The sequence below is a fragment of the Neoarius graeffei genome, chromosome 18, assembly GCF_027579695.1.
Source record: "Neoarius graeffei isolate fNeoGra1 chromosome 18, fNeoGra1.pri, whole genome shotgun sequence".
Classification (NCBI taxonomy): Eukaryota; Metazoa; Chordata; class Actinopteri; order Siluriformes; family Ariidae; genus Neoarius; species Neoarius graeffei.
In genome coordinates this window covers 19,138,354-19,426,711 of record NC_083586.1, presented here as the reverse complement: position 1 = coordinate 19,426,711, position 288,358 = coordinate 19,138,354, and the positions used below count along the sequence as shown (strand labels likewise).

The 288,358-nt window shown below is 41.2% G+C and overlaps 2 protein-coding genes across 3 annotated transcripts; both read right to left on the bottom strand.

Moving 5' to 3' along the window:
- Positions 1–71,383: 71,383 nt before the first annotated feature.
- On the bottom strand, positions 71,384–77,254 carry en1b (engrailed homeobox 1b). The gene is made up of 2 exons (XM_060899417.1): positions 76,638–77,254; positions 71,384–72,092 (listed from the first exon to the last, which is right to left on the bottom strand). Exons 1-2 carry the CDS (start codon positions 77,170–77,172, stop codon positions 71,773–71,775), a joined length of 855 nt encoding a protein of 284 aa, XP_060755400.1. The 5' UTR covers positions 77,173–77,254; the 3' UTR covers positions 71,384–71,772.
- A 43,792-nt stretch (positions 77,255–121,046) lies between these two features.
- Positions 121,047–243,928, bottom strand: nrp2a (neuropilin 2a). 2 transcript variants are annotated; one of them, XM_060898497.1, is made up of 17 exons: positions 243,360–243,928; positions 230,017–230,194; positions 209,900–210,081; positions 192,846–193,076; positions 188,913–189,068; positions 188,347–188,516; positions 187,666–187,821; positions 176,482–176,626; positions 172,286–172,635; positions 171,568–171,712; positions 163,582–163,665; positions 158,696–158,860; positions 155,056–155,315; positions 154,806–154,902; positions 139,262–139,294; positions 125,891–125,950; positions 121,047–122,852 (listed from the first exon to the last, which is right to left on the bottom strand). In XM_060898497.1, the coding sequence occupies exons 1-17, from the start codon at positions 243,451–243,453 to the stop codon at positions 122,548–122,550; spliced, it is 2,811 nt and encodes a 936-aa protein (XP_060754480.1). In that variant the 5' UTR covers positions 243,454–243,928; the 3' UTR covers positions 121,047–122,547. The 2 variants fall into 2 exon arrangements, with proteins under 2 accessions (XP_060754480.1, XP_060754481.1); XM_060898498.1 differs by lacking the exon at positions 139,262–139,294.
- Positions 243,929–288,358: the final 44,430 nt, after the last annotated feature.

Genomic DNA, 288,358 nt, shown 5'->3' with positions numbered 1-288,358 from the left:
GTCGTCCTGGCCCAGATGCAGCAAAACAGGCCCAAACCATGATACTATCACCACCATGTTTCACAGATGGGATGAGGTTCTTGTGCTGGAATGCAGTGTTTTCCTTTCTCCAAAAATAGTGCTTCTCATTTAAACCAAAAAGTTCTATTTTGGTCTCATCCATTCACAAAACATTCTTCCAATAGTCTTCTGGCTTGTTCACATGATCTTTAGCAAACTGCAGACAAGCAGCAATGTCTTTTTTGGAAAGCAGTGGCTTTCTCCTTGCAACCCTGCCATGCACACCATTGTTGTTCAGTGTTCTCCTGATGGTGGACTCATGAACATTAACATTAGCCAATGTGAGAGAGGCCTTCAGTTGCTTAGAAGTTACCCTGGGTTCCTTTGTGACCTCGCTGACTATTACACGCTTTGCTCTTGGAGTGATCTTTGTTGGTTGACCACTCCTGGGGAGGGGAACAATGGTCTTGAATTTCCTCCATTTGTACACAATCTGTCTGACTGTGGATTGGTGGAGTCCAAACTCTTTAGAGATGGTTTTGGAACCTTTTCCAGCCTGATGAGCATCAACAACACTTTTTCTGAGGTCCTCAGAAATCTCCTTTGTTCATGCCATGATAAACTTCCACAAACTTTCAGACTTTGATAGATCCCTGTTCTTTAAATAAAACAGGGTGCCCACTCACACCTGATTGTCATCCCATTGATTGAAAACACCTGACTCTAATTTCACCTTCAAATTAACTGCTAATCCTAGAGGTTCACATACTTTTGCCACTCACAGATATGTACTATTGGATAATTTTCCTCAATAAATAAATGACCCAGTATAATATTTTTGTCTCATTTAATTAACTGGGTTCTCATTATCTACTTTTAAAACTTGTGTGAAAATCTGATGATGTTTTAGGTCATATTTATGCAGAAATATAGAAAATTCTAAAGGGTTCACAAACTTTCAAGCACCACTGTAAAGCATACACCTTTAATTAAAAAAAACACTAGAATTTGGTGCACAAGTTTTAAATTTCTTTGGGCTTTCTGAAATCAACACAGGGTCAAAATTATACATACATCACTCCTAATATTTGGGTAAAATGTCTCTTCGCAAGATTCACCTTGACCAAACATTTTTGTTTACCATGAACAAGCTTCTGGCAAAAGTCTACTTGGATATTTCATGACTCTTCATGCTAGAATTGGTAGAGTTTAATTAATTTTTTTTCTTGGAATGGACTCAACTTACCGTATAAGCACGGTCCATATATTTTCAATAGGGTTGAACTCAGGACTTGTTTTAAGCTTAATGTTAGCCTCATTTATCCTCCACAACCAGCTCTGATGCGTGTTTGGGTTCATTGTCCTGTTGTAACTTCCAAGTCCCAAGTCATGTTCAAGTTTCTGATGGTTTATGCTGAAGAATTCTGAGGTAGTCCTTCTTCTTCATTATTCCATCCACTTTGTGCAATGAACCAGTTCCACTTGCAGCAAAACAGCTCCAGAGCATGATGATCCTACCAACACCACCAGCTGGTACAGTGTCCCTCTGTACATGGTGGTCACTGTGGCCAAACAAGTCAATCTTTACCTCATCTGACCATACAGCTGTCCTCCAGAAGGCTTTTTTTCTTTGTCTGTGTGGTCAGCTTCAAACTTTAGTTAAGCCTGAAGGTGTCAATTTTGGAGCAAGGGGTTATTTCTTGGATAGAAGGCTCTTAGTCCATAGTGATGTAACTGAATTGTAGACAGTGATCCATCAGCTTCCAGTTCATGGCAGGGCTGTGCCATGGTGGTTCCAAGGTTGTTCCTGACCGTCCAAACCAGATTTCTTTCAGCTGAGGGTGACAGTTTTGGTTTTCTTGAAGCAAAGTGGCTTGGCAAAGTGACTACACCTCACAATAACTTGCATATAATTGTTTGAACTTATCTTGGAATTTGCACTTGTTGAGAAATGGCTCCAAGAGACATTCCGGAGTTGTGTATATCTGCAATCCTCTTTCTCAGATTTGCACTGAGCTCCTTGGACTTTCCCATTTTACTGTGTGTTGGTCAATACAATGAGTGCTGAAAACAAACCCTTTTTATGAAGGCACAGAGAAGCTACCAGCTATAATCAATCATGATCACTAACAGGAAGTTAAGAGACCTCAGTCTTGGCAAGATAAGAGACATTTTGGAAGTTTCAGCACCTCTCAATGAATAATCTAAGTGAGTGTATGTAAGTTTTTGACCCTGTATTTATAATTTTGACCCTGTGTTGATTTCAGAAAACCCAAAGAAAATTAAAACTTGTGCACCAAATTCTAGTGTGGTTTTTTTTTTTTTTTCAAATTAAAGCTGTATGCTGTACAATCATTCTGCCACAGAAAAAGAACAGTTCAAAGAAATTACTGAAAGCCCAAATATTGCCATGACATTCATATGGTATCCAAGATGACATTCATGTCACTGTATGTAAACTTCTGACCACAACTGTACTTACTTATTTATTTACTGTAATCCGACAACAGTCAGTGACAATATGAAATCCTTTTGCCAATGACTTTGATTCTTCATAGCCACCAACAGCTACTCACGATCAAGGCCAGAATCATTTTTAATGGCATCTTTCATGACCAATCCTTCGTTTCTCCTCAGGTTCCCAGAAGAGAAAAAGAAGTTGCAGGTTCCACATGTCACATCACATCTCCTGTGAGGGCAAGGCGACGACGCCTGATTATAGTGGTTAATCTTGGTAAGTTCCCATAGAGTTGGCTGTTGGTCAGATGGTCACACCAGGACACATTCTTTACCACCCTGAGCATTCTTGTGTAAGTACCGTCAAGAGATTTCTCAAGTAACTTTGTGAGAGTCCATGATTCAGCACTGTAGAGGAGGATGGTTTCACCTGTCTGTTTGAAGATGTGAACCTTGGTCTCAGTACGGATTGGGGATGCCCACACTTTTGAGAGTGCATTTTGAGTACCCCAAGCTTGTGCTTTCCTCCCTTCAATATCGTGTGCTGTATCTGTCCATACTTGACAGGCAGAGAACACACCAGGGTTTTATTCGAATGCACAACAACATGAAAACGTTTTTGGACATTCTCATCTCAAATCTCTTTCTTCGCCAGAAACCAAGATTTATTGGAACAGATCCAAATGCTCGAAAAGATCCGGAGCTTTCTGCTAATCTGTCAGCAGGGTCAAAATCAAACAGACGTGCTGGTGTTATGATAGACGTCATGACCTGTCACGAGCCCTGTTTATGGCCCTTGTTTCCATGACAATCATCAAGACAGCGTTACAGCGAAAAGGCTGAAGTAAAGTGTGACCACGACCGATTTGCGTAATTCGTTTAAGCAGAAATGTTTCTTCACCTCAAATTAAATTTCAACACTGATTCTTTCAGCATACACTGTCCACACGGGAAATTGAAAATCAGAAATGCTGGTTGTCATTAACCGTGTACGCCTCGGTGTGCGTAATGGACCGGACAGTGGAACTGGCAGATCGTGTTATATAACGTCATAGCGTATTAAACTGCACACACTCGGTCGTTCTTTAATATTTCGTATCATCCACTTCAGAAACGTGTCACTGAACATTAGGACATCAAAGTGATACAGCTGTGCAGCATCACTTATATACATGAAAAAAAACAGTAAAATAATCAACTACAGGGGGACATCATGCAGCAGAGTCACTGAGACCAGTCTGAAGTTGATTATTTTCCAATAACAACATATCTTGAAGCTGTTATTCATCTTACACCACAGCCAACATGAGCAAGGTTTTATTTATTAAGAAAACACACCATAGGTTTTATTTGCCGAAGGTTAACGATCCTGTTATCACTTCCAGTATGTTTTGTTAACAACTATTTTTAACAGCAAGTGTAAAAAGCGTAAATTTGTCCGTCTTGAAGACATTCGCATTTCAGCTTTACCTCTGACTCTTATTCCGAATGTTAAATAACAATAACAAATTGACAAAAGTTATGTTTTATTACTTAATCATTAATGATTCGTAATGTTTCACAGCTTTAAATAAAACAGTTTGAAGTTGTTACGTTGTCATGATTTGTTTTGTAGTCATGCAAATATTTTGAAATTGAACCAGAAAATAAAATTATTTTTTGTTTTGGTCCCAAAAAAAAAACAGACTCATGACTAAAAAACAATCAATTCTTGATCAAAACTCTTTCCTTTCTCGATTAGCTGCCTTTAGCTAAATAATTTACATAAATACATTTGATTGGATGAGCCTGCTACAGAAGTCTATTTTTCATCGCACTCATCAGCCACGTTTATTAGTCTCTGCTTGGGGATATTTTTCAAGCGCTAGGTTCGATCTCTTGAAACAGTTTGATAATTTTTTTTGATAATTTGTTCACCATTTACTCAAAAATTTTTTCTTACATTAATAAAAGAAACAAACGGGGAGAAAAACCCTGTAGCTTGTCATGTTAATAACCAATAAAGGTCAAAACATAAACTGTCCTGAAAACTTTAAAGCACCGACACTGGAGACTCATTCCTTAAATGCTAATAAATCTATCATATCAACTAGTTCCAGTCTGCATATTTGGAGCACTCACTGTTGCTATAGAAACGATGATGTTAACGATTAACTTCTGTCTGACTTTGACTAATCAGAATGGAGAATTTGCTGTTATTTTTGATGCAGTTTTGAGGTTCTTCTCAGAATAACAGACCTTGGGATAGGAACAGCGATGACAGCCTGACCTTATAGCGCTAAGCAGATGAGCTCGGTCAGTCCAACCTCAGCGCTTATTAAGGAATGACAGCTACGAACGCCGGAGATGTAGAGACTCGTCATTAGTGAAGCATCAGAGAAGATGTTCCTCTGATCTGACATGACAAGTGCTGGAATATCTGTCTCTCTCACCCTGCTCTCTCTCTCTCTCTCTCTCTCTCTCTCTCTCTCTCTCTCTCACACACACACATGCACACTAAAGAGAGCTAATCATGCTGTGAGGCGAAGATAAATAACCATTAGATATAAGGGACTTAAAAACATGCAAGACCATCTACTTTACATTGGCAGTAAAAAAGAAACAAAGCCTTGTCTGTGTGCGTGTGTGTGTGTGTGTGTGTGTGTGTTTGGCATCGGAAAGAGGAACTCTGCCACTGGCGAGCAGGTGAAAGAGAAGATATCTGGTATCGCCGGCGTCTTTCAGAGCGGCTGCATTATGATTATTACCAGCTGCGGTGCACTAAGAGCTGTGATTAATGACTCTTGAAGTGATGCGAACCCCCACGTCCTGCTTTAATGAATATCTCTGCGAGCAGGTAAGGCTAAAGCTCTGACTAGCTTGGCACAGTGAAGATCCTCTGCTTCCAGCTTCGACATTATGTCCCTCAGAGAGTACTCAACTAAAAAAGAGAAAGAAAGAAAGAAAGAAAGAAAGAAAGAAAGAAAGAAAGAAAGAAAGAAAGAAAGAATAAATACAGTTTGTCACAAAAGCACAAAGCGCAACAGGAAGAAATTGTTTCTAGCCAGAACATTATTATCGTACGAATACTTTCATATATTTTTAGTTCTATTATGCCGCTTTTCCACTACAAACGCGGCTGAGCCGTGCCGTGCTGAGTCGGGCTGAGTCGAGCTGAGTGGGGCTGTTGGAGTTGCATTTCGACTACAACCGCGCTGAACCGTGCTGGCTGGAAGTGGGTGGACACATTGGGTGGAGTTAGCGAAAGTGGGTGGACGTCACGTAATGTCGTTAAGCAGTGCAAACAGTGACATCAGTGAGCTTTTAAGCGGTAGTCTCACAACCCGGATAGTAAACAATAAACATGGAGGACATGGAGTCGTTAGTTTTGCTGGTCTTGGTGCTGTGGCTTGTTGTCACCGACAACACCAACAGATACTGGCAAGAGCGTATAGATGAGGCGAGGCGCATAAGGTTTCAGAAATTCTCGTAATTCGTAATTATTCTTCTTCCAGGTTTGCGGTGTTTACAGATCCCAGCGTGCTCGCGGGGTGTGTGTGGGCGTGTGAGGACACTCCTCCTCCCCAATCAGTGCACAGGGGAGTGTCTGCTCACGCCCCCAGCCTCACTCGGCTCGGTTTGGCTCGCTTCAGCCCCACTCCAAAACGGTGCGAGTTTTAGGGGCTAAGCAGGGCTGAAGCGAGCTGAGTCGTGCTGTTTTTTGGTAGTCAAAACGCGAGCCGTGTCGGGCTGAAGTGAGCCGAAGCGAGCTGAAGTGAGCTGAAAAAGGGTAGTGGAAAAGGGCCATTACAGAATGAAAATGTGATTCCCACGCGCACAGTCCAACACTAAAATACTGCACACACTTGATAATCATATATGTTATTTACCAGCTGAGAGGTCCGTATCGTGAAATACCGTGACCGAGGTCTTGAAAGTACTGAGCGAGGCCCTCTGGGCCGAGGTCAGTATTCAAGGCCGAGGTCACGGTATTTCACCATACGGACCAACCTTAAGCTGGTAAATAATATATTTATTTTTTTCTTTACCAAATTCTAACAGAAAACGAGAGCGCCCGAAAGGGAAAACCAAGCCGAGGTGAGCCACCATTTTGAATCCATGCTGTTCACGGCTGTAATGCAAATGGATTCCTCCTCGGTATACAAGTGCACTTCCATGGCAGGAAAAAAGAAACTACATTTTGCTGCCTATGTCGTCCCCTATTTAAACAAAATTGAGTCATTCAGGATTCAGCCATGTTTTTGCTTGGTGTTAGCAAGTTCGAGGGTTTTAGCTTTCTCCTGAAATGTTTTTATTTCTTCTTCCTCAGGGTAGTAAAACTCGCTTTCGCTGTGAACACTGTTGTTATCACTATCCATGCTGTAAAATTAATGCTATTTTGAATCCTCATTCACAGTTGTAATGCAAATTGCCTCCTCCTCAGTATACAAGTGCACTTCCATGTCAGGAAAAAAAAACTACATTTTGCCGCCTATGTAGTCCCCTATTTATACAAATAGGAGTCATTCAGGATTCAGCCATGTTTTTGCTCAGTGTTAGGAAGTTAGAGGTTTTTAGCTTTCTCCTGAAATGTTTTCTTTTATTTCTTCTTCCTCAGGGGAGTAAAACTCGCTTTCGCTGTGAACACTGTCGTTATCGCTATCCATGCTGTAAAATTAATGCTATTCTCCTGAGAAATGCTGGCAAAGATTTCTAAGACTTTTGATAATCTTATAAATAAATCTTTTTTAAAAAAAGATAAATGTTGACAAAAATGCTACTATGTTTGTTGTTGTTGTGAATGAGCAAGTCGCCAGAGGTCCGTAACTGGGGTCTGTATCGTAGGATACGGACTGCAAAAAAATAATATCATTTATTCAGACTCTTTTGAGCCCTGTCTAGCTAGCATTAACTTGAGGATGAGCACCACTAGCTACTAGCCACTAGCCCTAGCTTAGTAAAATGTTTCATTAAGAAAAGTCTTAAATAAAATCCTTTGGTTCTCTAGAAGCTGTGAAGTTCAAACAATCTGAAAAAAATGAGGAAACTTTCACAAAATGTTGTCATTAGCTATATTTAACCAAGTTAGCCTGTTTTGTTTGCTAATGTCAGGACAGACTAGCATGAATTCTGGTAGCTAATAAACATTGTGAGGCAGCAAGTCAAACATTCAGAGCTATTCATTATTGATAGGAGATTGATTCGTTAGCAAATGATGTAGTGCTTGTCACGCGTATGAACAGCAATCTTATCAAGACTGAATACTGTTTTCAGGTTTAACAAAAAAGGAATTGTTGCTTTTTTAACAAAAAAAATCTGAGCAATCAGAACAAAATTGATCAAATTGATTGGGTTTGGGTTGTTTTCTATGAATTTTTAGCCTTGTAAGAATCAGTTTACTTTTGAAGCAACAACAACAACTGAATATTGTTTTTTGTTGTTGATTTTTGTTTGTTTGGATTTTTTTTTTGGTCATAGCAGAAGTAATGTTACTCCGCGAAAACCGAAACACAAAAACCAGCATGTGTTAAAAGAACATTGTAAAAACATTGAATACCTGAAAATATACAGTAGTTGTAAAACTATCTGATGAATCTTTCAGAAATAGACAAACATTAAACAAACTTTGTAGAAATGGCTAAGGGCCCGTTTACATGAGGACGCTGTTGGGTAAAAACGACTAAATATTTTATCGGAAGTGCCTTTCGTCTACACGGAGACGGTGCTTCCGAGGCTGAAAAACGGAAAAAATTGAAAACGCCTTCCAGAGTGGATAAGTTAAAAACAGCCCCCGTTGCATATCCGTCTAAACTACCCAATACGCGAAACTCTGCTCGGATCTGCTCACGTCGGGTACGCGTTTACGTCATACATATGTCATATACTGTACATGCCAGCCCGGGAAGTAAGAAAGTAAGTAAAAAAGTAAAAGCATGTCTGATTACATCGATCCAACGGACCTTCAAGCTGCTCTGGCAGCTTTAATAAACCTCCAGGAGTCCTTCGAACATCTATACCGAATCTGCACATATACCGTTAATGAACAGAGGCGGGTATAGTATGCTCTTACTTTTTTACTTACTTTCTTACTTACCATAGCCAGAGTAGTCAAAGTTTTCGCGGTGCAGATGTGCAGATCAGACAAGACGGAAGACGTTGCGCATGCGTGCAGACATAGCGGAGGTCTTTCACAGCACCACCTAGCCGCCTGGCATGCACATCCAATTGAATTCCACACATTTATGCGTCACCGTATAGACGCAGATTTCCTCCTTGAAAACGGTCGTGTAGATGTGGAAAAAAGTGAGAACGAAAACGGACTTTTGCATTTTTGTTTCAGACCGTCCCCGTGTAAAGTGGGCCTAAGATTCCCGCACAGACAACATGGCGATTGTGTAAAATAAACTGCTCAGATAATTATATAAACGCATTTCAAACTGTATTACTTGTGTGTTTATTTTCTCCTTTAAGTTATCCAAATCTTTTACATTAGCAGCTTAGCAGCTCACATCTAAAACACACATACACACACACACACACACACACACACTCAGAGCATGTTTGATTCACTTCCTGCAGGTGAGTTGATTCAGAGCTGAATTACTTGGATGCAACCTTCTCTGAGAGAGATGTTTCACATTTCTTCCCCTTTCATTTCCCAGGGCCAAAGATGGTCACATATTGTACGCAGGCCACCATTGTACCCTTAAACAGCTGTCCAACAAATTCACGCTTTCAGTCCTACGCCAGATTCGGCCTGACCCGAAGCTGACTCTTAAACTCAATAAACATGGATGACACACTGATCAAGAGAATGTTTAATTGTTGCTTTTGGCTCCGTGGTGCAGCTTTTGATCCATTTTTCTGAAGGTCCTCGGGTGCTAGACTAAACATATACATTTTCTCATCATTTTAGTTCTCTCTTCAATCCTCGAATGAATGAAAATCCAGCGGCAGGGTGATTGATGGCCCTCGCAGCCAATTGGAACCCCGCTAGCCACAAAATTGATTTCACTTAAACCAACAGTGGTGGCAAAGTTCTTCATTACACCAAATAATTCTTTCCATCTTCTGTTCCATCCAGCGAAATATGCTCTGTCCATCGAGAAAGGGATGAAGGGTTCCAAACCAGATGTTGCCCCAAAAAGTTTCATTTTTCATCATGAAATGAATCCCAGGCAAATTAAAAAAGATGCGCACATTGGCAAAAATGATTTCTCGGAGAAAGCTCCTCAGGAAGCTTGAGCAAGTTATGGTGTTATCATTCCATACTGACAGTACGTTATTATTTGGAGGATAGTCGGCTCGTGGATTGTGTTTCACTCCATGTTCCAAAGCCCCAGACCTGCTGTGCCCACTCATAACCAAGTGACTTTTAGGACTTCATAAGTTTTTCCCAGGAAAAGCCACAAGGTTTAAGCTGTAATATTAGACAATGTCTTTATAGAAGCCAGATCTCTTCCATGTCTTGAGGTATGACTCAGAAAATTGGAAGAGTATCCTTCTTTCTGGGTGCACTTTTAGGTTAAGGACAAAAAAAAAATCACAATTCTGGATTGTGACTGGTGTTGATAATCATTTCTACATGAACAACTAATCTACAGGAAGTTGTACGGAAGACTCTGACTCTAAATGTCCTTGCATAACTTTTGAACTTAAATTGCCAGTGCTGTCCAATGAATAAAGACTTTTTGAATTTGCATCATTATTAAGAAATAAAACTTAATATACAATGTTTTCATTTTTTGTTTTCAGACTCAGGCTTGATGTTACATGTTAAAAGTGTGGTTAACCTCACGAGGCACGTTGGTAAACAATCACATATTTCTCTTAAGTCTGGAAAGCAAGGAATTACGAAAGAGTCGCTAGCCACACACAGCCACTTGGATAAAGCAAATCAATCGTCTCCTGATGGTAATTTGTCATTTGTGTTTATTTAATCCTGATGTTGATGAGGATAATTGCTCTGTTTATAAAATGGAAATTTACTAAGCAATTAATACAAAACAATATGGAAAATAGGAAACAGGATTTGGCAGAACATCATCATAACTGACATAACTGACAAGTATAAATCTGGATGTTCGGAAAAAAGATACTGTGAATAGAGAGAATTCCAGGATAGGAATTTGATTGAATTTGACTTTGTGTTAACCCCAATGGCCCCATGAATGCACTGCGCTACTTGCCCTAGGACAAACTGACAAGCTTTCTATAAAAACCAGCTCCACTCTGGAATTTCGCCTGCACTTTGAACAAACTGGCTGGAAAAAAGAAAACATTGGGAGTGTACAGATGTCAGTGAACAGTATGTGAAGGTATTACCATGGTCTATTTGATCTGACATTAAACGTAGCAGGTCTACCTCTTCACCGCACAAAATGGAGAACCTGATCTCCCCATTCACCGACCTCAACAAATATTAAAGCCGTTCTCATCATCCTTTCGCAATAACAGTATCAATATGGACGCTGATATGTTGTTTTTATTGATGTGTTTGATTGAAGAAAATTGAAAGCATGTTCCAAGGATTGAGTAACTGCGATTCCAGGCGGGGAATTCTCATTACTGTGGCTTTAGTCCATCATCCCATCATCTACTCGCTCACTTTTACCCATTTTGATTTCCCCATACACACACATTATATATATATATATATATATATATATATATATATATATATATATATATATATATATATACACACACACAGTTATGGTCAGATGTTTACATACAGTGACGTGACATGAATGTCATCTTGGATATGAATGTCATGGCAATATTTGGGCTTTCAATAATTTCTTTGAACTGTTCTTTTTCTGTGGCAGAAAGATTGTACAGCATACAGCTTTAATTAAAAAAAAGCACTAGAATTTGGTGCACAAGTTTTCATTTTCTTTGGGTTTTCTGAAATCAACACAGGGTCAAAATTATACATACAGGGTCAAAAACTTACATACACTCACTTAGATTATTCATTCAGAGGTACTGAAACTTCCAAAATGTCTCTTATCTTGCCAAGGCCGAGGTCTCTTAACTTCCTGATAGTGATCATGATTGACTACAGCTCGTAGCTTCTCTGTGCCTTCATAAAAAGGGTTTGTTTACAGCACTCATCGGATTGATCAACACACAATACAATGGGAAAGTTCAAGGAGCTCAGTGCAGATCTGAAAAAGAGGATTGCAGATATACACAACTCCGGAATGTCTCCTGGAGCCATTTCTAAACAAGTGCAAATTCCAAGATCAGTTCAAACAACTGTATGCAAGTTATTGTGAGGTGTAGTCACTTTGCCAAGCCACTTTGCTTCAAGAAAACCAAAACTGTCACCCTCAGCTGAAAGGAAATTGGTTTGATGATCAGGAACAACCTGGGAACCACCATGGCACAGCCCTGCCATGAACTGGAAGCTGATGGATCACTGCCTACAGTTCAGTTACATCACCATGGACTAAGAGGCTTCTATCCAAGAAATAACCCCCTGCTCCAAAATTGACACCTTCAGGCTTAACTAAAGTTTGAAGCTGACCACACGGACAAAGAAAAAAGCCTTCTGGAGGAAAGCTGTATGGTCAGATGAGACAAAGATTGAGTTATTTGGCCACAGTGACCACCATGTACAGAGGGACACTGTACCAGCTGGCGGTGGTGGTAGGATCATCATGCTCTGGAGCTGTTTTACAGCAAGTAGAACTGGTTCATTGCACAAAGTGGACAGAATAATGAAGAAGGAGAACTACCTCGGAATTCTTCAGCATAAACCATCAGAAACTTGAACATGACTTGGAAGTTACAACAGGCAGTGAACCCAAACACACATCAGAGCTGGTTGTGGAGGATAAAGCAGGCTAACATTAAGCTTAAAACAAGTCCTGAGTTCAACCCTATTGAAAATATATGGACCGTGCTTTAAGTCGAGTCCATGCCAAGAAAAAACAAACAAATTTAATTGAACTCTACCAATTCTACCATGAAGAGTCGTGAAATAACCAAGCAGAATTCTGCCAGAAGCTTGTTCATGGTAAACAAAAATGTTTGGTCAAGGTGAATCTTGCAAAGAGACATTTTACCCAATATTAGGTGTGCTGTATGTATATTTTTGACCATGTATGTATAATTTTGACCCTGTGTTGATTTCAGAAAACCCAAAGAAAATTAAAACTTGTGCACCAAATTCTAGTGTTTATTATTATTATTATTATTATTATTAAAGCTGTATGCTGTACAATCATTCTGCCACAGAAAAAGAACAGTTCAAAGAAATTACTGAAAGCCCAAATATTGCCATGGCATTCATATCCAAGATGGCATTCATATCCAAGATGACATGTCAATGTATGTAAACTTCTGACCACAACTGTATATATAGGGTGGCACAGTGGTGTAGTGGTTAGCACTGTCGCCTCACAGCAAGAAAGTCCTGGGTTCAAGCCCAGTGACCGACAAGGGCCCTTCTGTGTGGAGTTTGCATGTTCTCCCCGTGGGTGTGCTCTGGTTTCCCCCACAGTCCAAAGACATGCAGGTTAGGTTAATTGGTGGCTCTAAATTGACTGTAGGTGTGAATGTGAGTGTGAATGGTTGTTTGTCTCGATGTGTCAGCCCTGTGATAACCTGGCGACTTGTCCAGGGTGTACCCCGCCTCTTGCCAATAGTCAGCTGGGACAGGCTACAGGTTGCTTGCAACCCTGTACAGGATAAGCGGCTACAGATAATGTGTATATATATATATATATATATATATATATATTATATATATATATATGTGTGTGTGTAAAGATATTTACATTTTTAAACACAGGTTGAGTCCTTCACAACAATCTATGTGCATCTTTCAGATAAATAACATTAATAAAACTGACAGCCAGCATTTTTACCACCTCTAACTACTTTTACCTTAAAATACTGTATACAAATTAAAATATGACATACATTATTATTATTATTATTATTATTATTATTTGTGCATTAATTAAACGTCTCATACTCAAAACTTCCTTTTCCGCAAGTTTTCCGCAAGGTATAAAAATGTACGGAATGAAAGGTTATGAACTTGTTCACCCCAGTTTGAAATATTCCGCAAGTGTGTTATATATTCATGAGAAGAAGAAAAGTAAGTTCTCTCTTTCTTTGCCTTCTTTGTTTGTCAAACGTTATTATGAATCTAACCGATAAGGTCATATTGAATGCACTACCCAAGTTACTAGTTTTTTTCCTGTAATGTCCTTAGTGTTTTCATGCCATTAGCATGGATGCTAGTCAACCACATTTTGTGTATTTGCTAATTGTAGGCTAAAACGAACTCAACCTTGTTACTTTTAACCCATTTAAGAGCAAAATGTCTGCACAGAAACTGTAAAGAAATGAGATATTGTTGCCTGAGATGAAGCACGCCATCGCATTTTAATAGTTAAATGCCTGTTTTCTTCGACTCGATGCCGAAAAAAAATTGTTTTATCATTTTGACGGCACCTTGATCAGGAATTCACCCTGAAACATTCACTTTTACCTCAGATTTTTCAGTAGATACACTATACAGTTTGAATTGTTTAAACAAGCAAGTTTAGCTTGCTAACATACAATGATTCCTGGAAACAATGAACAAACAGGTGAGTAAACACTGATCAAAAGTTGTTGTTTTTTTTGTTAATGTTAAACAATTGATCATTTTGAGGTTTTTAAAACATACTTCATATGATGTTTGTGATGACTTTTTATAGCTCGCTAAATGACAAATAAATGTTGCTTAGCTGTGTGTCTTTTACGTCCAACAGGGACCTTTTCAGACCATACGGAGGTAGTGGGAACAATTATCATTTTGTATGGATACAGATGAGTATTTAGCCACACCCTCAATTGCCACCCCAATAAAATGATCCCATTGTAAAAGGTCTAGCCACACCCCTTGCCATTTGGCTAAGAAGCACATTACACAGTATTATGGATATGATCTCCAAAACCATTTCACTCCCATTTTCATGTCATCGCTTGACATGACAAGCAGGTATTAAAAATATATCTTATAATATACAAAGTATGAAATTCTTCCCTGAATAACCAAAGAATGACATCACGGAGCCAAGTAAAATCATGTTATTAATGGTTCCTTCACTGTATCTGTAGGCAGAGGTTCCTGTTAGGTAACCAAACTTCTCCAAGCATCCTTCAAGATTAGATTAATACCAGAATGTGACTGTTTGACAGACTCCTTCTTCCAGTTATGGATGAGGTTATTTACATGGTGCATGATGAAATCCTGGAGATGAATGTCCTACTACACATTTGGCTGATGTTGTAAAAGAAATCATTGGCTCATTGACTAATCGAATGTGCAAGGAGGCATCGTTTTGCCCCTTCACAGAAAGAAAAGAAGAGGGAAAGTGAAAGCTGTTTGGTGGTTGCAGACATCTGAACTTTGGCTGAACCCCTTTTAGGATGCTGCACGGGTAATGCATTCGGGTTCAAATCTGAGCGGCTGACATCAGGCCGATGGAAAGACATGATATCTTATTTTCCTGAGCAGGGCTGACAAAAAATTCCACCCCATTATTATTCTCTCATGGCTGCAAAAAAGGAGTTGTGCTGTGGAATGGAGGCACTCCATAAGCAGATGTGGGCAAGGATGGTTTTGCTTTTCATTTGGATAATTTGTTTATCCTTTTGGGGTGAACGAAGATGTTCTGGGAAAGAGAGAATGCAGGGAAAACTGACACTCCAGAGTCATCAAATTAAGTAAAGAGAATGTCAACTCGTAAGCATGTGCATGCAATTGAATCTGTCAATCTGAAAGCATGAAGGTTTATCATAAACATGTAAGTTGATTTAATATAGAGTCCCTCAAGTTATACACAACATTCACAATAACAACAATACTAGAGTATAGCTGATACTACTGTAATTCATTTCCAGTAACCACTTTATCCTAGTCAAGGTTGTGGTGGATCCGGAGCCTATCCCTGGATGGGACATTAGTCCATCAGTCACTAATTTATCCTGGTCAGAGTCATGGCGAATCTGGAGCCAAGCCCAGGAACACTAGGCACAAGGTGGATATCACAGGGCACCATGCACATACATTCACATCTAGGATCCATTTAGAGTCATCAGTCAACCTGCCTGCATGTGTCTGGGAGAAAACCTGAGAACCATTAGGAAAATCACAGGGAGAACACATAATCCTCTTGACAGACCTTTCACTTTAACCTCAGTTCCGGGTTGAACCAGGAACCATGGAGCTGTTGTGGCCATGCTACCCCCAACAGTGCCTCCAAATGTGAACCAAAGATCGTTTTGTGAAGCTTGGGATGAGATTTTGAAGGCCTGTACTGGACTGATTGAAAATGTGCCAGTAACAAGTTTCATAACATACTGTGTGCTCATGCTAGTACCAATAGGTTAGAGTCTAAATTACTATCAAGGGAAAATCCTGTTTGAGAGCAGTTGGTTATGAGAATGTTGCTGAGTAGAGCAACAAAAATGGTCAGTCTTTGTGACTCATGAGACAGAAGAAGAAGTTCATTCCCCATTCCTCCTTCATTAGCAGTCTTGATGCATGTCTTCCTTGTATCTTTGCTGACAGTGAGGCGAATTGAGATATGCTAGAGGCTCAACACTACCCTCATGGTTCAGGGTGGGGTTTGATTAGTACTTTCAGGTAGACTGAAAAAAGGGGTCCACTTTTGGCTTTGTATGTAAGCATCAGTATTTTAAATGTGATCCAGAAAGCCAATGGAGGGAGCACAGCAATGGAGTGGAGCTTGAGAACTTGGGAAGTTGTCCAGTCAATGTGCAGGGGAAGACCTGCCAGGGGTTGGGTGCAGAACTCCAATCTTGAGATGGCAAGCAAATGAAGAAGTACCTGAGTAGCCAAGTCTGGTTAACAATACAAGAGTCAGACAGTTGGTTGTCCAGAACTATCCCAAGGTTATGTGTGTTGTCAAAAAATAAGAAAACAGTTGCATCACTTCAAAGATTAGGATAGTCAAATGGTCTGCTGAAACTGATTAGTGAGGACCTTTCAGGCTACGCTGACTCCATAACCAGAATTAAATATGATTCCACTTAGTCCCCAAACATCTCTAGGAAGGACAACAAGGCAAGTGAGGTTTTGCAAATTGCTGAAAATTAGCATAACTGCCATGTTCCATTAATCAGAGGAGGACTTTAATGATTTCTGCTCACCCCCTTTCTCCTAGCTTGGCTGTGTTCGAGAGCCAGCGGTGAACCCCATGCAGGTCGAGGCAGCTTGTTCGGATTGATATTGCTCACAGTGTAATGCAGAGCAGATTTGCAGAAGAGAGCTCATCGCAATTTCCTTTCATGCTCATCATCCTCTTCTGAAGGCTCTCGAAAAACATGCATAAGGAGACCAGATGCAAACAAATCCCATGGTTACATATGTGTACACATCCTGTGGCTGCAGTCAACAGTTAATCTCACACTTGGCCAAATGGATCTTGACGAGCTAGCTCTGGCGAATGCCGGGTATCTCTTCAGCACCTTGTTCGGGTATGTTTGGATGGTGGAATGTTTGGTCTAGTAAGCTATAAAACTAGGAACAGCCATCCCCCAGAATGGGGGGGGGGAAGCAGAATGTGCTTGAAGGCAGTTTAAGAGACAAGACTCAAGAGTAAAAATTGGCAGTGATGTACAAAATCCCAGTGACTACCACAATAGATAATATTGTGCAAACTTTTGCAAGGCAAAAGTCCATTGTTAGGGTATACCATGTCTTTAAGATAATTTCATATGCTGGTGGTGTAGTGGAACAGGCAATCTGGTGAAGAGATCAGGAAACACCATGACATTCCAGGCTTTCATAGGCTGGATTCAGTGCAGTGGTCAAATCGGCTCCAGCGCACGCTTGTATGCCAGAAGGCATCTGTTACTGATCTGTGTGGTTGGTAAGCGATTCCTCATAAACATCCCTCACCAGTTCATTAGCAGGGTGTGGGTATGTGTGTGTATGTGTGTGTGTGTAGTCTTGATAATCTGCCCTGATGAATGCTGTGTGGTAGTACCCTGCACAGTTCCTCTGTCTCTGAGACATTCTGCCTGGGAATTACACTACAGGCAATAAATATTTCAGAAGACAGTGAACAATACGGCACTCTCTGCAGTCCGGGTCTGAAATACCAACCAGTAATTCCAACAAATAACAGCTCAGAAAGCCAGGACAATATAAACATTGTTTATTTTTAAAATACTTTTAAAAACCCATACTATTCTTCTAGATCATTACTGCAAGTGTGTGTGTGTGTGTGTGTGTGTGTGTGTGTGTGTGTGTGTGTGTGTGTGTGTGTGTGTGAAAAAATTGACATCTGTGTTCTCAGTCACGATATCGTCAGGGTCTTTTCCGTACAGTCCTATAAAATGGTTTTGTCTGTTCTGCTATGTTAAGCAATTTGGGACAGATTGGTTAACAAGCCAAAAAAAATTCCATCGGCCTGATTTTGAATTTGGCGGGAGATCCGTACAGACGATGAGAGTTTCAGGCATGTCTGTGAGCAGATATTGTGCTGTCACGAAAAATATATATATCATGTTGCGTACAACATTTCAAGGGATTATCACCTTGGATGATTATTTATTTATGTAGATCTATTTTCCAACAGGAATATCTTTTTCCGACAAAGTGTTAGCAGATGACTGGATTTGATATAAAATGCAATGTTTTGAGATTAAACATAAACATTACATAAATAATTGCTAGTACACTTTGGTGCATAGAAGATGAACGGAGTTTAGAATGGAGTTGTACTAAAACACACACACACACAGTCAGAAATACAACCTGGGACTAAAACTTCAAATGCTAACATACGCTAATATTTCGGATGGTCAAGAAGTGCTCGCTTGCTAAAAATGGCATTTTTCTTCTATCAGGCTACATCAGAATTCCCAAAAGCTAATCCTCTGGATTTATAGCCCTACAAAGTGTTGAACGGAGTTGCATAGCCTACTGGATTAATACATCACTGCATCATTGTTGTATGGATGTCGACTAGTTGGGGTGGTGGAAAAAAACAGCAAAGTAAAGACATGTAGCTAAATGTACTTTATTATCAGCATGGAAGAGTTGTAAGGAGACAGACATGAGCTTCCATGCTGCACGCTCTCACCTTCAGAATCAGCAATTTCATCAATCAGCAAGTGCATTTTATGAACTGGTACGTCCTAAAATAGTATATGTTAGACAGATTTATTATCTCATCTCTCATCTCATTATCTGTAGCTGCTTTATCCTGTTCTACAGGGTCGCAGGCGAGCTGGAGCCTATCCCAGCTGACTACGGGCGAAAGGCGGGGTACACCCTGGACAAGTCGCCAGGTCATCACAGGGCTGACACATAGGCCAAGTTTACATTAGACCGTATCTGTCTCGTTTTCTTCGCGGATACACTGTCCGTTTACATTAAACCGCCTGGAAACGCCGGGAAACGGGAATCCGCCAGGGTCCACGTATTCAATCTAGATCGTGTCTGGTCCGGTGCTGTGTAAACATTGAGATACGCGGATACGCTGTGCTGAGCTCTAGCTGGCGTCGTCATTGGACAACGTCACTGTGACATCCACCTTCCTGATTCGCTGGCGTTGGTCATGTGACGCGACTGCTGAAAAACGGCGCGGACTTCCGCCTTGTATCACCTTTCATTAAAGAGTATAAAAGTATGAAAATACTGCAAATACTGATGCAAATACTGCCCATTGTGTAGTTATGATTGTCTTTAGGCTTGCCATCCTTCCACTTGCAAGTGGTAAGTGATATGCGCTGGGATCACACACACAGCGGCTCAGTCCCGAATCGTGGCTCGTGCACTTCACTCGCGCGCTCTGTGAGCTGCGCAGGGCCAGAGTGCGCACCCTCCAGAGGGCACTCGCTGTTCAGGGCGGAGTGATTTGGAGCGCAGGATGCCTGCGGAGCCGAGCGTATCCGTGTATTGGTGTTGCTGTGTGCACGCGAATCGTGTATTGGTGTTGCTGTGTGCACACTAATCGTTTTAAAAACGTTAATCTGATGATCCGCTGATACGGTCTAATGTAAACTTGGCCATAGACACAGACAACCATTCACACTCACATTCACACCTACGGTCAATTTAGAGTCACCAGTTAACCTAACCTGCATGTCTTTGGACTGTGGGGGAAACCAGAGCACCCGGAGGAAACCCACACGGACACGGGGAGAACATGCAAACTCCGCACAGAAAGGCCCTCGCCGGCCACGGGGCTCGAACCCGGACCTTCTTGCTGTGAGGCGATAGCGCTAACCACTACACCACCATGCCGCCCCCAGATTTATTATATTTGTGGCAATTCATTTCTTTTTGTTGTTAATGGTGTAGCCTTAACCTGGAAATTATTTGCTGTGGTTGATCAGCGTTTAACTGCAGTAATAAATAAAAAAGTCTAAATATAGCAATGTCCTGAAACAGTTCTTGACTTAACTATGGAAAAGACCATTAGTCAACAAATTAAAAGTACTCAAGGACTACTATCAGACAATTTGGATCAAAACACAAAGACTGAAATGAAGCCAGGCCAAGAATCCTACATTGCTTATTATTGCAAAAAGGACAAGCAACTGGTGTGAAAAATAGTTCCATCTATCCATAACCGCTTATCCTGTGCAGGGTCGCAGGCAAGCTGGAACCTATCCCAGCTGACTACAGGTGAAAGGCGGGGTACACCCTGGACAAGTCGCCAGGTCATCACAGGGCTGACACATCGAGACAAACAACCATTCACACTCACATTCACGGTCAATTTAGAGTCACCAATTAGCCTAACCTGCATGTCTTTGGACTGTGGGGGAAACCAGAGCACCTGGAGGAAACCCACGCAGAGAACATGCAAACTCCACACAGAAAGGCCCCTGTCGGCCACTGGGCTTGAACCCAGAACCTTCTTGCTGTGAGGCAACAGTGCTAACCATTACACCACCATGCCACCCTGAAAGATAGTGCATAGTTTTAAACTGATAACCTGTGAGAACAAGCTAGCAGGGTAATTTCTCATCTCATCTCATCTCATTATCTCTAGCCGCTTTATCCTTCTACAGGGTCGCAGGCAAGCTGGAGCCTATCCCAGCTGACTACGGGCGAAAGGCGGGGTACACCCTGGACAAGTCGCCAGGTCATCACAGGGCTGACACATAGACACAGACAACCATTCACACTCACATTCACACCTACGGTCAATTTAGAGTCACCAGTTAACCTAACCTGCATGTCTTTGGACTGTGGGGGAAACCGGAGCACCCGGAGGAAACCCACGCGGACACGGGGAGAACATGCAAACTCCACACAGAAAGGCCCTCGCCGGCCCCAGGGCTCGAACCCAGGACCTTCTTGCTGTGAGGCGACAGTGCTAACCACTACACCACCGTGCCGCCCGCAGGGTAATTTACTTCAGAAATTCTTGAAGAATAATTGTCGATGTCAGAGTGATTTGCAAATTAGACATTAGACCTATCACAGCTTCTGATCAAAGTTGGTCAGCTGCCAGCGGGATGGGCTCTGCACTCGGCACTCGACTTTTACAGACTTTCCCCTGAAGATGGCGTCTGGAGAAGAACAACTTCAGGTAAGGTACTGGCTTTGTATTTACTCTTCTACACACTCTGTCCGTGCACTTGCAGAGCTAGGGACACTTCGTTTTGTTTAGGAACCCTCTACTCACTTCCACAGAACTGTCATGTTGTTTTGAGCTTGGCAATGGTTTTAAAACTAGCGTTTTGTATCGGCAAAAAGACATGCCCCTCGCACTGCCGTGTTAGCGCTTTCCGGTTGAAATCGCAAAAAACGATCTGTCTCAAAACACATCCGATTGACGTGATTGTGGCAGCAACTCAACATATGCACTCCCAATAATGCGAAAATAGACCTAGAAAGCATATAACTCCGGATTATTCCTTTAAGAATCGCACTCATATAGTATTGTAGTAAATTTGATGGTATCATCAAATATCGAATCGTTACCTTATTGATCAAAATCATATCGTCGTAAATTCAGTGGTATTATTAAATATCAGTTCGTTGCTTAATAATTGAAATCGTACAGTATGATAGCAGATTTGGTTGTATCATCAGATATCGAATTGTCTTATGAATTGAAGTTGTTTTATGTTTCATATCCAAGCAGGAATCCAGTCGATGAACAGACACACTGGAGTTAATCCTATAGCAGAGCGTCTATTTAAATGTTTTTGAGTAAGTTAAGACTAGCATTCTCTCTCTCTCTCTCTCGTTGTAAGAAAGTCATGACTCCTACATGATGAGGCAAAGAAATTGTTGATCTTTCAGGGGTTTTATATATATACTGTATATTCCCCAAGACACACACACACATACACACACACACACACATATATATATATATATATGTGTGTGTGTGTGTGTGTGTGTCTTGGGGAATCCTGATAATGGATGTGTTGCTCGACGCAGTGAGCACGGCTCGATGTACGGGCTCGCTATTAAAAACTGAAAGGCTCATATTTTCACTATCAATGAGGCTGAACGTCATCTTGTGTCTGGTAAGCAGAATGTGGATTCCAAATGAAAATCATAAATTTCTACAACTTAGCATTTTACAGCCACGTCTGTTTCTGACGTAAACACTTTCTTGGTGACATTGCACATCATTTATTGCTCATCGGTATTATGGCTCTAAAAGAAAAAAAATGATTTACAACCGTGTAACTAGTAATGTAATTATAAGCCCTTTTAGAGACAAAATATACGGTTATATAACTCGCCACAACTTTCCATATGTTACTCTATAGGACAGAGTGTGTCCTTACTCCCTGCTAGTTATCAGCTTTTTACATATGGTTCAACTTTGCACCCTCTCTTCTGTGGGGCCCGAATGCTAACACACACACACACACACACACACAAATATATACACACACATACACTCACACAAATGCCTGGGTTTCATTACTACACTAAGCCATCCATCGCAGTAGTGTAAGATATGGCTATCTCAATCAGCTGAAACACTGGTAGCCGGAGAGTAAACACACAAGGCTCCGTTGGAAAGAGAGAATTCCAACTGTGTACCGCAAAAACCAGACGAGAGCAGCAGCTTCGTGTTGAGCACTAACACTGCAGCAGAGCTTAGCTGAGGATTTAAAGCTTTAGCCTGATGTTTTCATGCCCATTGTGGTATTACGCCATGCAAATATATAACTATGTAAATACGACAGTTTGTTTAAAGAGACATTTCACCGCAAACAGCAGTATGTCTAGACAGTTTTTATTATTGCTCAAAACGGCATATGTCAGCTACTTTACAAGTTAAATAATGTTTTATTTTACACTTAAAAGTTAAATCGATGGTACAATTTGTAGTCAAATACACATGAAAATATTTATAATCATCATCATTTAATATTTACATTTACAAGTAACAGCATAAAACACCATAGTAACACCATAAAAATGGAAGGAGTCTCCAGTGTTAGCAAGGTAAAGCTCTAACTTTAAAGTTTTTCACCATGTCCTTAATAGTCTTTAGGATGAAGAAAAGTTTGCTTGTTCTTATTATCTTTGAGACAGTGATAGAACGACTGTTTATACCTGCTGGAAAGTAAGGACTTTAAATATAACTATAAACGGATAAAAATCCTGACATAAAATTGTGATTGTTGGCAAAATAGTATAAGAAGAATAAAAACATTTCAGGGCATGCTGTTGTAGGAAAATAATCAACGGTAATTCTGCACCATCACGCCACAATGTTATTGGTTATTTTCCTCTAACAGCATGACCCCAAGTGGTTTATCCTTTACATGAGGAATTAATGATCTATTAATCATAATTATTGTCACACATTTTGTGTCAATGTATCAATATTTGATGATAAAGTTAAGTATTTCAACGTATAATATTAAAAATGGTACAGTACATTAATTCATATTCAAGAATAAAATTTTGAAAAATAAATAAGGGAAAACCTGAATCATTGCAAGGCAGATGGTTTATATACTGTATAAAATAGCAATTAATATTATAGCATTTTTAAAACATATTGTTATGTCGTTTTTCCGGGGTGTTTTTTTTTTTTTTTTACATTGTTATGTATTACTTGATAATAAAAAAAATCATTCCTAAACTTTAATTATTTTTATTTTTCAAATGAAATTTGTATCACTTTAATTTATTATAAATATCAATTTTTAATTCTTTTTCTGTCATTTATTTAATTCCTATGCAATGTAACAGTTGAAAGGGTGAAATTTTTAGTCTGGACCCATCAGCAGGATAAAAATATTATTTATAAAATCTATCATATATAATCATATTCACTTTATATAAAATTTAACTTCAACTAGTGCTCTTGAAGCTTTTGAGAAGTAGTTAGTTGCTGATCATGTCATCAGATCATACCATGTGTGCCAAATTAAAACCATCCCGACCATACCAAAACACTTTCAGAGGGTTCCGTGGCATTGAACCAAACCCTCAGCTGTTTTTTGTGACCCCTCCCCCTTTCCCCAGTTGTGTCAATCACAGCAGGACCTTCATCATTTGTAGTGCTGCTTCATGCTTCATCCCCACTTGACCCTAATGACCCCTGAGAGGTCCCACAAGGCCGTGCTCTGGGTCCTAGGTAAATTTTCCTCATGCTCTGAGAGAGGGGTCAGGCAGAGGATCAGGGAATTTCAGTCCCGGTCTGAGGTGAGTGTTACGGCTTAGTGTGGGATTAAGTTCTTTTGAGTAATTGACAGTATTGGGAAGGTGAAATTGGCTTTGGGTTACCGATTGGTCCATGTAATCTGAACTTTTGGGACAACGGAAGAAAAGGTTCAATTCTAAGTTCACTGATGTAGTAAAAGACGTAGAGTGGACAAGTTGTGAGAGTTGTATTTGGAAAAACTGTATGTCCAATATAGTTATCCTGTCAGGCAATCATGTGGCAGGAACATGATGAATAAAATCATGAGCTTCACTTAACCTTCATCAAACATCAGAATGAGGAAAAGCTTCTCAGTGACGTTTTCAGAAACTGCTCATCTCCTAGAATGTTCATGCACAACATTCTCACACAGGATGGTAGAAAAAAAAACAAAAAACATCCAGTTCTGCATGTCGAAATGCCTTGTCGATGGGAGCGAGGTTGAGGAGAATGGCCAGAAAGGAAAGACTAACCTACAGTAAGTCAAATAACCACTCTTTACCACTGTTCTGGTGAGCAGAAAAGCATCTTAATACATCAAACCTAAAGGTGGATGAGCTACAAGAGGTGAAGCCAACATCAGGTTCCACTCCTGTCAGTCTGATGCTAATCTACATGATGCTAATCTATTAAGTGTAACACCTTTTCTACTATGCTAACACTAACACTTATGGTTGATTGTCCCACCAACCGGCTGCCATGTTTAAAATGAGTAAAGTTTATTTCATGAATTATGACTTTATTCTGTTATCTGCACCTGCCTCTCATTACTTCTCTGGTGGTTGGTGTTATTACATGACCAGGTACGAGGATCATTCCATATATGGAAAAGGAGAAAATGTGGAAACGCTGTGTCCAAGAATGGAAAAATTTCACACTTCCCACAATCCAGATGATTTGTGCCGAGCCACGAATGGAAGCAAGGCTACTGGCTGAGAAATCCTGCATATAGGTTAAACTGATGCAGATGTATCTTCATCTCACACACACACACACACACACACACACACACACACACACACACACACACAGAGTGTTCTTTACACACCTTTTACACCCTCTGCACAGATTTTGGTCATTCAAAACTCTATTTTTTGCAAACACACAGACTTAAAAGGACAAAGTTGAGTTTTGCAAAAAGTCTGTTGTATCAGTAGAACTGTAGAATGAGGGATATAAACACTCCATGTCATGCTGTTATAGGAAAATAGTCAATGATCAGGTGATATGATGAAGCAGAGTTACTGTTCCCACCCCTCAGTTGAATATATTTCAATAATGGAACATTCCAAAAAAATGTATCCCTCTTATTTACAAACAGGTCTTTTTTATGTTGTACAGTAATTACGTGCAGTGATGTGTGGTGATGTTGTGTGGTGATGATGTATGGTGATGATGTGTGGTGATGTATGGTGATGATGTGTGGTGATGTTGTGTGGTAATGTATGGTGATGTGTGGTGATGTTGTGTGGTGATGATGTGTAGTGATGTTGTGTAGTGATGATGTGTGGTGATGTATGGTGATGATGTGTGGTGATGTTGTGTGGTGATGATGTATGGTGATGTGTGGTGATGTTGTGTGGTGATGATGTGTGGTGATGTGTGGTGATGATGTGTAGTGATGTTGTGTAGTGATGTGTGGTGATGATGTGTGGGGATGATGTGTGGGGATGCTGTGCAGTGATGTTATCAGGTGATGTGTGGTGATCATGTGTGGTGATGTGTGGTGATGTTGTGTGGTGATGATGTATGGTGATGTTGTGTGGTGATGATGTGCAGTGATGTTGTGTGGTGATGATGTGTGGTGATGTTGTGTGGTGATGATGTACGGGGATGCTGTGCAGTGATGTTATCAGGTGATGTGTGGTGATGATGTGTGGTGATGTTGTGTGGTGATGTTGTGTGGTGATGATGTGTGGTGATGTGTGGTGTTGTGTGGTGATGATGTGCGGGGATGCTGTGCAGTGATGTTATCAGGTGATGTGTGGTGATCATGTGTGGTGATGTGTGGTGATGTTGTGTGGTGATGTGTGGTGATGTATGGTGATGTTGTGTGGTGATGTGTGGTGATGTTGTGTGGTGATGATGTATGGTGATGATGTGTGGGGATGATGTGTGGGGATGCTGTGCAGTGATGTTATCAGGTGATGTGTGGTGATCATGTGTGGTGATGTGTGGTGATGATGTATGGTGATGTTGTGTGGTGATGATGTGCGGTGATGTTGTGTGGTGATGATGTGTGGTGATGTTGTGTGGTGATGATGTGCGGGGATGCTGTGCAGTGATGTTATCAGGTGATGTGTGGTGATGATGTGTGGTGATGTTGTGTGGTGATGATGTGTGGTGATGTTGTGTGGTGATGATGTGCAGTGATGTTGTGTGGTGATGATGTGTGGTGATGTGTGGTGTTGTGTGGTGATGATGTGCGGGGATGCTGTGCAGTGATGTTATCAGGTGATGTGTGGTGATCATGTGTGGTGATGTGTGGTGATGTTGTGTGGTGATGTGTGGTGATGTATGGTGATGTTGTGTGGTGATGTGTGGTGATGTTGTGTGGTGATGTGTGGTGATGTATGGTGATGTTGTGTGGTGATGATGTGTAGTGATGTGTGATAATGATGTGTGGTGATGTGTGGTGATCATGTGTGGTGATGTGTGGTGATGTTGTGTGGTGATGTGTGGTGATGTATGGTGGTGTTGTGTGGTGATGATGTGTAGTGATGTGTGATAATGATGTGTGGTGATGTGTGGTGATGTGTGGTGATGATGTGCGGGGATGCTGTGCAGTGATGTTATCAGGTGATGTGTGGTGATCATGTGTGATGATGTGTAGTGAGGTTGTGTGGTAATGTTGTGTGGTGATGTGCGGTGATGATGTTCAGTGATGTGTGGTGATGTGCAGTGATGATGTTTGGTGATGTGTAGTGATGTGAAGTGATGTGCAGTGATGTTATGCAGTGATGTTGTGTGGTGATGTGGTGCAGTAATGTTGTGAGGGGATGCGGTCCAGCTATGTTGTGCGGTGATGATGTGTGGTGATGTTCTGCGGTGATGTGTGGTGATGTTGTGCAGTGATGTTGTGTGGTGATGATGTGTGGTAAGGTGCAGTGATGATGTCCGGTGATGTGCACTGATGATGTGTGGTGATGATGTGCAGTGATGTCCACTGATGTTGTGTGGTGGTGTTGTGCAGTGATGTGCAGTGATGTGTGGTGATGTTATGCGATGTCGTGCAGTTATGTCCAGCGATGTTGTGCAGTGATGTTGTGCGGTGATGTTGTGTGGTGATGTTGTGTGGTGATTATGTGTGGTGGTTATGTGCGGTGGTGTTGTGTGGGGATGTTGTCCCGTGATGTTGTGTGGTGACGTTGTGTGGCGAAGTTGTATTGTGATGCGTGGTGATGGTGTGTGGTGATGATGTGTGGTGATTATGTGCAGTGATGTTGTGTGGTGTTGATGTGTAGTGATTATGTGCAGTGATGTTGTGTGGTCTTGATGTGTAGTGATGTTGTGTGATGGTATGTGATGATGTTGTCTGGTGATTATATCCGGTGATGATGTGTGGTAATGTTGTGTGGTGATGATGTGTGGTAATGTGCTTTAATATTGTGCAGTGATGCTGTGCAGTGATCCTATGCAGTGATTTGTGGTGATGTTGTGTGGTGGTGTGCAGTGATGTTGTCTGGTGATGTTATGTGGTGATGTTGTGTGGTGGTGTGCAGTGATGTCTGGTGATGTGTGGTGATGTTGTGTAGTGATATGATGTGATGTATAGTGATGTGAAGTGATATTGTGTAGTATGTGCGGTGATGTGTAATGATATGAGATGATGTTGTTTGGTGATGTGTGGTGATGTTTTGTAATGATGTGAGGCGATGTTGTGTAGTGATGTATAGTTATGCACAGTGATGTGATGTGTGGTGATGTGTGGTGATGTTGTGCGGTGATGTTTTATGGAGATTATGTGCGGTGATTGTGGTGATGTTGTCCAGTGATGTTGTGCAGTGATGTGCAGTGATATTGCGTAATGTTGTGCAACGATGTGTGTAGTGATGTTGTACAGTGATTATGTGCGATGATGTTGTGTAGTGATGTTGTATGGTGATGTTGTGTGGTGATGTTGTCCAGTGATATTGTGTAGTGATGTTGTGTGTTGTTGTGCAGTGATATTGTGTAATGTTGTGTGGTGATGTGCAGTGATGTGTAGTAATTTTGTGCAGTGATGTGCTGCGGTGATGTTTTGCTATGATGTGTAGTGATGTGCAGTGATGTGTAGTCATGTTGTGTGATGATGTTGTGTAGTGATGTTGTGCAATGATGTGTGGTAATGTGTGGTGATGTTGTGCTTTGATGTGTGGTGATGTGCAGTGAAGTTGTGTACTGATGTTGTTTGGGGATGTGCAGTGATATTGTGTAATGTTGTGCGGTGATTATGTGTGATGTTGTGTAGTGATGTGCAGTGATGTTGTGTTGTGATATTGTGAGGTGATGTGCAGTGATATGCTGAGGTGATGTTGTGCTCTGATGTGCAGTGATGTTGTGCAGTGATGTTGTGCAGTCATGTTGTGTAGTGGTGCTCTGTGATGCTGTGTGGTGATGTTGTGCTGTGATGTGTGGTGATGTGCAGTGATGTTGTGTAGTAATGTTGTGCTGTGATGTGTGGTGATGTGCAGTGATGTTGTGTAGTAATGTTGTGCTGTGATGTGTGGTGATGCGAAGTGATGTTGTGTAGTGATGTTGTGCGGTAATGTGCAGTGTTGTTTTGTGGTGATGCTGTGCGGTGGTGTGTATGATGTGTAATCTTGTGTGGTGATGAGTGTAGTGATGTTATGCAGTGATCATGTGCAGTGATGTTGTGTGGTGATGTGTGTTGATGTTATGCGGTGATGTGCGGTGATTGTGTGGTGATGTACAGTGATATTCTGTAGTGGTGTGCGGTGATGTGCAGTGATATCGTGTAATGTTGTGCAGTCATGTGTGTACTGATGTTATGCGGTGATGTGCGATGATTTTGTGCAATGTTGTGCGGTGATGTGTCTAGTGATGTTGTGTGGTGATTATGTGCAATGATGTTGTGTAGTGATGTTGTCCGGTGATGTGTAGTGATGTTGTGTGGTGATGTGCAGTAATGTGCAGTGATATTGTGTAATGTTGTGCAGTCATGCGTGTAGTGATGTGGTGATTGTGCAATGATTTTGTGTAGTGATGTTGTAGGGTGATGTTGTGTGGTGATGTGTGGTGATGTTGTGTAGTGATGTTGTGTGGTGATTATGTGCAATGATGTTGTGTAGTGATGTTGTGCAGTGATCCTATGCAGTGATTTGTGGTGATGTTGTGTGGTGGTGTGCAGTGATGTTGTCTGGTGATGTTATGTGGTGATGTTGTGTGGTGGTGTGCAGTGATGTCTGGTGATGTGTGGTGATGTTGTGTAGTGATATGATGTGATGTATAGTGATGTGAAGTGATATTGTGTAGTATATGCGGTGATGTGTAATGATATGAGATGATGTTGTTTGGTGATGTGTGGTGATGTTTTCTAATGATGTGAGGTGATGTTGTGTAGTGATGTATAGTTATGCACAGTGATGTGATGTGCGGTGATGTGCAGTGATGTTGTGCGGTGATGTTTTATGGAGATTATGTGCGGTGATTGAGGTGATGTTGTCCAGTGATGTGTAGTGATGTTGTGCAGTGATGTGCAGTGATATTGCGTAATGTTGTGCAACGATGTGTGTAGTGATGTTGTACAGTGATTATGTGCGATGATGTTGTGTAGTGATGTTGTACGGTGATGTTGTGTGGTGATGTTGTCCAGTGATGTTGTTTAGTGATGTTGTGTGTTGTTGTGCAGTGATATTGTGTAATGTTGTGTGGTGATATGCGCTGACGTTGTGTAGTGATGTTGTGCAGTGATGTTGTACCACCATACAACATCACCGCACAACATCACTACACAACGTTGTGTGGTGATGTGCGCTGATGTTGTGTAGTGATGTTGTACGGTGATGTGTGGTGATGTGCGCTGATGTTGTGTAGTGATGTTGTACGGTGATGTGTGGTGATGTGTGCTGATGTTGTGTAGTGATGTTGTGCGGTGATGTTGTACGGTGATGTGTGGTGATGTGCGCTGATGTTGTGTAGTGATGTTGTGCGGTGATATGTGCTGACGTTGTGTAGTGATGTTGTGCAGTGATGTTGTACCACCATACAACATCACCGCACAACATCACTACACAACGTTGTGTGGTGATGTGCGCTGATGTTGTGTAGTGATGTTGTATGGTGATGTGTTGTGATGTGCGCTGATGTTGTGTAGTGATGTTGTACGGTGATGTGTGGTGATGTGCACTGATGTTGTGTAGTGATGTTGTGCGGTGATGTTGTACGGTGATGTGTGGTGATGTGCGCTGATGTTGTGTAGTGATGTTGTGCGGTGATGTGTGCTGATGTGTGCTGATGTTGTGTAGTGATGTTGTGTAGTGATGTTGTACGGTGATGTGTGGTGATGTGCGCTGATGTTGTGTAGTGATGTTGTGCAGTGATGTTGTACGGTGATGTGTAGTGATGTTGTGTAGTGATGTGCAGTAATGTGCAGTGATATTGTGTAATGTTGTGCAGTCATGCGTGTAGTGATGTGGTGATTGTGCAATGATTTTGTGTAGTGATGTTGTAGGGTGATGTTGTGTGGTGATGTGTGGTGATGTTGTGTAGTGATGTTGTGTGGTGATTATGTGCAATGATGTTGTGTAGTGATGTTGTGCAGTGATCCTATGCAGTGATTTGTGATGATGTTGTGTGGTGGTGTGCAGTGATGTTGTCTGGTGATGTTATGTGGTGATGTTGTGTGGTGGTGTGCAGTGATGTTGTCTGGTGATGTTATGTGGTGATGTTGTGTGGTGGTGTGCAGTGATGTCTGGTGATGTGTGGTGATGTTGTGTAGTGATATGATGTGATGTATAGTGATGTGAAGTGATATTGTGTAGTATATGCGGTGATGTGTAATGATATGAGATGATGTTGTTTGGTGATGTGTGGTGATGTTTTCTAATGATGTGAGGTGATGTTGTGTAGTGATGTATAGTTATGCACAGTGATGTGATGTGCGGTGATGTGCAGTGATGTTGTGCGGTGATGTTTTATGGAGATTATGTGCGGTGATTGAGGTGATGTTGTCCAGTGAGGTGTAGTGATGTTGTGCAGTGATGTGCAGTGATATTGCATAATGTTGTGCAACGATGTGTGTAGTGATGTTGTACAGTGATTATGTGCGATGATGTTGTGTAGTGATGTTGTACGGTGATGTTGTGTGGTGATGTTGTCCAGTGATGTTGTTTTGTGATGTTGTGTGTTGTTGTGCAGTGATATTGTGTAATGTTGTGTGGTGATATGTGCTGACGTTGTGTAGTGATGTTGTGCAGTGATGTTGTACCACCATACAACATCACCGCACAACATCACTACACAACGTTGTGTGGTGATGTGCGCTGATGTTGTGTAGTGATGTTGTACGGTGATGTGTTGTGATGTGCGCTGATGTTGTGTAGTGATGTTGTACGGTGATGTGTGGTGATGTGCACTGATGTTGTGTAGTGATGTTGTGCGGTGATGTTGTACGGTGATGTGTGGTGATGTGCGCTGATGTTGTGTAGTGATGTTGTGCGGTGATGTGTGCTGATGTGTGCTGATGTTGTGTAGTGATGTTGTGTAGTGATGTTGTACGGTGATGTGTGGTGATGTGCGCTGATGTTGTGTAGTGATGTTGTGCAGTGATGTTGTACGGTGATGTGTGGTGATGTGCACTGATGTTGTGCAGTGATGTTGTACGGTGATGTGTGGTGATGTCCGCTGATGTTGTGCAGTGATGTTGTATGGTGATGTGTGGTGATGTGCGCTGATGTTGTGCAGTGATGTTGTATGGTGATGTGTGGTGATGTGCGCTGATGTAGTGCAGTGATGTTGTATGGTGATGTGTGGTGATGTGCGCTGATGTTGTGCGGTGATGTTGTACGGTGATGTGTGGTGATGTGCGCTGATGTTGTGTAGTGATGTTGTGTGGTGATGTTGTACAGTGATGTGTGGTGATGTGCGCTGATGTTGTGTAGTGATGTTGTGCGGTGATGTTGTACGGTGATGTGTGGTGATGTGCGCTGATGTTGTGTAGTGATGTTGTGCGGTGATGTTGTACGGTGATGTGTGGTGATGTGCGCTGATGTTGTGTAGTGATGTTGTGCGGTGATGTTGTACGGTGATGTGTGGTGATGTACGCTGATGTTGTGTAGTGATGTTGTGCGGTGATGTTGTACGGTGATGTGTGGTGATGTGCGCTGATGTTGTGTAGTGATGTTGTGCGGTGATGTGTGCTGATGTGTGCTGATGTTGTTTAGTGATGTTGTACGGTGATGTGTGGTGATGTGCGCTGATGTTGTGTAGTGATGTTGTGCAGTGATGTTGTACGGTGATGTGTGGTGATGTGCACTGATGTTGTGCAGTGATGTTGTACGGTGATGTGTGGTGATGTCCGCTGATGTTGTGCAGTGCTGTTGTATGGTGATGTGTGGTGATGTGCGCTGATGTTGTGCAGTGATGTTGTATGGTGATGTGTGGTGATGTGCGCTGATGTAGTGCAGTGATGTTGTATGGTGATGTGTGGTGATGTGCGCTGATGTTGTGTAGTGATGTTGTATGGTGATGTGTGGTGATGTGCGCTGATGTTGTGTAGTGATGTTGTGCGGTGATGTTGTACGGTGATGTGTGGTGATGTGCGCTGATGTTGTGTAGTGATGTTGTGCGGTGATGTTGTACGGTGATGTGTGGTGATGTGCGCTGATGTTGTGTAGTGATGTTGTGCGGTGATGTTGTATGGTGATGTGTGGTGATGTGCGCTGATGTTGTGTAGTGATGTTGTGCGGTGATGTTGTACGGTGATGTGTGGTGATGTGCGCTGATGTTGTGCAGTGATGTTGTGCGGTGATGTTGTACGGTGATGTGTGGTGATGTGCGCTGATGTTGTGTAGTGATGTTGTGCGGTGATGTTGTACGGTGATGTGTGGTGATGTGCGCTGATGTTGTGTAGTGATGTTGTGTAGTGATGTTGTACAGTTATGTGTGTTGATGTGCGCTGATGTTGTGTAGTGATGTTGTGTAGTGATGTTGTACGGTGATGTGTGGTGATGTGCGCTGATGTTGTGTAGTGATGTTGTGCGGTGATGTTGTACGGTGATGTGTGGTGATGTGCGCTGATGTTGTGTAGTGATGTTGTGCGGTGATGTTGTACGGTGATGTGTGGTGATGTGCGCTGATGTTGTGTAGTGATGTTGTGCGGTGATCTTGTACGGTGATGTGTGGTGATGTGCGCTGATGTTGTGTAGTGATGTTGTGTAGTGATGTTGTACGGTGATGTGTGGTGATATGCGCTGATGTTGTGTAGTGATGTTGTGTAGTGATGTTGTACGGTGATGTGTGGTGATGTGCGCTGATGTTGTGTAGTGATGTTGTGTAGTGATGTTGTGTAGTGATGTTGTACGGTGATGTGTGGTGATGTGCGCTGATGTTGTGTAGTGATGTTGTGTAGTGATGTTGTGTAGTGATGTTGTACGGTGATGTGTGGTGATGTGCGCTGATGTTGTGTAGTGATGTTGTGTAGTGATGTTGTACGGTGATGTGTGGTGATGTGCGCTGATGTTGTGTAGTGATGTTGTGTAGTGATGTTGTACGGTGATGTGTGGTGATGTGCGCTGATGTTGTGTAGTGATGTTGTGCGGTGATGTTGTACGGTGATGTGTGGTGATGTGCGCTGATGTTGTGTAGTGATGTTGTGCGGTGATGTTGTACGGTGATGTGTGGTGATGTGCGCTGATGTTGTGTAGTGATGTTGTGCGGTGATGTTGTACGGTGATGTGTGGTGATGTGCGCTGATGTTGTGTAGTGATGTTGTGCGGTGATGTTGTACGGTGATGTGTGGTGATGTGCGCTGATGTTGTGTAGTGATGTTGTGCGGTGATGTTGTACGGTGATGTTCATTTGGGAGAAATAGCAACAAAAGTAACTTTTTTTCTGTCTCAAACTCGTGACAGCACAACACACTTCTTTACTGGATGCTTCCTGTGTAGCACCACTGCAGGCATTCAGAGCGAATACACACTCTTTAGTTCATCATGACTGGGTAAAGTTGTTTTTTGTGAAATGATGCGAGCTGCGTTCACATCTGGCGGGGAGTTTAGGAACGCCTCCGAGCCTCAGCCAGTGTCTCTGAACAGCTGTGTTTCCAGACCCCACATTGTTTTGTTGCTTTGCATTGATTTTTTCTTTTTTTTCTCCCCCCCATTTCCCACGTCTGCACTTTGATCCCTGTGGGATTATCTGTAGCGCGATTCTCAGGGAAGTGTGCACACCTCCTAATCAACTCTCAGGACGCTGCAGTGACACTTTTTAATCTTCTTATTAAACAGACGCACAGATTCACACTGAGCTTCGTGCGCACTTATTAATAACGTTAACGTTTCAGAATCCGGGAGAATCCAGGACTGCGTCTGTCTCCACACATGCTGAGGAAAAATACAGCTTAAAACACACACACACACACACACACACACACTAATTGATTGATTGATTGATTGATTGATTGATTGATTGATTGATTGATTAAAAATCACATTCAAAAATTATATTAATTCAATTTTGAAAAAGAAACAAAAACAAAAAGTGAGTGAGAAACAAACAAGCAATAAAGATGAGCAAGAAAGAAAAACAAGCAAGCACACAAGCAAAGATAAAAAGTGAGAAACAAGCAATCATAGAAACAAATAGAGATAAATGAGTTTGAAAGAAACAAACAGAGGTGAGCGAGAAAGAAAGAAAGAAAGAAAGAAAGAAAGAAAGAAAGAAAGAAAGAAAGAAAACAGTGAAGAGATGAGTGAATGAGAAACAAGCAAACAAAAACAAGCAAAGAGATAAATAAGTGAGAAATGAACAATCACAAACAAAGATAAGTGAATAAGAAAGAAAGAAAGAAAGAAAGAAAGAAAGAAAGAAAGAAAGAAGTGAGAAGCAATCAAACAAACAAACAATTTGAGATAAGTAACTGTGAAAGAAAAACAAAAATAGATAAGTGAGTGGGAAAGAAAGAAAGAAAGAAAGAAAGAAAGAAAGAAAGAAAGAAAGAAAGAAAGAAAGAAAAAGAAAGAAGTGAGAAGCAATCAAACAAACAATTTGAGATAAGTAACTGTGAAAGAAAAACAAACAAATAGATAAGTGAGTGGGAAAGAAAGAAAGAAAAAAAGAAAGAAAGAAAGAAAGAAAGAAAGAAAGAAAGAAAGAAAGAAAGAAAGAAAGAAGTGAGAAGCAATCAAACAAACAATTTGAGATAAGTAACTGTGAAAGAAAAACAAACAAATAGATAAGTGAGTGGGAAAGAAAGAAAGAAAGAAAGAAAGAAAGAAAGAAAGAAAGAAAGAAAGAAAGAAAGAAAGAAAGAAAGAAATGAGTGAATGAGAAACAAACAAAACAAAGAGATAAATGAGTGAGAAATGAACAAACACAATCGATCAAACAAACAAAGATAAGTGAGTGAGAAAGAAAGAAAGAAAGAAAGAAAGAAAGAAAGAAAGAAAGAAAGAAAGAAAGAAAGAAAGAAAGAGTGAAAAAACAAACAAATAAACAGAGATGAGTGAATGAGAAACAAAAAAACAGATAAATGAGTGAGAAATGAACAAACAAAGATTGAGAAAAAACAGAAAGAGAGCAATAAGTGAGAAACTACTGTATACGTGTGTGTGTGTGTGTGTGTGTGTGTGTGTGTGTATACGTCATTAAACAAACAAACAAACAAATAAATAAATAAATGAGCAGAATCAGCCGGTTGAGCTGCACCTTTGAGTGTGTTACTCTGCAGAGATCTCAGATGCTTTAGTTCTCAAACCTCACAATAAAAAGTCGCCTTTTTTTACAGATTGATCCTCAGCAGTTCGTCTCAAACAGATTAAGACTTTAATAGCGAGTGATCAGAAGCCAGGAGTCAGTGTTCAGCAGATTATCGAGACCTCTCTCTCTCTCTCTCTCTCTCTCTCGGCGTTAATGACTTGGAGGCGGCGGTTAATGAGTGGACGATCGACCTGTTGCCTAATGTGTACGCTAATGGAAAAACAGCGCATTAGAGCGTGTGGAGCTCATAAATAAACCCACCGCTATATGATCAGCTCATTACTGAAGGAATGCAGTGTGTGCTTCATTAATCGATCCGTATAGATCTGGGCGAGTTTGGGAAAAGAAAACACAAGGGAGGAACATCGGGAAAAGAGGGAGGCTGTGGGCACTAATCTTGAGCTTGCATGACTATAGCAGTGTAGCACAGAGTTTATTCATCATTCAAATGTGTAGAAGATCACATACACACTGTAATATCATGTGGACCTGTGTTTGTTTAGTGTTTCTCTCACTGGGCCACATGGTGCATGTTGTTCTAGGAAAATAATCAACCACAGACCATTCATACGACATACTTTTTATCCATTTATAGTTTCAAAGTCTACAAAACAACTTGCTTACATTATAGAACCTCACAAGCCTCTCTCTCTCTCTCTCTCTCTCTCTCTCTCTTTTTCTGTCTCTCTCTTTATTTCTCATGAAATTAAAGTTTTAGTTTCTGTTTGAGGTCACTAGTTCCTGTCCAGTCAAGGGTTTGTTATCTTCATTCATTTGTTTGTGTATATCTTGCTGTTTCTTTATTTTTCTTCAGGAAGTCTTATGAATCTTTTGTAAATCCAAGCCTTCTGTTTCACGTCCATCATCTATTTCTCTTCTTTAATAATCGTATATTGTTTCAGACTCTGATTTTTGGATTTGATCCAAAAAAGGCTCCTTACACTGGAGACTTCTTCCAATGATGATAAATATATGCTTTTTTACAGGAATCTGTACCATCGCAAATATTGTAGGGTTTCTTTATTAAATACATTTGTTTATTTTTGGATTTATCGCACCAACCTCGGCATTTGAACATCGATGCACAGTGCTACTCAAGAATACACCTTTTCCTTGTTAAAAAATGCCATATGAGCCAACTGATATCGGGATTTCGAATGATTGATAGTTGCATAGGTGTTTTGAACTCACTGAAGCTAAATCTCACGTTATTAATCTCGTTTCATTCTGAAAGATGCATCGTTGGTTTCCGTGCTAATTTTGAGTGTATTGAGTTCATCAACGTGAAATAAAATGCATCAGTGTGTGCTTGACTTAGCTAACAATAGTCACGTATATAGCTAAATAAGCTAGCTAGATAGGTATACAGTGGATATAAAAAGTGTACACACCCTGTTAAAATGATCATTTTTTCTGATGTAAAACAATGAGACCACGGTAAATAATTTCAAAACTTTTCCCACCTTTATGTGACCTATAACCTGTACAATTAAACAAACAAATCTGTTAGGGGGAAAAACATTTTTAAAAAAACATACAATAAGCTGGTTGCATAAGTGTGCACACCCTTAAACTAATACTTTGCTGAAGCACCTTTTGATTTAATTACAGCATTCAGTCTTTTTGGGTTCACACCTGCCATCAGTTAAAATGACTCTGATTAACCCCAAATAAAGTTCAGACATTTACTCAGTTGCCTCCTCCAGCAAAAGCCAGCGTTCACAGAGAGCTTACAAAGCGTCAAAGGGATCTCATTTTTGAAAGGTATCAGTCAGGAGAAGGGTACAAAAAGATTTCCACAGCATTAGATATACCATGGAGCACAGTGAAGCCCGTCATCAAGAAGTGGAGAAAATATGGGACAACAGTGACATTACCGAGAACTGGATGTCCCTCCAAAATTGATGAAAAGACAAGACGAAAACTGGTCAGGGAGGCTGCCGAGAGGCCTACAGCAACACTGAAGGAGCTGCAGGAACTTCTGGGAAGTACTGGTTGTGTACTACATGTGACAACAATCTCCCGTATTCTCCATATGTCTGGACTATGAGGGAGGGTCAAAGAAAAACATCCAGGCCCGGCTAAATTTTGCAGAAAAAAAATATATCAACTCTTCCAAAAGCATGTGGGAAAATGTGTTCTGGTCTGATGAAACCAAGGTTGAACTTTTTGGCCACAATTCCAAAAGGTATGTTTGGCACAAAAACAACACTGCACATCACCAAAAGAACACCATACCCACGGTGAAGCATGGTGGTGGCAGCATCATGTTTTGGGGTTGTTTTTCTTCAGCTGGAACAGGGGCTTTAGTCAAGGTGGAGGGAATTATGAACAGTTCTAAACACCAGTCAATTTTGGACCAAAACCTTCAGGTGTCTGCTAGAAAGCTGAAGATGAAGAGGAATTTCATCTTTCAGCATGACCGTGACCCCAAAAAAGTTTTGGAATGGCCCAGCCAGACCCCAGACCTAAATCCAATTGAAAATCTGTGGGGTGACCTGAAGAGGGCTGTGCACAAGAGACGCCCTCGCAATCTGACAGATTCGGAGCGCTTTTGCAAGGAAGAGTGGGCAAATATTGCCAAGTCTAGATGTGGCAGGCTGATCAACTCCGACCCAAAAAGACTGAATGCTGTAATTAAATCAAAAGGTGCTTCAACAAAGTATTAGTTTAAGGGTGTGCACACTTATGCAACCAGCTTATTGTCCTTTTTTTATTTTTATGTTTTTCCCCCGAACAGGTTTGCTTGTTTTTCAGTTGAATTGTACAGGTTATAGGTCACATTAAAGGTGGGAAAAGTTTTGAAATTATTTATCATGGTCTCATTTTTTTACATCAGAAAAATCTATCATTTTAACGGGGTGTGTACACTTTTTACTGTATATGTGTATTAGGGATGCCAGTGGAAAAAAAAGTTGGCAAAAATCAGCCAAAAGCAGCACTTTTATGGTAGAAAAGTTCACGTGCAAGCTTGTCTAAGGTCTACATCTTCACTAAAACAGACAAGTGACAGCTTTTCGCTCCTGGAACATGGTGGTTACTGTAAATCGCGCTGTATTGTATACACATTCTCCAGTTTCTACCTAAACTCATTTGTACAACAAGGACATTGAAACTTTTTCCTACTTTCCCCAGGCCAGTATTCCGGCACTTCTGTTGGACATCAAATCCTTGGACGCACCACCGGCTAGCACTATCAAGGAATCTCTTGGATCCAGATCGGAGAAAGAATCAGCTCAGCTCAAATATTGAGCTCGCTGACAGGGCTGTGGTCCAGAGAATATATTAAATTCAGCTGAAGATGTTTTGTTTTCATCACATTAAATATATCGCCCATATTTTTCCTGACTTTTGTCTTTCCAGTATCCAACAGTGTTCCTAGTATTTCAAGGGATTTTTTCAAATGGGATCTTCCTCAATGTTATGAAATTTTAATGAACCAAAGTTTTTCCTTTTTCTTTCGTTTAATAATCGGCCACTTCTTTCAGGACTCTGGCTTTATTTAGCAACATAGAACAATTTTTAAAGGTATTTGTAAATGTTTGATTATAAACTTTTTTTTTAATGAACAGTGCTGCGTAATATAACATACTGCAATTAAACCTGACAGTAGGCATCAGGTCACATCCATCTGATAAAACTGTTCATGAATGAAGAAAATTGGGTTACGCACCATTCAGGTTATTCAAATTGCCAGCATGGAATTAGCACTTATGAGGTTGCTGAATGTTCTTTGAGTAGAAGCGAATGAGACCGTGTTTTCAGTACAGCCAAATGTTTTGCTGTCAAATGTAATATGATGTGAGATAAAAGTGAAAGACCATTTACTAATAAAATGACTAACACAACAATATATGAATGAGAAGATGGCGAGCACTGAAATAAGTCTAATAGGACTTGAATGTTTTGTCAGTATATAACTCGTCCTAGCTGTACTCTTCACATTAATCACAGGTTTAACTGAATAAAATGGCTTCCACACTCAGTGCACAGAATAGCACTTGATCCAGCACATCCTATTATTTTTAATTTTATTTATCTCTCTCTCTCTCTCTCTCTCTCTCCGTAATGTGTGTGAGGCATGTAGGAGATTTTATCACGCATTTAATTGTTTACCATCAGTGATTGTAATTATTTACTCTCCTGTAACCACAGTGTTTGAAGGATAAACTGACCCAGTGCTCATTTGCTACATTTACAGCTCAGCATCAGTTTATTTTATAACTTTATCCAAAAAACATTTTTTCAGTGTGATGAGCAGCGTCTGTGACGAAGATGCTGTTCTTGCAATATCACCAGAAACGAGACAAAAAAGGAACAAAGAGAAGTGGCAAAGAAAGAAAGAAAGAAAGAAAGAAAGAAAGAAAGAAAGAACAAGCAAACCAAAAGGAACAAAGAAATAAGTGACAGAGTAAGAAACAAACAAACACAGAGATAAGCGAGAGAGAAAGACACAAACAAACAGAAAAGGAAACAGACAAATAAGCAAAGAAAGATATGAGAAAAAGAAAAACAAACAAAAACAAAGACAAGCATGAGTCAGAAAGAAAAAAGGAAACAAACAAACAAAAAGGAACAAAGATAAGTGACAGAGTATGAAACAAACAAACAGAGATAAGTGACAGAAAGAAAGAAAGAAAGAAAGAAAGAAAGAAAGAAAGAAAGAAAGAAAGAAAAGTGAGATTCAAAAAATAAACAAATTGAAATAGAAACATACAAAGTAGATAAGAAAAAAGAAAGAAACAAACAAAACCAAAGACAAGTGAGTCAAAACAAACAAACAAACAAACAAACAAACAAAAAACATGCAAAAAAGTAACAGAGATAAGTGAGAGTAAAAACAAACAAACTAACACAGAGAAGTGACAGAGAAAGAAAGAAAAAACATCAAAGGAAAGAAACAAACAAACAAAAATCAACACAAACAGACAAAAGTGACAAAGAAAGAAAGAAGTGAAGGCAAGTGAGTCAAAAAATAAACAAACAAATTGAAAAAGAAACATACAAAGATGTACATAAGAAAAAAGAAACAAACAAAACCAAAGACAAGTGAGTCAAAACAAACAAACAAAAAACATGCAAAAAAGTAACAGATAAGTGAGAGTAAAAACAAACAAACAAGCACAGAGATAAGTGACAGAGAAAGAGAGAAAGAAACAAACAGAAAAACAAACATCAAAGGAAAGAAAGAAACAAAAGAAACAAACAAAAATCAAACACAGACATAAGTGAAAGAAAGAAAGAAAGAAAGAAAGAAAGAAAGAAAGAAAGTGAAGACAAGTGAGTCAAAAAAAACAAAATGAAAAAAAGAAACATACAAAGAAGTACATAAGAAAAAAGAAAGAAACCGACAAAACCAAAGACAAGTGAGTCAAAACAAAGAAAAAACGTTAAAAAGTAACAGTAAAAGTGAGAGTAAAAACAAACAAACTAACACAGAGATAAGTGACTGAGAAAGAGAGAAAGACAGAAACAAACAGAAAAACAAACAAACATCAAAGGAAAGAAACCAAAGAAACAAACAAACAAAAATCAAACACAGAGTGTAGTGACAAAGAAAGAAAGAAAGAAAGAAAGAAAGAAAGAAAGAAAGAAAGAAAGAAAGAAAGAAAGAAAGAGAAACATTCCTTCATGGCCTTTAAAGGGACAGTAAAATGAATGAATAGTGCCATGTTTGTGTTTAATGAGTTTATTTCCAACTAAAGCCTGGATTTGATGGTGATTATATTTTTGTGGTGAAATCACAGTGAGACAGCGGAGCTGCACATCGCAGAGCTCCTCACTGCAGCCGAGATCAGGTAGAAAAACGCAGCTCTCTCTGAACACCACTCCGTCCCCGGTGTTTGCTGCTGTCGGCTGATCACTCGCTCACATGCTCTCCTCCAGTTTGTTCCTTTCATTTTATTTTGTTTTTGTGCAGAAAATCTTCTTGACGCCCAAGCTACTGTCTTTCATGTTCGGCACCTAGTTTGCATGTTGTTTGTGTATGTGTGTGTGTCTGTGTGTGTGAAACTGACACAGCTCCATCAGCTGCACATAATCACTGACATATGAAGGCCAGCTATGTCACGTTCAACAGAGCAAACGCCAAAACTTCTTCTTCTGCTTCCAGATTTGTGGCGAATCATCAAAGGAGGAACATTTTAAAATCTCAGTGACCAACAGCATGGGGAAAAAAAATCCACATTCCTACTGGTGTATGATATAGTGGTGTGCGGTTATGGGAAAATAATCAACAACGGCGTTCCTGTTACTGCACCCAAATGATTATTTTACAATAACAGTACATAATAAAGTGTTTTATTCCACTTACACCACAACAAGTTAGCCATTTATAGTTCCATTTAATCTTGCAGAACATCTGAAAAAGATCATATTTACGTTAACATTCATTTCCATCACCAGCCTGTTTTTTCTCTCCTCTTTTGAACTTAATAAGACCAAATCCTCCATCATGATGATATCAGAAAACTTCAAGTTTAACATTTACGGTTATGAAGCACTGACACTGGAGACTCCTTCCATAACCCCCCCCCCCCCCACATCTTTACAGAAAATGTCACCAAATCAAGTTTTCTTGTTTGTTTCTGTACGAGTCCCTGTGTATGTTGTTGCTATAGAAGCGATATGTGATTAGTGTGATTATACAGTTGAATATCCAGACCAACAGCATGGGCATGGAGCACATTCATAACATTTCATAACTTTTCCTTTTTTACATAAACATGCCCTCATTATTTCCTCCTGAACACAGCATTTACATTTATAAACTATTAGAAAGAAAGAAAGAAAGAAAGAAAGAAAGAAAGAAAGAAAGAAAGAAAGAAAGAAAGACTGAACATAAAAAAAGAGATTGGAGACAGAGTAAGAAAGAAACAAGCAAACGAACAAATATCAAAGGAAATAAACAAACAAAAGTGACAGAGTTTAAAAGAAAGATAGAAAGATAGAAAGAAAGGACCAATGAGGTAAATGTGATAAGAAAGAAAGAAAGAAAGATTAAGGGAAATAAACAAAAAAGTGACAGAGTATGAAAGAAAGATATAAAGACAGAAAGAAAGGAACAATGAAGTAAATGAGATAGAAAGAAACTAACTAACTAACTAACTAACTAACTAACTAACTAACTAACTAACTAACTAACAGATTAATGAGAAAGAAAGAAAGAAAGAAAGAAAGAAAGAACATAACACAAATAAACAAATAAAAAGAGATTGGAGACAGAGTAAGAAAGAACCAAGCAAACAAACAAACAAATACCAAAGGAAATAAACAAACAAAAGTGACAGTTTAAAAGAAAGATAGAAAGATAGAAAAAAGGAACAATGAGGTAAATGTGATAAGAAAGAAAGAAAGAAAGAAAGAAAGAAAGAAAGAAAGAAAGAAAGAAAGATTAAGGGAAATAAACAAAAAAGTGACGGAGTATTAAAGAAAGATTGAAAGAAAGGAACAATGAAGTAAATGAGTTAAGAAAGAAAGAAAGAAAGAAAGAAAGAAAGAAAGAAAGAAAGAAAGAAAGAAACTAACTAACTAATTAACCAATTAACCAATTAATGGTAAAGAAAGAAAGAAAGAAAGAAAGAAAGAAAGAAAGAAAGAAAGAAAGAAAGATTAAGGGAAATAAACAAAAAAGTGACAGTTTAAAAGAAAGATAGAAAGATAGAAAAAAGGAACAATGAGGTAAATGTGATAAGAAAGAAAGAAAGAAAGAAAGAAAGAAAGAAAGAAAGAAAGATTAAGGGAAATAAACAAAAAAGTGACGGAGTATTAAAGAAAGATTGAAAGAAAGGAACAATGAAGTAAATGAGTTAAGAAAGAAAGAAAGAAAGAAAGAAAGAAAGAAAGAAAGAAAGAAAGAAAGAAAGAAACTAACTAACTAATTAACCAATTAACCAATTAATGGTAAAGAAAGAAAGAAAGAAAGAAAGAAAGAAAGAAAGAAAGAAAGAAAGAAAGATTAAGGGAAATAAACAAAAAAGTGACAGAGTATTAAAGAAAGATAGAAAGATAGAAAGAAAGGAACAATGAAGTAAATGAGATAGAACGAAACTAAGTAACTAACTAACTAACTAACTAACTAACTAACTAACTAACTAACTAACTAACAGATTAATGAGAAAGAAAGAAAGAAAGAAAGAAAGAAAGAAAGAAAGAAAGAAAGAAAGAAAGAACATAACACAAATAAACAAATAAAAAGAGATTGGAGACAGAGTAAGAAAGAACCAAGCAAACAAACAAACAAATATCAAAGGAAATAAACAAACAAAAGTGACAGTTTAAAAGAAAGATAGAAAGATAGAAAAAAGGAACAATGAGGTAAATGTGATAAGAAAGAAAGAAAGAAAGAAAGAAAGAAAGAAAGAAAGAAAGAAAGAAAGAAAGAAAGATTAAGGGAAATAAACAAAAAAGTGACGGAGTATTAAAGAAAGATTGAAAGAAAGGAACAATGAAGTAAATGAGTTAAGAAAGAAACAAAGAAAGAAAGAAAGAAAGAAAGAAAGAAAGAAAGAAAGAAAGAAACTAATTAACCAATTAACCAATTAATGGTAAAGAAAGAAAGAAAGAAAGAAAGAAAGAAAGAAAGAAAGAAAGAAAGAAAGAAAGAAAGATTAAGGGAAATAAACAAAAAAGTGACAGAGTATTAAAGAAAGATAGAAAGAAAGGAACAATGAAGTAAATGAGTTAAGAAAGAAAGAAAGAAAGAAAGAAAGAAAGAAAGAAAGAAAGAAAGAAACTAACTAACTAACTAACTAACTAACTAACTAACTAACCAATTAATGATAAAGAAAGAAAGAAAGAAAAAGAAAGAAAGAAAGAAAGAAAGAAAGAAAGAAAGAAAGATTAAGGGAAATAAACAAAAAAGTGACAAAGTATTAAAGAAAGATAGAAAGAAAGGAACAATGAAGTAAATGAGTTAAGAAAGAAAGAAAGAAAGAAAGAAAGAAAGAAAGAAAGAAAGAACATAACACAAACGAACAAATAAAAAGAGATTGGAGACAGTAAGAAAGAAACAAGCAAACAAACAAACAAATATCAAAGGAAATAAACAAAAGTGACAGAGTTTAAAAGAAAGAAAGAGAAAGAAAGGAACAATGAGGTAAATGTGATAAGAAAGAAAGAAAGAAAGAAAGAAAGAAAGAAAGAAAGAAAGAAAGAGGGAGAGAGAGAGAGAGAGAGAGAGAGAGAGAACCCTGCTATTCCATGTGTATTAATTATTTGCTCCTAACCCTTGTGTTTTTGTCTCATGTTTAAGGGCTGAACTTCACCTGTGTTGCAGGATTAACTGCAGAGCCGATATATTACAGTAAACCCACTCCATTTAAATCCAGTGTGGATCTGAGCAGCTGACTCCGGCTGAATGAACTCACAATCGGGAAACATGTTGATTACACATTAATCACCAACAACCTCAAACAAAATGGCGTCGAGCTGCTCGCCCTGTAACCGTACGCCACTCAGAGCGCGGTTTACACGGAGCATCATCCAACCGTGTTCTGTACAGCAGGTGAGTTTCCCAAAGTGCTGATACCATCATCATCGTCACCATCATCATCAGGGTTGCCAGGTTTCACAAACTCCATCCTCACGCTATCTCGAACAGCACACAAAAAGCGAGACATGTTTTTCTTCAGGTCACCGTGGTGCGCACGCATTTCTACTGTACGCATGTTACCCGCCCTTTCCCACTGCCACCGTTTGTAGTTTTATCATGGAGTCAAAAAGGAAAAAACGCAACCCTGTTACTAACTGTCCTGGTCTCTGGTCCTCCCCGGAGCAGCATGATTCCTGCCTCACTGGGCCTCAATTAGCGTTTGTTGCAGTTCCTATTTCTGACCACTAGGTGCAATAAGAATTCTATGTAGCTAATAAATAGGGCAGAGAGTACGCTCCACCATGAGGGCTCAATGTCAAAAGGGTGAACAAATCAATGGAATAACTGTAAAATATCAAAATTTGGTGCTGAAATAAAGAAGATTTGTTGAGCAGGTGATGAAAACGCTTACTCGAGAGTAAATCCACAAGTAAAATTCAACTAACACTGCTAGATTTCTACTCTAAGGAGTTTGTGTATTACGACTACAGGCGTATTTTCTCCTCGCACCTGTTCCACTAAGACATTCCTGTGCATTTGACTCCATACACACACACACACACACACACACACACACACACACACACACACACGTGTGCACTTTACCCAGCTCTCTGATTCCAACACAAATTTCTTGCACATCCATGAAATGATTTACTCTCCAGCAGCAGTTGTTGCTTCGTGCGTGTCTGTTTTCTCAGCCTGTCGTGTCATGAACACGCACACACACACACACAGACACACATACATACACACATACACACACAGCAGGAGAAGCTTAACACAGCATTCCTGAGACCACACATCTTGCAGCCTGTGTGAAATGGCTTCTTGATGCTCCTCCTTCACGTTTCTCCGACGTTCCATGACCTTCACACAGTCCGGAGCGCTTTATTGGTCACATTGTTTGTGGATGAGTTTGTAATGAAATCAGTGTCACATTCAGTGGCCCCACTCCTATATTATGTGGTGCTTTGAGTTTAATCTGACTTAATATTTGATGTTATTAATACAGACGTCACATCTGTAATATTAGAGCAATTAATCAACTTTGTGTTTATAAAATCAGTGACTGAACAAACAGGAAGAGGATTAAGATTTCTTTCATTCATTAGCTGTCGAAGACAGCAGAGCGTGTACATTAGCTGTAGAAGACAGCAGCATGTGGGTATGTACGCTGTAGAAAACAGCAGCACGTGTGTATGTTAGCTGTAGAAAACGGCAGTACGTGTGTATGTTAGCTGTAAAAGAAAACAGCATGTGTGTATGTTAGCTGTCAAAGACAGAAGAGCGTATACATTAGATGTAGAAGACGGCAGAGCATGTACATTAGCTGTAGAAGATGGCAGGATGCATGTATGTTAGCTGTAGAAAACGGAAGTACATGTATATGTTCGCTGTAGAAGATGGCATCACGTATGTATGCTAGCTGTAGAAAATGGCAGCACGAGTGTATGTTGGCTGGAGAAGACGGCAGCATGGATGTATGTTAGCTGTAGAAAATGGCAGCAGGAGTGTATGTTAGCTGTAGAAAATGACAGCACATGTGGATGTTAGCTGTAGAAAAGGCAGCACGTGTGTATGTTAGCTGTAGAAAATGGCAGCACGTGTGTATGTTAACTATAGAAAATGACAGCAGGAGTACCTGTTACATACATGTCAACTAGTGGTCAATCAAACCTGTATAGCCAACCTCCAAAATCCGTATTTCCCTTATAAAATCCATATAAGATGCAAATTAAAATAATTTACCTAAAATTTGAATGATAATTAGCAATATATATCCCAGTTACTTTTTATTCAATATTAATAACAATAAACCTTCAGAATGAATACAAAGTATTTTTCCAGTCTCACCTGTGAAAGGTAATCCCATGTGATCTCGTTTAGACGGTAAACCTGTTGGTACAGTTAAACGCACCACATGAATGAGGCATCTTTATTCTCGGCTACTGTATACCAGAGACGGCTGAAGAATCTCCACTTTGCCCCATCCAATATGGCGGCGAGGATGACGTATGATTCTACGCAGAAGCCGGCGTCTATGTTTATATGTCTATGACTTCCCGGTTGGCGGGATTCTCGCAATGCGGTGTGCGCATGATCAAAAGTGGAACGAAGTCTCGCTACCACAAGATAACGCGCGATTTCATAAGACTCTTTACTGGCTATCTGTGGTGTACAGTACGTTTATCATCGTGGGAATTGATTATAGCTCTAAATAAATATTGAAGGTTTTTTTTAAAGAATCCGTATAACTTTATTTATACGCCCATATACTACGTTTATTGAATTAAATCCATATAAAATACGGACATTCCATATAGGTTGACATGTATGCTGTTAGCTGTAGAAGATGGCAGCATGTGTGTACGTTAGCTGTAGAAAATGGCAGCACGTGTGTACGTTAGCTGTAGAAAATGGCAGCACGTGTGTATGTTAGCTGTAGAAAATGGCAGCACATGTGTATGTTAGCTGTGGAAAATGGCAGCACGTGTATATTACCTGTAGAAAATGGCAGCACGTGTGTATATTACATGTAGAAGATGGCAAGACGCGTGTATGTTAGCTGTAGAAAATGGCAGCACGTGTGTATGTTAGCTGTAGATGATGGCAGCACATGTGTATGTTAGCTGTAGAAAATGGCAGCACATGTGTACGTTAGCTATAGAAAATGGCAGCATGAGTGTATGTTAGCTGTAGAAGATGGCAGCATGTGTTCATGTTACCTGTAGAAAATGGCAGCATGTGTGTATGTTAGCTGTAGAAAATGGCAACAAGTGTGTATGTTAGCTGTACAAGACGGCAGCACGTGTGTATGTTAGCTGTAGAAGATGGCAGCAAGTGTGTATGTTAGCTGTAGAAAATGGCAGCATGTGCGTATGTTAACTGTATAAAATGGCAGCATACGTGTACGTTAACTGTAGAAAATGGCAGTATGTGTGTACGTTAGCTGTAGAAAACGGCAGCATGTGTGTATGTTAGCTGTAGAAGATGGCAGCACGTGTGTATGTTAGCTGTAGAAAATGGCAGCACATGTGTATGTTAGCTGTAGAAAATGGCAGCACATGTATATATTACCTGTAGAAAATGGCAGCATGTGTGTATATTACCTGTAGAAAATGGCAGCACGTGTGTATATTACCTGTAGAAGACGGCAAGACGCATGTATATTAGCTGTAGAAAATGGCAGCACGTGTGTATGTTAGCTGTAGAAGATGGCAGCACGTGTATACTACCGGTAGAAAATGGCAGCACGTGTGTATATTACCTGTAGAAGATGGCAGGACGCGTGCATGTTAGCTGTAGAAAACGGCAGCACATGTCTATGGTAGCTGTAGAAGATGGCAGCAAATGTGTATGTTAGCTGTAGAAAACAGCAGCACATGTGTATGGTAGCTGTAGAAGATGGCAGCAAATGTGTATGTTAGCTGTAGAAAACAGCAGCACATGTGTATGGTAGCTGTAGAAGATGGCAGCAAATGTGTATGTTAGCTGTAGAAAATGGCAGCACGAGTGTATGTTGGCTGTAGAAGATGGCAGGACGCGTGTATGTTAGCTGTCAAAAATGGCAGCACGAGTGTATGTTAGCTGTAGAAAATGGCAGCAGGAGTGTATGTTAGCTGTAGAAAATGACAGCACATGTGGACGTTAGCTGTAGAAAAGGCAGCACATGTGTATGTTAGCTGTAGAAAATGGCAGCACGTGTGTATGTTAGCTATAGAAAATGACAGCAGGAGTACCTGTTACATACATGTCAACCTTTGGTCAATCAAACCTGTATAACCAACCTCCAAAATCCGTATTTCCCTTATAAAATCCGTATAAGATGCAAATTAAAATAATTTACCTAAAATTTGAATGATAATTAGCAATATATATCCCAGTTACTTTTTATTCAATATTAATAACAATAAACCTTCAGAATGAATACAAAGTATTTTTCCAGTCTCACCTGTGAAAGGTAATCCCATGTGATCTCGTTTAGACGGTAAACCTGTTGGTACAGTTAAACGCACCACATGAATGAGGCATCTTTATTCTCGGCTACTGTATACCAGAGACGGCTGAAGAATCTCCACTTTGCCCCATCCAATATGGCGGCGAGGATGACGTATGATTCTACGCAGAAGCCGGCGTCTATGTTTATATGTCTATGACTTCCCGGTTGGCGGGATTCTCGCAATGCGGTGTGCGCATGATCAAAAGTGGAACGAAGTCTCGCTACCACAAGATAACGCGCGATTTCATAAGACTCTTTACTGGCTATCTGTGGTGTACAGTACGTTTATCATCGTGGGAATTGATTATAGCTCTAAATAAATATTGAAGGTTTTTTTTAAAGAATCCGTATAACTTTATTTATACGCCCATATACTACGTTTATTGAATTAAATCCATATAAAATACGGACATTCCATATAGGTTGACATGTATGCTGTTAGCTGTAGAAGATGGCAGCATGTGTGTACGTTAGCTGTAGAAAATGGCAGCACGTGTGTACGTTAGCTGTAGAAAATGGCAGCACGTGTGTATGTTAGCTGTAGAAAATGGCAGCACATGTGTATGTTAGCTGTGGAAAATGGCAGCACGTGTATATTACCTGTAGAAAATGGCAGCACGTGTGTATATTACATGTAGAAGATGGCAAGACGCGTGTATGTTAGCTGTAGAAAATGGCAGCACGTGTGTATGTTAGCTGTAGATGATGGCAGCACATGTGTATGTTAGCTGTAGAAAATGGCAGCACATGTGTACGTTAGCTATAGAAAATGGCAGCATGAGTGTATGTTAGCTGTAGAAGATGGCAGCATGTGTTCATGTTACCTGTAGAAAATGGCAGCATGTGTGTATGTTAGCTGTAGAAAATGGCAACAAGTGTGTATGTTAGCTGTACAAGACGGCAGCACGTGTGTATGTTAGCTGTAGAAGATGGCAGCAAGTGTGTATGTTAGCTGTAGAAAATGGCAGCATGTGCGTATGTTAACTGTATAAAATGGCAGCATACGTGTACGTTAACTGTAGAAAATGGCAGTATGTGTGTACGTTAGCTGTAGAAAACGGCAGCATGTGTGTATGTTAGCTGTAGAAGATGGCAGCACGTGTGTATGTTAGCTGTAGAAAATGGCAGCACATGTGTATGTTAGCTGTAGAAAATGGCAGCACATGTATATATTACCTGTAGAAAATGGCAGCATGTGTGTATATTACCTGTAGAAAATGGCAGCACGTGTGTATATTACCTGTAGAAGACGGCAAGACGCATGTATATTAGCTGTAGAAAATGGCAGCACGTGTGTATGTTAGCTGTAGAAGATGGCAGCACGTGTATACTACCGGTAGAAAATGGCAGCACGTGTGTATATTACCTGTAGAAGATGGCAGGACGCGTGCATGTTAGCTGTAGAAAACGGCAGCACATGTCTATGGTAGCTGTAGAAGATGGCAGCAAATGTGTATGTTAGCTGTAGAAAACAGCAGCACATGTGTATGGTAGCTGTAGAAGATGGCAGCAAATGTGTATGTTAGCTGTAGAAAACAGCAGCACATGTGTATGGTAGCTGTAGAAGATGGCAGCAAATGTGTATGTTAGCTGTAGAAAATGGCAGCACGAGTGTATGTTGGCTGTAGAAGATGGCAGGACGCGTGTATGTTAGCTGTCAAAAATGGCAGCACGAGTGTATGTTAGCTGTAGAAAATGGCAGCAGGAGTGTATGTTAGCTGTAGAAAATGACAGCACATGTGGACGTTAGCTGTAGAAAAGGCAGCACATGTGTATGTTAGCTGTAGAAAATGGCAGCACGTGTGTATGTTAGCTATAGAAAATGACAGCAGGAGTACCTGTTACATACATGTCAACCTTTGGTCAATCAAACCTGTATAACCAACCTCCAAAATCCGTATTTCCCTTATAAAATCCGTATAAGATGCAAATTAAAATAATTTACCTAAAATTTGAATGATAATTAGCAATATATATCCCAGTTACTTTTTATTCAATATTAATAACAATAAACCTTCAGAATGAATACAAAGTATTTTTCCAGTCTCACCTGTGAAAGGTAATCCCATGTGATCTCGTTTAGACGGTAAACCTGTTGGTACAGTTAAACGCACCACATGAATGAGGCATCTTTATTCTCGGCTACTGTATACCAGAGACGGCTGAAGAATCTCCACTTTGCCCCATCCAATATGGCGGCGAGGATGACGTATGATTCTACGCAGAAGCCGGCGTCTATGTTTATATGTCTATGACTTCCCGGTTGGCGGGATTCTCGCAATGCGGTGTGCGCATGATCAAAAGTGGAACGAAGTCTCGCTACCACAAGATAACGCGCGATTTCATAAGACTCTTTACTGGCTATCTGTGGTGTACAGTACGTTTATCATCGTGGGAATTGATTATAGCTCTAAATAAATATTGAAGGTTTTTTTTAAAGAATCCGTATAACTTTATTTATACGCCCATATACTACGTTTATTGAATTAAATCCATATAAAATACGGACATTCCATATAGGTTGACATGTATGCTGTTAGCTGTAGAAGATGGCAGCATGTGTGTACGTTAGCTGTAGAAAATGGCAGCACGTGTGTACGTTAGCTGTAGAAAATGGCAGCACGTGTGTATGTTAGCTGTAGAAAATGGCAGCACATGTGTATGTTAGCTGTGGAAAATGGCAGCACGTGTATATTACCTGTAGAAAATGGCAGCACGTGTGTATATTACATGTAGAAGATGGCAAGACGCGTGTATGTTAGCTGTAGAAAATGGCAGCACGTGTGTATGTTAGCTGTAGATGATGGCAGCACATGTGTATGTTAGCTGTAGAAAATGGCAGCACATGTGTACGTTAGCTATAGAAAATGGCAGCATGAGTGTATGTTAGCTGTAGAAGATGGCAGCATGTGTTCATGTTACCTGTAGAAAATGGCAGCATGTGTGTATGTTAGCTGTAGAAAATGGCAACAAGTGTGTATGTTAGCTGTACAAGACGGCAGCACGTGTGTATGTTAGCTGTAGAAGATGGCAGCAAGTGTGTATGTTAGCTGTAGAAAATGGCAGCATGTGCGTATGTTAACTGTATAAAATGGCAGCATACGTGTACGTTAACTGTAGAAAATGGCAGTATGTGTGTACGTTAGCTGTAGAAAACGGCAGCATGTGTGTATGTTAGCTGTAGAAGATGGCAGCACGTGTGTATGTTAGCTGTAGAAAATGGCAGCACATGTGTATGTTAGCTGTAGAAAATGGCAGCACATGTATATATTACCTGTAGAAAATGGCAGCATGTGTGTATATTACCTGTAGAAAATGGCAGCACGTGTGTATATTACCTGTAGAAGACGGCAAGACGCATGTATATTAGCTGTAGAAAATGGCAGCACGTGTGTATGTTAGCTGTAGAAGATGGCAGCACGTGTATACTACCGGTAGAAAATGGCAGCACGTGTGTATATTACCTGTAGAAGATGGCAGGACGCGTGCATGTTAGCTGTAGAAAACGGCAGCACATGTCTATGGTAGCTGTAGAAGATGGCAGCAAATGTGTATGTTAGCTGTAGAAAACAGCAGCACATGTGTATGGTAGCTGTAGAAGATGGCAGCAAATGTGTATGTTAGCTGTAGAAAACAGCAGCACATGTGTATGGTAGCTGTAGAAGATGGCAGCAAATGTGTATGTTAGCTGTAGAAAATGGCAGCACGAGTGTATGTTGGCTGTAGAAGATGGCAGGACGCGTGTATGTTAGCTGTCAAAAATGGCAGCACGAGTGTATGTTAGCTGTAGAAAATGGCAGCAGGAGTGTATGTTAGCTGTAGAAAATGACAGCACATGTGGACGTTAGCTGTAGAAAAGGCAGCACATGTGTATGTTAGCTGTAGAAAATGGCAGCACGTGTGTATGTTAGCTATAGAAAATGACAGCAGGAGTACCTGTTACATACATGTCAACCTTTGGTCAATCAAACCTGTATAACCAACCTCCAAAATCCGTATTTCCCTTATAAAATCCGTATAAGATGCAAATTAAAATAATTTACCTAAAATTTGAATGATAATTAGCAATATATATCCCAGTTACTTTTTATTCAATATTAATAACAATAAACCTTCAGAATGAATACGAAGTATTTTTCCAGTCTCACCTGTGAAAGGTAATCCCATGTGATCTCGTTTGGACGGTAAACCTGTTGGTACAGTTAAACGCAGCACATGAATGAGGCATCTTTATTCTCGGCTACTGTATACCAGAGACGGCTGAAGAATCTCCACTTTGCCCCATCCAATATGGCGGCGAGGATGACGTATGATTCTACGCAGAAGCCGGCGTCTATGTTTATATGTCTATGACTTCATAGTTGGCGGGATTCTCGCAATGCGGTGTGCGCATGATCAAAAGTGGAACGAAGTCTCGCTACCACAAGATAACGCGCGATTTCATAAGATTCTTTACTGGCTATCTGTGGTGTACAGTACGTTTATCATCGTGGGAATTGATTATAGCTCTAAATAAATATTGAAGGTTTTTTTTAAAGAATCCGTATAACTTTATTTATACGCCCATATACTACGTTTATTGAATTAAATCCAATTGAATAAATAGGTTGACATGTATGCTGTTAGCTGTAGAAGATGGCAGCATGTGTGTACGTTAGCTGTAGAAAATGGCAGCACGTGTGTACGTTAGCTGTAGAAAATGGCAGCACGTGTGTATGTTAGCTGTAGAAAATGGCAGCACATGTGTATGTTAGCTGTGGAAAATGGCAGCACATGTGTATATTACCTGTAGAAAATGGCAGCACGTGTGTATATTACCTGTAGAAAATGGCAGCACGTGTGTACATTACCTGTAGAAGACAGCAAGACGCGTGTATATTAGCTGTAGAAAACGGCAGCACATGTGTATGTTAGCTGTAGATGATGGCAGCACATGTGTATGTTAGCTGTAGAAAATGGCAGCACATGTGTACGTTAGCTATAGAAAATGGCAGCATGAGTGTATGTTAGCTGTAGAAGATGGCAGCACATGTGTATATTACCTGTAGAAAATGGCAGCATGTGTGTACGTTACCTGTAGAAAATGGCAGCATGTGTGTACGTTAGCTGTAGAAGATGGCAGCACATGTGTATATTACCTGTAGAAAATGGCAGCACATGTGTATATTACCTGTAGAAGACGGCAGGATGCGTGTATGTTAGCTGTAGAAAACAGCAGCACATGTATATGTTAGCTGTAGAAAATGGCAGCACATGTGGATATTACCTGTAGAAAATGGCAGCACATTCATATATTACCTGTAGAAAATGGCAGCATGTGTGTATATTACCTGTAGAAGACGGCAAGACGCGTGTATGTTAGCTGTAGAAAACAGCAGCACATGTGTATGTTAGCTGTAGATGATGGCAGCACATGTGTATGTTAGCTGTAGAAAATGGCAGCACATGTGTACGTTAGCTATAGAAAATGGCAGCATGAGTGTATGTTAGCTGTAGAAGATGGCAGCATGTGTTCATGTTACCTGTAGAAAATGGCAGCATGTGTGTATGTTAGCTGTAGAAAATGGCAACAAGTGTGTATGTTAGCTATACAAGATGGCAGCACGTGTGTATGTTAGCTGTAGAAGATGGCAGCATGTGCGTATGTTAACTGTATAAAATGGCAGCATACGTGTACGTTAACTGTAGAAAATGGCAGTATGTGTGTACGTTAGCTGTAGAAAATGGCAGTATGTGTGTATGTTAGCTGTAGAAGATGGCAGCATGTGTGTATGTTTGCTGTAGAAAACGGTAGCACGTGTGTATGTTAGCTGTAGAAAATGGCCGCACATGTGTATGTTAGCTGTAGAAAATGGCAGCACATGTATATATTACCTGTAGAAAATGGCAGCATGTGTGTATATTACCTGTAGAAAATGGCAGCACGTGTGTATATTACCTGTAGAAGACGGCAAGACGCATGTATATTAGCTGTAGAAAACGGCAGCACGTGTGTATGTTAGCTGTAGAAGATGGCAGCATGTGTATACTACCGGTAGAAAATGGCAGCACGTGTGTATATTACCTGTAGAAGATGGCAGGACGCGTGCATGTTAGCTGTAGAAAACGGCAGCACATGTGTATGGTAGCTGTAGAAGATGGCAGCAAATGTGTATGTTAGCTGTAGAAAATGGCAGCACGAGTGTATGTTGGCTGTAGAAGATGGCAGGACACGTGTATGTTAGCTGTCAAAAATGGCAGCACGAGCGTATGTTAGCTGTAGAAAATGGCAGCATGTGTTTCTGTTAGCTGTAGAAAATGGCAGCACATGTGTATATTACTGTAGAAAATGGCAGAACATGTGTATATTACCTGTAGAAAATGGCAGCACGTGTGTATGTTAGCTGTAGGATATGGCAGCACGTCTATGTTAGCTGTAGAAGATGGCAGCATATGTGTATGTGTATGTTAGCTGAAGAAGATGGCAGCATATGTGTATGTGGTAGGATGAAGCGCAATGGAGGTGAGAACGGGGGTGTGGCATTAATTTAGCCATCAGTGCATTTGGCCTTTTTAAGGCACTGGTGTCGTGATTGCAGCTCACGTTTGTGTGGAGACGGGTAGGCTGGCTGTGTTTGTCTGGGTATGTTGGATGTTCGTCAAGGGCTCCTAGCCTCAAACTCGAAAATATTAACCCCAAATCTCAAGGTCCACTTTCAAGCGTAGGAGCCCTTGATGAACATCCAGCATACCCGGACAAACACAGCCAGCCTACCTGTCTCCACACAAACGTGAGCTGCAATCACGACACCTGTGCCTTAAAAAGGCCAACTGCACTGATGGCTAAATTAATGCCACGCCCCCATTCTCACCTCCATTGTGCTTCATCCTACCACATGTATGTTAGCTGTAGAAGATGGCAACACACGTGTATGTTAGCTGTAGAAAATGGCAGCACGTGTGTATGTTAGCTGTAGAAAATGGCAGCACGTGTGTATGTTAGCTGTAGAAAATGGCAGCACATGTGTATGTTACCAGTAGAAAATGGCAGCACGTGTGTATGTTAGCTGTAGAAGATGGCAGCACGTGTGTATGTTAGCTGTAGAAAATGGCAGCACGTGTGTATGTTAGCTGTAGAAGATGGCAGCACGTGTGAATGTTAGCTGTAGAAGATGGCAGCACGTGTGTATGTTAGCTGTAGAAGATGGCAGCACGTGTGTATGTTAGCTGTAGAAAATGGCAGCACGTGTGTATGTTAGCTGTAGAAGATGGCAGCACGTGTGTATGTTAGCTGTAGAAAATAGCAGCACGTGTATGTTAGCTGTAGAAGATGGCAGCACATGTGTATGTTAGCTGTAGAAGATGGCAGCACGTGTGTATGTTAGCTGTAGAAAATGGCAGCACGTGTGTATGTTAGCTGTAGAAAATGGCAGCACGTGTGTATGTTAGCTGTAGAAAATGGCAGCACGTGTGTATGTTAGCTGTAGAAGATGGCAGCACGTGTGAATGTTAGCTGTAGAAGATGGCAGCACGTGTGTATGTTAGCTGTAGAAAATGGCAGCACGTGTATGTTAGCTGTAGAAGATGGCAGCACGTGTGAATGTTAGCTGTAGAAAATGGCAGCACGTGTATGTTAGCTGTAGAAGATGGCAGCACGTGTGAATGTTAGCTGTAGAAGATGGCAGCACGTGTGTATGTTAGCTGTAGAAGATGGCAGCACGTGTGAATGTTAGCTGTAGAAGATGGCAGCACGTGTGTATGTTAGCTGTAGAAGATGGCAGCACGTGTGTATGTTAGCTGTAGAAAATGGCAGCACGTGTGTATGTTAGCTGTAGAAGATGGCAGCACGTGTGTATGTTAGCTGTAGAAAATGGCAGCACGTGTATGTTAGCTGTAGAAGATGGCAGCACATGTGTATGTTAGCTGTAGAAGATGGCAGCACGTGTGTATGTTAGCTGTAGAAAATGGCAGCACGTGTGTATGTTAGCTGTAGAAAATGGCAGCACGTGTGTATGTTAGCTGTAGAAAATGGCAGCACGTGTGTATGTTAGCTGTAGAAGATGGCAGCACGTGTGAATGTTAGCTGTAGAAGATGGCAGCACGTGTGTATGTTAGCTGTAGAAAATGGCAGCACGTGTATGTTAGCTGTAGAAGATGGCAGCACGTGTGAATGTTAGCTGTAGAAGATGGCAGCACGTGTGTATGTTAGCTGTAGAAAATGGCAGCACGTGTGTATGTTAGCTGTAGAAAATGGCAGCACGTGTGTATGTTAGCTGTAGAAAATGGCAGCACGTGTGTATGTTAGCTGTAGAAGATGGCAGCACGTGTGAATGTTAGCTGTAGAAGATGGCAGGACGTGTGCATGTTAGCTGTAGAAGATGGCAGCACGTGTGTATGTTAGCTGTAGAAAATGGCAGCACGTGTGTATGTTAGCTGTCTGTCGCAAGTATCACTGCAAAGGAAGTACCACAAACAACAGCTTAACACTTTTCACTTCACAACTTCACAAAAGAAAAGAAGCAAACAAACAAACAAGCAAACAAACAAAGCGATTAGTGACATGGAAACAAACAAAAAATAACCAGAGATTCATGACAAAGAAAGAAAATAAGAAACAACCAACCAAACAAACAAATATACAACCAAACAAAGATTAGTTACAGAGAAAGAAAGACAGAAAGAAAGAAAGAAAGAAAGAAAGAAAGAAAGAAAGAAAGAAAGAAAGAAAGAAAGAAAGAAACAAACAAACAAACAAACAAACAAACAAACAAAGATTTGTGACAAAGAAACAAACAAACTAAAATTTGTGGCAGAGAAAGAAAAAAGAAAGAAACAAACAAACAAGCAAAAAGTTTAGTAACAAACAAGCAAACAAAAAATAACCAAAGAGATTCGTGACAGAGAAAGAAATTTTTCTTTCTTTCTCTGTCACGAATCTCTTTGGTTATTTTTTGTTTGCTTGTTTGTTACTAAACAAACGCTACGTTCACACTGCAAGGCTTAATGCTCAATTCCGATTTTTTGTGAAATCCGATTTTTTTGTGAGGTCGTTCACATTAACAAATATATGCGACTTGTATGTGATCCTCAGTATGAACGAAAAGCGACCTAAAAGTGTTCCGCATGCGCACTGCAGGATACGACGACGTCACACGCAGTGAGCATGGCCAGTGTTTACGGAAGTAAAACTGCCCGGTTGCGGTATGACTCATCCAATCTAGCTTGAATAGCTGCATCCCCCCAAATGGAAATCAGCTCCCTAACCTCTGCGTCCTTCCATTGAGAAGATTCAGAACCTTCACAGCCCGAAGTGTCCCTCGCATTGATGTCATGCGCAGGGGCGCAGATACGTTTTTTGAACTGGGGGGGGGACAAAAAACTGGGGGGGGGACAAAGCTGCCAGCAAACCAACCCCAACATGCCTGTCAAACTTGTTGTTAGTAACCATAGCAACCAAGCTCAAGCTCGCAACCTGTGCAGTCTGCGCAGCTCAACCAACCGAATATCAGTCTTTGTTTTGTTTTATGTGAGTTGTTGCAACTATGTATACACTGCTGTGCACCTCAATAAACCGAATGGTAATTAGTCTTTTGATTTTTCCGTGAGGTTTGCCTTATGCAAAGAAAGACAGCATAGACGGTTTTTCCTCCCTATAAGTAGGGGGGACCGAACGAGGTGAATTTAAATATGACTCGTCCCACCCTCTATCTGCGCCCGTGATTATGCGCCATGTTGTTGTAACTTTTTTGAGAGACCCGCCGCCTACTTCAGCGCAGAATAGTGACGTTTGTGGCTTGTTGATGACGTGTAAGTCGGATGAACGCGACCTGGCGGTTCAGACTGAAGTCGCATATGAAAAGAGCGGATAGGAATCGGAATTAGCACCACATATCCAAACAGCCTGGGTCGGATTTGAAAAAATCGGATCTGTGTCGTTCATATTGTCAATAAAAGATCGGATACAGGTCACATATGGGCGAAAAGATCGGATTTGAGTCACTTCAGCCTGCAGTGTGAACGTAGCCAAAGAGATTCATGACAGAGAAACAAAGAAAGATTAGTGACAAAGAAAGAAAGAAAGAAACAAACAAACAAATACACAAACAAATAAAGATTAGTGACAGAGAAAGCAAAAAGAAACAAACAAATAAACAAAGCAATTAGTGACAGAGAAACAAACAAAAAATAACCAGAGATTCATGATAGAGGAAGAAAGAAAAAACAACAAATAAACAAAGAGATTCATGACAGAGAAACAAACAAATACACAAAGATTAGTGAAAAAGAAAGAAACTAATTGACTGACTGGGCGGCACGGTGGTGTAGTGGTTAGCGCTGTCGCCTCACAGCAAGAAGGTCCGGCTTCGAGCCCCGTGGCCGGCGAGGGCCTTTCTGTGCGGAGTTTGCATGTTCTCCCCGTGTCCGCGTGGGTTTCCTCCGGGTGCTCCGGTTTCCCCCACAGTCCAAAGACATGCAGGTTAGGTTAACTGGTGACTCTAAATTGACCGTAGGTGTGAATGTGAGTGTGAATGGTTGTCTGTGTCTATGTGTCAGCCCTGTGATGACCTGGCGACTTGTCCAGGGTGTACCCCGCCTTTCGCCCGTAGTCAGCTGGGATAGGCTCCAGCTTGCCTGCGACCCTGTAGAAGGATAAAGCGGCTAGAGATAATGAGATGAGATGAGACTGACTGACTAACAAACAAACAAATACACAAACAAAGAAAGATTAGTGAGAGAAAGAAAAAGAAACAAACAAATAAATAACGAAGCAAACAAAGAGATTAGTGTCAGAGAAAGAACGAATTTGTAACAAAGTGTTTTATTGCTCGTACACCCCAGCAATTTGCAACGTTAACAAGGTGAGCGAGGGAGCGACTGTTTCTCTCTGCTGTAACGTGGACTCGATGTGATTTCACCAACATTCAGTGTAACTATAGACGGACAAAAAGAAATTTCAAATGGTTTCAGATTTGACAGTCCTGTCATCCCAGATGTTTTGTAGCCCCAGTCCAGGGTGTAACAGAAATCCGCAGTTAGCGTGGACTCTATATTCAGTACAATCCTTTGGCAAGAGAACCGTCTGTGTAAGAGCTTCCTGTCTGCCAGGAGATGATGTCACGGTTCGGTGACAGCCGTGTGCTAATTGAATATGACGAAGCGTTCCCTGCTCTCACCTCTCGTCACCTCGGGGCTTGACCATCCAGCGATGAGACAGCGGAGTGGGAGGGGGTGGTGGTTCTGAGATTCATCTGTTTGAAGCGGTAAAGCGATACCACGTGTGAGAGGCGCGAGGGGAAAAAACAGAACCACCTCGACCACCCGTTGCTTTAATGATGATAGCATATGATGATGACAATACTGTCCATTGTGCGTGTATTTATAACACAGCGCTGAGAGAATAAAATAGGGCCTGGTGATGGAACGAGTGCTTATAGCTGCAAAAGCACTGATAAGAGATCGCTGAAAAAACACTTCCCGGCATGCTGAGACTGGAAAACTATCAACTTTAGAACAGTAGCCATAATCACACCACCTGATTGTTGATTATTTGCACATTCTGTTGTGTTTTATTCCGTGAGAGATGCATGATTAAGCCCGTATTACTGGAAGAGTCTGGAAAAACAATCAGAGCAGATGTCCATGAGATCAGACTGAACATCCCGCTGCTCTCCCGTGATAACGGCCCTCTTCTGGTTATAATCATAATTCTTAACAACTCCCTCTTTCTTCTGTAGAAATATCACTTTTATGTGGTTAAAAAAAAAATCTTGTTGCGCTTGGTTCAGAATATTCACTTTACACCAATAGCCAAGTTTGGATCAAGACAATATTAAAAAAAAAAAAGCTAATAGAAGAAGTGTAATATAAGAGCATGAGCTAATCGAAGTATACATATGATATAAGAATATAATGTGAGACGTGAGCTGCGAGGAAGGATCGAGGAACTGATGTAATCACTCTTTACAGCTGTGGTGAGCAGAAAAGCATCTCAGCATGCACAAAACATCAAGCCATGAGGTGGATGAGCTCCAGCAGAAGAAGACCACATCAGGTTCCTCTTGAGTCTGAGGCTATCATGAGCACGGAGTCACCTGAGTAAAGATTTGTATTTGTGTACGCTGTTACTGTCGTACGTATATAACGGAGCTGCTGTGAGAGAAACCGAATCAACGTCTTGTGACAACTTAGCATGGAGAACTGGGATTGAGTGATTGTTGTAGAAAGTGTAACTCTGGCTTTCCAGTCCAAGTTCACAGACAGCCAAAGCAGCTGCTGTAGCTTTCCCCGTCTGTTTTCCTTCCAACAAGGCCCTCGTCGCTGCACCAGTGTGTGTGTATGTGTGTGTGTGTGTGTGTGTTTCTGGCTCTGCACAGCTGGTTGACGGAAGAAGGGAAGGGTTTCTGTCACAAAGCTGAGAGGCTGCATCTACCGTGTAGTATTTGTTCATCAGCTTCTGGCATTTGGAGCTGCTTAGCTAAACCCCGTATCCCCCCTCCCCCTCCCTGGTCCTCCGCCCTAGTGGGGGTTCTCACGTAGTGGGGGTTCTTGCATAGTGGGGGGTTCTCACTCAGTGCCACCCTTTGTTGCTTCAACTGCCAGACAGATAGAGTGGTGAGACTGACAGGCCATAAAAATGACTCGAACAAGGTCTGAGTTGCTTTTTCGAAATGCTTCTGCCAACGCGTTCTTGTCCAGCTCGACTCAAAAAGGAAATCCCGACAGTTCGGAAGGAGCAACACACACACCAAGTTCAACAACAATAAAAAAAAAAATTCTTCAAGGTTTCTGAGGACGCTATCTTCTCCAGCAGTGATAACGCCAATAACATTCCTGCTCATCTCATCTCATCTCATTATCTCTAGCCGCTTTATCCTTCTACAGGGTCGCAGGCAAGCTGGAGCCTATCCCAGTTGACTACGGGCGAAAGGCGGGGTACACCCTGGACAAGTCGCCAGGTCATCACAGGGCTGACACATAGACACAGACAACCATTCACACTCACACCTACGGTCAATTTAGAGTCACCAGTTAACCTAACCTGCATGTCTTTGGACTGTGGGGGAAACCGGAGCACCCGGAGGAAACCCACACGGACACGGGGAGAACATGCAAACTCCACACAGAAAGGCCCTCGCCGGCCCCGGGGCTCGAACCCAGGACCTTCTTGCTGTGAGGCGACAGCGCTAACCACTACACCACCGTGCCGCCACATTCCTGCTTTGTTAAGTAATTATCAATTAGCTATGTAGGGGAGGAAAAAACACCCAGCGGCGTGCTGTTAGAGGAAAATAATCAACGACACATCGTCATCGAATGTTCACGAAAACAGGATCCTCTGATCGCTGACATTATAGGAGTAGAATGATGAACAGTCAAACTCTTCTATCCTGAAGGAGGAGTGCATGCCATAATTATTGGCACCCTTTGTAAATATTAGTAAAAAGGATTTGGGAAAAAAAATTCACCTTTTGGTGAAGTCGCGTCATCTCCTGCTGAAAAAATGAGAAAAGTCTGATAGACTTGTTCAGAGGAAAACAAATCTCTCATCAAGAATTTTTTTTTTTAACAAAAAGGACATGTGCCATAATCTTTACAAGGTGCAGAGGTGGACAGTAACGAAGTACATTTCCTTGAGTACTGTACTTAAAGCATATACGCAGAACCATGGCCTCACTTTTTGTTTATAAACGCCTTGAGACCTCAAGAAGGACACAGGAATAGTTTTAAGCGTTGACAATAAATCTAATATAGTAATTTTTATGATTAAACTGATTTATATAGGTAGCGATCTGAGTGAATGACCTTGACGTCCGTGACGTCACAGCAGGAAGGCTATCGGTCTCATCGCCATTTCCGCTAGACTATAACACAGAGCTGGCTGCAACACCGATCCTCCATTCTGAGCTAATTTATCACCGTGCCACGTAGATGTGTTGCTGGCGGGTGCAGCAGCATGACAGAAGGTGGATTTATGTTGCATTCATGGCCCAAGAATGTTCAAACTGCAACGATTTGGACATGTTTTGCAAGAAGTTCACGGGCACATTGGGCGCCTACGAAGTGGTCTCTCCTCTGCTCTGCACATTTTACTGAAGACTTGTATGAGATCTCTGATCTGTTGAGGAGCGTTGGCTATAAGCCCGTATTGAAAGAGGGTGCAGTACCAACAATTAAAGGAAAATAAAACTATAAGAAAAGGAAAGTACATTCAGTTGCACCAGTTCTCCCCAAGTGTGAGCCAAGGGTTGTTACTAAAACCCGGGACGGAACGAGACATATTATTGCTCAGGCAGTGACCTTCCCGCGGTTGTTGCTAAAACCAGTGATGTCCCGTCCCAGGTTTTAGTAATTGCCTGAGCAGAGCAGTAATGGAGGAGTACTCAGTATGGAGAAAATGGAGAATGAGTGGAGCAGCTGTCTGATTTCTCCGCTGGATGTACTTGCCTTAGCAGCAATATCTTGCCCTTATGTGGAAGAAGTGAGTGAACGGAGAACTGTACAAACAACCGAAAGTCAGATTGTTTCAAAACAATCGGCCACAAGCTCGGCCTTCAAGAAGCGAGAACACAGATGGGTAAGATGTGACTCTCATTTGGATACAAAACTACAAAAACAACAACACTCGTTGTTTACCTGCATTTAGATTAATACATGTAACTTGTATTGTGTGTTTAAGTTAGTGGTATAAGATTATTTAATTTGCTTCAGAGTGTAATTGTCTCAGTTCATCTGATTATTTAATCAGCCTTTTACATTTTATCAGTGAAAATACATGCATGTACATGTATGTTGCATAAGTTATAACACCTATCCTGTTTTAATGAGAGTCAACCCACAATCAATGAAGTCGGTGACGGTATTTCTTACTTTCACCATAAATTTTTATTTATATGACTTTGGTCTATAGCTGTCAAAGGCCACGGCCTTAAAACCGGTTACCGCTGTGACGTCACGCACTCAGGGCTGGCTGGCTCAGCGGGGCAGCTCGAACGCCAACTTTGCGGTCGATTTTAACTCTCAAAAATATATTTTTTTATTCCTATTTATGCAGTGTACAAGAGTCAAGGATGGAGATACTATCCACTCAGAAATTTATTTAAAAATAAAGGTTCTGCGTATCTCCTTTAAATACACTTTTTGAGTATCAGTGCTTTACTTGAGTATTTTTTTTTAAACTTGTGACTTTAACTTCACTACATTTGAAAGACAAATATCGTACTTCTTACTCCACTACATTTCTATCCAGGTCCTCGTTACTCATTACTATGAAGCAGCTTTGAAAGTGGATGTTTTTTTTTCTTTTCTTTTCTAAAACATGATTGGTTTTTTCGCAGGTGACACTGAGACAGTCTATCAGTAATCACTAGGGTCACGTCACGTCCATAGACTGTATAAAATCAAGTTCAATGATTTCTCAGCAGCGTTATTTGAACACAATCTGTTGATGGCAGAATGGAAGGAGGCGGTTCTTCTGGGGAATGCACACACCCATGGCTATAACTAGAACCCATGTTTCAGTTTTCTCAAAGGAATAAAGATATGTTTCGTTTTAAATGTTTGCTTTGTTTGCCAAAAACAAACCACATCACGGCCAACAAAAACTCGCCATCCAACCTGCAGAAGCAGGTATATAAACATTTTGTTCCAAGAGAAAGCTTGCAATGAAGTTGTCTGTGCTTTTAGAGCTAGTGATAAGATTACAAACGTAGCTATGCAGTCTGATTAGTCAAATGACTTTCTGTGGATTTTCCAGCCTAGTTGCCATAGCCTTGTCCACAGCTAGTGTTAACATATATCTAGTTCACTTGGACATTGTTAGTTAGCATTTAAAAACAGAGTTACACTAACATGAATAACGTTAACTTATCTGAAGTCCTTTCAGAAATATGTTTTAGCATAATCTTGCCAAATAAACAGAATGTAGAAATCTTTCTTTTCTAGTAACGTTAGCTACCCAATATGATTTTGAGTTTGAGGAGTTTGCTAGCGTCAGGTGGAGTTTCACTGACTAGCTAGCTTAACGTTAAACCACCATGATGGCACAGCATGCGTTCATTTTGTGAATTCACATTTCTGTCTTTGGTAACGGCATTAGGTTTTGTAAGCATTGTGGCAATAATACAATGATGTGTTAACAGAAAATGTACTTTTAATACTTAAGTATTTTTAAAAGCAAGTACTTCAGTATTTTAACTTAAGTAAAAATTTCACTGTCCAACTTTCACTTGTATCTGAGTAACGTTTGACTAGTGGGATCTGTACTTTGACTTAAGTAATGAAGTTGGGTACTTTGTCCACCTCTGACAAGGGGTGCCAATAATTATGGAGGTTATACAGATTCATATGACACTGGAGACTCCTTTGTTAAATCCTTACAGGATATAAACCTGTAATGGAAGTGCAACGTCCCTGACACTGGAGACTCCTTCCATAAGCATCAGATAAACACCTTATTTTTACGGAGATGTCCTTATGATCGAAGTCTGTCTGTAGACGTGATTCGTTATCATTATAGGAAATGAATCACGGCCGTCTGACCAATCAGAAATGGGAATTTAAGAGCACTGTGGAGGAAAGCATGAAAAATGTATTTCTTTGAGCGCTAAACTCTTTTCCCAAAGGCTGCTTCTGCTGGGAAGGGAAAAAAAAACACCAGGGAAGAAGCAGCGACGAGACGGAGCACATGTGTGGTAAAGTTGAGAAGAACATGCAGAGAACCTGACCTCATCTTCTCATGTGGGGGAAATGACACCGGTGATAGATCGTCAGATAATGATGGATTTAGGATCAGATTGTGGGATCTTCTCAAAGTCTTGGCGCTCTTCCTAACTCTCCAAACTGTGGAGGGGTTTTTTTGTTGTTTTTTTTTTTAGCATGTGTTAAGAAAAAGGGGGGGAAACAAATACCCTGCTGGCTCTTTCATTTCCAGCCCAGAAAACATTCACTTTGACTAATTTCCTATATCAGAACATCCTGAAGTGCTTGATTCTTTTACACCACAGCCATGACTTTTTTTTTTTACCTTCATTAAAGAACGTCACATCATGAGCATTATCATTTTTATCCATGTATAGTTGCATTAGTTATTTGCATAGAAATCATGTGCTTTGTTGTTGATTGTTTTCCTATAACGGAAGTTCCTGAAGTGTTGTATTCCTTTTATACCACAGCAATGTTTAATTTTGTTTTGTTTTGTTTTATTTCATTAAAGAATGCCATATCATCATTTTTGTCCATTAATAGTTACATTTATCTATTAACCTTTAACCCTAACCTCTCTCTCTCTCTCTCTCTCTCTCTCTCTCTTTTCTTTTACTAAAACTGGAGACTCCTTCCACAGTAGTGTAATTTTTATTCATTAAGGAACATCAAGTCGTACTTTTTATCCATTTCTACTTACATTTCAGGTCTGGAAAACAGGTTATTTGCTTGTAAATGAGTCTTGCTATGTATGTTGTTGATTATTTTTCCTATAACAACACACTCTGAAGTGTTTTATTCCTCTTACACAACAGCAATTTACCAACAATTTTTAATTCATTACAGAAGGTCAATTTGTACCTTTCATCCATTGATAGTTACAACCCTTTGCTTTGTTGTCAGGCCGAAGAGCTGGTCCCTCACCTCTCTGTTTGTGAGGCGAAGCTGAAATCCAAAGGAATGGAAATTTGTTGTTGTAAACTTTCAACCCTCCCAGAGAGAAGTGCATTAAACAGCAAAGCCATGAGGGGAGTTCCAGGAGAGAGATCTAAAGAATGTGTGTGTGTGTGTGTGTGTGTGTGTGTGTTGTCTGATACTAGCTATATTTGCATCCAACCCACCCACCACACACACACACACACATTCAGGCTCACTGATCTCTTCCGTTAGCTCCCTTTTAGTTTTGATCGCCGAGCCATGATCACTTTGGCTCACACACATGGAGGAGGTCAAAAGCACAAAGCTGTGAAATTTTGTCCTGGATCAGGAGGAGCTTCTTGCTGTCTGAGACTCCTGGTGTGCCTTCTCAAGTGCACCACATGGGAAATGAAAACAGAGCTCCAGCCTCAAAACACACACACATACACATACACTTCTCCATCGCTTTCTCCTTGTGTTTACCTGTGTCCGAAACCTTCAGTGCAGAATGATCATGGATCAAAGACACACATTTCCGTCTCATCTCCTGAGATCCTTTTATTGTTGTTATTATTTGCATTTGCATATATATTAAAGAAACACTGTCTTGTAGCTTTAGGGCAGAATGCACAAAGCAAGCTCTAATATTTATTTATTTATTTATTTATTTATTGAAAAAAATTCAAAGGGGAAAATGGGCACATTTAAATTAATTACTATTAATACTTTTATTGTTGTTGGTTATTTTTATTTTTAGCAATAATGGTTAAGGAATCAAAAAAGAAAGAAAATCAAGGATAAATACATGAGAGAAACAGGACATAGAAGCTTTAGAGCTGATACAGACTAGTTAGTTAGTTAGTTAGTTAGTTAGTTAGTTAGTTAGTTAGTTAGTTAGTTAGTTAGTTAGTTAGTTAGTTAGTTAGTTTTGTCGTTTTTTTCTAATGTGGTCAAATACTTTCTTTCCCTACAAATTTGATGACAAAAGGATACAGATGATTATAGATCTCATTTCTGTCTTAATATGAAATAATAAAGAGCAGAAAGTCCGATCAATAATATTTTTTTCAAAGATGCTGTATTGTAAACCAACCAACAAACTAAATAAATAAATAAGAAAGAAACTAATAGTTGATCTAGATGACTATAATGTGTGATATATTACTGATTTTTCATCTTGATATTTTGAATAATGTAATTAATTATTGAATTATTTGAATGTTATATATATATATATATATATATATATATATATATATATATATATATATATATATATATATATATATATATTCCCTTTTCTGGTGCATCCGTTTATTACAGACAGACAGACAGACAGACAGACAGACAGACAGATAGATAGATAGATAGATAGATAGATAGATAGATAGATAGATAGATAGATAGATAGATAGATAGATAACATAGTTTTTTATTATAATATTTAATTTTTATTTAATTTATTTATTTATTTATGTGTAGCCGGGTTTAAAACACCAGGAAATAAATATTCTGTAATAAATGCCGCATGTACAAGCAAGTGGCTTCATTCTTTAATATCAAGAATAAAATAGAAATAAGGTGTAATTGTGTAAAAAACGCGCGCGTACACACACACACACACACACACACACACACACACACAAGCGAATCGAATTTGCGGCTTTTCTGGTTATAAAATAAATAAATTAATCAAAATTTTAAGAAAAAAAAGGAAAATAAAAGGAGGAATTTCAGCGGGGGGGGGGGGGGGGGGGGGGATTAATCCTTTCACCAATAAGAAATGCACTCAAATGCACCTGAAGGTCTTTATAGAATAACTGAGGAGTTCATGGGTTTTTGAACAGTGTCAGTAGAAGCGGTTGGTCCTCACTCTGTGTGTGTGTGTGTGTGTGTGTGTGTGTGTGCATTGATCCCATTCCGTGCTGACGTCATCGCCCTCCTCACTGACTAGATTAATGTCGATTCGAGTTAATTATAATGGATTAAAGCTTATTAGAAAATCTATGAAAGACCAAATAGCTTTCATAGACCAGAATCCACTCCTGATGCTGAGCTTGTGCTTTCCCCTCCTTCAACATTTTTTAAAATGACTGAGGTGTGGAAATTATTCTTCTGACTTCTGACGATCCACATCATCCAGTTCCTTTAAGATGGAAGGCTTCAGGGATCAGAGTGTTGAGCAGCGTGATGAGCATCAGATCAGGACTTATACAGGAAATGGGATTTCAGTCAATTAGCAATAAGGAGATATATATATATATATATATATATATATATATATATATATATATATATATATATATATATATATATATATAGTAATAACCACAGTTTATTAATGGCTGGTTTCGTCACACGGTTTGTTATGTAGGATGGAGAAATCATCAAACTCTGCCAGTGTGGTCAAAGAGCATGAGGAAATGATCTATGGAGTATTAAAGGCTTAAATAACTAAACCGCGCTGCGATCCTGCCCGATTTTATTTTATTTTATTTATTTATTTATTTATTTATTTGAATCTAGATTCTGCATTAAGACACATAAACCGAATTAAACGCACCGAATGTTAGGAGGCGTTGTGAGGTCAGGCCACATTCGGATTTTTCCTCCAAATAAAACTTCAGCGGAAATAAAACAACAAACAAACAAATCCTCATTAAGGTGTGAAAACTTAATCTAAAAAGCAAAGTGAATGCGTGAAAATAATTGATGTAAAATCTGTCCCGACATTTCTTTTTCCAGAGCGAGAGAGTGTGTGTGTGTGTGTGTGTGTGTGTGTGTGTGTAACCAGTCAATACTATTAGCCCAACACTGTATTTAAATGGAACTCAAACCCAGATCATTCTTGCTTCTTAATTGCGCATTTAATTATTTATAGCTTCTTTACGTTCCCCTTTTTTATTATAAAAGTTAATTAACCGATACTGGTCATGTTCCAAAGTGTAATAACTGTAGAGTATCAATATCAATCACATCTACACTTTTTTCCCCTCGTGGTTTTAGAAGAAGCTGATTCGGATCAATCACCTCGTGTGTTTGAAAGATCTTTGATTTTCAGCACATTTTCTCTGCAGTCCCTCGAGGGTGTGATGAGGATATTTTTATTAATATACTTATTTATTTTTAGAAACTGAAGGCCCAAGGGAGTCTGTTTTGACGGCACACTTTGAACTTTGACCTTTAGGGTTTCCTATTCTGTGTCTCGCTGTGACTGCGCGCGACTTCACCTGTGAGTGATTTATTATTAATATTCTTTCTTTCTTTCTTTTTAGAAAGGAAACATATGACCAAATGTATAGGTTTTATGGATTGTCAGAAAAACAAAGGAGGGGAAAAAAGATGATAAGTGAAAGGGAAATCATTTTAGAATGAATTAATTGGAATGGATTTATCAATTGTCCGGAGTCACTCGGACACAGGATTTTTTTTTTTTTTTTTTGGGGGGGAGCAATAAATCTCTGATACATGAAATGACACCAATGATTGCTGAGTGTCAGTGCTGTTATCGCCGTATGATTGGTCGATAGATACTGTACAGTGATGTGAGGGTGAAAGATCAGGCGGGCTGTGTTTTAGAAATTCAGCAATTTTTTTCAATTAGATAGACAGATGGATATTGATTTGAAATCTTTTTTTTTTTTTTACAATTCATATTAATGTTAAATTTAAGTGATGACCTTGACCACAGTGCAGAAAGAAAAAAAATGTAACGTAGTTTGATTTAAAAAAAAAAAAAAAGTTCCTATAAGACTTGGGTCTAATTTCATTTTATCTTTAAAAAAAAAGAAATGAAAACTCTTTCATGAAATAAAGCACGCGTTTGTTCACCAAATTTGATCACACTTTGATTCTAAATTTCTTTCTTTCTTATTTTTTTATTATTTCAGACAACATAATGCCTAAACAGGTGAAAATCTTTGGTTTGAAGCATCGGTTCAGTTTTACGTCGTTGTGTAGAATTTGTGCGAGGTTTCCTTTAAAAAAAAAAAAAGATGTAGAACAGTGCAATCACAAAAAGGATCTAAAAAGTATGACACAGGAAGGGAAAGATTTTTAAAAAAAAATGCCAGCAAGTAAGGAAAAACACACGTCTCAACCTTACCTGAATTTTAAATATATACATCTTACAATTTTGGCTGTTATATATATTTATATTTATATTTATATTTATAGAAATCTTCATAGAGTCCATATATTTGTACAGAATTAAATAAGGAATTATTGTCCTTTTCTTCATGTCAAAAGGTCGCCGTCCTGAGTCAGCGTCCATTAAAAAGAAAAAACAGCGTCCTATCATTGAGGAGGAGGAGATCAGTGATGATGATTTTCTTCTCATAATAATAATAATAATAATAATAATAATAATAATAAGCTTTCCAGCATGTGTGGTGCTTGGATCCCTAATGATTGCGCCAATTCGATATTTTAAATTAAATTCACGAAGAAAATTGTGAATGAGTTTATTGTTGTTGATGATGATGATGATGATGTTGATGTTGAAACACGACTAATCCCCACCCTCGGCTGGCTCGGGCGCGCTGCTACTCGCTGTCCTCCTTGTCCTCCTGGATGGTGGTAGTGGAGTGGTTGTAGAGTCCCTGCGCCATGAGCTGCAGCGCCAGTCCGTTCTTGTAGCCGCTCGCCTTCTTGATCTTGGCTCTCTTGTTCTGGAACCAGATTTTGATCTGCGACTCGTTGAGGTTGAGCTCCTGCGCGAGAGACTGCCGCCGCTGCTCCGTGATGTAGCGACTCGCCTGGAACTCCGCCTTGAGCCGCTGCAGCTGCTCGGCTGTGAAGGCGGTGCGCGGCCGCTTGTCCTCCTTGTCGCTCTTCTTCTTCTTCAGCTTCCGGGTCCTCGGTCCTGGTCCAAGAACAACGGTGGCAAAGAAAAGCAAAGTCGGCACGTAAATATCCTCAACAATATAACAGTCCTCATATCATCATCATCATCATCATCATCATGCATAACAATCCGATTATTTATTTATTTATTTATTTATTTATTTATTGTTTTATTTCCTGCAGCAGCATCGTCAGTGATTTTATGAAATACATCCAACATCGCAAACATTTTGCATGCACTCACTCCCTATACTCTATCTATCTATCTATCTATCTATCTATCTATCTATCTATCTATCTATCTATCTATCTATCTATTGTTTTATTTCCTGCAGCAGCATCGTCAGTGATTTTATGATATACATCCAACATCCCAAACATCTTGCATGCACTCACTCCCTATCTATCTATCTATCTATCTATCTATCTATCTATCTATCTATCTATCTATCTATCTATCTATCTATCTATCTATCTATCTATCTATCTATTTTTGTTTTATTTCCTGCAGCAACAGCGTCAGTGATTTTATGAAACACATCCAACATCCCAAACATTTTGCATGCACTCACTCCCTATACCCTATACTATCTATCTATCTATCTATCTATCTATCTATCTATCTATCTATCTATCTATCTATCTATCTATCTATCTATCTATCCTGTTTTGGCACGTGCTGTACCCAGAATGCTGCAGTCTGCCATGCAAATGATCTCGTGCTCCTTCAGTTCTTTCTATGTACAATAAAGATCCTTTTCTATCTCAGAGCATGAGCAACGCACTGATCGTGCTTTATTTATGCAACGCTGTTCTTGTTTTTAATCTATCTATCTATCTATCTATCTATCTATCTATCTATCTATCTATCTATCTATCTATCTATCTATCTATCTATCTATTTGCACTGTTTATTTTACTGCTTTGGGCACGTGCAATACTCAAGCTTTACACACTGCCATCCGTGCCCATTTTTTTAAAAACATGGAACAGACACACTACAGCTACATGCCGCTCCAGTGACAAGCAAAAGTACCCATAGTACCCTTAGAGTGCGTTAGCAATAGGTGATGGAATCGTGCACTGTGCACCAAATGCACCGATCTATTCATATTTCCTACTTTAAGCACCAAGGGGGACTTCATTATTATTATTATTATTATTATTATTATTATTATTATTATTATTATTATTATTTATAAAATGAAATGAACCCTCATGCTGTTAGCTTGAAAGTTACATCAGCGCTCCTTCAGTTATTTTTAAAGTTCAAATGCACAAAGTAAAGGTTCATACTAAGGCTACAACCACAGTGACAAGTGAAAGAGTACATTTAGTACCTTTCTTTCTCAGAGTGTGATCAGTGGACTGTAATGTGCATTGTGCACCAATTCCCTGCTTTAAGCGTTAAGGGTGATTTTTATTAAACACACACACACACACACACACACACACACACACACACACACACACACACACACACACACAGAGAGAGAGAGAGAGAGAGAGATATTTTGCATGCACAGCACAATTTCTCTTAATTATATTTTTATTTTATTTTATTTTATTTCACTTTATTTTATTTTATTTTATTTGGCGCGTGCGATACTTGGAATGCTGCAAATGAAATAAACCCTGGAGCTTTTAGCTTTATGTGCTCCTGAGGTGCTTCACATTATTATTTTTTTTTCAAAGGTAATCTAAATAATAAAAGATGCCCATTAGTGCTCCTGTTGTATTTTCACAATTTGTCAGTTTTAAAATTATATATATATTTTTTTCTTTCTCTCTCTTTTCCATGTCGCATCAAGCGCGTGCGCTGTAAATAAATTAAACACTAGTAAAATAAATCTTCCGCATTCAGTTCAGATCAAATGCACATCTTCAGTCCCTACAGCTTTCAGACTGAGAAATAAGGCTTTAAAAACACATCAGTGTTCCGTAAATTGTTTTAAAGGTAAAATCTCCACACTATAGAGTACAGAAGGTGATAATACCACTCCAGCGGTGAGGAAAAGTACCCTTCGGTACCTGTATATGTGTGTGTGTGTGTGTGTGTGTGTGTGTGTGTGTGTGTGTGTGTAAAATCACGCTTTTACTGCACACCGGGAGCCGAAACAGCCAAAATATACAATAATTCTGATTTTATGAAGGCATCGTGTTATTCTTTCTTTCTTTCTTTCTTTCTTTCTTTCTTTCTTTCTTTCTTTGCAGAAAAAAAATACCTTTAGTACTCTGACAAATCAAGGTACCAAACTGGGAGATCTTTTATATTGAAATATAATTGAAGGCACATTATAGAACCTCAGCTAACTGAAGGCACCAGGTGAAACATACTTAGTGCCTTTAATTCTCAAAGTGTGAGTGTTATGCAATCGATCTTATTTGAGTCCCTGTTGTTAGTATCACCGTGTTGTTATTTTTTTTCTCTTTCATCCCGGAAGTAATTTAGGCCGATATTAAATGCGGAGTAATTTTTTTTGCACGTGCTAAAAACTAAGACTTTAATCCAGACACAGTTGTGTCTCGTGTGTGTGTGTGTGTGTGTGTGTGTGTGTGTGTGTGTGTGTGTGTGTTGAGCATTTTAGATTACATAAAACAGCAAATACAGGCCTACATGAACATCATCATAGTAATACATCCACAAATATACTGCATACTGGCTACCCACGTGTGTGTGTGTGTGTGTGTGTGTGTGTGTGTGTGTGTGTGTGTGTGTGTGTGTGTTGAGCTATTATTATTATTATTATTATTATTATTGCTAACTGAAATGATTCACTATTTAACAGTAAACTGAGACAGGAATCAAAAGCCAGAGCAGAAACAATACACGAGTTCACTATTACCGAGATATGAGTCTATATTAGCTAATGCTAGTAGGCTACTGATAGACAACACTGCTGTACAACATGCAAATGGGAATCGTTCAATATTAGTCTCCAGGTGAGAGGGTTTGGAAATCACGTTCAACGAAAATACATTTCAACAGCATTGTTTTTGTTTAAAAAAAAAAAAGTGAGGTTGGATTTTAATCCTCAAATCAAAGAGTTCACTTTACAGAAGCCCACAGTGCAGTACAGTGGTGCTGGGTGAACATTTCCATAATAATAATAATAATAATAATAATAATAATAATAATAATAATGCACTTAAGAGCAATCAATAATCGATTACTATTTCTGTTTCATATGATAGAACTCATGCTAGATGTTAGGCCTCAGGCATCAGCTCTCGGGCTAGCGCGCAGGCGCGCGCACACACACACACACACACACACACACACACACACACACACACACACACACACACACACACGAGCATAGAAGAAGAAAAAAAAAAGAGTCATTTCCTAATTTTTCCCCCCTAAAAAAAATAACTTCCTGTCCTGACCGAATCATAGCTAGATTATTCAGAAATGTGGTTATTATTAGTAATATTACTACTACTACTATTAATATTATTATTATTATTATTATTATTGTTGTTGTTGTTGTTGTTAGCAGCTCAAGACTACAAGCGGTCCCTTGTTCTTTGTGTTATAACGGTGTTATTGTGTTCACTTTCACACTCACACACTCTTCGCACTTGAACTGTTTAATCCCGACAGCACTCCTGTGCGCATGTGCATTAATTATAACGCCTTTATGTTTCATTATTAAACTTAAGGTTCGGTCACAGCCCGCTATAGTTTCCTCTCGGAGGCCTTGTGGGATGTGGGATGTGGGATGTGTGCACGTGACTGTCTGGCTGATGTGAAAGTTAAAGTTTCTGACGGTTTGTCATTTGACGTCCACGATTCGGAAATAAATCCAGACTCACGCGCTTTCCGTATAATCAACCGTTCGTGTGCGCGCGCGCTTTGCTGCTGCTTGCACCGTTCGCATCTTGCGTCACGCAAATAAACTGTCATGCAAGAGCTGCATTTGTGCACGAGACCCTAATGAGACGATCAGTGACTTAATTAGTGAACACTCAACACATTGCAGCTAAGCTGCACTTCTACCCAATATAACTTCCTATTAATATATATATATATATATATATATATATATATATATATATATATATATATATATATAAAATTTACATACAACTTCTGGGTTTAGATGATGTTTAGTATAACATAATAACTGGACTGACCCTCTTCTTATTCTTATTCTTCTTTTAAACCGTATTAACATCAATGCACGTTTTTTTTTTACTCTGTCTACAGATAAATATACAGCTTATTTATCTACATTAGAATTTAATTGAGGAATATATGCTTTAATATTAAAGACGCTTATGAGGGTGAGGGTGCGTAAATTTAATGCACAACCATTACCTGACAAACATTAAAAAACAAAAAAACTCACTTAAAAATAGAAATAATTTTTCATATGTGATATTAATAGACTTATCATGGCAAAGCTATTATTATTATTATTATTATTATTATTATTATTATTATTATTATTACTGAAATAATCCAAACAGACCCTGTACGGATTTCTTTCCCCCCTGACACGCGCGCGCTCCCAAACCGTTAAGCTCAGTGTGCAGCAGTAGGATGAAGAAGCCTCACCGGATGAGGGTCTGTCCGAGTAGCGCGTGCAGTAAACCCACGCGGGCCACAGCAGAGGTTGCGAGGCGTCTTTGGCCGCCGCCACAGCGGTTGTGCTTGTTGTTGTTGTTGTTGTTGTTGTTGCTGCTGCTGCTGCTCCTGCTGCGCCTCCGTTTCCGTTTCCGCCGCCGCTCGCGCCGTTCACCGCGCTGAGATTCAAGCCGTCTCCGCACTTCGTGTTTCCCTCGAGCAGCACCTTGGACGACGACGACGACGACGACGAGGAACAAGAGGAAGACGACGGAGACGAAGATGATGAAGAAGATGAAGAAGAAGTGCGGTGGTCGGCGGTGGAGTCCGCGCGCGACGGCGGCCTCGCGACCAGCGGGCTGACGTTTTCCCTGCTCGAGAGGAGCTCGCGCTTGCAGCCGAAGTCGGGCCGCAGGATGTTGTCGATGAAGAAGTTCGTGGTGCGGTGGACCTGCGGCGCCGCCTCGCGCGCTAGAACCGGAGGGGACGCGCTCTCGCGCTCGGACGGATCCTTCCGCTCCTCCATTTATTTATTTTTGTTTCAACAACAACAACAATGACAAAATCCCACTTGTTGCCACCAAAATATTTATCCTGGAGTAAAAAAAAAAAAAAAACCTCTTCAATCTCTAGATACACCTTGAAGACGCCGCACCGTCGGAATGCCTCGTGCACCTTTTCACTGATTTATTCATTTATTTAGCTCTGTGTTTCTTCTCAACGCATCTCGAGGATCAAAACACACTCACACACACATGGCGCTCGGTGATGCTCCGCGGCCCGTGCCTCGCGCCCCCACGTATGACAGCTCGCGCTTCCTAAACTCTTTCTAAAAATCTTCTTCTTTTTTTTTAACCCCCCCTTCCTCTCATCCCCTCTTCTTTTTTTTTTTTTTGTTTTTTTTTTCTCCTCAACCGGAAGCACGTGAGCGAATCACACGTGCGATGGGCCAATGGGATGAAAGCGTCCTTGATGTCACAGGAAAGAGCGTCCAATCGACTTTTACGACGTTTTTAAACAACAAAAGAGTGGAGGCGTCTTTAATGTCAGGTACAACCGGCGTGCGCGCGAACAATTCAGCACGCGCTCCCGGTGCCACGGTGTGTGTGTGAGAGAGAGAGAGAGAGAGAGAGAGAGAGAGGATTATTTAATAACGCGCAGAACGAATTATTATTATTATTATTATTATTATTATTATTATTATTATTATTGAGTAGTAATAAATAAATAAATATTAAGATGTACATCTTACAATACTGTTAAACACAAAAGCGATAATAATAATAATAATAATAATAATAATAATAATAATAATAATAATGACAGACTTTTTATTGCACTTTAACAAAAATAACTAGAAATAGTAGTAGTTATAATTATTTATAAACATTTATTGGATATTCTATTATTTATCATTATTGTATTAGTATTTATTGATTTATTTCATTATTTTTAATCATGTCATTTATTACTGTTTTTGTTTGTTTGCTTGTTTGTTATTCTTGTTACTTTGCCATTGAGCACTGTTGTTTTGATCACAAATGCGCATTTCTAGGCTACTAAAAAAAAAAAAACCAACAACAACAACACCTCACTCTCATTTCAGTGCGTGTACATCATCAGTCCAAAACAAACAACATGAATTTATTTTAAATGTCTTTTGGTCGCAGATTTCACGAACTCTTATTAAAATATTGTAACGTTAAAATATGATCAGCCCACCAGGCCGCGTGAAGGAACGTAATTAGGGCCTCATTGTAGAGAAATAAGGCGAGCGCGCGTTTATTCTGCTCTAAACACCGGCGGGTGAAATCTTTATTGTGGAGAAGCTCCATCACTTCATTCTTTCCTCATTAGTACTCCATCACACACGCGCGCGCGCGCACGCGGCGGGGCTAAATTAGTGCACAGGGGCTGCGGACTTATCTCGCGCACACGCGACATCTTTGAGAGGCGGAGGCCGCGCGCGCACACGCGCACACACACACACACACGCACACGCGCGCGCAAGATAATTTATAGGTTTTAATTAGCGCCCATTCGGCCCGATCAGCTCGGCGGTGTGCGCGTGGAAAAAAGAAGAAGAAGAAGTGAATATAACGGCGGTGGCAGGTCGCTTTATCACGGGCCGCGAGCTCAAGAAAAAGCTCGTGAAGACACCGGAGACGCGGTTTACTCCAACACACACACACACACACACACACACACACACACACACACACACACACACACAAAGGAGAAAAAATGGCTTTATTGACGACTCCTGGTTAATCCCCCCCCCCCCCCCACATGATCATAGAAATAGGGATGATGATAAATGAAGGTCATCCTCATCCTCATCACCATTATCATGTGCACGTGCTATTATTCAATGTGCGTCTAAATACCAGAGTGCTTTCTGCAAAAAAAAAAGTAAAAAAGAAAGAAATTGAAAGTATTTTTTTGTTTGTTTTATTTTTTATTTTTTTATTGCATCATGACCTGAGTTGCTTTAGAGCTCCGTTAGTGCATGGAGCATGCAGGATTATAAGCATCACGCGCAGGTTTGTGTGCATTGTGGGTAGGATTAGCCTGTGTACAGTGTTCTGCAGATTGTGTTTGCATGCTCGAGCAAATACAATGCTGTCCCCCCCCAAAAGAAAAAAATATATATCATAGCTAAAATAACTTCCATGATCTCAGTGTCAGCTTTCAGTTTCTTTCAGGCTGCAAGTGTTTCCTTTTACTGAGTAATGCAATAACACTTCAATTCATCCACTCACAATAACACACATGCTGTACAGCCCTCTCATGTCTTGGGCTGGCTTAATGAGTTCATTAAAAAAAAAAAAATCCTTCCGAAGGAAATATGATTAATGGAATTGTTACACTATTAATTATCAGGAACAAAAAGAAATGAATGCAAACTGATGATGATGATGATGATGATGATGATGATAATTAAATTAGTCAGTATGATCACATGAGAGCCTGTGTATAGTCGGTGCAATTATTAATGAGCTACAGCTAAATCTTATCTAAGGAATGAAGATGACTATAATTTATTCGATTGTAATTATTACGTCATAATTATTAGAAATATAAATACAACTCAACGTCTATAATTTTTTTAATTGATCAATTTATTAGTATTAGTAGAGGTTTTTTTTAAAGGTAAAATGCACATTTAAGTAATTCGAAATCTTTTCCAGGTGACTTCATTCAGTATGAGTTTCATTATAGAGCCATTTTCACTTATTATTATTATTATTATTATTATTATTATTATTATTATTATTATTATTATTACTAGTTTGGATTCAACACCTTTGAATTTATTGCTACGAAATAAAAAAAATCGACAGAGATTTCAACTTTGCAAAGAAAATATTTATCTGTTAAAAAAAATATGAACAGCGTTTCAGAAGATCACTGACTTAGTATTAAACCAGATGATGTCTCACATATGATTACACACACGAGACCAACATATACATATCTACAGATATAAATACCACTCATATCTATCCGAAATAACAGGTTAATTACTGCGAAAGAGTTGCGTTGGTGAAAAAAAAAAAAAAGTCTCGCGAGCGCCTACCGGCGGATTTACAGCGCATTGCATGCGCACTATTCCAGAAAAAAGACAAGAACACAAAAGTCATTCAAATAATAATAATAATAATAATAATAATAATAATAATTATTATTATTATTATTATTATTATTATTATTATTATTATGCACACATGTTAATTAATTTATAATGAGCTACATTTTTGCAGAGTTATGTATGTATGTATGTTAGGGTGCATCAGTTGCCCTCACTTTCATAAAATCTGATGCATTTTTGTTTGGGTGTTCCTTTTCACCAATAAAGACATCCTGTAACATTTTTTGATCATATTCAAAAGTCTAATGGTGGCACCATGAGGTTCATTTTTTGCCAAAAAAAAAACGCTTATTTTATGTTTTCGCGTAAGGTTTGAATCACAATGTTGGACTCCATTTATTGATTTCTTGTGAGCCAGAGATCATGTTAAGAACCTTTGCAAGGGATTGAGAAGCATTAATGTGATTCATAATACATTTGTATTGTTTAAAAGTAGTTGAACAATGATTCAATGAACAGCTAAAACTCAAACTGTGCTTGATAATATATTTAGAATATGTACTGAAAATGTGTATCTAAGATATTTAGTATACTCTATAAGATGCCATAATGATCCATGAAAAGTGATCGAAATTTTGTCATAAAAGTCATAAAATAGCAGCTTTTTCCATAACTTTGAGCTCCTGGTGCCACCATTAAACTTTTGAATTTTGTCAAAATATTTCACCCAGTGTGTTTTCTTACCAAAAGGAACATAAAAACAAAATAGCATCATGATTGGAGGAACTTCTCATTTTTAGGGGGCAACTGATGCACCCTAATGTATGTATGTATGTATGTATGTACTGGTATGTATGTATGTATGTATGTATGTATGTATGTATGTATGTATGGACAAATCCCATTTCCAGAAAAGTTGGGATATTTTACAAAATGCAATGAAAACAAAAATCAATGATTTGTTAATTCATGTGAACTTTTATTTAAATGACAAAACTACAAAGACAGTATTTTCAATATTTTTCCTAACTAACTTAATTGTATTTTTTGAAGAAGAAGAAGAAGAAGAAGAAGAAGAAGATTATTCATCACATGTACACTTATGAAATTCCTATCTGCATTTAACCCATCTGAAGCAATGAACATACACATGCACACACACGTGAGCAATGAGCAACCATGCTACAGCACCTGGGGAGCAGTTGGGGGTTAGGTGCTTTGCTCAAGGGCACTTCAGCCCAAGGCTGCCCTATGTTAACTTAACTATGTGTCTTTGAACTCTGGGGGAAACTGGAGCACCCAGAGGAAACCCATACAGACATGGGGAGAACATGCAAACTCCACACAGAAAGGCCCCCCTTCAGCCACTGGGCTCAAACCCAGAACCTTCTTGCTGTGAGGCGACAGTGCTAACCACTACACCACCGTGCCACCCAATATATTGTAAATATAAATGAAGGTAGAATTTGGTGCCTGCAACACACTCAAAAAAAAAGTTGGGCCAGAAGCATTATTACCATTGTATTACATCACCTTTCCTTTAATAACCCTTTTTAAGCATATGGGATCTGAGGATACTAATTGTTGCAGTTTTGCAATTGGAATTTTTGTCCATTCTTACTTTCAGCTGCTCAACAGTCCATGGTCGCCATTGTCTGATTCTCCTCTTCATGATGCACCATACATTCTCAACAGGAGAAAGATCTGGACTGGCAGCAGGCCAGTCAAGCACACACACTCTGTGTCTACGAAGTCACGCTGTTGTCGCCCGTGCAATTCAAGAAGCTTTTATTTATCACACATGCACTCAAGCACAGACTTAAGCATGCAGTGAAATCCCTCCTCTGCATTTAACCCATCTGAAGCAGTGAACACACACATGCACACAAAAGTGAGTAATGAGCATACACACATGTGCAGAGTAGTGGGAAGCTATGCTACAGTGCCCAAGGAGCAGTTGGGGGTTAGGTGCCTTGCTCAAGGGCGCTTCAGCCCAACCTTCAGGCCATGGCTGCCCTATGTTAACCTAACCGCATGTCTTTGGATTGTGGGGGAAACAGAGCAGACACGGGGAGAACATGCAAACTCCACACAGGAAGGCCCTCACCGGCCGCTGGGTTTGAACCCAGAACCTTCTTGCTGTGAGGTGACAGCGCTAACCACTACACCCATACCATCACAGATGCTGGCTTTTGCACCTTTCTCTGATAACAAACTGGATGGTCATGTTCACCTCTGGCACTGAGAACTCAACATCCAATTTTCCCCAAAACAAGCTGAAATGTGGACTCATCTGACCACAGCAGATATTTCCACTGTCTTTCAGTCCATCTGAGATGAGTTTGGGCCCAGAGAGATTGGTGGCGTTTCTGCATAGAATTGGTGAATGGATTCCTCCTTGTGTAATACAGTTTCAAGTTGCATTTCTGGATGCAGCAGCAGACTGTGTTGCACAACAATGGTTTTCCAAAGTTCTCCTGAGCCCATGTGGCTATATTTGTCACATTAGCATGATGGTTTCTCAGGCAGTGCCACCTGAAGGCTCAAAGGTCATGCACATTCAACAGCGGTTTCCCACCTTGCCCTTTACACACTTAGATGTCTCCGAATTCCCTGAATCTTTTCACAATATTATGTACTGTAGATTTTGAAAGACCTACATTCTCTGCAATCCTGCATTTAGAAATGTTCTTGCTGAATTGACTCACAATTCTCTCATAAATTTTGGTACAAAGTGGTGAACCATGAACCATCCTTGCCTGCAAAGACATACAGTTACATACATACAGTTACATACATACAGTGCCTTGAAAAAGTATTCATACCCCTTGAACTTTTTCACATTTTTCCACATTACAACTATGAACTTAAAAGTTTTTTATTGAGATTTTATGTGATAGACCAACACAGAGTAGCACATAATTGTGAAGTGAAACGAAAATGATAAATGGTCTTCAAAAATTTAAACAAATAAAAATCTGAAAAATGTGATGTGCATTAGTATTCAGCCCCCTGTACTCTGATATCTCTAAATACAATCTAGTGCAATCAATTGCCTTCAGAAGTCATCTAATTAGTTAATAGAGTCCAACTGTGTGTAATTTACTCTCAGCATAAATACACTTGCTCTGTGAAGGCCTCAGTGGTTTGTTAGAGAACACTGAAGAACAAATAGCATCATGAAGACCAAAGAACTCACCAGACAGGTCAGAGATAAAAAAAATATCCCAAACTCTGAACATCTCAAGAAGCACTGTTCAATCCATCATTCAAAAATGGAAAAAGTATGGCACAACTGCAAACCTACCAAGACATGGCCGTCCACCTAAACTGACAGAGCGAGCAAGGAGAGCACTGGTCAGAGAAGCAGCCAAGAGGCCCATGATCACTCTGGAGGAGCTGCAGAAATCCACAGCTCAGGTGAGAGAATCTGTGCACAGGACAACTATAAGTCGTACACTCCACAAATCTGGCCTTTTTGGAAGAGTGGCAAGAAGAAAGCCATTGTTGAAAGACAGGTATAAGAAGTCCCGTTTGCATTTTGCCAGAAGCCATGTAAGGGACACAGCAAACATGTGGAAGAAGGTGCTTTGGTCAGATGAGACCAAAGTTGAACTTTTTGGCCTAAATGCAAAGCGCTATGTGTGGCGGAAAATTAACACTGCTCATCACCCTGCACACACCATCCCCACTGTGAAACATGGTGGTGGCAGCATCATGCTATGGGGATGCTTTTCTTCAGCAGGGACAGGGAAGCTGGTCAGAGTTGATGGGAAGATGGATGGAGCTAAATACAGGGCAATCCTGGAAGAAAACCTGTTGGAGGCTGCAAAAGACTTGAGACTGGGAAGGAGATTCACCTTCCAGCAAGACAATGACCCTAAACATACAGCCAGAGCTACAATGGAATGGTTTAGATCAAAGAATATTCATGTGTTAGAATGGCCCAGTCAAAGTCCAGACCTAAATCCCATTGAGCATCTGTGGCAAGACTTGAAAATTGCTGTTCACAGACACTCTCCAGCCAATCTGGCTGAGCTTGAGCTATTTTGCAAAGAAGAATGGGCAAAAATTTCAGTGTCTAGATATGCAAAGCTGGTAGAGACGTACCACAAAATACTTGCAGCTGTAATTGCAACAAAAGGTGGCTCTACAAAGTATTGACACAGGGGGGCTGAATACTAATGCACATCACATTTTTCAGATTTTTATTTGTTTAAAATTTTGAAGACCATTTATCATTTTCGTTTCACTTCACAATTATGTGCTACTCTGTGTTGGTCTATCACATACAATCTCAATAAAGAACTTTTAAGTTTGTGGTTGTAAGGTGGAAAAATGTGAAAAAGTTCAAGGGGTATGAATACTTTTTCAAGGCACTGTATATGCAGTAGCCAATTGAACTAATCTGTACTGTATGTCTTTGGACTGTGGGAGAAAACTGGATCACCCAGAGGAAACCCAAGCAGGCACAAGGAGAACATACAAACTCCACACAGAAAGGCCCAGGTCAGCCACTGGGCTCAAACTCAGAACCTTCTTGCTGTGAGGTGACAGTGCTAACTACTGCACCACCGTGCTGCCCTGAGCCTTTGGCACATGCTCCTTTTATATTTTTATTCCTCTGCCAGAAGATTAAAACTGGGTCATCATTGGCTCTTCTAGCAGAACAATGATCTGAAGCATATGTCCAAATCAACACAAAAATGGTTCACTGAGCACGAAATCAAGCTTCTGCCATGGCCATCTCAGTCCCCTGACCTGAACCCCAGTGAAAACCTGTTGGGTGAGCTGAAGAGTAGAGAGCACAAGAGAGGGCTAAGGACTCTGGATGATGTGGAGAGATTATGTAAAGAGTAATGGTTTCAAATACCCTGTTCTGTATCTCCAACCTTATAAAATATGGTAGGAGAGACTCAGTGCTGTTTTATTGGCAAAGGGGGTTGTACAAAGTATTGTATGTAGGGGTGCCAGTAATAGTGGCATATGTGGTGAACCATTGCCAGTGGTGAACCATTACTATTAGAGCTGGGACTTCAGCTCAGCCAAAACTTAGCCAGACACACCAAAAAAGCAACAGGGCAAAGGATTTTGCAAGGGATTAGCGGTACGCTGCCAGGTCGCTCCGTTTTGTGTAGCTGTCGATGTTGATTTTAAAAGTAACTAAGTAAATGACACAGGGAAATGAATACTGAAGTATGAGTGCAAAATACTGTGGTGAACATGTGTGGAAGAAGAATCTGGAGACAGAAATCTTAGTTTCTCAGTCGTTAGCCTGCTCTACTTGCACTCAGTAGCAATGGTTTGACTGCTTTATTAGCATTTGCTAACATTACTGATGAACACTACACCAGCTAGAAGGTGACCTCACTGTCGCTCTGACGGCATCGACTTGCAGTAAAGCTATCGTTGGCCTTCGAGACGGCCTAGGGCAATACATTTTTTGGTCTCTCCCACTATGAATCAAAATCTGATTGGTTAATTCATATGTCACTTCCTACATAAGCATACACTGCCATGGCCTTCTGTCCCCGCAATGAAGTCCTAACCAATGAGTGAGCCAGCTCTAAACCCTTCTCAGCCTAGAGACAATAAACAAAAAAAATCTCACTGGACAACTCTATTTTAATGGAACCCTTAAAATTTGATAGAAAATTAGGCCAAATTAGAATTAGAAGAGGACAATTATCATGAAATTATGAGAGAATGAAAGCAATTCAAGAATGACAGAAATTAAATATAACATTTGAAATGCTGATATGTTTGGGCCTTCTCTGAAGGCCTAGAAGACCCTGACGGTTCCTCTCTGGTATTTGTTGAAAATTATTAGTTCTTAATGTAGGATTTGTTTTTCTCTGAATATATTTATTTAAATTAAGGGTTGGATTTTTCCCGGCGGCACGGTGGTGTAGTGGTTAGCGCTGTCACCTCACAGCAAGAAGGTCCAGGTTCGAGCCCCGTGGCCGGCGAGGGCCTTTCTGTGCGGAGTTTGCATGTTCTCCCCGTGTCCGCGTGGGTTTCCTCCGGGTGCTCCGGTTTCCCCCACAGTCCAAAGACATGCAGGTTAGGTTAACTGGTGACTCTAAATTGACCGTAGGTGTGAATGTCAGTGTGAATAGTTGTTTGTGTCTATTGCCGCTTTTCCACTACCAACGCGGCTGAGTTGGGCTGAGCCGTGCCGTGCTGAGTTGGGCTGAGTCGAGCTGAGTGGGGCTGTTGGAGTTGCATTTCAACTACAACCGCGCTGAACCGTGCTGGCTGGAAGTGGGTGGACACATTGGGTGGAGTTAGCGAAAGTGGGTGGACGTCAGGTGATGTCGTTATGCGGCGCAAACAGTGACATCAGTGACCTTTTAAGCGGTAGTCTCACAACCCGGAGAGTAAACTATAAACATGGAGGACATGGAGTCGTTAGTGTTGCTGGTCTTGGTGCTGTGGCTTGTTGTCACCGACAACGCCAACAGATACTGGCAAGAGCGTATAGATGAGGTGAGGCGCATAAGGCTTCATAATTCTCGTAATTCGTAATTCTCCTTCTTCCGGGTTTACGGTGTTTACAGATCCCAACGTGCTCGCGGGGCGTGTGTGGGCATGTGAGGACACTCCTCCTCACCAATCAGTGCACAGGGGAGTGTCTCCTCACGCCCCTAGCCTCACTCAGCTCGGTTTGGCTCGCTTCAGCCCCACTCCAAAACCGTGCGAGTTTTGGGGCTAAGCAGGGCTGAAGCGAGCTGAGTCGTGCTGCTCTTAGATAGTCGAAACGCAAGCCGTGTCAGGCTGAAGTGAGCTGAACCGAGCTGAAGTGAGCTGAAAAAGGGTAGTGGAAAAGGGCCATATGTGTCAGCCCTGTGATGACCTGGCGACTTGTCCAGGGTGTACCCCGCCTTTCGCCCGTAGTCAGCTGGGATAGGCTCCAGCTTGCCTGCGACCCTGTAGAAGGATAAAGCGGCTACAGATAATGAGATGAGATGAGATATTTATTTAAATTAAGGGTTGGATTTTTCCCGGCAACACGGTGGTGTAGTGGTTAGAACTGTTGCCTCACAGCAAGAAGGTCCGGGTTCGAGTCCCATGGCCGGCGAGGGCCTTTCTGTGCGGAGTTTGCATGTTCTCCCCATGTCCGCGTGGGTTTCCTCTGGGTGCTCCGGTTTCCCCCACAGTCCAAAGACATGCAGGATAGGTTAACTGGTGACTCTAAATTGACCGTAGGTGTGAATGTGAGTGTGAATAGTTGTTTGTGTCTATGTGTCAGCCCTGTGATGACCTGGCGACTTGTCCAGGGTGTACCCCGCCTTTTGCCCGTAGTCAGCTGGGATAGGCTCCAGCTTGCCTGCGACCCTGTAGAAGGATAAAGCGGCTAGAGATAATGAGATGAAATGAAATGAGATTTTTCCCATTTTTTCAGTGTGAGATGACGCGACTTCATCAAAAAGTGAATATTTTCTAACTCTTTACTATGCACGGCTCGAAATTCGCGGCGGTCCAGTCGCCTGAGGCGACTTAATTTGTCATTTGATGGGTAATTCCTGTCACTAGCCAGCCCGGCTGGCTAGTTGAAAATAAAAAAATATATATGAAGCGAAGATTCAGACACACCGTCAACTAAAGCCACCACATATTAAGCGTGTGCCATGTCTGTGTTAATCGATGTGTTTATCGGCAGGACGGAAAATACCGAAGAATTCCGAATCATATCGTGTACGAGTCAGGCTGTCGTTTTTTTCACTACTGCGCATGCATATAACGCATCTCGTTGAATATCGCAGTATTCACGTTATCAAATTCAGTAGATGTGGCCACATCATCGCCCATTTAAACACGTGTTTTTGTTGTTGCTTACATCTACATCTGCCAAAGCTACGTTGTGATGTGGAATTTTCTGAAAGGTGTACAGAAACCGCCAGAGATGGGGACAAAGCGACCTCGGTCTGAAGAGGAGAAAAAGGCCGCCGATAAAGCGTACGAGAAGGAGAAACGACAAAGGACTTATAAGCAAACATGGGAGCAGGGTAGGCCTTGGCTGCGATACGATTTTTATGGAATAATTAATTTGTTTCAAGTTGATTCCTAGTCAATATGAAGCTCCTAATGCTTTCTCTCTCATAAATGGTTAAATACAGAAAGCATGTTGGACATATTTTGGGTGCTATAGTCAAGATAGTAAGTGTATTTGTTTTCAATACTCATACACCAAGTTGCCAAGTTTTCCAGTATATTATTCTCATCTCATTATCTGTAGCTGCTTTATCCTGTTCTACAGGGTCGCAGGCAAGCTGGAGCCTATCCCAGCTGACTACGGGCGAAAGGCGGGGTACACCCTGGACAAGTCGCCAGGTCATCACAGGGCTGACACATAGACAACCATTCACACTCACATTCACACCTACGGTCAATTTAGAGTCACCAGTTAACCTAACCTGCATGTCTTTGGACTGTGGGGGAAACCGGAGCACCCGGAGGAAACCCATGCGGACACGGGGAGAACATGCAAACTCCACACAGAAAGGCCCTCGCCGGCCACGGGGCTCGAACCCGGACCTTCTTGCTGTGAGGCGACAGCGCTAACCAATACACCACCGTGCCACCCCCAGTATATTATTATTTGTTGTATGGTGCTCTGTGTTGTTCTCATTTATGTATTTAACAACAGTGTTAAAATACTCGGGTCTTAAAATAAATGCACATTAGTCATGAACAATGGTAACTACTCTCTTTTGTGTTATTTTTGACAGAAGTAAAATTCATACATGAACAAATTTTGGCAAGTTGATTTTCTGTTTGGGGCGGCACGGTGGTGTAGTGGTTAGCGCTGTCGCCTCACAGCAAGAAGGTCCTGGGTTCGAGCCCCGTGGCTGGCGAGGGCCTTTCTGTGCGGAGTTTGCATGTTCTCCCCATGTCCGCGTGGGTTTCCTCCGGGTGCTCCGGTTTCCCCCACAGTCCAAAGACATGCAGGTTAGGTTAACTGGTGACTCTAAATTGACCGTAGGTGTGAATGGTTGTCTGTGTGTCGGCCCTGTGATGACCTGGCGACTTGTCCAGGGTGTACCCTGCCTTTCGCCCGTAGTCAGCTGGGATAGGCTCCAGCTTGCCTGCGACCCTGTAGAACAGGATAAAGCGGCTAGAGATAATGAGATGAGATGAGATGACGTTAAATCTTCACAAACGGAAATTTAGTAGAATCAAGAAGTTGTCATGCTCTCATACAAAGACATTTTGGTCTAAACTATCAAGATATATTATAGATTCTGTCTACCCTGATTTTGCTTTGAAGTGGGAAAATGTACTCTTTGGTTTTGTTACTCAAGACAGGAATGCCACTTCTGAGTTTTACTTAATTAACCTCATTATCATTTTAGCCAAACATTATATACACAAGTCAAAATTTCAAAATGTAAAGCCAACCTTTATTGAATTCTCCATTTATGTAAATCATTATATAGCGTCCATCTCTTGCTCTCTTAATAAGAAAGCTGTGAAGTCTTATTCCCTTTTTGTGCTGTACAATGCATTCATGTAAATTTATTTATTTTCCTGTTTCTGTTTATTTGTTTTTTTTATTATTATTTCCATGCCATAACCCCTGGCAGACTGTTATATATGTTTTTTTATACAAAATGTATGCAATGCTATCTGACAATAAAAAAAAAAAAAAAAGAATCAAGAAGTTTTGGCTCGCGCGCCTCCGCCGCCATCTTGTGGACGGATCTGTAAATGCAGAGCCATGTGGAGAGAGAGACAGAGAGAGAGAGAGAGAGAGAGAGAGGCGCGTCATCTCCATTCACTCCAACTGACCTTTTTTTTTTTTATTGGCAACTAACTACCAAAAATCACAATTCTGTCTCTCTGTATTTATTCTGAAATGTGAAAGGAAATAATTATCCATGTTTTTTCCCTGATTTTCCCGAGAAAGCTGGCTCACCCGCATTCTATCCAATAGGATGCGCCGAATTCGATCACGTGATTTCTTTAAGTCTAATTAAAGATTTGCTTCTTGAAGTTATAAGGTTGTATTATTTTTCCACCTGGTTTTTGTTCCTCGGCAGTAAACTCTGATGAGTATGAAACTGCTTTTAATGCACCTAATTAATTAACAGGTAAAATGTGTATTTTATAGATCGGTATGGTTATAAATGTCACTATTTGCTGAAAAGAAAGGCGAATGAGGTGAGTCACGTGACTGCCCTTTCCCACATGGCCGCGTGCCAGGGCTTGAACGCAGAGCTGTGGTGTTTCAAGTTTCAACAAAATGGCGGAGGAGGTGTTTATCACTGATGGGGGATGTGATAGTTTAGATAGCTTGACAGTACTATTTTGGAAGAGTTATACTACAAGTCTCTTACTCGAGTAAATTTCCTTGAGGCAAAAAAAACAAAACAATATTTTTCTCCTTACACATCTCCTCTCAGGGTGGCACGGTGGTGTAGTGGTTAGCGCTGTCGCCTCACAGCAAGAAGGTCCTGGGTTCGAGCCCCGGGGCCGGCGAGGGCCTTTCTGTGTGGAGTTTGCATGTTCTCCCCGTGTCCGCGTGGGTTTCCTCCGGGTGCTCCGGTTTCCCCCACAGTCCAAAGACATGCAGGTTAGGTTAACTGGTGACTCTAAATTGACCGTAGGTGTGAATGTGAGTGTGAATGGTTGTCTGTGTCTATGTGTCAGCCCTGTGATGACCTGGTGACTTGTCCAGGGTGTACCCCGCCTTTCGCCCGTAGTCAGCTGGGATAGGCTCCAGCTTGCCTGCGACCCTGTAGAAGGATAAAGCGGCTAGAGATAATGAGATGAGATGAGACATCTCCTCTCATGTAAAAACTAATATTAAAGGTAGGGTATGTAATTTACTTCAGAAACGTTTTTGTTATTTTTCTTTAAATTTTCTTTCTATCCTCACAGCAATGAATAAATCAACAACAGCAACAACAAAAAAAACATTGTCCACGACAGTTGGTCCAAATGAAATGTTTGGATGGCCGGCCTGGCTTGCGCACGTCCTGCCCGTGCACTCATTGCGCATGACCGGAGTCTTCCAACAGGACTATTCATGCCCCTTTTCCACCAAATCAGTTCCAGGGCTGGTTCGGGGCCAGTGCTTAGTTTGGAACCGGGTTTTCTGTTTCCACTGACAAAGAACTGGCTCTGGGCCAGAAAAACCTGTTCCAGGCTAGCACCAACTCTCTGCTGGGCCAGAGGAAAGAACCGCTTACGTCAGCGGGGGGGTGGAGTTGTTAAGACCAACAACAATAGCAAGATCGCGAAAGGTCGCCATTTTTAAGCGACAAGAAGCAGCAGCTGTACAAACGCGAAGTCATCCATTATTGTTGTTGTTGTTGCTTCGATGTTTGCACCAAGGTTTATGCAAACGCAGCGACATAACTGACATATACAGCGACGTAATGACATGGCTCCCCTTAGCACCCCGAGATATGGAAAAGCAAACTGGTTCTCCGCTACAGTGGTGCTTGAAAGTTTGTGAACCCTTTAGAATTTTCTATATTTCTACATAAATATGACCGAAAACATCAGATTTTCACAAAAGTCCTAAAAGTAGATCAAGAGAACCCAGTTAAACAAATGAGACAAAAATATTATACTTGGTCATTTATTTATTGAGGAAAATTATCCAATATTGCATATCTGTGAGTGGCAAAAGTATGTGAACCTCTCAGATTAGCAGTTAATTTGAAGGTGAAATTCGAGGCACGTGTTTTCAATCAATGGGATGACAATCAGGTGTGAGTGGGCACCCTGTTTTATTTAAAGAACAGGGATCTATCAAAGTCTGATCTTCACAACACATGTTTGTGGAAGTGTATCATGGCACAAACAAAGGAGATTTCTGAGGACCTCAGAAAAAGCGTTGTTGATGCTCATCAGGCTGGAAAAGGTTACAAAACCATCTCTAAAGAGTTTGGACTCCACCAATCCACAGTCAGACAGATTGTGTACAAATGGAGGAAATTCAAGACCATTGTTCCCCTCCCCAGGAGTGGTCGACCAACAAAGATCACTCCAAGAGCAAGGCGTGTAATAGTCAGCGAGGTCACAAAGGACCCCAGGGTAACTTCTAAGCAACCGAAGGCCTCTCTCACATTGGCTAATGTTAATGTTCATGAGTCCACCATCAGGAGAACACTGAACAACAATGGTGTGCAGGGTTGCAAGGAGAAAGCCACTGCTCTCCAAAAAGAACATTGCTGCTCGTCTGCAGTTTGCTAAAGACCACATGCACAAGCCAGAAGGCTATTGGAAAAATGTTTTGTGGACGGATGAGACCAAAATAGAACTTTTTGGTTGAAATGAGAAGCATTATGTTTGGAGAAAGGAAAACACTGCATTCCAGCATAAGAACCTTATCCCATCTGTGAAACATGGTGGTGGTAGTATCATGGTTTGGGCCTGTTTTGCTGCATCTGGGCCAGGACGGCTTGCCATCATTGATGGAACAATGAATTCTAAATTATACCAGTGAATTCTAAAGGAAAATGTCAGGACATCTGTCCATGAACTGAATCTCAAGAGAAGGTGGGTCATGCAGCAAGACAATGACCCTAAGCATACAAGTCGTTCTACCAAAGAATGGTCAAAGAAGAATAAAGTTAATGTTTTGGAATGGCCAAGTCAAAGTCCTGACCTTAATCCAATCGAAACGTTGTGGAAGGATCCAAAGCGAGCAGTTCATGTGAGGAAACCCAACAACATCCCAGAGTTGAAGCTGTTCTGTACGGAGGAATGGGCTAAAATTCCTCCAAGCCAGTGTGCAGGACTGATCAACAGTTACCGGAACCGTTTAGTTGTAGTTACTGCTGCACAAGGGGGTCACACCAGATACTGAAAGCAAAGGTTCACATACTTTTGCCACTCACAGATATGTAATATTGGATCATTTTCCTCAATAAATAAATGACCAAGTATAATATTTTTGTCTCATTTGTTTAACTGGGTTCTCTTTATCTACTTTTAGGATTTGTGTGAAAATCTGATGATGTTTTAGGTCATATTTATGCAGAAATATAGAAAATTCTAAAGGGTTCACAAACTTTCAAGCACCACTGTAGCTCGCAAGTTGAACGAGTTGTGAACCAGCACCGGCCCTAAACCAGCCCTGGAACTGATTTGATGGAAAAGGGGTATCAGACGTATTGCTAAAGCTAGCATGCTAGTCAAGAGCTGTGACTACTGGCAATAGCCATGTTCGTTGTTTGCATTCATTATGATAATGTTGGGTGTTTTCTTATTGAGACACGAGGTAGTGGATATGATAACAACGTGCATGCTCCTCCCCAACCCCCAACACACTCTCTCATACCCCTTTTCGACCAACAGGGGATGGGTTCTTGAACCAGTTCTGTTCAGGATCCTTTGAACATTGGTAGCTGCTCGTGAACCAACCCACATTTTCACCAGTTTTGAGTGGAACCATTGTAATCAAGGTTGTGTCATGAATGGAGGGTGTTGCATGATACATAATGGAGGTAAGAAAGTATGAGCAAGATGGCAGCGCACATTGATTATGTATGAGCTTTTGTTCCGTTATTGCACAAGCGTGCAAACGGCGCGCTTTTAGGCGCATTCCGCTTTTTCCCTGGCATTTTGGGCGACTTGTGTAATTCGTGCAGATCCGAAGAGTTTTTTTTTGGGGGGGGGGGGGGGGGGGGGTGCTCTCCGGTAATCCACTCTGGTAGTAATGATAGACCCGAGTACTGTGCAGACCATACAACGTTTGGTTCCCCCTGGTGGATATATTCCGTTATAACTTTCCCCAGTTCGCCTAATGTGCGCGTGAGTTTTTCCCCCTCGTGACAGCGCGATGCAGCGCAGCCTCAGTGCACTTCAATGGCATTGGGAGCTATGCGCTTTCAATCTCAAAATGCAAGACGATTATTGGACAAATACTGCAAAAACGCCCGCCCACGGAGTCTCACAGACTCCCAGCCTCAGTGGACTTCAACGGCATTTGGGAGCTATGTGCTTTTCAATCTCAAAATGCAAGACGATTATTGGACAAATACTGCGAAAATGCCCGCCTACGGACTCCGAGCCTCACATGGGAGGGACATGGCAGTTTCCGCGAGGAGACTGGTGATTGGTGAAAGCGGCCGGATATTTTCTTTGATTGACAGCTTGTTTCAAATATAGACAGGCAGCGGTGAATTTCAGTTCAGTCCCATGCGGATTCGCAAGTGCTGTGGTGTATTGTAAGAGATCGGCTTACATTTCGATTTCATATACGGTTTCTACCAGCTTTTTTAGTTTGTATATATTTTCATTGTAAATAAAGTGTAAATATAGTGTTGTCAAGTTTGCTATCTTAGTTCCAGAAATTGCGTTTATTTGAGTGACTGAACTTGAACTTGAGGGGGCTAGTCAGCTAGCAAGAAAGCTGCGCACGGAGGCCAAGCATTGCTGATTTAATTTTGGTGAAGCCTTTTGCCAGTCTTCCTTTCGAGGAAAAAATTAAAATTAAAGAGCAGGGTAGACCAACGCCTCAAACTGACTTGGTGAAAAAGGTCGGGAATAATACTCGTTCCTTTCAGCTCTCCTGGTACGAGAAAGTGAATTGGCTAACAGCAAGTGACCCACATCAACAACAGTAAATAGGCTACTTTAGTAATATGTCATGGATGGACCAAAAATATAGAATCTATTTAAAATGTTTATGCTGAGTATATTATATTGGAATATATATTTCTCTGGATATGAATTAAACACAGCTACAATTTGGAAAACATTTTTAAACAAAAACACAGCCGAGAACATTTCACACTACAGACCTGGATTAAAAGTGAAGGGAGTAAAGATGGACTGACTTTGGGGTGGGGAACTGAAGATGGATTGGGAACTGAATTAATAAATAATAGTATTAAATAAATGTTCTGTTTTGTTGAAACTGTTGTCTGACTGATATTGTGTGTGTGTGTGTGTGTGTGGTGGTGGTGGGGGGTCCGCGTCACCGCGCTACCTCACTCTTTTTTGACCATGGTTGTGTTTGCATCCCTGATCGCAGATATGTTTGTGGTCTATTTTTTCTGAAGATGTATCCTTTTCCATTGTGTTCTCCATTGCTGCACTGCATTTCCTCTCCAAAGTAATGATATGTTCACTGATGATGTCATGGTTTGCACTGGAAAAAACAGCCGTATTTTAGTTCCGGTTGGGAATCAACTTTTCAGGTTCCAAACCAATTTATTTTTGGTCAGAATGCTCTGAATGTTTCAAAATTTGGTGCACGAATCAAAATGAAACTTGTTCCCTGTTGGTTGAAAACAGGTATCGTGGACTCGTCCTCCAGCAGTAATCAGGCAGTGTGCGTTCATATATTTTTGAGGGAGTGGGATTTTTCATTTGTATACTTTCAAAAGCTAGCTTACACTTGCTAGTTTCTGCAAAATGACCTACCCTGCCTTTAAAGCAAGACACCCTTTCAATTTCATAAAATCAGTGAAATTTAGTTCCCTCTGAAATTTGGTCATTATGATATATGTTTATTTTTGTAATATCCCAAAAAACAAAGCAAACAAACAAAAAACAGGCTATTCTGTGGCTGGGAAATTATTTATTTTGAGGGGATTCCCGAGCAAATAATGTACATGAAATCATGTGCCTGCGGAGTCAAGCAGACAGAGGAAGTCCGGTGTGCTCATGCACAAGTTTTCATTAACTGACCCAGTTACGTCATTTTGCCGCGGGACGAGGAGCTAATCATGACATTCACATTGCAAGTTCAGTACTCAAGTTGTGACAGAAAATATGACGGAGCCAATGGATCCAATACATCAAATGCTGGTTAGTATGTTTCTCCCTATCGTAAATATGGTAATTAATGAAGAACAAGTTGTAATTAGCCCAAATATGTATCTTTTTGAGGTGAACTTGAGCCTCATCTCGTTAAAGTCCATTTTTCACTGAGCGTATTCGAGCCAATATTCGTTCGTCATAAGGAAAATTATGTATTGATTTCACAATGTAAATATTATTCCTGTGAATTAGATAGCTTACACAGAAGGTCCTTTTTTATCATTGCGATGGTGAAGACCGCTGAGTGAAAATGTGTGTAATTAGACTATACACCTATATTGCACAACTTCTGGTGAACAACCTCTTGATTCACTATCATACTGTGCAGTTTATTTCATTGAGCAAGACAGTATAAGGTTCTTTTTCACTGTGGCAGCGGGCGCGTGGTCAAGCACTGGTTTGTGAATGGAGCGCGAGCCCGGTGCTGTGCGTGCAGTGAGAGGACCTCTTCCCCTGGCTGAAATCAAGTGGGGAAAGTGGACACAGTTTATTTTGAAACTGCTGAAAACTGTGTTTTGTGTTAAGTGACAATTAAAAAAAAAACGAAAGTGACATTGATCCCGCCTGCCTGTTACATTCATCTTTTTGATTTTTGTGTTTGCTTATGTTTTTGCCAAACATAGTGATCAGAAGTAATAGTTTTGGGAATACGAACCCTCCTCTATCTTTGTAACGCCACTAATGGACTTTCCTAAACTCGACTTTAGTATAACCTCGTGAATTTCCTGTATAACCCACCCGATGAGCCCTAAAGTTTGATTGAAGGAGTGATAGGATACGATCGCCAGTATTTATTAGTTTGGTCCTGCATTTCCTTTCCTTTCCTTCGCAATACAGGGCCTTTTCTTCTCACTTTCCGTTACTGTAATCGGTCTTCCGTGTTTCAAGCGCACACTCACGTGCTCCATTGTTCTCTCAGGTTGCAAATTTGTATCCCACAATGCCTTGCGAAAGGGGAAACCCCACCCCCACATCATGCATGACGTAGTATCTTGGTTTAGGTCACGGCGAGACAAGAAAAAATGGTGGAGAATTTAGGGCCACGGGGCTCTAAATTAATTAATTGTTCTTTTAGGGAAAAAAGTAATAAAATCGAAGTCTATGATTCGGATTCAGTAGCTTTCAGTCCACTAAAAAAAAATAATTGGGTGTCGGGGAAAATTCTTTTTATGGCCTAAATTTGAGAAATCTGAAAGGGAGTCTAGCTTTAAAGTCTTAAAAAGTTAACTTAGCTCAATTAAATTTTAATAAATTAGCTATTTACATTGTAGTCAAATTTGCTACCTAGTTAAGTTCTGTAAATTAGTTTGTTAAATGAGCTAACTACTTCAGTATTGTTTTGCTAATATGCCTTAGCATTCACCCCAGCAGGGTTATTAAACATTAGCTAATCAGTAACTGAAATTCTCTAGATATTTGTTTGAGCTAGCATAACATTTTCCTTAAACAGCTAGCAAGCCATGCAAGATCAGTTATTTTCCTCCATTACAAATATTCACTTTTTACTCTGAAAAGTTTGAGTATATTTCAGTGGAGATACTTTTTTAATTAACTTGTATATTCAATATTGAAACTATGTTGTGGTCTCAATAATTCTACTTTTAGCTGAATAATGTCTCTGCACTTTTTTTCATGCCTGGTGAGTAACTTTGCATTTAGACTTTTTGGGTTGTTTTAAATGGGCTTTAAGAGCTAAAGACATAAACAAAGGGCTCGTTTTTGGCATCCACATGTCCGTATTTGCTGTAACATTCCCATGAAATCAAGAAGGATGTTTGTGAGCTTTTTGTAGTAGTAGTAGTAGTAGTAGTAGTAGTAGTAGTAGTAAGCATCCGTCTGTCTCATGAGATAATGGGTTGCGCATTAGTAGCAGTCAGTCCTGTTGAGAGCAGCATCTGGAGTGACTCAGCAGTCCGATCCTTGCGTGACAGTCTTTCCCGCACAGGTTGCAGGTGAACTGGGAATGCGGATTGGGGACCTGGGTTTCTTGTCTTTGCTGTCTCTGCTTCCTGCGTTGTTTTCTCTCCTCTGACTATTGCCTGGTGCATTGTTTAGTGATCCGCTTGTTGAACTACAGCTTCTAAGCTACAGGCACCCACTGAAGCAGGCGGATCGTGACAGGTCAACACCTTACTGGCTGGGGGCTGCCCAGCTTGAGGCAGGTGGTAGTTGACCAATGGGACGCGATCATCCCTCCAACCATCAAAGACAACCCTTGGCGTCTGGCTCTTATGCCAGTTGAGCAGGAACTTATAACTTGTAACTTCTGTCTTCCACGTTGTGCTCTCACCGATCATAAGACTGGAGTGACCTCTCCCGAGTGCAAGCCTGGGCAGACTGTATGGAGGTCTAGTGTTGCCTAGTCATCAGGGCCCCCCTCTTGGCCACACTGATAGGGTCCAATGGAATGCAAGGCATTACACTTGGGGAGAGTTTGGCTGCAGGAGTTGCTGGAAGGTAGTCCAGACTGACAGCCAACCACCTACAGGACTCCACTTTAGATTTTTCTGTCTGGGTTTACTTCCATAGCCTTTTCCATATGGGGATGTGGCCGCAAGGCAGCGGAGGTTTGAAATCAGGGTTTTCCTTCCCCTAGATGGACTGCCCTCCCAGGCTAGCGAGCTCCATCTGCCTGAAGCAACTGGTTTTAAGGCACCAGTAGCCCGCCTTACGCCCCTTCTCCTTGTCTGTGAAAACAGTTCCGCCACGTGAAGGCCAGGAGTGGATTTTAGATGTCAGAGGCTGTTTGAGGCTCATGCCGTTGGGGCATTTGATGACAGAGAGATCTGTGGTTGGTAGAAGAGAGCAACTGGACTTGCTTGAAAAGTCTTGAAGACGTTTTGCCTCTCGTCCGAAAGGCATCCTCAGTTCTGTCTGTCTAATAGGGAGTATCAAGTATTTATCCTCTCATGGATCATCATAGAATCTGAATCAGAATGCTGATGGCTGCATTGTAGGTGGCTGATAGATGTCATAGACACCCACCTCTGTTCAGTGATGGTCGTTCCAGGTTGACAAAAATGAACGATCCTCTCTGGCTAAGATGTCTGCCAGTTTTCTGGAAGTCCTCTCATACTCCTGCACCAATCGAAGGGAACTCATCCCAAAGTGCGTAGAAACATATCTGTGAAGATACTCAGTCATTCAGGTACATAGTAATCTGTGGTTGGTAGAAGAGAGCAACTGGTGAAACGTCTTCAAGACTTTTCAAGCAAGTCCAGTTGCTCTCTTCTACCAACCACAGATTACTATGTACCTGGATGACTGAGTATCTTCACAGATATGTTTCTACGCACTTTGGGATGAGTTCCCTTCGACTGGTGCAGGAATATGAGAGGACTTCCAGAAAAGTGGCAGACATCTTAGCCAGAGAGGATCATTCATTTTTGTCAACCTGGAACGACCATCACTGAACAGAGGTGGGTGTCCAAGACATCTATCAGCCACCTACAATGCAGCCATCAGCATTCTGATTTGGATTCTATGATGATCCATGAGAGGATAAATACTTGATACTCCCTATTAGACAGACAGAACTGAGGATGCCTTTCGGACGAGAGGCGAAACGTCTTCAAGACCTTTCAAGCAAGTCCAGTTGCTCTCTTCTACCAACCACAGATTACTATGTACCTGGATGACTGAGTATCTTCACAGATATGACAGAGAGAGCTCAACCCTGCTGCCACCCTGGCTGTGACAACCTTTAGGAACCAGTCTTTTGTTGATGGAGACACAAATGAAGCAGAATATATTTGGAATGGAATGGAATGAAATTCCACAATGGCAGCAGTGCATCAGTAGATGGCGGTATGGTTCTGTGTCTTGGGTTCACAGTGCCACATTACTCAAACGTCAAATATTTAATTAACTTCATAAATAAACTATTTTAATAGTCTTTATAAATGGAAAGAAAGGAATTGAATAAACATGGGAGAGGATGAATGTTTGAAATTGTGTATTTGTGAAAAGATGTTTGCGTATACCTCATTCCATGATAGCATACAATTCAACCAAGTACAACTCTTGCAAAATAAGCTTCCTGCAAGTCAAAACACAAACCCATGTCAGATTTTACATTTTAAAGATTGATGCAACAGAGAGCTTGCAGTTCAACAATAACTTTATTTCATTTGATTAAGAACGGTTGTGTTTGCACTTTGTAAATGTTTATGAGAAAAATAAATGACCCAAAATGAATAACAGGGTTTGGTGGGACTAGGTGGATGTGGCTGTACTGTGAAGGTGACTCAACCAGGCAGGTAGATTTCCAGGAACTGGAATATAAATTCATTCATTGATTGATTTACCTTCTGCTTTTCTTGATGGGGTTATGGTGGTGACAATAAGCTGAGAAGTTCAGCCCAGAATTCTCTCTCCTGTGTCAAAGAATTCCAGTTCCTCTTGGGTTGTTTGGATCCTCAGATTTTCCCAAATCAGCTGTGATAAAAATCTCTCCAGTGGGTCCTGGGTTTGCCCATGGGACCCTGTAGGAAATACCTCATACAGCTCTACCAAGAGCAAACCAGGGGACATCCTTGCAAGAAGCTACCAGACTACCTCAACTGGTTCCTCTTGATCCAAAGGCTCTCTCAGCCTGTTATGGAGAGTAAGTCCAGCAACCCTGGACAGGAACGTCATTTCCACTACAGAACTTATTCTTTGGGGTACTACCTACAGCTCAGGATGATCAGTGAGGTTCTGAGAACTTTCTCCACAAACCAAGCTTCTTCTTCAGCACCACAGACTGGTACAGTCTCTATGACCCAGCTTCCATTTGTGTCCTTTTCCTGGAATAGACCGTTCTTAAAAATGTGTACAGGAGTCACTTGACCACCAGATGGAAGCAGACACAAAGCTACCATCATGTTTTCTTCCTGTCAAGTTCAGCCAACCTTCTGCTTCCGTCACTTGTGCTTTTAATGATAAAAACTCAAGGACAAAGATGATGAAATCTTAAGTGTGAAGATGAAATGGCAAGACATTCCAAGTGCAATTAAGCACCATCAGTTCTCAGCCAGAAGAACAATGTATTGCCCTTGCTGCTGAACTTTAATCAGGTCTAGTCCAGAGCCAGTTCACACTGGATTGTCAAGAAAACACTCAGGGGCATGCTGGTATAAGAAATTAATCAATGACCGGTTGAGATGATGCAGCCTGATGTGAAGAGTTACAATTTATTATTTTCAAAAAGATGTTTCACTATTCCGTTTATACCACAGAAATGTGCCAAGGAGTACAATATTTTATTTTAGATCAACATGTTGTATTTTTATCCGTTTATAGTTGCATTTAATGTCAGAACATTTTTCTCTCCTGAAGACTTTCCCATGGCGGAAAACTGTCGCAAAGTGCTGACACTAAAAACTGCTTCCAGAAATGTTAAATAAACATCTCTTTAGTTTACAGAAAGCTTTACCACATCACCAATGTTTATCACAATAGTTTTTATTTTAGTGGATAATGTTTTTTTAATTTGGTTAATTATTAGTAGCTTTAGATTATGTAAAGCATTTGCCGTACAATTCCCCGTGAAGTTGTTGTTACTATAGAAACAGTAATGTATTAGAATGAGCACACTAATGTAAATTTGATTTGCATGACAGTCCGAGCTGCTGCTATATAAATTATTCAGCAGCTTCTAACCAATCCGAAATGAGAATTCAACAACACAGTGGAATACAAACATATAAATAATAGACAAAGAACTACCTCTGCAACTTGGCTGCACTCATCACACAACGTTAAGTTGTGTAACGATGGAGCATGTTTTCAGTGTTAAAGCCACAAAACCACATTCCACTTCTCTTACACAGCCCCATGTGGGAAATCCACACCAGCTCTCGAAGCGCCGCCTCTTTTGAAACACCATCTTCAGGAATTAGCGAGTTCCATGATTCAGCTGTGGATTTTCCCCTGTCCCAGAAGTCTCCATTGAGGAAAAACATGTTTAAGTGTCCCAGAACAAGCACGGGCCATCCATCACGGTGGTGCAGTGTGGAGCTCAGGTAACGTGATCTTCCCACTGAGGGGACGGCGATCCTTCAGTGCACACTTCCATGTGGTGGACATGCGTTATTCCTTCAGGACAGTTACATTCCGCCAACATTCCACTCTGCTACTTAATCAACATGAATCTTGCTATCGGGTTTCACGTGGATTAGCGCTTAGCAGCTAGCTGTGGATGAGTGATGGAGCTAGCTGAGTGAACCTGAAATCATCTTCTAGCTAACGTTTAAAAGTGTCACATTATTATGTTTATAGTTACATTTAATGCTGTGCTCACACATTCATTCCTGTGAGTCTTTCTTTCTTTTTCTTTTACTTTCTTTAATGCGATTCTTTGTTTTTTCCTTTGTTTGTTTGTTTCTTTCTTTCAACAAAGTTGTTTCTTTCTTTAGTGTGGTTCTTTGTTTTTCTTTTTCTTTCTTTTTTCTTTACAATTGTTCGTTTTTCTTTCCTTTCTTCTTTACAATGTGCTTCTTTCTTTTTTAACAGTGTGGTTCTTTCTTTTCTTCCTTCCTTCATTTTTTCCTTTCTTACAGTGTGGTTCTTTCTTTCTTTCTTTCTTTCTTTCTTTCTTTCTTTCTTTCTTTCTTTCTTTCCACAGTGAACCTTCTTTGTCGATGTTTCATAAAATTAAATGTAGCTCTAAACGGATAAATATTTCATTCAGCTTTGAGTTGTATAAACATGACTGTGCTTCATCGCACGACCCTGACGTTGATGTTTTTTCTACTACAGCACACCTCCAAGGTGCTTTATCCCTTCCATAACCCAGAGGGAAAGGAAACAGTAAATAAAGTCCGTTAGTGTGTCCCTTTGTCTTCACCTGATCATGATCTCACGCAATTTCTTCCTTTTCCTCATTTCTTTTCGCTTCACGTTTTTCTGGTCCTTTCCTTATTTCCCTTTTCCCCTTTAAGTCAGATGAATAATATATTTAACTCTATAGTCATTTAATCTTCTCCTGTCTGTCATTTGCATTCAGAAAAGAACAGCGCTCTTGCCGTCCTTCCCCCATGTGCAGGAGAATCATTATGGCACTTTAATAGCTCAGCGATGCTCCTGCCAGCCACCTCTGTTTCCATGGCAACTGCCGCCGAAAGCCACCGGCGTGAGGATATGAGCCATGCCGCCCCGGACTTCTGCGCTTCCGTCCTGTTCTTTGGACGGAGGAACTTTGGCTGATGACGGATTTTTAATATCGGAAGAAAATCTGATTTCTGTCACCTGCTCTTCCATAATAAACCCAGCAGACTGACGGATTTGCCAGTTCACTGTTGTATACGTGTGTGTGTGTGTGTGTGTGTGTGTGTGTGTGTCGCGCGCGCTTTTATGAACCTTGTTTGTCTTCTGCAACGTTTTCATAAGAGAGGATTTGTATTCATGTGTAGTCAGAGGAAATGCATGGGGAGCCCTGTTGCTCTTATTTTTTTATTTATTTGTTCAATGATCAGATGTCGTACTGCTTTTTATCCATTTATAGTTACACTTAACCTCCTAGGGCTTAGCGGTCACATGTGTGGACAGCACTTTATGGAAATTCGGAACAAGAATCCACATATGTGGACATACTTTTTCTCTAAAAGTACATCTTATCAAAAGATGATGCTTAGTTTTTATTCTAATCAGGTTCTAATAAGCCCAAATAGCAAAGAGAAATAAAAAATGCATGTAAAAATCAGCTTGGGCCTTAGGAGGTTAATATTGGTATAGTTCCTATAAACTCATTCGCTCAAAGGCCTCTCTTAATTTTCACCTTCTTTCCTGTGTAGTTTTTGTTTTTTCATTCTTTCTTTAGTGTGGCTCCCGCCTTCCTTCTTTACTTCCTGTATTCATTCATTCTTCTGTAACTCATTTTTTTTCTTTCTCTGTAGGTATGTCCTTTCTTGCTTTAGTGTGGTTACTTTTTTACTTCATGTATCTTCTTGCTTGCTTGCTTGCATGTATCAGAGTATAAACCTCTCCAGCTTCTCTCCAGTGTGCTGCTTTCTTTCCCTCAGCTTGTCATGTTGTGAAGAACCTGCAGAGTGTAAACTCCTCCATCCTGAAGACTTTTCTCCGAGCAGCTTGAGCCCAGACTGTTACAGGTCACTGACACTGGAGCCTCCTTCCAGAAACGTTCAATAATTTTCTCCACCGTATTTGTGATTACACTCATTTTGACATCTGTGAATGTGCTGCCTCTGTGGTACAAGTCACACGCCGTTACCGTAGAAACGATAACGCGTGAAAACAGTGCATTGCATTACATTACATGGCATTTAGCAGACGCTCTTATCCAGTGCACTAATGTGAATCCTACAGAGCTGCTGGAGTCAAACTGGAATCAGCTTCTGACCAATCAGAGAGGAAGACTGAGGTGAGGATGACCCTGTCCTCATCCTCGCTGATCTGAGCTTGAAGCCCAAACAGCTGGCTGCTGGAATAAACTGCATTTACCTTCACTCTTGATAATTAACGTCTGACTTTCTTCAGTCCACACATCATTATTCAGTAACACAACATGCACACGTTTGTCTCACTATCCTTGTGAGGACCTTCCATTGGGCGGCACGGTGGTGTAAGTGATTAGCATGGTTCTGGGTTTGAGGCCAGCGGGGGCCTTTCTGTGTGGAGTTTGCATGTTTTCCCCGTGTCTGTGTGGGTTTCCTCCGGGTGCTCCGATTTCTCCCACAGTCCAAAGACATGCAGGTTAAGTTAATATGGGACAGCCTTGGGCTGAGGTGCCCTTGAGCGAGGCACCTAACTCCCAACTGCTCCCAGGGTGCTGTTAGCATGGCTGCCCATTGCTCTGGGTATGTGTGTGTGCTCATTGCTCACGTGTGTGTGCATGTGTGTGTTCACTGCTTCAGATGGGTTAAATGCAGAGAGGAATTTCACAAGTGTGTGATGAATAAAGCTGTGCTTTCTTTCTTTCATTGACATAATTATTATTGAAATTAATTAATGTTCCTGCACCTAACCCTAACCTCAGTAATGAAAAGGAAACTTTTTGGCTCTTTTTTTTTTTTTAAACACAACACCACCAATTTCCTTGTGGGGACCATCCAAATGTTCCCACAAGGTTGAAATTGTCAGATTTTACTATCCTTGTGGGGACATTTGGTCCTCAGTAGTATATGAAACACACACACACTCACTCACACTTGTCATTGGCTGTGCATGAACATGGATAATAAATCTTTCTCTGTGTAACATCCTGTACATACAGCAGTGTCATTACCAAAGTGGGCGTGGCCTCAACCACAATTTTGTCTTTCCATCTTCCCAGTTTCTCTTTCTTTCCATTATCTGTTTCTTCTTTCTTTTCGTTTCCCTCTTCCATTTCTTTCTCCTTTCTTTTTTCCTTTCCCATGTTTTTCTTTTTTTGCTTTTTTCTTTTACTTTTGTTGCCTCTTCTTTTTTCTCCTTTTGCTTTCCTTTCATTCTTTTTTCTTACCCCTCTTCTTTCTTTCTCTTCATATTTGAAAGCTTGTGAATAATAGTATAAACATCTCTCTTTTATTAATTTGTTGATTTTTTTTCCCCACCTTAGTTTCCTCATCCCCACCTGAAATGGTATGAGTTTTGGTTTTTATGATGAACATTCAGGAGAAAATAATCAGCAGAGTTATGGAGTGAGATGAACCCCTTCACCAGGACAGCATCCAAAAACAACAGTCCAACCTGCACACCTTCCTGTTTGTGTCTTTCCCTTCGTACGTGTCTGCACTTCATTAGACTTTATACCTCTGTGTGTGTGTGTGTGTGTGTGTGTGTGTGTGTATACACTGTAAGTGTATTATACAGCATGGACCCTTTGTGAAGGACTCCTGCTGTGCTTCAGTGAGGGAGAGCATCAGCTCTTGTTTCACTTCATTCCCGTGAGCTTCACCAGACATAAAGAAGTGGGTGTAAATGTAAAGGCCTGTGCGTTATGTAATGAGGAATCGTTTTCTCTAACAGGATAATGCAAGTGATCTGTGGAGAGTTTTAGCATAATCTTGACAGCTGGTGGTGATATTAGACATTAGAGATCAAATCTAATCAGAGCAAATCAGCCTGCAAAGTGTGAACTGTGGAAATATTGGGAGCAGGAACTGCAGCTTCCTCTAATACAAACAACCTGATCAAACATCCCTGACCTTCGACTAACACACTATTAGTTATGTTGTACCTTATGTTTATGTGGCTCAAACTCCATTCCAGTGCAGAAGAAACATCTCTGAGTCCTCCTTTTCTCATGAAACAACTTGTTCCTGTATACAGAGCAGAACTCTGGGATGTTGCTTGGTTTCACCACAACATTTCTGTTGGATTAAGGTCAGGACTTTGACTTGTTCATTCCAAAACATGATTGTGGCAGTGGGGGCATGGCTGAGCGTCAGTTTGTGAATGGAGGGTGGGGTCAAGGAAGGTGAGTGGCCAAGTCATTATACCTGTTGTCAGTTAATGTTGTGTGTGTGTGTTTGTTGCAGTGATGGTGGAACATAGAAAAGGAGGGAGGGAGCAGAGAGAAGAGAGCTCCCTGGATCAGAACACAACTGTGTGTGTGTGTGTGTGTGTGTGTGTGTGTGTGTGTGTGTGTGTGTGTGTGTGTGTGTGTCCTAAAAGTGAGCAAGTGAAGCTGAAAAGCCTCAATAAACGTGTGTGTGAATATCATCTCCCACCTGCCGTACTTCTGTACTCCACCCACATCAGGGAAGGGTTACAATAGTGCTGAAACCCAGGAGTATGGAAGGGAACCACCCCACAGAGTCCTCACCATTCAAAGATCTCATCCATGCCCTTGTTACCGCTCAGCAAAACCATCAAGCACTGATCACCCTCCGGAAGGAGCAAGAACAATGCTTCGAAGCCTTGATGCTGGCCCAGCAGGAAGATCGCCAGGCATTCTGGCACCTGCTCGTGTCGGCAGGGTCCTCGATCGCCACTGCAGTGGATCTTCCCCACGTCACCCTCACGAAGATGGGCCCGCACAACGATCTGGAAGTCTTCCTAGCACTCTTTGAGCAAGCGCCCAAAGCATGGGGGTGGCCGGTCATGTAGCGTGCCTACTCCCAATATTGACTGGTGAGACACAGCTCGCTGTGCAGCAGATCCCCGCCGACAGCCAGCTCGTATATGCTGACTTGAAGTAAGCCATCCTGCAGCGTGTTGGCTGCTCCTTGGAACAACATCGCCAGCGCTTCCGGACGCTGAAATTGGAGGAGGTCGGCTGGCCGTTCATGTTTGGCCAACAGCTCTGGGACACCTGCTGGCGGTGGCTGAGGGTGGACAACTGCAACACTGAACAGTTCATTGTGTGACTTCTGGAAGGAATGGCAGAGTGGGTCCAGTGTTATCTCTGGATCAAGCCATCGAATTGGTAGAGGACCATCTAGTGGCGGTTCCGACGGCAGGCGGACATGTCACCTCCTCTTCTCCCCCCCAGCCAGCCCATTGCACCTGTGGTGTCCTCCCGTCTTCCCCTTTCGGGTCTGTGTCTTCTCCCCCTCAGGTGAGTGACGCCCATAACACCAGTGCAAAGGGGAAGCCTGGGCTGGTGCTGCAGGGAGCCGGGACATCTCCAGAGTCAGTGCTCCGCAATGGAGGTAGGAGCAGTGGTCCAGATCCCCAATGCGCCAGAGACCGCCCCCGATCGGGCCGGAGCATATTGTATACCGGTAAGTGTTCAAGGGGATATGTATCATGCATTGGTGGATTCTGGCTGTAATCAGACCTCAGTCCACCAAAGCCTGGTGCAAGGTGAGGCATTGGAGAGAGCACAAGTGGTGAAGGTTCTGTGTAGCACAGGGATGTTCACAGCTATCCATTAGTGTCTGTCCACATTCTATTTTGGAGAGAAAAGCATCGAATAAAGGCAGCGGTTAAATCTCACCTCACCCACTCGCTGATTTTGGGGACTGAGTGGCCAGTGTTCAAAGGATTGATGTAACATGTAGTAAGTGGTGGGTCTTGCATTAGTATGTCATGGGAGATCCTGGTGTGGCATTGACTGGGGAAGCTGTCGCAGAGCTGTCTACGTCAGCACCGCATCAGGGCGATACAAAGAGTGAGGAGCAGCTTGCCCCTCCTCCCTCTTTTGGGGATCCCCTCGAGGATTTCCCATTAGAGCAGTTGCAAGACGAGACACTATATGATGCATTTGACCAAGTGAGAGTAATCGAGGATCAAACTCTCTAGCCAAATGTGACACCCTCCTTCCTATATTTTGCTGTTATTAAGGATAGGCTGTATCGAGTAATGCAAGACACTCAAACCGGTGAACAGATAACCCAGTGGTTAGTCCCAGAGTCTTAGGGAATTCGTATTCCATGTGGCTCACTTTAATCCCATGGCTGGGCACTTGGGGCAGGATAAAACACTAGCCTGAATAATGGCCCGGTTCTATTGGCCAGGGATTCGCGGGGACGTTTGTCAGTGGTGTGCAGCGTGCCGCGAATGCCAATTAGTAAATCCCGTGGCCACTCCAAAAGTGCCTTTGCACCCTCTCCAATCGAGACCCCTTTCGAGAGAATTGGTATGGATCTCGTCGGGCCATTAGATCAGTCAGGACAGGGATATCACTTTATTTTAGTTCTGGTGGACTATGCAACATGATATCCAGAAGCTGTGCCTCTCCGCAATATCTCAGCACGCAGTATTGTGGAAGTGCTCTTCTGTGTTATCTCCCAGGTCGGGATTCCAAAAGAAATCCCGACAGACCAATTTGTTACGCACAATGCACGAACTGTATGGGTTATTGGGAATTAAATCTATCCGCACCAGTGTCTGTCACCCACAAACAGATGGCTTAGTGGAACGAGTCAATCAGACACTCAAAAACTTAATTCGGAAATTTGTAAGTGAAGATGCACATAATTGGGATAAATGGCTCGAACCCTTGTTATTTGCAGTATGAGAGGTCCTGCAAGCCTCCACAGGATTTTCACCATTTGCGTTATTATATGGGCATAAGACATGCAGGTTAGGTTAACTGGTGACTCTCTAAATTGACCGTAGGTGTGAATGAGAGTGTGAATGGTTGTCTGTGTCTATGTGTCAGCCCTGTGATGACCTGGCGACTTGTCCAGGGTGTACTCCGCCTTTCGCCCGTAGTCAGCTGGGATAGGCTCCAGCTTGCCTGCAACCCTGTAGAACAGGATAAAGCGGCTAGAGATAATGGGATGAGATGAGAAGCCGCATGGCATTTTGGATGTTCTACAAGAAAATTGGGAGGAGGGACCTTCACCTAGTAAAAACAAAATTCAGTACGTTCTTGATCTGCGCGCAAAACTCCACACCCTCATGCACTTAACCCAGGAGAATTTATGGAAGGCACAAGAATATCAAGCCCAGCTGTACGACAGGGGCATGTGCCTTAGAGAGTTCACCCCGGGAGACAAGGTAGTCATATTATTGCCCACATCGAGCTCCAAATTAATTACTAAGTGGCAAGGGCCCATCTAGGTCACACGGCGAGTCGGGGACATCAACTATGAGGTGAGGCGAACAGATAGGGGTAGGACACTGCAAATCTACCACCTCAACCTGTTAAAACATTGGAACAAGGGGGTCCCTGTGGCGTTGGTGTCAGTAGTTCCGGAGAAGGTGGAGCTGGGGCCAGAGGTAAAAAAAAGTAACGTCTCAAACCGCTCCATTCCCTTGTGGAGACCACCTCTCACCAGCCAAACTCACGGAGGTTGCCAAGTTGCAAAAGGAATTTTCCAACGTGTTCTCACTCCTTCCTGGCCACACCCACCTCATAGAACACCACATTGAAATGGCCCTGGGAGTGGTGGTGCATAGCCGCCCTTACCACTTGCCCAAACACAAAAAAAAGGTGGTTCGGGATGAACTCAAGGCCATGCCTGACATGAGCATAATCAAGGAATCACACAGTGACTGGAGCAGTCCAGTGGTCCTGGTTCCCAAGACCGGCGGGTTGATCCAGTTCTGTGTGAACTATAGAAAAGTCAAACCGGTGTCTAAATTTGATGCTTACCCAATGCCTTGCATTGATGAGTTGCTCGATCAGTTAGGCATTGCTCACTTTTATTCGACACTGGATTTAACGAAGGGATATTGCCAGATCACCTTGACTCCTCTATCCTGAGAGAAAATGGCCTTTTCCACACTGTTTGGATTACACCAATTTGTCACGCTTCCTTTTGGGTTATTTGGGGCTCCTGCTACGCTCCAGTGGCTCATGGACAAGATCCTCTGCCCTCACACCACCTATGTGGCAGGTTACCTCAACAACATCATTATGCATAGCAACAATTGGCCGTGGCACCTGGAACACCTTAGGGCCGTCCTAAGGCATGTGGGTCTCACAGCTAATCCAAAAAGGTGTGCGACTGGGCAGGTAGAAGTACAGCATCTGGGTTTCCACTTGGGTCATGGGCAGGTGCATCCCCAAATTGACAAGACTGCAGCGATTGCGGCCTGCCCAAGGCCCAAGACCAAAAAGGGGGTGAGACAATTCCTGGGGCTGGCTGGCTACTATCATAGGTTCATACCTAATTATTCAGATGTCACCATCCCACTGACTGATTTCACTAAAAAGGGAGTACCAGATCCAGTCCTGGGGACGGAGCAGTGCCAACAGGCTTTCACTAAGGTAAAAGCTGCACTGTGTGGGGGGGCCACTTTTACACTCCCCTGACTTCTCTCTCTCCTTTATTTTACAGATGGATGGGCGCATCGGACAGGGGGCTGTTTTGTCCCAGAAGGTGGAGGGTGAGGAGAGTCCCGTGCTATACATCAGCCGCAAGCTCTCGATGTGTGAAAGCAAGTACTGCACCATCGAAAAGGAGTACCTGGCCATCAAGTGGGCAGTCCTCACCCCCCAATACTACCTACTGGGGCACCCTCTGTTTGGACCACACGCCCCTGCAGTGGCTCCACCGCATGAAGGATGCCAATGCACAGATTACCCATTGGTATCTCACCCTCCAGCCATTTAAATTCAAGGTGGTCCACAGGCCGGGGTTGCAGATGGTGGTGGCAGACTTCCTGTCCCATCAGGGGGTAGTCCGCTGCAGGCCGGACAGTTCCCCGGCCTGAGTCGGGCGGTGGGGTTATGTGGCAGTGGGGGCATGGCCAAGTGTCAGTTTGTGAATGGAGGGCGGGGTCAGGGAAGGTGAGTGGCCAAATTATTACACCTGTTGTCAATTAATGTTTTATGTGTGTGGGTGTGTTTGTTGCAGTGATGGTGGAACATAGAAAAGGAGGGAGAGAGAAGAGAGCTCCCCGGACCAGAACATGACTGTGTGTGTTTGTGTATGTGTGTCTCTTAAAAGTGAGCAAGTGAAGGTGAAAAGCCACAATAAACGTGTGTGTGAATATCATCTCCCGCCTGCCGTGCTTGTACTCCACCCACATCAGGGAAGGGTTACAATGATCTTTATTCTTCTTTCACCATTCTTTGGTAGAACGACTTGTCTGTTTAGGATCGTTGTTTTGCTGTATGACCTGCTTTTTCTTGATTCAGTTCACAGATGTTCTGACCTTTTCCTTTAGAGTTCTCTGGAATTATTCAGAACTCATTGTTCCATCAGTGACAGCAAGCCGTCCTGGTGCAGATGCGGCAAAACAGGCCTAAACCATGATACTGATCCTACCACCACCATGTTTCACAGATTGGATAAGGTTCTTTCTACAAACATAACACTTCTCATTTAAACCAAAAGTTATATTTTGTTTTCATCTGTCCACAGAATTTTTCCAAAAGCCTTCTGGCTTGTCCAGGTGATCTTTAGGAAACTGTATTTGGGCAGAAATGTTCTTTTTGGAGAACAGTCCCCAAAAAGCTTTGTTCTTGTAACCCTGCCATGCACACCACTGTTGTTCAGTGTTCTCCTGATGGTGGAGTCAGGAACATCAGGCCTCGAAATTAACTTTTTTCCCCTATTGTCCCAGAACTGTCCCAAAAATAAATTCCAACTGTCCCAAAGTGAGGATGGACTGTCCCAACCTGGTTTTCAGGAAGTATGTATTACAACAACAATAAAGCTGAGTCAGAGTACAGTATTGCTGTGTAAGCTAATTGTCAATTGAAATAAACTTAAAATCAACTCAAATTCAAACTTGTCTTGTCCGGTTTATTATTAGACTTGTGTCTACAAATTTACCAAAGACAAACCAAACATACTTTCTTTTCAAACTTTCTTCCCACTTGTTACATAGGATATATGCTGAGTCTACTACTTATCTTAGTTAAACATTTGTAAAGAAACATACATTACACTAGTCTAGAAACTCTGGCCTAGACTTTCCACTTGTTACATAGGATACAGCAAGTGGTCCCTGTAATCTATGTGGACTCTGCAGTACTATTAATACAATGTACAAATGTTTACCAAAGACGAATTGTTTAAATAAAAAAAAATACATTTTCTTTCTTTGAGAATTGTCCTCTGCACCATGACCCAACATCACAACATACTGATATTTCTGTTTTCAGCAATTCCACTCGTCATTTTGCGGGAAACTTGAAGTTTACCGAAACTCACGAGGTAGCTCGAACTACACCGTACATTCCCGAGCTTTGCCGGTTGACCATATTTGGCATTGTCAGCTGATCTCCCGAACATCACTGAGCTCACGATTCTTTACGAAGATCGTCCGGAAAGCATGATTCGGGATGATTCGTGCTAGGGAGTTTTACCGAACGTATTCCGGAAATATCCAAACATTAAACAGTTGCAGTTTGCCATATTTGGTGGATGCCTTGATTGGCTGGAAGCTGTGATTGGTTGAATGTTGTTTACATGGATAGAATGTTGGCGAACTGGCGGGAAAGTGATTCGCACGCGCGCTGTAATAGTGCTGAATACAGATCAAAGGCGATGGGCGGGGTCACGAATCAGCGCATCTCTGGCTCCCACGCACACTGTAATTGCAGAGCACAGATCAAATTCGGGGGGCTTTTTGGGAGCCGAAAGCTGGGTCGCGCGCCTGACAAACGTATGAAGGGCGGACATTCTGATGTTGATTATTTTTCTACTGTCCCAAAAATGTCCCAAAGTGATTTTTTAGTTGTCCTGGCCTAAATTTTAGTGGCCAGTGGCCATCGGGACACCGTTAATTTCGAGGCCTGAACATTAACATGAGCCCATGTGAAAGAGTCCTTTAGTTGCTTAGAAGTTACCTTGGGTTCCTTTGTGACCTCGTGGACCATTACAGGCCATGTTTTTGAAGTGATCTTTGTTGGTCCACTCCTGGGAGGGTAACAGTGATGTCGAATTTAATCCGTCTGACTGTGGATTGATGGAGTCTAAACTCTTTAGAGATGGGTTGTTGTTTTTTTAAACCTTTTTCAGCCTGATGAGCCTCAACAACTATCTCTGTGGTCCTCAGACATCTTCATGTCATGATACACTTCTATAAACATGTGTTGTGAAGATCGGACTGGGATAGATCTCTGTTCTTTAAATAAAACATGAACGCTCACCTGATTGTCATCCCATTGATTGAAAACATCTGACACTAATCCTCGTGGTTCACATACTGATGCAATGCTGGATCATTTTCCTCAGGAAATAAATGACCAAGTATAATATTTCTGTCTAATTTTAATTTATTTAATTTAAATTTAATTTAATTTTAATTTATTAGCTTTTTGCCAAGCAATCTATATATGTACATACATTATGGCTTGGAAACCACTACAGCTTGCGGCAATGACAGTGGCCCCATTGTACAATCTGCATGTCTCATTTGTTTAATCAGATTCTCTTTATCTTTTTTGAGGACTTGTGTGAAAATCTGATGGTTTTGGATCAAAACTCATACCTGAAAGCTGATGGAGCAGTATTTTATTGATGTAGAAATTTAGAAACGTTTACAAACTTTATCAAGCATTAGTGTATATTGTGGCCAAAATACTGTAGTCATGCCCATTTTCACCTGCTGTTGATGTAGTATTTGTTGAGTGCCGCGTCAGACATTAAGAGCTCAGCGATTTGCTTTGATGGACATGTGAACCATGGAAACCTAGGAAATTGCCTCGAGGAGCCAGGCCGGCGGGCTCGGTTTGTTTGGGATTTTTTTCTTTTTTTTCCAAATTATTCAAGATGTTTTTTTTTTAATGTTGCTGTCAGATTGAAATCTAATTCTCTACTGGGGCTGACCCTGCCGTAGATCAGAGCGCTCTCTCTCTCTCTGTCTCTCTCTTGCTCTCTCTTGCACGGTATCAAAGCTCACATCTGAAAGCTGATGGAGCAGTCATTGTTTTGACCAGTGGCTGAGGAAATGCAGAGAGAACACAGACACATGGGGGAAAATTCCCCAAAAGTGTGCAAGGCAGATTCCTGAGGTTTGCTCAGTGAAGTGCTGGTTGTACTCCAGAGGGTTATTTGGTGCTATATGTCTTAAGTGTTTCCTTATGAAAGGGGCTACAGCAGGGATAAAGTTTCATTAGAAATCACTTTCTCATTCAAGTCACAAGTAAATTGGTGACAGAGTCTTGTGATGACGGAGCCATGTGATATTACACAAAAAAAAAAAAAACCCGAGTGCTCATTATCCCCTGCTGGCAAATATGCCATAACTCTGGTAAAATGTGACTGAATTGAACGAAATTGCAATATGTGTATTACTGACATATAACAAAGAATCCTGTCAGGTTTTGTGAAATTCCTTCAAAAATTGTGAGAGGAGGTTTTTTTTTTCAGAAAGTGAGTACCTTTCCTGGGATGGACGGACGCACATCGCCACAACATAAACCCCCTTCGGGCCTTTCAGGGATAAAAACTTTTTGCCAAATTACATGAAATTCCTCCAAAAATTGTGAGGGAAGTTGATTTCAGAAAGCAAGCACATCTTAATGAAATTGCCAAAGTACAAGTTTGTTAATAATCAAGGGCATAACTGGTAAAATTTGCCCAAATTAAATGAAATTTCCATGTGTATAACTGTCATATACCGTAACAAAGCCTTTTGCCAAGTTTGGTGAAATTCCTCCACAAATTGTGAGAAGAGTTGGTTTCAGAAGAACGTACACCCTCATGTAATTGTCAAATTACAAGCTATTTAATCAAGGGTCAAAACTCTGATAAAATTTTTACAAACAAAATTAAATCGCAATATGTACATTACTGTCATAAGGGCTTTTGCCAAGCTTCGAGAGATTCGTCAAAAAATTGTGAGAGGAGTTGATGTCAGAAGGCAAGCACACCTTCATGAAATTGTGAAAATACAAGGTTGTTAACCAAGGGCCACAACTCTGGTAATAACTCTGATAATAATAATCCTAGATTCCTATTTAATACTGTAGCAAAATTAACCAGGAATAAGTCCACTATAGACACATGCACACCTGCAGTATGTAGTAGCAATGACTTAATGAATTTTTTTAATGACAAAATTGAAAATATCCAACAAAAAACTACTAATTTAAGGCCAGACAGTGTAAGTGACCCTGTAGTTAACAATATAACTGTATCAGATCAGCAATTAGAATATTTTACTCCCTTTAGAGAAATTGAATTACTTTCATTAATCTCCGCATCAAAATCCTCAACTTGTGTACTAGATCCCTTACCTACACGTCTATTCAAACAGATAATACCTGAAGTAATTGAACCGCTTCTAAAAATAATAAATTCTTCTCTTAGGATCGGCTATGTACCCAAATCCTTTAAACTAGCAGTTATCGAACCCCTGATTAAAAAACCTGACCTTGATCCCTGTCAGCTGTCCGATTATCGGCCAATATCAAACCTCCCCTTTATCTCCAAGATCCTTGAAAAAGCTGTGGCACAGCAGTTATGCTCATATTTACATAGGAATAACATCCATGAAATGTATCAGTCAGGATTTAGACCTCATCATAGCACAGAGACAGCACTGGTTAAAGTAGTAAACGACCTACTGTTGGCATCTGATCAGGGCTGTGTCTCGCTGCTTGTGTTGTTTGACCTTAGTGCAGCATTTGATACCATTGATCATTCCATTCTTCTGGATAGACTAGAAAATGTTGTGGGAGTTAAGAGAACGGCCCTCTCCTGGCTCAGCTCCTATTTAATTGATCGCTATCAGTATGTTGATGTAAATGGTGTTTTTTCTAGACATACTGAGTAGGGTGCATCAGTTGCCCCCTAAAAATGAAAAGTTCCTCCGATCATGATGCATTTTCGTTTTTATGTTCCTTTTGGTAAGAAAACACACTGGGTGAAATATTTTGACAAAATTCAAAAGTTTAATGGTGGCACCAGGAGCTCAAAGTTATGGAAAAAGCTGCTATTTTATGACTTTTATGACAAAATTTCGATCACTTTTCATGAAACATTATGGCACCTTATAGAGTATACCAAATATCTTAGATACACATTTTTAGTACATATTCTAAATATATTATCAAGCACAGTTTGAGTTTTAGCTGTTCATTGAATCATTGTTCAACTGCTTTTAAACAATACAAATGTATTATGAATCACATTAATGCTTCTCAATCCCTTGCAAAGGTTCTTAACATGATCTCTGGCTAACAAGAAATCAATAAATGGAGTCCAACATTGTGATTCAAACCTTACGCGAAAACATAAAATAAGCAGTTTTTGGCAAAAAATGAACCTCATGGTGCCACCATTAGACTTTTGAATATGGTCAAAAAATTTTACAGGATGTCTTTATTGGTGAAAAGGAACACCCAAACAAAAATGCATCAGATTTTATGAAAGTGAGGGCAACTGATGCACCCTAATACTGAGGTAAAGTTTGGTGTTCCACAAGGTTCTGTCTTGGGTCCACTGCTTTTTTCTTTATATATATTACCTCTGGGTGATATTATTGGTAAGCATGGCATTAGTTTCCACTGTTATGCTGATGACACACAGTTGTATGTTTCTGCAAAACCAGATGAGAGTCACCAGCTTAATAGAACTGAGGAATGTGTAATAGGGTGCATCAGTTGCCCTCACTTTCATAAAATCTGATGCATTTTTGTTTGGGTGTTCCTTTTCACCAATAAAGACATCCTGTAAAATTGTTTGACCATATTCAAAAGTCTAATGGTGGCACCATGAGGTTCTTTTTTTGCCAAAAAAACCCCGCTTATTTTATGTTTTTGCGTAAGGTTTGAATCACAACGTTTTACTCCATATATTGATTTCTTGCGAGCCAGAGATCATGTTAAGAACCTTTGCAAGGGATTGAGAAGCATCAATGTGATTCATAATACATTTGTATTGTTTAAAAGTAGTTGAACAATGATTCAGTGAACAGCTAAAACTCAAACTGTGCTTGATAATATATTTAGAATATGTACTAAAAATGTGTATCTAAGATATTTAGTATACTCTATAAGGTGCCATAATGTTCCATGAAAAGTGATCGAAATTTTGTCATAAAAGTCATAAAATAGCAGCTTTTTCCATAACTTTGAGCTCCTGGTGCCACCATTAAACTTTTGAATTTTGTCAAAATATTTCACCCAGTGTGTTTTCTTACCAAAAGGAACATAAAAACAAAAATGCATCATGATTGGAGGAACTTTTCATTTTTAGGGGGCAACTGATGCACCCTAATGTGTAAAGGACATTAGACACTAGATGTTCATTAACTTCCTTCTGCTTAACTCTGACAAGACTGAAGTACTTGTACTCGGACCACATGCAGCTAGAAGCAAGTTTTCTGATTACATAGTAACGCTGGAAGGCCTTTCTGTTTCTTCACGTGCAGCAGTAAAAGACCTCGGAGTGATTATTGACCCCAGTCTCTCATTCAAAACTCATATCGATAACATTACCTGGATAGCTTTCTTTCATCTCAGAAATATTGCTAAGATAAGAAATTTAATGTCGCTACATGACGCAGAAAAACTAGTTCATGCTTTTCTTACCTCCAGGTTGGATTACTGTAATGCCTTACTGTCTGGATGTTCCAATAAGTGCATAAACAAGCTCCAGTTAGTTCAAAATGTAACAGCAAGAGTCCTTACTAGAACTAGAAAATATGACCACATCACCCCTGTCTTATCCACACTGCATTGGCTCCCAATCAAATTTTGTATTGATTATAAAATACTACTATTGACCTTTAAAGCACTGAATGGTCTCGCACCACAGTACCTGAGCGAACTTCTGGTCCTTTATGACCCGCCACATCTACTTAGATCAAAAGGTGCAGCCAACTGCTGGTACCTCGTATCGTGAAGGCTACATCAGGGGACGGAGCCTTTTCTTACAAAGCCCCACAGTTATGGAACAGCCTTCCAAGTAGTGTTCGGGAATCAGACACGGTGGCTGAAAACATATCTGTTTAGGCAAGCCTTGTGTTACTGGTGTTTATGAGGTAAAGGTGTAGATCTGGAGGGTCCTCAGACATAGAGTGTTTTGGTAAACTGGGATGTATGGATGATGTCAGTCCCCCACTCACTTGCTCACTCGAGTTTGTTGACGGTGTAGTGGCTGGCTACTTTATGTCCCAGGGCTCCATCATGCCTGTGTTACCTTCTGGCTCTCCCCTTTTAGTTATGCTGTCTTAGTTTTGTCGGAGTCCCTGCTTCTATTCAGTGCAAAATGTATACTGTTTCTACTTATTCAGGTGACATTGGGCATACCTAACAACCTGTGTCCCCCCCCCCCCCCCCCCCATCTGTCCCTCTGAGTTACATATCAATCCTGAGATCAAGATGCTGACCTCTTCTGCTCCTCGGACCTGCCTGATCCATCCTGATGCCCTATGTCTGGTCAGAGTCTCATCACATCGCTCCCGTGGAGGACGGCCCCATATGGACAGTTGAAAGTCACACTTGGAAGACGCTCTGGACACTTACAGTTATGCTTTTATGGCTGAGGACTACAGTTGACTTGCTAACTTTAGGATTGCAGTTGTCATGAACAGTTTTGCACTCAAGTTTCCGTCAATAAAGAGTTATAACATCAATGAAACTGACTTCATGTTAAAACTGTTGATGTTATAGTCATGTTGTCTGTTGTTGCCCAAATGAGGATGGGTTCCCTTTTGAGTCTGGTTCCTCTCGAGGTTTCTTCCTCATGTCGTCTGTCACCACAGGATTGCTCATTGGGGATAAAATTGGCTCATGTTTTAAGTCATTCAAATTCTGTAAAGCTGCTTTGTGACAATGTTTATTGTTAAAAGCGCTATACAAATAAACTGACTTGACTTGGTAAAATGCAACCAAATTTAACAAAATAACAATACGCATCGTACCGACATATAACAATGCCTTATGCCAAGTTTCGTGAAATTTCTCCAAAAATTGTGAGAGGAGTTGATTTCAGAAGGAAAACACTCTCTCATGAAATTGTCAAATTATAATTTTGTTAATCAAGGGCTGTAACTCAGGTAAAATGTGACCGAATTGAACAAAATTACAATATGCGTAGTACCAACATTAGGGTGCATCAGTTGCCCCCTAAAAATGAAAAGTTCCTCCGATCATGATGCATTTTTGTTTATATGTTCCTTTTGGTAAGAAAACACACTGGGTGAAATATTTTGACAAAATTCAAAAGTTTAATGGTGGCACCAGGAGCTCAAAGTTATGGAAAAAGCTGCTATTTTATGACTTTTATGACAAAATTTCGATCACTTTTCATGAAACATTATGGCACCTTATAGAGTATACCAAATATCTTAGATCCACATTTTTAGTACATATTCTAAATATATTATCAAGCACAGTTTGAGTTTTAGCTGTTCACTGAATTATTGTTCAACTACTTTTAAACAATACAAATGTATTATGAATCACATTAATGCTTCTCAATCCCTTGCAAAGGTTCTTAACATGATCTCTGGGTCACAAGAAATCAATAAATGGAGTCCAACATTGTGATTCAAACCTTACGCGAAAACATAAAATAAGCGTTTTTTGGCAAAAAAATGAACCTCATGGTGCCACCATTAGACTTTTGAATATGGTCAAAAAATTTTACAGGATGTCTTTATTGGTGAAAAGGAACACCCAGACAAAAACGCATCAGATTTTATGAAAGTGAGGGCAACTGATGCACCCTAACATGTAACAAATAATCCTGCCTAATTTCGTGAAATTCCTCCAAAAATTGTGAGAGGAGTTGATTTCAGAACGTGAGCACCCTTCCTATGATGGATGGATGGACGGACGGCCATTGCCATGACATAATCCCCCTTCAGGCCTTTTGGCCAATGGGGCATAAAAAAACTGATTTGAAAAAATCGTGAAAATTGACAGAGTTATGTGATTGAAAAAAATCCCGCTTTTCATGAATCATTCCGGATCAGTGATCCGGATCAGCGCCAAAAGTCATATCAAGGTAATTCAGCCCAGAGGTATTCTTCATGTGAAATTTGGTGATGATTGGTTGAAAACTGAGGGAGAAATAGCATCCTAAAAAAACATTAGGAGAAGAAGATAGAAAGATCCTGAGTGAGAGTAAAAAAATCTTTATCGATTAAAAATTGGGGCATTGTGAAACATTTTATTTAGCTGTGTTATTGTGCAATGGCAGTATTGGCTGAAGGAATCCTACTTTCTGGTAGGATGGAGTGAAATGGTTAACTGAGGAAGGCTCGGTGTGGTGGCTGGGTCAGACGGAGGGATGAAGGAGACGTTGTGGCGAACACTAAGGCACTTCAAAGCTTTGATGTTGTGCGTTTCTAAATGAAGGAGACTGAAGGTCTTGGCTAATGGGAGCCCATGGGGAGATGAGAGAGCCTGCAGCCAACACAGTGGTGTGCGAGCACGTGTGTGTGTGTGTGTGTGTAGTGCATGTTGATGTTTTATGGATCAGCTTTTATAGATAGATGCCAGTTGTTCTCTTTGTGGCCAAACTAATTCCACACTGCTGCAAAAACATACTGGTGTAAATGTGTGTGTGTGTGGACATGCTAAACACAACATCAAGGCATTTTATTCTGAATAATTAACACCAAGGGCGTGATGGTTGCACGGTTATTCGATCGGATGGTTACCGCACACATGAAAGTTTTTAAACAGTCGATTGAATCCCGTCCAGCTGTGATGTTTTCCAACCCCTGGAACTCAGTATTCGTCACACCTCAAACCCAACATTCACTTTCTCTTCAAAAGATTCTTCCCAATGCTTGATATTATCAATACTTTATTAAATAATCATAACAATAATCATCATAAAAAGCACATCTTAATGTTTTTTTTTTTTCCTGTACAAACCTTCCAGAGAGGAACTGGAAGTCCACCCAGTGCTGTGATTTATTTATTTATTTATTTATTTATTTTGCTCAAGTCTTTTTGAGTGTTTTGAGACACATAAAAGCTTTGAGTCTTTGAGTGCCAGCGCAGCTCCAAGGCACTTGGAAACGGTCCCATTCCAGTAGTGACAGTCTTTTAGATGAGCGTGAAGTCAAAAAGCACAACGCGTTCATTTTCCCTAATCGGATTCTCAACATTCTGGTGCGCTCCTCCGTGTCTTGTTTTGCAGAGGTGTAACACGGTTGATGTGTGAGCGTACATGAGTGCGTGTTCTCGTGCTTGTCATGGACGATATCTATCAGTGACTCTGGGAAAAGATTTACTTCGTCTTTTTTCTTCATCATGAAGCCTTTGAAAGCCGCTAGGGAGCTTACGTAAGCTCCAACCCAATTCATCACTAAACCTGTCTCCTGTTAACCTTCAGCCTCGTTTGGGGGGAATGCAGAGGGGGAAAGACGTAGTAAATGATAAGTACTTGGCCTTGGTTGTTCAAAGTCTCAGTGATGGTGTTCCTCATGGCTGTGTGTTCGCCGCAAAAAAACCACTCTTTTCTTTCTTAATCTGTAATACCATCAAGCTCAGCAGTATGTCCATTAGCATTCACAGCAATCCATAGGTTGCACTGACAAAATTCCCTGTTGCTTTACACACACACACACACACACACACACACAGAAAATGGTCCTGCGTTTTCTTAAACCTAGCATAATCACATGGCTTCAAACTAAAACCTATGAAATTCTACTTGTCTTAACAAGGTTACATTGTGTTTCTTGTCTTTCTACTAAAGCCAGAGTGAAACATGAAACAAGATCACAGAACCAAACGAGCACTGAATAGATGTAAAGATTCAAAAATGAAATAAGATGGTCAGTTTTGGAATTGACCAGCATTAAGGCATCACAGTCAGGAAATTGAAAAGAAAAGAAAACTTAAAAGCTCATAAAACGTCAACAAACATCACCACACCATCAGTCACATGCCACAAAAGCTCTGCATTTTGGGATGACAAGAGTTCGGATCAGTTCCACCGGCTCCCATTCAGGACCCAAAGCTTAACATGAGATTTTTTTTAATTTTTTGGAATAGACAGAACTGATATGTACTAATATCTATTTGAGGCTAAGCTGGGAAATGCTTCCCAAGAGAGAGAGAGAGAACTCCAAGCAGCCTTCGATAATCCACATTTGAATCAACAACCTGCATCCAGCCAAGCAAGATCTGAGCTAAGCAAAAAGGCTAGCTGGAAGCGTCGGCTCCAACAATTGCGCCAACAAGCAGCAAGGTGGTAACATGCATCCCAAGAGATGGGGCTAGTCTCTCTTGAAAGCGCCAAATTGTGCATGCCCGATGAAACATCAGCCAGGTGGTCCTCAAGCTTCGGAGCAGCAGCGCTGTTGGTTAAACTTCACCTTGTGCTTGATGCCATCATAGAGCTCAAAGTTGTAGTTCTCCAGGGTGGTGGAGGAGCGTGAGGTCAGGCCTCCGTAGGAGCAGGTGCAGTACAGCAGAAGACCAGCGCACACAGCACCTAACAGAACTCCCAGAGAGCTCATCACTATAATAGTGAGGAGAATGGGATCCAGCGTGTTCAACCAGGGATTCTCCTTGCCTGTCGATCGTGTTACCGGAGGCTCTGAGGAAGGTTCTACAGTGGTCCAGTCTGAGAGTTGTACATCTAGAAGAAAAGGGTGGAGACTTTGTTTTTTATGAACGTGGACACATGGTACAATCTTTACATTATCTCTACTGGATAGGGGGAAATTTTTCTTCACGTCTTCTTACAAATTTTGGAAACCCTGCCAAAGGAACTAAAGACGTTGAAGATACATCAGCTCACATGGTGCACAGGATTCAAGCCAGTCATTTTTGATTATTTTTTAGATACCGTATACAGTGGGGCAAAAAAGTATTTAGTCAGTCACCAATTGTGCAAGTTCTCCCACTTAAAAAGATGAGAGAGGCCTGTAATTTTCATCCTAGGTATACCTCAACTATGAGAGACAAAATGAGAAAAAAAAATTCCAGAAAATCACATTGTCTGATTTTTAAAGAATTTATTTGCAAATTATGGTGGAAAATAAGTATTTGGTCAAAAACAAAAGTTCATCTCAATACTTTGTTATATACCCTTTGTTGGCGATGACAGAGGTCAAACGTTTTCTGTAAGTCTTCACAAGGTTTTCACACACCGTTGCTGGTATTTTGGCCCATTCCTCCATGCAGATCTCCTCTAGAGCAGTGATGTTTTGGGGCTGTCGCTGGGCAACATGGACTTTCAACTCCCTCCAAAGATTTTCTATGGGGTTGAGATCTGGAGACTGGCTAGACCACTCCAGGACCTTGAAATGCTTCTTACGAAGCCACTCCTTCATTGCCCGGGCGGTGTGTTTGGGATCATTGTCATGCTGAAAGACCCAGCCACGTTTCATCTTCAATGCCCTTGCTGATGGAAGGAGGTTTTCACTCAAAATCTCACAATACATGGCCCCATTCATTCTTTCCTTTACACGGATCAGTCGTCCTGGTCCCTTTGCAGAAAAACAGCCCCAAAGCATGATGTTTCCACCCCCATGCTTCACAGTATGTATGGTGTTCTTTGGATGCAACTCAGCATTCTTTCTCCTCCAAACACGACAAGTTGAGTTTTTACCAAAAAGTTCTATTTTGGTTTCATCTGACCATATGACATTCTCCCAATCCTCTTCTGGATCATCCAAACACTCTCTAGCAAACTTCAGACGGGCCTGGACATGTACTGGCTTAAGCAGGGGGACACATCTGGCACTGCAGGATTTGAGTCCCTGGCGGCGTAGTGTGTTACTGATGGTAGCCTTTGTTACTTTGGTCCCAGCTGTCTGCAGGTCATTCACTAGGTCCCCCCGTGTGGTTCTGGGATTTTTGCTCACCGTTCTTGTGATCATTTTGACCCCACGGGGTGAGATCTTGCGTGGAGCCCCAGATTGAGGGAGATTATTAGTGGTCTTGTATGTCTTCCATTTTCTAATAATTGCTCCCACTAGGGTGCATCAGTTGCCCCCTAAAAATGAAAAGTTCCTCCAATCATGATGCATTTTTGTTTTTATGTTCCTTTTGGTAAGAAAACACACTGGGTGAAATATTTTGACAAAATTCAAAAGTTTAATGGTGGCACCAGGAGCTCAAAGTTATGGAAAAAGCTGCTATTTTATGACTTTTATGACAAAATTTCGATCACTTTTCATGAAACATTATGGCACCTTATAGAGTATACCAAATATCTTAGATCCACATTTTTAGTACATATTCTAAATATATTATCAAGCACAGTTTGAGTTTTAGCTGTTCATTGAATCATTGTTCAACTACTTTTAAACAATACAAATGTATTATGAATCACATTAATGCTTCTCAATCCCTTGCAAAGGTTCTTAACATGATCTCTGGGTCGCAAGAAATCAATAAATGGAGTCCAACATTGTGATTCAAACCTTACGCGAAAACATAAAATAAGCGTTTTTTGGCAAAAAATTAACCTCATGGTGCCACCATTAGACTTTTGAATATGGTCAAAAAAAATTACAGGATGTCTTTATTGGTGAAAAGGAACACCCAAACAAAAATGCATCAGATTTTATGAAAGTGAGTGCAACTGATGCACCCTAGCTCCCACAGTTGATTTCTTCACACCAAGCTGCTTACCTATTGCAGATTCAGTCTTCCCAGCCTGGTGCAGGTCTACAATTTTGTTTCTGGTGTCCTTTGACAGCTCTTTGGTCTTGGCCATAGTGGAGTTTTGAGTGTGACTGTTTGAGGTTGTGGACAGGTGTCTTTTATACTGATGACGAGTTCAAACAGGTGCCATTAATACAGGTAACGAGTGGAGGACAGAGGAGCTTCTTAAAGAAGAAGTTACAGGTCTGTGAGAGCCAGAAATCTTGCTTGTTTGTAGGTGACCAAATACTTATTTTACCGAGGAATTTACCAATTAATTCATTAAAAATCCTACAATGTGATTTCCTGGATTCTTTCCCCCCCATTCTGTCTCTCATAGTTGAAGTGTACCTATGATGAAAATTACAGACCTCTCTCATCTTTTTAAGTGGGAGAACTTGCACAATTGGTGGCTGACTAAATACTTTTTTTGCCCCACTGTATGTTTGTTTGTTTGCTTGTTTGTTTGTTCAGTGGCATGACAACATGACTAAACAAGTGCAGTTGGTTGGTTGTAGACAGTTTGTAGACTATATATAACCTTGGGCACCCAAGAAAGGTGGTGTGGTGTGGAGGGATGAAGAATCAGCCTGAATTGGTAACATTGACACCATATGTATAGGACTTCAAGAGAACATATCTACATTTTCCTAAATTTTGTGCCCCCCTCTATCTCTTTGCCAAAGATGTGAAGATTCTACAATCTAACAAACCTCACACTAATTTGTTGTTATTCTGCTTTTCATTAGTGTAGATACACATTTGCCCTGTTGGCATCAACAAATGAGCTCGAGGTGATTGGCACCATGGTGGAGGGCATGTGGGCTGAGGATAGACTTAATTATGCTTAATTAATGGGGCAGGTAGCTGCCAATGTATAAAGATGCACAGATTATGGGTCTCTAGTTATTCTGTGCCTTTAAAAAAAAAAAAAGTCTTTATGGGGGAACTTTTAAGAGAATTCCGAGAAACAAAAATTTCTTTTTGCAGTATTAAAAAAAAAAAAAGTCGCTAATTTCCTACCTGTGTCTTTGTGGTCCCGGTTGATGAGAAGACGATTACCTCTGGGGTCCATTTTTTTAACTGTGGGGAGGAGAAATGATTTAATTAAAATACAAAATTGCCCAAAGCCCAGTCTGTAAAAGTCATTAACAACGATTATGAAAATTAGGTGTTGTTACAGAAACAGGAAGATGGCAAAGTTAATTACAGGTTACTACACATAATTAATAGGAAATTATTAAGAAGTAAAGGAAACGCCTGGTTAGAAAAATAAGATTTTATTACCATACGTCTTTTAAAAGGGCATTTCCAATTCATCAAGCAAAAAATATTCCGTTCATTACTTTTTTTCCCCAAACAGCACACTCATTTTAAGATTTTGAGGTATAGTGCCACATTCATACAGGAAAGTGCATCACCTTCATCATCATCATCATCATTCTTTTAAACATAAGTACAGTCTGAACATCAGAACCACCTACATAAGCTGTGTGGGGTGATAAAAACGGCTAGAATGTCAAGCGGCATTAGGTGGTTTATCGGGACAATACCGGCTTTGTTGAGAAAACGTTTGAACTGAGGCCTGCTGGGTCCAAACCAAACAAAGCTGAGAAATTGACGTGAAAGCAGCCTGCATGCTACAGATGCGAAGGTGGTGGGCTGACTAGCTCTGCTGTGAGCAATCTGTTCTACAGGGACGAGATAACAACAAATTCTCTGAGAAGAAGATGACAACTGCATGTCTGTATGTTTTACAAGCCCTGAGATGCCCGAGTCCAAAGAAGAGCATCATTTAGTGTCATGAATAGTTAGGGGAACAAAAAAGTGTAGATCTCTGGGAGATAAAAGGATTTTGGCATCATCTTTCTGGAGAAAGTGTTCACTCGTTGCTACATTCTACACAGATATGAAGGAGGAAAACTTCCAGCAGTTGTAATAAATGCTACTGGGTCCATTAAATAATTAAAAATATTATATGCGCAATAAAATGTACGGCAAGATGAGATTAATTTAAAAGCATGCTGCAAGCCAGTGCCAATACTTCTCTGACCACTTCTCTAAATCGCTTGGAATAGCTCACAAAAGTACTGTCTTTCTCTTTTTTTGCCTCCATCCCTTCTCTTCTCACAATACTAATCAAGTGAGATATTCTAGCTATAAAGGTAAAACCATCCAGTAGTGAAATACTAACCTATTTGTCATTCAAAACCCAAAGTTAGTGAGACTTGATCATTGCTTTCTACTTCCTGTTACAACAAGAAACCAAACAGTGTTCGCCAGATTGAATACCGCACTTTGAGTACCAGCTTGGGGGGAAATGCAGTGAAGGATAATTAACTATTACACATGACTAGGGTGAATAGTTGAGCTAAATTTTATCAAAAGTGCCCCTGAACACATAAGACACTCATATCACAGGAACTAGGAAATACACTGCAACTTAAACAAGGAAACTAGGAACAAACACTTGAAACTAGGAAATCTACTCAACACTGGGAACAAGGAAACAAAGAAACACACTTGACTACTGAAATAAGAAAATAAATAAATGAGGAAAGGTACATGAGATGAAAGAAACATGCTCAAAACGAGAACAAGAAAGCTAGTGAGCTGGGAACACACTGCAACTTGAACAAGGAAACTAGGAAATACTTGAAAGTATTGAACAAGGAAATTATGAAAGACACTTGGAACAATGTAACTAGAAAATGCTTGAAACCATGGAACAAGGAAACTAGGAAACTCTCAAACCTAGGGAACTAGGAACCTCTCAAAACTCAGGAACAAGGAAACTAGGAAACTCTTGAACCTAAGGAACATGGAAAACAGGAACCACTCGAACCTAGGGAACAAGGAACCTAGGAGCAAGTCAAACCTAGGGAAACTAGGAAACACTTGAACCTGGGGAACAAGGAAATTGGGAACCTCTCAACACTCAGCAACTAGGAAACTCACAAACCTAGGGAACATGGAAAATAAGAACCACACAAACCTAAGGAACAAGGAAACACTCAAACCTAGGGAAACTAGGAACCACTCAAACCTAGGGAACAAGGAAACTAGAAACCTCTGAAACCTAGGGAAACTAGGAAACAATTGAACCACGTGAAAAAGAAAACTAGGAAACTCTTGAACCTAGGGAACATGAAAAATAGGAACCACTCAAACCTAGGGAACAAGGAAACTAGGAACAACTCAAACCTAGGGAAACTAGGAAACACTTGAACCTGGGGAACAAGGAAATTAGGAACCTCTCAAATCTCAGCAACTAGGAAACTCACAAACCTAGGGAACATGGAAAATAAGAACCACACAAACCTAAGGAACAAGGAAACATTCAAACCTAGGGAAACTAGGAACCACTCAAACCTAGGGAACAAGGAAACTAGGAACCTCTGAAACCTAGGGAAACTAGGAAACAATTGAACCATGTAAAAAAGGAAACTAGGAAACTCTTGAACCTAGGGAACATGGAAAATAAGAACCACACAAACCTAAGAAACAAGGAAACTAGGAACCACTGAAACCAAGGGAAGCTAGGAAACACTTGAACCAAGTGAATAAGGAAACTCACTTAAAAAATTCTAGGAAACTAAGAAATTCTCAAAATTATCAAACAAGGAACTGCACTGGGAATTAGGGAACAAGAAGAACGCAGAAAGTAGGAACTACTCAAACCTCAAGAACAAGAAAACTAGGAACCACTCGAACCCATGGAACATGGAAACTAGGAACCACTCAAACCTCAGGAACAAGGAAACTAGGAACCACTCAAACCTCAGGAACAAGGAAACTAGGAACCACTCAAACCTCAGGAACAAGGAAACTAGGAAACACTCGAACCTCAGGAACAGGAAACTAGGAAATGCTCAAACCTCGGGAACAAGGAAAATAATAACCACTCGAACCTAGGGAACAAGGAAACTAGGAACAACTCAAACCTAGGGAAATTAGGAACATCTGAAAACTCAGCAAAAAGGAAACTAGGAAACTCTCAAGCCTAGGGAACATGGAAAATAGGAGCCACTCGAACCTAAGGAACAAGGAAACTAGGAACCACTGAAACCTAGGGAAGCTACAGTAGGAAACACTTGAACCACGTGAATAAGGAAACTCGCTCAAAAATTCTAGAAAACAAAGAAATTCTCAAAATTATCAAACAAGGAACTTCACTGGGAATTAGGGAACAAGTAGAACAAACACTGAAGAAAGTCTCTCTCAACTTCTGAACCTCTCAAAACCTAGGAAAATGGAAAGTAGAAACCACTCAAACCTAGGGAAAAAGGAAACTAGGAAACACTCAAACTTAGGGAACATGGAAAGTAGGAACCACTCAAACATAAGGAACAAGGAAACCAGGAACCACTCGAACCTAGGGAAACTAGGAACCACTCAAACGTAGGGAACAAGGAAACTAGGAACCACTGAAACGTAGGAAACACTTGAACCTAGAGAACATGGAAAGTAGGAACCACTCAAACCTAGGGAACAAGGAAACTAGGAACCACTTGATCCTCAGGAACAAGGAAAATAGGAAACTCTCAAACCTAGAGAACATAGAAGGTAGGAACTACTCAAACCTAGGAAACACTCGAATCTAGGAAACATGGAAAGTAGGAACCACTAGAAACTCAAGAACAAGGAAACTAGGAAACACTCGAACCTAGGGAGCAAGGAAACTAGGAACCACTCGAACCTCAGGAACAAAGAAACTAGGAAACACTTGTACCTCGGGAACAAGGAAACTATGAAACTCTCAAACCTAGGGACCAAGGGAACTTGGAACCTCTCAGAATTCGGGAACAAGGAAACTAGGAAACTCTTGAATGTAAGGAACAAGGAAACTAGGAAACTCTCAAACCTAGGGACCAAGGGAACTTGGAACCTCTCAAAACTTGGGAACAAGGAAACTAGGAAACTCTTAAACCAAGGGAACATGTAAAGTAGGAAACATTCAAACTTAAGGATCAAGGAAACTAGGAACCACTCAAACCTAGGGAACAAGGAAACTAGGAAACACTTGAACCTTGGGAACAAGGAAACTATGAAACTCTCGAACCTAGGAACAAAGGGAACTTCGAACCTCTCAAAATTCGGGAACAAGGAAACTAAGAAACTCTTGAACCTAAGGAACAAGGAAACTAGGAAACTCTCAAACCTCATGAAAAGGGAACTTGGAACCTCTCAAAACTTGGGAACAAGGAAACTAGGAACCACTGAAACCTAAGGAAACTAGGAAACTCTCGAACCTAGGGAACATGGAGAGTAGGAACCACTTGAACCTAGGGAACAAGAAAACTAGGAAACTCTCAAAACTTGGTGTGGCAGCGGGGGCGTGGTCAAGCGCCGGTCTGTGACAGGAGGGTGGAGCCGGGGAAGGTGAGTGGCAGAATCGCGACACCTGAGGATAATTAACCTGTGTTTGTGTGTGTGTTTTCCCAGTAACCGCTCCCTATTTAAGGAGGCAGAGAGAGAGGAGAGGGAGCGCAACCCGGGACCAGACAAGTGTGTGCGTGTGAATGAATGAATGCGATTATACTGAAAAGTTTGGGACGCCGGCCTAAGGGCATCACAGACCTGTTATTGCTCCATCTCGCGTGGCTGAACGCCACTTGTCCCTCTAAGAAGTTTGAAGAGAGAGTTCAACAGGGCGTGAAACCGTTAAGAGGTAAACGGTTGGGGTCCGCACAGAATCCCCCGTCCCGGAGCGGGCGCGGGGAAATGTGGCGTACGGAAGCCCGCATCGTCCGGCGCGGGCCGGGGGCCTGAGTCCTTCTGATGGAGGCTCAGCCCGTGGACGGTGTGAGGCCGGTAACGGCCCCCGCCCCGCCGGGGACGCGGACTTCTCGGAGTCGGGTTGTTTGGGAATGCAGCCCAAAGAGGGTGGTAAACTCCATCTAAAGGGCCCTGGTTCAATCCCGGGTTTCGGCACCACTGTTGCGCGTATCGAGTGTGGGTGGAGCACAGAGGACGGCAGGACAGCGTTTGGAGGCAGACAGGCGATTTATTTTTACAACTTTTCAGTATAATCGCATTCATTCATTCACACGCACACACTTGTCTGGTCCCGGGTTGCGCTCCCTCTCCTCTCTCTCTGCCTCCTTAAATAGGGAGCGGTTACTGGGAAAACACACACACAAACACAGGTTAATTATCCTCAGGTGTCGCGATTCTGCCACTCACCTTCCCCGGCTCCACCCTCCTGTCACAGACCGGCGCTTGACCACGCCCCCGCTGCCACACTTGGGACCAAGGGAACTTGGAACCTCTCAAAACTCAGGAACAAGGAAACTAGGAAACTCTTGAAGCTTGGGAACAAGGAAACTAGGAAACTCTCAAACCTAAGGACCAAGGGAACTTGGAACCTCTCAAAACTCAGGAATAAGGGAACTAGGAAACTCTTGAACCAAGGGAACATGAAAAGTAGGAACCACTCAAACCTAGGAAACAAGGAAACTAGGAAACACTCGAACCTAGGGAACATGGAAAGTAGGAACCACTCAAACCTAAGGAACAAGGAAGCTAGGAACAACTCAAACCTAGGGAAACTAGGAAATACTTGAACCTAGGGAACAAGGAAATTAGGAACCTCTCAAAACTCAACAACGAGGAAACTAAGAAACTTTCAAACCTAGGGAACATGGAAAATAGGAACCACTCAAACCTACAGAACAAGGAAACTAAGAAACACTCAAATCTAGGAAAACTAGGAAACACTTGAACCATGTGAACAAGGAAACTAGGAAACTCTTGAACCTAGGGAACATGGAAAGTAGGAACCACTCAAACCTAGGGAACAAGAAAACTAAGAAACACTCAAATCTAGGGAACAAGGAAACTACGAAACTCTTAAACCTAGGGAACATGGAAAGTAGAAACCACTCAAACCTAGGGAACTAGGAAACTCTCCAACCTAGAGATCAAGGGAACTTGGAACCTCTCAAAACTCAGGAAGAAGGAAATTAGGAAACTCTTGATCCTAGGGAACAAGGAAACTAGGAAACTCTCAAACCTGGGAACCAAGGGAACTTGGAACCTCTCCAAACTCGGGAACAAGGAAACTAGGAAACTCTTGAACCAAGGGACCATGGAAAGTAGGAACCACTCACACCTAGGAAACAAGGAAACTAGGAACAACTCGAACCTAGGCAACAAGGAAACTAGGAAACACTTGAACCACGTAAACTAGGAAACTCTCAAACCTAGGAGATACAAAGTAGGAAACACTCAAACCTAGGGAACAAGGAAACTAGGAACCACTTGATCCTCAGGAACAAGGAAAATAGGAAACTCTCAAACCTAGGGAACACAGAAAGTAGGAACCACTCAAACCTAGGGAACATGGAAACTAGGAACCACTTGAACTTCAGGAACAAGGAAACTAGGAAACCTTCGAACCTAGGGAACATGGAAATTGGAACCACTCGAACCTCGGGAACAAGGAAACTAGAAAACACTCAAACCTCTGGAACAAGGAAACTAGGAAACACTCGAATCCAGGGAACAAGGAAACTAGGAAACTCGTTCAAAAATTCTAAGAAGCTAAGAAATCCTCAAAATTATCAAACAAGGAACTGCCCTGGGAATTAGGGAACAAGTAGAACGAACACTGAAGAAAGTCTTTCTCAATCTCTTTATCTAATTTTTGACCCAATTGCTCAGTAACGATAAATTGATTTCGAAAAACTGCTCCAAAAACTAGCGAACCACGCAAAGGTGCTGCATGCTCTTCATTGTTCTGGAAGTCTCCAAGGCCTGCGGCATAACAAAATGTCTGCCAGCTGTTGGGAGTGCACAGAGATCGCTCCTTCACTGCTCCACTCTCTCTCTCGGTCCTCATTAAGACGAGGCGGTGAAGGGAAGCAGCTGGTGTTGTTTATGTGGCTTGTTGCAGGGAATAAAACACTGACAGCCGTTTGGTTGGAATAATGCACGCCTCCTCACTTCTGGCTTGGAACCGACGGGGCCTACACAATATTTTGGGGGATTTCTGCTGTGAAATTTGAGGAACAGGCATAAAACTGCAGAACTCAAGTAAAACTAGTCTTGAAGTGGAGAAATATGGCAATGAAAAAATGTTTTCTCTCTCTCTTCTAGTTTTACTCTGAGTATGAACATCTTTGATGCCAACTTTACTGTGACCTAAAATACATGAGATGAAATGTGATTTGTTATTGTTCTGGAAGGTTCTGACTGGACTTTCTTTCATTAGAGTCACGCTGATCACTGAACCTGAGCCTGTAGAGATATACAAAATTGTACACATGCATGCTCAACTGTATTATACCCCATTGCCCAGCTTCAACACACTCATTAGAAATGGTCCATTGACTGTCTTTGTCTTTTTTGGCTGAATAGTAAACATAGAAATTGTAAATTGTGTGGCGGCCTGGGAAACCCCTTCTTTTTGTTCTATTATATTGTTCTTACTCAATGTTTTAACTGAAATATCTTGGGATTTTTTTTTTTTGTTTGTTTGTACCTCAGACACAAGTTTGGTTCTAGCATTTTGAAGTCTAAAAAGTGAGAAATTTAAGTTTGAACAAGGATTCTTTTACAATGTTGGCGGAGGAGCATTGCGGGTATCAGAAACTGAATTGATTCAGCTACATTTTGCTACGGCATGTAGCTATCCAAAGTTTGATGTTAACCGTTTGAGAAAATTGCACTTGGCTAGAGAGGTTTTGGATGTCCTTTCACTAAACTTAACCAATATGATCTTTACATCAAGGCAAGTTCAAAAAGTAAATAAAAGCATTTTCATTTCAGTGCAATATATTTATGCTGTGGTATGGTAAGTATGCTCAATTCTGGCCAAAACCTTTTTATCAATTTGCCCAAATTTATCCACAGCATCATCCGACGGGTTTTCCCAGATCGCCTCGCAAATACTACCAGGATCTATTCAAAGTGCAAACATTTTGACAGCTGTAAATTTACCCAAGATTCATTCAGTTTTGTAAACCACACAGGTTGACACCACATTTAGATATACAACATGATTATTAATATTCTTATCTAGCTCTGCAAAAGCTTAAAGACTGTCCTTCAGTCCTGATCTCGTGATCCATTCCATCATCTAGCCCTGATTTGGGACCAGTTGGAACCAATCCCCATCTGAAATGTTATTAAAGCATCATGCCAGTCTTGGATCTATGATTAAGGTTGTTGGCTTGGACACCATGTCCACTTAGTCTCTGATGGTTTGGTAGTTCAGGCGCTATCACCAGGCACAGGCACAAGGAGCTTTCAACCTGGTTACATCACAGTTAAGCCCGTACTGGAAGGTTTTCCCATATGGCACTCTTCCAGAAAACCTCTGGATAGTACTCTGCAGTAAACAGACTCACAGTGTCTCAGCACATCCAGCATGTGAAGGTGCATCGAAAGAAAAAAAAAAACACAAAGAATACCAACAGGTTTAGAGCAGATGCTGGTTCTTGTCCACTTTTCGGTTGTGCAGTTCCCAAGCAGTTGGTAGCAGGGTGGTACCAAAGAAAAAAATAGTTCTTGTTTGAGGCATCCCTTATGCTAAACCAACTTTTCAGTACTCTTCTGAGTTCTTTTCCTCTGACCTTCTGTCAGCAATGTAGGTCAACATCTATCACACAGAGTCCCCTCACCAGTAGGAGTTTCCATCCCCCTTCTCAACCCAGACAGTCAACTTAGGACCCCCCCCTGCTCTGGACATGGCACCATTTGGGTAGTAAGCACTGTGGGGACTATAGTAGGCCATGGTGGGTCGGCTCCTCTTGGCTGTCAGGCGGCGACAGCCAATGGCCATGACAACGGCAATAACCAGGAACAAGATGGCGCCTCCGCCAGCCATGAAGTAATACCAGTTGGGGGAAATAGGAGGCACTGACAGGGTATCTACTGTTGGCTCACTCCTGCCTGGTAGGGTTCCCCCTGGTGGAGAGATATACAACATGTGACAACACCCCACGTTACTGTCGAGGCTCATTGTGCAAGCATAGCAGAGTAAAAATGCACTCTGTCAAGCCATAAGTAGGGCTAAATGTCCTTGCTATGTAGGTTAGTCCTTGGTTAAAAAGCAATCAAAGGGTTAATGAGATAGTAGGATAAGCAATCTAAATATACACTAACCTGAATTATTGTCACGAATAATGACCAGCTCTCCAGGACTATTTGAAGGCAGGGCAGCTACATGACTTCATTCAGGGATATATGTAGGGCTGCATTCAAGTTGGGGGTCCAAGCAGAGGTACATGCATTTTTTTTTCCTTTATGCACATTTGGAATACTTTCATGATGCCAAAATAAAGCCACTGTCTTTTGTATTTAAAGGAAAAATCCACCCTGAACCACTTGTATATTTATTTCTAAAATTAACATATGCTCTTCAACAGTGTCCAATATTTAATTTTAACGGCTTTTTTAGCTAAAACTTCACTTTTATTTTCATTTTGGTTAACTGTGTCCTAAATTGCTGTTCGGTTACCCGCTGATTAGGGTGCATCAGTTGCCCTCACTTTCATAAAATCTGATGCATTTTTGTTTGAGTGTTCCTTTTCACCAATCAAGACATCCTGTAAAATTTTTTGACCATATTCAAAAGTCTAATGGTGGCACCATGAGGTTCATTTTTTGCCAAAAAACGCTTATTTTATGTTTTCGCGTAAGGTTTGAATCACAATGTTGGACTCCATTTATTGATTTCTTGTGAGCCAGAGATCATGTTAAGAACCTTTGCAAGGGATTGAGAAGCATTAATGTGATTCATAATACATTTGTATTGTTTAAAAGTAGTTGAACAATGATTCAGTGAACAGCTAAAACTCAAACTGTGCTTGATAATATAGTTAGAATATGTACTAAAAATGTGTATCTAAGATATTTGGTATACTCTATAAGGTGCCATAATGTTTCATGAAAAGTGATCGAAATTTTGTCATAAAAGTCATAAAATAGCAGCTTTTTCCATAACTTTGAGCTCCTGGTGCCACCATTAAACTTTTGAATTTTGTCAAAATATTTCACCCAGTGTGTTTTCTTACCAAAAGGAACATAAAAACAAAAATGCATCATGATCAGAGGAACTTTTCATTTTTAGGGGGCAACTGATGCACCCTACCGCTGATGGTAGTGCTCTTGCTAAAAAGCACTACCGCATCGTGCTCTTGCTAAACAGCACGATGCAGCAGCGCTTTAGTAATTTAGACATTTTGTGGTTTATATTTTGTTGTTCTACAAATAATAACACTTCAGATATAGTTTTACCAGCTCTTTCACGTGCTTAGCTGTACACTCTGCTCAAACAGATCCGCTTCCAAAGCATCACCATTATCATGCCCGTCATCTTGTGCATCCGAGTCTCTGCTGTTGTATATCTGGATTGCATTCTGGGACTTTGAGCTCATACCAATATGCTGGCTTTTTTCATTAATATGATATTGCATGCTGCTGGAAAAAGCAGAAAGGAACCACTCGCTCTTTTTCATTTCTAGGAACAAATTCTAACCATTATCACTCATTTTGATATTTTGCGTCCTATTAATTGCTTGCAATAACAATATCCCATTGTGGCATCAGCATGATGTGGAAATGCTAACGAAAAGACAGCACCAACTAATAATAATAATAATAATAATAATAATAATAATAAATTAGCACCAGAATCAATAAACAGACCACAAATTTCAATCTAAACATATTTAAATGTGTTTCAGGGTGGAGGTTTCTTTTAAGCTTTGAGTTAACTCTGTTATTAATTGTGTGGTAGCAGTGTTAGTTTATAGTAAGAGGATGTCACATACGTAGGTGTGTTGCTGTTTTGTGAGTTTGTGTAGGGAAGATTGAGGTTTCTAATCCTCAGTTTATGGATTAGTCATATAATCCAACCAGAAGCCTGGTACTATTCGAGTTGTCTTCATTATAGCAAGAGGTAGGGTGTGGAGTAGCAGAGTTTACCTGACACAATGTCTGAAACCAATTACTGAACATTCAGCCAGGCCTCATTGAGTCCTGTTACTCAAAATAACCATGGTTCAGGCACAATGTTGCACTTGTGTGGGTTTCTTTTTTTTTTCTTGTCAGATCTGCAACGTTTGCTAAAAAGAGCGCTGAGCACAGGCAACCAAAAAAAAAATAAAAAAGCCACAAAGGAACAACACTCTAGGGACCAGAAGACGTGAATGCTGTTTCCAACATGCTTTTTTTAAACAAAAAGACGAGCTTGTGATTGCTATATTGTGTCACGGAGAATGCTGCTCGTTAAAACAGATGGTGTCTTGAGCTCTGCACAAACTGTAACGAGACGGTGGAAATTAGTTGTGCAAGGCTGGAAGTGCTGATGAATCTGTCTGGGATGATGTAATCTTTTCAACTTAAATAAAAGCTTGTATGATAGTGGTTAGGAAATGTGCCAGCTAACCAAGTATTTACCAAAACCATGCGAACCAGTGTGGGAAAGTTAGGGATGCTGGTTTATGCTCGCTAGTGGTGCCAGAACCAATCCAATACCAAACAGGCAATTCTTATTTAAAAAAAAAAAAAAGAAAAAAAAAAGGTTTGTCCTACTTCCAGTAGCACATCCAGGATCAGCGTGTCATGGCAGAGTACCTGAACTGCCATTTTGAAATGTGGAACATGAGCTAAAACTGATCCTGGATCTGCAGTGTATAGTTTGTACGGATAGACCCCTTGCACATGACGTCACGTGTCACGTGATAATCTCACCTGGGGGGCAAACAAACACTGTCTTTCCTGTAAGCAAGGCTTAATCTGTCTTAAATATGCTTCATTTTTGCACTGGGTTTGGTTGTTCCAATCATTCATATCGAGAAATAGATTAAAAGTATTACTGTCTTCCTGCTATCAAGAAAAATGTTAACAAAGAAGCAAGTGCTTCAAGAACAACAAAAGTTAAGAGTCTTTGAAAGTCAAGAGCAAGATTTTTTTTTTTATTTTACAAATAACACTTCAGATATTGTTTTAACAATAATAAGTATCACTGTATAAATGATAGAGTGCAAATAGCTGTGTAACTAGATGTCCATGGGGTTGCTGAGACATGGAGGGGCAGGAATACCATCTAACCCACAGTTCAGGTACGAGTCTTTTGAGAGTAAATGCTTTGGCTTTCGCAACGTTCTGTTCCCAAAAGCTGATGTTGGGAAAATTCTTTCCACAAAGGTTTTCTTGCTTTTGTACACTGGCAGTCAATGAAAAAGTCCAGGTCAATAATTCAACATATTATGCAATACGGAGTTGGGGAAATGTTTGTTTTGAGATGTTTCTATTGAATAGCGTGCACAGAAGTCATTAATGAGTTCTCCTCAATCCAAACATTTTTCAATAGTCTTCAGGGAGTGGTCTTTAGGAATCAGCTCAAAGTGCTGTTTTGGAGAAAAACAAAAATTTGTACACGGTTGAAAGGATGGGTTGGATAGCCTTTATTAAGGCCATGAAAAAGCCGACTTTTGTATTCCTTATGTCCAAGATGCCACGGTTAAATCCAGATGACAGATGGCGGGCCCTCGGCATGGTGCAAGCCGGCCTAAGTTTTTCAGAAGTTGGGCGTCGATTGAATGTCCAAACCCTGCCATGGCCTGCGTATTCACCTGATCTCAATCCCATTGAGCATTTATGGGATCACCTTGGTGTTCAGATCCAGAACCGTGTTCCTCGTCCCATGAACAGAGATCAACTGATCCAGGCTCTTCAAGAGGAGTGGCAGGCCATTCCACAAGACAGGATTCGCTGTTTGATACGCAGTATGCGTCGCAGACTGACGGCTTGTATTGCTGTTGGTGGGGACAATACTCGGTACTGAAGCTGCAACTTTCCAATTACAGGGTATCCATTTTGTTCGGACTGTACATTATCAAAGCTCACAACAATTGTGATTTTTTGTTTATTCATCTCGAGTTAAATGTCAGTATATTGATCTGTAAGCTTCTAGTACATGATTTCATAGCTTATGAATAAAATTATTTTCATAAATGTCACCTGGACATTTTCATTGACTGTCAGTGTATGTTTTTTTTTTAACTGTTCTTCCATGTCAAGACTCTTCAGGAAAAAGAAGATATAGTCCAACATCTATGTAGCTAACACTAGGCCACAAATCTGGATCATCACTCCAGTCATTTCAAGGAATTTTGTTTGGCTCACAACCGCTAATAAACTCTAATTTCCACGTATATCTATCCTTCGCTTCTTTCTGATTAAGATTATCCAAGTAATCCAGTAGTAGAGCTTTTTTAGCTGTAGTTTTCTTCGGACAACAGCAACATCTTCAATATCACTCATTTTCAGTATATGAACAGTATGTAAATGAAGTTTGCGTGTCCCCCAGGACAAGGGTAGTGACGGTTGCTAACGTAAATGTGCCATCAGTGCAAGGGGTCTACTGTTGACATGACTCACCAGGCATATCTGGAGGAAAGGCAGCAAAAGGTTCTGAAAAAGAGATGGAGAGAAAGGAAACACATTCACTTTTACAGCTAAAGATTATTAAAGGTGTTCTTTCCTCTTGCAAAAAAAAAAGACTTTACAGGTAGCATGAATGTACCAGGAACAAAACCTAACAAGAGTCATCAGGAGATGACACATCTTTCCCCCCGGCCCCCACATGAAACCCCACTCCAAATTTTCCTAAGTTCAATTGGTTGCCATAGAAATACAGAAAAATAAAAAAATCACAGAAATGCCAAAAGGCACAACTCTTCTAGTCACTTAACATAACTGTCAGGTTTCGTGAAAAAAATCCTAATAGATTATGAATTATGCTCTGGAAACTAAAATGTTTACAGACAGACAGACAGACAGACAGAGCAATAGCTATATCCCCCCGCATTATATGCCAGGGGATAACAAGATGTGCTTTTAGAGGAAAATAATCAACGACTGTGCAGTGTTTACTCCTCTTCTATCAGAGTGTTTTGTCAATGCTAATAATTTTTTCTTCATTGAAGAATAACATCATTTTTTAAAATAATTTTTTCATTGCATTTAATGTTATGAACACAGCTTATTATTACCAAGAAACCACAAAGCTTTCTGCCAGAACGTCACCTCAGAGAAAACTGTTACTGTAGAAATGAATTATTAGAAGGAGCACATTAATGTAAACGTTGCAGCTGGAGCTATTGTCATCTATCTGTGTCAAATTTGGTAGGTGTATGGGGCACCCCAAGATGAACCAAATTGTAATGTACACTGTATTATCCATACTCAACAGGAAGTGAGTTATTTTTGGTTTTGTGTGTTTTGACATGTATTACATTTTGACATTCTCTCCTGAGGCAGTTTGTTGGATTCATGCCGGATTTGGTATACCGGAGGTGCTCAGGCCTTTCGCCACTTGCAGCTATATTTTTCCTTTATTTTTATTATTTTCTACATTGTAGAATGATGCCAAAGACAGCAAAACTATGAAATAACATTTGGAATGATGTGGTATGGGCGGCACGGTGGTGTAGTGGTTAGCGCTGTCGCCTCACAGCAAGAAGGTCTGGGTTCGAGCCCCGTGGCCGGTGAGGGCCTTTCTGTGCGGAGTTTGCATGTTCTCCCCGTGTCCACGTGGGTTTCCTCCGGGTGCTCTGGTTTCCCCCACAGTCCAAAGACATGCAGGTTAGGTTAACTGGTGACTCTAAATTGAGCGTAGGTGTGAATGTGAGTGTGAATGGTTGTCTGTGTCTATGTGTCAGCCCTGTGATGACCTGGCGACTTGTCCAGGGTGTACCCCGCCTTTCGCCCGTAGTCAGCTGGGATAGGCTCCAGCTTGCCTGCGACCCTGTAGAACAGGATAAAGCGGCTACAGATAATGAGATGAGATGAGATGATGTGGTATGCAAAAAAAAGTAAACAAAGCAAAAAAAATGTTTTATATTTTAATTCTTCAAAGTGATGAAAGCTTTGCACACTCTTGGTATTCTCTCAACCAGCTTCATGAGATCGTCATCTGGAATGCTTTATCCAAGTCTTGAAGCACTTGTTGGCTATTCAGAGTTCTTGCAGTTTTTTAGATTGACTGATCTTCATGTCTTAAAGTAATGATCGATGTCGTTTCTCTTTTCTTAGTCGAGTGGTTCTCAACATAACATGGATTACTACAGTTGCCAAATAAGGCAACTGTATGCCAACACTACCTCGACACAAACGCATTAAGAAGGGAAGAAACGTGTCCATTAATTAACTTTTGATGAGGCACACGTGTTAAAGAACATTCCTGGCGACTACCTCATGAAGCTGGTTAAGATAATGCCAATAGTGTACACTGGATACTTTGAAGAATCTAAAATATGAACAGGGCTCTCAAGCCTCACGCATTGAGAGTGAGACACATGCATTTCAACGAGTTCACACGCTCACACACCACACATGGCATTTCTCACTCTGAGCTTCTCCAATAATCGCACAGAAATTCCTTCAAGCTATCTACAAACGCCACAGCCGCAGGTCACAGCGCTCCTGGGGTGAGTTCAACCGCTGCAACGGTTTGCTACGTTTTTCTAAGACTACGTTCAGACTGCACCCTGAAACGACCCATATCCGATTTTTTTGCCCATATGCGACCTGTATCCGATTTGTTATTGACAATCTGAACGACACGGATCCGATTTTTTCACATGCGACCCAGGCCGCTTGGATATGTGGTCCTAATTCCGATGCATATCCGTTATTTTCACATGCGACTGCAGTCTGACCGGACAGGTCGCATTCATGTGACCTACACGTCATCAACAAGAGACAAACGTCACTATTCTGCGTTGGCTAATCCCGCCTCTTTGGTGGAAAACAACAACATTTGTACAGTTTTCAGAATTTAAATAGACTTTTATAGAATTGATCAAGCTAATGGTGGATTTGGTAGGGACCTGGATGTTGATCTGTTAGCCTGATTAAATAAAACAGTTTCTATAACTGATTTATAACTTAAACCATCCTGTATTACAAGATTATAAGATTGTTCTGGAAATTTCCAGTAATTTGACACCTTCGGTCTCATTAGTCTGCTGCCCACATTAATCAGATTATTGTGTGAGTTCCGCCGCCGCCACAAAAACCACATCGCCAGGTCTCGCCTCATCTCCATAGCAAACTGCACTGGTGTTTCTGCACCTTGAGCCAGCGCTGAGAGAAGTTGCAGAATTCAGCTGGCTATAAACAATCTAAATAAATATTTATAAAAATGTAGAAAAAGTTTATTAATATGACGAAATAAATACGTGCAAATTATTAAGCCTGAATTAAGAGTTTGGTAATACAGCGGCCATATCCCAAATGACTGCCTACTGAAGCTCGAGTGCACTATATAGAGTTTAAACATCCATTACTTCCTAGTAACATGTAGTGCACTTATATAGAAATTAGAGAGACATTTAGGAGTCAACCCTCGTTACCAGTCTACACGTTTTCATTTCAGTTCAGAAACAAAAACACACACGAGACCTCACACTTTAACACTAACCAGATAATTAAACAAACAAACAAACAAACAAACAAACAAACAAACAAACAAACAAAAAAGAAATCATTAAACTTGAAGAGTGCGCTTTTTTTTTTGTTTACGTATTACGTAGATGTGCTTATTACGTGTCAATTTGCGCATGCGGGACACTTTTGGGTTGTTTTCCGTTCATATTGGAGATCGCATACAAGTCTCATATAATTGGTAATGTGAACGGCCTAACAAAAAAATCGGATTTCACAACAAATCGGATATGGGTCGTTTCAGGTTGCAGTCTGAACGTAGTGTAATTGTTCCTTATTGATTGGTCGAAACGTGCACCGTTCTGCAACTGTGTTGAAACGTTTCATGTGTCTTGAACTCGCCCCTGTGCTCGGAGCAGCATCAGCCAATCAGAAAATAGATTGTTCTGTTGTCGGGGAGCCGTGAGTTTCAGCTACAAGCGCGCGCTGCACCTGCAAAATTGTGAGTGAACTAGAGAACGACCTGGAGCGAACGAGAGAATTGAAAGAACTGGAGAACTGTCAGGACTCAGGACCATCAGGTAATAACTTAATTTATATCAATATTTACTTAGTTACTTTGTAGTTTTACTCTATAGACCAATATTTCTGGTCTACACCTTGTTCAGTATCGAAAACCTGTCCATTTCAAGCTATCGTAGATAACTGTCTAACTAGCAAGCTAGATGTAAACCAGCTAAAATAGCATACTGTGCTGACGACGATTTAAATGTTCGTTTAGTCAAAGACTGTTTTTCTGGGGATTATAGAATGAATAACTTTGGTTAAGTCGCCTAGGAGCTGTCATGAACAGAGAGGTGTTTTTCATTTTTTTAATCGTTTGTGTCATTTATTTTAGCATGTCAGCGAAGAAACAGAAGAGCCTCCTTTCCTTCTGGGAAGCCAAGGCTCAGAAAACAAAGGCAGGGAGGTCAGTTGATGTGCCAGAGACTGAGAGGGAGACTGTGACATCAGGTGAGATAGTGAATGTGCAGGAAGTGACAGAAGAGGAGACAGGGGAGGTGGACAAAGAGACAGTGGAAGACGAAGAAAGAATGGAGGTGAATGCAGAAGGTGGAGTGCCAGAAGAGGACAGGGTGACGGAAGAAGGCAGGGTGACCGAGGAAGACAGTGCAGAGGTCAGGGTAGTGGTGAAAAAAAGGCCTTAACTGGAGCTGCCACCTGCCGATCCACATTCAAAAGTGAATGGACTGCAAAATGGCCATTTATAACTGTAGGCACCACCAACTCCTACTACTGGTGCTCAGTATGTAGGCAGGAAAATTCCTGTGGCCATCAAGGTGTCGCAGATGTGCAGCGACACATTAAGAGTAAAGCACACCAGTCTAAAGAGCAGGCACTTCAGTCCACAAGTAGGATTGGACAGTTTTATCCCCCAGTGACTGTTGGTGGCATGACTGCACAAGAATCCAAGGTATTGTCCTGGTCAAAAGGACTACATGAAGCTCAGATTCTTGCATGAAATCTTGTTTTTCATCATTTCCGAATATAAAAAAAAATATTACCATATATTTTAAATAATTATGAACAATTACCCGGTAGCTGATTGAGTTGTGTCTGTGTTTACCATAAATTACCTCTACAAATACATTTGTCTTGAATGTCCTTTCTGCTGATAACATGGTTATTATTCTTTTCTGTTTAAGACAAGGAGAGCTAAGGTGAAAGTGGCTGTGGCCATGGTGCAGCACAATATGCCATTTGCCACGGCAGAACATTTTAGTCCTTTGTTAAGGAATTGCTTTAGCGACTCCCCCACAGCACAGCAATATAAGTGTGCCAGCACAAAAACAACTTGCGTAATAAATGAAGCTGTGGCACCGCATTTCAGAGAGGAGCTGGTCACCAAAATGAAGACCAGTCCCTTCACTCTCATAACAGACGGCTCAAATGATACAGGTGTTGTACTGACAACCAATTAAGACATCCTCATTTTCCACAAATTTTTTACACGTCAGTGGTTTAGGCCAGGGGTTCCCAAACTTTTCCATGCCAAGGCCCCCCAAACAGCATTAGCTTCTGGCCGGGGACCCCCTTTGCAAACCCACAGACAATGCTACAAAATATGTAAAGAAACATCAACTTTTAGAATGTTTTCTCTTACTTTTATTCAATAGTCAATAATTGTTACATTTGTTTAGCATAAGAATATTATTAACTAACATGTTTTCAACACAAATATTTTCGCACTGAACAATAAACTGTATAACCTCCTGTAGTACCTGATTCAACTCGTTATCCATCCTTTTTGCGACCAGTGCCTCGCGATGGAGCATGCAGTGTGTGGCCACTACCGTACATGCGGGGCCTTCTGCTTAATGAGAGTGGTCACTCCACTGATCTTCCCGGTCATCGCCGTGGCTCCGTCCGAACACACCCCCACACAATGGGTCCAGTCCAATCCGTTAGACTCGATGTAATCGTCCAAAACTTGAAAAATGTCTTTCCCAGTAGTTCTTCTTTCAAGTGCTTTACAAAATAGTATTTCCTCCACAAATCTTTCCTGTGAAATAAATCTGATGTACACAAGCAGTTGGGCCTCATTGGATAAATCTGTGCTCTCATCCAGCTGAAGTGCGAAGTATTCACTGGCTCTCACCTGCTCCAACAGCTGAGCAGATACGTCTTGAGCCATGTCACCAATCCGTCGGCTCACGGTGTTATCAGAGAGTGGGACAGCATCGATTTTTTTGGCAGCATCCTCACCAAGCAATTCTTGGACAATGTCTTTGGTGGCTGGTAAAATCAAATCTTCTCCCATTGAGTGAGGTTTTTTAGCACAAGCAATGTGGTATGAGGCTAAAAATGATGCCTTCAGGGCCCGCTCGGGGACAGTAGCTTGCTGGATGAATGCAGCAGATTGCCTGACCAAACGCTCTTCTTTGCATCTGAAGAAATCTACTGTTTTTTCGGCATCTGTCGGATGTTTTTGTACCAAGTGACGCTGAAGTTTTGAAGGTTTTAAGCACTCGTTTGACAGGGTCTCCAGACAGAGGACGCATTTCGGGCAATCATGGCCATTTTTCTGTATGGCTGTAAAGCCATACTTAATGTATGCTGCCTCATATTTTCGGATTTTAGTTGGCCAGGACTTCTTATGTTTTTTTTTTTTTTCGCAGCAGTGTCCTCCACAGCAGGGCTGTTGGTTTGTTCATTCGGTCTCTTCTTCAAAAACCTGTTCATTTTGCGCTAGCAATACGCTAGCTTGAGGAGCAAAGCAGCTTGATAAATGGCACAAACCACAGCATCACAGGCAATCGGAGAGATGAGCATGGCAAACAACGTTTTGATTGACTCCCATTATAATCCTGACAGCGCTTTTACTACAAAATCAGAAATGTCACTTGTTTTCAACTCGCTCTATTGTCCACATTTTTTTACACTAGGGACAAAAAATTACATCAATGTGTTCATGAGAGCCTTGTAGCGCTCAGTGTGAAAGAATTTTGTGAATAGCTCCTTTCATTTCCATGTAAATCACTGTTGTTCGAGGAGAGGGAACTCTGAGAAAAAGCGCTCTTTGCTTGTCTTACACTACGTTCAGACTGCAACCTGAAACGACCCATATCCGATTTGTTGTGAAATCCGATTTTTTTGTTAGGCCGTTCACATTACCAATTATATGAGACTTGTATGCGATCTCCAATATGAACGGAAAATGACCCAAAAGTGTCCCGCATGCGCAAATTGACACGTAATAAGCACATCTACGTAATACGTAAACAAAAAAAAAAGCGCACTCTTCAAATTTGCAAGTAAAGCATGGAGATGAGGCAAGACCTGGCGATGTGGTTTTTGTGGCGGCGGCGGAACTCACACAATAATCTGATTAATGTGGGCAGCAGACTAATGAGACCGAAGGTGTCAAATTACTGGAAATTTCCAGAACAATCTTATAATCCAGGATGGTTTAACATCCTTCACGCAGCTGTTGGCCTCTTGTTTTCCATCAGCCAAGCAGCTGCCCCCCAAGGCCGACCACGTGCCACGCGGGAAAACACGATGATGATGATCCAGGTCCCTACCAAATCCACCATTAGCTTGATCAATTCTATAAAAGTCTATTTAAATTCTGAAAACTGTACAAATGTTGTTGTTTTCCACCAAAGAGGCGGGATTAGCCAACGCAGAATAGTGACGTTTGTCTCTTGTTGATGACGTGTAGGTCGCATGAATGCGACCTGTCCGGTCAGACTGCAGTCGCATGTGAAAATAACGGATACGCATCGGAATTAGGACCACATATCCAAGCGGCCTGGGTCGCATGTGAAAAAATCGGATCTGTGTCGTTCAGATTGTCAATAACAAATCAGATACAGGTCGCATATGGGCAAAAAAATCGGATATGGGTCGTTTCAGGGTGCAGTCTGAACGTAGTCATATTGTGTCACTGCCCTGCACCTGTGCACCGTTACCAAGGCGACGAGCTCCACTCAGGGAGCAGAGAGGGGAGGGGCTGCTCGCTCTCACACACACACACACACACACACACAGGAGGGAGGGGCTGCTCCCTCTCAGAGACACACATGCTTGTAGCCTCATGGCAAGTCACACATTCACACAGTTCAGTGCAGCTCCTGCAATAGCGACTGCTACGTGCACTGCATCACTCTCACAATTTCCCACAGGGGAATTGTTGTCTCTAGTTAATAATTATATTTTATAATAATGATTAAAAAATAATTACAATATATTTAATAATAATTATTTTAAAAAAGTATATTTTTTTCCGTGGGCGGCACGGTGGTGTAGTGGTTAGCGCTGTCACCTCACAGCAAGAAGGTCCTGGGTTCGAGCCCCGGGGCCGGCGAGGGCCTTTCTGTGTGGAGTTTGCATGTTCTCCCCGTGTCCGCGTGGGTTTCCTCCGGGTGCTCCGGTTTCCCCCACAGTCCAAAGACATGCAGGTTAGGTTAACTGGTGACTCTAAATTGACCATAGGTGTGAATGTGAGTGTGAATGGTTGTCTGTCTGTATGTGCAGCCCTGTGATGACCTGGCGACTTGTCCAGGGTGTACCCCGCCTTTCGCCCGTAGTCAGCTGGGATAGGCTCCAGCTTGCCTGCGACCCTGTAGAAGGATAAAGCGGCTAGAGATAATGAGATGAGAGAGATATTTTTTTCCGCAATTTTTTTGTTATCGTCCCTCCAACTTTCTGAGGCCCCCCTAGCGCCCCCTGGCGGCCCCCACTTTGAAAACCACTGGTTTAGGCTGTGTGTGTAATGTTTCTAATGTGATGCTTAAACCTTTACCTTGCAGGACGTGAGAAAATGAACCCCCTCACTGTCAGGGTGTTTGACGGCAAGGTTGTTCACTGATTTCTGGACATGTGCACAACAAGCGGGCAACGCTGTGGCACTGCCGAAGCCATTTTCCAGAAGATCAATGATGTCCTCGAAAAACACAACATACCTTGGAGTAACTGTGTTGCTTTGCCTATTGACAATTCCCCAGTCAATACGGGGGCAAGAAACTCGATTGCCTCTAGGATATTGGCAGAGAATCCCAGCGTGTACATCCATGGGTGCCCATGCCATATTCTGCATAACACAGCAAAACATGCTGGGCAGGGTTTTTTGGAAGTAAGTTTGTATTCTTTCAGTAACCTTTAGATAGCTTGTTGTGCTGTGGTGTAATGAATTTGTGACCAAATTGTAACATAATCTAATTTGTAGGTGACTGGATTTGACCCTGAAGATCTGGCAGTAGATGTTGGGCACTGGTTCAGAGGCAGTATGAACCGTAAAGGTTACCTAACAGGTTTGTGATTTTCAGCAGTACTATAGTGTGTGAATGCAATGCAAAAACTTTCATGACACTGAAATGTAATCTTCACATTGCAGAATTCTGTGACTTGCACGAGTCGGAGTATATGGAGATACTTTCACATATCTCCATCCGTTGGCTGAGCCTGGAACGCTGCTTGAATCGGATTCTGCAGCAATACAAGCCACTCTCCAGCTATTTCAAGTCAGCAAGTAAGTTGCATATTTTACTAACATGAATTTGAGGTTCTTTAAGAGATTGCCATGTGAATGAATACTATGTTTTCTTTCCTTTTCAGATGAGAAACAACCACGCTTCACACGGCTTGCGCATGCATTCTCCAACCCAATAACAGAAGTCTACCTGCTTTTCTATCAGGCAACGTTGCCAGCCTTCTCCTCCCTTAATCTCCTCCTTCAGAGAGAGAAATCATCTGTCTTCCTTCTCTATGAAGAGGTAAAATATATGAGGGTTCAGCTCTGTTTATGCCATTGGTTTTTCATCTGCTGTCACTAACATCTTCAGTGAATTTTTCCTTCATAACTACTAACCCTACTCATCTTCACTAGCCTTGTTACGCTTGTGTACTCGCTTGGGATAAAACCGTCTCTTCAATGTAATGTAATGGATTGCAACTTTGTAGATGACCAAGTTCATTCGCAAGTTGTGCGGAAGATTCCTGCAAGTTCAGGCACTGCAGAGCAGAGCGGTGGAGGACATCAATTACACAGATCCATCCAACCAGCTGTCTGGTAATGCTCCCCAAGTTTCTCCCTATATGCAAATACATAAACTCTCTCTGTTTACTGACCACAAATGACTTATTCAGTTTTGACAGTGAGGATGTCACCAATGTGAAAGCAGAGATACTTTATGATACTTTGTCTGTGAAGATTCTGTTAAAACTGTGGGAGGTGTTTGCCTTTGTGGTTTAAGTGTCTGATGTTTACTGTATGTTTGCAGTCTATGTACAGTAGTTAGTAGTTTTATTGAACAGTATATTTATGTGTGCACTTTATGGAGCAGCTTTAAATGTTTTTATACTCTGTATAATGTCAATAAAGGCTTTCTATTCTACAACCCGATTCCAAAAAAGTTGGGACAAAGTACAAATTGTAAATAAAAACGGAATGCAATGATGTGGAAGTTTCAAAATTCCATATTCTATTCAGAATAGAACATAGATGACATATCAAATGTTTAAACTGAGAAAATGTATCATTTAAAGAGAAAAATTAGGTGATTTTAAATTTCATGACAACAACACATCTCAAAAAAGTTGGGACAAGGCCATGTTTACCACTGTGAGACATCCCCTTTTCTCTTTACAACAGTCTGTAAACGTCTGGGGACTGAGGAGACAAGTTGCTCAAGTTTAGGGATAGGAATGTTAACCCATTCTTGTCTAATGTAGGATTCTAGTTGCTCAACTGTCTTAGGTCTTTTTTTGTCGTATCTTCCGTTTTATGATGCGCCAAATGTTTTCTATGGGTGAAAGATCTGGACTGCAGGCTGGCCAGTTCAGTACCCGGACCCTTCTTCTACGCAGCCATGATGCTGTAATTGATGCAGTATGTGGTTTGGCATTGTCATGTTGGAAAATGCAAGGTCTTCCCAGAAAGAGACGTCGTCTGGATGGGAGCATATGTTGCTCTAGAACCTGGATATACCTTTCAGCATTGATGGTGTCTTTCCAGATGTGTAAGCTGCCCATGCCACACACACTAATGCAACCCCATACCATCAGAGATGCAGGCTTCTGAACTGAGCGCTGATAAAAACTTGGATCGTCCTTCTCCTCTTTAGTCCGAATGACACGGCGTCCCTGATTTCCATAAAGAACTTCAAATTTTGATTCGTCTGACCACAGAACATTTTTCCACTTTGCCACAGTCCATTTTAAATGAGCCTTGGTCCAGAGAAGACGTCTGCGCTTCTGGATCATGTTTAGATACGGCTTCTTCTTTGAACTATAGAGTTTTAGCTGGCAACAGCGGATGGCACGGTGAATTGTGTTCACAGATAATGTTCTCTGGAAATATTCCTGAGCCCATTTTGTGATTTCCAATACAGAAGCATGCTTGTATGCGATGCAATGCCGTCTAAGGGCCCGAAGATCACGGGCACCCAGTATGGTTTTCCGGCCTTGACCCTTACGCACAGAGATTCTTCCAGATTCTCTGAATCTTTTGATATTATGCACTGTAGATGATGATATGTTCAAACTCTTTGCAATTTTACACTGTCGAACTCCTTTCTGATATTGCTCCACTATTTGTCGGCGCAGAATTAGGGGGATTGGTGATCCTCTTCCCATCTTTACTTCTGAGAGCCGCTGCCACTCCAAGATGCTCTTTTTATACCCAGTCATGTTAATGACCTATTGCCAATTGACCTAATGAGTTGCAATTTGGTCCTCCAGCTGTTCCTTTTTTGTACCTTTAATTTTTCCAGCCTCTTATTGCCCCTGTCCCAACTTTTTTGAGATGTGTTGCTGTCATGAAATTTCAAATGAGCCAATATTTGGCATGAAATTTCAAAATGTCTCACTTTTGACATTTGATATGTTGTCTATGTTCTATTGTGAATACAATATCAGTTTTTGAGATTTGTAAATTATTGCATTCCGTTTTTATTTACAATTTGTACTTTGTCCCAACTTTTTTGGAATCGGGGTTGTATTCTATTCTACCCTATTCATAACTCTAATAGAACAAAAGCTGAATGTGGGTTTTACAACCAGGGCAACCCTCAACCGGCTCCTAGAGGCTGGAGATGTCACTCCACAGCAGGTGGAGAGATTCCAGCAGGCTGTCTTGGCATTTTTGACAGGGGCAGTTGAATATGCCATGGCAAAACTGCCCCTTAAAGAGAGTCTCCTGAAACACGCCAGGTTTGTGGATGTGCAGCAGAGGGCAGACTGTGAAGTCAATGATGCTGCATACTTTGTGGATCGGTAAGGGTTTAACATTTCAAATCTATTGCAAAGTTTGTTTACATTTGCTGAAAAACTAGCCCTTTGTTTCTCCTGGTTAGGTACACATTGTATTCTTTAGGTTCACCAAACTGCGTCCATATCATGAACCCCAAGACCAAGACCAACTTGCAGAGGAGTTTCAGGACTACCAGTTAATGGAGGTCCCAATGCCCGAACACCAAACGGAATTTGACATTGAGGCTTTCTGAGAAGGCATGAGTTCACTTAAGAATAGGGTAATAAATATCCAGCGCACACACATTGACATGAGCAATTTAATAAGTGTAAAATATGTAGGGGTGTAATTAGGCTTCCTTGTTTTTTTTCCCCCAAAGGTGACTGGAATGAGCAGATTTCCCAGGCTGTCTGCAATTGCCAAATTAGTTTTAATTCTCCCCCACTCCAATGCAGATGCTGAGAGGGTTTTTTCCATGATGGGCTTGAACAAGACCAAAACAAGAAATGCCTTGGCCCTGGACGGAACCCTCTCAGCAATCATGACAGTGAAAATGGCTGGCATTGAGCCTCATTGCTTTAAATGGGAGCCCCCAGTGTCAGTAATTAAGGCATCTAAATCTGCCACAAACACTTACAACACACAGCATCACTCATAAACACACACACACACACACACACACAATATCCACCATTGTTCAGTGGGGCCCTTTGGGGCTATATTTGTGTTTTTTGCCTTTATTTAATTTGAAATGCAAATGTTTATGCACTAGTGTTGTCACCTCATAGCAAGAAGGTCCGGGTTCGAGCCCCGTGGCCAGCGAGGACCTTTCTGTGTGGAGTTTGCATGTTCTCCCCGTGTCCACGTGGGTTTCCTCCGGGTGCTCCGGTTTCCTCCACAGTCCAAAGACATGCAGGTTAGGTTAACTGGTGACTCTAAATTGACCGTAGGTGTGAATGTGAGTGTGAATGGTTGTCTGTGTCTATGTGTCAGCCCTGTGATGACCTGGCGACTTGTCCAGGGTGTACCCCGCCTTTCGCCCGTAGTCAGCTGGGATAGGCTCCAGCTCGCCTGCGACCCTGTAGAACAGGATAAAGCGGCTACAGATAATGAGATGAGATTTTTATGCACAATAAAGAACAAAACATATTTTACTGTATTATTATTTGTTATAGAATAAACAAACAGTGTAATTGATCTAATCGAATTTGTTCTTTTTTTAAGTAGCTGGGTCGATGGGACACTAGGAGGGACCCCCCACCCCACCAAAAAACAAACAAACAAACAAACAAACAAACAAACAAAAAAATCTCACTCCGAGCAAACTTCAAAACTTGAGAGCCCTGATATGAAACTTTTTTATTGTTGTTGTTTTTTTGAAAAAGTTAATGCTGGCTGAAACAGAAAGATGTCAGCATTACTTTTTTCAGCAGTTTGTGCTACAGTAGCTCTTCTGTGGGATTGGACCATATGGACTCGCCTTCGTGTCCCATGCAAATCAGTAAGCCTTCGACACCCATGGCCCTGTCGCTGGTTCACCGGTTGTCCTTCCTTGGACCACTTTTGGTAGGTACTAACCACTGCATACCGGGAACACCCCATGGGATGTACTATTTTGGAGATGTTCAGACCCAATCATCTAGCCATTACAGTTTGGCCCTTGTCAAAGTCACTCAGAGCCTTACGTTTGCCCATTTTTCCTGATTCCAACACATCAAATTCAAGAACTGACTGTTCTCTTGCTGCCTCATATACCCACCCTTCGACAGGTGCCACTGTAATGAGATAATCAATGTTATTCACTTCACCTGTCAGTGGGTTTAATGTTATGGCTGATCAGTGTATGTTCCATATGTTATTTCATAGTTTTGATGGCTCCAGTATTGTTCTATAATGTAGAAAATACTCAAAATAAAGAAAAATATATGAATTGAATGAGTAGGGGTGTGCAAATTTTTGACTGGTAATGTACATGAAACACATTTGGTCACATATTACCAAAATAAAATCTGGGTTTCATAATTTAGATCAACTGGAATCCAGAGCTAATCCCTGGACGTGAGAAGATCACTTTAGATGTTGAGTAAGCCTGGTTTCAGAGAATACTGTTTACAAATACTGAGAAATGAGGTGAAAATAATGAAATATAGATTAGCATGGAGGCCCGTGAGACTTTGCGGCCTAGTTTGGATTCTTCTTTTGGGTTTGATGGCAAGTAACGTCAGTCATGTTCCCCCCACCCCTACCCCTTCTTCCGCTTTCATGTCACAGATTTATTTTGAGAAGCAGTGCTACGGTTGTTGCTGTGACACTTGGCTGTCTTCTTGAGCGCACATCCATAGTTTTTATTTGCAATACATGGTAAGGATTATAAAGTAAATTATATGTTCTAAAATTAAAAAAAAAAACCTGAATCTGAGAATCCTAATGTAGGTGAATGTAAGTACAGTGGTGCTTGAAAGTTTGTGAACCCTTTAGAATTTTCTATATTTCTACATGAATATGACCTAAAACATCATCAGATTTTCACACAAGTTCTAAAAGTAGATAAAGAGAACCCAGTTAAACAAATGAGACAAAAATATTATACTTGCTCATTTATTTATTGAGGAAAATGATCCAATATTGGGCCATTCCTCCGGGTGCTCCCCCACTGTCCAAAGACATGCAGGTTAGGTTAACTGGTGACTCTAAATTGAGCGTAGGTGTGAATGTGAGTGTGAATGGTTGTCTGTGTCTATGTGTCAGCCCTGTGATGACCTGGCGACTCGTCCAGGGTGTACCCCGCCTTTCGCCCATAGTCAGCTGGGATAGGCTCCAGCTTGCCTGCGACCCTGTAGAACAGGATAAAGCGGCTAGAGATAATGAGATGAGATGATCCAATATTACATATCTGTGAGTGGCAAAAGTATGTGAACCTCTAGGATTAGCAGTTAATTTGAAGGTGAAATTAGAGTCAGGTGTTTTCAATCAATGGGATGACAATCAGGTGTGAGTGGGCACCCTGTTTTATTTAAAGAACAGGGATCTATCAAAGTCTGATCTTCACAACACACGTTTGTGGAAGTGTATCATGGCACAAACAAAGGAGATTCATCTGGGCCAGGACGGCTTGCCATCATTGATGGAACAATGAATTCTGAATTATACCAGCGAATTCTAAAGGAAAATGTCAAGACATCTGTCCATGAACTGAATCTCAAGAGAAGGTGGGTCATGCAGCAAGACAACGACCCTAAGCACACAAGTCGTTCTACCAAAGAATGGTTAAAGAAGAATAAAGTTAATGTTTTGGAATGGCCAAGTCAAAGTCCTGACCTTAATCCAATGGAAATGTTGTGGAAGGACCTGAAGCGAGCAGTTCATGTGAGGAAACCCACCAACATCCCAGAGTTGAAGCTGTTCTGTACGGAGGAACGGGCTAAAATTCCTCCAAGCCGGTGTGCAGGACTGATCAACAGTTACCGCAAACGTTTAGTTGCAGTTATTGCTGCACAAGGGGGTCACACCAGATACTGAAAGCAAAGGTTCACATACTTTTGCCACTCACAGATATGTAATATTGGATCATTTTCTTCAATAAATAAATGACCTAGTATAATATTTTTTGTCTCATTTGTTTAACTGGGTTCTCTTCATCTACTTTTAGGACTTGTGTGAAAATCTGATGATGTTTTAGGTCATATTTATGCAGAAATATAGAAAATTCTAAAGGGTTCACAAACTTTCAAGCACCACTGTATGTAGAAGGGAAATGATCTGTAAAACACCAGCTCTTACGTGTACATTCCTCCAGTGGTGTGCTGGAGCTCATATGGATATTATCAATCCAGATGTGTCCTGTGGTTGCCTTTTCAAAGATGCCTTCGATGACCACCTTCCAGAAAATGAAACCAAAAGCTCAAATGAGTATAATCATTCCTGAATATGCCTATATTTATCACTCAAATTTATCATCAAGCACTATGGGAGTTGCTGTCATTAAATAGGACTCTTCTTATCCAACTTTGGATACAACACTGCAGTTTACCTGGAACTCCTTCGGTGATCGAGGTACAATGGTGCGTCCTTCCTTCCACACGGAACCCTGGCTGCCATGGAGAGCCCAGAGAAGGGTTTCCTCTTGAAGTCGGTTGCGCAGTAGCACCCGCAAGGTTCCGTCACTCTCTAGCTGATAGGAGAACTTCAAGCACAGAGGCCCTGTTTCGGGACCCACCTCTGGGCTGAAGAGCCTGGCTTTTTTTCCCTGTGTCTTGGGACTAGCTTCGACATATAGGTAGTTTCCCAGACCTGTGCGGACATAACAGCCGCAAGTCAATGACAGTGTACACGAAACAGAAGCTGAGAATGTAAACACACATCTTTAAATCCATCTACAATGTCAGTTTAGGCAAACACTTGCAAGTAATATTTCAAATCAAACACTTGCCATTAATCCCACTTCACCAGCTGATATAAACCAAATGATTCCACCAGGCGCCAACTCGATGGTAACCATGAGACTGAAGCCATGCAAACAACCCTCAATATAAATATTATCTCACTAAAGAGACACAATTATGGACAAACTTTTTGCAAATGTTTGCCTCATTCATTCAGGAGAAAAAGTGAGGTGGGGACCAATAAGAACCAAAGATGTATTTAATTTCTTTTGCAGTTTGTCCCTAGTGTATGCAAACTTCACACAACTGCATCGTCTTTTAGGGATTTAAGAAATATTAAAGGATTGCCAAGGGGGAAATTCCAGCATGAGGAGCAAAACATTTTAAGAATTAGTGAGCTGGAAAGTCTCTCTGGGACAGCATATGCTTTCTAGTTGTGGTTTAATATATTTAGACACAATTTAAGAAAGGAATAAAACACAACAGTGAGTGCAGTTATAGGATAATAATCGCAAAACAAGATGGTGTGATGTGGCCAGATGTGAAACCACAAATTTGACTGTTTTCCTGAGACAGCATGTCAGCATGTCCTGAAGTGTTTGGTTTTTTTTACACAGTAGTTTCCTGACAATAATAATCTGTTTATTAAAAGAATGGCACGTTGTAGATTTTATCCATTTATAGGTATATTTAATGTTGTGGAACATCTGGAAAACAAGCTGTATCCCCAGCCACAGTTTGCAGTTCGTTCTGGGTCATCTGTATTCCCAGATGTTCCCAAGCCAACTGTGAGATAGAAGCTGTCCTGCAGGTGCTGGGTCTTCACTGGCGCCTCCTCCCAATGGGAAACATCTGACACCCATGACCCAACCAGGGGGTATCCTTGCAAGGTACCCAAAACAGCCTCAACTGCGGCATCTTTTGGAGGAGCAGCGGATCTACTCCAAATCTCTCCTGGATTGGTGAGAGCCTCACCCTGTCACTGAGAGTGATCCAAGAAACCCAATAGAGAAGCCTCAATTCCACCAATTGCTTTATTCTTTTGGTCACTACCCATTGCTTATGACCTTGAGGATGGAGATTGAGATTGCAATTGATCAGGAAACAAAAAGCTTTGTCTGTAAACTGTCTCTTGCTTCACCATCAGAGATGTACAGCAATGCTGAATGGCGGTAAACTGTTTGTCAAGCTGGTGCTCTTTTTTTTCCAACATTTGTGAATAAGATCCCCAACAGTACCCCCAAAAAATATAGAGACAGATGTGCATTCCTTCACCTGTCCTTATATTCATACATGGTTTTCCCTTCACCGTTTGGTGGGGAAAATGAGCTGATTCTGTGGGATAGGATGAAGATTCAGGATCAGATGCCAAAGGTCATCTCTAACACCTCGAGCTGTCAGAGAGTGCATCAAAAATCCATCCATCCATCATCTGTAGCCGCTTATCCTGTACAGGGTCTCAGGCAAGCTGGAGCCTCTCTCGGCTGACTATGGACAAGAGGCGGGGTACACCCTGGACAAGTCGCCAGGTCATTGCAAGGCTGACACATAGAGACAAACAACCATTCACATTCACACCTGTGGTCAATTTAGAGCCACTAATTAGCCTAACCTGCATATCTTTGGACTGTGGGAGAAACCAGAGCACCTGGAGGAAACCCACGCAGACACAGGGAGAGCATGCAAACTCCATACAGAAAGGCCCTCGTTGGCTGCTGGGCTCAAACCCAGAACCTTCTTGCTGTGAGGCGACAGTGCTAACCACTACACCACCATGCTGCCCTGCATGAAAAATATCTAGGATAATAATTTTCTTAGGGCGGCACGGTGGTGTAGTGGTTAGCGCTGTCACCTCACAGCAAGAAGGTCCAGGTTCAAGCCCCGTGGCCAGCGAGGGCCTTTCTGTGTGGAGTTTGCATGTTCTCCCCGTGTCCGCGTGGGTTTCCTCCGGGTGCTCCGGTTTCCCCCACAGTCCAAAGACATGCAGATTAGGCTAACTGGTGACTCTAAATTGACCGTAGGTGTGAATGTGAGTGTGAATGGTTGCCTGTGTCTATGTGTCAGCCCTGTGATGACCTGGCGACTTGTCCAGGGTGTACCCCGCCTTTCGCCCGTAGTCAGCTGGGATAGGCTCCAGCTTGCCTGCAACCCTGTAGAACAGGATAAAGCGGCTAGAGATAATGAGATGAGATGAGATAATTTTCTTAACTTCAGCATACAGTTGAAGAGGAAAATGAACATACAGGCCAGAAGGATCTCCAAGTCAAGGTTGTAGGTTGCTTTGAAGTCAAGTATGGATCCAAGCAGTGGAGGAGCTCAGTAGGCTGGAACGATGTAAGAAAGGAAAGGAGTCTATTTCTTTATACAAAATCTAAAAAAAATATATAGTATGAAAGGGTTTGATCATATTCATCTAAATACATCTAAAACATCAACCTTGTGTTTGTCAAGAGAATCCTTGCTTGATAGCTGCTTCTGCTTTGTGTCTTGCCACATTTTTGGAAGCAAATGAACAGATAATGTCCGAAGGAGACACCCAGAAGCATGCTGAGCATCCATCACTGCATCATTACTCATACACATTCCATATGGGGCAAGCAAAGTCTAAGACTTGCCAAGAGTTTGATTGTACCCCTGGACAAGGTGGTGATGGATCCGGAGCATATCCCAGGAACACTGGATGCGAAGCAGGAGTATACCCTGGCTGTAATGATGGGACCATGCACATTAGGATTGTTACAGTGTCATGGTTTAACTCTTGGATGTAGTGCAAGATCAGATGGCTCTCACCATACTGATAAAAATGCATTTCTCTCTATTACGACCTACTCATTCAAGTTCTTTACTCCAGTGCCTTTCATTGCTTTTGTATCCATAAATTAGAGTTCCCTTTGGACTCACCCTAAATCATACAACAACAACAACAACAACCACCACCTCCATTCACATACTACGCGATGTAGTATCCAATCCACCTACCAGCATGTTTGTCTGAGGAAACTAGAGAACCCAGGGGAAACCCTGGAGTTGTGAGTCAGTGACACTATGCACTGTACCACCATACCAGACTTACATAGCAAAAAAAAAAAACACCCTTAGGAAATTTTCTATTCATTTCTTTTCATTGAGTGATTGTATATGAGGTATTAAGCCCATGTGTGTAGAAGCATGTTAATGTGATCCCACAGGCATGCTAATTTACAAGCTAGTGTAGGTGGGAGTGTGTGCTCATTTGTGGGTGGTTGATTATAGAGTTTGTTTGTGAGAGAGAAAGCGAGAGAGACTCACTGTTCGAGCCTAAAGAGAGGTCTTGACTTTGGCCTTGGGCAGTGATTCTGCTGGATGTGTGCAAAGCCCAGATGAGGTCGGAGTTGGGGTCATGAGTCCATCCACACAAACCTTGCTCAAAATTGCACAGGACCATGGAAGAGGGGGGAGATGTGCTGAAGATTGCTGGGATGGACAGGAAAGCAAGAGAGACAGAAAGAACAAGAATGAAAGACTGCTCCACTTGCACGTTGATGTAATAAATTCATATCAGTTTGGAACAGGCGGTTAAGCGCTGCGTGGGCTGGGGAGTCCATGACTAGCCTTCGCTAACCTTTGGCTTTAGCCTTCGCACAATGTAAAATGCTTCAGGGTTGAAAGAGGCGAATCAGAGAAGCCAATGCCAGATTGAGCTTTTTCACATCAAACACGAGTCGAGTCTGACCTCAGAGTGCCAGCTGGATAACAAAACGTGAATCAATAAATAGCTTTTAGTGTTTCTCACTCATTTCTTTTTTGTTAGATCTTCAGTACATTTTTAACCAATAACTCGTCACGCTTCACATTAAGCTTGCCTCAGCGAACATTTAAATATTGGCATGGCTTGTTTTTGTGGTATATCAGATATATTCGATTCAGCTAACATGATAGCTGAATGGAATATATCTGGTATACCATGAAAAAAAGCCAGCCAATATTATTATTATTATTATTATTATTATTATTATTATACACACACACACACACACACACACACACACACACACACACACACACACTCTCTCTCTCTTTTACAGTTTTTCAATGTCCGTTGGTATGTTTTTCTCTTGTAAATATGTGTGAAGAATATCTAATGAAGTTTTGGTAGAGTGACGTAATACACGTAGGATAAGCGATATGCTAACAATATTGCATGCTATCAAACCAAATGAATGAAACCCGCTAGAATGGAATAGAACACATTTTTATTCCATCGAAAACGTGTCCTGTATGTATTCTTATTCTTTAAGTTCATTTCTTAAGACACGTATTTTTTAGTATGTTACCTCATTTGTTGACAGTTTCAGTTGACAGTGGGGACTAAACTATGCCATCACAACAAATAAAATCCCGAATGAAGAATTCATACTGGCTACCGAACTAGCATGCAACATGTTACAGGACCAAAGACAGAAAGCCGCATTAAGGAACGAAATAGCAGGCATCCTCACCTCAGCTAAACCGCCACCCAGAAACACAACTAAACAGGAAATGGAAGCCATCAGAACACTCACAAAGAACAAGAAAATAACAATACTACCGGCTGATAAAGGGAGGACCACGGTTATCATGGACACTAATCAATATGAAAAACAAATGAATGAAATGCTCACGGACCCATACACATATGAAATACTCAAAAAAGACCCGACAGAGGAAAAGAAAAAAAGACTAAAACTATTACTCAAACCGTTAATGGACGACAACAAAATTGATAAACAAACATACAACCACCTCATCCCCACAGCAGACATCACCCCCCGGATATACGGCACACCGAAAATTCATAAACCCGGAGCACCACTAAGACCCATAGTAGACAGTATAGGATCAGTTACTTACAACCTTTCCAAGACACTGGCAGACATAATCAAACCACTCCTCGGACTCACGGAATACCACTGCAAAAACTCAAAACAACTGGCGAAAGAACTAAAGGAAATCAAGATAAAAAAGGATGAAATCTTTGTATCACATGACGTCATATCCCTCTTTACGAAAACACCGGTCACAAACACTCTCAACATAGTAGAAAACCGGTTAAAAGCAGACAGAACCCTGAAAAAACGTACAAAACTTACAGCACAGGACATAACAAAACTATTACATTTCATTTCCACGTCCACATATTTCCAATACAGAGGTACAATCTACAGACAAAAAGAGGGATTTGCAATGGGGGACCCGCTATCTGCCACTCTATGCAACTTTTTTATGGAGGATCTGGAAACCCGAGCCATAGAAACAGCACCGGATGACTGCAAACCTATCTTCTGGAAAAGATATGTTGATGACATTCTTGAAATAACCAAAACAGGCCACACACAACAACTCACGGATCATTTAAACTCCATAGACAAGACAGGCAACATCAAATTCACACACGAAGAGGAAACGGACAAGACAATAGCGTTTCTGGACCTAAAAATACACCACACAGAAGAAGGTAATATCAGAATTACAACATACAGAAAACCTACACATACCGACCAATATCTTCTCTGGACATCTGAACATCCCATCGCACACAAAATGTCAGTAATCAGAACACTATACGACCGAACACAGAACATCACGGAGGAGAAAGACAGACAGGAGGAGGAACAACACATCCAACAGGCATTAAAAAACTGCCAATATCCACCGTGGGCAATTCGGAAAGGAAAATTACAGACACAAAAAAAGGAAAAAAACAAACAAACAAGAAAAAACACAGAAAAAACAAACCGGAGCTTTGTCACATTACCATACATAAAAGGAGTTACAGAACGCATCCAACGATCCATGAGGAAATACCACATCAACACCCCGGTCAAACCATACAAGAACCTCCGACAGCTGCTAGTTCACCCCAAAGATAAAATACAACTGGACAATAAATGCAATGTCATCTATGAAATCCCTTGCCGTTCATGCAATAAAGTCTATATTGGCGAAACGGGCAGATGCTTCCACACTCGCAGGAAAGAACACCAATTAGAATGTGAAAAAGAAACAACAAAAAGACTCACAAGATCCGAAAAAGAAAAAGCAAACCAAGAAAACTTAAAATCAGCCATTTCAGACCACTGCAAACGACAAAATCATATTATGAATTGGGAAGAGGCCAGAGTCATTCGCGCTGAAGAGAATAGATACCAGCGTTGGATTTTGGAGGCAGTGGAGATACGTAAGCGGGCGCAGAGGACGATGAACCGGGATGAGGGAGCGTACGCGCTGTCACACACCTGGAGCGCAGTCCTGGGGCAGCGACCTGACAGCAGGAGGCGTGGACTACCTGTCAAATTGGGCGGGATGTTCACGCCTCCATAGAGTACATCAGCTGATAAGGCACGTCACCACTCGACATCTGGTGACTGTTTTGAAGAAGGCGGAAGTGTTCGCCGAAACTGTCAACAAACGAGGTAACATACTAAAAAATACGTGTCTTAAGAAATGAACTTAAAGAATAGTTATAATAATCAGACTTACACTACGTTCACACTGCAAGGCTTAATGCTCAATTCCGATTTTTTTGTGAAATCCGATTTTTTTGTGAGGTCGTTCACATTAACAAATATATGCGACTTGTATGTGATCCTCAGTATGAACGAAAAGCGACCTAAAAGTGTTCCGCATGCGCATTGCAGGATACGACGACGTCACACGCAGTGAGCATGGCCAGTGTTTACGGAAGTAAAACCGCCCGGTTGCGGTATGACCCATCCAATCTAGCTTGAATAGCTGCATCCCCCCAAATGGAAATCAGCTCCCTAACCTCTGCGTCCTTCCATTGAGAAGATTCAGAACCTTCACAGCCCGAAGCGTCCCTCGCATTGATGTCATGCGCAGGGGCGCAGATACGTTTTTTGAACTGGGGGGGGACAAAGCTGCCAGCAAACCAACCCCAACCCCAATATGCCTGTCAAACTTCTTGTGGGTTACCATAGCAACCAAGCTCGAGCTCGCAACCTGTGCAGTCTGCGCAGCTCAACCAACCGAATATCAGTCTTTGTTTTGTTTTATGCGAGTTGTTGCAACTATGTATACACTGCTGTGCACCTCAATAAACCGAATGGTAATTAGTCTTTTGATTTTTCCGTGAGGTTTGCCTTATGCAAAGAAAGACAGCATAGACGTTTTTTCCTCCCTATAAGTGGGGGGGACCGAACGAAGTGAATTAAAATCTGGGTGGGACGAATCCCACCCGTCCCACCCTCTATCTGCGCCCGTGATTATGCGTCATGTTGTTGTAACTTTTTTTGAGAGACCCGCCGCCTACTTCAGCGCAGAATAGTGACGTTTGTGGCTTGTTGATGACGTGTAAGTCGGATGAATGCGACCTGGCGGTTCAGACTGAAGTCGCATATGAAAAGAGCGGATAGGGATCGGAATTAGCACCACATATCCAAACGGCCTGGGTCGGATTTGAAAAAATCGGATCTGTGTCGTTCATATTGTCAATAAAAGATCGGATACAGGTCACATATGGGCGAAAAGATCGGATTTGAGTCACTTCAGCCTGCAGTGTGAACGTAGCCATGAATTTTCACTACATACGTGTCCTGTATGTGTAATAATATTGATTATATCATGATTCTGGATTCTGATTGGTCAGAAGGTGTTGTTTTCAAAAACAGCACCTCTGACAGTAGTTCCAGCCATAATGCGCTCTTTCTAATACGTCATTATTTTCAAGTCCGTTGTTGAAAATCGCTAAGGAGACATTTATGGAAGGAGTCTCCACTGTCAGCACTTTTGACCAGGAAAATTTTTCAACTGCGATAGCTGACTTTAAAAATGTTTTGAAGTTTAAAAACACTTGAAATAAGCTGCTGGCGTGTTTATTTATTTTTTGTTTGTTTGTTTTTAAGCTGAAATTTAAGAGAATCGGTTCAGGGATGTTAGACAATATTGCATGTAACATGTAATGAATGGATAAAAAGTATGATATGTTCTCTAAAGCATCGATCTTCAGGGTGTTAACGGTAAGTTTTCTACTACATCGCATCACCTTGTCGTTGATTATTTTCCTACAACAGCACAACCGTCAAGTGTTTTATTTCTATTACGTTTTATTCATACTGATGTGTATGGCTTGTTAATGATAACAAATGTGAAATTCAAACACTTCCTGAGTAAAAACATGTAATTAGTCGTCTACTTACGGGAGCTGAGTTTATGAACAGTGCTGCTTTCTGCAGGGGAAGAACGCATGATCGTGGAAGTTGGCACGGTAACTGTGGACATTTCTACAGAACACACACACACACACACACACACAAAAAGACTGTATATTAGTTAAATATTGAAATGCAGTCATTATTGATACCTGATCTTCTGTTTTTAGTATACTCATCTCCAAAACTAAAGCCTATCTAGTAAACGTTTAAGGACCAGTGATGCACCAGATTGCGAAACACAACATTATTCCCTCTCTGCATTTCAACATCACACCTCTAGCTCAGATCATAACATCAGGACCCTGGAGATGAAAAATGAGACAAGCTTCAGGGACCTTAAATGGAAAAAAAAAAAAAAAAAAAGAGTGTGCACACAAACATCCAGAGAAATGTTCCGGTCCCTTCCATCTCCTCAACACCAAAGTGACACAAATCACTTTTACACACTGAAGGGGAACAAGACTGGAGCTGGAACTCATATACCGAGGCGAGGGGGATGGAGAAAGAACAGCACGTGCCTGTGTGTGTGTGTGTGAGAGAGAGAGATTAAATCCTATGTATGTTTTAAAACTATATAATAATACAAAATAATATTAGCTGCTGAATGCCTGTTATACTCTTTCATGATTCACGAACCGATTCTTTTGATTCGTTTTCTCAGCAGTTTGGTTCTACACTAAACCAAATGAAACAACGAGCCAAACCATAAGCTGAGAGCTCTGGGCTTTGGATCAGTTCATCAGCTCATGCTGGGGGGGGAGATTCTCCGCAAATAATACACGACGTGTTTGATTCGCTTCCTGGAGGCAAGTCGATGCAGAGTCGGTTTGCTTTTTCACTTGGAAGCTGATAAAAACCTGCTTGTGTTTACGTAGCCCCAGTGAAAACGACTCTGCAGGAAAATCGAATTGACCCTTGATTACCTAGCAGAATTAGCATGCTAGCATACTGGCATACTAATCCTACTTCCTTGCTTTTTCCTACTCACTTCCTGTCTTTTTTTCCTTCTCCTATCACGTTCATTCTCTTACTGTTTACTGTATCAAGTCGTTTGCGTTTGTCGATTTGGTGAGAAAAGACACACACACTTAAGAGGCTGTCAGTGTGTAAAGGTCAGCTCATCTAATGACTCTGACCTTTGCTAGATGTGACAGCAATGTCCGATGAGGAGACGATGACACTCTTCATCGTGTGTGTGTGTGTGTAATACACCAGGCTGCACACTTAACTGCAGAAACACATTGATTTTACATTAGATTAGATTAGATATCCTTTCTATTGCCACAGGAGGCTGAAAATATATTATGATGTTCACTGGAATGGTGTGTGTGTGTGTGTGTGTGTGTGTGTAGATGGATTTGACCTTTCAGACCAGCGCACATCAGTGAGAACTGCCATTTCAACCATCATACCTCTCTCTCTCTCTCTCTCTCTCTCTCTCTCTCTCTGATTAGTTTCCTGTAACAGCATGACACACACATGTTGTTTGTTCTTTCCTCATACAGTGGTGGTGTAATGTGATGTATGGAATTACGAGTCTTGATTCTTTCCACAAAGACACCAGATACCAGTGTACATGTGTATGTGTATGAAAAAGAGAGAGCCTGGGAAAGAGCGTGGCATGCTGTCTGATGAGAAACAGAACGAGGGAAAGAAAGGGAGATGTGAGGAACAACAAAAATATTTTCACAGCCAAATGCAACACACAGAGAGAGACAGAGAGAGACAGAGAGAGAGAGAGAGAGAGAGAGAGAGAGAGAGAGAGAGAGAGAGAAGAAGAACAATCAGTCTCTGTTTGCAAGTGTGTTCATGGGGAGAGGAAACATGGAACAGGAGTTCACATGAGAGATCAGCAATTTACACACACACACACACACACACACACACACACACACACACACACACACACAGATGAATGTCAAACACATGGGAATGCAATGCTGACATTACTATATGGTGCACTGTTACTGCTCCGACTGGCATTTGCAACACACACACACACACACACACACACACACACACACACACACACACACGCTCAAGCCATTAGCTGAGTAATAAATAATAGAACACAGCAGATTATTGGCAAGCTTTCTGTTGCTCACCATTCACTGGTGTGTGTGTTGTTCACCGTATATGCTATAAGACGCCACAAGCAGATGTTCAAACATGCATTGCTCATTCAGTCACCGTAAGGTGAATCAATAAATTGCACTAATGCGCACTGAGTGTACATCTAAGTGTGTGTGTGTGTGTGTGTGTGTGTGTGTGTGTGTGTGTGTGTGTGTGTGTAAACGGTTTCCAGATTGCGGGTTGGTCCGTCCTACAGATGTTCAGGATTTCACATCACACAGTCTTGTATTACTGTCTTATCATATAATCATGGGGACGTTCAGTAAGAGCTGAACACACACACACACACACACACACACACACACACACACACACACATTTCCCACCATTCCTCTAAAGCTGAACATCTCAAATCCTCAAACGCCCATAGCAAACCCAACATGACCTCCTCTTCAACTTCTATGTTCCTTATCTCCTCCTGTTTCTCTTCCTCTTTTCCCTCCTCCTCCAAACTCGGAATTTCCAACTTTTATCAGAAAAATTCCAAGAACATGAACAAGAATAATCCACCTCTGCCTGCTCAGCCATCAAACTGAACTCACACTGGTTTGGTTTTGTTTTGTTTCTTTGTTTTGTTTTGTTTTATCCCCCACTGGCTGAAAGGTCCGAAGGGGGATTATGTCGTGGCGATGTCTGTCCATCCCGGGAAGGGTCCTCACCTTCCGACATCAACTCCTCTCACAATCTTTGGATGAATTTCTCGAAGCTTGGCAAAAGGCCTTGTTATATGACGGTAATATGCATATTGCGATTTAATTTTGTTTGTGAAAATTAAAGTTTTGACCCTTGATTAAATAACTTATACTTTGACAATTTCATGAGGGTGTACGTCCTTCTGAAATCAGCTCCTCTCACAATTTGTGGAGGAATTTCACCAAACTTGGCAGAAGGCTTTGTTATATGACAGTTATAAGCATATTGAAATTTCATTTAATTTGGGCAATTTTTACCAGAGTTATGCCCTTGATTATTAACAAACTTCTACTTTGGCAATTTCATCAAGGTGTGCTCGCTTTCTGAAATCAACTTCCCTCACAATTTTTATCCCCCGCTGGCCGAAAGGCCAGAAGGGGGATTATATCGTGGCGATGTCCGTCCGTCCATTTGTCCATCCCGTGAAGGGTACTCACCTTCTGAAATCAACTCCTCTCACAATTTTTGGAGGAATTTCACGAAACTTGACAGGACTCTTTGTTATATGTCAGTAATACGCATATTGTACTTTCATTCAATTGAGTCACATTTTACCAGAGTTATGGCCGAGTTGCCAGAGGGGGATATTGTGCTCTCAGAGCACTCTTGTTATTCTGTTCAATCATTTGCTACTTTTAAGCGTGAAAAAAGCACAAGGGATTCTGCAGAATTCTTGATTCTGATTCGTCAGTGTGCAACATTATTGGGTCATTCCATGTCAACTCAACCAGAGCCTCCCACCTCAAATTTTTGATTTTGCTTAAACTTTGCGCACTGCAAGTAGCATGCCTTGGTAGTACTAAGCCCAAGTATTTAAGCTTAATTATTGCTAACTGTTGAGATTCAGCCTTGTTTTTTTAAGTAGGGGTCATTTCCTTCTTGAATGCTTCAATTCTGGAGCAACTTTGTGCATCTAGAAAAAGTACTTGCAGAAGTGTTAGGTCTTATTACATGGATTTTATTATCAGAAAAGTTGGTCCTCTCCTGATTTTAACCATCATTGTCTACATATTTTGTCCAGTTTAGTCCTCAGGTGGTATAGAAAAAGCAAAAATCACCTAAATGAAAATTCGCTAGTGTATTTTTACGATTTTGATTTCTTCATTACTCTTAGCTTAGTGATGATAGAGACCTAAAATTTTAAATGTACACTGTTAGTAAACGTCTTAAGCATATTAAACAAGCTCGAGGCCCCAGTGGCTATATTCACTGACTTATTGACCCCTGAAGTTGGACCCAGAATGAAAAGTGCTATTTTTGTCATAATTGGATACATACTTTTCTCAAAAGGGACATGTTATAGCAATTTCAGTTTTTTTGTGCTTGAAAATAAGTGCCTTGGTAATAATATGTGAAAAAATGGAAGATGTAATACTCTCCCTTTTGAAGTTACAACAAGACAATTGGACCCGGGGTCTGACATTAACCAACTGTTAGAAATCCTCTGAAAAAGGGAACACTATTGTTTTATTTAACACAAAAATGTTTATTAACTGACAGTTTAGCCATACTTCAAGTCAGACACATCTAGCTATCAAAGATAAATTCAGTACAAGCCAGATCATTGATCAACATGTATTAATTATCACAGCAAAATATAATTTCCAAATGACTCTAGGTAATGTTCAAAACAAGTCACATTGAATAACGCAATGCAAGAGTTGATAAAATGTTTTATGGTCTAATTTTTTCTACACAAATGATATATTCTGTGAGCAAAAATTAAGAATTTAGAATGTTAATTATTAGCTCAGAAGTTGTAAATTATTTATAAAAAATGGCCAAGACGCTAATGTAAAGCATAAAGCCACCATTTACTCGACCTTGATATGACCTTTCAAGGTCATGCTAGGTCAAAGGTCATGACTGTGGCAAATGAAAGATCATACCGGTATCTGACTTCCTGTCTGTTGGTAATAGTAACTACATGCTTTATTTCAACCTAGAAGCCACTATAAAGACTTTATTGTTTGAAGATTTAAAACCCTCCTGTGACCTTGAAAATAAGGTCAAGGTCAAGTAGGTCATATGGGTCAAAAGGTCTTGTCAAAGTCTATTAAATCATATCACAAAGTAAATGCAACTTGAAAAGGCCACTGAAATACTGGCCCAAATCCTCCCCATTGGGAATACATGTAAATTGCCCCAAAAACATCAAACTTTGGCCTAGAAAGTCAGTAAAATAGGTCACAGTGACCTAGTTTTTGGTGAGCTAGGTTGTGGTCACCCAAGGTACTGTATATTCAGGCCATATATGAGCCTCCTAGCTCTTACGGTGTCAAAACGTGCCCTGCTAATGGATGGACGGACGGACAGACGGATGCCGGACTAAGCTATTTGAACAGCTTTGCTGCTCAAGTCAGCAAAGCTAAAAATAAATTACCACAAATTTAGATCCCAGATCATCATAATTAACAATTTATGCAAAGTTGGCTCAGAAGAGAAAATTAGCATTTTTTGTGCATAAATGATGCCAATATTTTTTCTAAGAAGGAAAGATATTACATTACCTAATTATTATATATTATTTGATATTATTCACCTACTTTAAATACAACCCCGATTCCAAAAAAGTTGGGACAAAGTACAAATTGTAAATAAAAATGGAATGCAATAATTTACAAATCTCAAAAACTGATATTATATTCACAATAGAACATAGACAACATATCAAATGTCGAAAGTGAGACATTTTGAAATTTCATGCCAAATATTGGCTCATTTGAAATTTCATGACAGCAACACATCTCAAAAAAGTTGGGACAGGGGCAATAAGAGGCTGGAAAAGTTAAAGGTACAAAAAAGGAACAGCTGGAGGACCAAATTGCAGCTCATTAGGTCAATTGGCAATAGGTCATTAACATGACTGGGTATAAAAAGAGCATCTTGGAGTGGCAGTGGCTCTCAGAAGTAAAGATGGGAAGAGGATCACCAATCCCCCTAATTCTGCGCCGACAAATAGTGGAGCAATATCAGAAAGGAGTTCGACAGTGTAAAATTGCAAAGAGTTTGAACATATCATCATTTACAGTGCATAATATCATCAAAAGATTCAGAGAATCTGGAAGAATCTCTGTGCGTAAGGGTCAAGGCCGGAAAACCATACTGGGTGCCCATGATCTTCGGGCCCTTAGACGGCACTGCATCACATACAGGCATGCTTCTGTATTGGAAATCACAAAATGGGCTCAGGAATATTTCCAGAGAACATTATCTGTGAACACAATTCACCGTGCCATCCGCCGTTGCCAGCTAAAACTCTATAGTTCAAAGAAGCAGCCGTATCTAAACATGATCCAGAAGCGCAGACGTCTTCTCTGGGCCAAGGCTCATTTAAAATGGACTGTGGCAAAGTGGAAAACTGTTCTGTGGTCAGACGAATCAAAATTTGAAGTTCTTTATGGAAATCAGGGACGCCGTGTCATTCGGACTAAAGAGGAGAAGGACGACCCGAGTTGTTATCAGCGCTCAGTTCAGAAGCCTGCATCTCTGATGGTATGGGGTTGCATTAGTGCGTGTGGCATGGGCAGCTTACACATCTGGAAAGACACCATCAATGCTGAAAGGTGTATCCAGGTTCTAGAGCAACATATGCTCCCATCCAGACGACGTCTCTTTCAGGGAAGACCTTGCATTTTCCAACATGACAATGCCAAACCACATACTGCATCAATTACAGCATCATGGCTGCGTAGAAGAAGGGTCCGGGTACTGAACTGGCCAGCCTGCAGTCCAGATCTTTCACCCATAGAAAACATTTGGCGCATCATAAAATGGAAGATACGACAAAAAAGACCTAAGACAGTTGAGCAACTAGAATCCTACATTAGACAAGAATGGGTTAACATTCCTATCCCTAAACTTGAGCAACTTGTCTCCTCAGTCCCCAGACGTTTACAGACTGTTGTAAAGAGAAAAGGGGATGTCTCACAGTGGTAAACATGGCCTTGTCCCAACTTTTTTGAGATGTGTTGTTGTCAGGAAATTTAAAATCACCTAATTTTTCTCTTAAAATGATACATTTTCTCAGTTTAAACATTTGATATGTCATCTATGTTCTATTCTGAATAAAATATGGAATTTTGAAACTTCCACATCATTGCATTCCGTTTTTATTTACAATTTGTACTTTGTCCCGACTTTTTTGGAATCGGGGTTGTATATAAAATACCAGCTATGTACTATGTGTCCCTCCCTGGATTTTGACCCCCTAAAATAAGGGATAATTTGGCATTTTCATTCTGGATCAAGTTTGCATGTTCCTTCCTTTAAGATATATAACATCTACAGCCATGCAAATACATGAAGGGCATAAGAAGTTGGTCCACAATAGTACGCTGTTAAAGATATGGACAATTGTGGTGTAGTTTTTTTCATAATAAGCACTCTAACTTACTAGAAAATGCAATCATGACTGGGTAAATTATTTTTTCTATTTTTAACATGCTGCCCTTCATACATACAGTATGTTCAAAGTTGATGATAATGATGCCCAAATCCTAAAATATACCTCCCAAACTTACAGTACAAGCAAAATAATAAAGATATGGCCATCATAAATGTCTTTTTTATAGCCTTAATTTTGCTCCAGATTATAGGCGAAAATTGTAATTTTGACCCCCCCTTATGCAAACTGGGCTGAAATAAGCTCATAGATCATCACAGAGACCTAATATTTGGGCTTTGGTCATCATATATGTGTATCTATCACTGGAAGGAAAATTATCAAAATAAAATATTTGAGGTGGGAAAACCTTTGAATTTTGGTTGATTTGACATGGAATGACCCTATTGTTTCCATAGTAACACCTCACAATGGAAACGTGTACAGCAGATGCTTTACAGAAACAGATTTAAAAGGTGCTGTTTAACAGTAAAAACAAACAAATGTGTGCAACAAATGTGATGATGCTAAAGTTTTGTGTTTATGTAATGTTTATGGACAGAGTCTCCAGTGTCAGCGATTTTGTTTTTCCATCATCAGAAATTCAAAATTTTGCGTCATTCTGTTTAAGACCGAGACGTAGTAAAGGAACGTTTTCTTTATAGCTACTATAACATAAGTAGGAACAGGAACTAACTTCCTCTATAACATTTAAATGTACTGTAGATCGTTGATTAGTTTCCCATCCAGCAGCGTCCTACCTGGAAGGCTGCATCCCAGAACCTCTATCCTCATCCCGATGCCACCAGGAGACCAGCGTTCAGGGTAAATCCTGACGAAGCGAGTCACGATCTCCTCGAACCGCCGCAGCTCTGGCATGTCAAAATGCACATTCCCTTCAAAAATCTAAACAATCAATAAATAAATTAAAATGAGCATCTGAGAAAAGGAAGACTGATACTTTGTTCAGGTAGTTTAGGTGAAAAATATTTTTATTTCTATTTTAATAATTATTTACAATTTTTAAATTAAATAAATAATTGTGTATGCCGTGCTTTTTTTTTGTATAGCTTTTTTTTGTTGCTAATTCTTAAGTGAATGTGAGAAAATGAAGAAAATTGTTTAAAAAAATCTCATCTACAACTTTGAATCTTTCTTTGAAACACATTTGTATTTATCCATATTAGAAAATTTTAATTTAAATTCCTGAGCACGCACACACACACACACACACACACACACACACACACCTGTTTCAAAATAATCAAAACATGAAACTTGTACAGAGTAGAAAGAAAATAATTAAAATAAATTAAGAGTAAGCCAAAGAATTCATCCATTTTGCCTGTAATTTTAAACCCTTATTTTAATTTACATTTAAAAATTTTTTTTTACAATTTTTCAAATATCTTAGTCCACAATCTAAATCTTTCCTTAGCAAGATTTAGCATTTGCTAAATGCTAACACGTGCAACCAACCTTAGGCATACTGGTCTTTTTGTCCATCACAAAGTTCCAGTCTTTTCCGTTCCCGCTGTGGGCCAGGCGGTACTTCCGTACGAAGGCGCGGTTTTCCGAGCTCGTTCCTCCATCTCCGCCTCTCGCTCCCTGAGTGATGAGACCGCTCACAGTCTTAGCTGTTCCCAAGTCCACTTGGAGCCACTCCTCTCCAGCCAGTGGCTGTGCCGGGGCAGGGAACCAGCCGGACCTGCTGGCCACCAGGCGCGCCGTACTCGGGGCCCAGTTGAGATCCCGAAACGACGACGCTGAGATCTGCGAGTCAGGAAGCTGGCCAGAGAGCAGACCCTGGAGCTCGGAGCATGGAGCGTCTGGGAATAGTGGGATGGGAATGGGTGATGGGTGAAATGGAGGATAAGTTGTGGATGATAATTTATGGGAAAAAAAAAACTGTTTCCACACATAACCTTGACTTCTTTCCGTGTAACACTATGAATGCTTTGCTAAATGCTAACTACTTAGCAGCACATAGTAAGTACACCCAGCTGCGTCATGGAGAACGAGCTGGGGCATGTGTAGCCCCGTCCTAGGATTATGATGAGGGATAGGGTTGTGTATCTACGGATGTAACCACGCCCCATGGGTTAGGGATCAGGGTGGGGCTACATGTGCCCTGCCTCATTCTTCAGGCTGCAGCCAGGACTTTCTCCCACACAGGGGTTAAGTAAAGGAAGTATTCAGAAAGATGCCATCATGTGGAAACAACGTTCGACTGGCTGCCCTGAATAAACGGAGCTCATGGAGGTTTTGCTCACTGTCTCAAACATGTCTGCTGTGCGAACCCTGCAAACAAACATGCTCCGTGACCAAGCCTGTGATTGGTCCGTTACAAAACGAGGTGCAAAGGTTTCATTAGTGTACCAAACTAGCCATCCTTGGCCCTGTGATTTATTTAACTTCATTACGATGTTTGAATCGGAATGAATTTTATTTGTTACTGTTGGCATGTGGAAATCACAATCACCCCAGCTCGGAGAACACAGAGCCAGCGCTCAATAAACAATTGTATAATTTTATAAATGAGTTTTAAATGTTTTGTGTGCCACAGTGACCGGTTCGTTTTCCTCCAAATCTCCAGAACAGTCTTGGTTTGTTTCCAAGTGAATTCTAGTGATTCAAGTGAACTCTCCTGAAAAAGCAATTTTGACTCTGAACTGACTCACTACAGGAAGTTAATTGATTCAGTGTGGAATTGTTGAGTTTCAGTCACGTGACTTTTTTTAGTGGTTTTACCGGAAGTGAAAGAGCTGGTGGTCTAAACGGCTGCCGTAGTGCAAACAATTAGCGATAATTTATCAGAGTATGCTCGTAATCTAGAAGCCACTCCTGGCTTTAGATATATTCAGAAGATCGCTATGTGTAATGGAATCGACCCCTACAGTCTGGCAAAAAAGGATTTGTCATACGATCTCGAAAACGACCCTTCAGTCGAGTTCCCCGACATCTCGAACTATCTGGTGTTGCAGACGTCCTTCTACACCGCAAAACAGATGAAAGCGTGGAAGAGTATGAAGGCTTACAATTTCTTTGTACATGGCTGGGTAAAGGACCTCCGTATCAGGTCGCTGCCGAATGAATCCTGTATTGTTTTTGCCCGTGTAAGTATGCTGTTTTTAAGCTTTTCGTTCGCGTCTTTACAATGAAGCGCTGCAAGTTGAAGTGTAAACAAACAACAGTTCACTTGATTCTCACATGTGTTGGCTCTTATCTCTCAGCTAAATCATTCACAAAGATCATCAGAAACCCCTTTAAAGACCTGGATCTTAGTTAAACAAGACGGAGAAGAAGTGATCACGGCGCATTGTAGCTGTATGGCTGGGGAAGAATTTTGTCATGACCTTCATGCATATCGACTTTGTGAGGAGTGAGGAATAAACAAAGAAACAGCTGGGGACTTTAGCGCTTCGTGACTAAAAAAAGTACCATAAAAATAATGACACATAGCAAGAAAAGTACTTGGAAAACACTGAGGACAGAGCTGAGAGGGAGATACAAACCTTCCACCAAGTGATCACTGCATGCTTCGACTCGGCTCCCTTCGATTTCAGTGAGAGGTTCAAAAGCCACCTTTCTCGACGTCTTTTTGTGAAATCCTGTGTTTATTCACCCTTTTTTATTAGGTCATGAGGAACGCTGAAGAAACTTTTATCAATTTCACGGTTTGATCAATTCAAACAACCTAAAACAACGCAAGCGTAAGGTATTTTTCATGTGAGCAATGTACCTTCTCTGTACAAACGCTTTGTCAACTGAGCTCTGGTAAACCACTATGGAATCAATTTTGTGCCAAAATGTTCATACAATACTTTTGAAATATCAAACAAAAACGACAAATCAAAATACAAAAAAAAAGTCAATTTTTTTAGACTGGCAAACAAATTATTCGTGTAATCGTGCAAAATCTCAGTCTATTACTCTTCAGAAACCTTTTATTTTTGTTCCGCGTCTTTCTCAGTTTTGTTTGACGTGATTTATTTTGGTTGCGATTCCAGCTTTCTCGTTTGCGCTCCCTGACTTTTTGCTCGCAGTTTTGGCACAAACTTCACGTGTGAGCGGGCTGTCCAGGAATGCATTCCCATTGGCTAACTTGTGTTTGACTGACAGCTACGCTCAGCGATTCCCCCGGAGGCTGTTGCGGCCATTTCCTACTCGGAGTCTGGCGGACTGTTTGACGAGTGACCGATCCATTGACGGTAAACAAGGATCGAGTGGACTTCAGTGGCGACTATGATATTGAATTAATTCAACAAAGTGTAAGTACGGGACAAATGTGTTGTGTGTGTTGCAGTAGTACACATTACGCAACGTTAGCAAGACAGCTGTTATATTGGGTAGTGGAGCTAAGTCTAACATTTGACTTGCCACGAAACACCTGCATAATGTGCACTACTGCAACACATACAGCACATATGTCCCGCACTTACACTTTGTTGAATTAATTCAATATCATAGTCGCCACTGAAGTCCACTCCATCCTTGTTTACCGTCAATGGATCGGTCACTCATCAAACAGTCCGCCAGAATCCGAGTAGGAAATGGCCGCAACAGCCTCCGGGGGAATCGCTGAGCGTAGCTGTCAGTCAAACACAAGTTAGCCAATGGGAATGCATTCCTGGACAGCCCACCCACACGTGAAGTTTGTGCCAAAACTGCAAGCAAAAAGTCAGGGAGCGCAAACGAGAAAGCTGGAATTGCAACCAAAATAAATTACGTCAAACAAAACTGAGAAAGACGCGGAACAAAAATAAAAGGTTTCTGAAAAGTAATAGACTGATATTTTGCACGATTACACGAATAATTTGTTTGCCAGTCTAAAAAAATTGACTTTTTTTTTTTGTATTTTGATTTGTCGTTTTTGTTTGATATTTCAAAAGTATTGTATGAACATTTTGGCACAAAATTGATTCCATAAACCACCAGCTAAAGTTCTGAATAACTAATGAAGCAGATGTGACGTCACATGAAACCCAGCAACTGCATCCAAGTAAATTGAAGTTAAGAGATTTGACTCTGAATCGACTCACTGAGTCAATTCAAAATCTAATAGCTTCCAGGTAAACTCTAGTGGAAAAGTGACATGAAATTGAATCAACTTATTGCAGGAAGGGAGTTGATTCAAAGTCAAATCACGAGAATTCAGTTGGAAGCAAAGCAAGATCACCTTGTTCAGACAAGCAGTGAATTCTAGTGAACTCATTTGTAAAAGCGATTTTGACTCTGAACTGGCTCACTGCAGGAAGTGAGTCGATTCAGTATGGAATCGCATCCAAGTAGACTGGAGTTAAAAAGAGGTTAAACTCTGAATCGACTCATTGCAGGAAGTGAACTTTATTGAAAAAGTGATTCGACTTTAAATCGACTCATTGCGTGATATTAGTCAGTTCAAATTCGAATCGCTTCCAAGTATACTCAAGTGAAAAATGAGTCAGAACTGAATCAATTTTTTGCAGGAGGTGAGTCAATTCAGAGTCAAATAGTTTTCCCATTAAAATTCACTTGGAAGGGGACCGAGACCACCTTGCTTGGATGCTCTCGGACAGAAACCTGCCTTCTGTTCAAACACCCGCAACACTGCATATGTGAAAGCGCTTTTAGGGTTTTAGAAATTCACAGATTTAGACTCGTGGTCAAATACATGAACACACACACATGCACACCTGTGATCTGGCAGCCATAGAGCTCAAAGCGCAAAGCGATTCCATTCTTCCAGGTCTGGGGTCTGATGCGGACGAAGCGGGCCAGGGTGGGCTGAGGAATGCGGTTCAGCACCACTTCCGTTGGGTCTGTGTTAGCATGGAATATCTGTAACGGACAAAAAAAAAAAGCTTTAGCTGAAAGTTACTCGTCCAATCAGCTCAATTTTACTAAATAAACTTGATATACTCAATGTCTTATCGTCTTCTTATTCATGAGGAATAAAAGCATTTATGGACACGTTATGCGGAAGCCATGGCCTAATGGTTAGAGAAGCAGCTTTGGGACTAGAAGGTTGCTGGTTTGAGTCCCTGGACCAGCAGGAATGGCTGAAGTGCCCTTGAGCAAGGCACTTAACCCCCAACTGCTCCTCAGGCTTCTCTGGGTATGTTGTACGTCACTCTGGATAAGAGCATCCGCTAAATGCCTGTAATGTAATATCCTGATGTAACATCCGGTCTGACTAGTCAGGTTCTGGAACATGATTTGGATGTTTCTGTATACTGTACCCCCTTCAGGGTTTTAATGGAAGATGACAGAAATCCAGCAAGGAATACAGCATTTACCACAACATAAATTTCACTTTATCTCTGTCATACTTTCACCATGAAAAATGATAAGCGCAAGATAAGACTGCAGAATAGGGGGAAGCGAAAACTGATGAGAGGAAAAGTCCCCATGAAGAAGTAAAACTCCAGGCTGTTTAATTGAACAGATAATAAATCTTAGTCTGAACTTTCCTGAATGAGGAAATGATGAAGGTTGAAGGGTCACATAATCCACATCTTTAATATAAACACGAAATAAATACGAACATTATTAACATGAAAGTGTGGAGTCATGAAATAAGGGTATATATATATATATGTTATTTACCAGCTGGGAGGTCCGTATCGTGAAATACCGTGACCAAGGTCTTGAAAGTACTGGCCAAGGTCAGTATTCAAGGCCGAGGTCACGGTATTTCACCATACAGACCGGCCTTAAGCTGGTAAATAATATATAAATTTTTTCTTTACCAAATCCTAACAGAAAACGAGAGCGCCCGAAAGGAAAAACCAAGCCGAGCTGCCATTTTGAATCCTCATTGACGGCTGTAATGCAAATGGCTTCCTCCTCGGTATACAAGTGCACTTCCATGGCAGGAAAAAAACCCTACATTTTGCTGCCTATGTAGTCCCCTATTTATACAAATAGGAATCATTCAGGATTCAGCCATGTTTTTACTCTGAGTTAGTAAGTTACAGGTTTTTAGCTTTCTCCTGAAATGTTTTCTTTTATTTCTTCTTCCTCAGGGGAGTAAAACTCGCTTTCGCTGTGAACACTGTCGTTATCGCTATCCATGCTGTAAAATTAATGCTATTCTCCTGAGAAATGCTGGCAAAAATTTGTAAGATTTTTGATAATCTTATAAATAAATCTTATAAAAAAGATAAATGTTGACAAAAAATGCTACTATGTTTGTTGTTGTTGTGAATGAGCGAGTCGCCAGAGGTCCGTAACCGGGGTCCGTACCATAGGATACGGACCCACTCACCAGCCAATCAGAGCACAGGATTTGGACTGTGAAAAAAATAAGTATTGTTATTATGCATAATAGTCAAAATAAAAGCAAACAAATTGAAAGCTGATCTGTAGAAGCATGTTTGACCTTGTGGGGACATTTAACTGGTCTCCACTTGAAGGGAAAAAAACAGACCAGAAAGGTTTAGGTGTTTAGATGTTTTGATTTAGTTGTAGCTTAGCATTAGTAAGAAAATAAATAAGTAAATAAAACACACCGTTATCTCACTGTTAGGGCTGATGGTTTGGGAAAATGCAAATGAAACACAGTCCAGTTTAAAGGTAGACTGCCTTCTGGATTTTTCAAGTTGAGGTCATAAAAAGAATTTTACCTGACACTGAATTATTTTTGTTCAGTGGACTGAAAGCTACTGAATTCGAATCACAGGCTTCCAATATTATTAGGTTTTTGGGTTTTTTAAAATAGAACAATTAATGAATTTAGGGCCATGTGGCCCTAAATTCTCTGCTATTTTTTCTTGCTTCACCATGACGCAATTCAAGATACTACGTCATGCATCACGTGGTGGGCTTTCCCTGTTCGCACACGGCATTGTGGGATACAAATCTGAAACAGGAGAGAAAAATGGAGGACGTGAGTGCGCGAATGAAACATGAAAGAGCGACTACAGTAACAGAAAGTGAGAAGACAAGACATTATTTTGTGAAGGAAAGGAAATGTGTGATCAGCTGTTCGTTTAGGCTGCTGGGCCATAGAAGGTTCACGCTGCACGCTGCATGCTGCACGCTGCACGCTACACGCGTGTAAAGAAAAGTGGACAAACGTAGCATGACTTGCTCTGGGCCATAGAACGGCGTTCACGTTGCACGCTGCACGCTGCACACTTCACGCGTGAAGCGTGAAATGAACATGCACACTTTTTTCTAGGCGTGAAGACGGAAATTCCAGTCAATGCATGCGGTCACCGCCGCGCCAGCCAATCAGAACGGGTCTAGGGAGATAACGCTATGCTTTCAGGGGAAAACTTCAGAAAAAATATAATTGAATGGTATAATTGAAAAATAGTTCTTCATCGGGATTGTCAAGCAGATTATAGAATGTTCGGTGAAATTCACCACGGGTTTCTCTCAGAAGGAAGTGTTCTCGGCTCCAAATTCTGTTCCTTTTTCTCTTCCTCTGTCTCAGTAAAAGCAGAATGAGGCAATCGTCGTCATCCGAAGAGTCCATATTGTTGGTTACTCGGTCAAAGTAGAACAGACGCAACACATGAACATCCAAGCATGAAGTTTAATGGCCCAGGGTCCGGTTCTTCACGTGAACGTGTAGCGTGCAGCGTGCAGCGTGAACCTTCTATGGCCCAGCAGCCTTAGCGACAGAATGATGTAACTGTCAGTGCACGGTCAACGTAAACCTGCGCATGTACACACAGACTTCCTCTGTCTGCTTGACTGCGTGAAGCGAGCGATTTCATGCACATTATTTGCTCAGGAATCCCCTCAAATTAAATAACTTCCCAGCCACAGAATGGCCTGATATTTTGTGAGATATTACAGAAATAAACATATATTACAGAAATAAACATATATCACAATGACCAAATGTCATACGGAACTAAATTTCACCAATTTTATGAAATCGAAAGGATGTCTAGCTTTAAGTCTAGAAGACTCTGATTACTAAAAGCTATTGTGCTCTCCTTTACTTCTCCTGAAGCACCCAGATTCCAGTAATACCGCTGTCATGGTCTTTGACCTGCACCAGTAGGCCTGATTGCTGCAGTCAAAGGTTAAATAGATGCATAAACAAGACTTGAAGTTTGGGAGTCAAATACAAGAAAGAGTTTTATATCAAAATGAGATGCATTTTGACAGTTTGAGCTCTTTACAACTACACAAATACAGTATATTAGTTAAAATACGTAGTATTATTAAAATATGCTCATGTCATCCATTATGTCTGTTTTAGTTCAAACAGTGTTGTAGTCAAGACCACCAAAACTGAGACCAAGTCAGGACCAAGACCAGAGTGTATCGAGACCAAGACTTTGAGGGGTTGAGATCAAATCAAGCCCAAGACCAAGGCAGAATGAGACTGAGTCAAGACCAGAACCAGACCAGTGTGTGTGAAGGTGATGGGGGAGGGGTGGAAACCGTTAACGGGAAGAAAAAATTCAAATTAGCAATGAGTCACGTTATTGGTCGTATTTGAAGCAGAAAATTTTACATCCAATCACAGTAACGATGCTAACAAATAAATCAGACACTGCACAGGCAATTTAGTGAAATCCCCACAGTCGTGGTCTTGAAACAAAATCCTGAGTCCTCTAGGTTTGAGACAAGACCGAGTAAAAATGCGGTCAATTGCAAGACAAGACGGAGATCTTCAAAAAGTGGTCTTGAGACTGGTCTCGAATTCTCCAACACTAAGTTCAACCCTGTTACCTGAACATGTTCATCCCTATAAAATATTTGAATATTCTACACATTGCATCATCTGAAGTGAAAAGATCATGAGAAGAAGAAACGCCAGTTCTCTTTATTACCTCCGCCATCGAGGTTGCGTTTTCAGTGCGATTTCAGTCCGATTTCCATGAAACTTGGTGAAAGGGTGAAACATGTGCCAACCAACAACCCAGTTTCATTAATGTACCAAGATACAGCATTTGGCCTTGGTGGAGGTCTGTGATCTCCAAGTGCCAGGCTAGTTTTTATCTATTTTGTGATATTGATGAGCAAAAGTAGGACACTATTATACAAATGGTAAACTGAAAGAAGTAAATTATTAATGATGAAAAAGTCTAGCATGGATGTTAGTTAACCACATTCTGTATAATGGCTAATTCTGTATGAAAAAAAGCCAATCGTGTTAGCTATTTCAGAGTAACAAAGGAACAGTGTCAAATGGTGCGTTGTTAACCAAGTTGGTTTGATCCATTTTTTTTGAGTGGTTGAATGCATATTTTCTGAATTTTTTGTCTTTTTTATGCACTGCAACATAATTTATCACAATACCAATATTATTGTCATATCACCTGACCCTGGTCAGATGTTACAGAAGTGGACAAACAATATAAATTTCATTAGCAAGTCCACGAGACAAGTTAAAGATGTGCTAGCTATTGCGATTTTGATTCCTAGGCTTAAACGTGGTAGCTAGTATAATGTATGGCAAGCTAGTAAGGTACCGTAGGTAAGTGCATAAATACAGGCGAAGATTGGAATGTAATCATGTAGCTCATCATGTTTGCATCCTCGACAAAACTCAACGTCATTACTGCTTGGTAGCTACAAATAAAAACGAATAACCGGGACACGAAATCTGATTTACGAGCACCCAGCATCGTGCTTTGATTCCGTATGACTTCAAGACCCAGATGAAGCATGTTTACTGCACAGTGGGGGGGGGCATACATTCTAGAGCAGGGGTTTTCAAAGTGTGGGAGAGTCAGCCCCCCCTCAGAGAACAAATAAACAACAGCGCCCCCCCCCTCACAATTTTTGTTGTTGCTATACTTAATGTTCCATTCGTATTTTTAAAAAAATGGTTGTTGTACACATTTTTATTTTTTTCTTTTACACATTTTAAACATCTGTGCTTTTCTTTTTAAAACATCTTGTTTTACACATTTTAAACATCTCATAGCATCGTTAGCTAGCACCTCTTGGCAGACAACACACTGTGGCAGTGGAGCATCTTCAGATCCAGTCCATGAAAATCCAAACTTTAAATAATCGTGGTCATGCTTCCTTCTTTTTTCAGTCCCCCCAGGATTCCGCGGGCCTTTTTTGTGATTGTTGCGGGCTAAAATGTCTGATGTTGCGGGGTTTTCCAAAAAATTGCGATGAAAGTTGCGGTGTTTTTTAGGTTTTTGTTGCGATTACATTGCAGGAGGAAGTGAAAGTTGCGAGAAATTGTTGCGATTTTCTCTTTTTGTGATTAAAATTGAGTGATATGTTAAATATTAAGTTATTACTGAAAAACTATTGATTAAAAAAAACAAAGACACTGAGAAATGGTCCTATAAACAACTTTACCAATATAAAAGATTACCAGGACTACAAAAATGCAGAAAAATAGGCTTTACTTATCCAAATGCTCCTGTTGGTTCAAAAGTTAAAGTGCAGAGAACCTCACAGCACAACATGAAGTTACCTTAAAATATAATATAAATGCCTCAGCTTTCATGTAAGAAAAAAACTATTAATACTAGTACTGTGTGCAGGCAGTTTCTCCTGAAGACTAAATTAAACAATTAATATATATACTAATAAAATAAATGGCTCAGGCTTCATAGAAAAAAAAACAATTTGAACAGAATCTCACAGTATGATGCTGAAGCTGCCTAAACAATGGAAAATAAAATACCATTTTGGCAAAAATGTTGGCATCCATTAATTTCTTGTATTAAGTAAAAAATAATGTAAAGTGCACACAGTCCTTCACTGTAAACATAACACACTTTCAGTAACAGAATTTAAGCCTATATAAACACTGACTCGCACATCATGCAGTGTTGCCAGATACTGCTGACGTTTTCCAGTCCAAAATATGTTCAAAAACAGCCAAAATGCACTTAAAACCGCCCAATCTGGCAACACTGCGCACATGCTGCTTCTCTTGAACGTATACACAGAAGTAAGGCGGAAGGTAGTTTGTCGACGTCACCTCAAGACGACGCCAACGATTGGTCAAATTTGCGGGAAGGTTGCGGTGATTGGATATAATTGCAACACCGCCCTGAATTCGCGGGGATTGGTTGAATTTGCATCGAAGTTGCAAATCGCAACATCGCGAAATCCTGGAGGGTCTGGTTTTTTGCTTGGCCCAGACTCTGTGTCCTCACTCACTGTAGCTTTAGGTACTAAAAATCGATCCATTTTGTCTCTGGCAAAGGCTAGCTGAAGTTCGCTAAATGTCCGCAATAGTAACTTATTCTGGTTCATGTTTCCTCATGTTGCGCCCCCCCCCGAAGAACTCTGGCGCCCCCCAGGGGAGGCGCGCCCCACACTTTGAAAAGCCCTGTTCTAGAGAGCATTTGATTGGATGAGCACAAGACTAGTACAAGATGAGTCAATAAACCGAGTAATAGTTTTACCAAAAGATGATAATTTTTCTTGAAAGAGTATTGTGTTGGGAGCAGAAAAAAGAGGAAGAAAACAAATGAGGGTTGGTGCAGATGGTCCGAGTTTATGCTCATTCTTTCTCCGAAGTCCTTCACTACGTTTAATGACTCCAGAGGGAAATACAGAAAGCTACAAGCCTGGTCTGGTCAAGACATTATCTTGGACTGACTTTCTTTTCATCCCCATTCTCTCTTTTCCTCCATGCTTCCATCTTCGCTCGGATGAAGATGTCGAGCTGGTTTTATTTGGCCGCTTGCCAGAGCCATGCAGATGAGAAATTGGGTCTGTGTGTGTGTGTGCGCGCGTGTGTGAGAGAGAGAGAGCAAATGTGTACACACCCACCCACACACACGCACATATATCTCATATATTCAGATCCTCAGTACAGACCTGCGTTCCTCTTCGAGCTTTGTGTCACCAAGTGTAAAAAATGACAATAACTCTCTCCATTACTCCGCCTTCACACTTCCGCTCTCTGGCACAGCAGCCGAGGAGAGAGATGAAATTGCTTTGTGTGCTGTTTCCTTCTCCAGCCTGGAGCATGTGACAGATAAATTGCGTGCCTTGTAAGATGGATTTAGAGGCATTTTCGATAATAAACAGCCGAGTTCCTGTGAGATTTCCTCCGTTTCTAAACGAGAGTCTTTTACCCGCCCATGTATACGTCCACGATTGATTTCAGCGAGTTATTCATGACCTTTCTGTAGATACACTTGCATGCATTAAACAATCACTCATGACTGATGCATGTTTACGCTAGCTCACATATATGTGAATGTGAGAGCTCGTAGGTGCAATCAATTCATTGGCTCTTGCAAGTCCAATCATCTGCTTGGCTGTAAAAGGAAGTCGACGATTGCTCCCTTGCATTGTGCCTGTCCTGAGAATTTCCCATTTGGGAAAAGTTGAATGTCTTTTGTAACTTGGGCAGGAAAATTCAGGAATAAAAGAGGGCTGAGGATACGGACTTGAGGTATCTCCTTGACAGTTTTGAATCCGAAAGTGCTGCAGCTTTCGGATCACTTGATGGTCCTGCTCTCTTCATGTCTTCAATGAAATTCTTATTTGAGGCTGTAAATATATGCTTGCGAAATGAAATGCCATTTGAGGCCATACATAAATATTGTGCATGCAATTAACAGTCCCCACGTGACAAGATATACAGTAATAGGATGTGCTGGATCAAGTGCTCTGCTATGCACTGCTGAATGAGTGCAGAAGCCAAACTGGTGATTGATACAATAACAGCTAGGACTCTTCATGCGGCGATATGTTACGCTAGCCTCCTGCTTCTCAGTCTGCATTTTTAGCCATTTTTAAAGGATGCTAGATGCTATTGTGATGCATATCATGCAGTGGCGGCTGGTAGTCTTTCAAACAGGGGAGGCTGGTCGGTTACGATATTTCCAGATTTTAAAAGAAAAAACACATCAATTTTGCCCATACTCTTGCCTCTGATCTGGCTGATTGTTGGCAGCGTCACAAACTGTGAAATAACAGGTTCTTTTGGCCCATTAGCCTACTGTCCAATATACATGATGGTGGTGTTGGGGGGAGGGGTATATTTTAACATTTTATATTTTAAAATTGTGGCATGTTGTTTAAAAATTGATCATTATTGAAAGCAGCTCTTTGTCAGGAACCTCAGCAGTAACAGCAGAGTGTTCTGGAATAGGCACAAGCACTGACCTTGGGGAGCCAAACATAGAGCTGGGTGCCACACATTTCATTCAATGACACTTTGCCTATATTTTACTTATTTTGACTGAGAAATGTTTTATTGACAATTTTGATAACCCTTCACTTTTAATCCAGGTCTGTAGTGTGAAATGTTCTTGGCTGTGTTTTTGTTTAAAAATGTTTTCCAAATTGTAGCTGTGTTTAATTCATATCCAGAAAAATATATATTCCAATACAATATACTCAGCATAAACATTTTAAATAGATTCTATATTTTTGGTCCATCCATGACATATTACTAAAGTAGCCTATTTACTGTTGTTGATGTGGGTCACTTGCTGTTAGCCAATTCACTTTCTCGTACCAGGAGAGCTGAAAGGAACGAGTATTATTCCCTACCTTTTTCACCAAGTCAATTTGAGGCGTTGGTCTACCCTGCTCTTTAATTTTAATTTTTTCCTCAAAAGGAAGACTGGCAAATGGCTTCGCCAAAATTAAATCAGCAATGCTTGGCATCCGTGCGCAGCTTTCTTGCTAGCTGACTAGCCCCCTCAAGTTCAAGTTCAGTCACTCAAATAAACGCAATTTCTGGAACTAAGATAGCAAACTTGACAACACTATATTTATACTTTATTTACAATGAAAATATATACAAACTAAAAAAGCTGGTAGAAACCGTATGTAATGAATGAAATCGAAATGTAAGCTGATCTCTTACAATACACCACAGCACTAGCGAATCCGCATGGGACTGAACTGAGATTCACCGCTGCCTGTCTATATTTGAAACGAGCTGTCAATCAAAGAAAATATCCGGCCGCTTTCACCAATCACCAGTCTCCTCGCGGAAACTGCCATGTCCCTCCCACTGTGAGGCTCGGAGTCCGTGGGGTGGGCGTTTTCGCAGTATTTGTCCAATAACCGTCTTGCATTTTGAGATTGAAAAGCGCATAGCTCCCGAATGCCATTGAAGTCCACTGAGGCTGGGAGTCCATGAGACTCCGTGGGCGGGCGTTTTTGCAGTATTTGTCCAATAACCGTCTTGCATTTTGAGAATGAAAAGCGCATAGCTCCCAATGCCATTGAAGTGCACTGAGGCTGGGCTGCATCGCGGTGTCGAGGGGGAAAAACTCACGCACACATTAGGCGAACTGGGGAAAGTTATAACGGAATGATTTCGCACTGTAGTTGGGTTGAGCACATATATTCCTATGATTCTGGATCTGAAATAGCAATGTTATAAGGTTGGCTATAACATAAGTCTAGCGCAATTCATCCTACACAATGTTCGTCATTTTTAGAGGAGGCTGAGCCTCCCTCGTTGTCTTATGGTGATGATACACGGGGCAACTTTTTGGGCAATGTTGCCGAGCAATGTTGCTGGGCAATTGCATTTTGACTCTTTTCTATTGAGATTGGGCAACATTGTTTCTTTCTGAATGGTTTTGATAATCTCTGGCAACTTTTTGAGATAAGCCAATCAGAATGCGAGTATCGAGTCATGTGACCTCCGGTGAGGTTCGGATCAGAAATTTCAAACAAATATGGCGGCCGCTCAGTGTCAGTGGAGCGAAGAGATGGAGAGACTCCTCATCTGTTTTTACGCCGGTAAGTTGTTATTTTAATATTCTATATGGAGGAATTTACCTCACCAAAGCTCTAAAAAACAACAGACAGCTTGATTAAATGGTCACAGCAAAAATTAAGACATCGATTTTTTTTAGCTAACTGTAAACTGCCGTTGCTAACTGTTGTTGCCCATTGTTAGTTGCCCTGAAAAGTTGCCCTGTGTCTCACCTAGTTGCCCGTTGCCAGCAACATTGCTCGGCAACATTGCCCAAAAAGTTGCCCCGTGTATCATCACCATTAGAGCAATCGCCCGTGATATCATGTGGCGTAGAATTGCCTTTGAGAACCATGATGTATGATATGATATGTCATACTGGCCAGCCCTAGGAGAATGGTATAAGGCTTTGTTGAGAGTGAAGATCAGCTAAGGCAAACCTAGTGCAGAAGCTTCTCTCAGTCAGAAGGCTAGTGTAGGCGTTATTGGGTACCTCTGGGGTTTGATTCCAGATGTGTAAAAATGTAAAAGATGGTATCATCTTGCTTGCTTGAGCAAAATACAGCACAGTTAAGCTTTCCACCAGGAACAACTTAATAAATTAAAATGTTTATGATTCATAGCCAGCATTTCAACGCTAACAAAGACAGACTTGCACAAACCACAGAAAAACCCTCTCTCATGCTTGGGGTCCCTACAAACCCAGGTGCACGTGTGTGACCGGTCATGCAGGTGTGTTTTTATGGACGTTAGTGCACAGGCGTGACAAATGGCCTTTAGAGATAATGGGGCACAAAGGATCCTATTGTTCCCAGGTTGCCAGATAACCATCCCTCAGCCTGTTCCCATGTCACTTTCTCTGTCGATGGATCAATGCAGAGGTCACCTGGGACTGAGTTCACTGCTCCCAGCGGTCATTACGGCTCAGTCGTCAACGGCCGCGCCAATTAAATCCAGAACAGTTACTTCCTCTGGGGTGCTTTTAGCTTTTATTCACTTACTGTAATAACCTCAAAATCTTCTACAGTAAATTCGTAATTAAATAAAAGTACCAATGATATTTATTCATACAGCTTGGAAAGCTGTTTCCCTCAATAGACAAGTCTTTAAGTCACCCCTCTGGTTTTAATAAAACCCATAAACATTCTTTCAGCTTTAGTTCTCAACAGTAAAGCATCCATGCTTTAGATTTTCTCGCTGTCCAGCTCTCATTGTAATCATGAGCAAAGATAAAAAGGTTCTTTGCTTTGCTTACCTTGTGGTTCTTGCCGTGGCGATACATCATCCAGTCTTCTCCGTTTGTGCTGACCTCCAGCTTGAAGGTGGTGACGTAGTAGGACTTCTGCGTCTCCTTCGAGATAGCACCCTGTGTGGCGATCCCTGTTAGAACCTTCAGGAAGTGCAGGTCCACCTGAGAGAAAGAACATCAGTGAAAAAGAGAAAACTCACTCTTTCTTTTTGTCTTGGTTTGCTTGCTTTGCTTCCTTTGTTTTGCTCTATTTTTACATGCATTTCTTTTCTTGTTTTTGTTTGCTTCTTTCTTTCATTCATTTGATTTTAAGAGCTGAAAGGGTTTTTTTTTTTCATTTCCATGAGTGATTTTTTTTTTGTTCAGGATCCTGCAGGAGATTAACCGACACACAAGGTGATTCTGATCCACCAAAAACAAAACATGAGGATTCCCAGGTTCAGGCACCATCATCGCTCTTCTGAGGGGACAACAGCAAAAATTCCAAGCACAGGGGAAAGCAGGGATCTAAAATGGATGGTGCTGGAGAAAATTGCTAAGCATGTATTCTTAAAGAGTGCCCTCATCCATCACACAGCGGTTAGAGCTATTGTGGAGTTCTCCACGCATCACCACTCCCGGCAGAGACAACAAACACAGGGCTCAGGGAGAATGGCAGAGGCTTAATGGTGTTTATGTGATAGTAACCTGAATGTACTCCTTGTTGCTGTCCTCTGCAGGTGTCCAGGCATTATCCTCGTTGTTGAGACGGGCCATGCGAGGAAGCCAACGTCCATCATAGAATGAGGACGAAGCAGAAATCTGCTCATCTGAGATCTTTCCAGACTCCATACCAAAAACACTGTTGCAGTGGAAACCTGCGGACAAGAAAAAAATGTAAGGAAAGGGTTTTTTTTCCTCCCAAAAAAGGCAATGAATAATGAGGATGGGAGCCATGCAGAGATTAAAAAGCATCAACAGTTGGAACGAAAGGTAAGGACAAGCTTGGGTTACTGCTGAAGCCAAGAGACAGTGTCAACAGATAGCAACAGAGAAAGAGAGAGAGGAAATGAGTGAAGATTTGCTTTCACAGCCATTAAGTGAAACAGGAAAAAGAGAAAATGCTGACAGGGTCAAATAAAGAGAAGAAACTGATAAATGATACACAGTGCTCCTCAGACACTCTCAGATGCAATGGGTAGTTCTATTAAAACAGTGCGTTTATAAATAATAAATGACCCTATAAATGAAAATGATGCGAGCGTCACACTTACTGTCAGTAATATCTTTGCGAGTCATGTTGTAGCGTGCAGAGAAGCCATCTTTGGCCACCGCCATGTCGGTGTGAAAGGAGAGAGACAGGAGACCCGTGGAGGACACGATTTCCGGAGGGATCTTCATGCCACAATATCGACCAATCAGTGGTGAAACTGGGGGGAAAAGTTGAAAAAAGTGAATCACAATCATAAAGCCTATTCCTGCGAACCTTCTCCAAGCCCTGCCCCTTAGGGTGCATCAGTTGCCCTCACTTTCATAAAATCTGATGCATTTTTGTTTGGGTGTTCCTTTTCACCAATAAAGACATCCTGTAAAATTTTTTGACCATATTCAAAAGTCTAATGGTGGCACCATGAGGTTCATTTTTTGCCAAAAAACGCTTATTTTATGTTTTCGCGTAAGGTTTGAATCACAACGTTGGACTCCATTTATTGATTTCTTGTGAGCCAGAGATCATGTTAAGAACCTTTGCAAGGGATTGAGAAGCATTAATGTGATTCATAATACATTTGTATTGTTTAAAAGCAGTTGAACAATGATTCAATGAACAGCTAAAACTCAAACTGTGCTTGATAATATATTTAGAATATGTACTAAAAATGTGGATCTAAGATATTTGGTATACTCTATAAGGTGCCATAATGTTTCATGAAAAGTGATCGAAATTTTGTCATAAAAGTCATAAAATAGCAGCTTTTTCCATAACTTTGAGCTCCTGGTGCCACCATTAAACTTTTGAATTTTGTCAAAATATTTCACCCAGTGTGTTTTCTTACCAAAAGGAACATAAAAACAAAAATGCATCATGATCGGAGGAACTTTTCATTTTTAGGCGGCAACTGATGCACCCTACTGCCCCTGAAACCTTGCCCTGTCCCCGTCTTGTATGACAACCAGGAGGACTTCCCAAATCCCAGATATTTGGATCCATTGGATCAAAATATGTGGCTCAGAAACTTAGAAAGGCCTACGCCCAAACTTAAGTTTAAAACTTTTCCCAAATACCAATAAATTCCCATCAATTTGCATTCACAAGATTCAACCAAAACATGCAGTTCTACAATTAGGTCCTCAATCATACCTGTCTTGAGGAGAAGAAAATGCTTTAGGGCTTTAAAAGAAAGAAACAAGGCTTAATCAGCCAGCGGTGTTTATAATTAATGGTACTAGCTCTTTTCTATACGGACCAAAACCCCCTGCTGATACAGAAGCAAATTACATCTTAATGATTTGGATATAAAGCCAGGTCTTATTAGCTTTCACACTGCCAAAGGACTAATTACACGGACCAAGCAGAGATGGACAAGTTCTAAATTATCTAGCCGAGTGAGCAAGGCGAGTCTCCAATGTGCTGCCCAGTCTCATATTTTGGTTGTACAGGCCAACATAAAGAAGAAGAAGCAGCCTTTATTTGTCACATGCATGCTCAAGCACAGTGAAATTCGTCATCTGCATTTAACCCATCTGAAGCAAACACATACATGCACACATACCCAGAGCAGTGGGCAGCTATGCTACAGCACCCGGGGGGCAGTTGGGGATTAGGTGCCTTGCTCAAGTGCACTTCAGCCCAAGGCTGCCCCATGTTAACCTAACCGCATATCTTTGGACTGTGGGGGAAACCGGAGCACCCGGAGGAAACCCACACGGACACGGGGAAAACATGCAAACTCCACACAGAAAGGCTCCCGCCAGCCACTGGGCTTGAACCCAGAACTTTCTTGCTGTGAGGCAACAGTGCTAACCACTACACCACCGTGCCACCTGTTAACCACAAAGTATGACTATTCTAGTTAAAAGCATTGTATTTGTTGATACTGACGTAAATTCCTGGTAAGGGGAAGAATCTGTGTAGTCGTAGTCCTTGTCCTGTCCTGAGAACATCTTTAATGGCCAGAGATTTTCATCCAAGGCACTATTAGCAGAATTGTATGGCTTGCATCAACAGGGTTCATTGTGACCAAGTATGGCAGTTATCATGACGAAGCAGATTTCAAAGGTGACAAGTGCCCCCCGTGTGGCCATAAACCTGGACATAAGATCTGTGACCCAAAGCCAAACTTACAAATGTAGAAGTAATTCCAGAATATCCAGGACAATAGCAGTGAATTGCTATTCTGTTTCTTTATGATAGGTGGTGAAACATGACTGACTAGTTATCCATTCTCACTGATTAGGTTCCTTTTCCCTTCCCTAAGTTTTCCTCCTAATTCCACCACCTCAGATCTATCCAGGATCCATTTTCTTTTAGATTGGGTAAAAGTCAAGGGGGAAATGTAATTTCACAAAGCACCTTGTCCATGAGAAATTTGGACCACTGACATTTATTGGGATCCCACAGCGGTTGAAGTAAAACCAAACAATATTTGATAGCGTACCTGGTCTGTAACCCCTGATCTAAAATGCAAAGCTTCCTTCCCACCCACATTATCTCCATCTGTGAAATCTCCATAAATTAAACCAGCGAAATTCGCAAACTGTTCCAACACCCACATGCTTGCCTCATTTCAGATCAGCGCAAACATCTTCTGCTCCTTATCTCTGCTCTCTAAGCGAAAAGATAAATCACTTCTCTTCACTTCCATAGAAGGAAGAGCATTCTCAGATAAGAATGGCCTGAGGTGGGAGAGAGCACACAAAGGGGAGTGACTTGAGCAAGAGGTGGAAAAAAACAGGAAATAACTCATTGAGGAAGTTCCTGGCCTTGTGGAGGTGTCAATGCTTGATCAAGTGGCATTCCTGAGACCTTGCGTTAAAGCGAACACTTGAAACCCACTCCAAAGACAGTAGATGATATAGGGTAAGAGATGAGGAGGTGGTTCTGCAGAACATACCTTAATATAATGAAACCATAGCTAACCATAGCTGAGTTCCTGGATCTATAAATGTTTGAGGTCTGGATTCTGAACATAAATTTATTTGGCAAAACAAGTCTTTCAAGCGTGATGTCCTAGTAATCCAGTTATCCAGGGTGCTGGTGAGAACTTCTAGATATATGAATGTTAATATTCTGGATGATACTGGACTCTGAACATACATTTATTTGACAAAACAAGCCTTTCAAGCAACGGTGGTGTAGTGGTTAGCGCTGTCGCCTCACAGCAAGAAGGTCTGGGTTCAAGCCCCGTGGCCGGCGAGGGCCTTTCTGTGCGGAGTTTGCATGTTCTCCCCATGTCCACGTGGGTTTCCTCCGGGTGCTCTGGTTTCCCCCACAGTCCAAAGACATGCAGGTTAGGTTAACTGGTGACTCTAAATTGACCGTAGGTGTGAATGTGAGTGTGAATTGTTGTCTGTGTCTATGTGTCAGCCCTGTGATGACCTGGCGACTTGTCCAGGGTGTACCCTGCCTTTCGCCCGTAGTAGTCAGCTGGGATAGGCTCCACCTTGCCTGCGACCCTGTAGAACAGGATAAAGCGGCTACAGATAATGAGATGAGATGAGCCTTTCAAGCAAAACGCCTTTCAAGCATTGCAGCCTTTTCCAGACAACATTTCCCCCAGTTTGGTGAGCTGAGCTGGTGGTTCTGCAGAAAATACCTCAAGATCATGACATTTCTAAAAATCCAGTTGGGTATTTGGTGATAGCTGACCATAATAATAGTTTCTAGAACTGTGAATGCTTATATTCTGGATTGTGAAAATAAATTGGACTGGCAAAACAAGCCCTTCAAGCATGGTGGTGTTTTCCAGAGAACATTTACCTCAATAGAGAAATTTCTAAAATCCAGGTGGTCGTATTTTCTTGGTCTAACAAGTACAGTATAGCAATAATTTCTGGATCCACGAACACTTACATTTCTGATAACCATAGACCCTGAACAAGCCTTTCAAGTATACTGACCTATTCCAGAGAACATTTTCAGTGCCATTCAGTCCTATCCATTATCTCGACACCACAAGCTATGCCATACTGTTCATTCAGGAGCTCACCCTGGGGCAGTCCGTCCCACACTTCCAGCCAGTCGTATTTGCACTCAGCCTCAGTCATCAGCAAGGGGTCATTCTCCAGGTCGAAGGTCTTGAAGGTGAGGGTAACCTCAGTCTGAGGAGGGGCGATGATGATGTAGGAGCATTCCAGGTTGTGAGGGTACTTGTCTGGGAAGTCGGGTGACTCAATCAGGCCGGTCGGTGCTGTGAAATTCCGGAAACAGTGTTCTGAACCTAGAAGGTACAGAAATATAGAATAAGTAAATATGCAAGTGTGCTGATGTTTGGGCATTTTGGGTGAGTATGCATTATCATTCAAAAAATATGCCAAAACTCCAGTTTTGCCCTAATAAAAATAACTGGAAGATTGACATATGAATCTGGAATGATTGACAGTTGTGTAAGGATTTTGAAATGTGAAGCTAACTGACAACCCTGACTAGCCCCGCCTCTTTTCCTTCACTCTACAATAGTAATCTTTTAACTGGCTGAACTCTCGTCTGGATTTTCCTGCTTGAAAACACGTTTTTCTGTCACGGTAAATGGAGACTGTTTTGAGCTCGTTCATGTAAAATAAAATCTAGCAATTTGTTTGACTTAGATAATATTAGACAAGGATCTACTTCACACTTGTTAGCACTGGTTTTTAGAGAGTCTCTAAAATTTGATCCAAAATGGCACTTTTTCAATTTTCAACCAACAGAGAAAGAATGTCAGTTTTAATGTGAGCAGATCAACAGTGAAAATGTCAGCCATGTGGAAACATTTCCTGGTTCAATGTTAAATTATTCATCAATAAAAGCTCTACAATACACTGGCGCTTAAGTAAGCAGAACCATTTCATAGTTAATTATTCTCTGCACATTTCGCAGGCACCCCGTGAACAAAATGCCACCTAAGTGAAGCATGATGTGCTTTTTTGGCCTTTGAAAGTTCTAAAGTATTCCTTTCGGTCATGCCAATTCTCCTGTTGGTACAGAGCAACAAACTGTAATAGGAAAGCGAGAGCAGGGAGTGAGTGCGAAAGAGAAAACCGACAGGCTTAATGAGAGATAACGTGAGATAAGGATGCAGAGACGAACAGTAAAACAAACTGGAGGCAGCGGGAGCCTGTGGCTCATCAGCTATGCAAATTTATGCACCCTGAGCTCTGGCAGCTGAACAGCCCATACACGCTTCCCAGAATGCCTCGCTTTCACCTGGAGATGCAGCACACGTCCTTAGTTACTGTGGTGTATCTGGACATCTGCATCTACTGTGCCCCATGACACTGCAGCGCCACTCATCTCACTGTTTTTCCCATATCGCTGTTTACTTACTCGTTTGTCTAATTGTTTATTTATTTATTTATTTCCCATATGGTGTCACGCCAGAGCTCCTTCCTTTCCCTTTAGCACTGAGTGGGAAGTGTGCTCGCCAATCCATGCGTTAGAATATGCAGTCACGCTCCATCAGAACATCGACACATGCACACAAATATATACGCTCACTGGCCAATTTATTAGGAACACCTGCTGTTTTATGCAGTTCTCTAATCAGCCGATCCCTTGACAGCAGCACAATGTATCAAATCATACATAAAATCAAGAGCTTCAGTTAATGTTCACTTCATACATCAGAATGTGAAAAATTGTGATCCCAAAGTGTGACTTTCACTGTGGCATGGGTGTTGGTTTGAGCCAGATGGACTGGTTTGAGTATTTCAGATCCTGCTGATCTCCTGGGGTTTTCACACACAACAGTCTCTAGAGTTTACACAGAATGGTGCAAAAAACAAAAAACACTGAGTGAGGGACAGTTCTGTGGGTGGAAACAAACGTCTTGTTGATAAGAGAGGGCAGAGGAAAATGGCCAGATTGGTTCAAGCTGCCAGGAAGGATATAGTGACTCATATAATCACTCATTACAACCGTGGTGAGCAGAAAAGCATCTCAGCATGCAACAACAGAAGAACATATTTGGTTCCATTCCTGCAGTCAAGAACAGGGATCTTAGAATCAAGAACAAGTTCCTATTAAAGTGGCCAGTGGAAAAAAAAAGTGTATGTCTGTCAGAGGTGGGCAGTAACGAAGTACATTTACTTGAGTGTTGTACTTAAGTACACTTTTTGAGTATCTGTACTTTACTTGAGTATTCTTTTTTTGGCAACTTACGGTATGACTTTAACTTCTTGACATTGGAAAGACAAATATCGTACTTTTTACTCCACTACATTTCTATCAAGGTCCTCGTTACGATGAAGCAGCTTCGAAAGTGGATGGGTTTTTTTCTTTTCTTTTCGAAAACGTGACGGTTTTTTCGCAGGTGACACTGAGACAGTCTATCAGTAATCACTAGGGTCACGTCACATCCATAGACTGGATAAAATCAAATTTAATGATTTCTCAGCAGCATTATTTGAACACGATCAGCTGATGGCAGAATTGAAGGAGGCGGTTCTTCTGGGGAACACACGCACTCATGGCTATACCTAGAACCCATGTTTCAGTTTTCTTAAAGGAATAAAGAGTCGTTTCGTTTTAAATGTTTGCTTTGTTTGCCTAAAACACACCACATCATGGCCTACACAAACTTGCCGTCCGACCTGTGGAAGCATACTGAGGTATGTAAATGTTTTATTCCAAGTGAAAGCTTGCATTGAAGTTGTTTATGCTTTTAGAGCTAGTGATAGCATTGCAATACCTACAGTGGTGCTTGAAAGTTTGTGAACCCTTTAGAATTTTCTATATTTCTGCATAAATATGACCTAAAACATCATCAGATTTTCACACAAGTCCTAAAAGTAGATAAAGAGAACCCAGTTAAACAAATGAGACAAAAATATTATACTTGGTCATGTACTTATTGAGGAAAATGATCCAATATTGCATTTCTGTGAGTGGCAAAAGTATGTGAACCTCTCGGATTAGCAGTTAATTTGAAGGTGAAATTAGAGTCAGGTGTTTTCAATCAATGGGATGACAATCAGGTGTGAGTGGGCACCCTGTTTTATTTAAAGAACAGGGATCTATCAAAGTCTGATCTTCACAACACATGTTTGTGGAAGTGTATCATGGTACGAACAAAGGAGATTTCTGAGGACCTCAGAAAACGCGTTGTTGATGCTCATCAGGCTGGAAAAGGTTACAAAACCATCTCTAAAGAGTTTGGACTCCACCAATCCACAGTCAGACAGATTGTGTACAAATGGAGGAAATTCAAGACCATTGTTACCCTCCCTGGGAGTGGTCGACCAACAAAGATCACTCCAAGAGCAAGGCGTGTAATAGTCGACGAGGTCACGAAGGACCCCAGGGTAACTTCTAAGCAACTGAAGGCCTCTCTCACATTGGCTAATGTTAATGTTCATGAGTCCACCATCAGGAGAACACTGAACAACAATGGTGTGCATGGCAGGGCTGCAAGGAGAAAGCCACTGCTCTCCAAAAAGAACATTGCTGCTCATCTGCAGTTTGCTAAAGATCACGTGGACAAGCCAGAAAGCTACTGGAAAAATGTTTGTGGATGGATGAGACCAAAATGGAACTTTTTGGTTTAAATGAGAAGCGTTATGTTTGGAGAAAGGAAATCACTGCATTCCAGCATAAGAATCTTATCCCATCTGTGAAACATGGTGGTGGTGGTATCATGGTTTGGGCCCGTTTTGCTGCATCTGGGCCAGGACGGCTTGCCATCATTGACGGAACAATGAATTCTGAATTATTCCAGCGAATTCTAAAGGAAACTCTCAGGACATCTGTCCATGAACTGAATCTCAAGAGAAGGTGGGTCATGCAGCAAGACAACGACCCTAAGCACACAAGTCATTCTACCAAAGAATGGTTAAAGAAGAATAAAGTTAATGTTTTGGAATGGCCAAGTCAAAGTCCTGACCTTAATCCAATGGAAATGTTGTGGAAGGACCTGAAGCGAGCAGTTCATGTGAGGAAACCCACCAACATCCTAGAGTTGAAGCTGTTCTGTACGGAGGAATGGGCTCAGATTCCTCCAAGCCGGTGTGCAGGACTGATCAACAGTTACCAGAAACGTTTAGTTGCAGTTATTGCTGCACAAGGGGGTCACACCAGATACTGAAAGCAAAGGTTCACATACTTTTGCCACTCACAGATATGTAATATTGGATCATTTTCCTCAATAAATAAATGACCAAGTATATTTTTTGTCTAATTTGTTTAACTGGGTTCTCTTTATCTACTTTTAGGACTTGTGTGAAAATCTGATGATGTTTTAGGTTATATTTATGCAGAAATATAGAAAATTCTAAAGGGTTCACAAACTTTCAAGCACCACTGTATGCAGTCTGGTTAATCAAATGACTTTCTATGGATTTTCCTGCCAAGTTGCTGTAGCCTTGTCCACAGCTAACGTTAACACATAGCTAGTTAACTTGGACACTGTTAGTTAGCATGTAAAAATGGAGTTATGTTAACATGAATAACGTTAACTTGTCTGAAGTGGTTTCAGAAATGTTTTAGCACAATCTTGCCAAATAAACAAAATATAGAAATCTTTCTTTTCTAGTAACGTTAGCTACCCAATATGATTTCGAGTTTGAAAAGAGTTTGCTAGCATGTCAGGTGGCACGTCACTGACTAGCTAGCTTAACATTAAACCACCATGATTCCACAGGCAGATTCATATGTGCGTGAATGCATACACTTGCGCATGGGAGACCTGTGAGATGGACAGTATTGTACTAGTCAGTCACAACAAATTGCTGGAAATTTTTGTTTTGATGACAGATGATGGTCTTACATTGTATTTTTTTTTGTCTCGCATAAAGCAGTGTTGCTGTTGGGCAGTTATTAAGCTCGAGGTGTGGACCTGGGTTTTCATCAGGTTGGATTGTAATTTTAATTTTCTGAGCAAGCTGCATTTACAGCTATTCCACTGTCTTCCTGATTAACATACAGTGCATAAATACACATACATGTGTGCACACACTGTCAGAGCTGGGTCAGAACACTACCATGCTGCTTTGTGGGGGTGGGGAGGAGTGTTACAATTTTTAAAAAATGAAAATAACAATGGCTCTTTTTCAGTTCAGTTGTGTTTCATTTTGTAACATTCTATGAGACGTTTATTCGACAGGTTCTACAAGTTAGTCAGTGAATCCAGTCGGTTGCTTCAGAGACATGAGGTAGAGCCCTGCACTCCCACGGGAGTCCCGCGGGACTCGCGGGACCCGCGGCAAAGCAGTGCGGCGCAGGACAAATTTTGAAAGCTCATTGCGGGTGCGGGCGGGAGCAGGAGTGCACATATGCGGGCGCGGGCGGGAGCGGTGATAAGCTGCAGTCCCGCTAACTAAAAATGTGTTTAAAATAAAATTTATAAATTATTAATTTATGTCTATCATATATAATTTGTGCTGGATATTTTATTTGGCATTAATAAAAACATTTTAAGATGCCTAAATTTGCAGAGAGAGTCAGATTGCCAGATTGAGTGAGGAATGGCATCTTAAATTTGCCATTGATCACCCTAACGGGAAATCCTTTGATCACTCTAATGACTCGCCGTTCACACCCAGCCTCCAGTGACCCACACTAACATGATGCCTCAATGACACCTTAGATGAGCTGGTCATCAGAATTCTGATTCTGATCCAGGAGAGGATAAATAACTCTCATACGTTTCCGATTCCTTTCCTCTTCCGTGTTTGAGATCTCCGATCATGGCAGAAGAGCAGAGCTCCTTTACTGAAGCTCACAGTGCTTCAAAAGTAAGTGCTGCTTTAAAAAGAGGTACATTTACCGTTAAAAAGTCAAGAGTCCTGAAATCGGACATTTTAGTTAGAAATGCTTTACAAATGTAAACTGGGTTAGCCTAATGTTTTGTATGGCTGAACAATAAATATACCAAACTTCCACTTGGAATTACGTGCTCGCCTGTCTTTTTTTATTGTTTATTATTATTATTATTATTATTATAGACACTGACGAAGGCAACAGCCGAAACATTTGTCTCCTTCTGTTGCTAAAAACAACTGAAAAGAAAGGTAACTAAAAGAATAAGTTCGAGTGCGATCCATCTCTCCTTTCACACTAATTATTCATAGGAGACACACCACGGGAGAGCGCATACTTAAATGATTAGCCTATTTAAATAATTATTATTATTAGGTCTACATGCTGCCATTTCAACATTCCGAATTCAGAAACAAGGTAAATAATAACAAACGTGAACGTGAGCTGTAGATATTTATGCTCAAATCCACTCAAAGTAGGGGGCGGGGCACCATCACGCTGTGTCAAGACAAGAACTTTCGTGAGAAATAACGCGAATGTCTGCATCATGCGGGATTTGCGGGCGGGAGCGGGACAAAATATGGCAGGCGCGGGCGGGAGCGGGACTGAAAATCATAATTCTTTGCGTGCGCGGGCGGGAGCGGGACTGCACAATGCGGGCGCGGGTGGGAGTGGGACTGAAAAATCCGACCCGCGCAGACCTCTAACATGAGGTATTGTAAGCGTTGTGGCAATAATACAACAATTTGTTGACAGAAAATGTACTTTTAATACTTAAGTATTTTTAAAAGCAAGTACTTCAGTACTTTAACTTAAGTAAAAAAATTGACTTCACACCTTTCACTTGTATCGGAGTAACATTTGACCAGTGGGCTCTGTACTTTGACTTAATTAATGAAGTTGAGTACTTTGTCCACCTCTGATATCTGGATATCATCCTTTTCATGCCTTTCATTAGTTCTTGTCTTCACAGCAATTTACCAATGATTACAATTTTATCTCATCTCATCTCATTATCTCTAGCCGCTTTATCCTTCTACAGGGTCGCAGGCAAGCTGGAGCCTATCCCAGCTGACTACGGGCGAAAGGCGGGGTACACCCTGGACAAGTCGCCAGGTCATCACAGGGCTGACACATAGACACAGACAACCATTCACACTCACATTCACACCTACGGTCAATTTAGAGTCACCAGTTAACCTAACCTGCAAGTCTTTGGACTGTGGGGGAAACCGGAGCACCCGGAGGAAACCCACGCGGACACGGGGAGAACATGCAAACTCCACACAGAAAGGCCCTCGCCGGCCCTGGGGCTCGAACCCAAGACCTTCTTGCTGTGAGGCGACAGCGCTAACCACTACACCACCGTGCCGCCCCATTACAATTTTATATTTATTTTAAAAAATTACATCAATTTATTGTTATATTTATGTTTTTGTTACAATTTTATGTTGTGGAACATCAGCGGGACTAGCGCATGTCCTCACTCACCAGCCTTTCTTTTTTCTCCTCTTTCTCTTAAAGTTCTGAGACAAAGACAAAATCTGACACAAAAATCTGAGTTTGTGATGTTGCCAAGAAAAGGCAAAGAAGAGTAAAGTCCTCTGTCCTTCTGACCAATCAGAATCGAGAATTCATTCTAATGAAACAAGGCATATTGTTTTGAGTTCTTAGTAAATAGTATTTATCCAAGGGTTTAGTTACGTATGTGTGTGATCTTCCCTTTTTTTTTTTTTTTTAATGGGACAGAACGTGCCAGACTGTGATCCCCTCCAGAATTAGGCCATCCTGTCAAAGTGTTCTTCCATTACCCCATTTCTCTTTTTGCCTCCTGCCTCTGACCTCGCTGCGCATGCCAATATCACAAGACGGCACCATGCATGAGCTCATTAGTTCATGTTTATGAACACACTAAAACGTGCATGTTGACTCCTCAGGCCCAGGACATGCCCCCTTCTGCTTCTGGCACAGCAAATGACAGTTTGGCATTTGGGAGGCGTGGCTAGAAAAACAGCAAGTGGTTTGGTGGATACGGTTTTTGTCTCCCTAAATGGATTCCTTTCCCTACTTCCTTGGTGTGTGACAGAAGTTTTATAGCTGTTTATTGGGAGGAGCTGTAAGAGCTGTTATTTGTGTGGCAGGAATGCTTGAATCGACGACCAGGACTCTTGTTCACATTTCTCCAACAATACACCAGGTCTTTACTAAACTGGACATTTTATTTTTTAATTACTGTTTATTCTATTTAATTAAAGAGTTAAAATAGTTATAGTTATATATTGCTGCATCAATTTCATACCCGGAGTTCTAAAATAGTGAATGGTGAAATTTTCTGAGAAGTGTATTTTCCGGGGCGTCGTGGCTCAGGTGGATAAGGCGCCATACCATAAATCCGGGGACCCGGGTTCGATTGCGGCCTGAGGTCATTTCCCGATCCCTCCCCATCTCTCTCTCCTGCTCATTTCCTGTCTCTACACTGTCCTATCCAATAAAGGTGAAAAAAGCCCCCCAAAATATCTTTAAAAAAAGAAGTGTATTTTCCTCCTTTTTGCCGATTTTCCAGAATTCAGTTCTCTATTGCTCAGTCCTCAATCGTGTTGTCATGGTAGTTTAATTGCGGTCTTTTTTTTTTTTTTTTTAAGTAGCACAATGTATATTTTAGTAACTAAAAAGTGATAAAAGTTCAAAAATCCGTTCAAGACTTATGCTCACTGAGTGCCTGACCCAGAAGTTTGGGTGACACATATAGAACGTGGCACACTTTTGCCATCCCTGGGGAATATTAACTTGCCTTATTGAGCATACAACTTTGGGTGGATGAAAGAACAGGGGCAGCTGTTAATTTATACTTAATGGTTTCCATCACCAATGAGAAGGAAAGGAATTTTGTCCGGAGTCCAACTTCCACTAGTGTGCAGGTGGTTAACGTGGCACGTCCTGAATTGATCGAGCTCAAAAGAGACTGATAAATAAGGAGGTGGTGGTTTAAAAGTTTAAAGTAGCAATAAAATGCACTGCGTGAACAAGATGGCCTCCTTGAGGAGGGGCAGGACCATCGTATGCTTTTTTTATGTTATGACACTCATGTCATGGCGGTGCCAGTAGGCCTAAAGATGGGAAGTCTTCCGATACGAACCATGGCAACAGTGTCACAATCACGTCACTGAGGGCGGGGCAGCATCCCTGTGGCATGCGCTCATGGTAAAATGTGGTGTGATGGAACTAGGGCAGGAAATGGGGAGCATTAAGGGAGGGCAGGGTTTTCTTTTGGGGTGGTGAGGGGGGAGATGAGGAACTCTGGGGCGGGGGGGCTGTATGGAGGGGCATATAATCCAGTGTAGGATAGAAGGGTTTAGGTGAGAGGGATGAGTAATGGGGGTCGCAAATAAACAAGATTAGTCTGGCTATTGGGTGACAGGTTAAATCCTTGAATGCTTTTAATTATTGCCTTCCCTGAGCTTTCAGAAGTCAGTGGGGGATTTTCTTAACCTAATTTTCTTCCAATATCTGCCAATTTCCATTTGCTACCAAAGGCAAAATAGTTAGCAATCTGGGCACGTCAAATCCAGTAAAGTTTATTTACTTATTTATGAATCACATTAAAAAATTTAATGTACCAAAGTGCATTCACATTACATCAAGCTAAAAACAAAAACATATTAAATATATAACGCAATACGCAATGAAAAACACAATACCGGGAAATCTAAAACACATAATACCCCGTCAAAACCCAAGGCATTGCACCTATTAGGGATGTAATCAAATATAAATACATTATTCAGATTGAACAGATGGATGTTTTCAAAAGAGACACAAAAGAAAGGAGGTGCACTACACAGTCAGGAAGATTGACAAGACATCTGATTGAGACCAGAGGTGTGTACCAGGACTTGGGTCCTGTGGGACGCGATAAAAAAAGTCGCTGGAGGTTTTAACTTTCATGCTTGTGGTCAGTTACGAAGCTCAGAGGACAAACAATGACCACATTTCAACATGATGGCATCATTAGTAACTGCCTGGTCAGGAACTGTTGATGTTTGTTTATATTTTGGGAAATAAAACCAAACTTTGTTAGAAAATATAAACAGCATGTCCAAGTAAAAATAATAACTGTCAGTGTAGGGTGCCACAAACATCCATAGTTGAGACTGATTATGCACTAGAACAGTGGCGGCTGGTAGTCTTTCAAACAGGGGAGGCTGGTCGGTTACGATATTTCCAGATTTTAAAAGAAAAAACACATCAGTTTTGCTCATACTCTTGCCTCTGATCTGGCTGATTGTTGGCAGGGTCACAAACTGTGAAATAACAGGTTCTTTTGGCCCATTAGCCTACTGTCCAATATACATGATGGTGGTGTTGGGGGGGGGGGGGGGTATATTTTAACATTTTATATTTTAAAATTGTGGCATGTTGTTTAAAAATTGATCATTATTGAAAGCAGCTCTTTGTCAGGAACCTCAGCATTCAATGACACTTTGCCTACATTTTACTTATTTTGAATGAGAAATGTTTTATTGACAATTTTGATAACCCTTCACTTTTAATCCAGGTCTGTAGTGTGAAATGTTCTCGGCTGTGTTTTTGTTTAAAAATGTTTTCCAAATTGTAGCTGTGTTTAATTTATATCCAGAGAAATATATATTCCAATATAATATACTCAGCATAAACATTTTAAATAGATTCTATATTTTTGGTCCATCCATGACATATTACTAAAGTAGCCTATTTACTGTTGTTGATGTGGGTCACTTGCTGTTAGCCAATTCACTTTCTCGTACCAGGAGAGCTGAAAGGAATGAGTATTATTCCCTGCCTTTTTCACCAAGTCAATTTGAGGTGTTGGTCTACCCTGCTCTTTAATTTTAATTTTTTCCTCAAAAGGAAGACTGGCAAATGGCTTCGCCAAAATTAAATCAGCAATGCTTGGCATCCGTGCGCAGCTTTCTTGCTAGCTGACTAGCCCCCTCAAGTTCAGTCACTCAAATAAACAAAATTTCTGGAACTAAGATAGCAAACTTGACAACACTATATTTGCACTTTATTTACAATGAAAATCAGGGCTTTGAACCGGAATTTTTTTCCTATTGGTTCGTTCCGAACAGAAATGGAATTTTAACGTTTCCGGTTTGGGGTTCCACCATTAAATAGACGTTCCCGAACCGGTTAGAACAAAAAATTTTCGTTCCCGGAACGGTTAATTACGTTCCCTGTCAGCGGTTTAACAAATGGCTATAAAATTATGTCTCTGTCTCATCCAGCTTAAGCCAAATGTAGGCTAATTCTATTACAACCTTCATTAAATAAGACAAGAAATAATTCAAAACAATTATTATTTCAAATATTGGCGATTTGGATTCTCAGTATGTCTTCCCATCTACACAAACAGAAAAAGTGCCAAAAATGAAAGGTAATTCGTTTAGTGCGTTACCAAAGGCTAGTCAGGCCCTATAGAGGGCTACCGCATGACGTCACCGCGCCGCGAGATTTTGTTAGGCGCCATATTGGAAGACCAAGTACACATCTATGCAAGTACATACATACATAAAACAAACTACACCTGAAATGTAGCCAGGGCCGGTTCTGCCCTAATCTGGACCCGGGTGCAACATCGCGCAACCCCCCCCCCAAAAAAAAAAACACCAGTCTAAATCAGGACAACCATCACATAACTATAACTATAAACATTTTATATCAACTATTTTAACTAAATGGGCTATAATAAATAAGCCTGCAGGCAGCCACGGCAGGCTGCCTCAGAAAAGTAACCATTCAGTGACACAACTGAAAGCCTGCAGCCACGGCGGGCTGCCTCAGAAAAGTAACCATTTGTCCTACCTTAAAACTCGTTTTGCATTTTCTGCCTCCTTTTTTGTATTTTCGACCCTCCGTTTATTTTCTTTCCTTTTCTGAAAACCCGATTTGTGTCCAGGCATTTTGTTCTGCTACCCATGAACTAACTCGTCAGGTCTCGTCTCTCGAGCCCGCGATGATTCCCGTGGGAAGGGCAACAACTGATACATTTTTACAAACAGCCAATAGACAGCCAATAGGGAGGTTGCATCGTTCAGGCTCTTCTTTGCTCAGACACTCAGTAATGCACTTACTCACTAGTAGTCCACCCTCCCGCTCTCTCCATTCAATCAGCGAACGTCACACAGGAAGTGAACCCCAGCGGGTCATAGAAACTTGCGCAGGAGAAGAATGACTATTTGTAGGCTACAGAAACTTTGAGGAACGAAATAAAAACTGGTATTAACCAGTTACCATTATTTTTAATAAGCGTTTCTGTTCCGGAACATAAAAAATAATAAAGTTTCTGGTTTCGTTTCTGTTCCATGTGAAATAGAAAAAGTTCCCGGTTTTCGTTTTCGTTCCTTGAACCGGTTCAAAGCCCTGATGAAAATATATACAAACTAAAAAAGCTGGTAGAAACCGTATGTAATGAATGAAATCGAAATGTAAGCTGATCTCTTACAATACACCACAGCACTTGCGAATCCGCATGGGACTGAACTGAAATTCACCGCTGCCTGTCTATATTTGAAACGAGCTGTCAATCAAAGAAAATATCCGGCCGCTTTCACCAATCACCAGTCTCCTCGCGGAAACTGCCATGTCCCTCCCATGTGAGGCTCGGAGTCCGTAGGCGGGCATTTTCGCAGTATTTGTCCAATAACCGTCTTGCATTTTGAGATTGAAAAGCACATCGCTCCCAAATGCCATTGAAGTGCACTGAGGCTGGGAGTCCGTGAGACTCCGTGGGCGGGCGTTTTCGCAGTATTTGTCCAATAACCGTCTTGCCTTTTGAGATTGAAAGCGCATAGCTCCCAATGCCATTGAAGTGCACTGAGTCTGGGCTGCATCGCGCTGTCGAGGGGGAAAAACTCATGCACACATTAGGCGAACTGGGGAAAGTTATAACGGAATGATTTCGCACTGTAGTTGGGTTGAGCACATATATTTCTATGATTCGATGTTCGTCATTTTTAGAGGAGGCTGAGCCTCCCTCGTTGTCTTAGAGCAATCGCCCGTGCACTAGAATGATGTAGCTGAGATTGAAGAACTGTTGATATTTTTGTCTGATATTTCAAGTAGAAAAAAAATGGATTGAGGCCACACCGACTTCTGCTTTAAATCTGATTACAGATATTGATATTTAGAGAGCACTAAACAGATAAAGGTAGTGGTGTTGTGTTACACCCATAACACCTATACCGCCTTGTCTGTAGGTATAAGAATGCACATCATGTTGTCAAGCTTTTCCACCACTCAGCCAATGTAGAACGGCACCAAAATACACTTGGCAGTGAGTGCTAACACCTTAATTCTGTTTATCTGACCTAATCGATGCCTGTGATGGTCTAAAATGGCTCCAAACTGTGATGGAAAGAGCAGTATGCCATCATTTTTGCATCATTAGACCAGGACCAATCCTACAGTCATGAACTGCAGTCACACAGACAGGTTCCAGCAAAAGCATGCAGCCAATTTGCACAAGATTTGAGGCCCGGTTTGATGGGAGAAAAACTGTCATCTCAGGGTTCTACCAAACTAGTGATGAACAGAAAATGTGACTGGTTTGGGCTATAGCTTAGAAGTAAACATAGATAATGATGGCTGCTAGTTCATTAACACAACACCGCATTCCAGTCATCCAAGCAGAACTGAAATAAAAGAGCAAGCAAGTTTCTTCCCCCAGGGTTCAGATGGTTGATTTCCTGCCCCATCCTTCGAGAGTTCAGTGACTCGGTGTTCTTGTTTCCAGAGAAGTACAGAAAAGGCACACGTCTTTGAGGACTGCTTAATATGAAAGATCCCTATCTCCTGAAAGTGTGCTTCCCATCATAAACAGACAGTCCACACACCCTCACTCCCACGTTCGACGAGAAAAACAACTCTGAATGTGACTGTACAGCGACGCACTCTGCAAAGCTCTCCTCGTAGCTTGTAAGCTGCAGTGTTCATGGAACTCCTTGGCCTGAAATCCGACATCCGAAAATAAACAGCCATCTTTTTTTTTTTTCCTTCCTCCAGCACATGGAAAGTGGGAGCAGCCGTCAAACAGCGAACATATGCCGACCATACACTGTGACATAAACACACCCACACGCACTTCACTCTGTCACCAAAGTGCACACCCACACACTTTTCATGTTGTCAGCAGGCCAGGAGAACAGCGCAGATTTCTCCACAAAAATGGCAAAAGCAATTCACGTTTGTCAATCATTTTTGTAGTAATGGACCACATTGTGCGAGCGGTTAGAAGCAGTGGCTTGTAAAGGGCTTGATGAAAATGCCTATTCGGTAGTGACGTCACCATTTCAAAGAAGCAGTGATGAGTCATTCCCACAGTTTTGGTCTGTTTGTACTGTAGGTCTTTAATTTCAAAAAAGACATGATACCATCCTTATATCATTTAACTGCAGGTTTAAATTAAGTTTAGCTATGAAGATTTTTCTTACAAAATGTAAAGTATATTTGTAAAGTTAAAAGTATCATGTTGTTGGTGCAGGTTTGCTGGCAGGCTTCTGGCTGCGCTAAATATCATGAAGACATTTCTTTGATACAAGATCTTTATCGAGTATTGTGATGGTGATGATTGTGATATTTTGGTCATTTCACCCCACTCCTACCTTTAACCGTTCTGTAACCATCCAACCTTCAAAGTGTTAACCATCTAAAGAACCTTCAGAGAACCTTTGCATTAATAACATTACTATTAGACTATTTTTTGTACCATAGTGTCCTTATAAGGGATCCCTTAAAGGTTCTACACAGATCCATTCAATAACACATTTTTCCAATCCAATTAGAACCCCTTTTGAAAGCAAAGAAGCCATAACTACCCAAGAACCCCTGAGGAACCTTTGTACATGTCTAATGTACCTACCGAAGAGTCTTGGATGTTACCATTGACACTCATGACCATATTTGTTAGTAACTTGTCCCACCACTCTCAGGGAATCTTTAACGTTTCTGTGTAGGCCCCACAACAAAAGAGTTTCCCAATCCAAGTGGAACCTCTTTCAGAAGTAAAGAAGCCATAACTACCCAAGGAACCCCTAAGGAACCCTTACCTAACTTAAAGTGTTTGATGTTATTATTGACACTCATAACTATACAGGGCGGCACGGTGGTGTAGTGGTTAGCGCCGTCGCCTTACAGCAAGAAGGCCCGGGTTCGAGCCCCGGGGCCGGCGAGGGCCTTTCTGTGTGGAGTTTGCATGTTCTCCCCGTGTCCGCGTGGGTTTCCTCCGGGTGTTCCGGTTTCCCCCACAGTCCAAAGACATGCAGGTTAGGTTAACTGGTGACTCTAAATTGACTGTAGGTGTGAATGTGAGTGTGAATGGTTGTCTGTGTCTATGTGTCAGCCCTGTGATGACCTGGCGACTTGTCCAGGGTGTACCCCGCCTTTCACCCGTAGTCAGCTGGGATAGGCTCCAGCTTGCCTGCGACCCTGTAGAAAGATAAAGCGGCTAGAGATAATGAGATGAGATGAGATGACTATACAGTGGTGCTTGAAAGTTTGTGAACCCTTTAGAATTTTCTATATTTCTGCATAGATATGACCTAAAACATCATCAGATTTTCACACAAGTCCTAAAAGTAGATAAAGAGAACCCAGTTAAACAAACGAGACAAAAATATTATACTTGGTCATTTATTTATTGAGGAAAATGATCCAATGTTACATATCTGTGAGTGGCAAAAGTATGTGAACCTTTGCTTTCAGTATCTGGTGTGACCCCCTTGTGCAGCAATAACTGCAACTAAACATTTCAGGTAATTGTTGATCAGTCCTGCACACCGGCTTGTGTTTTTCTGTATAACTTCTTGTCCCACCACTCTTGAGGAACCCATACATAGGCCTATACAACAGTGTTTTCCCAATCCAAGTGGAGCCAATTAGGAAGGTGTAGCTCCCCCACACCAATAAAAAATAAATAAAAAAAAACCTGAGGAGAGTCTTGGATGTTACCAGTGACAGCCATGACCACATTTGTGTGATGCTCTATTCTTTAAAAACAAATTCTGCTCAGTAACTTCTTGTTTCATTACTCTAGGGGAACCCATAAAGGTTCTACATAGGTCCATGCACCAACTGTGTTTCCCCAACCCAAGCGGAACCCCTTCAGAATTATAACTATCCAAAAAACCCTGAGGAACCCTCATCTATCTGAGAGTCTTGGATAACATTCATTGGCATCCATGAGTATATTTTTGTGGTGTTTTATTCTTAAAAACAAATTCCTCTCAGTAACTTTTTGTACCATACCACTTCCCTGTCTGGCATCTGCAAGCTACAAGCAGAATGTACACATCCCCAGGGACGGGAGATCAGAGTCCAATTATACGGGCATTCCTTGCATGTTTGCATAGGGATGAAAAGAGTTAAGCATTTAAACCAACCCCCAACCCCCCCTTCTCCACCCCTCCTTTTCCCCTAAACTCAGTTTATTTTCTTCACCCCCTTCCCTTGATGTTTAATTGGTCTGGGATTGCATTGGTGTAATTGTATGCGGACGTGTAGCACTGTGCCTGACTGGCATGCTGTGGGCCTGAGGTCTTCTGACCTTTTGAAAAAGAGTAAAAGGTTACTCTGACAAGGGTTTGGGGTTTTTTTTTGTTTGTTTTGTTTTGGTTTGGTTTTTTGCATAATGAGGCCAACTGGAAATTGGTGATTCTGACTCTCAAATGATTTGAAGTGACTGGTGGGAGATGGTGATACATCTCAAAGAATCGTCTGCAAAATCTTGGACATCATGTACATCCAGTTATCTTAACAAATATCTGTCTGTAATCATTAGTTTCTACCCTGTTAAATAAAAATAGCTCCTAGTGGTATCTTTGGGTGGTTAACAGTTCTAGGTTTCTAATGAACTTGGAACCTTTTCTGGAAGGATAAGTTATTGTCAGGATCTAGAAACCTACAGCTGTCTCATCTGAGGCAAGTAAGTAGCGTTTGATCCTGAGCTTGGGTTTCCTTCAGGTTCTCAGGTTTCTTCTCACCTTTTAAAAAGATGCTAGGAGGTGAATTGGCTAAGCTAAATTGCCACCTGGTGCATCTTTTTGAACTAGCTATGCCTGGTTAGTGTTGCTCTTATTGGAGAGAGTAGTGCCATCCTCCCCACCCTGAGAGCTCATTCAGGTTTGCTGTCTTGCACTCCAGCCCATGGTTGGCTGTTGCCTTGTCAGAATTCTAACTCATGATCTCTTGATGACGGGGCAAACAGTTTTTGGTTGAGTCTCCCAAATAAACCCATGTATAGTTCAAACCCTAAATAGTAAGTTGAAGTTCACTCACCAGTCTTGTGGATCTCATAACGCAGTGAGAACCCGGCGCCCTGGTGAGCGTAATCGGAAACAAACTTGATGTGGACAACAGGGCCAGAGGAAGTGATGGCTGGGGGAGCAATGTTGCTGCAATGCCGCCCCAGAAGTTCAGCAGAGTCCGAGTTCCCGTCTCGAATTTCGATAAAGTCATACCTTAAAAAAGAAGCAAAGGATTCATGATTCTTGGTCCAGTGTTACTAGTATACATTTACTTACTTACATTTTTCTTCAGGGTCCAATTCATGATTTTTGTATCCCCATACCCCTTTTTGGAGGTGTAGTGGTAAAGTAATATCACCTTACAACCTTTCATCAATGTTAATCTTTTCACACTGTAAAGACAAAACCAGACAGAAAACTAAAGCACATACTTTTGTTGACAAAAAATGTCTAGTTTTCAAAGAGTCAACACCAAAAAAAAAAAATTTTTAAAAAGTGCAACCTGGGGCTACACAGCAAGGGGTTTTTTTTTTGTTTGTTTTTTTGTTGTTGTTTTTTCAAATGCAAGAGAATTTAAGGAAACGTATTTGAGTATGACCTGGGTCAAGATCACCTTTGAACCTTGGCTACCAGTTGCCTTCCCATAACAAAAGGGCATTCCTTGCTTGTCACTTCAAAAACAAAAGACAAAATCCAGCTGTCTCACCGAAACCATTTCGTTCCATCCAACTCCAACACCATGCTGTCTTGAAATACCGAGTTCTACCACACGCTGTTGAAATCTTAAATCTGATTGTTTAGAAGGTATTGATTTACTTTTCTACAAAAGGTATCTCTGACATTTTATTATAATTCTAATACACTGTCGCCTCCAAAGCAACAACCTGCACAGTTTGTATGGCGGATGTGACGCATCGGTAATTCGAATGGGTGTCATCCCTCCCCGCTCCCTTTACAAGCACTGGTCTGGTCCTGGTCTTGATTTGGTCTCGCTCTTCCTTGGTCTTGGTCTCAAACCCTCAAAGGCTTGGTCTTGCCTCGGTCTCCGGACTTGGTCATGATTTAGGTGGTCTTGACTGACTAACACGAGAAGCTGTCAGGTGACTCCGCTTCATCACCACGCCATTGTGCTTTATTCCTTACACCAAAAGGTTACTTTTTTTGCTACGTCGGCCTAACCAACCTTTGCAAGGTGCCATCCTGTCTAGGGTCTCAAAACTTAATTGAAAAACTAATCTGAGGAAATTTGCAAACCACATTGAAGCACTCCTTTCCCCATTTAACCAAGCCCAAAATCGAACTCGGATTAAAAAAAAAAAGCCCTTTGCTTCTACTCACCACCAATTAGCCTCGTGTTCGAAACCACTAACCATGAAGTCCTCAAAATAGCCAAATCAAGGATTCATAAACCCATTATCCCCTTATTTATAGTGTATATATCTATTGATCTTTTTCCAGATAACGTTTTAAGACGCCTCTCTTCCCAAAAAGAAGAATGATCTATTTCAATCATTAGCTCACATGCTAAAAATAAGGCATTTACAAATCCATGGAAGACCTTCAGGATTTATTTTGAATACAAGTTAAGAATCATTAGGAATGGACTTCTATCAGAAACGTTTTATTTTTCAGGTTGGAGTGTAGCTTCAGATGCTTATGTCTACATGTCAGTGCAGTAAAAAAAAAAGAAGTCCCCATGAGTTAAGAGTCCAGATTTTACGATGGAGTAAATGTTTTTCCTCTTTCTGGCAGTTGGTGATGAGGTTTTACCCCCGGGTTGAAATGTGTTCAGCACTCCAACAAGGCCAAAACAGGATAAAGTCATGACAAGACACATTTTTGACCTCCTTCCACCACCCCCACCTTGGCGCACACTCTTCTGCTGGCTGTATACAGAACTGCTGGCTCCAGCAAGTCACCCAAGGAATGTGTGTGTGTGTGGGTGGGTAAACCTGACACTACACAAGGCCACTCAGTCTGACATAGAGGCACAGGTGTGGTGGAGGTTCTCCGGCGCCAACACAGGCTTCAGGTACACCAGTGCTAATTTAGACTCTCAAGATGTTTTACTTCTGGAAGTGGATTGGATATAAAACATAAACACACACACACATCACAGCGCTGTTCAGTTCTGCTTTCCGAACGCTTATATTAATGTGCATGATAGTAACAGCTTACACAAGGGCTTCAACGGTAGACTTTCCATATACACAGATTTGAAAAAACGTTGACATAGTGACGTTTTCTGTCAGATGTTTGTTCAACATGCACCAGTGTCCACAATTTGTAATAATTCAGATGGAAGGCTGTACGTTTTCTGACATTTTCAGGACAGAGTTGTTTGTTTATGCTTTGCGGTTTCTCGGTAACATGACAAGCTATGTTTTTGTTGTTTGTTTGTTTGTTTGTTTGTTTGTTTGTTTGTTTGTTTGTTTTACTTTAAGGGAGAAAAAACAAAAAGCTAGTGAGGAAATGGCTATTTAAATCTGCGGATGTTCCGAAATGGATAAAAAGTATGATGCGATGTTTTTCAGTCTCATCTCATCTCATTATCTCTAGCCGCTTTATCCTGTTCTACAGGGTCGCAGGCAAGCTGGAGCCTATCCCAGCTGACTACGGGCGAAAGGCGGGGTACACCCTGGACAAGTCGCCAGGTCATCACAGGGCTGACACATAGACACAGACAACCATTCACACTCACATTCACACCTACGGTCAATTTAGAGTCACCAGTTAACCTAACCTGCATGTCTTTGGACTGTGGGGGAAACCGGAGCACCCGGAGGAAACCCACGCGGACACGGGGAGAACATGCAAACTCCACACAGAAAGGCCCTCGCCGGCCACGGGGCCCGAACCCAGGACCTTCTTGCTGTGAGGCGACAGCGCTAACCACTACCACCGTGCCGCCCATGTTTTTCAATATGCAAAAAATTTGTAGTCGTTGGTGTAAGAAGAAAAAAACACACCGGAAAATAACAGAAAATTTGTCATTGAATATTTTCCCATAAAAGCATTGTTTTATTCTGAATTCTAAGAGGACGAATACATACACTGACTGAATACCAAATACACTCAGCACTCACCAGCCACTTTATTAGGAACACCCACCCATCCACCTGCTGTTTCATTCAGTTCTCTAATCAGCCGAACCCTTGACAGCAGCACAATGCATCAAATCATGCAGATACAAATCAAGAGCTTCAGTTAATGTTCACTTCAAACATCAGAACGGGAAAAATTGTGATCTCAAAGTGTGACTTTCTTTCACTGTGGCATGGGTGTTGGTTTGAGTTTGAGCCAGATGGACTGGTTTGAGTATTTCAGATCCTGCTGATCTCCTGGGGTTTTCACACACAATAGTCTCAAGAGGTTACACAGAATGGTGCAAAAAACATTGAGTGAGCGACAGTTCTGTGGGTGGAAACAAACGTCTTGTTGATAAGAGAGGTCAGAGGAAAATGGCCAGATTGGCTCGAGCTGCCAGGAAGGATATAGTGACTCATATAATCACTCTTTACAACCGTGGTGAGCAGAAAAGCATCTCAGCATGCAACAGCAGAAGATCACATTAGGTTCCACTCCTGCAGCCAAGAACAGGGATCTTAGAATCAAGAACAAGTTCCTATTAAAGTGGCCAGTGAGTGTATAAACACACACACAGTGAGGATAAAAGCCTGTAAACCATGTGCAAGTGTAATTAGGTTGTAATTGATTTTTGCCGAGGCTCTTGGCCGGTGTGGATTAGCAGCGATGAGCGAGTGTGTCGAACTTGGATATTGACCGACTCGAGCCGACTCCTTGGGGCTTTGACTACTGGGGAGCGCACAGCTTGATGGTGGGAACAGAAAAGCCGGGAAATGTACTTAGCATTTAAAAAAAGGTGATGATCCTACGTTTATTTTGCTGCCTTTATATCGATTTTATACAGTACCACACTTGACGCAAAAGTGTAAACATTTCCTTTCTTTTTAAATATGAATTGTACTGTACTGTGTGTGAGATATGGGATTGGGACCCAAACCAAAGACCCAATGTTTCATGAAAAGACAAAAAAAATGTTCTACTTTCCCTTTTGCATCCCAATTACTCCCTCGCTTCCATCCTTCTTCTCAGCCGCTAATTGCTTTTCACACCTTCCATGTTTTTCAGATGTATTTTTTTACACCTCATATTCCCAAGGCACCACTAACTACCCCAAAAGATCTCATCTGGAGAAAGAAAGGAAAAAAAAACAAAAATGGTGCTTCTCTTGTCGTATTATCTAGAGTATTAGGTGTTGGTCGGATCATTGTGTTAATTTTAAACCAAAAGGAGAGACGTCAAACTTCGCACCTCCCTACATGAGTGAGGGTAATCCGAACCAACCTCAGCTCATTAGATAGTCGTCTGCTCCATATATCACCATCGACCAGCACCCTTCCGTTCTCATGAATACTGCTGACCGATGCAACGTTCATTTAGACCACACAAATGGAAAACTGAGATCTGGTTTTATCAGCGAATCAATTGCAGTCTCTACACAAGCCTAGATTCAGATCCGTCACCCCAGCGTCGTCAAAATAGGAATTCACCCCGTTCCCATTTCAGTCATGCTTTTAAGAGTAACAGCTTCAGGACCCCTTCCAAGTCCAGCCGGCGGCCAGTCGAGAAGCTAAAATTGAAATTAAATAAAGCTAAGAGTCTGCAGAGAAAGCCGCACGGCCGTCCTCCAGGGGCTCACCTAATAAGCTATAAGTGCCTCTGAAATATTAAGTAGATGCCGGGGAGCATTCCTGAGGGAAAGGAAGAGCTGCCATCTTCAATCCGGCCGGGAAACGAATCGCATTCTCTGTCCAATATGGAGCTGACACTTACAGATGTGCGAGGCAGACCACAGAAACAAAAGCCTCAGGCTTTCACAAGCATCATCGATCGTCAGGACGACGGGGCAACTCGCGAGGATGTCCCGGCAATTTCTGTTGGTGGAATATGTCTCGGGCTCTGTCTTGAACAGCCAAACATCTCTATCAGATGTATATTTGGGCAAATTATATATTCCGTCACGAACCCTCAAGGCACCATGTTTTGGATGCCCAGAAACTGACTGGTAGCTAACCACATAAATAACATACACTACCGTTCAAAAGTTTGGGGTCACCCAGACAATTTTGTGTTTTCCATGAAAAGTCACACTTTTATTTCCCACCATAAGTTGTAAAATGAATAGAAAATATAGTCGAGACATTTTTCTGGCCATTTTGAGCATTTAATCGACCCCACAAATGTGATGCTCCAGAAACTCAATCTGCTCAAAGGAAGGTCAGTTTTATAGCTTCTCTAAAGAGCTCAACTGTTTTCAGCTGTGCTAACATGATTGTACAAGGGTTTTCTAATCATCCATTAGCCTTCTGAGGCAATGAGCAAACACATTGTACCATTAGAACACTGGAGTGAGAGTTGCTGGAAATGGGCCTCTATACACCTATGGAGATATTGCACCAAAAACCAGACATTTGCAGCTAGAATAGTCATTTACCACATTAGCAATGTATAGAGTGGATTTCTGATTAGTTTAAAGTGATCTTCATTGAAAAGAACAGTGCTTTTCTTTCAAAAATAAGGACGTTTCAAAGTGACCCCAAACTTTTGAACGGTAGTGTAAATAATAATGTTAGCTAGTTATGTACGATAACTAATACAGACTAGCATTATTACATTTTTATTCAGCGCTGTTTGTTTCCACAGGTTACATAGTGACTATGAAAAGTGCACGTACACTCCTGAACCCATTCTTTACAACATTAGCTTGTTGATTTATAAATGGAACACCTTGAAGAGTGAAACGGGAAGATAAGCTGCATTATAGAAAGATATTTTATTGTTCTGTTCCAAAGTCAGACAGCAGGTTGTTAAGGATCATATAAAATACAAAATGGGCTAAAAGTAAATGTGTTATAAGAGTTTATTAAGGACATTTTAAATCGTCCGAGTGGATAGCTACCGTAGTTGAACCCGTCGTTGATTCCTGATAGGCTCATCAGCCGTATCCTTTACAAGTACGAACACGTAAATGAACACGGTACGTCGTTAGAGTTTCCACAAACTTTGTGTTTCGGTAATTAATCCCCATCGTAAAAAGGAACCGAGTAGCTCTTGCTATAGTTATGCTATCGAGATCGCATTGCTGTAAAGTGTGTTACATTTGGACAAACGCACCAAATGAAAATGTTTATTTTGTGAACACCAGTAAGAAGCAGGGTTTATTTTCTTTCTCTGGTTGTTGTTGCTGTTATTCTTCTTCTTTGATGGATGACTAAGAACTGAAAGTTGAAAATCGAATTGAAACTTGCTTGTCCTGTGGACATTACCTTTTTGATATCATTTGAGAAAGGAAACATTTTTTTATTCTCTCTGACGAGCTTTCATGGCAGGTCAAACTGATTTTTTTTATGCATTTGATGTAATCAGAAACACATTTTCGGACAACTGATGCTCGAAAACAGTCACTGAGCCGTTTATTTTGCTGAACAATACACCTTTCTCATATAACGACTGTTGCTTTGATTTGGTTTAGGCTGCACTTTGATGTTTATACAATAAATAATCCATGTCATGAGACGTATAAACCTTGAGTTTAATTTTAGCATCAAGCTAAACACGATGGAGCTTGACCCGTTATGAATGTAACGTTAGACAAGCTATAATTTCTCATAATCCACCACTTATAAACTATTGACAGTCTGACATTAACTCTGATGCTTGATACTGTATAATTATATGTAATTAGGATCATGTGCTGGGTGTTTCTTCAATTAAATAAATCAATCTTGATGATCATGGGAAAAAGAAATCATTATGAAGTTTGAAAATTTTTACCAGGGCTGGAGAAATACGGTGACCCTCGAGTCTTTCTGTCTGTGACCGGTGACCTAGTTGCCCATGACCTCACTGGTCTTGAAGGCACGTGAGCAATTGATTCCTCATTAAGTAATCGATCCCGGTTCCTTCTTCCCCGTCAAAGAGGAGTGAGATTACACTCGCGAGTCGATAGCTTAGCACCTCCACTAAATATGGACTTGCTAAAAACAAGCATGAGCTTGCAAACTGCACAGTAGGATGACCGTTCGCTGTCAGAAAGCTACTCGAAAATGAGATCTGAAAACATTTAGAGAAATCCTAGGTGAGGTGATCCTGCCAGATTTTCCAGCATGACTGATTTCCTAGGCTGACCATACGCTTTGACTTTCCTCAAAGAGAAATGCAGAATAAATCTAGAAGGACACTCGGTCAAGTCCATCCCTCCGCCAAGCCATATATTCGGATTTGCATCAAAATCTAATTAATTGTTCCTTGCTCCATGGTTCACCTTTTCACCAAATTTCATCAAAATCCGTTCACTACTTATTGAGTTATGTTGGGAACAAACAGAGGTGAAAACATAACCTCTTCCAACAAAATTGGTGGAGGTAACTAGCTACATCCAGATTTTCAAATGTAAATCTGCTTTGCGATGAAGTAAAATCAAATGAAGTTAAATTTGAGCAAAAGATCTTTATTAAAACACTTGCTGTTGGCCAAATTATAGCCTCGGCCAGACATTCAGCTTGGTACGCTTTCACTTTTTCAACCAATGCCTTGCTTCTAAATTATGTAGCAAGGCAGCTAACCAAAAGCATTTTATATTTCATCAAAATGTACTTCTTGTCCAAGAAGAGGGGTTTCTTCAATATTCAAACAGCTAAACCTCACTGTAGACTGGTGCACGATGCTGTGTTTTATGCCAAGCGACATTTGACTGAGTTGACATTTGATTAGTTATGATTCAATAAAGGGCGGCACGGTGGTGTAGTGGTTAGCGCTGTCGCCTCACAGCAAGAAGGTCCTGGGTTCGAGCCCCGGGGCCGGCGAGGGCCTTTCTGCGTGGAGTTTGCATGTTCTCCCCGTGTCCGCGTGGGTTTCCTCCGGGTGCTCCGGTTTCCCCCACAGTCCAAAGACATGCAGGTCTTAACTGGTTAAATGTTAACTGGTGACTCTAAATTGAGCGTAGGTGTGAATGTGAGTGTGAATGGTTGTCTGTGTCTATATGTCAGCCCTGTGATGACCTGGCGACTTGTCCAGGGTGTACCCCGCCTTTTGCCCGTAGTCAGCTGGGATAGGCTCCAGCTTGCCTGCGACCCTGTAGAAGGATAAAGCGGCTACAGATAATGAGATGAGATGAGATGATTCAATAAAGTGACAAAACCAACTGATTGGCTCAAATGATTCCTCGGACCAATCCTATACAGCCGGTCATGAAATATGTCTAGAGACATTATGAAGAAAAATGAAGCTTGGAAGAACGTGAGCGTACATATCAAAGAAAGTATAGTTAGCTTGTTTCGTTAATCTAACCTGAGAACGAAGCTAGTACAAAGCCGAGCACATGGATCAGGTGTGTTGTTTCATTTAGGTCTCATCAGAAAGAAAATAAAACCTGGACAGGCCATGCCCAGAAGAAGCTAACAGATGATTGGACATCCATTTGGGCCTGAAATGCCTGACCAACTCCTGTATGCTAATATGCCATTATTGCTACTCTACATTCCATCAAGAAATGGCATTCATGCAAGAACGAAAGGACTAAAATAACGTGAGGAATAGAGCGAGGTGCCGGTGGAGGCATTGTTTCATGTAGATCAGTGCGGGGGTGAGAAGAGAATCCACCTGCTCGACTTTAATCCCCTGCTGGGAGGAATAAATACCTCAAACATGCCCGTCAGAGAGGAGGAAGGAGATTGATAACGCAAGAGACGACGATTCGCAGTGAAAGCATGAGGATGAAGAGACGGTTAATACAGGGAAGACGCTGTAGAGATAACCGGTAGAAATCTCAACGTTCTCCTCCTTCCCTGCGGCAGAGAAGACTGCAGGAGATCGCATTAAAGATATAGCCTAATATTTCATCTACTGTTTTTATTGCATCTATTCCACATCAATCTGCTTACAGCCCCTGGAGGTGAAAGCCATTTGGCGGACGGCCCAAATCTTCTGGGACCGAATCCACAATTGAAGTGGCCTCACGGACACCGACAGCTTATGCACCTTAGCTACAAAAAATAATAAAGGTTCTCTTGGATGGATGAGTATAAATTAGGTTACGGCGCTTGAGAAATCGAGTCAGCTTGATCTTGATGTGACCTTGGCTTAAGGGGCCTCGAGTAGCTTTAGAGCAGAGGGAAAACGACGAGTGTTGGAGCATAAAGTGAATGCAAATGATAGAGCGCGCATGTGTGTGTTCCTTGAAACGGCATGGCAGATCTATCAATCATGCGCCGTTACAAAGTGCTGACGATGACTCATTGCGCAGCGTGTGGAGGGAGGAGACGTGCAGCGACTTTCCCACAGACTTTCTTTTGATCACTTGTTTGCTTTCAGTTTTTTTCTCCTAAACAGAACTTGGAAGCTGAAACTATTATTTAGGTTGAAATGGAGTACGAACCAAAGAGCTGAATGATGAAACGATTTAATCTTCCCAACACTGTTTTACGATGCCACCGACGTTTACTCTCGATCATATTTCCAACGTAAATGTAACATAGGATTACGCTAGTATGAGGTATCAAATACGCCAAAAGAGCAGTCTCTGTAATAAACGAGAAGTGGGCTAATTGAGATATTAATCGATCTAGATGCTTTGAATTCTCTGATATTGATCAAAACCAGGGGCGGCACGGTGGTGTAGTGGTTAGCGCTGTCGCCTCACAGCAAGAAGGTCCGGGTTCGAGCCCCGTGGCCGGCGAGGGCCTTTCTGTGCGGAGTTTGCATGTTCTCCCCGTGTCCGCGTGGGTTTCCTCCGGGTGCTCCGGTTTCCCCCACAGTCCAAAGACATGCAGGTTAGGTTAACTGGTGACTCTAAATTGAGCGTAGGTGTGAATGTGAGTGTGAATGGTTGTCTGTGTCTATGTGTCAGCCCTGTGATGACCTGGCGACTTGTCCAGGGTGTACCCCGCCTTTCGCCCGTAGTCAGCTGGGATAGGCTCCAGCTTGCCTGCGACCCTGTAGAAGGATAAAGCGGGTACAGATAATGAGATGAGATGAGAATGATCAAAACCACTTGGAGCTCCACCCCTTCCATAGCACTCTCACTTTCTGTCATGGTTTTGTCACCAACTAACAGAGGTGGACAGTAACAAAGTACATTTACTTGAGTACTGTACTTAAATACACTTTTTGAGTATCTGTACTTTACTTGAGTATTATTTTTTATTTTTTGGCCACTTATGACTTTAACTTCACTACATTTGAAAGACAAATGTCATACTTTTTACTCCACTACATTTCTATCAAGGTCCTCGTTACTATGAAGAGGCTTTGAAAGTGGATGTTTTTTCTTTTCTTTTCTTTTCTAAAATGTGATTGGTTTTTTTCACAGGTGACACTGAGACAGTCTATCAGTAATCACTAGGGTCCCGTCCCGTCCATAGACTGGATAAAATCAAGTTCAATGATTTCTCCACAGCATTATTTAACACGATCAGTTGATGGCAGAATGGAAGGAGGCGGTTCTTCTGGGGAACACACGCACTCATGGCTATAGCTAGAACCCATGTTTCAGTTTTCTGAAAGGAATAAAGAGTTGTTTCGTTTTAAATATTTGCTTTGTTTGCCTAAAACGGAGCACATCATGGCCTACAGAAACTCTCTGTCCGACCTGTGGAAGTATATTGAGGTATGAAAACGTTTTATTCCAAGAGAAAGTTTGCAATGAAGTTGTCTTTGCTTTGAGAGCTAGCGATAACATTGCAATAGCTATGCAGTCTGGTTAGTCAAATGACTTTCGATGGATTTTCCTGCCAAGTTGCCGTAGCCTTGTCAACGGCTAACGTTAACACATAGCTAGTTAACTTGGACACTGTTAGTTAGCATGTAAACACGGAGTTGCGCTAACACGAATAACATTAACTTATCTGAAGTGGTTTCAGAAATGTTTTAGCACAATCTTGCCAAATAAACAAAATGTAGAAATCTTTATTTTCTAGTAACGTTAGCTACCCAATATGATTTCGAGTTTGAAAAGAGTTTGCTAGCATGTCAGGTGGAGCATCACTGACAAGATAGCTTAACATTAAACTACCATGATTCCACAGGCAGATTCATATGTGCATGAATACATACACTTGTGCATGTGAGACCTGTGAGATGGACAGTATTGTACTAGTCAGTCACAACAAATTGCTGGAATTTTTTGTTTTGATGTCAGATGATGGTCTTGCACAGGGTTTTGAACCAGTTCAAGGAACGAAAACGAAAACCGGGAACTTTTTCTATTTCACATGGAACAGAAATGAAACCAGAAACTTTATTATTTTTTTATGTTCCGGAACAGAAATGCTTATTAAAAATAATGGTAACCGGTTAATACCAGTTTTTATTTCGTTCCTCAAAGTTTCCGTAGCCTACAAATAAAAAAGTCATTCTTCTCCTACGCAAGTTTCTATGACCCGCTAGGGTTCACTTCCTGTGTGACGTTCGCTGACTGAATGGAGAGAGCGGGAGGGTGGACTACTATCACGTCTCCACAACTTAAATAAGAGGTAAATATTGCAGTCTATCGTTATTCAAAAACGTCAATTTCAAACACGATATCAATATATTTGTCCATGTTAATGAGAGGCTCGCGAACATTAAATGACGTTAACCTCTGTTAGCCTATCAGTGCATAGGGCCTGACTAGCCTTTGGTAACACACTAAACGAATTATCTTTCATTTTTGGCACTTTTTCTGTTTGTGTAGATGGGAAGACATACTGAGAATCCAAATCGCCAACATTTGAAATAATAATTGTTTTGAATTATTTCTTGTCTTATTTAATGAAGGTTGTAATAGAATTAGCCTACATTTGGCTTAAGCTGGATGAGACAGAGACATAATTTTATAGCCATTTGTTAAACAGCTGACAGGGAACGTAATTAACCGTTCCGGGAACGAAATTTTTTTGTTCTAACCGGTTCGGGAACGTCTATTTAATGGTGGAACCCAAAACCGGAAAAGTAAAAATTCCGTTTCTGTTCGGAACGAACCAATAGGAAAAAAATTCTGGTTCAAAGCCCTGGTCTTGCACTTTTTTTTTGTCTCGCTTAAAGCAGTGTTGCTGTTGGGCAGTTATTAAGCTCGAGGTCTGGACCTGGTTTTAAGCAGGTTGGATTGTCATTTTAATTTTCTGAGCAAGCTGCATTTACAGCTATTCCACTGTCTTCCTGATTAACATACAGTGCATATATACACATACATGTGTGCACACACTGTCAGAGCTGGGTCAGAACACTACCATGCTGCTTTGTGGGGGTGGGGAGGAGTGTTACAATTAAAAAAAAAAAAGAAAATAACAATGGCTCTTTTTCAGTTCAGTTGTGTTTCATTTTGTAACATTCTATGAGACGTTTATTCTACAGGTTCTACAAGTTAGTCAGTGAATCCAGTCGGTTGCTTCAGAGGCATTAGGGTTCGTAAGCGTTGTGGCAATAATACAACAATGTGTTGACAGAAAATGTACTTTTAATACTTAAGTATTTTTAAAAGCAAGTACTTCAGTACTTTAATTTAAGTAAAAATTTGACTGGACAACTTTCACTTGTATCGGAGTAACATTTGACCAGTGGGATCTGTACTTTGACTTAAGTAATGAAGTTGGGTACTTTGTCCACCTCTGCCAACTAACATTAGACGTGTATATCCATTGTATATACCTAACATCAGCTAGCTACAAATATTTATTATAAATCTTTTTTTGGATGAAAATGGCACAATATCACCTGATATTACCTCGACCTCAAAACAAAGTGTCAAATATAACACACTATAAATAATCTTAATGGTCAAGATAATTAGGAAGTGATTAAATACTGTATGCAGTTTGGGGATGATTTGTTTTATATTACATCGAAACTGTAGTGTTAGGTTTTGAGATTTATTTTTTGTATTGTTGTTTTTTTTTTAATATTTGGTAATCCACACTATAGCCGAGTTTTGGCGATTGGCTCTGCCAACAAGCAGTCCCCGACTACATATCACTTAATATTTTTCTCCTTAAACCTATAATATTGAGAAATTGTACAAGGAATAAAATGTATCTTAAAAGCAATAAAAGAAATGCCACTTCGCACAAACTATGCACAAACACCATCTTGTAGATCAGTATTGGATTCTGAAATGGCATTAGACAGGCCATGTCTAATAGATGCTGGTCGGAGTCTCGGGGTGTAAATAACAAATGGCTGGTTATCCGAGTTTTAAACGTGATCTTGGAACAGCCAAAATAAGGATCTTTGTGTCAGGGAAAGCTGATATTATCTCAGCAGGAAGAGCTAAACTGTAATAAAACAAATGCTGTGTGTCTGTAGTTACAGGCTGCATCAGGGTTCGTGTGTGTGAGAGAGACACGAAAGTGACGAAAGTTCAAATGACTCTGCGTATTGGTTTACATGTGGTGCGTGTGGTCCACTCAGCCTACTGAACTTTTCTCCAACAGCAACGGCTTAATTTCACACGCTAATAAATCAATCACCGGCCACAATCATGTCCAATCCTCAGTGCCTCCGAGGTTCATTTATAATTCATTACAAACGTATAAAGGCAGATTTATATTGGATTTCAGATGGAATTTTTACCCTGCAAACACTGGATCTCTATATAGTGCATGCATGAATGGATAATGGAGTAAATCTAGAGTTGTGTATGCAAGTCTGTAATGCGTTAGTGGTATCAGCTAACTGACAAAAGGCTACTTTTTAGACTTAGTTAGTTCATGCCATTACTTGCATTATAGCAGCTTTAAACAGTCATATCTACTGAGAAACCGAAGTCCTTTGTGATGAAGACTTTCCAATGGTGGAAAACTTCCTGTCGCAAAGCTCCAACACCGGAGACTTCTTCCGTGAATGTTAAACAGAGGGTCGTGTATACAATTCCCCGTGTAAGTTGTTCCGATAGAAACGATGGGAATTTGTATAAACTTGTGATTCATAGCTGTACTAGTGTCAGAGAACCTTCTGACCAATCAGAATCGAGAATTCATGAGTACTGTGGTATAACAGAGCCTAATGCCGTTGTGTTAAAAATGTTTAGAAAATGTATTGATCTCCAGCACTTCCTTTACCACAAGACCTCAGAAACCTCGCTCTTGGACCAAGCTGAGAGCATAAACTATTGGTTAACACATCTACACACACACACACACCACAGGCTGTTTTTCTAGCTTCGGCTGGAACCGTCCATCAGGCACAATTTTTTTTTCTTTTTTTCTCTAAACTTCAAACATCTCAAAATCTTAACGACAAACAAACGCCCACATGGAGCCTGTCCAAGTGGATAATGCACAAACTACATTGGACAGATGAAAGGCTGGCCTTCATTTTGGTCATGTTTTTGTTGTCTTTCTGTCAGTCTGTCTTGGACATGGAGATAAAAACCTCCACCCACAGTCTGAAAGCATTAATGCATCCAAAGCCCCATTTGTTCCATCTTATAAATAAATAAATGCGGTAGGTTTGGTGTGGCTCTGTGCTCAAACAAAGGACGCATGTGGAACGTCAGATTCTGGATGGCATTGAAAGGCTATGTAGTGAAAATTCATTATGTCTAATTATTATAACTATTCTTTAAGTTCGTTTCTTAAGACACGTATTTTTTAGTATGTTACCTCGTTTGTTGACAGTTTCGGCGAACACTTCCGCCTTCTTCAAAACAGTCACCAGATCAAAACAAAACAGGCCACACTCAACAACTCACGGATCATTTAAACTCCATAGACAAGACAGGCAACATCAAATTCACACACGAAGAGGAAACGGACAAGACAATAGCATTTCTGGACCTAAAAATACACCACACAGAAGAAGGTAATATCAGAATTACAACATGCAGAAAACCTACACATACCGACTAATATCTTCTCTGGACATCTGAACATCCCATCGCACACAAAATGTCAGTAATCAGAACACTATACGACCGAACACAGAACATCACGGAGGAGAAAGACAGACAGGAGGAGGACCAACACATCCAACAGGCATTAAAAAACTGCCAATATCCACCGTGGGCAATACTCATCTCATCTCATTATCTCTAGCCGCTTTATCCTTCTACAGGGTCGCAGGCAAGCTGGAGCCTATCCCAGCTGACTACGGGCGAAAGGCGGGGTACACCCTGGACAAGTCGCCAGGTCATCACAGGGCTGACACATAGACACAGACAACCATTCACACCTACGCTCAATTTAGTCACCAGTTAACCTAACCTGCATGTCTTTGGACTGTGGGGGAAACCGGAGCACCCGGAGGAAACCCACGTGGACACGGGGAGAACATGCAAACCCCACACAGAAAGGCCCTCGCCGGCCCCGGGGCTCGAACCCAGGACCTTCTTGCTGTGAGGCGACAGCGCTAACCACTACACCACCGTGCCGCCCCGTGTTCGAGTATATATGAAAAGGAAAATTACAGACACAAAAAAAGGAAAAAAACAAACAAACAAGAAAAAACACAGAAAAAACAAACCGGGGCTTTGTCACATTACCATACATAAAAGGAGTTACAGAACGCATCCAACGATCCATGAGGAAATACCACATCAACACCCCGGTCAAACCATACAAGAACCTCCGACAGCTGCTAGTTCACCCCAAAGATAAAATACAACTGGACAATAAATGCAATGTCATATATGAAATCCCTTGCCATTCATGCAATAAAGTCTATATTGGTGAAACGGGCAGATGCTTCCACACTCGCAGGAAAGAACACCAATTAGAATGTGAAAAAGAAACAACAAAAAGACTCACAAGATCCAAAAAAGAAAAAGCAAACCAAGAAAACTTAAAATCAACCATTTCAGACCACTGCAAACGACAAAATCATATTATGAATTGGGAAGAGGCCAGAGTCATTCGCGCTGAAGAGAATAGATATCAGCGTTGGATTTTGGAGGCAGTGGAGATACGTAAGCGGGCGCAGAGGACGATGAACCGGGATGAGGGAGCGTACGCGCTGTCACACACCTGGAGCGCAGTCCTGGGGCAGCGACCTGACAGCAGGAGGCGTGGACTACCTGTCAAATTGGGCGGGATGTTCACGCCTCCATAGAGTACATCAGCTGATAAGGCACGTCACCACTCGACATCTGGTGACTGTTTTGAAGAAGGCGGAAGTGTTCGCCGAAACTGTCAACAAACGAGGTAACATACTAAAAAATACATGTCTTAAGAAACAAACTTAAAGACTAGGCATTGAAAGGCTTCCAAACCTGTGGTTTGAGACTGGGACACAAGTGGATTTGAAGCAAAAAACAGAGATGGCGAGATCACAATCTCATAACATACTCCTATCTATCAGTCAGTCCAGATCTGCAAATACATCCGATGATCCAATCAACATATGAATCTGGAATTTTGTAGCTGTTTTTAACTTTGATATTAACTGACACACGTTGGAAGCCCCGCCCCCATCCCTCCCATTTTATATACCCCCATATACTGTATACACATGCTCTAGTTTCTACCTTAGACAGGTGATTTGTGAAATAACTAGATCTGAGATGGACAAGCATTTTTACCTTGGGCTTGCCAGTCTTTCAACCTGTGACTTCAGAAATCCACTAAAATCCAAGGAACTGGGAAGAACGTTGGCTTTCTTCGATTCATCCCTTTGTGTGGAACCTTGAATGGTTCACCAAACAAACCTAACGACCCTGTTGTCCAGAATAAACCCCCTTAAACAACATAAATCAAATAATATTGCCTCCGATACATTAGTCACCAACTCAAGACAAGAATCTCATTACTGCTGCAGAAGGCGAGAAAAGCGTCCTTCCTGCTGACAGCTGCACCGCATCCCTCAGTAAGCCTTTTAGCTCTGCTCCAAACCCTATTACGTGTCTCGTAACCCCCCCGCTTCTTCCTACCCCCTTTTCTTCTCAAAGTTTATTGTCGCCTCGTCCTCATCGCCTGCTTTTTCCCCTCCTGCTCCTCCTTCTTCATCTTCCACACTGCTCCTTCTTCAGCCTTTCTGAATGTAGATACTGTACATATGTCATCCTTCAGCATTCTACTTTCAGTCTTCACCATCATTCTTCTACCAGTATTCATCAGACCAAAATGCTCAGAAGTGCATTTTATATATTTAGAAAGATATTTTGCCTTGATATACTACCTCCATATACTTCCATCTAGTGTCAAGTCCGTTAAGTTCTAAGAAGATGGCTAACCATGTAGAGAACCCTTGATGAACCAATTTTTGCTAAAAGTGGGGCCACTTGACGCATTCTGCACTAAAGGTGTAACTATCTGAGATATAGTGTCTTGCAAAAGTGTTCATCCCCCTTGGTGTTTGTCCTGTTTTGTTGCATTACAAGCTGGAATTAAAATGGATTTTTGGGGGGTTCGCACCATTTGATTTACACAACATGCCTACAACTTTAAAGGTGCAAACTGTTGTTTTATTGTGACACAAGCAATAATTAAGATGAAAAAAAACAAAAATCTGGAGTGTGCATAGGTATCCCCCCAAGTCAATACTTTGTAGAGCCACCTTTTGCTCCAATTACAGCTGCAAGTCTCTTGGGGTATGTCTCTATTAGCTTAGCACATCTAGCCACTGGGATTTTTGCCCATTCCTCAAGGCAAAACTGCTCCAACTCCTTCAAGTTAGATGCATTGCATTGGTGTCCAGAAATCTTCGTTATGCCACAGATTATCAATTGGATTGAGGTCTTGGCTTTGACTCAACTATTCCAAGGCATTTAAATGTTTCCCTTTAAACCACTCCAATGTAGCTTTAGCAGTATGTTTAGGGTCATTATCCTGCTGGAACATGAACCTTCATCCCAGTCTCAAACCTCTGGCTGACTCAAACAGGTTTTCCTCCAGAATTGCCCTGTATTTAGTGCCATCCATCTTTCCTTCAGTCCTGACCAGCTTTCCTGTCCCTGCAGATGAAAAATATCCGATGTTGCCACCACTATGCTTCACTGTAGGAATGGTGTTCTCAGGGTGATGGGTTTGTGCCACACATGGCATTTCCCAGGATGGCCAAAAAGATCGATTTTAGTCTCATTTGACCAGAGAATCTTCTTCCATGTGTTTGGGGAGTCTGCCACATGCTGTTGGGCAAACTACAAATGTGTTTTCTTAAACTGCCATTCCACCATTGGATGTATTCTTTGGCATAAAATACAATATATTTTATGACAACATGACTAGACAGAGAAATCTTTTAGCTTCAAAATGATATATCAAACATAATTTTTTGACAACGACAAGTATATTAATTTTGCGACCAAAGTCACCTACCCTTTTAATTTCCGCGCGGTAGTGAAACGTGATGTCATCGGCAGGTTCCCCTTCTTGTGTACCACGTGTCGGTCTATTTTTAGACCAGGAAACCCCCAAAGTGAGAGAGTCATTTCTCCTCGTATATGGGGGCCAAAAAAACTGCGAAAAATTTTGAGTTAATCTTTCAGTTAGCTAGATTTATTGGTATTATTTTTATCGCGTTCTATCCGCCATTGCTGATAATATGTGCCACGTCACACGTCACGTGGTACACAAGAAGGGGAACCTGCCGATGACATCACGCGCGGAAATTAAAAGGGTAGGTGACTTTGGTCGCAAAATTAATATACTTGTCGTCAAAAAATTATGTTTGATATATCATTTTGAAGCTAAAAGATTTCTCTATCTAGTGATACCATTTATATATGTTGTCAAAATATATTGTATTTTATGCCAAAGAATACATCCAATGGTGGAATGGCACTTTAAGCAATGGCTTTTTTCTGGCCACTCTTCCATAAAGCCCTACTCTCTGCAGTATAAGGCTTAAAGTGGTCCTGTGGGCAGATCCTCCCATCTCCGCTGTAGATCTTTGCAGCTCCTTCAGTGTTATCTTTGGTGTCTTTGTTGCGTCTCTGATTAATGCCCTCCTTGCCTGGTCTGTGAGTTTTGGTGGGCGGCCTTATCTTGTCAGGTTTGTAGTGGTGCCATATTCTTTCCATTTTGCTATAATGGATTTAATGGTGCTCCGTGGGATATTCAAAGTTTGGGATTTTTTTTTATAACCCAACCCTGATCTATACTTCTCCACAACTTTGTCTCTGACATGTTTGGAGACTCCTTGGTTTTCACGTTGCTTGCTTAGTAGTGCAGCAGAGTCAGGGTCCTTCCAGAACAGGTTGATTTATACAGACATCATGTGACAGATCATGTGACACTTTGATTGCACACACAGGTGGATTTTAATCAACTAATTATGTGACTTATGAAGTGAGTCATTGGTTGGACCAGCTCTTATTTAGGGGTTTCATACGAAAGGGAGTGAATACTTATGCACACTCCAGATTTCTGTTTTTTCATCTTGATTATTGTTTGTATCACAATAAAACAACAATTTGCACCTTTTAAAGTGGTAGGCATGTTGTGTAAATCAAATGGTGCAAATGCCCCAAAGAATCATTTTAATTCAATCTTGTAATGCAACAAAACAGGACAAACACCAAGGGGGATGAATACTTTTGCAAGACACTGTATTTGGATTAATGTGTTATTTAGAAAAGCAACAACTGAACTTCATTGATGCATTAAATTTTGAATAATTAGGACAAAACAACAGATGTGCAAATCATTTCACTGGCTAGCAAGGTGTTACTTTTGAAATAGTCCTTCTCTACGTCATCATCGTTTGAATTAATGGGTAGGTCTATCCCAGATTCCGATTCAAGGTTGGTCGCATATCTGAATTGTATTATATCATAACAGATTAAATTTTTTCCTCCATAATTTGGTCACATGCCAATTCCCAGCCATGTCTCTTATCATACGAGTTCTACCAATCAGTAAGGATGAAGGCTAACTCGTGCTTCCTTCAACTTTCAGCTTCTTTTTGAACTGCTGCATCACAGGGTGGGCAGCGTAACACACTTGGAAGCAAGTGCTATCCACCCTCTTCTGCATACTGAAGCCCGCGATTGGTTAGTGTCAGCAGTGAGAGTACGGCCAATTTTGCTCCCTTTACTCCCAACCAGTGAAGGCTGTAGCACTGGAGTAATTCGAACTCATGATCGCTAAATGATACGGACATGGCGAACACTTTTCTGTTGCTCCTCAGTGTCTTTCTCAACCCATGGTTGCGTACCTGCAGTCGAGCCTCTCCAGCTCGAAATGGGGGTTGAAGTTCAGCACAATGCGCTGGGTGGGTTCCGGGGCTGTGATAACCCATTCGCAGTTCTGGTGAGGCGGGTACTCCAAAGGGTAACCAGGCGAAGTGATATAACCCGCATCAGTGGCATCAACGTGCCCACCACACTTCTCACCTACGAGGAGGAAATAGAGAGAGAGGAAAGCATTTGTTTACTCACTGTGGACCCAAGTAACCACTGTGTACTCGGAACAAATGAGGAGCATAAATCACTGCCTCTACAGTACCTCTGGGAAAGCAGCGAATGCAGAACGGATATGTTTATCACATTATGTGCTTGCCATATAAAACAACTAAGTAGAGAACAAAACACTTGGGGGTGTGCTGTTATGGGAAACTAATTAACGACGCAAAACGGCGTTACTGTTACCACACCGACATTGGTTATTTTCCGACAAGAGCATGTCCTGAAATGTTTCATTCCTATTACAATCACGATGATTTTCCAACTATTACAATACGCTGTCATTTTTATTCATTTATTGTTACATTTATAAACCTACAGCTAGCTACATTTGTTTCCATGAAACAAGTCATCACTTTATATATATATTATGGCAAGTCCTAAAGTGTTTAATTCCTCTTTTATTACAGCAATTTGCCTACAGTTGTAACTTTTTGACTCGTCCTGCTTTTTTATCTTTTTATAATGACAGTTAATGTTGTGGAATATCCTTGAAACAAGTTAGAGCACATTCAGAGTAACATACCAGAACCAGTCGGCTCTCCCGACCAATCAGAATCGAGAATTCGATAGTGCTGTGGTAAAAGGAGGTTCAAACACCATCTAAGGTATTAGCAAAGCTAATATAATTGTAAGCTAATAACTGAAATTGCTAACAAAACTCCAATATTTACTCTAAAAACAAACCACAAGCCCGTACCGATATTATTCTGTCCCTTCGCTCCAAAGTAATCGTCAGAGTCTGCAAGCAGTTAACCGCTCTCCAATCATACCTCCCCCGGACAACAGGCATGCCTGCGAAGTTAAGGCAGGAAGTGACAAGCAGACTCACTGTCTGTGGGTTCAGAAGTCAACCTTAAAGCTGTAATGAGATCCAGTGTAACAAAGCCACTGTTCTAGCAGCCACCCGAACAGACGCTAGCAATTTCATCCCTGTGTCTGCTCATTATCCCCCACTATGATAACACGGGCACAAATATTCTGGACTTGGAGGTGGCAGAACTGCCAAGAAAATAAGGTTTAATATCAGGAACAGAGCAAGAGGAGGCAAGAAAGGCGTGTGCAGTGCATTGCTAATAAAAAAGCATCAAGAAAAATGAAGCACAAAGGAAACATGTGCAATAAACATAACAGACTGACTAACAACCCTGCCTGTAGACTGGCTATCATTCAGGAGATTAGTGGTCTCGATTCAGGTTAGGAAACACAAAACTTCACAAAGTCATGTCTCCATGGCAACCACACATCCCTTTTCTTTGATTTTTTTCTTATTTTTATTAACCCTTTCCTTGAAAAACTGACAGCTCCCATATCTGCCATATTTCAAGGGGGGGTGGGGGTTAATGCCTCGACTGAAGAAACTTTGCAAAATTCTTTCAATGCAAGTCCAAAGGCAACAGCTATAAAAGATTCTGCAGATTCCTTCCATCTTATTCTCAGAAAGGAAACACGCAGAACTCTATGATGAACCTGACCGAGTATGACGTTTTTAACCCCCCGCTGTATCTACTGCGTCTGTAGTGTATATACGATTATGGATGAATACGATTCTGCATTCAGAGAAGTTTTTCGATTTCTGAATAAGGGGTGTAGTTTGACTGAAAAAAGATATGAAATCTGTTTTTGACAATCTACACCGGTTTGGGACTCGCATAAGCCGAAACATAGCATGCTCCACATCTGCTCTCGCAAGCAACGTGAACAGTTCATCATTACGTAGTGTTTCATGCAATGACGATGTTACGAGGACAATTTTAACACCAAATCAGCTTCTTCCAGTCAGTTTTGGAGGGTTAGCACCATTTGATTTACACAAAATGCCTACCGCTTTAAAGGTGCACATTGTTGTTTTATTGTGACACAAACAAGAATCAAGATGAAAAAAAACCCAGAAATCTGGAGTGTGCATAGGTATTCACCCCCTTTCGTATGAAACCCCTAAATAAGAGCTGGTCCAACCAATTCACTTCATAAGTCACATAATTAGTTGATTAAGATCCACCTGTGTGCAATCAAAGTGTCACATGATCTGTCACATGATGTCTGTATAAATCAACCTGTTCTGGAAGGACCCTGACTCTGCAACACTACTAAGCAAGCAACATGAAAACCAAGGAGCCTCCAAACAGGTCAGAGACAAAGTTGTGGAGAAATATAGGTCACGGTTGGGTTATAAAAAATATCCCACGGAGCACCATTAAATCCATTATAGCAAAATGGAAAGAATATGGCACCACTACAAACCTGACAAGAGAAGGCCACCCACCAAAACTCACAGACCGGGCAAGCAGGGCATTAATCAGAGATGCAACAAAGACACCGAAGAGAACACTGAAGGAGCTGCAAAGATCCACAGCGGAGATGGGAGGATCTGTCCATAGGACCACTTGAAGCCTTATACTGCAGAGAGTAGGGCTTTATGGAAGAGTGGCCAGAAGAAAACACATTTGGAGTTTGCCCAGCAGCATGTGGCAGACTCCCCAAACACATGGAAGAAGATTCTCTGGTCAGATGAGACTAAACTTGATCTTTTTGGCCATCATGGGAAACGCCATGTGTGGTGCAAACCCAACACCCAACACTGGACTCTTACAGTAATGCTTTTATGGCTGAGGACTACAGTTGTCTTGCTAACTTTAGGACTGCAGTTATCATGAACAGTTTTGCACTCATTATAGTCAGGCTGTCTGTTCTTGCCTAAATGAGGATGGGTTCCCTTTTGAGTCTGGTTCCTCTCGAGGTTTCTTCTTCATGTCATCTGAGGGAGTTTTTCCTTGCCACCGTCGCCACAGGCTTGCTCATTGGGGATAGATTAGGGATAAAATTAGCTCATGTTTTAAGTCGTTAAAATTCTGTAAAGCCGCTTTGCGACAATGTTTATTGTTAAAAGCGCTATACAAATAAACTTGACTTGACTTGACTTGACACCCTGAGAACACCATTCCTACAGTGAAGCATGGTGGTGGCAGCATCATGCTGTGGGGATATTTTTCATCTGCAGGGACAGGAAAGCTGGTCAGGACTGAAGGAAAGATGGATGGCACTAAATACAGGGCAGTTCTGGAGGAAAACCTCTTTGAGTCAGCCAGAGGTTTGAGACTGGGACGAAGGTTCACGGTCCAGCAGGACAATGACCCAAAACATACTGCTAAAGCTACACTGGAGTGGTTTAAAGGGAAACATTTAAATGTCTTGGAATAACCTCGTCAAAACCCAGACCTCAATCCAATTGAGAATCTGTGGCATAACTTTAAGATTGCTGTACACCAACGCAACCCATCTAACTTGAAGGAGCTGGAGTAGTTTTGCTTTGAGGAATGGGCAAAAATCCCAGTGGCTAGATGTGCTAAGCTAATAGAGACAAACCCCAAGAGACTTGCAGCTGTAATTGCAGCAAAAGGTGGCTCTACAAAGGGGGGGAATACCTATGCACACTCCAGATTTCTGTTTTTTCATCTTAATTATTGTTTGTATCACAACAAAACAACAATTTGAATCTTTAAAGTTGTAGGCATGTTGTATAAATCAAATGGTGCTAACCCTCCAAAAATCCATTTTAACTGCAGCTTGTAATGTGGCAAAACAGGACAAACACAAAGGGGGATGAATACTTTTGGAAGACACTGTACACCGATTTAAAATGTACAAAGGTTTGATTGTAATTAAAAAAAAAATTCGTTAGCTAATTGTTAGCGGTTTGCTATCAAACAAGGCCAAGAACAAGGTTGTCGAGTTCTCAGAAGACGTCCATCTTGGAAAAGCATGTGAGGCGTGAGACAGGTCATCGTGGATGAAAGCTAAACTTTGACAATTTTGTCCTGTTTTGGAAAGTTGCACTTGATGCAACAGTACAACGGTGAATGCAGGCTTCGAACACACACACACGATTACAGGTTAACTCACTTCTACCGAGGGACGTTGTATTAATTAAGTAAAAATGTCTCCGTCTCCTTATCAGCGCTTCCTCAATACCGCTTTAGCTTCTATAATGGGATAAACATATCGCTTCCTCCATCTTTCCATTCAGCCGTTGCCAGTTTTGAGGTTCCAAATGGCACCGAATGTTATTAATGGTGTGTGTGTGTGTGCGCGTGTGTGTGTTAATAAACTTGGTGATTCATTAAACATGCTTTTAGGCGGTTCATTAAGAACGTGAATAGCATTTCGACAGCTATGCATGTGTGTAGGCATTAAGAGTGAATTGTGGCAAGTGTGTGCGTGTGTGTGTGTGCATTTCTATTAACAGAATTATCGCTGCCGAGGCGTCACAGTAGTGATAAGTTGCAAGCCTGTGGTGGAGTGATGATAAATCTCCATCATTCGCTGTCTTTTCTCTCCATTCGCACCTTAATTAAAAAGTGCTATCACCCGCAGTGAGGAAATCGGGGCGGATGCATTCATCCTTTACAGAGTTGCAGATGAACTCGTCTTTCTCTCGCGCTCTCTGTCTCTCTCTCTTTTCCCCTGCCTACATTGCAGTTTGAGCCGAGGCATCTGCAGCACTCGGAGTATGAATGCTCTGAATATGATTTGGCTATTTTTGTATACGTCTTCATCCCTTTTTCTTTCACTCCACAAGTCCAAACACAGCTCATCCTCCACAAATCGACTTGTTGTCACGCATCCTCCTCCTCCTCCTCCCTCTTTTCCACTCCACTCCACTCTCTCTGCTACAGCGTGGCCCATTTCCATCCTTTCCCCTTCAAACCAACGCATCAAAATCTCTAACTGTCTCCACTTCCTCCATAAATATCAGTGAGGACGCCTGCATTATTGATGAGGCTTTTATTTTTTAATTGGCTGCCCTGCATGCATGCATCACCTCACTGGGACTCAAACATCACCCCTGATGCATGACAAATGCCTGACTTTGTGTTTTCACAACAATCTCATCTGATTTGTAAAACCCGTGAGACCGGATATTTCACAAAAAGCCCAAGCTGAGACATTAGCGGGTTAGCTTGAAAGACGGATTCGGATTACGTCGGTGTCAATATGCTGCATCATCAGTTATATCCCCGCCAGCAACGTCACGACCGTCACAACATGTTAATCCAAGAGTTCTGGTTCCGTGTCATAAGATTATCATTAATGTTACTCAGTCACCAGGGGATAGAGTAGCGTTTGGACTGGACCGTCTCGCTCCCGTTCACACACGACACCATCACAGCACATTAAACAGTGTGAATGGGGTGTTAGTGTGATGGCTGTTAAAGAGTGTATTTTGTCTAGCATCGGTTTGAACCACAATAAACACTCAACCGTGTGTTTTCGTAAACGATCAATCGTGGGTTATGGCTACAGAGCTGGACAAATGGACGCAGAATGGCTAAAGCTGCCGGTGGACTATATGGAAGAGACAGGTGGACTATACGGCTAAATTAGTAAAGACTCCAGACATGCCGTCTGGTGCTGTTTTTAAAATAAACAAGTCAAACATCGAACCACAGCACTTGGTTCACATCGTCATTTCAGTCACAAGTGAAAGACAGTTTCAGAGTTGAATCTAGAGTTAAAACTCTTTTATTCAACAATTATTACTTAACGTTTAATGAATTATTAGGATGCAGTGCAACTATTGTTCTTCTACGTGTTTCTTCTTCTTCTTCTTCTTCTTCCGTATTCTTCCTCCTACGCAAATTTTGATTTCGAATAACTCAATAACCATACGTCGCACACAGACAAACAATATATCAAAACGTGCGGCTCAATCGGACTCGCTATGCTATTACTTTTCTCTACAGAATACGATTTTTTCGCGACGTAGTCGCGAAAAAAATCGCCCCAAAAAACCCCATTCATTTCTATGGAATTAATTGAAAAAAAAGCACTTTTTCAACGTTTTTCAAACGTCCGCTGCTCTGGCATGCTTTCACCTAGAGACGTGATTCAAACTCTAAAACATAGAAAAACTTCTCCTCTGTGGATCTGGTATTCAACTTTTCTGCTAGGTTCTACACTTTCGGATCAGTCCCGGCTCAAACGCCATGTGGGTTCCGGGAGAAAATCCGGCTTTTGAATGGGTGTCTACTGCGTTACACACCAGTGCAGCTCGTTAAGTTAGAGTGGAGAGAGCTTGAAAAAAAAGGTCAAACTTTCTCGCTTAAACTGTGTTTTCAGCCACAAATTTCCCTCTACAGACATGATTTTCTCAAAAGTAGTAGGAAAACTTGTCCTGATTCACACAATGTGTCTACCTAAACGATAGGATTTACAGTTTTTGAATGAGAAGCCTCAAACTGAGGAGAGCACAGGTGAGCGGCCTCACTGACTCCCATTATAAACGGGACAGAAAAGTCTCTCATTTTTAAATCGCTCTAGTGTCGTTATTTTTAACACTACAGACAAAAAAATACATCATTTTATTCAGGAGACCCTTCTAGCGCTCACTGTGAAAGAATTTTGTGAATAGCTGCTTCCGTTGTCGAGTTATTTGTCATTGTTCGAGTCCTGGTCCTTCATAAAAAACAGCACAAAACTCCATACCTTGTGTGTCTTAGCTCATTGACACCCATTATAAAAGTGACAGAAAAGTCTACAGACTAACACTACAGACAAAAAATTACATGAGTCTATTCAGGAGACCCTTCTAGCGCTCACTGTGAAAGAATTTTGTGAATTTCTTTTTTTTGTGAAAAAAAAAAAAAACAGCCTCGGTCGGCATGACACTTCAGCTTAGCCGCCCACTTTATTAGGAACACTTCTGTTCGTACATACAAACTACAAACACTCTTCTTAGAGTTTAGAGTTTATTTTATTTTTAAAAGGGACAGTGCACAAATTAAACATTATCCTTGTGGTAAGGACAGATGTCTGTCCCAGGTTATAGCAGTACATGCTAATTTCCGCCTGTAGTCACTTTGGTCATACTCTTGAATAGGTCTTCTTCATGACGGCTGCTGTCTCGAGCACACACATAATCATTGCATTGAAACATCATTGCAGGTCACACATTCACGGCCAGCAAACATGCGTGACCGAATTGCTTCGCGCACTGCATCCTCTCACAATTTCTCCCGGGGAATTGTCCGGTCTAGTTCTCATTATTTTTGTTGTTTTGGATCTAAATTGAAAATGTTCTCAATTTAAATGTGTACCACAATATTTTGCCTATTTTTCGCACCATAGCGCTTCCAGAACTTTCCATTTCCTTTTTTTTTTAAACCCATTATTAAAATCATTATTAGGCTGTTGATGACAGTTTGTTTGTTTTGAAATATTGAGGTTTGTATTAAACTCATTCATTCATGGAATTATTTCCCTTTTGAATACCTTTGTTTACGTGATTTACTTATTAATTGTTTTTCATACTCCAAAGCATTTTGAGTAGTTTCTGAATAATGCGCAACAATTCAACAAATAACCGAATTGTAACGTTCCAAAGGTAGCTGTGTTGTATTCATACAACGTATTTACAGAGAAGTGAAGTGTTCCGAGTGTGAACTCGATCTGGGACTCGAAGAGAAAAGGATCTCATGAGCCATTTTGTATTAACAAGCTTATTTACGCCACGCAATAATTTTGTTTCTGAGTTTGTTTTCTTCTAATTCGTCGAAATTTAAAAAAAAAAAAAAAACTCAAAATAAAGCTTTAAATTATTCACTCAAGTTAAAGGAGAGAAGTACAAACTCTTCAGTAAAAGTCCAAGAAATGTTGACATTAAAGGAGTTAAATAAGGAAGCAGGGAATGTAGGGAATCATTAGCTCAGGCTAACAAACAGCTTTATTGTTAATCCCTGAAATGTTAGCTAGCATGATAACTGACGATACACAAGCACAGGTGTGAAGAGTTATTTGAGTTAGCGTAAGCCATTCTCAACATCTTGAGATGCTTTTCTGTTCATCACAGACTTACTGTAGAGAGTTACTATTTGAGTTAGCGTAAGCCATTCTTGACATATTGAGATGCTTTTCTGTTCATCGCGTTTGTCGAGAGTTACTATTTGACTAAGCATAAGCCATTCTCGATGTGTTGAGATGCTTTTCTGTTCATCACAGACTTAGAGAGTTACTATTTGAGTTAGCATAAGCCATCCTTGACATATGGGATGCTTTTCTGCTCATCATGGATGTAGAGAGTCACTATTTGAGTCAGCGTGAGCCATTCTCGACATATTGAGATGCTTTTCTGCTCATCACCGATGTAGAGAGTTACTATTTGAGTTAGCGTAAGCCATTCTCATCATATTGAGATGTTTTTCTGCTCATCACGGATGTAGAGAGTTACTATTTGAGTTAGCGTAAGCCATTCTTGACATATTGGGATGCTTTTCTGTTCATCACGGTTGTAGATAATTACCATTTGAGTTAGCATACAGTGGGGAAATAAATATTTGATACACTGCCGATTTTGCAAGTTTTCCCACTTACAAAAAATGGAGAGGTCTGTAATTTTTATTATAGGTACACTTCAACTGTGAGAGACAGAATCTAAAAAAAAATCCAGAAAATCACATTGTATGATTTTTAAATGAAATAAGTATTTGATACAATAGAAAAACAGAACTTAATATTTGGTACAGAAACCTTTGTTTACAATTACAGAGGTCAGACGTTTCCTGTAGTTCTTGACCAGGTTTGCCCACACTGCAGCAGGGATTTTGGCCCACTCCTCCATACAGATCTTCTCCAGATCTTTCAGGTTTCGGGGCTGTCGCTGGGCAACACGGGAGTTTCAGCTCCCTCCAAAGATTTTCTATTGGGTTCAGGTCTGGAGACTGGCTAGGCCACTCCAGGACCTTGAAATGGTTCTTACGGAGCCACTCCTTAGTTGCCCTGGCTGTGTGTTTCGGGTCATCGTCATGCTGGAAGACCCAGCCACAACCCATCTTCAATGCTCTTACTGAGGGAAAGAGGTTGTTGCCCAAAATCTCGCAATACATGGCCCCATCCATCCTCCCCTCAATACAGTGCAGTTGTCCTGTCCTCTTTGCAGAAAAGCACCCCCAAAGTATGATGTTTCCACCCCCATGCTTCATGGTTGGGATGGCGTTCTTGGGGTTGTACTCATCCTTCTTCTTCCTCCAAACACGGCGAGTGGAGTTTATACCAAAAAGCTCTATTTTGGTCTCATCTGACCACATGACCTTCTCCCATGCCTCCTCTGGATCATCCAGATGGTCACTGGCAAACTTCAGATAGGCCTGGACATGTGCTGGCTTGAGCAGGGGGACCTTGCGCGCGCTGCAGGATTTTAATCCATGACGGCGTAGTGTGTTACTAATGGTAATCTTTGAGACTGTGGTCCCAGCTCTCTTCAGGTCATTGACCAGGTCCTCCCGTGTAGTTCTGGGCTGATCCCTCACCTTTCTCATGATCACTGATACCCCACGAGGTGAGATCTTGCATGGAGCCCCAGACCGAGGAAGATTGACAGTCATCTTGAGTTTCTTCCATTTTCTAATAATTGCCCCAACAGTTGTTGCCTTCTCACCAAGCTGCTTGCCTATTGTCCTGTAGCCCATCCCAGCCTTGTGCAGGTCTACCGTTTTGTCCCTGGTATCCTTAGACAGCTCTTTGGTCTTGCCCATGGTGGAGAGGTTGGAGTCTGATTGATTGAGTGTGTGGACAGGTGTCTTTTATACAGGTAACGAGTTCAAACCAGTGCAATTAATACAGGTAATGAGTGGAGAATAGGAGGGCTTCTTAAAGAAAAACTAAGAGGTCTGTGAGAGCCAGAATTCTTGCTGGTGGGTAGGTGATCAAATACTTATTTCATGCAATAAAATGCAAATTAATTATTTAAAAACATACAATGTGATTTTTTTGGATTTTTTTAAAGATTCTATCTCTCACAGTTGAAGCGTACCTCCGATCAAAATTACAGACCTCTCCATTCTTTGTAAGTGGGAAAACGTGCAAAATCGGCAGTGTATCAAATACTTATTTTCCCCACTGCAAGCCATTCTTGATGTGTTGAGATGCTTTTCTGCTCATCAGCCATGTAGAGAGTTACTATTTAAGTTAGCGTAAGCCATTGTCGACATGTTTTGCATTATGAGATGCTTTTCTGCTCATCACGGTTGTAGAGAGTGGTTATTTGAGTTAATGTAGGCCATTTCTCCTTTGTCTTCTCATCAACAAGGGTTTTCTGCCCTAGAACTGTGTGGTGTTTTTTTTTTTTTTTGCACCCTTTTGTTTAAACTCTGCGTGAAAATCCCAGCAGGTCCAAAATCGCACCATTAGGTGTTTTGCTTGACTCTCGACTCTAGCAATCTGTATGTACGATAATAGCGTAAACTCACCATCATGAATACACCATCAGTACCATCAGAAGCATTGGGCAGAGCTATTACTATTGAGCTGCATGTTTTTCTTTTAAGCTTCAACCTAGAGAAATAAGAGACGTTTGTAACGGAACGACGGTTTTTAACTCAAACTTGTTTTTCAGAGGTGTTCCGCAACATTTAAATGCAACTATAAACGGATAAAAATGCAACGTGTCGTTCTTTAATTAATGAAAACAAAATGGTGTGTTTAAGAGGAATAAAACACGTTGGAATACATGACACCTGTCGCTGATTGTTTTCCTCTCAGCGCAGACCCTGAAGTGTTTTATTCTTCACTTCATGCATTAATTCAATTCATGCAACACTGGAGTAACTTCAGGAACAATACACAGGGGAGAGGTTTTCTCGAGGCATCACTGAATATCAAAACGTTTACAGCACATTTTCAAACGATGATGATTTTCTTCATTTATGTTCCTGATTTTATAACGTCGTCACCATGAATCAAAGTGACGGACGGTGACGGACGCTGCCTCCGTCAACCTTCAGTCTAAAACGTGCACCAAAATGAAAAGCTTTTCAGCTTTCTATCAACCGGCGTAGATCGCTGAAGTCAGACTGCTAACTTTTCACGATTAAAACTGACATAAAAACATGAGCTGAGACCTGTTCGACCTTCGTATCTCATCCTTCTCTGCAGTGGTTTCAATGTAAAATGGAAGTTTTCCTGTGATTTATTCGACTAAAGGTGTACAACAGACCTGATTTTTTTTTCTACTCAAAATTGCCAATAGAAACACAATGATCAGAGTAAAAATGATAGTTTTATTATTATTATTATTATTATTATTATTTGTTGTTGTTGTTGTTGTTATTGAACGCACCATGTTGGAAAAGGTTGGAGAGATTTTAAGGCATCTAAATATTTTCTTTTTATTAATAATACAATAATTAAAAAAAAAATCTCAAATCTGTGACACTAAAAGATGAATTTCCGATAAGTCGCCTTAATTTTTAAACAATTTCACCAAGCAGCTTTTCTGGGTTAATAAACACAGAGGGAAGAAGGAAGTCATATATCGGAATAAACCTGAAAAATTGATCATTGTTTACTCCTAAAAAAGGCAGTCAGTAAAAACCTTTCTGATGTTTGTACTTCCAAAGACGGAAACAGACTTTGCTAATATTAACACTAATACTGATTAAATACGACTTGTTTTTAATACTAAAGGAGTGATTTTCAGTGACATAGCTTTTTGTTATTGAACGCGCCTCGTGGTAAAAGGTTTACGGCTGCATTTAAGACAAAAGTAACATCCAAAAATATTTCCTATTTTTCAACATAAATGCTAACATTCGAGGAAAAAACATTCAGGGATATTTATCGTAAGAAAACATGGGAAGTGGGAATTTTATTTCCTCTTACAGGATGGAAGCGCTCATATACAAACAGTAATATTTACGAAATCGTATTCACTTTAACTTTGAATAAAAAGTGTTTGTAGACTTGAGGTTCCTTGTAGAACTTTTCGCATCAATATAAGCACGATTATCAGTGTCACTGAACGCAGCCTGTTACAAAACGTTTACAACTGGCTTTAAGAAAGAGGAACGTCTAAATATTTCCTCTCTCTCTCTCTTTTTTAAGAAAAATGGCAAATACAAGGATGTAACACCAAACTAAGAATCTCACTTTTTTTTAAATGTAGCTTTAAAAAATATATATAGTAAAGACGTTTATTGTAAGAAAACAGAAATCTGACAAAGTAAAGAATTTATCTAGGTGATTTTTATTACGCTGAATATACTAGACTACATCAAGACTAATAGTTGCTAAATAGTTTTAATTCTTAATAATAAAGCGGACAGAAGTTTGCGTAGAGCGACGCCACTGAAGGTTCTTTCCTTCCTTAGAGACGTTTTTCATCAGGTTAACGATGATTATCACATTAAAATGACTTTGCTCTTGAATGTAGCATGTGGGGAAAAAGGTTCACAAGGGATTTGAAGGGAAAATCAGGTCCGAATCATTTCTCTTTCATTAAACGTCAGAAAAGCTTCCTCGGAGCTGCACCACTGAAGGTTCTTTTTTCTTCTTTCGAGAATTTTCACATCAATATAAACATGATTGTTGTTAAATCAGCTTGCTTTATTGAACGCACCTCATGTGCTTATGAGCCCACGACAAAACACTACGTGAATGTGATTCTTTTTTAATCATGCAGGTGATGGAAAGGTTTCCGAAGGTTCCTTCGAGAAGTTTTCCATCAGGGTAAAGATGATCATCACATTAAAATGACTTTGCTCTTGAACTCAGCAGGTTTTTACGAGGGTTTTGGAGATAATGAAGATTTCCTCTTAAAGTAAAAGTGACCATGAGGAAGGCCACTGGTGCCTTCAAGAACTCATGACGATCATGTTTATTAAACGCAGCCTGTACGATTCATCAAACCCAGTTTGTGTTTAGTAGCAATGATTTTTAACAATAACACTGATTAACAGTAAGTTTCTCGAAAGCTCCTCAGAGGTTCTTCAGAATTTCTGGATGATCCAGAATGTTTTTTTTTTTTTTGCTGCCTTCCAGTCAGAAATAATTTGTACACAGCTAAAGAAGAACGTGCTCCAAGGGAACTGCAGATTGTTCTTATTTTCATGGAGATATTTGTTGTTTGAAATGTTTGTACGATTTGCTGTAATAATCTGAGCAAGTTCCTCAGAAGAAGGAAGCTTGGAGATGTGGAGAAGTTTAGGGATGAGAAAGATGCTCGGAGCTTACAGGATGGATTTTGGAGAACTGTTTGTGTTTTTCACTCTGTGGTATGAAAAGTGGAAGCGCTGATGATGATGATGATGAAAGTGAGACTCACCTTCTGCCTCTGCTCGCACAGTGGAGCTGCAGCAGCACACGAGCAGCAGGAGTGTGTGTGTCAGTGTGTGTGTGAGCGTGTGTGTGATATCCATCGTGCCAAACGCGCCTCAGTCCTGAGATATGGATTTAAAAACAAACAAACAAACAAACAAAAACCTCCTCCGACAAAAACTCGGTTCACATCAGAAGAAAAAAGTTCAGGTGGGAAAAAAACCCAAAAAAAACCTCTTGAATTTTTATATTGTTGTTGTTGTTATTAAAAGAGGATGATGGTTTAAGTTCCTGTCGGTTTCTCATGCGCGCTGTCTCCGTTTTATGGTCCCCCAAGAAAAAGAAAAACAACAAACAAATAAACTCCAGTAGTGTAGAGTCATTAAAGCGCACGAGCTCGTCCGTTACAGCCACCGAGTCCGCACGCGCAACAGCAACAACGCCGCCGCCACCGCCGCACTGAGCACAAACCCCGCGTGCGGTCTGTCTTCAAACCCAGTGCGCGCGCGCCTTGTCTCTCTGTGTGTGTGTGAGAGAGAGAGAGAGAGAGAGAGGGGCAGGGAGTGAGTTCGTGCTTCGATCGCGTTACACTGAGTCCTCCTTGGCCCGCCTCTCCTCCTCACATACTGATCACACACACACACACACACACACACACACACACACACACAGAGAGAGAGAGAGAGAGAGAGAGAGAGAGCTGAGACACGCGCTCACAGCAGCCACACAATAAACACACACACACCACATTGTATAGCAGCAGCACACACGCATGTTACTCGTATGTGGTATGCACGTGTGATATATATATAAGGGTCTGCCTCAGAAACTGGGTACTGTCGGGGTAGCCCACTAAATATACTCCCAGTCAATAAACTGTACGGTTTTGAATGGTGATGCTGGTTTGAATTTGAAATAAAATGATGAAAGAAATAATCCAGATAAAACTAAATCTTTGATGTGAATACTCTATTCAGAATTTGGCAAAAATTCTGAAAATTTGTGGAAAAATGGTGTCTTGATCTGAGACATGATAAATGGTCGACTACATCGCATTCCCTTAAAAACGTTGGAGTCCACTGAAAAGTCTACAGTTATCACTAATTGTATTTTAAGTTGTAACTTTATCCACGGGCGGCACGGTGGTGTAGTGGTTAGCGCTGTCGCCTCACAGCAAGAAGGTCTGGGTTCGAGCCCCGGGGCCGGCGAGGGCCTTTCTGTGTGGAGTTTGCATGTTGTCCACGTGGGTTTCCTCCGGGTGCTCCGGTTTCCTCCACAGTCCAAAGACATGCAGGTTAGGTTAACTGGTGACTCTAAATTGAGTGTAGGTGTGAATGTGAGTGTGAATGGTTGTCTGTGTCTATGTGTCAGCCCTGTGATGACCTGGCGACTTGTCCAGGGTGTACCCCGCCTTTCGCCCGTAGTCAGCTGGGATAGGCTCCAGCTTGCCTGCGACCCTGTAGAACAGGATAAAGCAGCTAGAGATAATGAGATGAACTTTATCCACCTAAGGATGGGTGCGCTCACAGAATAATCATAACCGTAATAAAACATCATGCAAAATATTCAATCACCGTCGTAACTCCATTTTCCGCAAACCCAAAACCAATACGATCGTGTGTTTTGATCTAAACGGAAAGCCTCAGGGTCAAGGTCACGACCTCACCAAAAGCAGCAACTTAAAATCACTACGCCGTTTAAACATTTAGTTATAAATCTGCGATTTTGTTTTTTAAAACGAAAGCTGAAAGTTAGGTATAGAATATGTTTCTTACAGAATATGTTATGATGGTAGCTGGTCTTGTATGAATTTCTGAGCTATAAAATGAGTCGTGGTCTATTTTTTACCGTAGCGTGTTATTTGCGTGCGGGGAAGGACACACATTAACAATTTGCATGTGTAGAATGGAATTTTCCACTCCAACAGTTAGAAGTTGATCGCGCTTCCATTTGCGGCCTTTCTGTTACGCGGGTGATCTGTTCGGACGTTATCACTGAAAAGGTGAGTTTTGACAGTTTTATTTTGTTTTAGTCTTGCAGTATAAGGCAATAGAATGTTTCTTTTTCATCTTACTTTCAGATTTCGTAGTGTTTGCGTATTTTTGGCCGATATTTTGCAACCATGGTCAATTTAGATCGAACTTTTGATCGAATCTACGGCCAGTCATTTTGCCCCGCCCCCGCCTCGCGCTCCATCCGGTGCGGTAGTGACGTCCCGTTGCTCGCGCGCCGCAGCAGAGACCCGCGCGACCTTCAGCCGGTACAGTCGCTGTTCTTTTACCACCGCCGTTATTCTCAACTTTCCGGCGTGTTCTTGATTTTTCCATTGTGTCCTATTCCGCCATATCAAATCCCCAAACTGTATCATATTATTCATATTTAAGTGAATAATCAATTCAGTCATCATAACTTGGCATTTTTAACCCAAGCAATCAAAAAGAGGAAATTTATTCAATATTTTCACTCATCTGTGAAGGAGGGGCTTTAATTCTTCATGATGGAGTTATTTTATATGGAAATCAATTTTACAAAAGCATTTGAATTGGAATCAAAATAATTTTCCACAGTGGAGGCCAGATAAAGCAAGATACTATCTTTATTCTTATTAAACATGACAAATGAAACATTGAGTGTTAGGTAAATGCAAAAAATAAATAGTAAAATTAGAAAATGTATTTTTTGACCATAATGTCCCAAATGAGGCGGCATGGTGGTGTAGTGGTTAGCACTGTCACCTCACAGCAAGAAGGTCCTGGGTTCGAGCCCCGTGGCCGGCGAGGGCCTTTCTGTGTGGAGTTTGCATGTTCTCCCCGTGTCCGCGTGGGTTTCCTCCAGGTGCTCCGGTTTCCCCCACAGTCCAAAGACATGCAGGTTAGGTTAACTGGTGACTCTAAATTGACCGTAGGTGTGAATGTGAGTGTGAATGGTTGTCTGTGTCTATGTGTCAGCCCTGTGATGACCTGGCGACTTGTCCAGGGTGTACCCCGCCTTTCGCCCGTAGTCAGCTGGGATAGGCTCCAGCTTGCCTGCGACCCTGTAGAAGGATAAAGCGGCTAGAGATAATGAGATGAGATAAAATAACTCGATCATGAAGAATTAAAGCCCCTCCTTCACAGATGAGTGAAAATATTGAATAAATTTCCTCTTTTTGATTGCTTGGGTTAAAAATGCCAAGTTATGATGACTGAATTGATTATTCACTTAAATATGAATAATATGATACATTTTGGGTATTTGATATGGCGGAATAGGACACAATGGAAAAATCAGGAACACGCCGGAAAGATGAGAATAACGGCGGTGGTAAAAGAACAGCGACTGTACCGGCTGAAGGTCGCGCGGGTCTCTGCTGCGGCGCGCGAGCAACGGGACATCACTACCGCACCGGACGGAGCGCGAGGCGGGGGCGGGGCAAAATGACTGGCCGTAGAGTCGATCAAAAGTTCGATCTAAATTGACCATGGTTGCAAAATATCGGCCAAAAATACACAAACACTACAACATATGAAAGTAAAATGAAAAAGAAACATTCTATTGCCTTATACTGCAAGACTAAAACAAAATAAAACTGTCAAAACTCACCTTTTCAGCGATAACGTCCGAACAGATCACCCGCGTAACAGAGAGACCGCAAATGGAAGCGCGATCAACTTCTAACTGTTGGAGTGGAAAATTCCATTCTACACATGCAAATTGTTAATGTGTGTCCTTCCCTGCACACAAATAACACGCTACGGTAAAAAATAGACCACAACTCATTTTATAGCTCAGAAATTCATACAAGACCAGCTACCATCGTAACATATTCTGTAAGAAACATATTCTATACCTAACTTTCAGCTTTCGTTTTAAAAAACAAAATCGCAGATTTATAACTAAATGTTTATATGGCGTAGTGATTTTAAGTTACTTTATTTGGCCACTGGGTTCAAACCCAGAACCTTTTTGCTGTGAAGCGACCGTGCTAACCACTACACCACCGTGCCGCCCATTTCAAGATATGAATTGTGCATGAATAATTACTCAAACTTCCACTGGGAAAAAAATGAGTTGATTCCTGATTACTTAGGGTATCAGATCACGTGATATATATCCGTTCCACAATTATCAACACCTTTGTCCACAGATATCGACACCGTTCCACAATTATTGACATCCAGATGATTATTTCCATCCATCCATTATCTCTAGCCGCTTTATCCTTCTACAGGGTCGCAGGCAAGCTGGAGCCTATCCCAGCTGACTACGGGCGAAAGGCGGGGTACACCCTGGACAAGTTGCCAGGTCATCACAGGGCTGACACATACACACAGACAACCATTCACACTCACATTCACACCTACGCTCAATTTAGAGTCACCAGTTAACCTAACCTGCATGTCTTTGGACTGTGGGGGAAACCGGAGCACCCGGAGGAAACCCACACGGACACGGGGAGAACATGCAAACTCCACACAGAAAGGCCCTCGCCGGCCCCGGGGCTCGAACCCGGACCTTCTTGCTGTGAGGCGACAGCGCTAACCACTACACCACCGTGCCGCCCCTAGTACAAAATATCTTTTATATAAATATATGGATGTCGGTGGGGCAGCACGGTGGTGTAGTGGTTAGCGCTGTCGCCTCACAAGAAGGTCCTGGGTTCGAGCCCCAGGGCCGGCGAGGGCCTTTCTGTGCGGAGTTTGCATGTTCTCCCCGTGTCCACGTGGGTTTCCTCCGGGTGCTCCGGTTTCCCCCACAGTCCAAAGACATGCAGGTTAGGTTAACTGGTGACTCTAAATTGAGCGTAGGTGTGAATGTGAGTGTGAATGGTTGTCTGTGTCTATGTGTCAGCCCTGTGATGACCTGGCGACTTGTCCAGGGTGTACCCCGCCTCTCGCCCGTAGTCAGCTGGGATAGGCTCCAGCTTGCCTGCGACCCTGTAGAACAGGATAAAGCGGCTAGAGATACGGTAATGAGATGAGATGAGATTGGTAAATCTGAAAAGGTGTCGACAATTATAGACTGTCGATAATTGTAACCGCCGCTATATATAAACAACAATACACTCAACAAATCAAAAAAAGCCTACAGCAATCCCATATCCGGCTCAACAATTGATTTTTAAAGGTAAGCTATGATAAAGTAATTAAAAGTTGGAAATATATAAAACATTCGCCATAAATCTAAACTGTTGTTCCTCAGTTCTGCCTCCAGGGGGTCAGAGCGTGAACACAGCTTCATACAAGGCAATAAAAGCCCAGCTAATCTTCATTGGTGTGTACACACACACACACACACACACAGCTCTACACTCACTAATCCGAGCTCACAGTGCTCTGAAGGTGTGTAGACTTGCAGTAACCCGTTTGTTCCTGCTTCAGTGCAGCTCATTAGCAGATTTCACACAAATAACGCAGGACAAAAGGAAAGAATGTTAGTGACATTAGTCACTGATGAAAACTTAATAATTCATCTCATCTCATCATCTCTAGCCGCTTTATCCTGTTCTACAGGGTGGCAGGCAAGCTGGAGCCTATCCCAGCTGACTACGGGCGAAAGGCGGGGTACACCCTGGACAAGTCGCCAGGTCATCACAGGGCTGACACATAGACACAGACAACCATTCACACCCACATTCACACCTACGCTCAATTTAGAGTCACCAGTTAACCTAACCTGCATGTCTTTGGACTGTGGGGGAAACCGGAGCACCCGGAGGAAACCCACGCGGACACGGGGAGAACATGCAAACTCCGCACAGAAAGGCCCTCGCCGGCCACGGGGCTCGAACCCAGGACCTTCTTGCTGTGAGGCGACAGCGCTAACCACTACACCACCGTGCCGCCCAACTTAATAATTAGAATAATTAATCTAGATTCTTTCATTAGATTTCCGACTTGTTCGCTCAGACTTGCTGAACTTACGTATGCCTAGGAGCTCTGCATTTACCTCCGAGTACGCTGCTGCGAGTTAACGTCCTTCTTATTTAATAAATAAATGGAACTATTTTTTGTTTATGCTGATTATGTTTCCTCGCAAAAGAAACCATATGTGGGCGTGGCTTTGGGTCAGTAAATGAGTTTGAGCAACATCTGGTATGTTGGCTATTATGAAGTAAAGCTTCATGTAAAACTTAAACGTTTTTTTTCTGGATTAACATCCCACATTTTAATCATTGAAAGAAATTAAATACTAATTTCGATAATTATAATACATAGGGCCAAATTACTCAATTCTGATTGGTCAATCAAGGAGGGCTTTTTTCCTTAACACGGGGCCGTATTTCTGAAATGCTATCAGCTAGTTCGTTGCTTGGATACGGTTACAAAAATTAGCAAATTTTGTCAACAAAATGCCTTTTGTAAAGAAGTTCCAATAAAATTTTGTAAACCACTTTCAAAATCCTCGTGTCGTGTCGCCGTGTCATGACAAAAGACGCTTTAGAAACCGATTCAAACGTGCAAGATAGTCTCGCGCCCTGATTGGTTCAGAAAACATGAATGACAAATGTTCTGAACTTGAATGGCTTCCGAAGTATGAATTTGGCCCTTTTTATTCTAAACAAGTAATTGTAAGATTCCTCGTAAAATTAAGGATCAATTTCACTCGTGATTTCAAAGTTTTGAAATTGCGCTCGTCGATTTTCAAAACTTCGAAATCACTCGTGAAATTAATCCTTAATTTTACTCGGCCCCATACGATTACCTATACTAAACAGAACCATGTGTTCAATATTGTAAGTGTATAAACAGAAATGTAAAATATATTCGATATACTGTGTGAACTGAAAACAGCTCCAAGGAGCGATCGTGGGCCCAAGCACCAATGCTAAAGCAATTGTATCACCATGGTAACACTGTTCATGTTATCAAATATCCCTTCATACATTAGAATCTTAGTCATCATCATAAGATGCCGACCAAATTGACGTACACGGTAGGAGGAGGTGAAATTGAAAGTGCACTTTGAAAAAGGCCACACCTGTAAAATATATATTTGTCCGTAGCAGTAAAACATAACGTTAGCTATATAAAGTTTTTGAGCTGTTCTTATCATGGCACGCCATCGTACTGGTTTGTCGTTCCACCCAGACTTGGAGGTGGATTTCTCAGAGTGACCACATGAAAAAAACCCTGAACTCGGGACAGGCCTGGCCCCGGAGCCTGCTCTCCCATATGTCGCGCTAAACACAGGAATGGAGGTTTTTTTAATAACACGGTGGTGGCCACGGGGTGCCGAAAATACCTCGGCGAGTAGAATTTTCAGGGCGAGTCTGCCATTTACAGTAGGCAGGTTTTTACTGAACACAACATTTTAGTTCAATCCTGAGTTTATTTGACTGAAGTGTTGCTTGGTGTGTCGTGTGTAGAATCTGATATGAGCACATTCACTCATTTGAGGATTCATCACAGCTGAATTTATGTACCGGTATGTGTGTGTGTGCAATTGTTGGTGAATTTCTGTAGTATCAGAGCCCTGAACACCCTGTCATTAATTATTACATCACTGATGGAGCAAAAGCAGTTACTGCTGAACACACATTGCTGTAAATGTCTCGAAGGACGATTGGTCGAAAGACTTCCTCATCCTGCCCTCAGGCTTGCATTTGGCCATATGTTAGTTATAATGTGTACATTATAACATCTGGTCCACCTTCCGTCTGCATTCTGATCTGAACTGATCTCATCAGCCAATCAGATTGGCTGCTGTGAGGTCACTTCCTGAATCGGTCCAAGCGTGGTTCTAAAAGCATAACAATCCATGTTTTTTTCTATATTATGTGACGGTTTTTGTATCATAACAATATCTGTACATTTTCTGTGCAAGACGTTTTGGAAGGAGTCTTCAGCGTTAGCATTTTGTGATAGTTACGATTGCTTACAGCTCCTGTAACAGGAGTGTGAACACAAACGAAGTTGTTTTGCGGACGATCCATAACCTTAAATACAGTGGTGCTTGAAAGTTTGTGAACCCTTTAGAATTTTCTATATTTCTGCATAAATCAGACCTAAAACATCATCAGATTTTCACACAAGTCCTAAAAGTAGATAAAGAGAACCCAGTTAAACAAACGAGACAAAAATATTATACTTGGTCATTTATTTATTGAGCAAAATGATCCAGTATTACATATCTGTGAGTGGCAAAAGTATGTGAACCTTTGCTTTCAGTATCTGGTGTGACCCCCTTGTGCAGCAATAACTGCAACTAAATGTTTGCGGTAACTGTTGATCAGTCCTGCACACCGGCTTGGAGGAATTTTAGCCCGTTCCTCCGTACAGAACAGCTTCAACTCTGGGATGTTGGTGGGTTTCCTCACATGAACTGCTCGCTTCAGGTCCTTCCACAACATTTCCATTGGATTAAGGTCAGGACTTTGTTTTTCCAAAGCATTAACTTTATTCTTCTTTAACCGTTCTTTGGTAGAACGACTTGTGTGCTTAGGGTCGTTGTCTTGCTGCATGACCCACCTTCTCTTGAGATTCAGTTCATGGACAGATGTCCTGACATTTTCTTTTAGAATTCGCTGGTATAATTCAGAATTCATTGTTCCATCAATGATGGCAAGCCGTCCTGGCCCAGATGCAGCAAAACAGGCCCAAACCATGATACTACCACCACCATGTTTCACAGATGGGATAAGGTTCTTATGCTGGAATGCAGTGTTTTCCTTTCTCCAAACATAACGCTTCTCATTTAAACCAAAAAGTTCTATTTTGGTCTCATCCGTCCACAAAACATTTTTCCAATAGCCTTCTGGCTTGTCCACGTCATCTTTAACAAACTGCAGACGAGCAGCAATGTTCTTTTTGGAGAGCAGTGGCTTTCTCCTTGCAACCCTGCCATGCACACCATTGTTGTTCAGTTGTTGGTTTTCAGTTTGCGCAGGCGCCGGCATGGCAGCCACCGGGAGTTTTAGCTCTCTGCTTATTATGAATTTTTTCATTATTATTTGTCGGTTTGCCTTACATGATTTGGATAGATGTTTTCCTAATGATCGTTTTGATCATTTGGCGCTTTATTCAAGATCTCAAGGATGTTGTGAGTCTGCTTTTGGTCTCAAAATACTTTTTAACAACTACAACAATGGTGGGAAGTTTAAAATCAATTTGGCGAAGAGTGGATTTAAGAAGACATCTTTCAGTGTCTCAAAATGGAACAAACATGGCCAGACGTCTCTCCTTGTTGCTGGACATGATCCTCCCATGGACATAACTATTTTTGTGGATGTGTCTCGAAACCCCGGACCTGTATCTTCACTTCCGAACTTATTGCTTTCAAACGCTGCTTCGCTCGTGAATTTGCATGTTCATTCAACCATCACGACTTACACAAGGAACAAATTGTTTAAACTTCGCCACGTTTCTGATACTTCGCTTCCTGTTCCAATACTTTGCTTCCTGTTCCAATACTTTCTGAACTAAAAAACGCTGGTATTTTTCACTATCGCGGAAGCCGAGCTGGATGCAGGTAAATTCCTACAATCATTTCATCTGAAGAGACTTGTGTTGCTTCAACAAGTTTCGCCTCGCTGCGTACTAGTGTCGTAAATAGCAATTTGATTTTGATTTCTCTACGGGCTCCACTGGAATTTGTTCAACGTCCTCAGCTCTGTAATTTTGCTCTCGTCAATGCCAGGTCTATTAGAAACAAGACTCTTATGCTCAATGATTTTATTATTGAGCATGATGTTGACATTTTAGCAATCACTGAAACTTGGCTTCGCAATAACGATTTTGATGCTTTCTTTTGCTTTGATATCTGTCCCGCTGGTTGTAATTTCTTTCATGATCCCAGGACGACTTCTGATGGCGGTGGTGTTGCCGTCCTGACTAGGAAACCATTCAAAGTAGTCAAACAACAGTTGGCTGATTTTAAGAGCTTTGAGGCCTACAAAGCGGTCTTGAAATCGTCTAGAAATTACAATCTGAGACTGGTTAATATTTATCGTCCTCCTCCGTCTACTACAAATGGTTTTAGCGTTGCTCTATTTCTGGACAAATTTTCTACATATCTTGAACACCTAAATCTGGCTCCTGGACTTTTATTAATGGCTGGTGACTTTAATTTCCATGTAGATCAACCAAATGACTTGGACTCAAGGCAGTTTATGAGTATTTTGGACTCTTTTGATTTAAAGCAACATGTTGTTGATGCTACTTACCGAGACGGCCACACCCTCGATTTGATCATCACACATGCCAACGAGGATGGCCTGGTCTCTAACTGTCGTGTGGGCGATCGCATTTCTGATCATTTTGCCGTTCATTGTGAGTTGCAGTTCAAAAAAACCTCCTCTTGAAAGGAAAGAAATATATTTTCACAAGACACGCTCCATCGATTTTACTGAGTTCTGTTACGAACTCAGTAACTCCTGTTTGGTTTTGGACCCTGCTGATGATCTTGAAGTCCTCGGACAATATAACGTCACTCTGAAATCGATGCTTGATGTTCATGCCCCTCTGAAGACAAAAATTGTAAATATTCATCCTTACTCTCCATGGTTTACAGATGAGATCGCCAATGAAAAGAAAAAGAGGAGGGCGCTGGAGATCGTCAGACTTGTCTACTGATTATCACCGCTATGTTATTCAGTGTGATGTTGTAAATAGTCTGCTGAGGACATCGAAGATTTCTTACTATCGTGATGTTATTGAGGGCTCAAAAAATGATCAGAGAGTTCTTTTTGAGACTGTCGACAAGCTATTACACACCAAGGTTGAGGCTCGCTATCCTTCATCTTTTTCGGACCACGCCCTGGCGAATGAATTTGTTAACTTTTTCTGTGAGAAAATAGTTAACCTACGATCTTCATTGGACTCTCTTGCGGATGTCTCTGGGTCTACACCTGTTGTTTTGGATACCTCACCTCCTGCAAGTTGTGCGCTATCAAGCTTTACGGTGGTCACCGAAGAGCAGCTATCCAGTCTTGTTTGTTCTTCCAAGATAAAGTCATGTGCTCTAGATCCAGTTCCAGCTTCTGTCTTGAAAGAATGCTTGACAGTTTTACTCCCGGTCATGATGAAAATTGTGAACTTATCTATTGACTCTGCTATGGTACCACACTGTTTTAAACTAGCTCTTTTGAACCCTTTACTTAAGGCCTATTTCAACCTAATATTTATTTCTAAACTCACTGAAAAAGTAGTTGCTATCCAGCTTGTTGACTATATAATATGTAATAATTTAGATGAAATTTTTCAGTCCGCCTATAAGCAGCTTCATAGTACTGAGACTGCACTAGTTAGAGTTAACAATGACATTCTTGTTGCTTTAGACAACCATCAGTCCGTTATACTGCTACTCCTAGATTTATCGGCTGCATTTGATACTGTTGACCATGAAATTTTGCTCAACCGGCTGAGTCATCATTTCGGTATCTGTGGTCTGGCTCTCTCCTGGTTAAAATCGTACCTTAGTAATAGATTTCAGTATGTGGAAATCAGGAGTGAAGTCTTTACACCAGCCACTGGTTTGTGGGGTACCTCAGGGCTCTGTCCTAGACCCTATTCTTTATTTGCTTTACTCTTCGCCACTTGGGGATATCGTGAGGAAGTATAACATGGATTTCCATTTTTACGCGGACGATACCCAGTTATACTTGTCTTTTGATTCCCGGAGTGGGGAGGGGCAAGCATCAGCCATTAGCTTAATAGAGGCCTGTGCGAATGAAATAGATAACTGGATGAGGGTAAACAAGCTAAAGCTTAATAGTGACAAGTCTGAATTTCTAATTATCAGTTCAAAATACCACCCTCGTCCTTCACTTGATTGCATCTCTATTAATGACTACGTTGTACAGCCCTCGACGTCAGCTAGGAACTTAGGTTTTGTAATGGACAATAGCTTAACTCTAGAGAAACATGTCAACTCTCTTCCTAAATGTGCTTTTTTTCACATCAGACGGATTGCTAAAATAAGAAAATATCTGTCCGAAGATTCCACAGTAGCTCTTGTGCATGCTTTTGTTACCTGTAGATTGGATAATGGCAATGCTCCTTTGTACGGTCTTCCAAAATATCTCATACAGCGGCTACAATCTGTCCAGAACTGTGCGGCTCGGCTTGTTTCCCGCAAGCCGAGGTATGCTCATGCCTCACCAATCCTCAGAGAGCTGCACTGGCTGCCAGTGGAACAACGAATTATTTTTAAAATATTATTATTAGCTTATAAGTCTTTAAATAATTTGGCTCCTGTATATCTTAGTGATCTATTAAGTCCTTATCAACCTAGTCGCAATCTAAGGTCTGCTGGCCAGTGCCTCCTGACCATCCCAAAGTCTAATCAAAGGACCTATGGGGACAGGGCATTTTCAGTTGCTGCACCAAAGCTCTGGAATGCCCTGCCTGCCGACATAAAGAAAAGCGATTCAATAATATCATTCAAATCAAGAGTTAAGACATTTCTTTTTAAGAAAGCTTTTTTGTAATTTTGTTTAGTATTGTGGTAATCTTTTCTTTAATGCTTAAACATAAGATTTTTTTAAACTGTATTATTGTGAAGCGTGATAGGGCATATAGTGTATATGGCGCAATAAAAATGCTATATTATTATTATTATTATTATTATTATTATTCTCCTGATGGTGGACTCATGAACATTAACATTAGCCAATGTGAGAGAGTCCTTCAGTTGCTTAGAAGTTACCCTGGGGTCCTTTGTGGCCTCGCCGACTATTACACGCCTTGCTCTTGGAGTGATCTTTGTTGGTCGACCACTCCTGGGGAGGGTAACAATGGTCTTGAATGTCCTCCATTTGTACACAATCTGTCTGACTGTGGATTGGTGGAGTCCAAACTCTTTAGAGATGGTTTTGTAACCTTTTCCAGCCTGATGAGCATCAACAACGCTTTTTCTGAGGTCCTCAGAAATCTCCTTTGTTCGTGCCATGATACACTTCCACAAACATGTGTTGTGAAGATCAGACTTTGATAGATCCCTGTTCTTTAAATAAAACAGGGTGCCCACTCACATCTGATTGTCGTCCCATTGATTGAAAACACCTGACTCGAATTTCACCTTCAAATTAACTGCTAATCCTAGAGGTTCACATACTTTTGCCACTCACAGATATGTAATATTGGATCATTTTCCTCAATAAATAAATGACCAAGTATAATATTTTTGTCTCATTTGTTTAACTGGGTTCTCTTTATCTACTTTTAGGACTTGTGTGAAAATCTGATGTTGTTTTAGGTCATATTTATGCAGAAATATAGAAAATTCTAAAGGGTTCACAAACTTTCAAGCACCACTGTATACTATTTATCTCCTTTTACGCAGACTTGTACGAATAACCAATTCATCGCTCAACTAACTACTAAAAGCAAAGTGAAACACAATGAAACCATGTTTCCACTCGCAAATATGCAATAAACACACCAATGCCACATTCCAGTGTCCAGATAATCACTGCTTCCCTTCAACTCCAGTTCAACATCTTCATTAGGGACTGAAACAAATGCCAGGAAACGTGTCTTCGCTAGATTTAGATTTGGCTCGTTTCGAACATGTCCATTAGGAAATATCTTTCCGAAGCTCCTTGCCCAGTTTCAAGGACAGACACTTTAAAAAAAAAAAAAAACACTTTCAAGATGCGAGGCATTGGAATTGTTTTGCATCCTGAAAGTAAGAAAGTTCTTAAGCGGCATGTTTAAGTGCAGACTTTTAAACTAAACATTTACAGAAACATTTTGTAATATTAGCATTTCTATAGGCCCCTTACGCATGACGTCACGCATCATGTGATAATTTCACCTGGGGGTCAAACAGACACCGTCTTTCGTGTAAGCAAGGCTTAATCTGTGTTCAGTATGGTTTGTTTTTGTGCTGTTTATGGTTGTTCAAATAGAGAACTAGATAAAATGTATTACCGTCTCCCTGCTATCAAGAAACACATTAATGAAGAGAAGCAAATGCTTCAAGAACGACGAAGAAATGAGTGGTTAAAGAATACGATGAAAGGAGCTAAGCCTGAAAACTCCAGAGAAATTCACGATTGCATTTAAAATGTATTTTTAAAAAAACAAAGTCAGAAGTGGCACGGTGGTGTAGTGGTTAGCGCTGTCGCCTCACAGCAAGAAGGTCCGGGTTCGAGCCCCGTGGCCGGCGAGGGCCTTTCTGTGCAGAGTTTGCATGTTCTCCCCGTGTCCGCGTGGGTTTCCTCCGGGTGCTCCGGTTTCCCCCACAGTCCAAAGACATGCAGGTTAGGTTAACTGGTGACTCTAAATTGAGCGTAGGTGTGAATGTGAGTGTGAATGGTTGTCTGTGTCTATGTGTCAGCCCTGTGATGACCTGGTGACTTGTCCAGGGTGTACCCCGCCTTTCGCCCGTAGTCAGCTGGGATAGGCTCCAGCTCGCCTGCGACCCTGTAGAAGGATAAAGCGGCTACAGATAATGAGATGAGATGAGACAAAGTCAGAAGTGAGTGTGGAAGAGTTTGCTTAAAGTGCATATCACGGATAAATTCAGGAGCAAGATCAATGTAATTCTCCTATTTTATATTAAACTTTTTTTTTAAACAATATATTTATTGACATTTTTTACATAACAAAACGAAATTACAAATGAACAATACACATACACATCACAAACATACATTCCTCAGCCACAAAACATTTGTACGTAATTTAATGGCTTTATACAATCACGGGAATTTGAACTCATTAATTCTGCTATGAGGTTTACATATCTGACTACTTATTCTTCTTCATTGTCAATTGCCAGATTAATACCATGAACATACACATTAAACTGTTCCCATATCTTTTCAAACATATCTTGCCTTCCTTTTCGTATACATGACACTCTCTCCAAAGGCAAAGTTGTGAGCATTTGCTTCACTCAATACGTAACATTTGGTCTGCTGGTCTTCTTCCAAAACATTGCAATGGATCTTTTGGCATGCAACAAACACATATCTATTAATATTCGTTCACTTTTGTTGTATTTGTGACCTTTTGGATAAAATCCTAAGACAAAAAGTGCAGGATCCATTGGAATATTTTTTGAAATCATTTTTTCTATTGCCTTTTTAACCTCCTCCCAAAAAGATTTTATCTTACTGCATTGCCATACACAATGTAATAATGTCCCCTTCACCTCAGTACATTTTGTACACACATCTGGGATATTCTTATTGTATTTATTTAATTTAACTGGTGTAATATAAACTCTCATCAACCATTTATACTGCAATAGTCTAAATCGAGTGTTGATTGATTGGGTGTGAGCCTTAGTACATATAGATTGCCAGTCTTCTCATGATACACTACCGTTCAAAAGTTTGGGGTCACCCAGACAATTTTGTGTTTTCCATGAAAAGTCACACTTTTATTTCCCACCATAAGTTGTAAAATGAATAGAAAATATAGTCGAGACATTTTTCTGGCCATTTTGAGCATTTAATCAACCCCACAAATGTGATGCTCCAGAAACTCAATCTGCTCAAAGGAAGGTCAGTTTTATAGCTTCTCTAAAGAGCTCAACTGTTTTCAGCTGTGCTAACATGATTGTACAAGGGTTTTCTAATCATCCATTAGCCTTCTGAGGCAATGAGCAAACACATTGTACCATTAGAACACTGGAGTGAGAGTTGCTGGAAATGGGCCTCTATACACCTATGGAGATATTGCACCAAAAACCAGACATTTGCAGCTAGAATAGTCATTTACCACATTAGCAATGTATAGAGTGCATTTCTGATTAGTTTAAAGTGATCTTCATTGAAAAGAACAGTGCTTTTCTTTCAAAAATAAGGACATTTCAAAGTGACCCCAAACTTTTGAACGGTAGTGTATATCTGTGCCTAGATCTTCCTTACACGCTTCTCGTTTATGATCTGCATTTTCAACCGAATTTGATAAATAGTTATATAGCTCGGCTATAGCACCTTTACTTAAGCTGTCCTTAGACACAATTTTTTCCAAGTCAGAAATTGGAGGTCTGGTTAAAAGACTGTTTTGGCTCGTCCTAATGTAATTCCTAAGCTGGAGGAAATTTTATATTAAACTTTGGTCAAATATCTGTAACATTCTGCATTCTCTGCAATTTTTTTTACCTTGCCGAATACCAGAAAAATTCAGTTGAAATCAAGCTATTTGAGGCGAATTGGTCCGCCGATGAAAAAACTTGGCATTTGGATTTCTCAGCAAACATTGATTTTCGTGACATCGCATGCGGGACGCCTCCCTCTGAATCCTACGTCAGCGCTGGTTTGTTTATGAGAAAACGATCTGGTGGTTTTCTGCAAATTTCTTCAACGTTATCGCGTAATTATTAAAATGTATCGTAGGAGGGTGTAGCAACACCAATCTTGATGGGATTAGTACTCATCGTTTCCCAAAAGACCGGACAATGAGAGAGAAATGGGAGCGCTTGGTCTACACAGGCTGTGCACTGAAACCGTGCAAAGCTCGCGCAGCCTGCTGGCGCTTCCGCAGGTGACGTCACGAATCTGGCTCCAGACTGATTTTTCCAGACGCGTTTTGGTATTTTAGTTTTTCCTGCTGTAGACAGATGACCTTGTGCAAAATTACCCTTCTGGATGAGTGTGTAAAGGGGCATACTTTCATATAAAAAAAACACGAAATTGGTCCAGGATATGCACTTTTAAGAATCTCGTTTTATTTTTTTTTCTGCTCGCATTCGAGTCAGCTCCTTCCTGAAAGTGTTTGATTTTCTTACAGGTGAAGCAGTTTCCTTATTTAACACGGAAAACCCAGATTGGTTTCAAACAACTCCGGCATAACTCAGTAAAAAAATCCAACAAGGAGCGACATGTGCGATATAATCCTAAAAGAACAGAAAATATTAAGAGCAGAGAGAGCTGGAGCTTTGTTTCTGTTATCAGAGGAACACAATTCTGTACAAAATGTCTCCATGGAGTCAGTGTAGCAATGAACCTACAGTCTGAGAGAGTTCTACACAAACACACTGAACTTTACAACAGCTGCACGCATGTGAAATGGAAATAAATCGACTAAGGCAGGAAAAAACTATTTTGGATAAAATTGCTATTGTCCGTTACACACTAACCTGTGTGCCTTTGAATAGAGAATAAATGAAGAGGGAACTGAACATTAACCATTTATTGAAATTATTATTACAAGGGTGATTATAGTTACTGTATGACTACAGCTACAACTGGAATGTGCTGATTCTGTTAGCGTTTGTAATTATTGTACCATCCACTATTAGATAAAATTAAAATAAAATCTTACAACATTGTTTGAAAGTCGAGAGCAATATATTGTTATTTTACAAATAATAACACTTCAGATATTGTTTTAACAATAATAAGCATCACTGTATAAATGATAGAGTGCAGATAGCTGTGTAAGTACATGTCCTTGGGGTTGTTGAGACATGGAGGGCCGGGAGGGAATACCATCCAGCCCACAGTTTAGGTCGGAGTCATTTGAGAGTAAATGCTTTGGCTTTCGCAACACACTATTCCCAAAAGGAACAAGTCTTTACACAAAGAAGGTTTTCTTGCTTTTGTAGCTAGGTTTTTAACTGTTCTTCCGTGTCGGGACTCTTTGGGAAAAGGAATGTATATTCCAACATGCAGCTAATGCTAACGCTAGGCCATAAATCTGCACCATCACTCCAGTTGTTTTGAGGAATTTTGTACAGCTCATAACCACTAATAAACTCTAATTTCTGCGTTTATCTATCCTTCACTTCTTTCTGACTAAGATTATCCAAGTAATCCAGGAGTAGAGCTTCTTTAGCTTTAGTTTTCTTCGGACAACAGCAACAGACGCCGAACATCTCCGCTTGGCTTCAGTATGTGAACAGTATGGAAACAAAGTTCGCTTGTCCCCCAGGCATAGGGTAGCGACGGTTGCTAAGGTAAATGTGACGTCAGTGCAAGGGGTCTATAGTAACAGGTCATTCAGAGGAACTTGTGTGATGGATGTTCAACATGAAGGAGTGTAAACATAGATATGATTATGGCAAGATTGGAAAGAGAGGTTCGTTTATATATATATATATTAGTGCTGTCAAAAATGTCGCGTTATTAACGCGTCAACTTGACTCAATTTTAACGGCGATAATTTTTTTATCGCGAGATTAACGCTCTGTGACATGATGTCACGCCCCACACAGCCAGAGTCCTCTGCCCTACCCCGAAGACCCACGGTGCTCGGCTTAGGTTTCGTTTTCCCATTGGCAGCTCCAGCCCCACTTTGCAGTGGCTGTGACAAGACGTGTTATGCTCTGCAATAAAAAAAAAAAAACATTGGTACAACTAGTGTTCGAACTATGCCGATATTTTCAGGGGGTCCCTTTTTTTTCCCTTGGGGGTGCTTGCGCTTGTCTCAGAGCGCGGATCTCCATCGCGCGTTCACTTCGGATATGCAAATGCTTCCTGTTACACACGATTGCTATGTCAATAAACATCATTTTGACAATATTTTAGAGACCCCCCAACATTTCCCAAATCATGTTTTCAAGGGATCTCATGTCTGTTTCAGGGGATCTCGGATCCCCCGTGTACCCCGTAGTTCGAACGGTGAGCAAGCCCATTCACTTTTTTATGCTGATAAGAGAATTACAATGGTTTTTCATGTGACAAAAATGTGCGATTAAATTGTGATTAATCGCGAGTTAACTATGACAGTCGCGACATTAATCGCGATTAAATATTTTAATCGCTTGACAGCACTAATATATATTTGTTCAATAAATGGAAAAGTTACTCATAGGCAAATTCCTGTAATTAAACACACTTCATTTATTTCATACATGTCAACCTATACGGAATGTCCGTATTTTATACGGATTTGATTCAATAAACGTAGTATACGGGCATACAAATAAAGTTATACAGATTCTTTAAAAAAACTTCAATATTTATTTAGAGCTAAAATCAATTCCCACGATGATAAAAGAGCGCATAACATTTACAAACGTACTGTACACCACAGAAAGCACAGACAGCCAGTAAAGAGTCTTATGAAATCACGCGTTATCTTGTGGTAGCGAGACTTCGTTCCACTTTTGATCATGCGCACACCGCATTGTGAGAATCCCGCCAACCGGGAAGTAACATTTTGTTTGAAACGCGTATTTCCACCTGAGCGACTTTCACTAGCGACTGAAAAGATTCTGAATGGGCACTCCGGCAAGATCAACACAGACACTTGCTGTGACATGCAGCCTCGTGAGGTATTGGTGCAGAGCGCTAAAAAAGCTGTCATGGAGTACAATTCAGAACATTAGAGTGACACTTTGTGTTTTTGTCAAACATTGGAGCTTTGTATTCATTCTGAAGGTTTATTGTTATTAACATTGAATAAAAAGTAACTGGGATATATCATTGTTAATTATCATTCAAATTTTAGGTAAATTATTTTAATTTGCATCTTATAAGGATTTTATAAGGGAAATACGGATTTTGGAGGTTGGTTATACAGGTTTGATTGACCAAAGGTTGACATGTATGTTATTTATTGATTTATTAATTTATTATAATTGTGAAGGGATTCAGAAGTAGATGAATTGATGGTAGTTTTGTACAAAATCCTGAAAATACTTTGACAGAGTTTTATTGATATAATAATTTTAAAAAGCGTACTAAAAATAAATAATGATAATTACTGTTTCATTTAATAATCACTGAAATGCAATTTATAAATATTATATAATTTGTTTGTTAATACATTTAACGGGAATGATAAAGGAGCCATTTTTAAAATAAATAAATAAATACATTTTATTTATTTTGGCAGATTTTAGATAAAGATATACTCGAACAAGGGGCGGCACGGTGGTGTAGTGGTTAGCGCTGTCGCCTCACAGCAAGAAGGTCCGGGTTCGAGCCCCGGGGCCGGCGAGGGCCTTTCTGTGTGGAGTTTGCATGTTCTCCCCGTGTCCGCGTGGGTTTCCTCCGGGTGCTCCGGTTTCCCCCACAGTCCAAAGACATGCAGGTTAGGTTAACTGGTGACTCTAAATTGACCGTAGGTGTGAATGTGAGTGTGAATGGTTGTCTGTGTCTATGTGTCAGCTCTGTGATGACCTGGCGACTTGTCCAGGGTGTACCCCGCCTTTCGCCCGTAGTCAGCTGGGATAGGCTCCAGCTTGCCTGCGACCCTGTAGGACAGGATAAAGCGGCTACAGATAATGAGAGAGAGAGATACTCGAACATTGGTTGGACTGCTGTTTTGCTGGAAGCCAACCTGCAGATCATGTATCATGGAAACAACTTTCTGTTATGATGTTTTTGTCACAGCCTGAGCAGCAAGTTCAAGAATAAAACACTTTATCAGCTCTAATAAACATTGCATTCGTGTCCTTATCTGTACCAAGATCATGGAGGTTTTTTTTTTTAATAAATTGAACTGCATCACTGCAAAAATGTTAAAAAGCCAATAACACACTTCTGTTCCCTGGTTTTGGTTGAAGAGGTTGGTGGAGGTGGTGGTGGATTTATTATAATTATAATGATTATTTTTTACAGAACCAGGCCTCAGAGTCGTCCGTGGGTTTTGAAGTGGGAAGGGAGTTAAAGCGCTCACATTACGCATGCAAATGAAAACAGGGCCGACATAAAACATAAATATAAAACATGGCTCCGTCTTTCATTTTGCTCCCGTCGTAAAAACGCCTGCTGGAGGGATTAGGGACGTGTAAACTTTTGGGAGAGTTAACTTGCTTGGCCTTTTAAAGCTGCCAAGGTGGTCCTGTTTTATTCCAGATAACGTGAGACACCACAGTTCATGCTCTGTGACAGAAACACACGCGCACACACACCTTTACTTGAACCCAATTTCATAACAACTTTCTCTTCAGGAATCATGACGCGTAATAAAATAACTTCTCACAATTTTCCTTCCAATGGTATAAGCTCTTGAATAAGGAATAAGACCGGGTGTGGCATTCTATTACAGGAAAACAATCAACGACAGGGTGAGGTAATAAAGCAGCGTTACTGTTACCACTCCGAATTTAATTATTTTCCTCTTATTATTATTCTTATGATTACAGTTTTGTTCCTTTTATACAACCCCGATTCCAAAAAAGTTGGGACAAAGTACAAATTGTAAACAAAAACGGAATGTAATAATTTACAAATCTCAAAAACTGATATTGTATTCACAATAGAACATAGACAACATATCAAATGTCGAAAGTGAGACATTTTGAAATTTCATGCCAAATATTGGCTCATTTGAAATTTCATGACAGCAACACATCTCAAAAAAGTTGGAACAGGGGCAATAAGAGGCTGGAAAAGTTAAAGGTACAAAAAAGGAACAGCTGGAGGACCAAATTGCAGCTCATTAGGTCAATTGGCAATAGGTCATTAACATGACTGGGTATAAAAAGAGCATCTTGGAGTGGCAGCGGCTCTCAGAAGTAAAGATGGGAAGAGGATCACCAATCCCCCTAATTCTGCACCGACAAATAGTGGAGCAATATCAGAAAGGAGTTCGACAGTGTAAAATTGCAAAGAGTTTGAACATATCATCATCTACAGTCCATAATATCATCAAAAGATTCAGAGAATCTGGAAGAATCTCTGTGCGTAAGGGTCAAGGCCGGAAAACCATACTGGGTGCCCGTGATCTTCGGGCCCTTAGATGGCACTGCATCACATACAGGCATGCTTCTGTATTGGAAATCACAAAATGGGCTCAGGAATATTTCCAGAGAACATTATCTGTGAACACAATTCACCGTGCCATCCGCCGTTGCCAGCTAAAACTCTATAGTTCAAAGAAGAAGCCGTATCTAAACACGATCCAGAAGCACAGACATCTTCTCTGGGCCAAGGCTCATTTAAAATGGACTGTGGCAAAGTGGAAAACTGTTCTGTGGTCAGACGAATCAAAATTTGAAGTTCTTTATGGAAATCAGGGACGCCGTGTCATTCGGACTAAAGAGGAGAAGGACGACCCAAGTTGTTATCGGCGCTCAGTTCAGAAGCCTGCATCTCTGATGGTATGGGGTTGCATTAGTGCGTGTGGCATGGGAAGCTTACACATCTGGAAAGACACCATCAATGCTGAAAGGTATATCCAGGTTCTAGAGCAACATATGCTCCCATCCAGATGACGTCTCTTTCAGGGAAGACCTTGCATTTTCCAACATGACAATGCCAAACCACATACTGCATCAATTACAGCATCATGGCTGCATAGAAGAAGGGTCCGGGTACTGAACTGGCCAGCCTGCAGTCCAGATCTTTCACCCATAGAAAACATTTGGCGCATCATAAAACGGAAGATACGACAAAAAAGACCTAAGACAGTTGAGCAACTAGAATCCTACATTAGACAAGAATGGGTTAACATTCCTATCCCTAAACTTGAGCAACTTGTCTCCTCAGTCCCCAGACGTTTACAGACTGTTGTAAAGAGAAAAGGGGATGTCTCACAGTGGGAAACATGGCCTTGTCCCAACTTTTTTGAGATGTGTTGTTGTCATGAAATTTAAAATCACCTCATTTTTCTCTTTAAATGATACATTTTCTCAGTTTAAACATTTGATATGTCATCTATGTTCTATTCTGAATAAAATATGGAATTTTGAAACTTCCACATCATTGCATTCCATTTTTATTTACAATTTGTACTTTGTCCCAACTTTTTTGGAATCGGGGTTGTACAACAGCAACATAACAGTTACAATTTTTATTCAGTAAAGAATGACTTTTTATCCATTTATAGCTATGTTTAATGTTGCAGAATGTCCACAAAGTGCTCGCTTACGTTTCTCACTTAAAGTTAATCATCGTCCCAAAACAAAACCATAAACTGCGATTTTTTTTTTTTATGCTAACAAGAAACCACAAATCCGCCCTGAAGCTGTCCAGGGATATTTGTTCACCTTTAACATCATCGATTGTTTTTCGAAGCGTGATGCGATAATGGATGAGAACATGTGACTTCATATCTACTGTTATAAAAAATTGAATCCACACCGACTGACCAATCAGAATCGAGAATTCAGCAGCGGTGCAAATCTGCGTATGTGTAAGTATTAATTGTGTTTCCGTTTCCATGATCCACCTTTCACGAGTTTCGTAACTGCACATTTCGTGTGTAAACTTGTTTCTTATCCAACAGTTTATGCAGCACTGCAGACCACCCACTGTTCTGTCTATCCGCTGTAATTTCATCATGCATCCTTTAATCTACCAACCCAACCGGAGAGCCACTATTACACACACACACACACACACACGCATATATGAAAATATGCCGGAAAATACAACACACCCTGTTTATATCTACACTGAGAAAAAACTGAAATAAACATGGCTTCTTTACAAACTTGTAAAAGCAGGAAGTTTGTGTAGAAGACGACTCGTGCCTCGGAGTGGAATAGAAAAGGAAATTAACTTTAACATGTATATATTCAATTTATATTCAAGTATGTCAATCATTCATGGTCTCCATGGTTACAAGAGCATTTAGACAATGCGGGAAAACCCTGCAGAGTAACGACGGAAGTTGAGGGAAAACGGAGCAGTGCCTCGGAATTGCTGAGTTTCAGTCACGTGACTTTTCTTAGCGGTTTTACCGGAAGTGAAAGAGCTGGTGGTCTAAACCATAGACATATAAACATAGATGCCGCATTGAGCTGGTGGCCCGTTGCTGGGATACGTCAGAGTGTCCGCCATATTTGATGTGGCAAATCTTCCCTGTAAACCAATGCAAGTAAATGGACTGAACTTCATAAAGCCCCTTTCTACAATAATATTTAACTCGATGCCTTTTATTCACCCATTAAGACACACACGTGTATATTTGGGAAACAAACAGGCATCAAAACAACATATATAACTTTTAATGTGATGGTTATAAATAGTGTGCGAAATACCCGTCAATATTCCGTGGGAGGTGTGACCTAAATTTCCTCAACATGCAGCAGGCCTATACCGGAATCAAGCTATCGGAAACTTGTTTTTTTTTTTTTATTCCGCTGCTACTATCGTAGGCTACTAACGATATCTACACATCAAGGCATGTTTTGGAGCTCAGCGGGGATCGTGTAGAATAATGTGCTGTGCTTACGCTGCTGAAGCCGTGCCGTGCCGTGTCCGCATCACTTTCATTAAATGCCATGCAGATAGGCTATAAAATGTCTCCAAAAACAATTTTTGCAATATACAGTGCTATATGGGAAAAAAATTCAATTAAACCATATTACAATGGGATTGCTCCATGTGATTGCTTCACAGTCTGACATGCTTCCAATCTCTTCTATTTTTGAGTGTGCCATCACCATCTGACAGCTGGTGGTGAAATTGGTTGGGTGGGCTATGAAATAAATTATACCCATAGAAAAGAGTGGAAGCTGGGCCAAGGGCGTAGAATTGGCATGGATCTGTCAACGTCTCATCACCGAGCGGCTATTATGCGCGAGACTTCATATTAGCCACAAAGTCAGAAAAATCTGTTCGTAAAATGACGTTATAATGACCAAATACAATGAAAAGTATTTTTCCAGTCTCACCTGTGAAAGGTAATCCCATGTGATCTCGTTTGGACGGTAAACCTGTTGGTACAGTTAAACGCAGCACATGAATGAGGCATCTTTATTCTCGGCTACTCTCTAGACGCTATACCAGAGACGGTTGAAGAATCTCCACTTTGCCACATCCAATATGGCGGCGAGGATGACGTATGATTCTACGCAGAAGGCGGCGTCTATGTTTATATGTCTATGGTCTAAACGGCCGCCATAGTGCAAACAACTAGCGATAAGTTATCAGGAGTACGCTCGTAATCTAGAAGCCCCTGCTCACTTTAGATATATTCAGAAGATTGCTATGTGCCATGGAATCGACCCCTATAATCTGGCAAAGAAGGATTTGTCATATGATCTCGAAAACTCCCCTTCAGTCAAGATCGCCGACATCTCGAACTACAGTGGGGCAAAAAAGTATTTAGTCAGTCACCAATTGTGCAAGTTCTCCCACTTAAAAAGATGAGAGAGGCCTGTAATTTTCATCATAGGTACACTTCAACTATGAGAGACAGAATGAGAAAAAAAATCCAGAAAATCACATTGTCTGATTTTTAAAGAATTTATTTGCAAATTATGGTGGAAAATAAGTATTTGGTCAATAACAAAAGTTCATCTCAATACTTTGTTATATACCCTTTGTTGGCAATGACAGAGGTCAAACGTTTTCTATAAGTCTTCACAAGGTTTTCACACACTGTTGCTGGTATTTTGGCCCATTCCTCCATGCAGATCTCCTCTAGAGCAGTGATGTTTTGGGGCTGTCGCTGGGCAACACGGACTTTCAACTCCCTCCAAAGATTTTCTATGAGGTTGAGATCTGGAGACTGGCTAGGCCACTCCAGGACCTTGAAATGCTTCTTACGAAGCCACTCCTTCGTTGCCCGGGCGGTGTGTTTGGGATCATTGTCATGCTGAAAGACCCAGCCACGTTTCATCTTCAATGCCCTTGCTGATGGAAGGAGGTTTTCACTCAAAATCTCACGATACATGGCCCCATTCATTCTTTCCTTTACACGGATCAGTCATCCTGGTCCCTTTGCAGAAAAACAGCCCCAAAACATGATGTTTCCACCCCCATGCTTCACAGTAGGTATGGTGTTCTTTGGATGCAACTCAGCATTCTTTCTCCTCCAAACACGACAAGCTGAGTTTTTACCAAAAAGTTCTATTTTGGTTTCATCTGACCATATGACATTCTCCCAATCCTCTTCTGGATCATCCAAATGCTCTCTAGCAAACTTCAGACAGGCCTGGACATGTACTGGCTTAAGCAGGGGGACACGTCTGGCACTGCAGGATTTGAGTCCCTGGTGGCGTAGTGTGTTACTGATGGTAGCCTTTGTTACTTTGGTCCCAGCTCTCTGCAGGTCATTCACTAGGTCCCCCCGTGTGGTTCTGGGATTTTTGCTCACCGTTCTTGTGATCATTTTGACCCCACGGGGTGAGATCTTGCGTGGAGCCCCAGATCGAGGGAGATTATCAGTGGTCTTGTATGTCTTCCATTTTCTAATAATTGCTCCCACAGTTGATTTCTTCACACCAAGCTGCTTACCTATTGCAGATTCAGTCTTCCCAGCCTGGTGCAGGTCTACAGTTTTGTTTCTGGTGTCCTTTGACAGCTCTTTGGTCTTGGCCATAGTGGAGTTTGGAGTGTGACTGTTTGAGGTTGTGGACAGGTGTCTTTTATACTGATAACGAGTTCAAACAGGTGCCATTAATACAGGTAACGAGTGGAGGACAGAGGAGCCTCTTAAAGAAGAAGTTACAGGTCTGTGAGAGCCAGAAATCTTGCTTGTTTGTAGGTGACCAAATACTTATTTTACTGAGGAATTTACCAATTAATTCATTAAAAATCCTACAATGTGATTTACTGGATTCTTTCCCCCCATTCTGTCTCTCATAGTTGAAGTGTACCTATGATGAAAATTACAGGCCTCTCTCATCTTTTTAAGTGGGAGAACTTGCACAATTGGTGGCTGACTAAATACTTTTTTGCCCCACTGCATCTGGTGTTGCAGACGTCCTTCTACACCGCACAACAGATGAAAGCCTGGAAGAGTATGGAGGCTTACAACTGTTTTGTACGTGGCTGGGTAAAGGACCTTGCTATCAAGTCGCTGCCCAATGAATCCTGTATTGTTTTTGCCCGTGTAAGTATGTTTTTAAGCTTTTCGTTCATGTCTTTACAACGAAGCGCTGCGAGTTGAAGTGTAAACAAACAACAGTTGGCTTGATTCTCACTTGCATTGGCTCTTATCTCTCAGCTAAATCATTCACAAAGATCATCAGAAACCCCTTTAAAGACCTGGATCTTAGTTAAACAAGACGGAGAAGAAGTGATCACGGAGCATTGTAACTGTACGGCACAAAAAATCCTGGAAAAAAAAAATTGTCATTTTGGGGGGAAAACGTAAATTAAAAAATGATGGAAATTTCACTCCAAGTGTCTAAAATGCTAAAATGAAGTTTTTCCTCAAGATTGCGTCTTCAAACTTGATATTAAATATTATGACACTTTCACCTCCAGCCACAGCAGAGAAAATGGCGTACGATTGTAACTTATGGCGTATTCACACCTACGTTGTTTAGTCCGGACCAAACTAACCAAATTTCCCCTGGTCCGGACCTTTTGGGTTGGTCTGAATACAAACCACCAAACTCTGGTCCAGACCAAACAAGCGGACCGAGACCGAGCTGCAAGGTCGGACTCGGTCCGGACCAAAGGAACCCTGGTGCGGATCTTTTGGAGGTGTGAAAGCAGACCGGACCTAATCCGACAGTTTTGCTTTTTTGTACCTCGGGAGTTTCCGTCGTTTGTCGAGCATTATGGGAAACGGAGTCTTGACACTCCACCGCAAAGTGCAAACACTGTTTCAGTTGTCAAGGGAACCTTACAACAGTCGTTCAGTCATTCAGACCAGTGGTAGGCTAGACTACAGAGTACAAAAAATGAGTAGGGGGCAAACGTGGGCCGAGGAGGAAACGCGTACCCTTGTGGATATATGGGCAGATGTCCACATATCTGAGAGAACATGCAAAAATGCCGACGTGTTTGCTGTATTCAGTGAGAAAATGAAGGAGAAGGGGTTCACGCGCTCCCCAGAACAATGTCGGCTAAAAGTGAAGAAACTCCGTCAGACCTACATTAAAATCAGGGACATTCTTTCAAAAAGTGGCGGTACTAGCGACGCAAAAAAGAAATTCATCTATTGCGTGAAGAGCCAGAACTGTCACAACATGATGTGCGCTCATCAGCGCTATCCTCCGTAGCCGCCTTGCCCTTTGTCGTCGTCGTTGATAAATTACTTGTACAGCAGCATAGTAATCGCACAATTGTGAAAACAGTAAAAACTGGAAAAAACATATAGCTTTGATGACATTAAAAAGAATAACAGCACGGAAAGCCTCCATGACTACTTTTGAACTTAACGCTTTGTGCGCGTGTCGTCTCTGACCAATAGCTGAACGGCCTCAGGGCGCGTGGCTTTGTTGACAGATTTTAGTCCGCTTACTAAAATGTACAGTGTGAAAGCGAACCGCACCAAAATGAAAAAATAAAAAAAAACATTTGGTTCGGACCAAAGCAAGTGAACTATCGAACTATCCTGGTCTGAATACACCCTTAATGAACTGCACTTAAAAAACAGCCGTGTGTGTGTATGCGTGTGTTAGCTGCGATCGATAAAGACAAGTGAGCGGCTACTGAGCGTCCGTCCGATAATCATTGGCTTCAATCGAGCTTCAGAGTTCATCTCCTCATGGCAAAGTGTAAAGTGTCTCATCAGTGGAGCTGATCAATGACTCAGTGTTTAACCTGCGAAATCCATCATTGCGTCAAAGATTCATATCTCTCTCTCTCTCTCGCACATGCATGGTGGAGGAGTGAGTAGGGCGCGTGATAACGGTTGGCGTTTTGTCAGGTTTTTTGTCGACATCTCATGCTTTTTTCTACGTATAACATCTTGGACTTTTTGTGGTTTTTGCATGAGCAAATTACTCTGTGCGTGTGAGAGCAGAATGCTGGAGAAGCATGAGGCTGCGTGAGAGTTTAACTCGCCAACGCGGTGTGCGGATTGTGCGCAGGGCGAGTGTAGAGCAGTGTGTTTCAGCGGATGGTAATGTGGTGGGGTATGGGAATATTGCCTCTGCCTTTGTTGTGTTCCTGAACGACGTAAACAGAGTGAGCAAACTAATACAGACAGGTGTAGCGATTAACGAGTTCATATTGGTTTCTCCCCTAAGTTCCTCTTCAAAAAAAGATCATCCTGTCTAATGTCCCTTCCTTCATTTCTGATGCAGCAATCGCTAAAGAGCTGTCGAGATATGGGCGACTGGTCTCTCCAATTAAGAAAATTCCCCTTGGTTGTAAGTCCCCCTGGTTAAACACCTGCTGTCGTTTAGACGATCTGTATCCATGATACTCAAGGATGGCGTTGACGAAATGAATGTAGTGTTTAGAGTAGATGATTCAGACTATAGTATCTAGGTATCCTCTGACACAGAAATGAAATGTTTCAATTGTGGACAGACAGGTCATCTTGTCTGTGCCTGTCCTGAAAGACAGGGTCACCCCGGTGTTTCTGAGCGGCTGGGGCAGGATGCAGCCGGGTCCTCTGTGGTCGTTCCCCCGTGGCTGCAGTGGGTCTGGCTGCTGCACAAGCAGAGTGAGCCCCAAGCCCAGCCTGCAGCCCACTGGAGCTGCGTTGATCCTGGAGAGGCCCATCTCGGCCAAACCAGTCCCAGAAAAGCCCTGCTTGGCTGAACCTGATCAGGAAAGGCCCTGCTTGGCAGAGAAGGACACAAGCGTTGGCAGAGGCAGATACAGGGGTGCAGAGCCATCGCTTGGAATCACCCATCACTACACCAGTCGGATAGGGGGGTTGGAGATGGAGGACAAGCCCATGTTTACCGAACAAAAGGAAAAAATTAGGTCAGGGACATGGGAACAAACAGGCCGAAAAAGACATGAAGGTGGATGAAAGAGAGTCAGACAGTGATGAAATGTCAGATTCTGTTCTTAACTACGGCTCCCAGGATGAATGTTTACCAGTTGTTTACTCTGCTGAGGATATTAAAGAGTTTTTAACGGCCACTAAATGGCAGAAAAATGTCGTCGTAGAGGAATATTTCCCTGACCTTAAACAGTTTATCCATGACGTGAAGCATTTTAGAAGAGAAGCGGCTTTTATTGATGTGGAAGTTTTTCGTCTAAGGAAACTGATTACAAAGCTGAATAGAGAAATTTCTGATGATGATGCGTAAAGTGGTTGGTGTTTTTTATTCTAGAATGGTTTTCATTATCTGGTTGTTTTATCTACACATTTTTTATGAGTAGGATTCGTATTGCGAGTTTAAATATTAATGGAGCAAGACAACATGAGAAAAGACAAACTATATGAGTTAATAAAGCAGAACAATGTGGATGTTATGATGCTACAAGAGACGCACAGTGATACAAGCAACACAGCAGATTGGGTTAAGGAGTGGGATGGATTGGTGATTTTAAGTCATAATACGTCACTTAGTGGCGGGGTTGCGTTGCTGTTTGCTCGCAATTTTATCCCCAGCTCTTTTTTTAAATGGGAGGCTTTTAAAAGTAAAAGCTTTTTATGGGAATTAGGTTTTTGTTTTTATCTGTGTGTACACTCCCACCAATGCAATGGAGAGAATGTTGTTTTTAGACAGGCTCAGTAATGTAATTGCAAACTGCAGTACCTCTGATATTTTAATTCTGGGTGGAGATTTTAACTGTACGACTGACAATTTGGACAGAAACCATACAGAACCTCACATGGCCTCTCGTAAGCGATTATTGGAGATCATGGAGGCCTATGAATTAAGTGATGTATGGGGAAATTTAAATAAAAAACAGAGACAATACACGTGGGCCCATGCTATAAACAACACACTCCCTGGCAAGACTGGATCAGTTTAATTGTTTTAAACATCAACTGACTTATTTTACAAAGTGTTTTATTGTTCCAGTAGGCATCTGTGACCACAGCATGGTTCACTGTTTCATTAGTAAAAAGAATGTAAAACCTAAGAGTGTCTACTGGCATTTTAACACTGTACTTTTAGAAGATATTAGAGAGTCTTTTATTTATTTTTGGAATCATTTTAAAATAGAAAAGGCACTTTTTAGCTCTCTGTAACAGTGGTGGGACATGGCTAAAGCACAAATCAAAGCTGTTTTTTTTTTGTCAACACCGCACTTTTAAATGTTACAAGAGATCACTCAAAGCCCTGGAGATAGAGATAGTGAAACTCCAGCATTTGGAGGCCACAGGAGATTGAGAGCATATTGAAGCCCTCAAAATTAAAAAAGCCACAGTGAATGACCTGTTGGGCATTACAGCACAGGGGGCGCTAGTCCGCTCATGCTTTAAAAGCATGACTGAGATGGATGCTCCTTCAAAATTCTTCTTTGGTCTTGAGCAAAAGAAGGGACTGAAAAGATTCATACATGCTGGATCAGGGGATCCCATACCAGAACCCAGTGAAATTCGCAAGCAGCCAGCTAGCTTCTACTTGAAGCTTTACAGCAGTGAACGGACAGGGGTACAGGTAGTGGAGGAGAGCTTCTTTAACGATCTGCCGAAGCTCTCCGTGCAGGCGGCAGAGGAAATGGACAAGGAGCTGACACTGGGAGAGCTCCAGGAAGCTCTCCAAGGTATGGAGAATGGCCAAGCGCCAGGCATTGATGGTCTCCCTGTTGAATTCTACAAGACCTTCTGGGCAGCAATAGGGCAGGACATACTAGAAGTGTTACAGGATAGTGTGAAGAGAGGCATTCTCCGTTGAGTTGCAGGAGGGCTGTCCTGACCCTACTGCCAAAAAAGGGAGATCTTACATACCTGAAGAATTGGTGCCCGGTTTCACTATTGTGCACTGACTGTAAGGTGCTTTCAAAAGCATTACCCTCAAGACTGATGAAGGGAATGGAGCAAATCATTCACCATGACTAGACGTACTATGTGCCTGGCAGGTCTGTATTTGATAATGTATATTTAATTCATGATGTTTTGGACATCTCCAGGCTATTGGGCTTAAAGACTGGTCTCATTTTTCTAGACCAGGAAAAGGCTTTTGTCCAGGTTGAACATGAATACTTGTGGAAGGTTCTGGAAACCTTTGGGTTCAACCCAGGTTTTATAGCCATGATCAGGATTTTGTACAGTGAAATTGAGAGTGTACTGAAGGTTAATGGTGGTTTATGTGCCCCTTTTAAAGTTTACAGAGGCATTAGACAAGGCTGTTCTCTGTCAGGTATGTTATACACTCTGGCAATTGAGCCTCTTTTATGTAAACTGAGAAATTCACTTTCTGGTTTTAATATACCTAATTCTAATGCTTCTCTTTATCTCTCAGGATATGCAGATGACCTGGTAGTGATGGTAGGCACACAGACAGATGTGAATGCTTTAATTGATATTTTAAAAAACTTTGTGATTTTATCATCTACTAAAGTTAACTGGGCCAAAAGTGAAGCCATTTTAGCTAGGAAGCAGGGAGGAGGACAGCCGATACTACCAGGTGGTCTAGTATGGAAAAAGGGTGGTTTTAAATACTTGGGTGTCCACCTGGGTAGCCCTGAGTTTTTAAATAAAAACTGGGAAGGCACTGTGGAAAAGGTCAAGGGTAGACTAGGCAAGTGGAAGTGGCTGGTCCCAAAAATGTCCTACAGGGGTGAACACTGGTCATAACCAACCTAGCACCAACGTCCCTCTGGCACAAGCTGGCATGCATGGAGCCACCACCAAAACAGCTAGCAGACATCCAGGCCCCGTTAATGGGTTTCTTCTGGGATGGTCTACACTGGATTCCTCAGAGTTTTCTTCATCTACCTGAGGAGGAAGGAGGGCAAGGGCTTGTCCAGCTTGGCAGAAGAACTGCAGCCTTTTGACTCCAGTTCATATGGCAGCTCCTTGCTGGACCCAGGAATCTCATGTGGAGAGTACCAGCTGACAGACACTGGGATTGGACAGAACCTTGTTTTTAATCCACATGAGAATGCTGGACATTACCGGATTACCCTTTTTTTTATTGTGGACTTTTTAAAATTTGGAATGGTTTCAAAAAGCATTACAAAGAACGTAGGACATTACACTGACTGCTGGAAGAGCCCCTGGTCTATGGTGGACGTTTGGACATCTGTGGCGGGACTATCAAACATGATGAAAACCACATGAAACATGAAAACCAAGGAGCACTCCAGACATGTCAGAGACAAAGTTCTGGAGAAGTATAGATCAGGGTTGGGTTATAAAAAATATCCCAAACTTTGAATATCCCACAGAGCAGCATTCATTTTTTTGTCAGCAATACACTTCTTTCTCTACACCACAGCTCGAAGTTTCAATTCAGCATCTAGAGAACAGTTTCCAGAACATTGACAGGTGGCTTTTACATCTGAAACCAGCTTCTGTCACCAATAATTCACCGAATGACAAAAAAATGGAGCTTAGAACTCTTTTGGACAAGAGAGTGAAGGGAGCTCTGGTTAGATCACAATTTCAGAACATTAACGACATGGACACTTTGAGCTCCTTTTTCTTTAACCTGGAGAGGAATACTGGGAGGAGGAAAATAATGATGTGTCTGAAGCTCCCTAATGGGACAATGACAACGGATCCCAAAGAGATGAGAAACTGTGCTGTGGACTATTATATCAACCTGTTTTCAGCAGACTGCTGTAGTCTGGAGTGTGTTGCCGAGCTGCTCTAGGGGCTTCCAAAACTTAGTCCACTGGAGAAAGCTGATCTGGATTGAGGGCTCAGTTTGGAGGAACTAACCAGAGCTGTCAGTCAGATGGCTTCAGAATGAGCACCAAGATTTGATGGACTCACTGCTGACTTCTACAAGCAGTTCTAGGGAATCATTGGAGTGGATCTACATGAGGTGTTTCTTGAATGCTTCAATGGACTGCCTTCATCCTGTTGGAGGGCAGTTCTATCCCTTCTACCAAAAAAAGGGGATTTGGCACTTACAGTTAGATCCATAAATATTTGGACAGAGGCAACATTTTTCTAATTTTGGTTCTGTACATTACCACAATGAATTTGGAACAAAACAATTCCGATGCAGTTGAAGTTCAGACTTTCAGCTTTAATTCAGTGGGTTGAACAAAATGATTGCATAAAAATGTGAGGAACTAAAGCATTTTTAAACACAATCCCTTCATTTCAGGGGCTCAAAAGTAATTGGACAAATTAAATAATTGTAAATAAAATGTTTATTTCTAATACTTGATTGAAAACCCTTTGTTGGCAATGACTGCCTGAAGTCTTGAACTCATGGACATCACCAGACGCTGTGTTTCCTCCTTTTTAATGCTCTGCCAGGCCTTTACTGCAGCGGTTTTCAGTTGCTGTTTGTTTGTGGGCCTTTCTGTCTGAAGTTTAGTCTTTAACAAGTGAAATGCATGCTTAATTGGGTTGAGATCAGGTGACTGACTTGGCCATTCAAGAATATTCCACTTCTTTGCTTTAATAAACTTCTGGGTTGCTTTGGCTTTATGTTTTGGGTCATTGCCCATCTGTATTATGAAACGCCAACCAATCAGTTTGGCTGGATTTGAGCACACAGCATGTCTCTGAATACCTCAGAATTCATCCGGCTGCTTCTGTCTTGTGTCACTTCATCAATAAACACTAGTGACCCAGTGCCACTGGCAGCCATGCATGCCCAAGCCATCACACTGCCTCCGCCGTGTTTTACAGATGATGTGGTATGCTTTGGATCATGAGCTGTACCACGGCTTTGCCATACTTTTTTCTTTCCATCATTCTGGTAGAGGTTGATCTTGGTTTCATCTGTCCAAAGAATGTTCTTCCAGAACTGTGCTGGCTTTTTTAGATGTTTTTTAGCAAAGTCCAATCTAGCCTTTTTATTCTTGAGGCTTAGGAGTGGCTTGCACCGTGCAGTGAACCCTCTGTATTTACTTTCATGCAGTCTTCTCTTTATGGTAGATTTGGATATTGATACGCCTACCTCCTGGAGAGTGTTGTTCACTTGGTTGGCTGTTGTTAAGGGGTTTCTCTTCACCATGGAAATTATTCTGCGATCATCCACTACTGTTGTCTTCTGTGAGTGTCCAGGTCTTTTTGCATTGATGAGTTCACCAGTGCTTTCTTTCTTTCTCAGGATGTACCAAACTGTAGATTTTGCCAGTCCTATTATTGTAGCAATTTCTCGGATGGGTTTTTTCTGTTTTCGCAGCTTAAGGATGGCTTGTTTCACCTGCATGGAGAGCTCCTTTGACTGCATGTTTTCTTCACAGCAAAATCTTCCAAATGCAAGCACCACACCTCAAATCAACTCCAGGCCTTTTCTCTGCTTAATTGAGAATGACGTAACGAAGGAATTCCCCACACCTGCCCATGAAATAGCCTTTGAGTCAATTGTCCAATTACTTTTAGTCCCTTTAAAAACAGGGTGGCACATGTTAAGGAGCTGAAACTCCTAAACCCTTCATCCAATTTTAATGTGGATACCCTCAAATGAAAGCTGAAAGTCTGGACTTTATGTCCATGTCCATTATATAACTATAACTTGAATATGTTTCAGTAAACAGGTAAAAAAATAAAATTTGTGTCAGTGTCCAAATATATATGGACCTAACTGTATAAAGAACTGGACACCAGTGGCTCTTTTATGTACTGACTATAAAATACTTTCTAGAGCACTGGCAAATAGACTGAGGGACTATTTGGACTTAATTGTGCACATGGGCCAGACTTATTGCATTCCAGGTAGAACTCTATTGGACAATCTGTTTCTTATTCATGATTTAATTGATGTTTGCAATGTTTATGATCTAAACCTTTGGTGTAATTTCTTTGGACCAGAAAAAAGCTTTTGATAGGGTAGATCACAATTATTTTCTACACTACGTGAATATGGGTTTGGTGATTCTTTTGTGTCATGGGTGGGTTTATTGTATGGTGGGGCTGAGTGCTTAGTGAAAATGGGGGGGGGGGGGTGCATAGTTAAATAGGAGTCCGCCTTTTCCTTTTAGAAGGGGGATTAGACAGGGCTGTCCCATCTCAGGTCTGCTATATAGTCTGGCCATGGAGCCTTTACTGTGTAGGCTGAGGGTCATGGCATGTTTCTCCCTTTAGAGTTTCCACATATGTGGATGACAAATATTTTTATTAGAGACCAGAGAGATGCAGAAGTCTTGAGTGAAAGATCCTCAGCCAAAGTGAACTGGAGTGAGTGAGGCTTTTTACATGGGCCAGTAGGAAGAGGGAACATTGTTACTTCTGCCTGGAGGTCTACAGTGGGGAAATAAGGGGTTAAAGGTCTTGGGGGTGTACTTGGGCACAGAAGGTTATCAACAACAGAACTGGGAGGTTGTCTAAATGGAAATGGTTGCTACCCCAGCTGTCGTATAGGGGTCGAGTTCTGGTTGTTAATAACTTGGTCACCCCGACTCTGTGGCACAGGCTGATTGTTCTCTCTCCACCTAGAGGCTTGATTGAGGACATTCAGCAAACCATTGTGGACTTTTTCTGGACAGAACAACATTGGATTTGTGCTCCAAGCTTTGTACCTGCCAGTGGAGGAGGGAGGACAAGGCCTCATAGACATTTTCACCCAGGTGATGGCTTTCAGGCTGCAGACTGCCCAGAGACTGTTGTACCAGGTTGGTGTGAGGTGGCCAGAAACAGCTAGGGCTCTCCTGGAGAAAGCCGGGCATCTGGGCTACAGTAAGCAGCTCTTCCTTACCTGACTGGGCTTACCCCCTTCTACTTTTCTGTTGTAGAGTATTGGAGAGTCCTAAAGGTCACCAGAGATCCTGCTCCTACAGCGGGCCTGTGGCTGTTGGAGGAACCTCTGTTCTTTAACAGTCTCATTAGAGCAGAGATTCTGTCATCAGCCAGTCTGAGATCTTCTCTCAGAGAAGCTGGATGTGTAAAGCTCAGCCACCTGCTGATGCCCGTGGAGGTCCTGGAGCAAATCACAAACATCAGACCTAGGCTGCTGTCCAGAGTGGTGGAAGAGGTGTTGAGATTGTTACCAGAAGGTCTGAAGGTTATCATCACAGAGGACGCTTCCCTTCCTGATCACTGGGATGAAGCTGTTGAATACGCCTTTCCTCGTCTGGATGTTAGTGCTAATGTGGCTGAATGGCAAGAAGGAGAAGATCGGCTCCTCTCTTTCACAACCCCACAGCTAGGAAAGTTCAAAGGTTTAGGGAAGAAAGCACTGTATTTCATGTGTCAACGTACGGAACATTCAGTCACTTCGGGACATAAAAGCATTGAGGTAGACTGAGTTTTTTGGACCAGGCTCATCCCCGAAAGGCTGCTGGCAGTCCCTGTATAAACAATCCATTGAAAAACAGGCAGCTGACCTCCAGTGGAGGATTGTGCAGGGGGCTATAGCCACAAACAGACACATAGTACACCTGGAGCCTGATCATGGGGAGGGTTGTTTTTTCTGTTCACAGCCAGTGACTTTAACACATTTATTTTTTCTGTCTTCATGTTTGGTGACATTTTTTGATTTGTTGAGGGTACTAGTTCAGGGTTTGGGGGCACTTTTCTTCTCAGTTGTTTATCTAATTTTTTGTTAGCCACTGCAAAGCTGTCTACAGTGGTGCTTGAAAGTTTGCGAACCCTTTAGAGTTTTCTATATTTCTGCATAAATATGACCTAAAACATCATCAGATTTTCACACAAGTCCTAAAAGTAGATAAAGAGAACCCAGTTAAACAAATGAGACCGAAATATTATACTTGGTCATTTATTTATTGAGGAAAATGATTGAATATTACATATCTGTGAGTGACAAAAGTATGTGAACCTCTAAGATGAGCAGTTAATTTGAAGGTGAAATTAGAGTCCAGGGTTAGATCTTAACACTAGCCCGTGGCTAGTGCAGATAGCCACGGGCTAGTGCAAAATCTCTGCTACTAGCCCGTGTTGGCTAGTGCAATAACTTGACATGGGTGTGGCCATCTTGAATCACGCAAAATCTGATACAAAATCTTTTAGCTCATTCTATTTATTGTACATGGTGTAATGCATTGTTGCTGAACATGACAGTATTGCTACATGTATGTGCACAATTAATGAATATTTTTTGTATGGAATGTTGACTTGTACAAGAATTAGTCATGTTCTTTTCTAATCCAAGATAAGTTTATGATTTCAGTTCTAGTCCATTTCTATAAGAATTTGCTATGTTTTTTTCCAGTCTAAGGCAACTGAATGATTTCAGTTCTAGTCCATTTTGCGAGATTACTACATGTACTAGTCTACTTAACTGTAAGCAATGACTACCTCTTTTATACTTCAAAGTGACAATTATGGTTTGAAACACAAAGTCACATATGAGAACCATAATGGATTGAATAAACTACTGGTTTTGTTACACTGAATTGGGAGCTTCTGTTGTTTCAACTTGTTCATTGTTTAGTATTTAAAATTCTTTCAATTGTCACAGGAATTGGGCTTAAAATAGCGGGCTAGTGCAACACTCTGCGAGCTAGTGCAATTTGCAAGCCACTAGCCCGGCTGGCTAGTGCAGAAAAACCTTAAGATCTAACCCTGGAGTCAGGTGTTTTCAATCAATGGGATGACAATCAGGTGTGAGTGGGCACCCTGTTTTATTTAAAGAACAGGGATCTATCAAAGTCTGACCTTCACAACATGATTGTGGAAGTGTATCATGGCACCAACAAAGGAGATTTCTGAGGACCTCAGAAAGTGTTGTTGATGCTCATCAGGCTGGAAAAGGTTACAAAACCATCTCTATAGAGTTTGGACTCCACCAATCCACAGTCAGACAGATTGTGTACAAATGGAGGAAATTCAAGACCATTGTTACCCTCCCCAGGCGTGGTTGACCAACAAAGATCACTCCAAGAGCAAGGCATGTAATAGTCGGCGAGGTCACAAAGGATCCCAGGGTAACTTCTAAGCAACTGAAGGCCTCTCTCACATTGGCTAATGTTAATGTTCATGAGTTCACCATCAGGAGAACACTGAACAACAATGGTGTGCGTGGCAGGGTTGGAAGGAGAAAGCCACTGCTCTCCAAAAAGAACATTGCTGCTCATCTGCAGTTTGCTAAAGATCATGTGGACAAGCCAGAAGGCTACTGGAAAAACGTTTTGTGGACGGATTAGACCAAAATAGAACTTTTTGGTTTAAATGAGAAGCGTTATGTTTGGAGAAAGGAAAACACTGCATTCCAGCATAAGAACCTTATCCCATCTGTGAAACATGGTGGTGGTAGTATCATGGTTTGGGCCTGTTTTGCTGCATCTGGGCCAGGACGGCTTGCTGTCATTGATGGAACAATGAATTCTGAATTATACCAGTGAATTCTAAAGGAAAATATCAGGACATCTGTCCATGAACTGAATCTCAAGAGAAGGTGGGTCATGCAGCAAGACAACGACCCTAAGCACACAATTTGTTCTACCAAAGAATGGTTAATGAAGAAAAAGGTTAATGTTTTGGAATGGCCAAGTCAAAGTCCTGACCTTAGTCCAATCGAAATGTTGTGGAAGGACCTGAAGCGAGCAGTTCATGTGAGGAAACCCACCAACATCCCAGAGTTGAAGCTGTTCTGTACAGAGGAACGGGCTAAAATTCCTCCAAGCCGGTGTGCAGGACTGATCAACAGTTACCGGAAATATTTAGTTGCAGTTATTGCTGCACAAGGGGCTCACACCAGATACTGAAAGCAAAGGTTCACATACTTTTGCCACTCACAGATATGTAATATTGGATCGTTTTCCTCAAGAAATAAATGACCAAGTATAATATTTTTGTCTCATTTGTTTAACTGGGTTCTCTTTATCTACTTTTAGGACTTGTGTAAAAATCTGGTGTTTTAGGTCATATTTATGCAGAAATATAGAAAATTCTAAAGGGTTCACAAACTTTCAAGCACCACTGTATTTGGTTGAGCTGTAAGAATGGGCATCAGGGTGTGCGTTCTGTGGACGCAGAGCAGATCTTTAGAGGGCTTCTTAAAGCACGGATCAGAGTGGAACATGCTTTTTATACTTTGGTGGATGATCTTACAAATTTCAGTGACCTGTGGGAAGTGTACTCTTGGAATTGAGGGAGAGTTGCTGTTTTCATTTGGATTCTGTGGGTTTTTTCCTTTCCTTGAGCAATGACTAAAGTTAATCGATACCCTTTGTCCTCACACATCATTAAATAAAGGTTTTCTTAAGTCTCTCTCTCAGCACTGCTGAATTCTCAATTCTGATTGATCAAATTAATTGTTCCAGCTATAAACCGTACTGTATTAATGATCAATGTGCTCATTCTAATATGGTACCGTTTCTATAGCAACTACTTGTCAATTCTTGTGAGGAAACTGTGCCCTTTTATGGAAGGAGTCTCCAGTTTCAGCACTCTGTAACAGTCAGAGGTCAAGCTGCAGCACACGGTGAAGAATAAACAAAATAGAAGGACGAAATCCATGAGAAAAATACTACAAATTATTCATTTTAAAAAAGAGTAAAAAGTGAATAATAAAAAAAATAAAAGGACAGAATTAATAATAAATGCAAATGAAAGGAAAGTAAAAGAAATTGAAAGTAGAATAATAAAAATAATAATGATAAAGGAATCAGAAATAGGTTGCATGAGGACTAAATCAAATAGATGTAATAAAAATACAAAAATAAAAAAAAATCAGGCACTGAGTCCGTACCTATAATCACAGGGAACTCATGATGTAGATGAACTCTGTATTAATGTGAAGCCTTTAGTGTGTGTGTGTGTGTTCAGTCCACTGTGGGCTGTTTTACAGCTATAAACATTTGCATAATGGCTGTGCGTGTGTGTGTGTGTGTGTGTGTGTGTGTGTGTGGTTGGGGTGCCGGGATGTTGAGAGGAAGGTAGCGTAGCTCCTTGGATGGCAGCCAGGTGGATAATTGCAGATGCTCGCTGTGCCAAAGCAGCTATTAGGACACTGTGCTGAAGTGTATGTGTAGCAGTACAGGATCTCACACCCACACACACAAAGCAAGTGTCAGTATATCTTCCTTTTGCTTGCAGATTTCTAAGCTAGCTTTATGTCAGTAGACACATTTTTATCTCAGTGAAGAATAACACACTGTGTGTTGTGTTGTTTTAGGAAAATAATCAACGACGATGAGCTGCTGACTTCCTGTCACCGTACCAAAGTTGATTATTTCCCAATAACTGCATGTCCTGAAGCGTTTGATTCCTCTTACAGCACAAACGACGACAGTAACGTCACAGAGACGTGATGAACGCAGGTCCAGAACATTCCAGAGGTTTCGACTTCAGCGTGTGACGTGATCCCACCGGACTGATATTTACTCTAATTACTCAGCATTCATAGCGTTGGCTTCCCTGCGGCTTTAATTGTGACTTCCTCCAGCGTGGTATTAGGTCATGCTACGTCTGTCCAACGAACACTGTAATTTACTCAAACAACTCTGAATCAGAAGCTCAGAATCAAATCACGACTCTGTGAATCAGTTGAGCAAAACCTGGCAGGGTAAAGAAACTCATTTATGATTAATAATACTAGATAAAACTCAACGTTGATACAAAGGTGTTTCCGTGACAACGAAACAACAAACAAGACGTGACACGCTTGGAGGAAGGAAATTAAGTGGGCGTGGCCAGACATGCATCATTCCATTAAAACATTCAGCATTATCAAAGTAAAATAATATTTCAGTCCATTTTTATTCCTGAGTTAGCTCGCTAGTATGTTAGCACATTAGTTTGTGAAAAACAGCATGTTTATGTTGCTGTTTTATTTATTTATCGTATATTCCTGTAGCAGCTAGCTTGGTTTTTTTTTTTTCCACCTAGCTTTGTTGCGAAAACAGCCACTATTGTTTGTTGTTGTTTATCAAAGAAGAGTCACTGATTGGGTGAAGTTTGCTGTCCGGAGTCTCTCGTGTCACAGTTGAGCGGGAACTAGCTACACGTCCTTTTTTATTAACTTCAAGAGAAACGTGCGTGAGAACGGGCACCAACTCGTTTCATGAAACGCAACTATAAGCAGATAAAAAAAGGTATCCATTTGTTTTTTATCGTGAAGGTTCATTTCATGTTTTTGATTGAAATGTAACTCGAGATGCGCTAACGATGGCGCTAAATAAAGATGGAGCTTGAGTTAGCTGAATTTATTTAGAGTTGTCCATACATGTCAACCTATATGGATTGTCTGGAAATTATACGGATTTTAGCTCATTTCAAGGGCGTACGGGCGTATAAACAAAGTCTTACGGATTTTCAGTATTTTCTGACCTAAATTTATTTTGTGCATCTTACTTGAACATTGTCAGCTGATCGTCGCAAAAACATACAAAAGCTCGATTTATAGACAAAGAACAGCGTGTATGCAGGGGCAGCTAACCCATCTCATCTCATCTCATTATCTCCAGCCGCTTTATCCTTCTACAGGGTCGCAGGCGAGCTGGAGCCTATCCCAGCTGACTACGGGCGAAAGGCGGGGTACACCCTGGACAAGTCGCCAGGTCATCACAGGGCTGACACATAGACACAGACAACCATTCACACTCACATTCACACCTACGCTCAATTTAGAGTCACCAGTTAACCTAACCTGCATGTCTTTGGACTGTGGGGGAAACCGGAGCACCCGGAGGAAACCCACGCGGACACGGGGAGAACATGCAAACTCCACACAGAAAGGCCCTCGCCGGCCACGGGGCTCGAACCCGGACCTTCTTGCTGTGAGGCGACAGCGCTAACCACTACACCACCGTGCCGCCCGCAGATAACCCAGACTATGTGAAACCGGATGTTTATTCCTCAAGCCTCGTGCAGCATCGCGACTGCGAGACTTTGCTCGTTCCGGTCATGCGCACGATCTGCATTTAAACGCGCCAAATGGTCATTGTTCGAACGATTTTCTCATTGTTTACACCTGAGAGATTTTGAATAGCGTCTGCTGAGTGAAAGAATGGGAACACCGAAAAAGAAAATGAGATACGGCGGGTGGTATCTTCCTGAATGGAAGGAGGCATTTAATGGTGTAATTGTTCAGGTGAAAAATGAGGAGTACGCGCACTGCACAGTTTGTGTGCGAGATATAAAAGTTGCGGTGTCTGGAGTTTACGACATGAGGGAACACATGAGGTCCAAACTACATCAGCGAAATTTGCACCAGAAACAGAATCAGCCGCAAACGACGATGTTTGCAAAGCCTAAGACTGATGATCAACCAACGAGTGTAATAAGAGCAGAAGTTACGATCTGTAATTTTATTGCTCAGCACAATTTGCCGCTAGCCGTTGCGGACCACCTGACAGAACTGTTGCCGCGAATTTGCACGGACAGTACGATTGAGAAATCTATCAGCTGTAGGCGCACCAAAACAACGCAAATAATCAAAAAGAGCTTGGCCCCCGAAGCTACACTACCGATCATCCAGCACTGCCGGACGTCGCCATTTTCCTTGATGATCGACGAATCCAATGACAAAAAGACGGACAAGCGACTGGCCATTTTGGTGCGGATCTTCGAGGGGCGAAGTCAAGAATCATAGACATGCCCGTGTGCAATATCGGCACGGGTGAGGCGATTTTTGACATGCTGGACGAAGTTCTCAGGCAAGTTATATTTACTTATTTATTTATTAAGTTTGGTGCGATTCGAAGGCTATAAGGATTTTATGTTGATTTTATGGATTTCTTCCTCTGATACTACAGGTGGACGCCCAAAGGGGTTGACATGTATGGTTATCGTCATGGATACAGTAGATGGTTTGATTAAACACATGGTGAGTGGATTGTGACGAGGCCGAGCGCTGACTCCATGTTACTGTGAAAAGAGATTTACACACCTGATTTATGTGCTGAACTGAAGGTCAAGGCGAGCACCTTTAACTTTTTCCTCCTCCGCTCTCTCACACACACAGTACATCCCTTGCAAAAAGTGATCCTTTATCGACTTACAGTGGAAAAATCATTCCTGTGTGTGTGTGAGAGAGAGAGAGGGGTTAAGGGGAACGTGTAAATCATCTTGAAGCTCGTTCCTAGTCGTCACACACACACACACTCTCCAGTGTGCTGTGCTTGGCCTACGCTCAGTGAAGCGAACAAGCTGGCCGCAGAGCCCCTTAACAGCTTCAGTGCTCTGTGTGTGTGTGTTTGTTGGGAAATGGCTTGTGTTTGACACCATTCAACACACCATGATTGCGAACTCCGCTGAAACCCGCAACACGCCCTGCTTTAACCTGCCAGACTGTTTCAGTTCGAGGTGGGACGATGCATCAGTGTTCCGATGGATCGTGATCATCGCTGTAATCCCACACACATAAAACCACAGCGATGTTACCGGGACGAGATTATCGCATACCTGTCAACTTTGAGGTTTGAAAAAAAGGGATATTTCCCAGATTTTTAACTCAAAATAAGGGAAAATTTCAGAAAGTCATACCCTTCACCAAAAGTGGGTGTGTAGTTGAATGGGGGGCAATTTTCTATCTAGTATTTGTGATTTCCTGTACTCTGGTGCATGTTGGTGATAGCCAAGACCCAAACTCAATATGCTTATGGTTTATAGAGTGCATTTGTGAATAAACTATACATTTATTTTTATTTGCTTTCAGTGGTACCAGTTATTTCCCAAATTAAGGGCTAAAATACGTATCTTATGTTAAAATAAGAAAGGTTATTATATAACCAGTCAATAAATTCAATTCCATTGCAATTTATTATGGTTTTACCATAATCATGGCCTCGGAACACTAGATAGATAGATAGATAGATAGATAGATAGATAGATAGATAGATAGATAGATAGATAGATAGATAGATAGATAGATAGATAGATAGATAGATAGATAGATAGATAGATAGATAGATAGATAGAGTAATAAAGAGTAATATAAAATATTAAACCAAGAGTGATTTAAAATGGGTAAGTTTCAGATAGAAAATAAAATAGACAATGAGTGGATAAAACAGTTAATACACCAATTAGTTTACACTAGGCTATTTATGAGGTCTTAGTCAGGACATACTTAATGTAAACATGTGTAGCTTACCTTTGATTATTTGGGAGGCTTTCGTTTTCCCCATGGAAAATTTCTTTGCGATGGAAGAGTCTGGGAACATTCCAGCCACGCACTTGTTGAAATCATCAAAGAAAGAGAGGCTAATGTTTTTCTTAGCTATTAGCATCGCCATCTTCACCTCAGACCTAATCAGTGTTGCCAGATACTGCTGACGTTTTCCTGCCCAAAATACGTTCAAAACCCGCCAAAATGCACTTGAAACCTCCCAACTTGGGCGGGGAACCGCCCAATCTGGCAACACTGGACCTAATCACTTGTTCAGCCTCACCTCTGGACGGAGTTATGTAATTACTGATGCCTGAGAGGGCGGGGACGTGAATTCATGGCCCGATTTCCTGCTGTAAACTCCTGTCAGAGGCGCGTCATGAATTCTGGACCTACCGACTTTTTTATATTGTGAAAATACGGGACTTTTATATAATGTCAAAATACGGGATATTTTCGGGAAAATAAAAAAAACGGGAAGACAGCGGGAAA

Bases quoted from the DNA above. Each gene is read 5' to 3' on its own strand.
- en1b (XM_060899417.1), bottom strand. From the start codon at position 77,172: ATGGAGGAGCGGAAGGATCCGTCCGAGCGCGAGAGCGCGTCCCCTCCG. The intron at 72,093-76,637 runs GTGAGGCTTCTT...TTCTTGGACCAG, and splicing joins CTCGGACAGACCCTCATCCG to GACCGAGGACCCGGAAGCTG.
- nrp2a (XM_060898497.1), bottom strand. From the start codon at position 243,453: ATGGATATCACACACACGCTCACACACACACTGACACACACACTCCTG. The intron at 155,316-158,695 runs GTGAGTCTCTCT...ATGTCCGCACAG, and splicing joins CCTCTCTTTAGGCTCGAACA to GTCTGGGAAACTACCTATAT. The intron at 125,951-139,261 runs GTGAGTCATGTC...TCCTCCCCACAG, and splicing joins CTTTCCTCCAGATATGCCTG to TTAAAAAAATGGACCCCAGA.